Source organism: Geotrypetes seraphini, chromosome 2 (assembly GCF_902459505.1).
Source record: "Geotrypetes seraphini chromosome 2, aGeoSer1.1, whole genome shotgun sequence".
Classification (NCBI taxonomy): Eukaryota; Metazoa; Chordata; class Amphibia; order Gymnophiona; family Dermophiidae; genus Geotrypetes; species Geotrypetes seraphini.
The window spans coordinates 408,182,415-408,426,207 of NC_047085.1; the positions used below are offsets into that span (position 1 = coordinate 408,182,415).

The 243,793-nt window shown below is 42.8% G+C and overlaps 2 protein-coding genes across 3 annotated transcripts; one reads left to right on the forward strand and one right to left on the reverse strand.

The window, feature by feature from the left end:
- Positions 1–14,319: 14,319 nt before the first annotated feature.
- On the forward strand, positions 14,320–188,868 carry VWDE (von Willebrand factor D and EGF domains). Its single transcript, XM_033931003.1, is given in 33 exon segments — positions 14,320–14,639; positions 35,261–35,439; positions 45,221–45,452; positions 49,818–49,883; positions 51,440–51,696; positions 58,830–58,919; positions 71,585–71,729; positions 77,928–78,142; positions 89,160–89,233; positions 95,736–95,793; positions 95,795–95,812; positions 95,814–95,909; positions 95,911–96,012; positions 99,534–99,742; positions 110,173–111,170; positions 116,760–116,896; positions 123,326–123,481; positions 132,766–132,870; positions 135,621–135,735; positions 140,751–141,001; positions 143,273–143,492; positions 148,005–148,142; positions 158,255–158,899; positions 165,207–165,302; positions 165,388–165,483; positions 166,309–166,404; positions 167,630–167,725; positions 168,344–168,439; positions 170,324–170,419; positions 170,532–170,627; positions 176,556–176,651; positions 181,484–181,587; positions 187,966–188,868. Coding segments are annotated over 33 exon segments (5,478 nt in total). The 5' UTR covers positions 14,320–14,560; the 3' UTR covers positions 187,987–188,868.
- Positions 188,869–193,898: 5,030 nt separating this feature from the next.
- Positions 193,899–243,014, reverse strand: TMEM106B (transmembrane protein 106B). 2 transcript variants are annotated; one of them, XM_033931005.1, is made up of 8 exons: positions 242,845–243,014; positions 229,858–230,082; positions 220,172–220,235; positions 217,090–217,249; positions 209,251–209,391; positions 209,076–209,125; positions 206,306–206,359; positions 193,899–196,259 (listed from the first exon to the last, which is right to left on the reverse strand). In XM_033931005.1, exons 2-8 carry the CDS (start codon positions 230,075–230,077, stop codon positions 196,142–196,144), a joined length of 807 nt encoding a protein of 268 aa, XP_033786896.1. In that variant the 5' UTR covers positions 230,078–230,082; positions 242,845–243,014; the 3' UTR covers positions 193,899–196,141. The 2 variants fall into 2 exon arrangements, with proteins under 2 accessions (XP_033786896.1, XP_033786895.1); XM_033931004.1 differs by lacking the exon at positions 242,845–243,014 and adding an exon at positions 242,564–242,583.
- Positions 243,015–243,793: the final 779 nt, after the last annotated feature.

The window sequence follows — 243,793 nt, forward strand, 5'->3', positions numbered from 1 at the left end:
TTTTTAAGTTTGGCTGTATATGTTTTAAAGTTCTGAATGGATTATTGCCAAGTTATCCTCTTGATGATTTCAAATTTGTAAATAGGAAACATTTATGTATATTACAATTCTTTGACTTTCCATCAGTAAAGGGATGTGTTTATAAACAATTTTTTGATACGATGTTATCATATCAGGTGGCTTTATGGGCAAAACAAGTTGGTGTTTACATATCATTTTCCACCTCTTATTTCGTTTTCAGAAAATTGCTGAAAACATATCTCTTTGCCAAATATCTTGATTAATTCATTATGATTATACTACGTTCTTAGTATTTTCTGATTTGTAAACCGCATAGAACCGTGAGGTAGTTGTGGTATAATTGATAGGATAGAGGGTAAAGGAAAGATTAAAGATAGTATGGGCTGTCAGTTATAGAGGCTACAGTCTGTACCATTGCTGTTGTTGGTAATTTGGAGTTATTGGTAGTGGTTATTGGGTTTTATTAGTAGTAATTACCACATGTTATTGGTACTGTCAATGGGTGCTACTGGTGTTTTAGAGTCTTTTGTTAGTTTGCCTAGCAACTGACTTGTACAAGCCCGGCATCAAATCTGTTCCCCAGCACATAATGGAGTTGATATTCAATGTGACTTAACCATTCCGAAATGGCTCCTGAGTAGTTAAATTGCCTATTTGGTGCTAACCAATCATTTTCAGTTGCTCCCAATGGCCCAAACTCCTCTGCAGGAATAAAAGGTAGAATAACCCCCCTCTCCCTATTTTGGAAGTTCTGGAATTGAGAGTTGTCTTGGCCCTCCTCCTCCTCCCCCCTTCTTTTGGCTATCTTCCTTTTAGGAGTCATACCACAAAGGGTAATCAGCACCATTTTGTTTGAGACAGCTGCCAAGGTAGAAGCAAGTAGGGATCATTATTGCTCCATCACTCTCTATACCCTTTGGGCTGTATTGTGGAGCGCTGGGCCAGGCTATCCCTCATTTTTTTGGAGAGAATGGAGCTTGTGAATGTTTCTACCATCTTACCTCTGTACTGAAGCTGCAGAGTGTCAGGCCCACTGGGCGGTTTAACGTGCGTAATAGCATGCGCTAAACTGCCGGCCGCGCTAGCTGCTACCGCCTCCTCTTGAGCAGGCGGTAGTTTTTCGGCTAGCGCGGGGGTTAGCGCGTGATAAAAAGTCGCATGCGATAAAGCCGCTAACGCGACTTCGTCAAAGGAGCCCATAATGTACAATTTACAGGTTAAATTTTCCATAGTTACCGAGGAAGATTTTTCAGTTTCAGACCCCTGAAGGAAACACAGTACTATTATTTGAAAAAGTTGACACATTTTGTTTTATTTACAAGTACTGAGCTAGTAAACCACTATTGCAATAGCTTTGATGAAGGAATGTAGATTTCTTAATGCACTAAGGGCTCCTTTTACGACGACGCGTTAGCGGCTTTAGCGCGCATGACTTTTAATCACGCGCTAACCCCCGCGCTAGGCGAAAACTACCGCCTGCTCAAGAGAAGGCGATAGCAGCTAGCGTGTCCGGCAGTTTCACGCGCGCTATTACACGCATTAAACCGCTAACGTGGCTTCGTAAAAGGAGCCCTAAGGCGTAATCAGTGCTTTAACATGAAGTGAATTGTGTCTGCTTTCAGGCCTCAGCTGTTAAACAAGGCCAATAAATACCCCCAGAACTGCAGGGGTCCTTCATAATGTAAAGGGTCAGGAGAGAGAGAGCAATTTTCTCTTCCTAAAGTCTCAGAGGGGGAGGGAATTGGCAATGTTCCTTATCTTAGTTTAGTTTGCACTATGCTAGACTAGTCATTAAAGCAGACCAGATCTTCAGTATGAAACAACAGAAATATTTGAAATAAGGGGAAAAAAACCTCACAGATAGACTTTTAGACTGGGGTTTTTTTTTTCACTGTATGAAGTTGATACCATTGTTAAATCATTTATATCATAAGAACATAAGAATTTGCCTCCGCCGGGTCAGACCAGAGGTCCATCCCGCCCAGCGGTCCACTCCCGCGGCGGCCCTCCAGGTCTATCACCTGTGCTGTGCTCCCTGACTATTCCTATAACCTACCTCAACTCCTATCTGTACCCCTCGATCCCCTTATTGTCTAGGAACCTATCCAAACCTTCTTTGAAGCCCTGTAAAGTGCTTTGTCCTATCACGGCCTCCGGAAGCGCGTTCCACGTGTCCACCACCCTCTGGGTAAAAAAGAACTTCCTAGCGTTTGTTTTAAACCTGCCCCCTTTTAATTTCTCCGAGTGCCCCCATGTACTTGTGGTTCCCCACAGTGTGAAGAATCTGTCCCTGTCTACCTTTTCTGAAAAGAGTTTCTTTGATCTGGGATATCTCACATTTAGAAACCTCTCCTGTAAAAAGCTGTTCCTTCTACTTAGTAAGTGGCACACGACTCTATAACCACATGTTACGTAGTCCAGCTATCACTACACTTCTCCCTCCGTATTCGCGGTTTCAGCATTCACGGTTTCGATTATTCACGGTTTTTAGCTTGCTGGCTCCTCCCCCCCAAAAAATTACATCAGCCAAATTACATGGAGAAATCGCTGATTCCAAGCATTTACAGAGAAAATCGCTGATTCCCGGCACTTTGTTCACCGTGTTTTGCCTCTCCTTCAGAAACAGGCTAGGTCTCCCACCATGTTATTCGTGGTTTCACCATATTCATGATGGTTTTTAATAGAAAACAACAAATAACATATAAAAAAAGTTATTTGCAGTTTTTCAGTATTTGCGGTTCTGTTAATCCCCTATCACAGCAAATACGGAGGGAGAAGTGTACTTGCAGTATTCTGGTAGAGAAGACATTTAAGGGAGGAGAAAGGTGGGAAAGTCTCATGCTACTTGGTTTTTAAACAGACAATGATTCCACTGAGAAGCACATGGTTTTAATGAATTTAACCTTAAATTATTTGGATTTAGCTCACACCTTCGCCAGGAATAGTTCAAGGTGAGTTGTATTCAGATTCAGTAGGTATTTCCCTGTCTCCAAAAAGCTTACAATGTCAGGGGGTCAATGCAAAAAGCTACTGTGGCCTACAGCACATAGTTAATTCCTCCTGCCACAATGGCGAACCCTCCTGACACAATCCAAGGCAGGAGGGATGCCCACTCCCTCCTGCCACTGGCCCCATCATCCTCCGAACTTCACCAAATACTCCCCGACTCCAACCCTGACGCTCCCTGGTGCCCCAGGGCCATTGCAGCACAAGAGTGTCGAACGGGAGAGTGGCTGAATGAGCCGCGTTTCCAGCCATTTAGTGAAAGGCAGCAAATAAGTTTGAAGCGATCAGTATATTATCCGTTTGCATATCTCCTGATGAAGCTCAGTTTTGAGTGAAAGGGAGACGCTCCGTAGAGCCAGTGATGAGCATCCCATTCATGATAATAGATTTGTAGTCACTTCAACTGGAATAAAGAAGGATCAATGCCTATATAAGCTAAGTACCCCTAATATCTATACAAAAGAAAGTTAAATAGGAGTACTGTTAGCGTACAGTGAGATTGCTGAAATCGGTGATAGCCAGCATCAGGCAGTTTGGACTTAGACTAGTTCTAAAAATCAAACTGCTGAGAGCACTTGAGGTTTCCTTAATCCCTGAGTAATTTCAGTATTGATTTCAACTGTATGTGAGTTTCCAGTTAACCGTGTATGTTATCATGAACAGTTTGAAGATGACAAATGATAAATTCATTTGAATACTACAAGAAGATTGATAATTAAATTTACTTGAATACTACAAGAAGACTGAAGAAGCAATTGATGAGTGATCAATGTGTTTGAAAAGACATCATTTCTCTTTCTCATCATTTTTGTGATTAGGGTAATCTGCACTCCCTGACACCCCAACATCCCCTTGACACTCCCCGAAAAGAAACCAAAACTGATTTTTACATTTTCTTGGCCATAAATGGTAAGTTGAAAATAGGTCTGAAACTTGCATAATCATTAGCATCATATTTACTTTTCTTTAGAATAGGTGTTACAAAAAACCTCCTTCAAAGAGTCTGGCACAATAATAATAATAATTTTATTTCTTATATACCGCTGTACCGTGAGGTTCTAAGCGGTTTACAGTATAAACAGAAGAAATGCAATAAGTAAGATTAATTAAGATGAAGAGAAAGTACTTAGAGTTCCCTGACTGTCCCAAAGGCTCACATTCTTGCTAAAGTACTTGAGAAAAATAAATTAGTTAGGTTATAAACATAGAGTAGAAGAAGGTAGGAAAACAGTTCATAGGAAAATTAATTTCGAATACATTATACATTATATATTGTTCAAGGCGGAATACAAATTATAGGAATTACCAAAAGAATTGCGTAATATAGATTATCTAGATAAATTACATAACAGTGATTCGTGTACATTACATGGTGTGGTAGAGGATTCAATTTTGAGAATTACATATCAAGGGAATCAAGTGATAACAGAATATAGTGGAGATTATCAGTATATACGGTTTACAGATTGGAAGTTACCTAATAATGAAGTAAAAAATGTATTGGATAGTGTGGAAAATGTTTATATAGGAATCAGAGTATGTATGATAGGAAAGGTTCTAAGAATTGAATTAATGTGTTATTCTATCGAGGGAGAGCTTGTGCATAAAGGGAGGATATTAGTTGGTAATGACGTGTTTTCTGAATAGAAATGTTTTGATTTCTTTTCGAAACACTTTGATGTCTGTTGTATTGATCATTAGTTTGGTGATTGTGGGGTCAATTTTTGCTGCCTGTGTCGCTAGAAGGCTGTCGTATAGTTTCTTAAGACGGGTTCCATTATTTGGTGGGAAGGTGAATAGGTTTTGAGTTCTTCTTGATCTGGATGAGCGGTAATGGTTTAGGCGGTTGTTTAGGTAACATGGGGCAGTTCCATGGGTTATCTTAAACAGCAGACAATACCACTAGTTAAGGAAGCATTCAAGTAAAGAATAGCTGAATGCCTTACTCAAGTGGCTAAAACCTGTGGATCTTCAGCTTCAGATTAGTAAATCAAACTTCTACAGGTTTGGCACAATCCGCCAGAGCCTTCTGAGAAACATACAGATTGCATTGTTCTATCATCAGCTTCATGTAAATGACGGCATGCATCCAGATGTTTTTGTGCAATGCGTGGATGAGAAAACTTTGGGTTGCAATAACTTTATGAACAGATGTTTAAACATTTGCTAGAGCACTAGATATCAGCAGCTTTAAATTGTCTAAAACTAAGTACCCTTCAATTTTATGGCTTAAAAGTGAAACATGAGGATTTTTATTATGATAACAATACACCCATGAGATACATCCCCACAATAATTTAAGTCAGTTTTGGCATTACACTAATATTTTGGAATTTGCTCATTGTGTTAGCAGCCTTAAATAACTACGCTTGCCAATCACATGTTAATATAGAAACAGAGAAGCATAGAAACATGATGGCAGATAAAGGCCAAATGGCCCTTCCAGCCTGCCCGTCCGCAGTAACCATTATCTCTTCCTCTCTTTAAGAGATCCCACGTGCCAATCCCCAGGCCCTTTTGAATTCAGACAGTCTCTGTCTTCACCATCTCTTCCAGGAGACTGTTCCATGCATCTACCATCCTTTCTGTAAAAAAGTATTTCCTTAGATTACTTCTGAGCCTATCACCATTTAACTTCATCCTATGCCTTCTCATTTCAGAGCTTCCTTACAAATGAAAGAGACTCGCTTCAAGTGCATTTATGCCACATAGGTATTTAAGCATCTCTATCATATCTCCCCTCTCCAGCATTTCCTCCAAAGTATACATGTTGAGATCTTTAAGTCTGTCCCCATATACCTTATAACGAAGATACTGACCATTTTAGTAGCCTTCCTCTGGACCGAGTCTTAAATAGCCTGGGGTTGGGTTAGTGAACCATAGAGAGGAGGACCCAGGCCCATAAGCCACCCTAACCACTAGATTTATGGTGGAAAATGTGCACCCAACTCTACTCTACTGCCATATAGGTACCACCTGCAGCCATAAGGGCTATTGATGTAGACAGGTGGATATAGTGGGTTTTTGGGGGCTCACCATAACCTATAAGGGAGCTCTGGTGAGATGTTTATATAGCACTCTTTTTGTGAAGTTCACAGCAGTGCCATGTAAGGTGCCCTACTGGTCTTTTACCATGTCTGGGTGGCCAGTCTATGGCAAAATTGGCCCTTCCCACATCTAAATGGTCTTTGTTCTGGGCGTTTGGGACTTGGTTGAAATTTTGGTCAAAAATGTGGTATAAAGATGGACATATTGGCGGTCTGGACGAACAATAGCCTAGATGTTCAGATAGATGATTTAAAAAAAAAATAAAAAATTCTAGGCATATTTTTTGAGAATGAGCATTTTCTCACTGCTGACTTTGGGCGTCTAGTGCCATATGACCACATTTGACTTAGACATTTGTTTTGATTACGTCCCTCCACGTCTACCATGCTATGTTTTTTTATATATAATATGTTTACCAGGTTTGCCAAACTATGCTTGCTATGCTATGTATGAAACCCAAAAGTGAATCAGGAAGAAATAGCTCAACAAAAAGACTCACTTCCCAAAGGAGCGAATATCAACAAAACAAAAAAGGAAGTGTCTGTTAAAATGCAAGCAGTGTCTCACTTCCGGTTCACTACAACAATTGTTTCCCACGTATTCGCCTTTATAGGACCCCCAGGGACCCCTGAAGAAGACTTTTTGTCGAAACTCGGGCCATGTTGGGTCCTGTATCCCTAGCGGACTAGGTCCTTTAAAGCTTTTATGTGGATGAAATTATTTTATGTGGATGATTTCAGTGTACCTTTGGAACTTTGACACTTTCAAATAAAGTCCATTTAGGAACATCGTCACTCCACAGAGTTTTTTTGGTTTTCTCTGGATTTTCTTTTCTGTGAATATTTTGGGGTCAATTCCTTTTGTTGTTTGTCTGTTTTTTGTATGTTATAACTTTAAGCAAAGATACTTCACAAACATGCATACAACTCATACGTGCTCAGAGAGTGGGTTATCAGAATGTGGGACAAACCTGCATAGGTGGAGTGTCTGAGATGGTCACCTTCTAATCAAAGCACATGAGAGTTAATATATATATATATATATTTATTTATTTTTAAAGCAGATAGTGTGAAAGCTCAAATAAGTAACAAAATCTTATAACTTATCTGATAAAAAAGCTGAACGGGATTCAGAAATACACTGTGGGTTCTGACGCGCTTTGCCTGGGCTGTCTCAAAGAACACATATAGTAGTGCTCAGATGTGATTCTGCCACACTCAGCTGCGAACGTCTTCACCCAACTTGTCATGTTATGTTTTACCATGGTTTGTTAACTGTTTGCCATCTCTATCAAACAATGTCTTGCCATGCCATTTTTGCCATCACCGCGTAGAAATTCACTTTAATATGTATATAAACTTGTAACCCGTTCTGAGTTCTTCTGGGATATAAAATCAAATAAATAAATAATATTATTGCTAAACTGCAGGAAAGTAGCCAATAACTGCCATGAGCTAATGGATTTCCATGGGCTAATTGTCTCCACAAAAGAAATTAGTTCTATTAGGGATTTTAAACTTCTCTAGAAAATGTAAGACACCAATGCATAGGCTTCATAAGTGTAAAAATCATATCCTATTAGGGTTTTTAGAATTATTTGCACAATAAACTATTGATTAGGGCTGCAGATTTAGTGCATTAATAATGCAATTAACATGCTGAAATAAAAGTTGTTACCCAGTATTTGAAATAATTCAGCTGAAATTTTATTAGGAAAAAAAAAGTGACACTGAGTTTTGAAAACTGTCTTACTAAGGGCCCCTTTTACAAAGCTGTGGTAGTGATTCTGCCACGGTAAATGCACCGAAGCCCATAGGAAATGAATGGGCTGTGGTGCATTTACCATGGCTTTGTAAAAGAGGCCCTAAGATTTGAAATAGATTGTACACAAATATATCTGAATTTCTAAATAAAAGAATTGTTGTCTTTGTGTGTGGTCATTTAAAAAAAAAAAATCCTGAAATGTAGTTTATTTCCTTCACAGAATCCTGTGTACTGGCATCTCACAAACTAAACACAGGACATTACATCTGATTGTATTTAACCCAGGATTGGAATTTATATCTGATCATTGAGAGAAGCTGCTTTCTGAGGCCATTAATGACCCCTGATGTAAGTAGGACTGCTGAAACATGAGCCATTTTGAGTCTTTGAACAAAGCTTGGCTTCTACATTTCCTGTCTCTGGCTGTTATTTCATCAGAGGCAAAACCAAAAAGAACAAAAATCTCTGCAAACAAAATGCAGAAACAAATGGCAGAGACGACTGTCCACTGATGGCAGAAAGGATATTTGAGGAAACCAAATGTTCAACATAAAGGTGTCTTTATTTGATAACGTGACTCTGTTTAGTTTGATTGGCTTGTGTACTTGATTCCTTCTGTCTAGTCTGTTGATGCGGTAAATAATGCACTATAATATCCATTACTCCATAAATCACATACATCGATAGCAGCAGGCACTTCCCATTCCCCCTCCAAATGGATCCAATCCCATTCTAAATCCCCCAAATCCATGTAGTCGCTCCCTCCCTGACTCATTTATCTCTTAAATTCTACCCCTGATGTACTTCTACTCACTCCCTAGCCCCTTTTCCTAATGCTTGTAGGAAAACCAAGGAAGTAAGATTTCAAAAACTAACTTGGATAAGCAATATCCTTCTAGCAGTCAAGTTTTTATGAGCAACAGCTGTGATATGTTTATCTTACATTAAGCAGTGAAGATGGTAACAGTCAAACAGAATTCACTCCTATCCCAGGGATCAACAGTTGCTTTACATATCAGGACCGCTATGAACCTCTATGGTACCCTGGGGAAAAGATTGCTGTGAGGATGCCAATGCCTGTTTTTCTGTTCTTCTTCTGACCTTTTACTTCCCTAACTCCACTACTATGTTGCTTATTTGTCTCGCCCGGTATTTATTCTTTGACGGTGCATTCTGCATCAACCCAGCTTTAAGAAGGCCTGAATAGATGAGCCAGGGACCACTACCCCGCCTAACGCTAAGCAAGGACTTGGGAGCCCACCCCAAGTGGCACTTAGGAGGCAGTGTTCTGTATTACACATTTCTGGTGCTGCATGTACTTCCTTTCTTAACTTAGCATCCGTTAAGGAGAGACAATCTCGTCCCATCAGCAGGAGATTCTTAATGACTTTTATTCCTGGGTCTGAAATGTTGCCTTTTTTCAGGATATTGCCACAAACCACCTACTGTGTAAAATCTCATGAGGACTAACATGACAATAAACAGGTTGATGGCTGTAGATGAAACACTAGGAGGGTTCAAATTCTCTCCAGGCAATTTGACTACTATTTTATACAGACAGTGCATCTGCACCGTCTGTCATTTCAGGATCTAATAACCTGAGGCTCAATAATCTGGTTTAGATTATATGTGAGGTCTGTAACTCCAACAAAAATGCCTTACAGTTTAGGAAATTGCTGAAAACATACTACTTTGCCCAGGCTTTTAATTAATCATTTATATTTAAAAGTGAGATGGTGGAATCAGACTTAGAAGACAAGAGATTATAGCAATTTAACTTCTGGGTGGCAAGGATGGAATTTCAAACTGTAGTTTGCAAAGTCTGATGAATGTGATTTTGTCTAATGATGTTGTGGATGTCAGATTGTGAGTCACACTTACCCCCTCTTTTACTAAGGTGCGCTATGCTTTTTAGCGCGCAGTAAATATTAGTGCACGCTAATCGCATGTTAAACGCTAACGTGTTGATTTAGCATCCATAGGATAATATGCACACGTTAGTGTTTAGGGCGTGATTAGCGCGCACTATTTGCCATGCGCTAAAAAGCATAGTGCACCTTAGTAAAAGAGGGGGTTAGTTTATTAAGCAGATTATAAATATTTTAAATACAGTGGTACCTCGGAATCCAAATGCCCCAGAACTCAAACGCTTTGGAATCCGACCTTTTTTTTTTGTAGTAAATTTTGCCCCAGAATCCAAACTCTGCTTTGGAATCCGAAAGCCCTGCACATTGTATGTGTATGTTTCTGCCCCAGAATCTGAATGCTGCTTTGGAATATTTGTTAATATTTTACCTTAAAATCCAATGTATTTACTGTTAAAATTTGAGTTTTTGGGACCCAGGAACAGATTAATCCAGTTTCTATTATTTTCAATGGGAAAAATTGTCTTGGAACTGGAACGCTTTGGAACTCGTACGGGGTTCTTGAAAGGATTAAGTTTGGATTCCAAGGCATCACTGTAAATACATTTCACCTCTTGCAAGGTATTCAGCACACCTTGAAAAATGATTTTTGGTATTCTGTCAGATACTTGTGACTTGGCTTGGCCACTGTTGGAAGCAGGATACTAGGCAACGTAGAACTTTGATGCCAACCAAGACAGCAGTTCTCATGTTCTTATGTTCAACAGCTACAATATTTTCACCAGAATGCTCGAACTTGCTATGTTAGAAAAAAACTTGTCCAGTTAGACCTCGTATCTGTCTGGCCAGACAGTCTTATCAGTATCCTGAGGCATAAGTAATCAAAACGTTTGATTTTTCAAGTGCTGGAAGCCTTCAAGCTTTTGAACAGAAGCTATTTAGAGCCTCTGTGGAAAAATAAACAAGGACATTTACCTGTTAACTTTCCATTTATCTTTTGTTCTGCTAATGGTCATCGTCATCAAAGTCCTTAAGAGCTGCTTGTCTTAAGAAACTATCAAAGAACTGTACTTTGAACACTTGCAGTTTCCAGAAAACTCCATCTTCCCAACCTGTAAATGTCATCGACAGCATCTCATTTTTGTGAAGTAAAGAAGCAAAGAGAGAGTGCAAGGAAAGAGGAGGTCAGAGTACAACATCAAAAGCATTACGCATGCTGCTTCAACAGTGAGCGTTTCCAACTGGAATGCTAGTCCCGTTTATTCTATTGCAAATCTATGCTAAACCTGGCAGATTGTTTCCTGATGGGGAGCTACTATAAATCTTTATGAGTTGCAGAGGTTTCACTATGGGCTCCTTTTATGAAGGTGCCCTAGCGTTTTTAGCGCACGAACCGGATTAGCGCGCGCTAGCCGAAAAACTACTGCCTGCTCAAGAGGAGGCGGTAGTGGCTAGCGCGCGTAGTAATTTAGCGCGCGCTATTCCGCGCATTAAGGCCCTAACGCGCCTTCGTAAAAGGAGCCCTGTATGCACGGGACTTTGCGGTAGGGGTATGCACTCAATTTTCTTTATAATTTCCTTTGTTTCATGAACCAAAAATATGACAAACTGCCCCAAACTACCACCAATATTATGTTTATTAAACCAGGCTCTTCCACAGACCTTCACATCACTATGGGCTCCTTTTACTAAGGTGCGTTAGGGCATTAACGCGCGGAATAGTGCCTGCTGAATTGTCGCGCGCACTAGACCTTAACGCCAGCATTGATCTGGCATTAGTTCTAGCCGCATAGCACGCAGTAATATCCTGCGTGCGCTAAAAACGCTAGCGCACCTTAGTAAAAGGAGCAATATGTCTCTTGTCCAAGATGCTCATAGGTTTTCTATGGGCAGCAACATTCCCTCTATATTACAAGGAATCCACCACTCACCTTTCTACCATGAGAGATAGTGAAGCAATATCATGTTTTCAATTGCACAGGGCAAGCAAGTCTCCTGGGAGTCCCACAGAATTTGCCTTCTCCATGAGCAAAACCATGAGATTGCTCCAGTAATCCCTAAGCCGTAGGTGTGCAAGCAGTATGCTCCCATGAATCTTAGAGAGAAGATTGAAGCAATAACCTGTTCCTCTTCTTCCACTGCTGTTAGCTTTCAAAATGGTGTCAGCAAAACCCAAGGCTGCCACCATTTAAAACAAAAGAACTCTATAGCCTGGAGAAGATACGGTTCAGAAGAAATATGAAAAAAGTCTATAAAATACTAATGGTCTCTTTTATAAAGCCGCGTGGCAACAGCTCCAAAGCCCTTTAAATCCCTATGGGCTTTGGGGCTGTTAGCGCAGCGCAGCCGCTAGAGTGGCTTTGTAAAAGAGGCCGTAAGTGGAGCACAATGGGTAGATGTGAATTGCTTGTTTACTTTTTCCAAAAATACTAGGAATAGGGATCATGAGATAAGCTATTAAGTAGTAGATTTAAAACAAATAAGAGAAAATATTTCTTCACTCAACATATAATTAAACTTTGGAATTAATTGCTGGAGAATGTGGTGAAAGCAGTTAGCTTTGCAGGGTTTAAAAAAAAATGTTTGAATAATTTTCTAAAACAAAAGTCCATAAGCTGTTATTAAGATGGAGGTGGGGAAATCTACTGCTTATTTCTAGGGTAAGCAGCAAAAAAAATGTTTTACTCTTTGGGATTTTGCAAGGTACTTGTGACCTGAGTTGGCCACTGTTGGAAACAGGATACTGGGTTTGATGAACCCTTGGTCAGTCCCAATAATAGCAACTCTTATGTTCTTATGTAAAAAGGATAGGATTTGATATACCACCCTTGCTTGTTACAGTCAAAGTGGTTCACATATCATATATAGTACTTATTTTGTACTTGGAACAATGGATGGTTAAGTGATTTATCCAGAGTCACAAAGAGCTGCACTGGGAATTAAATCCAGTTCCCCTGGTTCTAAGAGACACAAGGCACCCAAATGAGACAAAAACATCAGATCCATGTGAAAACACTTATGAACTTAGAGTAGTATTTAAGGGGCTGATTCTAGAAGTAGTGCCTGCCATTGCAGACACCTACAAAATGGGTGCCCGCTATAACTGTTAATCACTGACAGGTACTGCTTCCAGAATCACAGTGAGCAGGGATCCTAGGCACCATAAATATAGGTCAGGGTTTAATTGGTCTACATTTATGCCGCCTAGGGTCCTGTCAGAATCACGGACAGCGACACATAGTGATACTGAAGTCCAGTGCCACCCCCTAAACCCGCCCACTTCCAGGCTTCAACGTTACTATACACCACTAGCCGCTAGGGTCCTAGGCAGTATAACGGCGGCTATTTTTTAAATTAGGGTTTAATTGGATTTTAATGGCACGACCAATTATCATGCCACTAAAATATAATTAAACCATTTATGTTAGGCGCTGGTAGCACCTAACATAAGGTGACTTGTTTGTGAATTTGGGCCTGTTTCTGTGTGGATCTGCAAAAGGACCATGGGTGGACCAGGGACATTCCCTTAAAATGTGTGCAGTATTATAGAATTCAGGGGATCCACACACACACAACTTGTGTGTCAGGATTTATGGTTGGTTTCAATTGGTGTAACTCCTTGTGCCCCAAACTGAGTGCAAATCCTGGCACTATGCATTATTCTATAAAGAGTGTAAATCCTAAAATGCTTGGTAAGCAGTTAGCTTAGCAGGGTTTAAATAAGGTTTGGATAATTTTCTGAAACAAAAGTTCATAAGCCGTTATTAAGATGGAGGTGGGAGGAAATCCACTGCATATTCCTAGAATAAGCACCGATCTTTTTCAGCACTGAATTTTGTGTACCATTTGTAAAATTTATCCCTCGGTGTCTGTCCGTGCCACACCCCTGACAATAAAATTCCCACAAATTATATAATGAACGAGTTTAACATGTGTAAACAGGCAAACTACCACAAACCCCTTAATGCGATCATACAGTAACCTGTTCTACAGGTTAACCATGCGTTAGGTGCTTAAAGCTCATTAGTAAAAGGCTCCCTTTATTTTTTTCCTTTCATTTTCAAAGTTTCTCCATAAAGAAAAAAAAAAGTCCCTAACCCCCCCAAAAAACTCTCCCATCTACATTCCCTCCACTCCTCCCTCCTCCCCTGTAACAGCAGGTATAATTTTAAATAGATCTGACACTTGTATGTTTCAGCCCAATAGAAAAAATGTTTAAGATTATTATATTCATTTATAATTATAAATGGGTTTCCTGCTGAATTTCAACCTCTGTATGTATATTGGATATTACATTTTTAAGTCATATTATTACAGGAGAAACCTATAATGTTCTATTGCCATGTAGTGTTTCTAAAAAGGAAATTGAGCAGTTGATCCTGTATTTATTTGTGATTTGATAATTCTGGGTTTTTTTTTTTTTTTTTTTATGGACCTGCATATTTCTTCATTGATTATCCAAAAAAGAAAAACAATCCGTCTTTTCTTCCTTCAGCTTGAGAACTGAAAAGATCCTTATGCCTCTGGTGCTGCTTCTAAGTATACAGGGTCAGTACAAGGATATTAGGTACCCTTTCAGCCTTGCACCACCCTCTGTTTTCTTTCTGGCTTCTAGCCCTCCCACGAAATTTTTGTTAATTAAAGTCACCAGTCATCTCTCCCAGAACAGTCCTGTGCGGTGCATCTGGTTCCGGGCTTGTAGCTGTTTTCTTCCAGCATTTTACTGGCTTGTTCTCCACTGAGGCTTAAATTAAACTGCCTTAATTCACCTAGGCATTAAAGGAGTTAAAAACCAAAGCGAAAATAAAAAGACATCCACTGAGTAGAAGGAAGCCCTGTCTAAAGTCGGCCCGGACATGCCAGTCAGTGCGGGACAGAGCTTTTTGGTCTTCTGGTTTGCAGTGATGAGCCTGCAGGCGGCACACTGTCATCAAGGTAAGAACCGACTTGGGTCTGCACAGAGAGATGCATGAATCAGTGCCCTTGTGTCTTAAAACAGCTTTTGGCAGTGAGGGTTTTTTGTTTTTGTATATTTAAAACTTGAGGGGGGGGGGGGGCAATTTGACATTTGAAGTAGGTACCTTACCAAAAACATTGCTGTTTTAAGTTAGCCCGAGAGCTAGTCTCAACGGGTGTTAGTAACACGGGGCTGGAAGGCCCTTCGTGTCGACCCGTCGGGATTGGTTCTCGAGGGGGAGGTAGGAGGGTTAAGGGTTGAATGGGGAGCTAGGATAGGTTAGAATGAGTCCTGCCGAGATTAGGGCTGTAGGATTGGTTAGCGGCAGGACCCTGTGGGCGGGTCTATATTTAGCTGCAGCCGCCGAGTGTCAGGTCTCTTCCTGTCCTCGGCGGCGGCTTTCCCGCCCTCCCTCCCTTTGCGGGGTAGTTGGTTCCCGGGTTGGGAGCTCAGGAGTCGCAGGCGGGGTTCGAGCTACCAAAAGCCAGGGCTCATCCAGAGATGAGCGGCTGGAGGACAGCTGGTTCGGAAGCGGGTCCCAGGTGGGCTGGTGACCTGACCCTTGCTACTGCCACCCCCCTGACCCTTGCTGACAGGGGCAGATTCACGGGGGCCAAAAAGCTGTTTATATGTAGTTGTGTGGTAGCTTGATGGTTGCTTATAATTCTATGTTATTTTGTTGTTATAATAAACAGAGCTGCAACTCTATTTTTCCAAGTTGTAGTTGTGTCTTTATTTATGGTTATTTAAGGTAGGGGATTTTGGTAGGGATACATGAGGGTGGGGGGGGGGGAAAAGATGCTTTCCAGATGGGCCTTTCCAGATCCAGCTGTTATTTTACCTTGGTATATTAAAGTTTTCACTTGGTTTAGGCACCTGTTTATCCAGTGGAGAAAACAACACCTTTTCAGCTAGGTTGGGGGAGAAGATGAAGGGCTCCTTTTACTAAGGTGTGCTAGCGGTTTTAGCACACGCTTAGCGTGCACTACAATGCCGCACACGCTAAACGCTAACGCCTCCATACAGCTTGTTAGTATATTTCGTTTAGCGTGGGGTTTGTGTGCGCTAATCTTCAGCGCACGCTAAAAACGCTAGCACATCTTAGTAAAAAGAGCCCTAAATTCAGATTTTGATTGAAAGTATTTTTTTTTCTATTAAATGTGTAGTGGCGAGTAGTGCTGCCCGATTCAGGAAAAAAAAATTTGATTCGATTCGATTCAGCCTATTGAATCGATTTTTCGATTCGATTTGATTTTCCTGCCCAATTAGGTGTTTTTTTCAAACATCCTGGTGGGTTTATTTTATAGCCTCTTCACACCCTTTGCCTTCTCCTAACCACACTGGCGCTGTGGTGTAAATAAAATAAACAAACAAAAAAGACTATCCTCTCTCTGTTAAATCCTAGCTCACGTTTGCGGTCTTACACCAGCTCTGGCAGGATACACATTTCAAATCTGCCATATTGTAATCACAAAACAGAAAATAAAATTAGTTTTTCTACCTTTTGTTGTCTGGTCATTATTCAAATCTTGTTGGTACCCGGCTCTGGTTGTCTTCTGATAACTTGCTTGCCAGGGTCTCCTTCTTTCTTCTTTCTCCATGCTAACCATCCATCTTCTATCTCTGTCCTCCCCTTACGCTTCCCTTCCCTCCCCCAGAAGTCTGGCATCTTTCCCTTTTTTCGTCTCCATCCACAGATCCACCTTTTCTCAACTACCCTTTCATCCAGCATCTCTCCCTCCTTCCCCACCACCCCAGGGTCCACCATCTCTCCCTTTCTTTTCCCAATTACCTTCCTATCTAGTATCTCTATTCCCCCCCCTACACGCCATCCCTTGTGTCCAACTTCTCTCCCTTTCTGTTCCTTCCCTCCCTAAATCCTTTTGTACACCATCTCTCTCCATCTCCTCTGTTTTTAGACCCATTATTTCTTCCCCCCCAAAGTCCGGCATATGCACGTCTCTTTGAACCCCCTTCCCTCCCTCCCTTCGTGTACTTCTACACCAGGGCTCTCCTCCCCTGAAGGTCTTCCCCCCAAATGCCTGCACCTCCTCATGAAGGCCTGCACCCCACCCCTGAAGGCCTGTGTCACCATCCCTGAAGGCCTGTCCCCCCCTTAATGGTCTGCACCCCCCTCCCGAAGGCCTGTCCCCCCTGAAGGCCTGCATACCACCCCTGAAGGCCTGCATGTCCCCCTGTAGGCCTGTGCCACCATCCCTGAAGGCCTGTTCCCCCCCCCCTTGAAGGCCTGCACCCCCCTCCCAGAATGACTGTCCCCCCTGAAGACCTGTTCCACCACCCCCCCCCCCACTCCGAAGGATTGCACCGCCCCCTGCCGAAGGTCTGCGTGTTCCCCCTGGCCTCCCGCGTACCATTTACCTAATATGAGCAGCCTGTAGAGAAGATTGCAATGCTAGCGATCTTTGCAAACTGCCATAGGTCTTCGGAGCTGTTTCATCTGCCGCGATCCTGCCTCTGATGTCAGAGGAGGGGTGGGACCGTGGCAGAGGAAACAGCTCCGAAGACCTATGGCAGTTTGCAAAGATTGCTAGAACCGCAAACTTCTCTGCAGGCTGCTCATATTAGATAAATGGTACGCGAGAAGACGGGGGGAAGCCGGACACCAGCACTTCCTGACTGACCCTCCCCCTCGCCCTCTAAAGCAGGTGCAGCAGCGGCCGGCCAGCAAGAGGCAGCGCTGCCGCTCCTGCTTTAGGGGGCGAGGGGGGAGGGTCAGTTACCGAATCAGGAAGCCAATTTTTTTTTTTAATCGATTCGAATTGATTCACCCAAAGTGAATTGGTGAAACGATTTGAATCGTGAATCGGGCAGCACTAGTGGTGAGCACACAGTAAGGCCTCACTTTATTTATCAAGCCGTGTTAGGGTTTTTTTATTGCCAGCCGCTGTGATAAAAGCTCCGATGCTCATAAGAATTCTGTGAGCACCAGAGCTTTTACCACAGTTGCCGGAGATTTTTAAAAAACCCTAATGCGGCTTGATAAAAGGGATCCTAAGTGAATTAAATTTGGAAAGTATCATGTAAACTACAATTGTGCTCTGTTTAACTATACAGTATACTGTTCATCTTTGTATACTATATAGATGTGTACTATCATGGGTTACATTCATTCTTGGAATTCACAGGAATTTTTCCTGAAATTGTAACTTGCAGAAGTGCTAATATAAAGAGATGTTACACTTGGCTTGGTTTTTGCACACAGTTTTGTATGCTACTGTAGGCATCAGGTTAATTTGAGTCTTGCTCAGTACATAGCCCATCTAGATGCCCTTCTACAAAAAAAGCATTATGTTTTTGGCTTAACATGTTAAAATGCAAAATTTTAATGAGTGGTAAGCCCAAAATTTACACTGCATCATGAAGGGAGAGGGGCCATTATTGTTTTATTGCAGGCCATGTGCTAATGTTTAGATTAACACATGATACTTGCTCCCAGTTAATGAGGAAGCACTTACCTACTTAATGAAGCGGTAAGTGGTCCTACATTAACTCTGCATTAGCCAGTGAGGTACATATAATGCACTACTAGGCCCATGCTCAAAATATTCACGGTAAAGTAAACTCTTATCGCAAATCCAGCACTGAAAATCAGCATGATATACTCAGAGTAATGAGCATGCAAATTTATGCTGCACTAAAATTGCATCAGTGATTTGCTGCTTACTATTCTGCGCTATTTTACTGTCAGGCACTGACAGGAAATTTGACATTAAAAAAAAAAAAGAAACTACATTGGGTGATCTACTTCTACCCTTAAAAGTTATCCCTGGTGGACCAGTGGACACCAACCAACAAATCCTAACCCTGGTGATCTAGTGGAACCCCAGCACATGGGCAGGCCCAAACCCAGATCCAGACCCTGACTCCAAGGCAACACCCATGAGCCAGGACTCAACTACCTCCCTGAGGCAAGACCAAACACCCCCCTCCAAGGCAGGCCAGAGACCACACACACATACACACATACACACACTTCTTAGAACCCACACTGCAGCTCTGACATACCGTAAAAAAAGCCCAAACAAATCAGGAGGCAGAGAAGAGGGAGTAAGCATCCTTCCCTCCTCCATCTGGGGCATCCTCATCAAAATGGTGGCATCCCAGCCCATCCAGTGCAGGGTCTAACTACCAAATAAGTGAGTTCACCAGGATCAAAGCCCACTGCACTACTCTATAACAGATGTTTAAATATCTCCATGTATAAGAGGTGAGCCTTTTTCAAACGATGAAAAGTTCCAGAATGAGAGGATTTAGGATGAAGTTAAGAGGTGATAGGCTCAGAAGTAATCTAAAGAAATAACTTTTTTACAGAAAAAGTGGTCGATGCATGTAATAGTGTCCCAGTGGGGGTGATGGAGACAAAGGGACTCATTTTCAAAAAAGATAGATGCCCAAAGACAGCATAAACCAGCACTTGGACTAGTCAAAACATCCAAGTGGGCATTCTCAAAACAGACTTTCTAGACATCTTTCTGGTTGTTTTGTCTCTAGTGCATCCAAATCTTACGGAGGCATGTTAGAGGGTTAGGGTGTTTAGGGTGGACTTAGGACTTGGACGTTTGTCAGGCATAATCAAAACTTTAAAATAAGGTCCTGGATTTTATTTAGACATTTGGGGCCAAATTCTATAAACTGTGGTCCTGAAGGTAGGTGGTGGTAGGCGTCCTACCGCTATTTAACCAGCCAATCGGGATGGGCAGGTCACCTTCACTGTAGGCATTTTTGCAAGACTAGGGGTGCTCCTAGGGCCGCTTAAGCTCACAAAGGCTAGACGTAGACGTGAGTGTGGTTTCACCCAGAAGTGGACTTAGGCGAGCTTAGGTGGCCCTAGGCGTCTCCCTAGAGCCATGATAGGCACCTGAAATATAGATCAGCAAAATGCTGGTCTACATTTCAAATAGGCACGGCCACTGAGCTGATCACAGCAAGGGAATCTCCCTGCCGCGGCACCCCGTGAAGTCGGCTGGCAGGAGGGATGCCCACTCCCTCAAGCTGGAACCTCTGAACCCCTCCCCCCCCCTTCAAATGTCCATGGCAGGAGGAACTCTATGAGTGTCTGGAGCAGCGTAGAGCATTCAGCGCGCCGGCCTGTGCCTGCGCTAAAAACTGCTTCCGCAGTTTTGTAAAAGGGGTGGGGGGTAAATTTGGGTGTTATATTGAAAATACCCTTTGCATGAATTGGAAGGAATTGGCAAGAAAAACATTCATCTGCCTCTTTATGCCACTTTTTGGATGTTTTTCTTTTTTAAATGAGTCCCATAATATGTTTCCACATTAATGGGAGCATGTACTGTGTGTTAATACGAATATTAACACACACATTCTGCAAGAACAACAAAAAAATAGTGAGAGCATGCCTTCTTTATACAGCATTAGTTTTGGGCTTGCTGTGCATTAAAATTTGCATTATAACACATTAAGCCCTTAACTTAACATATTCTAGTATTGCATTCTATGAGGTTTAGAGGAAGGGGACTTAATAATTCTGTCATGTTGATCTTGTATTTGATTTGTGGTTCGATTTTCTTTTGTCTATAGCACTGTCAATTTCTTTTCAAGATTATTGAAAAAGAAAAGCAATCTTGCTTTTTTCTTCCTTCAGCTTGAGACATGAACGGAGCCTTATGCTCAGTGCCTTATGCCTAGTGTTGCTTCTGTATAAGTATTCAGGGCCAGTGCATGGATATTAGGTACTCCTTCAACCTTGCACTGCCCTCTGTTTTCTTCCTGGCTTCTGGCCCTCCCATCAAGATTTTGTTAATTAAATTCACCAGTCATCCTTCCCAGAACAATTGTGTGTGTGCATCTGGTTCCTTTCTTCCTGCACTTCACCTGTTTGTTCTCCCCATCCCAGATTGCAAGATCTTAAACTGTACTGCTTTAGTCCCCCTAACACTTGAAGATTTAAAACAATAAAAACATTGATTTAATTTTTTTTTTAAATGTATTGTAATTTATATTTTATATTATGAAATTAACAATCATTTAGTAATAAGCAAAGGAAATAAATCATAGAAATATTTAGTCCAAAACATAAATGCATTCTACTTTGCTAGTTAGTTCACAATCATGAAGGAGTGTTATAAGAAAAAGACAGAATTTTCTATAATATTTCGATACAGGAGAAATGAGTGCCTATAAATGGAACCTTTCAAAATTAAATCAAAGCACATGGTTACGGAATAAAGGGCATACTTGATGAAACTATTGCTATTCCAGGAATAAATTTAGATTACTTTGGGGGGGCTCAAAAAAAAAACCAACATATCTAGATTCTTGAAATATAATTAAACATTTACAAGGATATCTAAGGAAATATTTAGCACCCAGCTGTAGAACTTGAGGACGTAACAATAAAAATTGTCATCTCATTTTTTTGGTTGACCCTAGCCACGTCAGGATACATACAAATTTTTTGGTTTAGAAAAAGCACACTCTGGTGTTTGAAAAAAATTTCAATAACCATTCTCTGACAGAGTAAAAATGCCAGCTGTAGTAACAATGTTGATGGTACAACTGCCTCCATATCTGACCTCTCAAGCAAATTTGTTAAGTCTAGACTGTCTGCTGAAAGACATTGCTGGGCCAAGGCATTCTTCTTCTTTCTCTGTAGAGATTGGTGGATAGGAGGCCTCAGGAATTTTTAAAACCTTGGATAGGTATCTCTTAAACATGTCGACAGCTGGTACAGATAACACCTTAGGAAAATTTATTTATTAAATTTAAAGAAGTCCAGTCTGAAGTCAGCCTGGTCATGCCAGTTGGGTCAGTGTGGGATATGACTTCCTGGGCATCTGAGTTGCAATGCAGGTGGCACGCTGTTATCTAGGTAAAAACCAGGGTAGATTTGTGCCCCAAGATGCACAAGATCACAGCTTCATCTCTGCATCTTGAGCCAGCTTGTGCCATGCTTGAATATCTTGTACGTTCAGTGATCGGAGGTACGTTGATGGCCAAAACCATCACTGTATTATGACCCAAGGCTTTCTTTCCCTAATGCAAGTTCTATTTCTAAAGGACTCTATGTGCTTTAATAAAGTTTTAACTTAGCTATAAATATGAAACAATGTTTTAATGAACCTATCTCTCTCTATATCTACATTGCAAGGCAAAAAAAAACAAACAACAACTTCCTACAATTTTTGGGAGTTTTCTCAAAAAATGCTTTGAATTTCAATGAAAAATTGCATGTACTTATTTAGTCATCATACTTATGTATTACTGTTAAACAAGGTTTAATTTTTTTAAGTTATATTGATGTTACTGACATTTTAGCATTACTACCTAGCCATTTTTTGTATTAAAAATGTTTGTACTAAAATAGAGTAAATTTATTTATTAAAAAAATTTATATACCACATACAACTATGCTGTTTCCACATCACATACATAAAATCTTATTTCCCTACGATTATCAAGGGCTCCTTTTACGAAGGTGTGGTAGTGGTTTAACGCGCGTAATACCACGCGCTAAACCGCCGGCCGCACTAGCTGCTATCGCCTCCCCTTAAGCAGGCAGTAGTTTTTAGGCTAGCGTGGGGGTTAACGTGAGCTGAAGACGCTAACACGGCTTCGTAAAAGGAGCCCCGAATGATACAATGATACAATTAACAAAATGTGTCTGAATTTTGTAGTCACTATGAATGCTCATAATGTCCACCCCCTGTTTTAACACAGCCACTAGGGGAAGTTCTTAAGAGCCTTATTGATCGGTCCCTGTGGCAGGCTCTCTCATATCATCTGTAGTGCTTCCTTGAGTTCAGCAATTATTTGCGGCTTTGGGTGGAACTTGTGATAGGCCTCCAGCATTGCTGTCCATACAAGATAGTTCAAGGATAGTGAATTTGGAGGACTCTGGTCCTTTGTTATAAAATCTGAGCAGCAGGCCCAGAGCCTGCAAAATGTGTGCTGCATGTGCTGGTGCCAATGGCGTAGCAAGGATGTTTGGTGCCCGGGGCGGTAGCACCCCTGCCCTCACCTCTGTCCCCTGCTCCATCCTGATACCCCCCCCAGTACCCCCTCCTTTCCCCCATACCTCTTTAATTTTCCAAGAGTGAGCAGCATCACACACTTGCTGCCCTCGTCGTGTCTGCTCTCCCTCTGACTTCACTTCCTAGGCATGGGACACAGAAGTGACATCAGAGAGAGCCGACACTGATGTGGGCAGGAAGTTCGTTATGCTGCTTGTGCCAGGAAATTTAAAGAGATATGAAGGAAAGGAAGAGGCACATGTGTATGGGGGGGCGGGGGAGTTTAGGAAGGAGCGAGGGCAGAGAGGAGGCAGGTGCATGTTCCCTTGTACTAAACAAAATGCAAAGATATCTGTGAAGCATATTTCCCACCAAATAAATTCAGAATAAAACACTTTTCTACCTTTATTGTCTGGGTATGTTATTATTCCAAGCATGTTGGTCCCGGTTTCTTCTTTTCTGTTTTCCGGTCTGTCTTCTGATATCTTTCCAGTGGGTGCAGTCAGGGTGGATAAAAATAGATGATTTAAAACAAAATCTGTTTGTTTTTTATTTAAAGTGGATTTTTTTTTTTAAATAAAATGCTTTTTGTGGAAAAATCTATCTAAAGAGAGTTTTCTATTTGAGATGCATTATAGTCCAAAAGTTATTCATCATGAAATAAGGTTTAGTTTTTAATTATGTAGCATGTAAACCGCTTTGAATTGTGCTGCAACTAAGGCGGTATATCAAGTTTAATAAACAATAAATGATAAACGATGAGGCTATACTGTATATTTATGCAATATTTAAATTATGGGTAAACAAATTTCATCAAACTAGTTTGAATATCTTATTAAGCCCCAGCATGTCAGCATTCATTCTCTCATACTTACAAGTTAAACATAAGTTCGCCCACCAAAAAGGAAAACTAAGGTGATCCCAATTCTTCCAATTGCAAATAATCATTTGCATGGAAAAAAAATTTATCACCGTTCCCGCCCCGTTCCTGTGAGCTCGTCCCCATCCCTGCCTCGTCCCCGTGAGCTCAGTCCCCCATCCCTGCCCTGCAAACTGTCAGATCCCATCCACTGGTTTTCTACTGAACTTATTTTAGTAAAGTATAAAAAGAGACAATATTCTGTACAATTGTCATTTTATAAACACAAATAATATAGAGCAAGGATCAACAAAACCCATTTCCCCTCCCTTTCACAAATATCCCCTCCACTATTGTGAAAACTGAACAAACCAAATTACTACAGAATGACTGCTACATAGAAAAATCAAGTTAACAGAATACTTCAGTCACGCAGGAATAGTGTTAGGGGAGAGCAACTGAAGCAACTGCCCCCTGGTCAGAGAGAGAGCCCTAAGACACCTGAATGATAAAAAAGCACAGCCTGGGCTTTGTGGTCCCAGTTATGTCCCCCTCACTGCACCAGAACAGCAAGGGAAGCCCCACCCCCTTTCTTCCCTGAACAGCCATTTCCTGCCAGCCCTTGAAAGGGCTTTGATCCAGAGCGTGGCACCACAGCATCCCCAGACCTGGAGGAGAAGACCCACAAACGCCTCCCAAAACCATCCAAGGATCAAACACACCCCCCCAAGCAGATACCCTCATCTACCCACAAATATCACACAACACTAAAACTGAATGTATATCAATAAAATGTGCATACATGAACATCAGATCCTAAAGCCCAAAAACTGAGATCATAAAGGACTGGATAGAAATAGAAAACCTAGTATGCCTCTTCCTCACAGAAACATGACTAACCGCAGACACCGACCCCAGAACAAAGGAAGTTTGCCCACAAGGCTACAAAATACAAGTAGTTTGTAGAGACAAAAAACGAGGAGGATGACTAGCCTTCCTAGCCAAAAATACTCTAAATATAATGCTATAGGACAAAACCTCCCCCCACACATGAATCTACTCACCTGCCAATTATCGGGCCCCACACTCAAATGAATCCTAACCTGCCTACTTTGCTACATAACATCAGGAAAATGGAACATAGCAAAATCGGAATTCGAAAAATTTATACTAAGAAACTCCCTCACATCAACATACAAACTAATCCTAGGCGATTTTAACTTACACCTGGAAGACAAATCTTCCAACCACACAGAAAACCTCCTCTCATTCCTCAAAACCCTATCCTACAGAATCCTAGACCCACAAACCACACACGAGAAGGGCCGCCAACTTGACATAGCAGCCTTCATATCCCAACAGCCCACCACACCAGAAATTCAAACCACAAACGGAACATGGTCACGCACCCTCTGGTCAGACCACTACATATACACCTTCAAAATCAACTGGACACAGGGAAAAACCAAGCAAAATAACCAAAGCTTAACATACAAAGCACACAAAAAGATTGATCCACCTAAATTCTGGAACAAAGAAGACACCATGATACAAGATGAAAACCCCAAGGACTTCATTAACCACTAGTGCACCCTAAGCACATCCATCCTCAAAGACGTGACACAACCGCATAAAAATATCAGAATCTATAGATCAGGGGTGCGCCCAGTAGATCGCTAAGGCAAAGTGAGTCGATCGCGAAGCCCATCACGGGCTCTGTGATAGACTCACTTTGCCTTGGCGATCTACCAGGCCGATCAGCCTTCCTCTCCCCAACGTCAATTCTGCCGTCGGAGAGGAAGTTTGGGTCAGACAATCGCTGCCTGGCTGGGCCGGAACTTCCTCTCCGACAGCAGAATTGACATCGGGGAGAGGAATGCTGGTCGGCCCAATGCAGGGAAGCAGGGAGAGCTTGGGGCAGCGGCAGCTTTGGGGCCTGTTACCCGATGGTGGCAGCAGTGGCTTGGTGGAGGGCAGGGAGAAAAAAAGAAAGGGGGCATGAAGAGAGAAAAAAAGAAAGGGAGGCAGGGAGAAAGAAAGGGCAGGGAGAGAAGAAGAAAAAGTTGGGGGAGGGATTGAGGTCTGGAGGAGAGGAAGCATACAGGTTGAAAGAAGGGAAGAAAGATTGGATGCACAGTTAGAAGAAGAAAGTGCAATCAGAGATTCATGAAATCACCAGACAACAAAGGTAGGAAAAATGATTTTATTTTCAATTTGGTGATCAAAATGTTTCAGAATTTATATCTGCTGTCTATATTTTGCACTATGCCCCCCCCCCCCTTTTACTAAACCACAATAGCGGATTTTAACGCAGGGAGCCTATGAGCGTCGAGAGCAGCGCTGGGCATTCAGCGCAGCTCCCTGCGCTAAAAACTGCTATTGTGATTTAGTAAAAAGGGAGCGGGATATATTTGTCTATTTTTGTATGGTTGTTACTGAGGTGACAGTGCATAGAGTCATCTGCCTTTATCTCCTTGAAAAAACCCTGGACTAGGAATGATAATTAACATTTTCTCAGCGTACAGTGTGCTTTGTGGTTTTTTTTTAAATTTATTGTTGGTAGATCATTTTGACTTGGTTATTTTAAAAGTAGCTTGCAAGCCCAAAAAGTGTGGGCACCCCTGCTGTAGATGCTCAGATAAATGGTTTGACAACAAACTACTGCAACTCAAACAACAATGCAGACGTCTTGAAAGTGAGTGGAGAAAAAACAACCTGGAGAATACTGAGCAAACAATACAAACAAAAGCTAAAAGAAAGGCATACTACACCAATCAGATAGGCATAGAAATCCAGGACACCAAAAAACTTTTCAAGCTACTAAAGGAACTCACAGACACCAAACCCTACCTGGCCACCAAAACCACCCCACCCACCACAGCCAAACAATTGGCTGAATTATTCAGAAACAAAATATCAACAGCCAAAAATACCTTCACTGGGACCCAAAACCACCTCGACAAAATCTTAATACCACCTAAAGAAAACGAGGCCTACACAGCAGACAGAAACTGGTCAGATTTCCCAGACACACAATGGCACAACCTCGACAAACTCTACAAAAAATACAGTCATGCAGCCTAAGACCTCAACCACTGTCCTCCATACCTGTTAAAAGCCACCAGCACTAGATTCCGCATCCACCTCATGCGGTGGATTAGTTACATGCTCACAGAGGGTCAATTTCCACAAGAAGTTACCAAAATCATCATAACCCCTATTCTGAAAGACCCAAAGGGAGCAACAGATCAGCCATCCAATTACAGACATATAGCCTCAATACCGCTATACGTCAAACTAATGGAAGGCCTCGTAGCAAAACTTCTCAACGAATGCTTAGAAACCCACAACATTCTTCACCCCTCACAATCAGGCTTCAGAGGCAACTACAGTACAGAAACACTACTAATTTCTCTCCTAGACACAGCCAAACAACACCTATGCAAAGGCAAAAAAAATGCTACTCATACAACTTGATCTCACAGCGGCATTCGACCTAGTAGATCATGACATCCTACTACAAACACCGGAGGCAATAAGAATCACAGGCAAAGTCTACAATTGGTTTGAAGGATTCCTCTGCTCAAGAAGATACAGAGTAAAAGCAAACAATGAACAATCAAAATCCTAGACAACCCTTGCGGAGTTCCCCAAGGCTCCCCACTATCACCAACACTCTTCAACTTTTACATAGCCACACTTGGCACATGCTTAGCCAAAAAGGTATAACGTCATACAGCTACACAGACGATATCACCATCCTCCTGCCTTTCGACCAAACCACCCCTAATACAACGAACAAACTACACATTGTACTAGAAACAGTGTCAAAATGGATGAGTGATCATAAACTAAAACTGAACCAAGACAAAACCAAATTCTTACTTCTAGAAAGAAACAAAACCCCAACCATAGCAATCCTAGAAATAAACTCCATCACATATCCCTTACAACCCAACCTAAAACTGTTGGGAATAATGATAGACAAAGGCTGCACATGCAACTTCAAATCAGCAAAATGGTTCAGAAGGCATTCGCAACCATGCACAACTTAAGACAAGTCCGAAAATACTTCAACAATGAACAATTCAAACTCATAGTACAAGCGCTAATCCTAGGACTCCTGGACATGCCCTGCCAACATGCTAAAACAATTGCAAACAGTCCAAAATAAAGCCCTAAGACTAATATACTTGCTGAAAATATACGACCACATTACCTCTGCTTTCCAAGACTCACACTGGCTTCCAATATAAGCAAGCATACAACACAAATTCTACTGCACCCTATTCAAAGCCTTAAATGGAAATGGACCAAGCTATCTGAACAACCGCCTAATCTGGAAAAACCAAGGAGAACTCAAGCACACTTTACCCCCACCCCCCCAGTCAAAGGCATGCAAAGCAAAAAAAATATGACGGTCTACTAGCCACCAGAGCAGCAAAAATAGACCACCATCTCTCAAATCTGCTGACCACGACGCTCAACTACAAAACATTCAGGAAAGAACTGAAAACCATACTATTCAAGAAATTTGTCAAATGATCTAACCAAACCATATCAACCATTCCAAGATCCCAACGCATACTATAGCTATCAACCTTGTAATCTCCCTGGGAATGCCCAGGCTAATTTCTTGTTGTAAACCACCTAGAACTGAAAGATATTGGCAGGATAGAAGACATCTATGTAATGTAATGTCTAATACCAGCTCTAGCAGGATACATATTTCAAATCTGAAATATTCTAATCACAAAATATAAAATAATTTTTTTTTCTACCTTTTGTTGTCTGGTAATTTTATTCTTCAAATCACATTGGTCTCAGGCTTTGGTTTTGGGTTCCTTCTGTCTTCATCGTGGCATGGCTGGCTCCTGAAGGTAAAATAGGCCCAAGAGGAGCTGGGGAAGAGATACCGAGTCTGACCTGGGCGCAATTTTTTATACCACTGTCCAGAACTTCTTCTAAGTGGATGGGTCCTCCAATCTTGGCTATAGATGACTATGAGGGGCATAATCAAAACTTTAAAACTTCCAAAAACCTGCCAAAGTTGGCACTTGGATGTCCTAATACAAGGGATTTCCAAGTGCCAAAAATCAAAAACAACTTTCTGGACATGCAGCAGCACTTCTAAGCTGCTGTGTGTCCAGAGCTCAAAGGCATGTGTTGGGAGGTATGTTATGGGCAGGAATTATGTGGTCTTAAACCTGGATGTACTACAGCGATAATCAAAGCTTTCCTAGAGGGAACTTAGATGCTGGCAGTTAGGCCTGTTTTAATTGCATGTAAGTGCCCCAAAGCTGCCCAAACTGGCCAGATGACCACTGAGGGATTAAGGCATAATCTCCCTTACTCCCCCAGTGGTCATTGATCACCTCCCACCACCTAGAGAGGGGGGACAGCACATTGAGGGCTTGCCATCAGCTGATCACGGCAGAGGAGTCCCCATCAGCTGAGCCAGTTTCAAAGATTCTTGATGGCTCAGCTGATGGAGATTCCCCCTACCAAGATCAGCTGAGCCACGGCGACCTACACACCTCCCCTGGTCATTCCCCAACATTTCTGCCTCCCCCCAACATCACCCAACATCCCCAGCATTTCTGACTCCCCTATCACCCAACACAACCCAGCATCATGGAACACCCGCACACACACATCACCCAGCACCACTCAACATCATAGAACCTTCCCCCCTACCCACACACCCACACATCACTCGACACCCCCGTACCTTCTGCTACAAAATCGGCAGGAGGGAAGCCCACTCTCTCCTGCCTACAGGACCATGTGCTGAGAATGACGGGCCTTACCCCTCCCAATAAATCTTGGGATGCAGTGAGAGAGGCTTAAGACCCTGATTGGATGGTAAATGGATGTCCGTAAAGTCTTCACCTTTAGCAGGGTGTACAGCTGCTTCATGACCCTTGACATAAAGGTGGTCCCTTGTTCTGTCAGTATTTCCATAGGGATTCCCATCTCAAAGAAGACTTCCCACATATGTCTCTTATTTTGTAATTTTATTGTGTATGAAAACTTGTAAGCTTCCTTGGATAAAGGCAGATTAAAAATGTTTGAAATAAATAAATAAAAGTAGTGGCCACATGTTGAATAGAGCAATAGCTTCTGGATACCGAGTGGTGTAGTTCAGAATGACAAAAATATACTTGTTGCCCTGAGTAGTGCACTTAAGAGGTCTCACAAAGTCCATAGCAACTTGATCAAAAGAGGTGTCAACCAGGGGAATAGGCACAATTGCAGGATTAGATTACTCAACTGGTCAGAAAAAACAGGCCAGAATCCATCCTTGAGTTTTCTCCTCACCCAAGTGACCTCCTAGCAGGTGACTATGGGCTAACTGCATGACTTGCCTGTGATAGGGCTGTGGAACTAACAGCTGCTCTATCTCCTCTCCCTCCAGGGTTCTCTTGGCCACATTATACATCAGAGCCTTCTTAATTATGAAGTATGGGATTGCTATTTTAGAGGGATGTACTACATTATGATACTGTACCAATAACATCAATGACCTACTTGATGTGAAATATTTATTTACCTCCTCCCCCTTTTATAAAACCACACAAGAGGTTTTTAGTGCCGGCCAGCATGCTGAATGTTCTGTGCTGCTCCAACACTCATAGGAACTCTATGACCATTGGAGCAGCGAAAAGCATTCAGCATGCTGACCAGCACTAAAAACCTCTTGCACAGTTTTATAAAAGGGGAGACAGGTTAGTTTGCTCTGCCTGGAAATGAAAGCTGACTGGCCTATATTTATACATTTGTTGACTAACTTTCGGGACTTTCCCTTCATCAGGTCTTAGAAACTGAATGATCAAAAGAAGCCATTGATGGAAAATATAAGTGAATCACAAAATGCATTCTGATAAGTGTGAAGAGGAAAAGGGGCATGTGTCTGTGCATGGTACCCCCAAAAAGCTGTGCCATGCATACCAGCTGAAATCCCCTGTGCTAGGTACTCCAGAGTGAAAGAACATGTTGGCAATAGGGGACTTCTTCTCCCCTAGAACCTGCGAGATCAAAAGCAGCCACCTCCTGCCACATTGTCCCCTGAGTACCACCCTCCTTGGCGCATAGTCACTGAACTTCCAAAAGGTAACATAACATAACATCATACTTCTTAACCGCATATCCATAAGTTCTACGCGGTTTACAAAAGATTATAAATTAAAGACAATTTAAGAATGACAGAAATAAATTATTTGACCAAGTATTTTGAAAAGAGATACGTTTTCAGTTGAGTTTTGAAATGTTTTATATGGTTAATACAGAGAATCTATTAACCATATAAAACAGAGCGATACCATACATAACCTTATAGCAAAAGCAACCTAACTTAAACAAAACACGAGCCTCCATTGGCATGATCATATTTTTAAAGCCCATATATCATTCTAACCGCTGTATTCTGAATCAGTATGAGTCTAACCATGTATTTCTTGGGAATTGTTAAATATACAATACTAGTGTTTAAGCCCATTACATTTGTTACAGTAATGGGTGCTAGAATAGCCCCACCTATACCCTGAAGCCACCCATGCCCCGCCTGTACCATGGCTGGATTGTGCGTCCCACTGATCCCAGTCCTACCACCTCACCTTTCACCATTTCATTAGTCCTCTGTACCCTTTAGACCCTCATCACGCCCTTTCCTCTCTCACACCCTCTACCATCTCTCTCTGACCCTGTTTCACCCCTTTTGCCATCTTTTCCCTTCAGGTCCCTTTTGTCCTTCCCCAAGGCCATATGTGTTTCTTCTGCAGCAGCTGCATTTTCCTCCCCCCACTTCCCTGTGCAGCAACTGCAGCAGCATTCCCTTCCCCTCCATTTCCCTGTGCAGCAGCATTTCGCTCCCCACACCCCACTTCCCTGTGCAGCAGCAACAGCATTTCCCTACCCCCCTCTTCCCTTTAGAACAGGAGCCACAGCAGCATTCCCTCCCCATCCATTTCCCTCCCCCCACACCACTTCCCTGTGTAGCAACAGCAGCAGTATTTCCCTCCTCCTACACTTCTCTGTGCAGCAGCACCAGCGGCATTTTCCCCTACCTTCCTTTCCCTTCACGCTGTTTCGCAGCCTTCTACTGCCCTGATTTACTCTGGCACGTCCCTGATGACATCATCAGAGACGCGGCAGAGCAAATCAGGGCAGTAGAAGGCCACAAAGCAGCGTGTGCTGCGGCTGCTGCTGGAGTCGGGGGGTTTGTCGGGACTGCGGCAAGGGAAGGGGGGAGTGCGGCAAGGGACTATGGGAGCCAGCCAGATCGTGAGAAGGGAGGGTTGGATGGGAGGGTCAGACCACGGTGGGAGGGTCGGATGGGTTCGTTGGAGTACTATATGGGCCGTTGTAAGCGCAGGAGTACTGTGTGAGGCCATAATTCACTTTGGGTTCAGCTACCAGGTCATTTCGCGTGTTGGAGTACTGTGTGGGGCTGTTGTAAGCGCGCATGCGCACTCCTGACTGCCACGGACATACGGATCACGGAACACGCAGATAGGAGTGCGCATGCACGCTTAGCGTTTTATTATAGTAGATTTCAATAATCCAAAAGACTCAGTAATAAAGATTGTACCAGAAGTGTAAAAACAGAAAACTCAAAAAAGGGTTTAATGGTACATAGTTTCCATAACGTAATAAACGTTATGTACCACAGCATCTATTTGTTTTTTCATGGTCAGATGATGATCCAAAATAACTCCCAATATTTTAATTGTTGGTTAAATTATATACAAGGTAGAATTTATACTAATCGATGGCTCGTGAATAATCTTATCTGGCAACACAACAAAAAACTTTGTCTTATCAGGGTTAAGGTTAAGTTTGAAATCCTGCATCCAAGAGTTCATCAATTTCAATACAGACTCAGTTTTATGAGAGATATGAGGTAGAACTATTTCACAAGGTATGACAATTGTGATATCATCAGCATAGCTGAACAGTTCTATACCTAGGTTACTCAACTGTAACCCAAGGAAGAGAGATGTACATTAAATAATGTGGGTGAAAGTGGGGAACCTTGGGGTACACCACTCAGATTTTTCCAATTAAAGAAAAACTGATTAAACTTAACCTGATATTGTCTGGATTCCAAAAACCCTTTAAACCACAGCAGAACATTACCGTACCCTGTAGGCCAACAGCATCCAAACAAGCCAATAATTTGGTATGATCTACTAAATCAAAGGCACTACTTAGGTCGAACTGAAGCACCAGCGCACTGTTACCCTTGCTCAGTAGGCTATTTAAATGGTCTGATAATGTAACCAATACTGTCTCAGTGCTAAAATAGGTTCTGAAACCTGATTGAGAATCGTGCAGTAGGGAATGTTGCTCAAGATATTTTGTGAGCTGAATTTGAACAAGACCCTCCATGATTTTTACAAAATAATAGGTCTGTAGTTAGATGGTAATGAAATGGATTCGTTGATGTTTTTAATTATTGGCGTAATAATTATATTACCTTCCTCATGTGGACATGTTCCTACTTCTAAAGAGTCAGATAGCCATTCAAATAATTTCAATTTAAAGCTTAAAGAGGCAGCTGCCATAAGGTTAGGAGTGCAGGGATCGAGCAGACAATATTATTTAGCATATTTACAAAATAATTTGGAAAAATCATCCCATTCTGGGTAGTCAAATGTAGACCATTGTAGATCTGTGCAAATTTCTTCTTCTATCATACTAAGATCATAGCCAAAAATTTCTAAGCAAGGCAAGCAAGAAGATCTTAAACTAGAAACCTTGGAACAGAAGAAATTCGCTAGGTCGTCAGCAGAGGGAGAGGCAACCATGGAGATTGTGTTTTTTTAGTTACATTAAACCCATTATTGACTAAATGGAATACTTTTTTTACGTTGGTACTAGTATTCCCTACTTTATCTGAATAGTATGCTTATTGTTTCTCTCTTAGTAATGATTTATAATTTCTAACTTCCTTCCTCCAATTTTCTTTATCTAAAGCTGGTTTTGATTTTAGCCATTTCTTCTCAAAACGGCATACTATTCGTTTCATTTCTAATAACTCTGCATCATATCATGTTTTAGAATCATCTGTTTGTCTCTTTACAACATGTTTAGATACGATTTTATCTAAGATAGTGTTACATAAGGTTTTCCAATTAGATGGGAATTCATGGATATTGTCTTTCGGTAGTAGATTGACTCGTTTCCAGAATTCAAGTGGGTTAGGTGATTTCCTGATAAGAATATCTTGTTTATGTGATTTGTTCTTTCTTTAAATTATATTGCTTAGTCCATCCCAATGAAAAATAATAAATGAAGTGATCCGACCAAGGTGTCGGTGACCACCTATCATCCCTTTGCAAGATTTTTGGAGTAAGTTCTGTAAATAGTCTAAGTTTTGGATGTGGGGAAGCTCAGATCGAAAAAAAAACTTAGACTAATTCTTCTTAGAACCCCTTTCTCCTTAGGTCATTAGCTGACCACTCTAGGATCAATCCAAAATCCGAACAGATGAATCAATAGCCTTTCTGTCCAAAATCCTTGAATGGCGCCTCAGTAGATAAGAACAGCATATTATACAGATCATAGCATTCTACCTCTCACAGGTTCACAGGAACTGAGCAAGTATCCATAGTCAGATGTCCTTGACTAGAAACACATAGTTCTCGTAACATACCCAGAATGCATCAAGCAGGCATCAAGCAGCAAAGATGATTTCTTGCAGAAGATGGTTCATGCTTCATGACATCAGTGAAAGGCCTAACCTTAAGTGTATGGAAGGAACCACTCCTACAGTACCCCCCTTGAAGGAGAAATAACTGCAAAGGAGTCTATTTAACCTTCAACCTAACTAATAGGAAAGGATCATCAAGACCCAAGGTGATACTATGAATGCTGAAACAGCAAAACATAAGCAATACCATAAAAATCAGCAATAAATCAAAGACATCAATAATCAATCTAAAAGAATCATAAAGGCCAGGAATCTATCTACAGTTCTGATTTAATAGTTAGTGAAACCAGCTCAAGATGATGACCCCCAATGTCATGGTTGAGGAAGAGAATAATCCAGGGAAGATAGAAAGGCGATTAAATCAGTTACATCCTGGTCGGGTTTTGCTTCTAAGTGAAGATTAATGTCACCTAACAGTAGACATTGTGAAGTCAGAAGAGAATTAGTAAGAATAAATTCATAAAAATAATTTTTGGCCCTAGCCCATATAAAAGAGAATACAGTTTAGAGAATCTAATAGATCCGTTCTATTAAGTGTGCAAGGTAAAATTTCCAAATAGTTTTTTTTATCAGTGAATCTTGCATTTTAAAATTGAAACTGTCATCTAATATAATAGTGCTTCTGCCACCTCATTTTTCCTTACGGCAAAGAGGAACAATTTTGTAGTGTAATGACAGGATCATCACTGGAAATAAGCCAGGTTTCAGAGATAAACACACAGGCTAAATTTTGATCAATTATCCAATCCTTGATAATCTGTGCTTTACCCCTAATCGATCGTGCATTTACATAAGCACAGGTGATAGTAGTTAACTCTTCAGGTGTCTCCTTATCCTGCACAGCAGATTTAGTTCTAAAGCCAAAACAGTCATACATTCTAACATAATTAAAGAAAGTAAATCACCATTATTGTGCTCAGACAAGCACAATGTAGGAAGTACCAATAGACAGAAAAATAAATCCACAAAATGATGGAAATGGCAGAGGCAAATCTGAGATCTAATTCATACAATCATGTTTCTTCTTAACTGCAGAATGTTATGCCAGTGGACATCGGATTCTTCAGAACCCGTACAGAAGTGTTGATTTTGACTCCTCAAGACTGCAACAATCAGCTATTCACGATCTTATATGTGACTATTCACTGTCGCCAGGATGGTACCGCTTTATGATCTTTGATAAACCAGCTAAGATGCCAACAAAGTGCATGGAGGTAATTGGTCCAAGTTTATCCTGCCTGTGAGATGCAGCATTTGTTCCTTACATATAAAAGGGGGGGCTGGTAAATCATATAATTTTGTAAGATTTCTGACAGCAAAATGAAGTAAGAGTTTTGGAGATTTACATGACTTGCTTTGCAAGAAATTGCCTGAACTAGCAGCGGTTACAACTGAGTTGATATGCGTTTGGACAGAGGAGCTCTCTGTTTCCAAAAGAATTAAATTTAACCATTTATTTGGCATTGTTGCTCAGAAGCAACATGTCTTCTGTGGCTCTTATGGGAGATCTGCATCCCCAAATGCCTGTTTACGTGACACTGTTGCTCTCATTCAACATCAAGTTATGTAAAGCAGCTGTTTCACCATCTGCCAATGAAAGGGTTAAGATTCTCTGTTTGGCTTTCAAAATTCTTAGGGCTGGATATTCTGTTTGTTTATCTGTAACCCTTTCTACCCTATGTACCTACTTGCACTCCATGCTTCCAGTCACTATCCCTCTTGGCTCCCCTCTTGCGGAGTTTGTTACCCAACTACCATATCTTTGATTAGAAACCTCCTACCAGAAATTCAGAACTGGCTCTTGGCATGTAGTCTGCTGATAGCTGAGAGATACTAACACATGGATCTTAGGCAGATTTTCTTTTCGGAAAATCTGGACCCCCCCCCTAGCTTTGCCCCCCAGGCCCGCCTAGTTCCGCCCATCCCTGCCCTAATCCCGCCCCCAAGCCCGTTCTAGCCCTGCTGCCTGCTCTTGTTGAGCAGGGAGAAAGTCCACGCATGCACGGATGCTACATGGTGATGTCACACGATGTCATTGCATGACAGTTGCGCATGCGCAGACTTCCACCCTGCCCGACACAGCATTTTCAAAACCCGGACAAAGTGCCAGGTTTTGAAAAGCCATCCAGATCCCAGGACATGTCCTCAAAAGGAGGACAAGTCCGGGGAAATCCAGCCATCTGTTAACCCTAGATCTACCTTTATCTTCTTTCTTTCTGTTTTTAAAGGTATGGCCTATCCAAGTTTCCAAGTTTATTAAAATCTTTCTATCCCACTCCAAGGATATAAACCGTTTGGGCGGCTTACAGTCTAAAACCATAATCCAAAATAACTTTCACACATAACATCAAACATATAGGGTAAAATTGAAATACAATTATTATAGAAAGAGGGGAGGAAAATACAAATTGGAAAACTTTTCATGTCTTGCAGAGTTCTCTCAGGACCTTAGGGCAATTTATCTGTTATGATAAGCATCTATAAAAAGAAATGTTTTTAATTCAGTTTTAAATTTATCAATTGAATTCAATAATCTAAGGCAATGTTCTTCAACCTTTTTACACCTATGGACCGGCGGAAAAAAAATAATTATTTAGTGGACCGGCAAACTAATAAGACTGAAATTTAAAAAAAACCCCATTGCCGCCCTGTCCTCGCGAGCTCGGTCCCGTTAACCATCTGATCCCATCCGCATAAGCCTCAAATAGTTATGATTTTATACTGAACATATTTTATTAAAGTATAAAAAGAAACAATATTCTGTACAATTGTCATTTTATAAATATAAATAATACAGGATCAACAAAACCCCCGTCTCCCCTCCCCTTCACATATATCCACTCTACTATCAAGAAAACTGAATAAGCCAAATTATTACAGAATGCTACACAAATATCATGCTAACAGAATACCGCAGTCACACATGGCAAGAATGGTGTTAGGGGGAGTGCAACTAGGGCAACTGCCTCCTGGCTAGAGAGAGCTGGAAGCTAAAGACGCATTGCCTGGGCTTTGCACTCCCCAGTTATGTCTAACATCAGCTCTAGCAGGATACATATTTTAAATCTGATATATTCTAATCACAAGATAGAAATAAAATTATTTTTTTCTACCTTTTGTCGTCTCTGATTTCTGCTTTCATCGTCTTTTCACTCTCTTCCATCCAGCGTCTGCCCTCTGTCTCTTCAATCCAGCATCTGCCTCTTCCATCCACTGTCTGCCCTCTACCCCTACCCCTACTCCTTTCATATGGTATCTGCGTTCTTTCTATGCCCCCCTCTCCTACACTAGATCTAGCATCTTTGTCCCTCTTTCCTTATTTTTCATCTGACCCCCCTTCCCAGCATCAATCTCTCTCTACCTTGTCATTCCTCTGTCTCTCCCCTTTCCCTCATCTGATCTCTCCATTCCATCCTGACTCCTTCCCCTCCTCTAATCTCCCTGCCAGCTGTTTCCTTCCAATGTTCCAGCAGTACCTTCTCCCTTTCTTCCTCCCCTTATCCAACAGTAACTCTCTTCCCTTTCCCTTCCCCTCCCTTGTCCAGGAGTACCCCTTCTCCCTTTCCTTCTCCCCTTATCCAACAATAATTCTCATCCCTTCCCTTTCCTTTCTCCCCTGCCAGCAGTAGCCCCTTCCCCTCCCTTGTCTAGGAGCACCTCTACTCCCTTCCCTCCTTCCCTCTCCAGCAAATGTTTCCTCGATGTAGGCTAGCGGCAGTTCTGTGTGCTTTTAACTTCGGCACACAGCTACCCCTAAGCAGTATTTTAGCGCGGTTTCATGAGGCAGCCTCGGGGTCTTTGGTAAGCCGGCCCGCTTCGATGATGCGATGTGGGCCGGCCTACCAAAGGCCCCGAGGCTGCCTCATGAAACCGCGCTAAAATACTGCCTAGGGGCAGCTGTGTGCCGAAGTTAAAAGCACACAGACCTGCCGCTGCTTTAATGGGGGTGCAGAGACATACGCGGCAGGAGTCGGTGGTGGCAGGCAGGAGTACAGGCATAGCGACGGCAACAGGAAGTTGCACGTCAGCTGACACCGGCACCTTTTGCTGAGGCGGGGTCCTGAATCCTTCGCGGACTGGCAAGATTTTTTTGCGGACCGACACCGGTCTGCGGACCGGCGATTGAAGAACTGTGATCTAAGGCACTGTTCTTCAACTGCTGGTCCGCAGAAAATTTCTGCCGTCTGCGCAGGGCCAGCGAGATTGAGTCAGCGGTTAAATTTCCTGCTGACTGCGGTAGTGTTGGAAGGCTGCTGCCTTGGGCGATTAACGTCGGGGCCTTCCCTCTGTGAGTCTCGCCTGTTTGGAAACAGGAAGTTGAAACAAAATAGGCGGGACTCAGAGAGTGAAAGGCCCGACGTCGGCAGCCTGTCTTGATCACCACCCCTGCCGAGTTGCTGAAGAGGGCCACGGGGAAGGTGTAGTTGGAAGAGAGAGAGCTACAGGTGCAGGTGGAAGGGAGATGGTCAGCGTGTGCGGGAGCAAGATCCTGGGGAGCCTTCGATAGTGGCTGTCTCCCCTCTCAGCAGCTCTCGTACTTGACAGGGCAGTGATTCATCAGCAATTTCCTCTTTCCTCAGAGGCAGCAACGGACCCAAGGCTGCCTAAGTAAATCACAGCTGCAGGCAAGTACTGAGAGCTGTTGGAAGGGGAGGAAGCCATTGTTGGAGGCTGGGAAGCTGATGGATAAAGGGAGAGCTGCTACTGGACCTGGAGGGAGGTAGAAGGAGAGATGCTGCTGGGAGGGGAGGAGGGAAAGGGATGGGAAGAGAGTTACTGTTGGATAGGGGGAGAAAGGAAGGGAGAAGGAAAAATGGAAGGAAACAGCTGGCAGAAGGGGTCAGGATGGAATGGAGATATCAGGTGAGGGAAAGGGAAGAGAGAGGAATGAGAAAGTAGAGAGAGATTGATGCTGGAAAAGGGGTCAGCAGAGAAATGAGAAAGGGATAAAGATGCTAGATCTGGTGTATTAGAGATAAAAATGAAGAAAGCAGTGAAGCTGGAATGAATCATGTAAAAAGGAGAGAGGAGGCACAGGCTGGATGGAAAGAGGAGAGGGGCATAGAAAGAAGGGGAGAGAGGGAAGACAGTGGATGGAACAGGCAGATGCTGGATTAAAGAGACAGGGTAGATGCTGGAAGGAAAAGAGTGAAAAGAAGATGAAAGCAGAAACCAGAGACAACAAAAGGAAGAAAAAAATTATTTTATATCTCTTTTGTCATTAGAATATATCAGATTTGAAATATATATCCTGCTAGAGACATAACTGGGGACTGCAAAGCCCAGACAGTGCTTCTTTAGCTTCCAGCTGGCTTAGGGCTCTCTCGGACCAGAGATCACTCCCCTAACACTATTCCTATCATGTGTGACTGCAGTATTCTGTTAGCATGATATTTCTGTGTAGCATTCTGTAATAACTTGACTTGTTCAATTTTCTTGATAGTAGAGGGGATATATGTGAAGGGGAGGGGAGACGGGTTTTGTTGGTCCTTGCTCTGTATATTTGTATTTATAAAATCACAATTATACAGAATATTGTTTCTTTTTATACTTTAATAAAATACATTCAATATAAAATCATAACTGCGGCTTGTGCAGATGGGATCAGATGGTTTACGGGGACCGAGCTCAGGGAGACGGTCGGAAATATTTTTTTAAAATTTCAGTCTTAGTAGTTTGCCGGTTCACAAAATAATTCTTTTATTTCTGCTGGTCAACGGGTGTAAAAAGGTTGAAAAACACTGATCTAAGGTTTATTGGCATGGAATTCCATAGCTGCAGACCTTTTACTGAGAATGTGGAAGTTCTGATATGTTCATGAACAATTTATTGATGAGTTGGGACAACAAAGCGTTTTTGATTTTCAGATCTAAGTGTTCTAGATGGAGTATATGGGGTCAAGAAACATGCTAAGTATGGAGGTTCACCTGTTATTAATACTTTAAAAGTTAATTTTATAAGGGATATGGTGAGAGATGGGAAGCCAATACACTTCATAAGAACATAAGAATAGCCTTACTGGGTCAGACCAATGGTCCATCAAGCCCAGTAGCCCGTTCCCACAGTGGCCAAACCAGGTCACTAATACCTGGCCAAAACCCAAGAAGTAGCAATATTCCATGCTACCGATCCAGGGCAAGCAGTGGCTTCCCCTATGTCTTTCTCAATAACAATGGACTTTTCCTCCAATAATTGTCTAAACCTTTCTTAAAACCAACTATGCCTCTAGAATGATGTAATGTGATCAAATTTACAAATGTTAGATTAATCTTATAGCTAGCTGTGTTTTGGATATTTTGAAGTCTTTTGATCTCTTTTTGCCATATCACAAACTGCTTGGTTGTAAGCTTGAAGAACAGTATAGCAATTTGTGAAATAAACAGAAACATAAACATGACCAGAGGATGCCAATATTAATTAATGCATCCGAAATCTATCTCAGAGTGGTCCATAAAGCTAGTTTTACTCTCTTTTTCAAATTCTAGTTCAGTAGATTGAGCTATAATGTTGATATTTATTTATTTATTTATTTAACATTAAATATAATTATAACAGACATTTTCATATTCCTGCATTCTAGCAGTTTCACTATGGCTGGGAAATGTCCCCTTTAACCAAAGCAATGGGAATCTCAAGGTGAAAGGGGATAAATTCAGAGATGAAGAAAAATTGAGGAAAAAGACCCTTAGAAGACCCTCAGGAGGGACATTGTGTTAATGAGACATGACTTATAATCAGACCTATGAGCTGGACAAAGCAAGCATTTCTTTCAGCACAAATGAATATTTCTGCAGGAGAACTTCATCTTTGCCCTAGAAGCTGATGGCTTTCTGCTGACTGTGACAGTTATTCTATTAAAAGAATTTCTAAGAAATGCTTGGGCCACAAGAAAGCCACAATGTCAGGTCAAGATGACATGGTCAAAATGACATGAACTATAGATAAAGCTACTGACAATCTAAAGCAAGATTAGGAGGGAGGGTGCCCACCTTCAGGGATCATTGACCTTAGTATTACGAATGCATTTTCAGGGAAAATAGAGAAGTCATATTTGACAGTAGGTGGCACCAAGCTTCATTATGACTCAACTGCAATTTTATATATATCATCCAATCATTAAATATGATAAAGTGTGAAAATCCAATGGAAATTAAGTATGTAATTAGTAGCTATGCAAGACTCTGGACCCCATGCTACTAAGCTTGGTTATAAAAAGTCCAGCTTAGTTCCTTAAAAGATAGGACGGATCAGACAGCACATGACATACTGGTACTCTGTGCTATTCTTTCATTAGGCTAACTGCTGTTACAATATTCTATTTGGATACTATTTTTATATAGGCTGCCTTTTCTTTATTACTATTAAACATGTGGAGGGGCATAATAAAAAAAAAAACGTCTAAGTCCCCTTTTGGCCTAAGGCCTTAAACGTTGAAAGTAGAAGCAGGGAAAATGTCCATAATAAAAAAAAACGTCCAAATGGAGGTTTTTTTAAAAATAATGGCCTGCCTCTACATTCAGCTGTTTAAACGCCCAGACCACCACTAAGTTTACACTTATACCCCCACGACGTCTACACTTATACTCCATAATGAACCAAAAAACGCCTAAGCCCCAAACGTCCAACACAAGGGCTTTTAGGCGAAGGAGCCAGTCCTTCACCTAAAAGCTGGATTCTGTAACCGGTGTCTGTCAAAAACAACACCGGTTACAGAATCCACACAAACGCCCCCTCCCCCCGACATCGGGGCAAGAGGGAGCCCAAGCCCTATTGCCCCGCGGCACCGACCCCCCCGATTACCTTCGGGGCAAGAGGGAGCCCAAGCCCTCTTGCCCCGCGGTACCGACCCCTCCCCCCGATTACGTTTGGGGCAAGAGGGAGCCCAAGCCCTCTTGCCCCACGGCATCCCGACATTCTCTGATGACATCAGGGCAAGAGGGAGCCCAAGCCCTCCTGCCCCGGGTACCCGCGGCACCCCCCGATTACGATCAGGCCAGGAGGGAGCCCAACACCTCCTGCCCAGGCAGACCCCCTAATCCCCACCCCCACTACAATACGGGCAGGAGGGATCCCAGGCCCTCTTGCCCTCAACACAACCCACACCAATGACCGCCCCCCTGAACCTCCATTCTGCAGCAGGCTGGCCTGCTGGACGGGCGGGTTTGGCACCCGTCCATCCGGCCAACATTTTACAGGTATGGGGAGGTGGGATTGGGGGTGGGGGGGAGGGGTCGTGGGGTCGGCAGGGGGTCCAAGTAGCCATTTAGGCCACTTTTTATATGTTTTTTTTCTTTTGATTATGAACCTCATATTATATACAGCAATTGGGTTGTCGGTGTGAGGTCATTTAAATACATTGAAGGGGCTAGCAGCAGTCTCTTCAGAAGTAACATCAGAAAATACATTTCACGGAAAGGGTGGTGAATGCTTGGAACAATGGTCCCATGGAGGTGGTGGAGGCAAAAAGGGCCAGATTATGTATTGGGTGCCTACATTAGGCGCCACAAGGCACCCTAATCGAGGATACCTTGCAACGCCTAACTTTGGAATCCATGCTCAACTTTATTTTTAATTAGCTTAATTGGTGTGGTAATTGACCCTGCCAGTTTTCAGCCAATTAAAAAAATAATAATAATAAAGATTAAGAGTTTGGTACCGAACTCTTAGGATGCCTAGGGACGCCTAAGTGGAGGCACCCTCTGACACCTAACAATGCCTACCAGAAAAGTAGGCATGATTTGGGGAGGAGAATAGGCATGGTTGACTTAGGCATCACTACAACCTGGCCTATCAGCATCTATGTTTAAGACACCAAGCAACACTTAAGTACTCCTAAGTGGGATTCTAAAAGTAGCACCCAGCGGTTGACTGATTAACATGCCAAGTAGTGCCTACAATGTAGGCACGCTTAAGCGCCGTTTATAGAATCTGGCCCAAAGTGCATCTCAATTCAAGAAAGCTTGGGAGAAGTACATTAGACCTCTAAGGGATAGGAGGATATAGTAGATGGCATGGTTAAGCAGATTAGATAGGCCGTTTGGTCTTTATCTGCCTTCATTTTTCTATGTTTCCATGTTTGTCTTGTTCTAATCCAGTACCCTTAAGGATACCTGGTTTAGCAGCTGGTCTCTGTAATCCAAATGTCTATTTTAACTAGAATGCTTAAATCAGTGTCTTCCAAAGTGTGGGTCAGAACCTAGAACAAAGGGTTACCAGATTTTATGCATGTAAAATCCGGACCCCTAGACCCTCCCCCAGGCCTGCACAGTTCCACCCATCCCCGCCCTGTTATGCCCATGCCACACCCTAGCCTCACCCCTAACCCCACTCCCCTCTGCCTGCTCAGCTTGGTTTTGCTTTTCAAAACCCAGTCAAAGTGCCGGGTTTTGAAAAGCTATCTGGACACCCGTACATGTCCTCTACAAAGAGTATTTGTTGAGCTACCAGTAAATTCACAACTTCAGCATTTGGAACCTAGGACAATACCAGACTTTACAGTCTACGGCCCAGAAATATCAAAGAAGAGACAAGTTAATCTAATAATGTATTTTTTAAATGGGTATAACTTATGGGCAGGTCTTTATCTGCCATCATTTATTATGTTACTGTGTGCACCAGTTTAACTGATGTTTTGTATGAAATGTTTCTTCATATATATAAATAAAATTATGGGGCAAGAAGCTAATTTTTATAATCTTTGAAAATAATATATACCCTATTGTTGGGGGGGGGGGGGCGCAGGAGTTAACAGCATTTGAATCTAGGCCTCTACTGTTGGGGTTTGAACCAGGAATAGGTACCTCTGAAGCAACCTCAAAAATGGTGTAACTGTTACAGAAACATCAGGGAAAGCATGCTGGATATAGGAGTGGGGTAAGAAGCAGGAGATAAGATGATGCTTTCCTACTATGCAACTGACCCCTAAATGCTGCCAACCTAGGTGGATGCTTCAGTCTGCCTAGTGGCAAAACTGGCTCTGTCAAAGCCAAGACCTTACCATTCCACAGGGGCAAGATATTCATAGACAGGAGGAATGTCAGGGTCATCCTGACTAAATCATAATACCTGCCAAATGATGCTGCTATGAGGCATTTCACCAGGTATAGGAAATTGTCTCCTAGCAGCCGTAGCTTTGATGAGAGTGAGAGAATTCTAACTTTCCTTCGGCCATGGAAATTCTTATTCCTCTTGATTGTTAAGGACCTGCTCCTGAAGGATTTTATGGTTCTGCCTTCTGAGGTGGTATGCTTGTGAGGGAGAGATATTTCTATGTTTATGCTGGGGATGTACAAGCAATCCCAAGTATGCTTTCTCCACCTGGATTCCCCCCCCCCCCAAGGCAATTTCTCTAACCACCCCTTCATTCACCTCTTAGTTTACACAGGATCTCATGCTCTAGTTAGCAGCAGATCTGTATACCCATTTCCTCCCTGAGATACTGTTGAGTTCTTCCAATAAATATTTTTATAAGCCTCAGTCAGAAAGCTACACTGGGGCAGAGAGGACATAAGCAAAACATCTGCTTGATATGCATAATGAAAAAATGAGTATATATAAAATCATAGAAATAGTTACATAAACAATTAGTCATTAAAATCAGGGGGAGGGGGAAGAGGAAGAATGGACTTTCCAGATGAGCTAGTCAAGTTGAATGGGGTATTTCAGATGGGCTGGTGGGTGGAACAAACGGATAACAGAAGGATGGGAGAAGTTTATGAGAGGGGATATGAGTTCTGTGAGAAATGCTTGGAGGAAGGGGCGTAAGATAATACTGATGGGAGGCAGTCTTGATGGCTTTTTGGCACCCTCAGGGAGGTGGCTAAGGATCAGAAAAAGATTCAAAGGTGTGATTGAGCTTCATAGGGTACTTCCTAGTAGTCCAAATGGGTCACTGTCAGAGACAAGATACTGTGCCTCAGTGCTTTGACACAGTATTGCACATCTTTCTGTTCTTGTGTTCATTTGATATTTTTCTCATTTTATTTTGCACTGCAGATGAACCACTGTGGAACTCAGGCCCCTTTATGGTTGTCTCTGAAGGAATCCGAGTCCTTGCCTCAACCTGGACAGAGCAGGCAACTTACAGCCTGTGCGACATGGCAGTTTTTCTTTAGCAGCACAAAAGATTGCTGCCTTTTCCGCATACCTGTCACGGTGACAAACTGTGGAGATTTCTTTGTGTATTTACTTCAGCCGACTCAAGGCTGCATGGGATATTGTGCAGAAGGTGAGAAGTCTCATAGTAGAATGCATACTTATGCATGCTGGTTTCCTATTTTATTATTATATTAATTATTTGGACTGGTACTTCTTTTCACATTTTTGCTAGAGTTGCGTGAAAATTTGCACCTGCTGTTGGGATCTGTAAAACCTGCTCGTGATTTCTTCCTTTCAAGGGTTATTTGTGGGGATAATATTGACCCTGAAATTGTCAGCACTTTTTAAAAGGCCAGTTACCATAGGATTTTATACCTGGTTGTTCAGTGACCTGCTGGTGCCGAATATCCAGATATATGAAAGTTTGTCAACTGGTTGGCATACATTGAGGACGCCTAAATGTCAGGATGCTGGCCATTTAACTTCAGGCGAACTTTATAAAAACAGGGCCTATGAGTTTTTCAGACACAATTTTGATCACTAATTGGTGTGTGGTTATTAAGAGAGCTTATTTGTGAGGTAACTTTATATCTGTTATTCAGAGTTTTTGACTCTATATTAGAGCATATTTGAGCAATGATAGATGCTTCCTTAATAGTGTTCTTTGTGTGTTGGTGTTCTCTTTGTATTACATTTGGAGAGTTTTGCTATTTATTATAGTTTAGTATTCACCTTAAGGAATTTTATTGTTTGAAATATTTTAACAGCACACATTAAAAATGTTTTTGAGTGAATTCTAGTGCATGTATTTACATAATAAATGCTTAAAACATAAGAACCTAAGAGTTGCCATACTGGGACAGACCAAAGGTCCATGAAGCTCAAGGTCCTGTTTCCAATAGAAACATAGAAATAGATGGCAGATAAGGGCCACGGCCCATCTAGTCTGCCCACCCCATAAGTACCTGGAAATATTCCTGCATAATGTGAAAGAATCAACTCAACACTTAAAAATCAGAATAAGAAAGGGAAACAATAATGTTAAACAGCAAAGAAAAGAATATAATGATAGGTTATATGATGTTTCTTGAAGCTGCTTATCTGGTATCTGATATCTGCTTTTCTGTGTCTGTTGCAAAATGAAACTTATTCTGCATGTGCTAACCTGAAGCAAAATAATGTGCTTTCAGCTTTAAAGCTTTTAGGCATTTAAAGCTGATACAAAAATATAGGGGGATAAAGAAAACATAATTAAGGACCAGGTTTAAGAATTTCACAGGTTCTCTGTTAAGTTTGAGTAATTATAGCTATTTCATAAACAGCTGCATGAAATGTAAATTGTGTGACTTCCTCCCCATTTTCACCCACCCACCCACACTCCCCATTCCTCCCACCCCCATACACACACACGCATATACATACACCCATTTTCTCCAGTCCTCACGGGAAAGTTTTCTTTCTTTCTTTCTCCCTCATTTTTTAAAATAATACAATGCTGTTGACTCAGATTTGGTTCTTGAAAAAGATGCTTCTTGAGCATAAATGTATATTTCATGATATAATTTAACAATATAAAAGATGTTCACAAGTGAATATATAACTTCACTATTTATGTATTTTCAAAGCTTATATTGATAGTATGAAGTCAAATATCTTACCGAATGGCCCAATACTATTTGTATAAAAAGGAGTTGGGTGAGGGGAAAGGTGAGGGGGACTGAAGAATTTCATACATTTAAAACCAAAACTAAATAGATGGTGCCGGTATGATGACTGAACTACCTGTATATTCAGGCTGTCACCTGTATAGTATTTAACATAACCAAGGCACCTAATTCACAGCTGAAAAAAGGCTGAAATAATTTAGATGAGGCAAATTCACTTTTCTTTTGACTTTTCTGCTTTATTCCTGTTTGGAGTGTCTGAAAGTTCTTCTTACCTAGACACATAGTAACATAGTAACATAGTAGATGACGGCAGATAAAGACTCGAATGGTCTATCCAGTCTGCCCAACCTGATTCAATTTAAATTTTTTTTTTTTTTCTTCTTAGCTATTTCTGGGCGAGAATCCAAAGCTTTACCTGGTACTGTGCTTGGGTTCCAACTGCCGAAATCTCTGTTAAGACTTACTCCAGCCCATCTACACCCTCCCAGCCATTGAAGCCCTCCCCTGCCCATCCTCCTCCAAACGGCCATACACAGACACATCTCAGTTGTATAGATTACTAGACTTTATAGTAACATAGAAGATGAGAGCAGATACGGAAGAATTTATCAGACATCATTAGGTCTTTAAGTTGTGGTAAATGGCCCTTACCAGGACTTAAACAGCCCTAAAATTGCTGTTCCAAAAATAGCGTGGCAATATTTAAGTTTCCGCGTGCTACTTAGTAATGAGATGAAAAAATGCAAATGCATCTCATTACTATGAAAATCCCCTAATACGACTCACGGTGGTATACCACAAGTCATGTTAGGGTCCATAAATCACAGTAAAATGACCCCAAATTGGGTCATTTTACCATCTGGTAGCATTGGTACACACAAAACCACAACCTGATGCTCCAGGGCTGCAGTGGTGAGTTCCCCGTGGACCACCCCATGTATGTCCTCCCACTTGCCGGCCCTCCAACCCCCCTAGTTGCTACCTGCAAAATCATTGATGGTCCAGCGGGGTCAGTCAGAGGGGTGCAGGCCAGGCCAATCTGGTTCAGATACAAAAATGGTTCCTCTAATGACAGTCTAATGACTGCTAGGGGGTCATATTTCCATATGGAAAATTTCCTTATATGGAAATATGACCCCCCCCCCAATTGATAATCATGCGAGACTGCTGCTAGAAGCACCATCAATAATAATTAACAAATTACCTCATTTACCCCCTAATGTGTGCATGTTATCAAGTTTCAAGTTTATTTAAAATTTCTTATACCGCCCAATCAAGCCTTCTAGGCGGTGTACAAAAACACCATAACAATGTGTCAATTAACATACAATTTAAACAATAACAAACCAGGGGAAATGACAATTTTTAAAGATATTGACGAACGGGAACAAAAGGGAAGAAGGGTTAGAACTACAATTGATAGAAAGAAAGGAAACACTCAAGGGGAAGAATAACAAAGGGAGGGGGAACTGAAGGTGGAAACCTTTCTTGAATCTAAGTCATCTAGCGGTTAGCGCACATGTTGATTTAGCGTGCGCTAAATCCATGCTAAAACGCTTTAGCGTGCCTTTGTAAAAGAGTTTGCTGATTTTTAATGTATTGATTAATTCACTATGGGGCTCATTTTCAAAAAAGAAAAATGTCTAAAAGGTGGCACAAAGGGGACAGATGGACATTTTTCTTGCCAAGCCCTTTCAATTCATTATTTTCAAAACCCATTTTGTAGATGGATTTCTGTGGCAGTTGCCCACAGTGTGTCTAAATCTCAAGAGGCCACTTTAGAGGCATGGTTTGGATGGGAATGTCGAGCTTATGATATCGATGTTTTGCTGTAATCAATCAAACATTTTAGATTACGTCCAGAGGCAAGGATATGAGCAGAGCATGGCTAGAGCTCAGGCTTATGCATGTACTGTAATATACCTCTGACACTTATATGCAACCACTTATAGCAGCTCTATGGTTGGTGTAAGTGCCCACATCTATTATTTAAACAAACGTCCTTGGATCTGCTGTAATTTTTTTCTGGACAAAACAATGTGTGCTGTTATATATAGTCAAATTGCACTCTTGCAGTTCCATCCTTTTCCCACTCAATGCAAGTAAAAGTATGGCATTTATGGAACAATGTACTCAGAAAATGGGGCTCAGTGCTGTTTTACCTGTGGAAGTGGCTTTGAAAATTTGCTTCTATAGGAGTAAATTTATAAGCTACATAAATATGTAGAAGAGTGTTTTACCCACTAACTAGGCTCCTATAAAAATGACCTGGGGGGTATATGTGTGTAGAAATTAGGCACACAGACAGTGGCGTAGCAAAGGTTGACGGTGTCCATGGTTGTGGCCCCCCGCTCCTTCCGCACCCTCCCCCCGCCACACTTGTGCCTTCCCTTCCCACCCCCGTACCTCTTTAAATCTTTGCTAGCATGAGCAGCTTCTCCGGCTTGTTGCTCGCACCAGTGTTGGCTTTCCGCGACCCGGAAGTGATTTCAGAGGGAGCCAGGCTGGCGTGAGCAGCAGGCCAGAGTAGTTGCCCACCCTGGCAAAGATTCAAAGAGGTACAGGGAGGCAGGAAAGGGAGAGAGCAAGTGTGGCGGGGCGGGAGCAGAATGGTGCCGGCGCCCCTACCAAAACGGCGCTCAGGGTGGTTCACATCCCCCCCCCAACTATGCCACTGCATACAGAAACAAAATGGCAATTTTTATGTAAAGTATGGGTAGCCAGTAGGCATTCCTGGGGATGGAGAATAGGCAGAGCAAGGGACAAGATTTGCACTTGTGCATGTACCCTCTGTATGTACTTAATAATTTTTTAGGCTTCTTTTACAGTTGTTTCAGTTTCTACATCAGAAGTATTTAATCCAGAGAAAACAGAAGTTGGTGACCTGTGCAGTAGTGAGTATTCTTTCTTAATCTATAAAGTCCTGTCTATTTAAGTCAATGATGAGTATTTTACAGATCATTTCCTAATTTTGACTTCAGTCTATTATTTTTACTCTGTGAATACAATGGAACATTTTTTTTCTGATTTCTGTGCTGGATGTGTCTATAGTTGATTAACAGATTAGTGAAGAGATTTATCTTGCCTAGAACTGTGAGGAATTGCACTGAATTAGAAAAGAGGTGGTGAGGAGAAAAATATTTTATTTTAGAATTATTTTCTGCAAATTGGCACCTAATGAATTAAGGTAACAATCTTTTCAGCTACAGTGGCAAAATAACACTCAGAATTTAGGAAGTTGGTTGGGCTGAGAACTTTTCAGCACCCCCTCATAATGAGTTTGGGAAAAAGTTTGAACAGAAAGTGGCAAAGTGAGGTACGAGGGGCCGTTGAAAAGTTCTCAGCTCAACCAACAAAATTGGAGCAGTCTCCATCGAGGGCTATACAATTAGTCCAGCAATTTTCCACTTTTTTTGTTCTATATTTTAATCAACGGAATGAAAAAAGTAGAAAACCACTGGACTAAGTAAGTTGCCCTCGATGGAGACTGTTCCAACTTTGTTGTTTGGGCAGAGAACTTTTCAGTGGTCCCTCGTAAAGCCAGTGATTACTTAGTTCTCTTTCTCTCCGAGATCTCCGAGAATCTCAGAGAGAACGAGAACTAGAAGGCCTTGAGCATGCGCAGATGCTCAAGGCCCAGCACAAGCAACAGGGAGGATCTTCGGGCACCGGCATGTCCTGTGTGTTGGTGCTGGTGCCGGTGCCAGAGCGGGGTAAGCGATTGGGTTTGGGTGGGTGAGTGGGGGATGCCGGATCACGGCGGGGATGCCGGATCGCAGGGGGGAAGCCAGATTGCAGGGGGGCGAGCGGGTGGGATGCCAGATTGCAGGGGGGATGCCGGATCGCAGGGGAGGGGGCTCGCAAATCGAGACATGCTCGGTTTTTGAGGCACGGATTTTGCAAATGTTTTGCTCTTCTTGCAAAACACTCGCAAACCGCGGCACTCGTAAACCGAGGTTTGACTGTACTTGTTCCCATTTGCTAGAGGCATTTGCATCATTGAAACAAAAAGTGTCAAGAAAAGTGTGGAATAACCTATAAGGTTCATGGCTCCACATTATTCTCTTCTTGGTTGGGCTGAGAACTTTTCAGCAGCCTGTCATACGACAAACTAAGCTATAGAAATAAAGAAAATGATATATTGATAAAACTCTTTTGAGCTGTGTGTGGTTAGACTCTATTTATATGCACAAAATCAATTATTTTAGTTTCTAAAAATAAGTAGTTTTGCTTTATTTACTAGTTGACTGCTAATATTGTATTGTTTATTTACTTCCCGTTTTACAAAACCATGCGGCAAAAGCCCCGAAGCCCTTTAAATCTCTAATTTTTGGGGCAGTTACTGCAGCAACAGCTGCTAGCTCAGCTTTGTAAAAGGGAGGAGGGGAGTTGTTAGTTAGTTAATATGTTCCTAAACAGAATAAAATAACTAAATAATTTGTCTATCTAGGTAAACAGTGTACAACACCATCACCACCACCACCACCACCACCATCTACTCCTGAAATTGTGGCAGAATTGATGAATCACATCATTTACCTAAAATGTTCCTTTGACACATATTCTACAAATAGTTCCCTGGGATTCACAATAACCTGGTCCAGACTTTCTTCAGAGGGGATCAGAGAAGAACTGCGACACGAGACCATCGTTCAGCCTTTCTCACTGCTAGAACTGGATGGCTTAAACCTCAGACTGGGAGACCAGGTATGTAAAAAATAATAACATTCTCAACTTTGGAAAACTGAATGAGTCTGAAACTAATAATCATAATAATAACTTAATTTTTGTATACCGCAATACCACAAGCAGTTTAGAGCGGTTTACAGAGGAAGAGACTGTACATATACAGCGATGTTACAGAAAGTATAATCAGGTACATTGGTAACAAATTTCAAACTGAATTGGTGACATTAAGCCAATATTTCTAAAACCACCCCACACACACACAAAAAAAGAATCCGACACACCATCCTAACCCCCACCCTCCCCCCTCTTTGATTATAATATCTACAGCTCTTGCTTCAAATGGGAAGTAAGAGGGAGCAGCTGGAAGGTAAATCTTGTGGGAACATAAGAACATAAGAAATGCCTTCACCGGATCAGACCCTAGGTCCATCTAGTCCGGCGACCCGCACACGCGGAGGCCAAGCTAGGTGTTCTCTACTGGACACCTTGTTTACCCGTGTCCTTCAATGTGATTTGCATGAAGATATGCATCCAACTTGCCCTTAAATCCCAGAATGGTGGTCTCTGTCACAACCTCCTCCGGGAGAGCATTCCAGGCGTCCACCACTCGCTGTGTGAAGCAGAACTTCCGGATATTAGTCCTGAGTCTGCCTCCCCTAAGTTTTAGTCCATGACCTCTTGTTCGAGTCACTGTTGACAATGTGAATAACGAAGATTCTTGCTCCATTTTGTCGAAACCTTTTAGTATTTTAAAAGTCTCTATCATATCCCCTCGCAGCCTTCTCTTCTGGAGGGTAAACAATCCCAGTTTATCGAGGCATTCTTCGTAACTCAAATTCTTCATACCATCTATTAGTTTTGTGGCTCGTCTCTGCACCCTCTCTAGTAGGGTTATATCCTTCTTCAGATAGGGAGACCAGTGTTGGCCACAGTATTCCAAGTGTGGTCTGACCATTGCTCTATAAAGCGGCATTATGACATCCGCCGATCTACTCGTGATGCCCTTCTTTATCATACCAAGCAGCCTGTTTGCTTTCTTTGCCGCCGCTGCGCATTGAGCCGATGGCTTCAGGGTCCTGTCTATCAGTACCCCCAGGTCCCTTTCTTGTTCGCTCTTGCCCAATGTTACACCTAACATTTTATATTCTTGTTCTTTGTTATGCCTTCCCAGGTGCATCACTTTGCATTTTTCTATATTAAATTTCATCTGCCACTTTTCCGCCCATTTCTCCAGTTGGTTCAAATCTCTTTGAAGTGCGTCTCTGTTTATTTGCGACCCAACTGCCCGACATAGTTTTGTGTCATCTGCAAACTTGATTATGTTACTTGTTGTTTCCTCTTCTAGGTCATTTATGTAGATATTGAACAAGATGGGCCCAAGAACCGATCCCTGGGACACGCCGCTCGTCACCTTCTCCCAGTCCGAGAACTTCCCATTTATGCTCACCCTCTGCAATCTGTTCTCCAGCCATTTGCCTATCCATCTTAGTATATCCCCATTTATTCCATGTCTTTGTAGTTTCCTCATGAGCCTTGCATGTGGTACCTTGTCGAATGCTTTCTGGAAGTCCAAGTATACGATATCCACCGGTTCTCCACTATCAATATGTTGGTTCACCTTCTCAAAAAATTGAAGCAAATTTGTCAAACATGACTTCCCCTTCCTGAAACCGTGTTGACTAGCTCTCATCAGGTCATGATTATCCAGGTGCTGCACTATGCTATCTTTGATTAGTGCTTCAACCATCTTCCCAGGAACCGACGTAAGACTCACAGGTCTGTAGTTTCCTGGTTCTCCCCTTGATCCCTTTTTAAAGATTGGGATGACATTTGCTATCCTCCAGTCGTCTGGTATTTGTCCAGTTCTAATTGACAAGTTGGCTAGGGATTGTAACAGTTCTCCGATTTCTACCTTAAGCTCCTTAAGCACTCTCGGGTGAATTCCATCCGGTCCAGGGGATTTATCGCTTTTTAGCTTATCGATCTGATAGTATATCATGTCCAAATCCACATTCACTGTGGTGAGGCTTTCCTCAATTTCTCCTTTGAATACTCTCCCTGGTTCAGGTATTGTTGCAGTGTTCTCTTTGGTAAAGACAGACGCAAAGAATGAATTTAGTCTATCTGCAATCTGTTTGTCTTCCTTGATGTACCCTTTCTTTCCTAGGTCGTCGAGAGGGCCCACTGCCTCTTGTGCTTGTTTTTTTCCTTTTATATATCTAAAAAAGGGCTTGAAGTTCTTGGCTTCCTGCGCAATCTTTTCCTCATAGACCTTTTTTGCCTTTCTTACCGCCTTGTGACACTTCTTCTGGTCAACCTTGCGAATGTTCCAGACCTCAGTTGTTTGTTCCTGTTTCCATTTTTTAAATGAGTTAAAGCTAAGATACAAGTATTTGTATATATCTTTCGTCTTGGACACTGGACTTTGTAGCCTCAGATGACAAAGCAAAATAATCCATTCCAATATGAATCAGAGAAATCCGTATAGCAGTTGGATAGATTCAGTAGTGGTTCTTATTTTGACCTATTGTTCACTCTGGGCGACATGCATTGCAAATCAGTCGAATAATCTGTGTCTCTCAACATATAATAAACAAGTCCACTCTCTGCTAAATATATTGCATGTCTCTTCTGGTTTGACTTCTAGCATTTCTTATACCCCAGTGAGAAAGTTCTGAAGCAGTAAAGTGGTTCAACTCTTGCTTTATATGCAAATGAGCTTCAACCATTCCTCAGCTCATTGTTTCTCTATTTCTCTCTCTCTCTCTTTCTACCTGTATTCCAAACAGTTCAAACAGGAGTTTAGAAAAAGGACAAGAAGAATAAATGGCAATATTTACTCTCCAGCCTATATGTGACCATTTGTATGTACCTCCCATATATGGTTTTTTATCTATGTTCATGGTAGTTGAGGTAATCAAGGCATATTTTTCTAGAAGACACTAGCCCAATATGTATGGCTACCAAACGTCCGGGAAAACCCAGACATGTCCTCTTTTTAGAGGACTGACTAGGCTCCCGGATGGACTTTCCAAAACCCGGCATTTGTCTGGGTTTTGGAAAGCCTCAATGAGCTCCAGCCATGTTTGGAGGTCCTCTGAGCATGCACAGATGATGTAACATACATCCGTGCATGCTCCAGTCCCTCCAGACGTGGCTGGAGCTCGTCCGGAAGAAGAGAGGAGGCTTTGTGGGGAGGTGGGACTGGGGGTGGAATGGGACAGGACTGGAGGCGGAACAGTGTAAGGCTAGAGACTGAATGGATGGAGTCATGTATCCAAGGTTTCCTGGAGAAAAATATGGTAACCCTACCAATTGAAGAATATGGCAAAATGCTAGGAGGAGTGTGATATAAAAAGAATATACGTTTTCTATTGTAGCAAGGCTGCTGAGGATGCACAGTAGGTGATGCAATGATGGAAACTTTGTGTGTGTTACTTGCTGACCCAGTGCCCAGTTTCTCTGGCCTTGCTAAGCCCAACCCCTCCTGCCTGATGACTGCGCACCCCGACATGAACAATCGTGGCAGGAGGGAGCCCAACCCCTCCTGTCCGATGACAGCCCACCCTTTCCCAAAGATCACCGACAGGAGGGTGTCCAATGCCTCCTGCCGGACCCCCCCATGAACTACCCCCAAAACCCCCCAACCCCCTTCCCTGTACCTCCCCAATGAACCCCCTCCCTGGAAACCCCCACCGGCTCACTGAGAAAGTTGGCCGGCCAGATGGGTACTCACACCATCTGGCTGGCAGATCTGCCTCTGTCCAAATGAGGCCGGCCCACCCCTCTCCTGCTCAATCCACCGGGTGAGGGGTGTGTTTGGAGATGGGGGTTCGTTGGGGGGGATCTGGCAGGAGGGATTGGGCACCCTCCTGCCGACGATCTTTGGGAAATTGTGGGCGGTCATCGGGCAGGAGGGGTTGGGCTCCCTTCTGCCGCAATCGTACATGTCGGGGTGGACAATCAACGGGCTCCCTCCTGCCACGATTGTACGGAGGTGGGGGGACTGGCAGGCGTGGCCACTATATTTATCGTGGCAGGGAGATCCCTTGCCGCAATAAGTATAGCAGCCATGTCTACAGTAACCCGGTTCTGTAACCAGCATCTGTAACATGGACGTCGGTTACAGAATTGGGTTTATTTTGGGTGGGCCTAGGCCCTTCCTGGGCGTCTTATACAGAATCTGGGCCAAAATATCTATCTTGTTTTTTCAACAGACATTTTTTGATTTCTGGATTTTTAAACAAGAAGCCAAACAATAGTCTTAGGGATATCTGGAGCATCAAGATAAAACAGTATATTTCTGTATCTCGTTGGCCACGAATTTGGACTTGGAGGTTGAAATATACAGCATCAGCACATATGAGACAAACATGGTTATTTTTATTGCATAGGATTTTTTGGACCCCCAGTTCGCTTACACAAAATAGATAATTCTAAATCTAATAGATGCTGGCATTGTCACATTAATACAGGAACTTTGGATCATCTAATATAATAAAACCCTAAGCGCGCATGCGCACTCCCACCTGCGTGTGCCCGTTTTCTGTGCGCTGTAGGGACTCGCAGGTAGGAGTGCGCATGTGGAGCCTGTCGGCCGCCAAAAAGCGTCGAAGGACCGGCCAGGTAACACACCGCGGCTCCCCCTCCTCCACCCCCCCACGCCGCCGTCCCTACCCACCACACCACTAACACGCCACAACTCCTCTCCCTCCCCGCCGACCCTACCCGCCACACCAGATACCCCTATTGACCCTCCCAGCCAACCCTCCCACCGCTACACGGCCGACAAATCTGGCAGCTCCAGCAGCGTCCCAGGCACACTAAACACACTGCTTCGGCTCTTCTACTGGCCTAATTTCCTCTGCTGCGTCCCTGATGACACAGACAGAAAAAATGACAGACAGGCAGCATGCAAGGAGATAGAGACAAAGAAAGAAAAAACCCAGACAAACAGACATCTATTCTAGCACCCGTGTAGAGTGCTGCAGACGCTGCTGGAATCAGAAGGTTTTTCGGGACCGCGGGAAGGGAAGGGGGGGGCGGTAAGGCACTAAGGGAGCCGGCCAGACCGCGGGAAGGGAAAGGGGGGGTAGGGGAAACGTTGCTGCTGCACAGGGAAGTGATGTGGGGGGAGGGGGATGGAATGCTGCTGTGGCTGCTGCACAGGGAAGTGGTGGGAGAGAAATGCTGCTGCATAGGAGGCAGGGAGAGAGACAGATAGATGGAAAGAAAAGAAGAAAGACACAGGGGCAGGGAGAGACACAGAAAGACAGACAGACAAAGGGGGCCAGGGAGAGAGACAGACAGCGGGAGGGAGAGAGAGACAGAAATAAAGACACGCAGACATATATTCTAGCACCCGTTAATATAATGGGCTAAAATACTAGTCTGTTATATTTTTGTCCATTGATACTTAGTTTCTGAAAGTCAATTTGGGGACAAATAAATATTATTCCTGAATCATCTATCCCCATGTCATGTGAGGCGATAATATGTGGTTCACTACTTCATGTCAAACCTACTTTAGATAAATTTAAAAATCGCCTTTTCATGATATTGACAGGAATAGGGGTTCAGCTGATTACCCATAATTGGAAAAATCATGATAGGATTAATTTTACTATTTGGTGGGTAACTGTGTGTACCAAATACAAGTATGAAAAGATGATGGCAGAACATTTTGGGAATAATAAGTCTTTTAAAGATGTATGGAGTCCATTGACTAATTTTATTGTAATATAATTAAGATCATGTTTCTTTCTTTTTTCATTACATTCATTACACATCCAGGGAGGGTGGGTGGATGGGGGGTGGGAAATATATTTTGAAATGTTTATTTATTTCATTATAATATTGAAATTATTTTATATGTTTTATTGTTCAAATAATAAGTTCAGGAGTGGTGAAATGATTGTTAATGTAATAATTATATAGTTAATAGTGTGTTTTTTGTGCAGTCTTTCTGATTTATCAATTGTATTACACTATTGAAGTTTGAAAATCAATAAAGATTTACAAAAAAAAAAGTGACCATTTTTAGACATGTTCGCCCTTAGTACGTCTATCTTTTTATAACCATTTTTGAAAAAACAAAACATTCAAATTCAAAATGTAAAAAACAAGCCATTGGGACGTAGGAGGGGGGCCAGCATTTTTAGTAGACTGGTTGCACAGATATGCCTCCAACATGCCCCCATGAAATTTAGATGCATTGTTGAGAAACAGCATAGAAAATTGTCTAGAAATGACAATTTGGATGTTTTCATGATCCAAACATCCAAAAGATGATGTCTTTTGGACGGTTTTCTTTTTAGAAAATGAGCTCTATATGCATATACAAGAGATTGGTGTACATTAAAAACTTTTTGGTGCCCAAGTGAACTAAATATGTGCTCACAAATGGGTACCTCTGAAAAGCCATTCACCTCATTCTAATGTCTATTAGGTGAAGAGAGCCTTTAGTTTGTATAATTCATAGCATAAAAACTAAAGCCCTCTTTTACTAAGCCAACTTGACTACTGCAACATTGCTTATTTAGCAATTTCTCAGAAACATATGCACCGACTATGGATGGTGCAGAATACAGCGGTCAGGTTGATCTTTGAATTAAAAAAACATGACCATGTGACACCCTTTTATCGGGTGTTGCATTGGTTGCCAATGGAGACGCGTGTGAAATTTAAATTCAGTTGCTTTTGTTTTAAGGTTCTATTTGGTCTGACTCCTAGATATATAAATGAACTTTTTTCTTTTACAACTAATAGACATAAAAGAAGCTCACATTTGATTTTTGCTTTTCCGCCTGTTAAAGGATGCAAACTTAAAAAATATCAGCAGCTTCTTCTTTCATATCAAACAGCAGCATGGGGCAAAGATCTAGATCAATTGCTCACTTTTACTGAAATTTAAGGGGAATTTAGAAAACATCTAAAAACACATTTATTTCTGAAGTACTTAGGTAGTTAACTTGTAAAAATTTTATATTATGTAATTATCAGATTTTAGGGTTTTTAGCCATTGGTTCTTACTTTTTAATTTCTTTCTGCTTTTAGTGTATTTCAAATGTATTTTAAAATTGTGTAAATCACATAGAACTTCACAGTTTTGCGGTACATAAATAAGCTGTTATTATTAATATTATTTACAGATTTACTGCAGTAGTTCCAGCTTTTTCTTAGACAATCCAGATGTGCAAAGTCATTCAGTAGAAAGCAAAGAATTTTTTGCTGGCATCAAGGTAAGTATGTAAAATGCAGTTGTATGTAAAACTAGTAACAAAAAATAGAGGTTTCAACCATGAACCATTCCTAGACACCATCACTGTCCCTGGAGGATTCTGGAGCAATTTTGGTATCTTTGAGAATACATTAGCACAGTGGTTAGAGCTACAGCCTCAGCACCCTGAAGTTGAGGGTTCAAATCCCATGCTGCTCTTGTGATCCTGAGCAAGCAGTGGCGTACCAAGGGGGGGCAGTCCGCGGTCCGCCCCGGGTGCAGCCTTAGGGGGGGGTGCACAGCCGGCCAGGTCCGGAAAATTCCTGGGCTGCATCGGCAACGGCACTCAGCGGCATCAGCGCCCACCCCACCGGTGACGGCACTCAGCGGCATCGGCGCCACCTCCCCCCCCCCCGCGATAGCACTCAAGTTCGGCCTCCTTCTCCCGGCATCATCAGAACTTCAGATCGGCAACAGGTGCTAAGTCAAAAGCTTCCCCTGACTCAGCTTCCTGTTTTCGCCCAGGCAGTTCAGTCAGAGGGAAGCTTTTGACTGAGCACCTGTTGCCGATCTGAAGTTCTGTTGATGCTGGGAGAAGGAGGCTGAACTTGAGTGCTGTCGTGGGGGGGGAGGCCTTGCCGGTCTTGTTGCCAAAATTGGAAAGGTGAGGAAGGGAGAAAGATAGGCCTGTGGTGGATGGAGAGATTGAGAGAAGAGGACAGATGATGGAAGTGGGGAGAGAGAAGAGGGCAGATGTTGGAAGTGGGGGGAAAGAGAGAGAAGGGGCAGATGATGGAAGTGGAGAGAAGGGAGAGCAAATGCTGAATGGAAGTGGATGGAAGGAGGGATAAAGAAAAAGGACATGTGTTGGATGGGGGAAGAAGATAGAGTTAGTGAGATAGTGGAGGGGTGAAGGAAAGGGGTGGCATGCTGTGGGTAAACATAGTGAAAAGAGGGAATTTGAGGACTGCATAGTAAGAACAAATTTAATTTTGACGGACGCAGAAAATAAAGACGGAAGACCAGAGAAGGAAAGGGAAGAGAGAGAGAGGAGAGAGAGATGCCAGAGAACGGAGAAGGAGACAGATATCAGATCTGAGTGGAGGAAATGAGAAGAGAGAGATGCTAAAAACCACAGGGGGGAGGGAAAGAGAAAGGAGAAAGATGTCAGACCATGAGGGAACAGAGGGAAGATGATAGATGCCAGACCAAAGGGGGGAGGGGAGTCTAGAGGAGAGATGGCAGGGGGAGACAGACATTTTCTGGAAGGGGGAGAGGGCAGACAGTGGATGGAACAGGCAGATGCTGGATTGAAGAGACAGGGCAGACGTTGGAAGGAAAAGAGTGAAAGAAGATAAAAGCAGAAACCAGAGACAACAAAAGGTATAAAAAAAAAATCATTTTATTTCTATTTTGTCATTAGACTATATCAGATTTGAAATATGTATCCTGCTAGAGACATAACTGGGGACTGCAAAGCCCAGGCAGTGCTTCTTTAGCTTCCAGCTGGCTTAGGGCTCTCTTAGACCAGGGGGCATTCACCTAACACTATTCCTGTCATGTGTGACTGCAGTATTCTGTTAGCATGATATTTCTGTGTAGCATTCTATAATAATTTGGCTTGTTCAGTTTTCTTGATAGTAGAGGGGATATATGTGAAGGGGAGGGGAGACAGGGGTTTTGTTGATCCTTACCCTGTATATTTATATTTATAAAATGACAACTGTACAGAATATTGTTTCTTTTTATACTTTAATAAAATATGTTCAATATAAAATCATAACTGAGACTTATGCGGATGGGATCAGATGGTTTGCGAGGACTGAGCTTGCGGAGACGGGGCGGAAATGTGTTTTTTTAATTTCAGTCTTAGTAGTTTGCCGGTCCACAAAATAATTCTTTTATTGCTGCTGGTCCACGGGTGTAAAAAGGTTGAAAAACACTGCTCTTGAGCAGAGTCAGCAGCTGCGCTGAGGTGCAGGAAGGTCCCCCGATGACTCGTCTGCCGGCTTTGCTCCGGAAGAAGTTATGTCGGAGGGAGTGGACCTGGCCGACGCAGTCATTATGGGTCCTTGCCACAACTCCCTGCGTCTGCCGGGTCAACCCCCTCCGACGTAACTTACTTCTTCCAGAGCAAAGCCTGGAGTCATCGCGGGACCTTCCAGCACACGGCTAGTACATCCAGAGCTAGTACGTTAGAGTGGGGTGGACCGGCAGCCGGCAGCTACAGCCATCGCGAGAAAGGAGTAGGACTGCTGGAATTAAAGAGTGGTGCAGGGAGAGAAAGGGGGGCAGGGTGGAATGGAAGGGTGGTGCTGATGGAATTGATGTACAGGGAAAGGGGAGAGAGACATAAGGGGGAAGGATACTGGATGGAATTGGATTGGAGGGAAAGAAAGGGGGCAGATGCTGATTGAAGAGGGGTGGATGGAGAGAGAAAGGGCAGACATTGGATGGTAGTGTGGCAGGTAGAGGGGGAGCCTATGCTGGATGGAGGTGCAGATGGGAGAGATAAGGGAGCAAATACAGGAAGGAAATGGGAGGAGAGAAAGAGGGGAGCAGACGATGGAAGTGGACAGAGAGAGGAGAAGGTACTAGATGGAAGGGGTAGAGAAAGAGGCCAAGAGTAGAAGGTCCAAAAAGGTAACACGAAGGGAACTTAGATGTATGTATACAAATGCTAGAAGTCTAGGAAACAAAATGGGAGAACTAGAGACGATAGCAAGACATGAGAACATGGATATCATTGGCATAACAGAAACATGGTGGAATGAAGAAAACAAATGGGACACAGTACTACAGGGATACAAACTATATAGAAGGGATCGAGAAGGGCAGAAAGGTGGAGGTATTGCCCTATATGTTAAGGAAGGAATAGATTCTGTTGGAATGATTACAACAGACAGGAAAGAGAAGCTGGAGTCCCTCTGGATCAAAATTCCTGGTCACAATGGCGCAGATACAAAAATTGGCCTTTACTATCGTCCCCCAGGACAGGCGGAGGTCACTGACTCAGAAATGATGGAGGAAATCAAACAAGTATGCAAGACAGGCAATGTAGTTATATTGGGAGACTTCAATTTCCCAGGAATAGACTGGAAACTAGGAGCCTCCAACTGCGGCAAGGAGGCCAAGTTCCTGGAGGTGCTAGGGGATTGCTTCCTGGAGCAAATGGTAAAAGAGCCGACAAGAGGCGACGCCACCTTGGACTTGGTCCTAAATGGTCTCACCGGACCGATAACAGAAGTAGAAGTCGTGGTTCCACTGGGAACGAGTGATCACAATGTAATCAACTTTAAACTTGACATCGGGAAAGGGAAACATGCCAAAACCTTAACCACCACCTTAAACTTTAAAAAGGGTAAATACGATTGCATGAGAGCCATGGTAACAAAACGACTCGAGAAGATGGTGGACAAACTTGAAACAGTAGACCAGGCATGGTGCCTATTGAAAAATACTATTGCAGAAGCACAAGATCTCTACATTCCGAGGATTTCCAAAGATCGGAGAACTAAAGGCAAAGGAGAACCAGCATGGCTTACCATACAGGTGAAGGAAGCCATAAAAGAAAAGAAGGACTCTTTCAAAAAATGGAAATGCACGAAGACAACCGAAGCCTGGAACAAACATAAAGATGAACAGAAGAAATGTCACAAGGCGGTGAGGGATGCAAAACAGGACTATGAGGAAAAAATAGCCCGGGAGGCCAAAAACTTCAAGCCCTTCTTTAGATACGTGAAAGGGAAAAAACCTGCAAAAGAGGCAGTGGGACCCTTGGACGACATGGGAAGAAAAGGGTACATCAAGGAAGATAAACAAATCGCAGACAAACTAAATTCCTTCTTTGCGTCTGTCTTTACGAAGGAGGACACCTCAACAATACCTGAAGTGGAGAAACTGTTTACAGGAGAAATAAAGGACAGCCTCACCACAGTTGAAGTGAACTTAGATCAGATATACTACCAGATCGACAAACTTAAAAGTGACAAATCCCCTGGACCGGATGAAATTCACCCGAGAGTCTTGAAGGAATTGAAGGTCGAAATCGGAGAGTTACTGCAAAAACTTGCAAACCTGTCAATCAGAACTGGTCAGATACCAGACGACTGGAGGAAAGCGAATGTCACGCCAATTTTCAAAAAAGGATCGAGAGGAGAACCGGGCAACTATAGACCTGTGAGTCTTACATCTGTCCCCGGCAAGATGATTGAATCACTGATCAAGGATAGCATAGTTCAGCACTTGGACACACATGACTTGATGAAACCCAGTCAACATGGATTCAGGAAAGGGAAATCGTGTTTGACGAATTTACTCCAATTCTTTGAGACCGTGAACGAGCAAATTGATAGTGGAAAGCCGGTGGACATAATATACTTGGACTTCCAGAAAGCATTTGACAAAGTTCCACACAAAAGACTTCTTAGGAAACTACAAAGCCATGGCATAGAGGGAGATATACAAAGATGGATAGGCAAATGGCTGGAAAACAGGAAGCAGAGAGTGGGCATAAATGGGAAGTTCTCCGACTGGGAGAAAGTGACTAGTGGTGTACCCCAAGGCTCGGTACTTGGGCCGATCCTTTTTAATATTTATATCAATGACCTGGAAAACAGAACATCCAGTGAGATCATCAAGTTTGCAGACGACACAAAACTCTGCCGGGCAATCAGATCGCAGGAGGACAGTGAGGAACTCCAGAGCGACTTGTGTCGGTTAGAAAAATGGGCGGAGAAATGGCAGATGAAGTTCAACGTGGAGAAATGCAAGGTAATGCATTTAGGCAGTAAAAATAAGGAATACGAGTACAGAATGTCAGGTGCAACTCTGGGAAAAAGTGAACAAGAAAGGGATCTGGGTGTACTGATAGATAGGACCCTGAAGCCGTCGGCACAATGCGCGGCAGCGGCAAATAAGGCAAATAGAATGTTGGGCATGATAAAGAAAGGAATCTCGAGTAGATCGGAGAAAGTTATAATGCCGCTTTATAGGGCAATGGTCAGACCCCACTTGGAATACTGCGTCCAACATTGGTCTCCCTACTTAAAGAAGGATATAAAACTGCTGGAGAGGGTGCAGAGACGAGCAACTAAACTAGTGAAGGGTATGGAGAAACTGGAATATGAGGATCGACTTAAAACACTGGGATTGTTCTCCCTTGAGAAAAGGAGACTGCGTGGGGATATGATCGAAACCTTCAAAATACTGAAAGGAATCGACAAAATAGAGCAGAAAAAACTATTTACATTGTCCAATTTGACACGGACAAGAGGACATGAAATGAAGCTAAGGGGGGGCAAGTTCAGGACTAATATCAGGAAGTTCTGCTTCACACAGAGAGTGGTTGACATCTGGAATACTCTCCCAGGGGAGATTATTGCGGAATCGACAGTCCTAGGCTTCAAAAGCAAACTAGATGCATATCTCCTTGAGAGAGGCATATAAAGATATGGTTGGCTATAAAATAAGCCAGGTGTATACCTAGCAGGGCCTCCGCGTGTGCGGATCGCCGGACTTGATGGACCGAAGGTCTGATCCGGAGATGGCGCTTCTTATGTTCTTATGTTCTTATGATGGAAGGAGGGGATAAATAAAAGGAGGGCACATGATGGGGGAAAAGGATTGAGTTAGGGAAATACTGGAGTTAGGTGGTGAGCTGTAGGTAGACAGTAAAAAAGGAAATTGATGAGAGAGTAGTAATAACGTAATCTAAATAGATGCAGAAAATAAATTGAAAAGGAAAATGAGGGAAGAAAGGGATTGCAGAAGAGAGGTGTGGGAGAGGGAAGGAGAGGAAAGAGATGCCAGTCTAATGGGGGTGAAAGGAGAGATGGAAGGGGGAGGCATACAGTTTCTGGAAGGGGCATAGAAGGAGAGAAGATGCCATATAGGGGCAGAGAGATGGCTGACAGTGGATGGAAGGAAGAGAGTAACTAGAAGATGAGGAAAGCAGAAACCAGAGAAGACAAAGGAAGAAAAAAATTATTTATTTATTTATTGCTTTAGGAGACATGTGTCACTGTTTCTGTGGTGTTGCATTGTATGCAGAGTCCAGCTTCTTGCTGGTTCAATTTAACCTTTGTCTGTGTATTTCTATTTTATCCCCCCTTTTACAAAACTGTGGAGCATTTTTTAGCACCAGCTGTGGTGGTTGCAGCTCTGATGCTCAGAATTCTATGAGCGTCAGAGTTGTTACCACCGTGGCTAAAATCCACACTACAGTTTTGTAAAAGGTGGAGGGGTTAGTTTGTGATGACATATTCCATACTAGGCGAAGGTGTTTTCTGTGTTCTGTGTGTTCGAAAGACATGGTTTTCTGTTAGGATTGACGGTGTAGGATTGATCTGTACTAGTCTGGCTTGTTTAGTTTTACAATGGGTGTATTGATGTTGTACTGCTCACTGCATATGTAAGATGCTGCCTTTTCCTAGGTACTCATGTGTGACGTATGGCTTGTTACTAAAAATCATGTTTTTCGTACAAATGGGGGGGGGGGGGTGCCAAAAAATTATGGGCCCCGGGTGTCACATATGCTAGGTACGCCACTGTGAGCAAGTTACTTAATCCCCTAATTGACCCAGGTACATTAGGCAGATTGTGAGCCTGCCGGGACAGAAAGGGAAAAATGTTCGAGTACCTGAATGTAAACCACTTAGATTATAAGTGGTATATAAATAGTATAAATAAATAAGGAGGGAGCTAGATAGACTACCCTTTAAATCACTACGGGGCCCTTCTACTAAAGGGCATTAAGCCCATAACGCATGGTTAGTGCATGAGAAGAGGCTACTGAAGAAATATAGCAAAGCATTTTGCCTATTTGCATTACAAGTTTTTGAAATTATTTTTTGGAAGTTCCTGTACTCTCCAGCTAGCTCTTTATGATTAGAGTAACACAGAGTTAATGCGGGAGCATCTTGCACCTTCTAAATAGGAGTGCTCCCACAGTCCGTGCAGGAACTAAGGCCTTGAGCATGCGCACATGCTCAAGGCCCAGCGAACAGGAGGACAGATCTTCGGGGACCGGCACCGGCATGTCCTTTGCATTGGTGACGGTGCCGGGTGCCAGATGGGGGTTAAGTGATGTGTTCGGGTGGGTGATGGATACGGGGTGGATGTTGGATCGCGGCGGGGGGGGCGATGTGAGCGAGGGGATGCCGGATTGCGCGGGGGGTGCCGGATCGCGGGAGGAGGTGCTCGTACATCGAGGCAAACTCGGTTTGTGAGGTGCGGATTTTGCAAATGTTTTGCTCGCAAACCGGTGCACTCGTAAACCGAGGTACCACTGTATTAAAATGCAGTGAGCCCAGATTGTATTGTATTTATAGAAGGGCTCTGATGTGAAGCCTGATTTATAAAGTCAGATAGGCACATACCTGTCTTTATAAAATACTAACATAAGCGACAGGTATGGATCTTTATACCATCTAGAGGGCAAGGGTAAACATTTGTGCCAATAATTAAGTGTGTGCTCCTCGCAGACTTCATGCCATCACTTTTGCACTGAAAATAGATAAATAACACGCTTACATAAATCACTATGATGGATTCAAAAAATATTTTCTTATAACAAAGTTTTTATTATGCTTTCATATGTGGATAGGTTGTGTTCAGAGACATGGAGGAAAAAGGGGAACACAGTCCCCCAAAAAACCTCACCACCCAATCTTTGCAGAACCTCCACTTTGCAAGAATATAACACTGTGCTTTATAAAAGGAGCCCTAAGTCTGTCCCCATACGATTTATGACAAAAACCACTAACCAATTTTGTAGCAGCCCTGTGGACCGACTCCATCCTATTTATATCTTTTCGAAGGTGCAGTCTCCAAAATGATACACAGCATTCCAAATGGGGCCTCATAATGGCCATTCCTCTCCTTCCTGCCTTCGACCGTCACCTTTTCTATTTGTTTTGCAACTCTGAGTTCATCAGACACAGTCACCCCCAAGTCCCACTCTTCTTTCATACACAGAAGTATTTTACCTCCTATTCTGTATTATTCTTCTGGATTTTTGCAAACCAAGTGCATGACCTTGCATTTGTTTTGTTTTTTTTTTGCATTAAATCTTAATTGCCAGTTACCAGACCATTTTTCAGGCTTTGCCAGACCCCACCTCATGTTATTCACACCCTCTAGGATGTCTACCCTATTACAGAGCTTGGTATCAGTATCGTAGTAATGGGGGGAGGCAAGGGGAGGGACGGTCCGATCCAGGCGCCATCTTCCTCAGGGCACCGGTAATCCTCCTCCTCTCCGCATCCCTTTCCCACTCCTTTCCCTGCCCTGCACGCACTCCTTCCCATCCCCTGTACCTTTTTAACTTCCGCACAAGCAGGCACCAACTTACTGCCCGCATCGGCTTCGGCGTTCCCTCTGATGTCACTTCCGGGACCGACGCAGGCAGTAAGTTGGTGGCTGGTACAGGGAAAGGGCTCATGTGCAGCAGGAGGAGTGAGGAAGAGGATGAGGAAGGGGTGCCACCACCCCGGGCACCGCTCACCCTCGCTACGCTGCGGCTTGGATCATCCGCAAAAAGACAAACTTTGCCAAACAGTCTTTCTGCAATATCACTCACAATGATGTTAAAAAGAGCTGGCCCAAGGGCAGATCCCTGTGGCACTCCATTAACAACATCCTTTTCCTCCAAGCAAATCTATTTATCACTATCTAATCAAATCTTCCAACATACTTATACAGGCTTAAGGAAACAGATCAAAGAGGAAGGGGAAAGAAGGAGGGGAAGAGGATATGGAGAGATAAGAGGAGGGACTTAGACGTAGGGGATGCTATATAGTTAGTTAGTTATCAAAAAGGTGAGTCTTCAAGTTTTTTCTGAATCTAGTGTAGTTTGTCTCTTTCCTGATAGCATCTGGTAGGTCATTCCAGATTTTTACACCCAGATAGGTTAGCATAGAGTGGAAAATTTGTTTGTAGTGGAGGTATTTTGTGGATGGTAGGTTTAGTTGGACTCTGTTAAGGATTCTTTTTGATGTCATCCAAACATTAGAGAATAATTGGATGAGAGGGGCTGCTGAGCTTCCGTATAGGATCTGGTGTAGGATATATGACGATTTGAAGATTATTCGGGATGATATCGGGAGCCAATGTAGTTGCCTGATGAAGGTTGTGATTGAGTCAAATTTCTTTAATTTGTAGATTAGTCTAACGACTGTGTTCTGGATGAGTTGTAGTTTGTGGATAAGAGCGATGTTGATACCAAGGTAGGCGGAGTTGCAATAGTCCAGTTGGGGTAGGACCATCATCTGAACGAGCAAAGTGGTGTGGGTGGAAGTATGGCCTTGTGAGTCATAGTTGATGCATAGTGTAGATGGTCTTTTTACGAAGGTTAGATATTTGTGGTTCCATTGTTAGAGTGTTATCTAAGATGCAGCCTAGTACCTTGGTGGATTTTTCAATTATGAGAGTGATACCTGATGAAAGAGGGAGGTTATGTATGACATTCTGTTGTGCGGTGCGGAAACCAATGGCTTTGGTCTTAGTGGCATTCAGTTTCAACTTGTTGTTCGTTGCCCAGGTTTAAATTTTATCTATATTGTTTGAGATTTTTTCGGCAATATTGGGATGATTATTGGTTATGGGGATGAAGAGGAGGATGTCGTCGGTATACGATAGTATAGTTTCATCTTCCATTTTGATGTGTCCCAGCGAGCTCATGAATAGATTGAATAGGATTGGGGATAATGGGGAGCCTTGTGGGACACCATAGAGAGCCTTCCAGGGGTTGGAGTATGATTCTTGCTTTTTGACCATGTATTTGTGATTTTGTAGGAAGTCTGCAAACCATTTCAATACAGTTCCTGTTATTGCGATTTCTGAGAGTTTGGTTAGTAGCAATTGGTGGTCCACTGAGTCGAAGGCTGCGGAGCTATCAAATTGGAGTAAAATGGCCTGATGACCCGAGCTTAGCAATTGTTTGATTTTAGTGATTAAAGTGATGAGGAAGAGCTCGGTGTTGTGCTGTTTTCGGAAGCCATATTGGGATGTATGAAGGCAGGAGTGTTGCTCTATGTATGAGGCTAGCTGCTTGCTGACGTGGGACTCGAGGATTTTAGTGAGGATCGGATGCTATGGAAAGGTCTGCTTGTGTTGTTTTTGGTATAGGGGTTAAGGCTATTTTACCCATTTCTTTGGGTAGGTACCCTTGGTTTGAGGAACTATTTAGCAGGTTAGTGAGCCAGTTAATGATATGATGCGGAACTGCTGAAAGAAAGTAAGGAGGACAGTTGTCAAGGGGACTGCTTTGTAAGGCTTGTTTTGATATTAGTCTATTGGTTTCGGGGAAGGAAAGGTTAGTGAATGAAGACCAGATCTGCAAAGCACGTTGGAAAAAACTCTTGTAATAGAATAGACCTAACCATTCAAGCCCTTTAAAAAAAGAGTAAGAGCTTAAACAACTCTTTTCACCCTCTACCACCCTAAATTTCAATTCTGTACGCTCCTTATGATGTTTGTCTTTTTGTCCTTTAAGTGAAACATATATGTTTAAGGGGGACTGATAATCCTTTATATTTTAAAAATACTTTTTATGCCTGTATGCCATGTCAGGTTTCATTTGATCATTATATTTTTGTTCTGACCATGGCACGCCCCCTTGAAATCTCAACAAGTTCCACTTATCTTAATGTCATTGAGCAGAATATTCAGACTCAACCCTAGGCCAATTCTGAACAGTCTGCTGAATGATATTAACACCCCCCTCCCCCCACACACAAACACATACACACCTTTCATGAAGCCGCATAAGGCTTTTTTTTATCATCAGCAGAGGTGTTAAAAGCTCCAACTTTCATAGAATTCCTATGAGCATTGGAGCTAATGCTGCCTCGGCCGGCAATAAAAAGCCTAATGCGACTTCATAAAAGGGGGCCTAAGATAAGTGGAATCCCTTCAAATCTCTGCAACCCAAGCATCTGCATGTATGAACAGTTGCTTTCTGAACATAAATGTCCTTTTAAGGACAATCGGATGATCCTCTTCTTTTTCCCCCTCCTTCTGTTTTTTTTTTCCTTTTATGTTCTTTTCTTTTAAGATTGTAGTTCTATCCCTTTTTCCTTTTGTTTCTGTACATCCAATTTGTTATGTATCATTATACAATAAGCCCCTATGTTGTCTGTATTTGTTAATTTAATTATTTTTAATGTGCACCACCTAGAATTCAGATTAGATGTTATTATTATTATTATTATTATTATTAGGTTCTTATATCCCGCCATACCCAAAGAGTTCTAGGCGGTTTACATTCGTTACATTAGGATCCGGTCTGAACCCGGATTTACAAAAAAAATTTTCGGAATTGCAGGTAGCGCGGAAGGAGGCACAGGTTTATCGTAGTTGGGTTAGAGGATAAAATGGAGGGAGTGGGAAACAAGAAGAGGGGGGGGAGAGGGAGGTGGGGGATTTATCATAATAAAACCCTAAGCGTGCATGGACACTTCAAACGGCATGATCCCTGCCTCCGTGATTTGTGTTTCCATGGTGCCGCATGCACAGTACAGCATGCGACGCGTGCGGCGGTGGAGCCTGTGGCGTTTTGCAGCACGTGCAGCAGTTTCTTCAAATTTCTTCCAGTTAGAGCCTGCGTCGGACCCTGCCAGAGCTGCTTGATTTTTACAAGGTAGGTGGGAGAAGGGGGCTGGAGCTGAAGCGTCTCAGCACACGAGAAACAGACAGGCAGGGGGTAGCGAGAAATACAGACAGACACACAGAAAGACAGGGGGCCAGGGAGAGAGACAGAAATAAAGAAAGACAGACAGTGGCCAAGGAGAGAGAGAGAGACAGACAGACAGAAAGAAAGAAAGACAGACAGCGGCCAAGGAGAGAGACAGACAGAAAGAAAGAAAGACAGACAGCAGCCAAGGAGAGAGACAGAAAGAAAAAAAGAAAGACAGACAGACAGCGGCCAAAGAGAGAGAGAGACAGGAAGAAAGAAAGACAGACAGACAGAGGCCAAGGAGAGAGACAGAAAGAAAGACAGACAGCGGCCAAGGAGAGAGAAAGACAGAAAGAAAGACAGACAGACACATCTATTCTAGCACCTGTTAATGTAACGGGCTTAAACACTAGTTTTAAATAAACTTGGAAACTTGGAATTTGCTGTTTACACATACATCCATTCTGCATGGGCCCTTTCTGCTGTTTACATGCGCAGCTGCTTCTGCAATGACCTCCTTGAAGAAGAAAAAAATCCAATGAGTCTGCAGTAAGTGTTGAGCAACAGAAACCAAAAAAAGAGCTTATGTATTTGATGCAGGATTTTTATTTAAGTCAATAAAACGTTGTATAAAAAGTGGTCCACCTGTGTCCTAAAGAAACGAGGACCTAACACGGTCCATGTTTCGATCAACACATCTTCCTCAGGGGTCCAAAGTATTTCTTATTTGACGAGCATTGTGGAGCACCAAAACATGAAAACAAAGTCTGTGTGAATGCCGGAGCAAAGCTTGACACATAAATACTTGCTTCTTTTTAAGACATCTGAAATGTTGTGCACCAAAAATGAAAGCACCAAGTCTAGACCTCATCCATGTATTATTACACCGGCAATGGAGAAATTACCAGTTAATTGAAACCATATTTTATATTATTGCTTTAGTTCAGAATATGTGGGCTGCCAATGTATAAGTGTTCTGTTTTATATCTGCTTGTTCTTTCATGTGCCAGCTGTATTCTGAAGTCCTGACGATATCAGAGGATGGGAAAGATCACAGATTTACGATTGAGAGCACAGTGCCCATCCCTTGCTCAGAGGTCGGCCAATTTAACCACAAGTGCAAAATCTCACTAAAATTATACACACTGGATCAAGGTACTTTGGTAACTTAAACAAACAAGAGTAAACAATACAATTATTAACTCTACTTTGCATGTGTTCTTTTTGCATATATAAGAAAACTGTTCTGGGTTGATTTCTGAAAATAGGTCATTCTGTATGTTTTGTTTTTGTTTTATCATATGTTTGCAAAAGTGGCATGAACTTGGAATTTCTCAGTGCATTGGGGGTGTTACTTTCACATATTCTCATGCCATTTTCTTTTATAGGACTCCAGCTCAACCAAAATGTGCAACAAATTTTGAGGGGATTTAATCAGAGCAAATCCATATTTGAAATATGTCATGCAGTTTTGTGCTGTACTCATGATATGTTCAGTTATTTGTTATTGAGCTAATTTCAAAGAGCTTTCCTGTGGCTACAGTAGTTATTTTAGAAACCACATTCATGAACTGGATGTGCATAAATCGACTTTTAGATGTATATGTCACATATACATCTAAATTCTAATTTTAAAAAGCCACATCCAAATCATGAATACATTCATATTTTAAGGGAACATAGACTGGACATGTTTTGGGAGGGGGCAGCATACGATGAGAAAATCCATGTGCATTTCCCATTTCAGAAGCGGAATGCACATTCATGTCTACTGACGAGAGGTCACAGGGACAGAAATTTCACCTATCCCCCCATCCCCAATGGAATCTAACACATATCCACCCATACCTGGTAAGATCCATCCATCCTCATCCACACCCACAATTAATCTCCTCCATCCCTGTCCATACCTGCAGGAGTTGACACTATTATTTACTTTCACAAGGCCTCTGTTTCCTACAAATTCCAATAGCCTCTCAAGGTCTTTTGGATGGTATTTATTATTCAACCAATGAGTATTTCAAGCCTCAGTTTGGTGTTCCAGCTGCCTCTCTGGATTTTCCAAGTCTCATTCTAGCACTCCAATTGCCTCTCTGCATACACACCAAGCCATACCTGTGGGAATCCCTTGGCAAGTTCTTCCATATCTGCAGTATTCCCAGAAATTCCACAGAATTCCTGCAATCCCCACTCCTATTGGGCTCTCTACTACTGACCTCAATGATGCTGGGGATATCTAGTTACTCAGAGATTATAATGTACAACAATCTACTGTAGAGATGAAGGGAGGTCACCCCCTTAATAACCCAAAAGTTTTTGTCCCCTCTGAAAGCAATACTGGCAAATGTTATTGGATGCTGTAACATATTGGGGAGACATAGATATAGACATTTCTAAAATGACAGCCTTCTACTTGCATGTGCCGGCCTAAAATATTTTAGACATTGATGCTTATAAAATTGATACTCCCACCAAGCAAAACTGAAGCATACACATCTATTTCTGAATGCAATTTAGGACAGGCCTTATGTCGGAAAATCCTGCTCTAAAAGCAGAACTAGACACATCCTGCCCTAGATACAATAATAATAGCTTTATTTATATCCCGTCATACCTTTTTCAATTCAAGACGGTATACAATAAGAGATGCTGTAAGGACAGCAAGGTTACATCAGTTAGATTTGGGAAGGTCTCAAGTCCTATTTCTACATTCTATTTAAAATGAGTCTTTAAGGCCATGATTCGCAAAATGGCACCATTAGTTAGGCAGCGGTAGGCCCCCCTACCACCGCCTAACTTTAATTGGTTTAATTGGTTCAATCAGCAGAGTAATTGATTGTGCTGATTAAAAACCAATTAAAAAGCTGTTAAAAAAAATGGAGGCACCTAACGGTTTCTCCAAAAATGACATCATTGTCCCATCTAAGGAGGCGCCTTGTGGCACTTTAAGCCACTGTAGGCGTGGTTAATGCTGGAAGTGGCCTTAGGCACTGTTAGACACTAGAGAATGATACGGTGACAAAATTCATCACCGTTCCCGTCCCCGTGGATAACCGTGGAAAATAATCCCATGTCATTTTCTAGTGTCTATTTCAACCTCGATCCTTCTACACCAGAATTCTTCAAAGCAAAGCTTGCGGGTCAGTAGTTGTGGCCATTCATACTCTGATTCTTATGTGAGCCAAGGATAATGAAGCCATTGTGACATCACTGATGTGATTGGCTCTTAGGCACTGGTGGAATGAGGCATTATGATATCACAATATCTGCTCTGGATACCAGAGACTGTCATTCTGTAGTGTCTGTTTCAACCTCAGTCCTTCTACACCAGCAATTCTTCAAAGCAAAGCTTGCGGGTCAGTGGTTTGTGCCCAATATACTCTGATTCTTCCCTCTCTCCTTAAAGAATGACATGAAGATGGTTTCCCGCGGTTATCCGCGGGGACAGGAACGGTGATGAATTTTGTCACCGTGTCATTCTCTATTAGACACCTTCTTAGATGTAATTCATGTGAAAGGTGCTGGAAAAGTAGGCCTTTAAAGCCCTGGCCTGCATTTCTGGTGCCTTCCGCCTATCACATAGCCATGATTTTCCAAACAGCACCTTTGCATCGGGGCCACTTTTGAAGGCAGCTGCCGATAACGGTGCTATTTAGAGAATCTGGTCCTAAATGTATAAGCCTCCTATCTGTGAATTTTCAGTGGTACTATAGGGCTAATGCCACTGAAAACCATCCAGTTAGTGTCAGGGCAGAGCAAGAGTGTTTTACCCACCTATATGGATAGCTGAATATTGCTGAGATTTTTATAGTTGCTGGCGATTAGCACACTGCCAACTATCCATAAAGTGGCACTGAATCTATTTCTATGTCCAGACTTTCAATGTAACTTGCTATACACATGACTCTTAGTATTGTAGTGATAACCCTCCTAGAAAAGTCCAGACTTCTAATTTGTATACTTACTCCTGCTTTGTACTTCTCCTGGAAATGTCCAGACTATCAATTGTAACTTTCTATATACATGACTCTTAGTATTGTAACGCTCCTGGAAATGTCCAGACTACTAATTTGTAATCCGCTTAGAACCGCAAGGTACAAGCGGAATAGAAATCACTAATGTAATGTAATGTAATGTAATGTAATATTTCTATCTCTATTTATGTGCATTAAGATGTGGCATCCCTTACGGATGCACCCACCTCAGTATTTGGGTCCAACCGGTGTTGGTCTGAGGAATGTCACTCCATCTAGGACAGTAGTTCCTAACCCTGTCCTGGAGGACCACCAGCCAGTCAGGTTTTCAGGATAGTCCTAATGAATATGCATGGGGCAGATTTGCATGCCTGTCACCTTCATTATATGCGTTAACTGTTACTGCATGGTAAACAGTGTGATAAGTACTTAAAATAGATTAGTAACAGGACCCATTAGAGTGAATAAATTAGGGAAATCAAGGTTTCAATCCCGCTAGTACACCTTGTGATCTGAGCAAGTCATTTTACCTCCCATTGCCTTGGATACAAACATATTGTAATTCTTCCAGGGATAGGAAATACCTACTAGACCGAAATGTAATGGACCTTCAACTATAAAAAATGCATCAGTTAAAAAAAAAAAAAAAGAAAGAATACTATATATCCCAACTGCAAAGTTGTAAAAGCTTGACTGCTAATAGTATGTCTCTTATTGTCAAATCAGTTCTTAATAGCCAGAGCTGTACCAAACAGCAAATTTTACTATTCGGCTGAATATGAATAATAAAAAATATTGTTCAATCAAATATGAAACTGAATATGAATAATGGGTATTCAGCTTTAACATAACAATAATAAAAGAAGCAAGGTGAAATCAGAGATCAAGGGCTCCTTTTACTAGAAGCCTGGGCCAATCAGGTCTTAGGATTAGTGGGGATGGGCGGATCCACTATGCCTAAGGCCTTCTAGAGCCTGGGCCAATCAGGCCTTAGACTTAGTGGGGATGGGCCGGGAAGGGGCGGGCCCGTCTCATTTCGACGAGGCAGGCCTGTCGGCTGGACAGCAGCAAGACCCATCCAGCCGATCAACATTTAAAGGTTAGTTGGGGGAGGGAGGTTAGTTGGGAGGGAGGGTCGTTAGCATGGGGGGGTCCGGAGGGGGTCCGGCTTTCCGACAGGAGTTGTTGGCACCTCCTGCCAGCGATTACGAGTTGGGGAGGAGTGTTCCGGCAGGAGCGGTTCAGTGACCCTCCTGCCAGCGATCAGACAGGTGGCCGCTATACTTATCCCTTGCTGCGATAAGGTGTAGCGGCCGCGTTCTACTCATTAACCTGATTCTCTAACAGGTGTCTGTAACATGGACACCTGTTACAGAATCGGGGTTAGTGTAGGCCCGCTTTCTGTATAGGACACCTCTCCCGGGCAGTCCTATACAGAATCAGGGCCCTAAGTATCTTATTTCAGTTGAATACAAATAATGTATTTGGGGCACTATTCGGGGCGAATCAAACCGTATATGAATATCTGGTAAAGTCCTAATAACCTATTAACTTAGTAAATGATGGTAAAGACCTACAGTACATGGTCCATCAAGTCTGCCCGAACAACGGGTGTCGGTTACCCTTAACACTCAATGCAGGTTACACCCCTCTATGCCTGTGAAGATCATTTAATTTTGCTTTGATTCCATCCTCTTTCTAAATATAGATCCTCTGCATTTATCCCATGTATTTTTTTGAATTTTTGTCACAGTTTTTGTTCCTACCACCTCAGAGGGTATTTCAGGAATCAACCACCTTTTCTGGGTAAAATATTTTCTGACATTACTCCTAAGTCCACTACCTTGCAATCTCAGTTTATTTCCTCTAATTCTACTACTTTCCCATCTCTAAAAAAAATATTTGTATATTTAACACCTTTCAAACATCTGTATTGTATTTCTTCTTTTGTTTTAAGCTATCATGGGTAGAAAAAGTTCCTATTCTTGGTGGAATACTGTGACAGAGAAAAGGCAAAAGTCCGTGATACACCAAGGTTTCAGCCTTTTAACCATCGAACCTGACTATCCACCATGTTCAAATTTATTTATAATCCACTATCCCTTGACAGTTCAGAGCGGTTTACAGCAAAGAGGGTCTGCCAGACACAGATGAATTGCATCTTGGATTACATGAATTGCATGGCTGAAGTTCTTAAACAGATTTATCAAAGCAAATGCATTCCAAATTATATTATTTGTATGTATGTTCCTAGCTAGGTAGCCTGTCTCAGCCTGCATAAATTCCACTTTATAAAGAATCAAATGCTGCCCAAAAGCAAGCCACACATTATCACTAGCATAAAGTTATTGAGTTGGCATAGACCTTCCCCATTACCTACAGCTGACATTCCAGACCCATTAGTAATGGCTTTGACACATTATCACCTGGTGAATCACAAAGACCCTATCTTTTGGCCTTCAGGACTAACCTTCAAGCCTTCTATAATTGTGCTTATGCAACTAGCCATAGTTAACTTATCCCTTCACAACATTAAGGGCTCCTTTTACTAAGCTGCGATAGCGGTTTTAGCGCGCGCTTAGCATGCGCTAAATTGCCACGCGCGCTTGACGCTAACGCCAGCATTGAGCTGGCATTATCTAGCCACGTAGCGCGGGTTTAGCGCGTGTGGCAATTCTGCGCATGCTAAAATGCTATCGCAGATTAGTAAAAGGAGCCCTATCTGTCCTGATCTACGTCACCCCTAGATCTCTTCCTTATCAGTTTCCAATTTTTGTTCTCCTCAGTAATGTGTAGCTAATAAATTTCTGAACGCTAAATATATGATAGTTATTTTCTACACCTTTGATTCTCCTTCAGTTTTTGAAAGTACTTTCTTTTTATACCCTCTAATACAGGGGTGTCCAACCTGTGGTCCGAGGGCCGCATGCGGCCCCGTGAAGTATTTTGTGCGGCCCTGGTCAAGGGTGATGCAGTGTTTTCCTCTGCTGCCCCAGGGTGTTTACCATCTTGCCGGCTCCCTTCTTTGTCTTGCTGAAGCGTTTGAGCATTTGTGTGGCCCCAGAAACATTTTTTTCTGCCAATGCGGCCCAGGGAAGCCAAAAGGTTAGACACCCCTGCTCTAATAGGTCTATTCTATTACGGATATTTTATCTTTTGCATTCAAGCTTATTTTCCCCTCAAGTCCTTCTACACTATCTAGCTAACATGGCTAAAGACACTGATGGATGAACAAGTTAAATGTTGATTATTGCTTATGTAAATGCTGTGCTTTTATTGCATTAAGTAGCACTGGAATATACTGTTTTGTACTCTGAAAATGATGACCATTTCAAATTTGACTTTTTACTGTGTGTATTTTTCCCCCCCAATAAAACAGGAGACAAGCAGCAACACCTAAATTTGGCACTTTCTACTTGTCACGTGGATCTGTTCAGTGCACCCTGCCATAATGAAACCTGTAGTCAAGCTGTTCTTTATTTCACTGCTGTCACTGATTTTTCAAGAGATGGAGACAGAGTTTCTACAATTATGACTGATCCCATTGTTAGTGACTCTTTCCTGTGGAATGGCTACATCCCAAAGGGCATTCAGGTTGACAGTGCTTATAAAATACTGTACTTTTTTCTTTACATTGCTAGAAGTCAATATTCAAGCCAGCTGTCAATATTCAGTGAACTTAACTAGGAAGTATCACTTAATATCTACTCTGATCACCCTAGTATAATCTGGGTAGTGCCAAGAGGGACCTGGAGTGAAATTGGGGCTGACCTGAAAGTTATACAGGCATTGGCAATGTTCAATGCCAGTGCCCACATACCTAACCAGACAGATAGGAGGCATATGAGGTTCACCAAAAACCAGGATATCTAATGCTGGTACCCATGCTTAGCCCAACATTGAATATCGTCTAACTCAGAACATGGCTGTCAGCAGCTTAAAACTGTTGAATTTCACCCAGTTAATTTCTACTTTTGATTTTCAGCTTGGTCAGAATTGGTTCTCCTATTCATGTGGGCATCATAAACCTTGTAATTACCTAGATTATTTTTCTCCTGTGTTATATCCCCTCCTAACTCACTCAACCGAGGGACCAGAGAGTGTAGTTCCATTTGAAATGCTGTAACGCAGACATAAAGCTGAATGTTTTGGGAGGAATTCAATAAATTGCATCCAAAGAGGAGCTGGGATGATCTGTGCTAAGATAATCTCTCACGAGTCCTGCAAGAACTTAAAGCAGCCATTCAGGGAGCGGTGCGGGCCCTGCCGATACACCGCTGGACCAGCAGGATTTAAAAAGGTGTAAAAAAGGTACCAGGGGTGGGCGGAGGTGGTAAAAAAATTGTTAGTCAGCTGAGACGGATCCCACCTGTTCCGGCCTACCACTAGACTACCAGACACTGCACATCACGGTCTGTGACGCAATATTCGCTCCATAAGACACACAGACATTTCCACTCACTTTTGGGGGGAAAAAAGTGCATCATATAGAGCGAAAAATACGGTAGCTTACAAAATGTTCCACCGGACCCACTACTGATACAGCCAATATTTTAGTTCCTTCATCAGGGTAGTGGTCCGCTAGAAGAAAATCAAACAATCAAAACCAAAAAAATCATAATAGCTCAGTCCGAAAACATTCTTACCATGCTTAAATGCCTGTTGGAACTACTAACATTCAAAACAGTATACAAGCCTTGTTCAAAAATAATGCCAGAGCTTTTGCTGATGTAATAAAGAAAAACTGAATAGCACCTGACTCATGATATCAGAAGCAAACCCATAACATCAGAACTGGACTCATAACATGACTCATAACATCAGAACTGGATGTTCACAAAGATCTCCATTCTATCTCAAAGTTGAGCCTGTTTAAATGGACTGTATTCAGATCAAAGATCCACCATTGCTCTTTGTAATTCAGCCATTCATTATCCCCTCCCTCTCTAACTGAATACTGTCTATAATTCTCCAACTCTAATCATTAATCAGATGAGATTGATCCACCCAATGCTGAACCAAATGAGCAGATATTACTTTATTAATGATTCTAGTTTTATGCTCCGTCAGATGCAACTTGACTGCCCTTGACGTGTGTCCTATATAATTCAGTCCACAAGGGCACACAATGATGTAAATTAACCCCCTCTTTTACTAAGGTGCGTTATGCTTTTTAGTACACGGTAAATATTATCGCACGCTAAACACGCTAAATGCTAACGCATGCATGTTATCCTTTGGACGTGTTAGCGGTTAGCATACTCGTTGATTTAGTGCACGCTAAACGCACGCTAAAACGCTTAGCACACCTTAGTAAAAGAGGGTCTAAGTTACTAGAGTTACAGGTAGAATGGGAGCAAGAGTAATACTTTTTATGGTATCCATCCAACTCAATCCTAACATCGCCAGCTCATACTATTGGAAATGATCGCAAGTAAACTGCCCCAAACTTGATAACTGATGGTCCTCATATTCAATTTGCTTATAAGTAAGGGTTAGATCTTTCTATCATTATAGTTTCAATAACATTCAAAGCTTTTATTTGAGAAATTTGAGTATACAGAGACTAAACATCCACTGTCACAAATCAAAGTGGACGCAGCGATTTGGACATTCTCTAAACATCTTAACAAATGAGTAGTGTCCTGCATAAAATATTTTACTTTCAAAGTGGTAGAGCCAAAGGCTCTAAAACAGAACGTTTCAAATAAACTATAGGTCATCCTGGAGGAGCTACTAGATTCTTGTGAATCTTTGGCAAAAAATATATCTGCAGGGCAAGAGGACCCTCAGGACATAAAAATGTCACTTCTTTTGATGTCTCTTTGAAACAGTTTGTTCTAGCCGTTACAGGGCTTCAAAGAAGGTTTGGATAGGTTCCTAGAGGACAAAGGGATTGAGGGGTACAGATAGGAGTAGAGGTAGGTTATAGGGATAGGAGTAGAGGTAGGTTATAGAAATAGTCAGGGACCACTGCTCAGGCAAAAGGCCTGATGGGCCACCGCGGGAGTGGACCGCTGGGCGAGATGGACCTCTGGTCTGCCTCAGCGGAGGCAACTTCTTATGTTCTTAGGCTCAATTCATATCTTTATTTCAGCTTTGCTTCTTGACTATCATTTCTTTGTATTTCAGATTTATCTCCTAAACGGAAATCATTTTAAAATTAATAATTCTATACTGACTATTTTTGAGAAACATGTACTTTTACTATTTGTATTCTGTAATTCGCTGATTGTCCAGTTCTCTTCAGTGTAAACTGCCTAGAAGTCATATGATTGTGGCGATATAGAAAAATAAAGTTATGTTATGTGTTTGAAATATGTATACTATAAATTCAATAAAATAAACAATATTCACCCCTTTGGTTCAGCATTGGGTAGATCAATCTAATCTGATTAGTGATTTGAGATGGAGAATTATAGACCGTTTTTACCCCTCCCCCCTTTTACAAAACCGTGATAGCGTTTTTTAGCGCAGCACAGCATTTGAAATGTTGGGGATAGCAATAAAGCTGCGGCCAAACGGATTATTCCACAAAGATTGTTTGGTGTGTTTATTTTGGTTTGAGTAAAGTGATAAAGGTGACGGAGTTCAAATGCTAATGATAGGATCAGTGATCCTAACGATAAAACTGTCTTGAATTTAATAATGTAAATGTTTTCAAAACACCTGCAGCAGTTATTCTTATTTAGCTCAAGAAACAGAAATGTATTACAGTGGTTGCGTTTGAATGAGTGATCATTTTACAACATATTGAAATAGTGAGGAAGTAGAATACCTTTGGGAAAAAAAATGTTGTCTTATCCCTTTGGTGTTCCGCTGGCTTGCTTGCAGTTTGTTAGCTAATGTCTGATATAATCCAACAAAATAATGAGGAAGTTAAACATAGATTCCAGAGAATCATTCAGATTCTGATATATGCTGTAAACTTGTTTTTATGTTTCCAGAAAATAGCATTAATCATTTGAAAATCCAAGATGATGGCTACATATTTCATAACATTTTAATGCAATGCCTTTTTTTTCTAATCACAGCAACCACATCTCAGTAACTGTATTGTCATAATTATTTAGCAATTTTGTAAATATTTAATTATATTTATATTAATGGCTAATAATATTGATAACTATTTGATTTAACATTGTACAACATATTTGTAAGTTTCTTATCAAGCTGAACTTTCTCACTTTTCATTTCAGGGTAAACAGCAACCAGTTAAATCAACTTCTCTAAAATGACTGTCTCCTGGAACTTCCAAATGAGAAATCGACTAAATGAAATGTTGCCCAGGTCAATATAACAAGATGAAGCGCTCAATTTGCTGCTAACTTGGAAGCAATCTATGAGGGAAAAAATGCCCTCTTTCATTCTTTCCATCCGTACCATACCCAGGATACTAGACTCAAGAAGGTGGTGATCTAGAACACACGATGAGAAGAAACAACAGAAAAATATTATCAAAACTGCAAAATGCTGATCAGAATAATCAAGTTAAAAAAAAGGCTTATAAAAGACCATCTGGAACAAGCACACTGGAAGCCATCCCAAGCAAAAAAAATGGTAGTAAAAATCAAGTCAGTCATCACAATTTTTTATATGATGACTATGGATCACTACGACCTGATACATTTAGCAATAATTAGATCACCTGGAATCACTTATGTGAACTTTGAGTATGACCAGAAAATGACAAACACATCAAATTATAGCATGTAGTGTCTAAAAATTGTTGAAGTTGATTTATTTATATAACACATTTATAAACCTTAATCTAGGTGGTTTCCAGTATCAAAACATTCGTAAAATTCCATAAAATCCTTAAACAGACAATTTACATTATAGACATGAATAACATTCACTATCTGCGTGTATATGGTTTTTATTTATATCCTGCTTTAAACAAAGCAGGTTCCAAAAGCACATACCTAGTAAAAATAAAACATACAAAATATATACATTACAAATGCACATACACGCAAACACAGTCTTGTCTTAACTGCCTTATCCTATATAAAATACACATAGAAAACAAACCACCCCACCCTCACATACAGTACTTACTCCCAAGCCACAAATACCCACCCCTGTCTCTTTATATTGTTTATACATTCAAGTTGCAAAACTACATTTTCTTCTCTTAGCACCCATATTAGAGAATGACACGGTGGCTGTTACCCATGGCTACCCACAGGTAGCCGCGGGTAACCCGCCAAAACGGTGAGGGGGGAAAAGGTGCTCACTGCGGGTACGGGGACAAGGCCATCCACCGCCCCATGGAGCAGTAATGGCCTTGTCCCTGCAGTTAAGGGAGGGAATGCGCGCGGTCACCAATCGCGCACAGCCCCCCCCTACTTCCTACCTATCCGAATCTATCTATCTCCCTCCCTCCCCCTTACCTTCGTGGTGTGTTTTCAGTAACTTCTTCACAAAACCGTTGGAGCCTGCAACCAGTAGCGTCAGAAGAGAAGCTTCTGCCCACACACGCACGCTCCTGCTTGCAGGCTCTGACGACTTTGAAGAAGTTACTCAAAACGCGCCACAAAGGAAAAGGGGAGGGAGGGAGATAGATAGATAGATTTGGGTAGGTAGGAAGGAGGGAGGGGGCCGTGCGAGGGGTGCCGAAGGGTGGTGGAGGAAAGGAGCAGACGCTGAAGAGTGATGAAGAGGAACAGACACTGAAAGGAAATGGGGAACAGATAGTGGGGAGAAGATGCTGAAGGGAAATGGGGAAGACAGAGTGGGGAGAAGACGCTGAAGGGAAATTGGGAAGATAAAGTGGGCAGAAGACGCTGAAGGGATATGGGGGAGAAGACACTGAAGAGAAATGGGGAAGACAGAGTGGAGAGAAGACGCTGAAGGGAAATGGGGAACAGAGAGTGGGGAGAAGACACTGAAGGGAAATGGGGAAGAGAGAGTGGGAGAAGACGCTGAAGGGAAATGGGGAAGAGAGATTGGGAGAAGATGCTGAAGGGAAATGGGGAACAGAGAGTAGGGGGAGACGCTGAAGGGAAATGGGGAAGAGAGAGTAGGGAGAAGACACTGAAGGGAAATGGGGAACAGATAATGGGGAGAAGATGCTGAAGGGAAATGGGGATGATAGAGTGGGAGAAGACGCTGAAGGGAATGGGGAAGAGAGAGTGGGGAGAAGACGCTGGAAGGGAAGAAGACAGAGATGCCAGACTATGGGGAAGCGGAGGTAAGAAGATGAGTGCCAGACCAATGGGGGGGGGGGTGAAGGGAGAGGCACAGTAACAGAGCAAATGGAAGATGAAGAGAGAAAACAGACAGTGGATGGAAGGAATTGAATGAGAAGATGAGGGAAGCAGAAACTAGACAACAAAGGTAGAAAAAAAATTTTCTATTTATTTCTTTTCTTTTTTTTTTTTGCTTTAGGATAAAGTAGTATATTAATTTTGTTTATAAAAATTTATAAACAAAGCCCTGTCAGCTGAACATCTCTATCTCTAGTTCAGCAGCCAGAACTTTGATTTATAAGGAAGGAATAAGCTAAATATTGCAGTACTGAGGCTTGTATGGATGCTGCGGGGATAGTAGTCGTGGGGACTGGGCGGGGACAGTGGGCACGGGGACAGAGGTTGTGGGGACGGGGCGGGGACAGAGATGGTGGTCACGGGGACGGGGACAAATTTTTTCCCCGTATCATTCTATAACCCATATTTCATCTGACAAAACAGATGATGTTTCAACAAACGTTTTAAACGTGCCAAGATTCCCTAGCTTATGTATGTAACCCAGGAGTATATGGCGGCAATATGCCCAGAACCACATGGGAATCATTCCTACATTTTTCATATAGGAATATATGTTATGATAATGTGTTTAATGATTTAACAATAGTGTCAATACATTAGATACCCAATATAAGAAACAATAACATTGAAACTTACAATTATACTTCTAATATATAGTACATGTCCATGAAACTGACCTTTCTCACTGTGCCTGTACATTATTTGATGCACTACTATTCAAACTACAAACTTTGACCTCCCATTTACCTCAAGGACATAAAAGAGGCAATACTATAACAGGCCTGGTAGGCACCTGTTCTATATAAGAGCATAGGTGCCAATTTTTTCCTTCATGCTCACAATTTAGGTATGGGCCCTTATATCAGCTATAGACTTGCCCCCAGATTCTCTATATGGCACCCATATTTGGATACTGAAATCTACACATAGATTGAAGATCTACATATAAATTAATTAACAAGTCAGCTAGGAATAAATTGATGTCAACGATCAATTATTGCAGTTAATGGACAGTAATTTGATTTAGTGCATGCATCTTCCTGCACACTATTTTCTAACTCCACTTGCCTAAATCCCCTTTAGCTAGATTCTGTAAACAGTGCCTCCTTTCCCATGACTCTTTAATTTTCTCAGGAGCCTCTCATGAGGAACTTTGTTGAAAGCTTTTTGAAAATCTAGATACACTATATGAACCAGCTCATCTTTTTCCACAAGTTTATTCATACCTTCAAAGAAGTCGAGCAAATTGGTGAGACAAGAACTCCCTCAGCTGAATCTATGCTGACTGTCCCCTTAAATCATGTTTGTCTACGTGTCCCACAATTTTATTTTTTATAATTGTTTCCACCATTTTGCCCAGCACTAAAGTCAGGTTTACTTCTCAGATTTCACCTGGAACCCTTTTTAAAAATTAGTGTAACATTGGCCACCCTCCAATCTTCAGGTATTACAGAAGATTTTAGTGACTGGTTACAGATCACTAACAACAGGTCAGCAATTTCATGTTTGAGTTCTTGTAGTACTCTGAGATTTATACTGTCCAGTCCAGGTGATTTATCACTTTTTAACTTGTCAATTTGGTTTAGTATATCTTCCACATTTACCAAGATTTCTTTCAGTTCCTCCACATCATCACCTTTGAAAAACATTTTGTGGTTCAGGTAGATCTTACATCTTCTTCCGTAAAGACCAAAGCAAAGAATTCAATCTCTCCGCTATAACCTTATCCTCCCTGAGTACCCCTTTTGCTCCTTGATCACCCGGTGGTCCCATGGATTCCCGCACAGGTTTTCTGCTTCTGATGTACTTAAAAAAAAATTGTTACTATAGTTTTTGCCTCTTTGGCAAGTTTCTCTTCATATTCTTTCTTAGCTTTCTTTATCAATGCTTTGCATCTAACTTGCCAGTGCTTATGTCTGTTCTTATTTTCTTCATTTGGATCCTTTTTCTATTCCTTAGTGGATGGTATGTTTGGGGTTTTTTTTGGCTCTAATAGTCTTTCTCTTCACCTTTTAATCATGCCAGCTCTTGTTTCCTCTTTTTTCCACCTTTGTTAATATGTGGAATGCATCTGTTTGGAGGCATCAATTATGGTATTTGTAAATAACATCTACGCCTGGTTTACAGTCTTTGTAACTGATCCTTTTAGCTGCTTTTTTAACCATTTTCTTCATTTTATCATGGTTGCCCTTTTGAAAATGAAATGCTGCTACAGTAGATTTCTTTTGTGACATCACTGCAGGTATCAGCTCAAATTTGATCACGTTATGATCACTGTTTCCCAGCGAACCCAACACAGCTACCGTATTTTTCACTCCATTAGACGCACCTGATCATAAGACGTACCCTAGATTTAGAGGAGGAAAACAAAAGACATTCTGAACCATATTCTCCCTGCCAGGCTCTGCACCCAACCCCACACTCCTTGCCAAGCTCTGCACCCTGTCCCCCCTCCCTGCCAGGCTCTATACTGTGTCCCCCCTCTGGTGGTCTAGTGGTAGGCTGGGACAAGCACAGAGCAGGCAGGCAAGTAGGGACAGGGGACAGGGCGGGTGGGTGGGTAGGTAAGCAGGCAGGCAGGCCTTTCCCCACCCCAGGCAGGCAACAGACAGGCCCCAGCCTTGCCCTCCTCCCTCCTTACTTTTAATTCAGCAAGGCGGGCAGGCAGGCAGACCCCGGCCTCTCCCTCCTCCATCCCTACCCCCCAGGCAGGCAGGCAATGACCTCTCCCTCCTCCTTCCCTATTTTTAATTCTGCAGGGCAGGCCCCAATCCCCGCTCCCCACGCCACCCTCCTTCGCTGGACACGGCACCTTCCCTTGCAGAGAGCGGTGTACAAGGCTGGCTGGCTGACTGCCTGGTCCCTGCCAGTTCCCCTGAGAATGGCTGATGCAGCTACCTCCTCTTCTGTTCTTTTTCTTGCGGGAAGCGGTGCAGGACCAGGCAGGCAGCCTGGTGTGCCGCTATGCTGCAAGGGAACAGAAGAGGAGGCAACTGCGTCAGCCGTCAGTTCTTGGGAGAAGCGGCGGGGCCAGGCAGCCAGCCAGCCTTGTGCTCCACTCTCAGCGAGGGAGGGTGACAGTATTAAAATAAGGTAACGGGGGAGGCACTTTGAGGATTCGCTCCATAAGACGCAGCCTTATATCCAACCATTTTTTGGGGGAAAAAAGTGTGTCTAATGGAGCGAAAAATATATTACATCCTATACTATGCCTTGCATTCTACTAAGAACCAAATCAAAAATAGCTCCCCCTCTTGTCAGTTCCTGGACCAGTTGCTCCAAGAAGCAGTCATTTATGGCATCTAGGAATTTTACCTCCCTAACACTCCCTGATATAACATTTAACCAGTCAATGTTGGGGGTAATTGAACTCACTATTATAATAAATGGAGACCCAAGTGTGTTCAACCAGCAATTCACAGATATATACACACTCAATTATTTTAAACCTTAGCTTATGAGTTTTTCTCATTCTGCCATACTAAAATACATTGAAACACCACTACCACAATTGTGTTGAAGCAATTTCAAGCTGACTTTGTAAACAAAGAGAAAGCTCTGACTGACTGAAATAGTTTCTGCATATCAATTGGATGGCATAAGGTACAGAGTGAAGGGTGAGTCCTAATTGGGCGATAGAGATGTCAATCAGAAACATTGTGCTGATTCTTAAGCTGGTTAGCGATAGCCATGAGTGTGGATTACGATCTGGATGTTTATTGGTGAATAAAGGCGGAGCTTACATTGAAGATAAACGTTTCAAGAGCATTTGGAGAAGGAAGCCACCAAGCTGTGAAAAGTGGATGATAGACAGCTGACATGTGATGAACTGAAGAAATATTAACCCCTAACACAGCTTTAGTGGCGAAACAGGGATTTCCCTGTCGGGTATTTTCAACGTCTTGCTGTTATAATGGATATGATTTTTCAGTGTTTGTCTGCAGAGGTGGACACACAGGAGCAGCTGAGGATTTTGTTTGAGCGAAGAATTCATTGGAAGCAGGAAAAATTAATCCATTCGAGATGTGGCTGAGTATTTGTTTTCACCTTCTATGTTATTAAAAACTGTTCATGCTGTTGGTAACCTAGCTTTTTGAGCTTTCTCCTTAATACCAGCCATACTTTAGTATTACTATGTTTTAAGAAGTGGAGTTTTTTCAGACCCATGAAGTAGAGAATGACACGGGAACAAATTTTTCTCCATCCAGGTGGGAACTCATTTTCCCGTCCCATCCCCACGAGTTCTTTTCCTGTCCCTGCCCCATTCCTGCAAGCTCTGTCCTAATCCGCACAAGCCTCAAACACTTTAAAATCATGTGCGCAAGGCTTGTGCAGTTAAGACAGAGCTTACAGGAATGAGGCAGGGACAGTTTCAAAACTCATGGGGACAGGGAAATTGAGGGTTTTTTCCTCCACTTCTTATTTTTTTATTTTATTATTGTTTAAATTGTAGTGGAGTTTTTTTCAAAGTTTTTTAGTATGGCTTGTGGGCAGAGTGAGAGAAACTCATAAGCTAAGGTTTAAATAACTGAGTGTGTATCTATTTGATAATTGAAATCTCCCATTATTATACTGTTGCCCAGTTTACCAGATTTCCTAGTCTCTGAAGACATTTCTTCATCTGCTCATTCTGTCCCTAGAATGTTATTTGATATGCCAGAGAATGTTAACTGTATGTATTTCACAAACAGATTGTGTTATATGATAAATTAAACCTATTTCGAATAGGACCTCAGCTTGTGATAATACTGTGATAATGCTATATTATGGGCTCCTTTTGCGAAGGCGCGTTAGGGCCTTAACGCACAGAATAGCGCGCGCTAGCCGCTACCGCCTCCTCTCGAGCAGGTGGTAGTTTTTTGGCTAGCGCGCACTAATCCGGTGCGTGCGCTAAAAACGCTAGCGCACCTTCGTAAAAGAAGCCCTATATGTTAAATGTAGAGTTTCTTCTTCAGAAGAATCTTCTTTACACCATTCTCACAGGATGTTGTCATAGTTTTGGTAATTTCAGTAATCTGATGTGATGTATTTCATTTAAAGCACCCACCTTCTTGGAAAAAGGTCACCATCTTGGATTTTCATTGTCATTTCTAACAGGCATGCAGTTTCTGATGCTTTTATCAACATTTGAATGAAAGTTACTGTTATTTGCGTCACTTGCATATCAACTTGCCTCCAAAGAATAAAATAAATAATCCTCAGTAAAACAGACAAAAAACGGTGTCAATGTATGCTAGAACATAATTAACTTTTAATAGTGTATACTGACACTTTTCTTGAGGGCATGAATGACTATTGCACTGAATCAATTTAATACAGATATTTTATTTGTGTTTCAGATTACAGTGAAGGATATTCCAACTGCCTATTGCTACTCATTTTCCGATCCTCACATAATTACATTTGATGGCAGGTAAAAATTCTATATTCCAGTACTTCTCTGACAAAAATTTGTATATCTCATACACACAGAGGGTAACAGGTTGTCAAGTACATAGACACATATGTTGTACATTTTTAGGTAAATTCAGTAAATGGCACTCAAAAATTGGCACCGGAAAAATCAGCACTAAAGCCGTGATTCTATAAAAGACAACTACAGTTTGGCTATACGTACTGATCGAGATGCCTATCTAGGCACCTAATTTTTTTTTTTTTTAGTTCAAATCTTTTTATTGGAATTATAGGCAACAATACAGAAAAAGAATTGTTTTCTTTTTAAAAAAAATTTGTTTAATCAGTGCTGATAATTGAAAGTGCCATTATAAAAAAAAACAATTTATAAAATAAAAAAAATTAATTTGCCAATAGGCACCAGGTACCTCCTGCGCCTATTGGCAAGTAGGTGTGGTTAGGGGTAGTTTTGGGGTGGAGTATAGGCATAGTTTGACTAAGGCACACTCATTTTGGCCAAAAAAAGCCTTGCCAAAATGGCAGTGCGCTTCGGGTTCTAACAACACTTAGGCACCACTAGGGGTGACTCTATAAACAGTGCCTGGCAGTTGATTGATAAATACACTGAGCGGTGCCTAGGAGCTAGGTGCTGTTTATAGAACTGGGGACTAAGTGCTGCTCTATAAAGGGTGTTAAATAATAGTGCCTAACCCCGATTTCCATGCCCAACTCTAGGGACTCCTTTTTCGAAGCCGCATTAGCGGCTTTAGCACATGCGACTTTTAATCCAATTCAAATTATTTGTTCTATTATACAAAGTAATAAACGGAACTGCGCCTACCTACCTAAACAGTCGCCTAAATCGAAACCTTTCACCCAGAATTAGGAGAACCCAGACACCATTCTCCTACCCACCACTCAAAGGTACCCAACGCAAAAAACTATACGACAGCCTCCTAGCTACTAAAGCAGCGAAACTTGACCCCTCCATATCCAACCTATTGACTACAACAATAGACTGTAAAGCATTCCGAAAAGAAATAAAAACACTACTATTAAAAAAACATATTCGGTTAACCTAACCTAACATGAATCCCATCATGCTGGAATCTTCTTCTCTATGTCACAAAATAACCTGAAACCTCACTATGTAACTTGAAACCAACTACCTTCTAATGTAATGTAATTTCATGGAAATGTCCAACTATCTTCCAATGTATCTTCCTGGAAATGTCCAGTTATCTTCCAATGTAATCCGCTTAGAACCGCAAGGTACAAGCAGAATAGAAATCCGTAATGTAATGTAATGTAATGTAATCGCATGCTACCCCTTCGCTAGCTGAAAAACTACCGCCTGCTCAAGAGGAGGCGGTAGCGGCTAGTGCCTCCGACGGTTTAGCGTGCACTATTACGCGCATTAAACCGCTAATGTGGCTTCGTAAAAGGAGCCCCAGATGTTAGCACTTAAGCCAGTTGAAACTTGGTGTATATGTAGGCACCCAATTATGGCAGTTTGCCGCATAAATAATGCTATGCTATCACACCATATTAGAGAATGACACGGTGGCGGTTTACCCGCGGCTACTGCGTTTAGCCACGGGTAACCCGCCAAAAACGGGGAATGAAAATTAGCAGCCTCTGCGGGGACGGGGACAAGGCCATCACCGCCCCGTGGAGCGGTGAATGGTCTTGTCACCGCAGTGAGGCATAAAGGATCGTGCGGTCCCCGCAGCGCCCACCCGCACGCCAGCTCGATCGTTTAACCAGCTTCCTCTCTCCACCTCACCTTAGTTTGCCGGCTTTCTTTTTCGGCGACCGGAACGCTTTCAAAAGAGCCACGCACGCGCGGCTGCTCAGTATTCAATCTTCTGCTCTGACCCAACCGGAAACAGGAAGTTGCAGCAGAGCAGAAGATTGAACTTTGAGCTGCCGCGCGTGCGCGACTCTTTGAAAGCGTGCCAGTCGCCGAAAAAGAAAACCGGCAAACTAAGGAGAGCTGGAGAGCAGTAGCGTACCAAGGGGGGGGCGGGAGGGGCGAAAAAGGTAATGGCGCCAGGCCTTGGAGCACCGAGGCAGACCGCTTCTCCCCCCCTCCCAGCCGAACCCCCGCTGACCCTCCTATCTCCCCCCCCAAGTGAACCTTTCCGACCCTCCCAGCGAAAGCAGCAAACCTCCCTCCAGTAGCGTCGACTTTCTCCTCCCTCTGCCACATCACTGATGACGTCATCAGTGACGCGGCAGAGGGAGGAGAAAGCCGCGAAGGAGGTTTGCTGCTCTCGCTGGGAGGGTCGGAAAGGTTCACGGGGGGGGAGATAGGAGGGTCAGCGGGGATTCGGCTGGGAGGGGGGAGAAGCAGTCTGCCTCGGTGCTCCATTACCTTCTTCGGGCAGCAGCAGCGTTTACAATTCGCTGCTGTTGCCGACTTCAGGCCTTGTTCTCTGCCGGGTCCTGCCTACTTCCTGTTTTCATGAAGACAGGACCCGACAGAGAGGAAGGCCTGAAGCGGGCAACATCAGTGAATTGTGAATGCTGCTGCTGCCCGATGAAGTTCAGGACATCAGGACATCGAGGAAGGAGCAGGGTGAAATCGGCTGCTGGCTTGGGGGTGAGGGTAGGGAAAGAATCATGGAAGTGGAGAAATTGGCATGATGGCTTTGTGGGGGCTAGGGGGAGAGAGAAAGAAAGGAAAAAATAAAGAGGGGGGGCAGGGAGAGAGAGAAAGAAAGGCAGAAATAAAGAGGGGTCAGGGGGAGAGAGAAAGAAAGGCAGAAAGAAAGAGGGGGACCAAGGGGAGAGAGAAAGAAAGTCAGAAATAAAGAGGGGGTAAAGAGGGAGAGAAAGAAAGGCAGAAAGAAAGAGGGGAGCCAGGGGGAGAGAGAAAGAAAGAGGGGGGGGAAGGAGAAGAAAGAAGAAGGATCAGAAGAAGGACCAGAGACTCATGAAATCACCAGACAAAAAGGTAGGAAAAATGATTTTATTTTCAACTTAGCGATCAAAATGTGTCCGTTTTGAGAATTTATATCTGCTGTCTATATTTTGCACTATGGCCTCCTTTTACTAAAACGCAATAGCGGTTTTTAGCGCAGGGAGCCTATGAGCGTCGAGAGCAGCGTGGGGCATTCAGCGCAGCTCCCTGCGCTAAAAACCGCTATCGCAGTTTAGTAAAAAGGGAGGGGGAATATTTGTCTATTTTTGTATAGTTGTTACTGAGGTGACATTGCATAAAGTCATCTGCCTTGACCTCTTTGAAAACCCGCGGAATATAAATGATAATTAACATTTTCTCTGCGTACAGCGTGCTTTGTGTTTTTAAAATTTTATTGTTGGTAGATCATTTTGACTTGGCCACAAAGGTAAGGGGGAGGGAGGGAAGGGAGCTGCTGAAAGACATCTAGTAATCCTTGCAGGCTTGACTGTGCAGGGAATTATTTTTGTAAAATCATGTTATGTTATGTGACTGGCATTATCTAGACTTTAATTTCTATGAATGAATAGAATGAAAATGATATAAAATTACTTGCTTGCGGGGACCGCGTGTTCCGGCTCACACAAGGAAGGAGGGGGTGAAAGGGAAAAAGTTTATCTTCCTTGGAAATAGATTCTGAAGTGACCTCATCAAAGAAGACCAGCACTAAATGTACAAGAAATCCCTTAAACAATGTCAAAAGAGCCCAAAATAGAAAACTGCTACTGCCTTGAGACTCCATTATTGAAGGAATCAACTTGAAATCACAGAAGAGACAGGAAAAGGTTAAATGCCTCATGGAATCCTCAGGTACAAAACACAAACCAAATTGTGAATGAAATCAGAGCAGACAGTAAGAATTATAAAATTGATGTCATTATCCATCTGGAAAAAAAGGCGTACTAGAAATAATGCCTCAGCAATACAATTTTCAGAAGTTCCATTTACTCATGGTAAGGGAGAAGAGAGACTGCTAGTGATGGTGGGGGGACTGATAGAAGATATGAAAGAAGGGTGGTAGAAAGGAACAGATGGTAAAGGAGGGAGGGAAGGGTGGTGGTGGAAAGGAATAGAACAGACATTGAAAGAGGGTAGAGAGGAACAGACCCTGAAAGGAAATGTGGAAGGCAGAGTGGGGAGAAGATGCTGGAAGGGAAGAAGACAGATGCCAGACTATGGGGGAGCGGAGGGAAGAAAATGGGTGCTAGACGGGGACGGTGACGGGGCGGTGAATGGGATGGCAGTGGCGGTGACGGGGCAGTGAAAGGGATGGCGGTGACGGTGACAGGGCGGTGAAAGGAACGGCGGTGACGGGGCGGTGCAGAGGATGGTGGGCCGGGGACGGTGCAGTGACGGGGACAGATTTTTTCCCCGTGTCATTCTCTACACCATATCTAAATTTTCTGAACACTCCTCACCCACTCATGCCCCTCCCATGACCATGCCCCCTTCAGAGTTGCATGCAAAGGATGTAGGTGCCCAGTGTCTGCACATGCGCGGATGCCATCTAGTGGCAGGGCTGGAGGGGCAGAACAGGGTGTGGTGCAGTCAGAATGGGGCGGAATTGGGCGGGCCTGTGAGCATGGCCATTGGTCCGGATTTTTTCCTTTGGAAAAATCTGGTAACCCTACTCCACCCTCATAATCATAACTAGGATTTAGTGGTACAGGGTTAGGGTGTAAGGAGATGTGCATGCACATTTCAATTATTGCCCACCAACTGCAGTAGTTAAGATCAATTAATTGGCTTATAAGGTAATTAATTTGCACATGAATCTTTGTTCCGCATGCAAATTTGGAGCTGCAATCTTGGCGCCATGTATAGAATCTGAGAATAAGTGGTGAATTCAATAAATGGTGCCCAAATTTAGACAGTGGAATGATCTGCACAATGCAAGAATTCTGTAAAGGGTGCTCTGCATGGAGTGTCCTTCATAGAATCCTAGCTTAATGTGCGTGTTGGGCCCAATTCTATACATGTCGCCTAAAAATTAGGCACCAACTAGTGTAACACTTAAGCACAATTCTATAAAAAAGTTATAGCATCATACTTAGTATCACTGGGTGTCCTAACTTTAGGCACAGCCTATTTATGCCAGGATTTTCTTGGCCTAAATGCATGTGCCTAAGTCCAAAATAGGCACCTACATGCAAAACGCCCACAATCCGCCCCCTAACCATGCCTGCTTTGTGATAGGTGCCTTGGACTAAGTGCCTACTTCAAAATAGTAGCCACCTACCAAGTTAGGTGCCAAACATCCAATTAAGTGTAATTTATGTCAATTATGAGGTGTTAATTGTCAATTATCAGTGCTGATTAAGGGCTAGATTCACTAAGGGCACGGATCGGATCTGATCCATAAGGGATCTGATCCGATCCGTGTTCGGGGGGCTAATTCACGAATCGCCATCATGCAAATGAGGGCAATCGGAATCACACTCCCAACTGAGAGCCTGGATCGCTCTGTAGCGATCCCGACGCATGCGCAGACCATCTGTAGATGGTCTGCGCATGCGTCGAAGAGCAGCGACTTTTTTAAAACTTTAGTCCAGCGAGTCCGTGGTTTTAACCCGCTTTAAACCACGGGCTCACACTGCGGGGGAAGGCCAGGGCAGCGCTTGGGGCAGAGAGCAGGAGAGTCGGGGGCAGAGCAAGCTGGCAGGAGAAAATTGGCAGAGAGTCGGGGCAGGGAGCAGGAGAGGAGATTTGGGGCAGAGCAGGCAAGCAGGAGAAAATTGCGACAGAGAGCAGGTAGAGTCGGGGGCAGAGAGCTGGGAAGTCGGGGTAGATAGCAGGCAGAGAGCAGGAGATGGCAATCAGAAAGCAGTGAACAAGTGGTCCCCAGCAGTCGCTTGTTTGTGATCGGCCAGCCCAATCAATGTTGCAGGGTTTTTATTAGTGAATCGTTGCCTACATTTCAATGCCGTTCCCCCTCATTTTCATGCACAGATCGGAGGATGATCGGGACATAGGTTAATGAATTGGGTCGGAGGGAAATCGGGTCACAAAGGGGTCACAAACTGGTTTGCTTAGTGAATCTAGCCCTAAATCTATTAAACAATTAAGTTAGGCGTCTACATTGGCAAGGTGTACCGATGTAGGCGCCTAACTTTAGGTGGACTTTATAGAATCAGGTCCTTTGTGCTTAACTTTAGGCAAAAGCACTTACGCTGCCAATGGCTGGTATGAGAGCTGACGCCCAATAACAGGTAGGTGCATAAATGCAGGTACTCTAGAACGTTCACCTAAATTCTTGGAACGTCCCTGACCCACCAATACTCCTTACATGGCCACGCAAGTTATAGAATAAGATAAGAAGCAGATTTACACATAACTCCTAATTACTGCCAATTAAATGCTTGTTAATATCAAATTGATAGTACCTAATTAACTAATTAGTTTATGCATGTATCTGTGCTCCACATCCAAACTTATGTGTTCAACTTTGGGCAACCTTTATGGAATTCCCCCCTCTTGTTCATAAATGCACAAAGTAAAATCAATGACCTACATAAATATAACTGACAATACATACATTCTTTGCTTTTATTGACAGAATTTATGATAACTTCAACATGGGAACCTTTGTGTTATATAAGAGCACATCTCGAGACTTTTGAAGTTCATGTGCGGCGAGTGGGATTGTGGAAGCCATCACTATTCAGCATCCTGTAACTGTGGCTTTGTTGCCAAAGAAGGCCGTGATATAATTTCCTTTGATATGTGCAGCGGGTCAGCTACTAGAGTCACAGCCACATTTATCTATAAAGAGCAGAGACGAAACCAATAATAATGTCAGAATTACCGAATCCTACTTAGGAAGGAAAGTCACTGTATGTACTAAATCTTGCTTTCTTTAATTTCTAAAAGCGTAAATTACTATGCAGTTTATACACATTGGAGGGAAATTATATACAGTGGATTAGGAAGGAGGGGAGGTGAACTTCACCATTTGCCATCTTGGTGGGGGGGTACCATTGCTTCTTCTCTCCATCCACCACTTCCTCAAAACTTCTCTGGCATGAGGAGCATCTCCTACCTGCTGCTTGTGTCGGCCTCATTTCTGCATCTGACATTACTTCCTGGTCATGGGACCAGGAAGTGACATCAGAGGGAGAGCTGAGGCCGATATGATCAGCAGGTAGAACATGCTGCTCACTGCCGACAAATTTCACGAGGTATGTGAGGGGAGGGAGGTGCATGATGGGGAAGGAGTTGAAGGGGGTTGGACGCCTGGACAGCAGTGCTAGGTACCACCGCTCCAAGCACTTTCTTCCCTCGCTCCACCACGTGATTATATAAACAGCGCTGATAACATGGGCAGAAAAAAAAAAATTCAGCACACCTTATATAAGGGTGCACACTTTATATAAAATAGCATTTAGTGTTGATCCCATCACACTAACTTTTGAGTGCCAGATTTACCCCTTCTAAAATCTTTGTAAATGCAGGTGCCCAAGTTAGGCCCGGTAAGCAAGTATTCTATAATTCCAGGTGCAACTTCTTGCAATGCTTCTGCTACGCTTCTGGCAATGCCCCCTTTTCAGATACATACTGTGATAGGAGCCAAACCTTGTAGAATAACACGCAGCTAGTTGTGCACACAAATCAAAACTGATGCAAATTAATTGCAATAAATGATAGTGTTCAATTATTGCTACTTAAAGGCTTATTAATCAATTAAGTTGTGCATGCAAATTGGCTATGCACTCAAAACTGTGGACACCATAAATAGAATCTGGGGATACTGTATTTACCCAGAGATAATTTAATAAACCATAAGGTCAGTGGCGTAGTAAGGGGGGTGGTCCGCCCCAGGTGCTGCCTTTGCTGAGGGCACCGGCACCTATCCTTTTCTTCCTTAGTCTTCCTTCTCAATTTATTTTCTGCCTCTGTCTAAATTCTTTCTTACTATTCTGTCCTCAATTTCCCTCTTTCATTGTGTCTACCTACAGCTTGTCACCTCTTTCCCTCACCACCTCCAGTATCTATCCTCTTCCCTTAATCCAGCATGTGCTCTTTTTTTCTCTCTCCTCCCCACTTCCTTCCTGCGCCTGCTCCCCTCTCTTTCCTCCCTTCCATTCAGCATCTGTCCCCATTTCGCACCCCCCACACTTCCATTCAGTGCCTGTCCCCCTCTCTCACCCCCCCCCACACACACTTCCATTCCATTCGCACCCCCACACTTCCATTCAGCATCTATCCCTCTTTCTCCACACAATAAACTTAAAACACCACTCAACCTTTTCCCCTTATCAGGCCATCTCCCTTCCCCTCACCTTCGCAGATGTTTTCCAAAAAAAGTTCTCTCTCTCAGATGGGTCTTGAAGGGAAGCCGTTCTCACTAGTTGCACTCGGCTGCCCCTGAACCTTCTCTTTTGATGCAACTTCCAGTTTTCTGCCGGATCGCATTAGAGTAGAAGCTTTGGGACAACCATGCGCATGCAACTAGAGAGAATGGCTGCCACATCAGAGACCCTCTTAGAGCCTCTGAGAGAAAAAACTGGTTTGGGACAATGCCGCAAAGGTGAGGGGAAGGGAGAGAGATGGCCCGACAAGGGGAAGACATGCCCGGACAGTGGGGTCCCCTGGAGCTGCGGGCCCAGGGCAGCTGTCCTGTTTGCCCTCCCCCTAATGTCGGCGGGCCCCACTGATGTTTTCAGGCCACAGTGCATGTGCCTACTATGTGTCTACCCTTTAATCCGGCCCTGATAATATATTATACTGTTCATCTAGGCACATGGGAAGGTAGGCATACAGAGGATGCTTTTACGGCCAGGAGAGACAAAATCCATACATAGATGAGGATATAAAAATGTTTTTTGTACTTTTCTATGGAAATCTAACCCCATTGAAAAATCAAATGAAAGGGATGCATGTTTTGTACGATAGTTTACTTTTAATAATTAATGCAAAGTCCTGCTATATCACAGTATGCCACTGCTTTGAGGTAGGAGAACCATTTAAAAAAAATTCCTAAAAGATTTTAACTGTGACATAATTCCTTACATATTGCCTATTTGGTCCATCAGCTTCCTCACACAGTACCGATTTAGATTTGGTGAGACCCTAAGCTATATAAAACTTGGAGACCCCTTGTTAATACACCATATTGTATACCCTAGAAACAATACGTAAATGAAATGATGGAGGGTCAGCAGGGGTTCAGCTGCGGGGTAGGGGCGGAGGAGGGGAAGGATAGATAGCTAGGCAAACTTCTGCTACACAGGGGGCTGGGGGGGAGGGAAGGGAGGAAAGATGCTGCACATGTGGGTGAGAGAAAGGAAAGAGGAAGAATTGGGGTGAATGGAGAGGAAGGGAGAGATGATCATGAGCATACCCCGAAAATAATGACCTAGTGCCTTTTTGGGCCCCAAATGAATATAAGATACTGTCTTATTTTCGGGAAACACAGTACTAGTATGAGGGCCATTTTTAAAAATTACCAAGGGAATGCTTACTGCCACCTATTTTGTTGGTAGAAAGAGATCCCGCATTATCCATGTGTTAACCAGTTAACACATTCTACATTACGGTGCACTAACTGGTTTAATACAGAAACGCCCACTCTCCACCCCCCTAACACACACCCTCAAAAAATAACTACAAAAAATAATTGCCATATGGTTAATGTAGACACATGGAAAACTTTTAACACTCAATGCTTCAGCATGTCCTGTATTAGGCCACTTTTGCTGTGTTAGGTGTACATTAGTGCTTAACACAGCTTAGTAAAAAGACCCATTTATTCTGCAAGGAGAGTACATATGCACAGTGGGGTAGTGAGGGTGAGAGGTGCCTGAGGCAGTGGCACCCCTCTCCCAACCTTGTCTCTTCCCTCCTCCACTACTTCGCTGATTCTGCCTGCCGCGCGCGCCTCCTTTCCCTTGTACCTCTGGTTTACAATTGTTCTTTTACAGTGGTCAACAACGTGCTCCTCGTGACCCCACCGGCTCTCCCTCTGACATCACTTCCTGTGCTCTGCACCCGGAAGTGACATCAGCAGCAGAGTCGACGGGGGTCGCAAAGAGCACATTGTTGATTGCCGCGAACAACAACTTCAGCTAGAGGTTGTGGAGGAAGGAAGGGGGCATGCGTGTGGAGGGGAGGAATGGGAAGAGGCGGGTGGGGGTGCCGGCACCCCCACTAACATGGCGCCCGGGGCATTACCGCCCCCCTCACCCCCATATACACCATATGGCTGCCAGTGTTCTTGTGTTTACCTATGAACACAAACACTGCAACACTAACAGTTTGTCGGTTAATGGTGAAATGCAGGTTTAATTTTATCTAGTAATAAAATATAGGCCAACCCGTCATACTCTATTCATGTTATTGTGTTGGTTATTTCTAGATCTTGTTTCCCTCTGGGGCTTTCGTCCGTGCTGACGTAAGTGAGTGGGGAATGAGTTTGACCCTTAGGGCACCGAGCTCAGACTACATGAACACTTTGGGACTTTGTGGCACTTTTGATGGCAATGCAGGGAATGATTACCATAACATTAATGGAAGTGAAATTGCACAGGATTCCAGGAGTGACATTTCTTTTATTAATGAATGGAGGTAAGGAATCATCTTTGAATGTAATTAAGACAAACCCACATTTGAAATAAATAGCTGTGTTCTCATTTTAGCAAATTGTTGTTCTGAATCCTTTATCACAAAAGAAATCAATTACAATATATATGGGTCTTGATATCCCTTATTAGATATGCAAAGTTATTTTCGTGACATCAGTAATATATGGAGTAAGGCAGAAGTAGCATATTGAGCATGTTTCCACTTAGATGGTGGCTCACACTAAGAGCAAGTACCGTATTTTCACGCAAATAACACGCACCCCGTATAAAACGCGCACACGTGTATAGCGCGCAGAAATCACGATGATAAGCACAAAAACTTTGGTATATACGCGCTCACGATTATACCGCGCATGCTGCCCGACTCTCCGTTCACCCCCCTGACTTCCGTGCACTGCCCCGCCTCTCCGTGCGCTGTCCCGACTCTCCGTTCACCCCCCCTGACTTCCATGCACTGCCCTGACTTTCCGTGCGCTTGTCCCGACTCTCCGTTCACACCCCCCTGACTTCCGTGCACTGCCTGACTTTCCGTGCGCTGTCCCGACTCTCCGTTCACCCCCCTGACCTTCCGTGCACTGCCCCGCCTCTCCGTGCGCTGTCCCGACTCTCTCGTTCACCCCCCCCCTGACTTCCATGCACTGCCCTGACTTTCCGTGCGCTGTCCCGACTCTCCGTTCACCCCCCCTGACTTCCGTGCACTGCCCTGACTTTCCGTGCGCTGTCCCGACTCTCCGTTCACCCCCCTGACTTCCGTGCACTGCCCCGCCTCCTCAGTGCGCTGTTCCCGACTCTCCGTTCCACCCCCCCCTGACATCCATGCACTGCCCTGACTTTCCGTGCGCTGTCCCGACTCTCCGTTCACCCCCCCTGACTTCCGTGCACTGCCCTGACTTTCCGTGCGCTGTCCCGACTCTCCGTTCACCCCCCCTGACTTCCGTGCACTGCCCGTGACTTTTCCGTGCGCTGTCCCGACTCTACCGTTCACTCCCCCTGAACTTCCGTGCACTGCCCCGCCTCTCCGTGCGCTGTCCCGACTCTCCGTTCCCCCCCCCCCCCCGACGTCCGATTCACCCCCCCCCCCCCCGGCAGGACCATTCGCACCCCCACCCCGAAGGACCGCCGACTCCCCGACAATATCGGGCCAGGAGGGAGCCCAAACCCTCCTGGCCACGGCGACCCCCTACCCCCACCCCGCACTACATTACGGGCAGGAGGGATCCCAGGCCCTCCTGCCCTCGACGCAAACCCCCCAACGGACCGCCCCCCCCCAAGAACCTCCGACCGCTCTCCCCCAGCCGACCCGCGACCCCCCCCTGGCGACCCCCACAACCCCCCCACCCCCCCTTCCCCGTACCTTTGGTAGTTGGGCCAGAAGGGAGCCCAAACCCTCCTGGCCACGGCGACCCCCTAACCCCACCCCGCACTACATTACGGGCAGGAGGGGATCCCAGGCCCTCCTGCCCTCGACGCAAACCCCCCTCCCCCCCAACGACCGCCCCCCCCAAGAACCTCCGATCCCGCTCCCCCCAGCCGACCCGCGACCCCCCTGGCCGACCCCCACGGACCCCCCACCACCCCCTTCCCCGTACCTTTGGTAGTTGGCCGGACAGACGGGAGCCAAACCCGCCTGTCCGGCAGGCAGCCAACGAAGGAATGAGGCCGGATTGGCCCATCCGTCCTAAAGCTCCGCCTACTGGTGGGGCCTAAGGCGCGTGGGCCAATCAGAATAGGGACCTGGAGCCTTAGGTCCCACCTGGGGGCGCGGCCTGAGGCACATGGGCCCAACCCGACCATGTGCCTCAGGCCGCGCCCCCAGGTGGGACCTAAGGCTCCAGGGCCTATTCTGATTGGCCCACGCGCCTTAGGCCCCACCAGTAGGCGGAGCTTTAGGACGGATGGGCCAATCCGGCCTCATTCCTTCGTTGGCTGCCTGCCGGACAGGCGGGTTTGGCTCCCGTCTGTCCGGCCAACTTCCAAAGGTACGGGGAAGGGGGGTGGGGGGGTCGTGGGGGTCGGCCAGGGGGGTCGCGGGCCGGCTGGGGGGGCGGTCGGAGGTTCTTGGGGGGGGGACGGTCGGTTGGGGGGGAGGGGGGTTTGCGTCGAGGGCAGGAGGGCCTGGGATCCCTCCTGCCCGTAATGTAGTGCGGGGTGGGGTTAGGGGGTCGCCGTGGCCAGGAGGGTTTGGGCTCCCTTCTGGCCCGATATTGTCGGGAAGTCGGCGGTCCATTCGGGGTGGGGGGTGCGAGTGGTCCTGCCGGGGGGGGGGGATGTATCGGACGTCGGGGAGTCGGCCGGGCAAGAGGGCTTGGGCTCCCTCTTGCTCCGATCGTGGATGCGGGTGCGGGTGGGAGCGCGTGCGAGTGGTCGTTCGGGTGGGGGTGCGAGTGGTCCTGCTGGGGGGTGAATCGGGCGTCGGGCGGGGGGGGGAACTATGTTTTAAAACTTTCGTATACCGCGCTCACGCATATAACGCGCGAGGGGTATGCGCGGTAGGTAAAAACGCGTATAACGCGCGCGTTATATGCGTGAAAATACGGTAAACAAAAATGCTGACACTTTAGTCACCCACTGCTTAAAATAAAAATACTGAAAAGCACTCAGATGACGCTGTGTTATAGGAAATAGTGGGGAAAAAAAGAAAAACAGAACTCTTTCATCCATCACAGAATAAATATAAAAGTAGAATCAGGTTATAAGCACAATAAAGCTATTTTCATATCAAAAACCAAGGGTGTAGCCATGCACCCAATTTTGGGTGGGTCTGGACCCATGTTGGGTGGGCAGATCACTCTCTATACTGTCCAAGAGATCTCCCCCCACCCCCACCACACACACACACTGATGTCTCAAGCTCCCTGCCACTGCATACATTTTAAAGAGCAGATCTTCGCTGGCAGTAAGAAGCGTGACTGATTCACACAGTTAACACTGGCCCCACAGTCTTCCTTCTGACTCAACTTCATGCTTAATCATAGGCAATGTCACAAACAGTGAATAGTTCAAGGAAGCTGAGGACTTAATAAAGGTTTTTGGTCATTGCGATGATGAAGTCACTGAAGACCCATGGAATGTAGAGGGAATAATGCTGGAAAATCAAGATAGCAGAAGTGAATGGTATATTTGAGTATGGGGATATTTATTTATTTATTTAAAACTTTCTATTCTGCTTTAAGTCCAAGCGGACTGCAATAAAACATACAAATTCAAAAGTAACACACAAAAACACACATCACAGACTGGAAATACATTACAGTGTCTTATATACCGCAATTTCTGCAAGGAATCTATTCGATTTTCCCTTAGTGGGAATTCCTTTAGATCCTGCTATTCAAGAATTACAACAATTCACAAATTAGCATTTCCTTCTCTGAAAGATATTAAATGCACTGGGAAGCTTAGTAAATCTTTTACTTTTAAATTGGTGAGAATTTGGAATGGACTTCCAGATTCTCTAAGACTGGTAGATCAATTATTTCAATTTTGAAAAAGTATTAAAAACCTGGTTGTTTTCACAATAGTTAATTTGATTTTAGCTGTTGTATACTAATTTAAGCAATTCAACACACTTTTTTCTAACTTTTTCCATCCACCTAATCTAACCAATTTCTGTTTTTATCCATAGTTTTTACTTGTTATGTTTTATTTTTTTAATGAACTGTAAAACCGAGTCGAGCTCCTTAGGGAGTAGATTCAGTATATAAAATGAAGATTATATTATACTAGTATTTTAGCCCGTTACATTAACGGGTGCTAGAATATATGTCTGTGTGTCTTTATTTCTGTCTCTTTCTCCCTCCCGCTGTCTGTCTCTCTCCCTGGTCCCCTTTGTCTGTCTGTCTTTCTGTGTCTCTCCCTGCCCCTGTGTCTTTCTTCTTTTCTTTCTATCTGTCTCTCTCCCTGCCTCCTATGCAGCAGCATTTCTCTCCCACCACTTCCCTGTGCAGCAGGCACAGCAGGATTCCCTCCCCCTCCATTTACCTCCCCCCACACCACTTCCCTGTGCAGCAGCAGCATTTCCCCTAAGCCCCTTTTCCCTTCCCGCAGTCTGGCCAGCTCCCTTAGTCCCTTACCGCCGCCTCCCCCCCTTCCCTTCCCACGGTCCCGACTAACCTTCCAATTCCAGCAGTAGGCCCCGAAGCAGCGTGTGTAGAGTGCTGCAGACACTGCTGGAATCGGAAGGTTTCAGGACCCGTAGCCCTTGACAGACTCGAAGCGAGCTCTGGGTTTTGTTTTGTTTTTTACGCGGGCCCTGCCGGAGCAGGAGGAAAAGCCTGGGAGGCAGCAATTAAAGTCCATTCCGGCCCCTGCTGACGTCGCCCTGGCCAGTTCACATCCTTGAGATTGCAAGAGCCGCTGCGTCCAACAGGTTCCGCGCCGCTGTGCACATGCGCACTCCTACCTGCGGGTCCCTACAGCTCACGGAAAATGGGAGCACGCAGGTGGGAGTGCGCATGCGCACTTAGGGCTTTATTATATTAGATTATATTAGAAGATTTAGATCAAGTTCTTGAATTACATTTTTAGAAAGAGAGTTGGTTTTAGAAAGAAGGGTTGAAGGATATGAAGGTGGCTATAAAGAGAAGAGATATGTCTTTAGTTTCTTCCATAATTCAAGGTAGGTGGTAGGTCATAGGTATGTTGGCAGTTTGTTCCAAATGAGAAGTCCCTGATATTCAAAGGTAGCCTCAAATATCTTCTTCTGCCGTACTCCTTGAGGTGATGGGAAGGATAGTTTTTAGCATTGCAAAGTGAATGAATTGAAGAAGGAATGTGGGACTTTAATATCAGAAGCTAGTCTCTCTGAAGTTTCTCCATAGATCGCTTTGTGAATCATGCAGGCTATCTTGAACTGGATTCTCTTTCTCATCGGCAGCCAGTATAGTTGTTCTAATAGTGGACCTGCCCTCTTGTATCAATTCCTTTTGAGAATTAGACTTGCAGTTGTGTTTTGTAGTAATTGTAGCTTCTTGTGTTCTGTTTTTGTAATGCCACAATATAGTGAGTTTCAATAGTCCAGGTATGGTATTAGGACAGTGTGCTACTGTCCAGAAACTAGTCTCAGTCAGGACTGGTGTAATTGTCCTCAGTTGTCTCATCTGTAAAGACAGATTTTTTTTTTACTAGAAAGGCAATGTGTGTGTTTAAGGTTAAGTTTGAGTCTAGTGTAACTCTCAGTACTTTGGAGGTATTTTCTATCTTGAGAATCTCACCTGTGGACAGTTCTAGTTCTATGTTAGGTAGTGAGTTATTGTCTCCGAACCATAATATTCTTGTTTTAGATTTGTACAGTTTGAGGAGGTATCTCATCATCCAAGCACTTATGTCATCGATAGTATTTTTTTCAGTTAATTTAGGGTACTATTGAAGGATTCTTTGGCTATGCATAAAATGAAGATGATATCTGCATAAGAGAAGATATGATCCTGGTTTGAGGGCAGGTTATTTCCCAGTTCTTTTAAATAGATGTTAACTAGTGCATGTGATAGTGATAAGACTTGTGGCCTTCCATTTTTGGGATATCTTGCCATCTTTCTATTTTTAAGAACTGTGAAAACCATTGTAGTACTACACCAGGGGTGTCAAAGTCCCTCCTCGAGGGCTGCAATCCAGTCGGGTTTTCAGGATTTCCCCAATGAATATGCATGAGATTTATTAGCATAACATGAAAGCAGTGCATGCAAATAGATATCATGCATATTCAATGGGGAAATCCTGAAAACTCGACTGGATTGCGGCCCTTGAGGAGGGACTTTGACACCCGTGTATTACACCCTGTGCTCCAAGTTCATTTAATTTGAGAAGTAAGAGAGAGTGGTCCACTGCATCAAATGCTGCAGAGATGTCAAGTTGTAACAGTATAGATTGTTTGCCTTTGCTGAGTTGATGTCTTATTTTAGATGCTAGTTCAAGTAACAGGGACTCAGTGCTGGGCTTTGGTCTGAAGCCATGCTGTGTTTTTTGGAATCCGTTTGGTCTATGAATTTAGCTAGTTGCATACTTACACAAAATTCAGGTAGTTTGGCAGGCCACGGAATCCCTGCTACTAGCCTGAAGTTTTCTACTTTGGTCAGGTCAAGATTTGTAGCTTTAGGTATAGGTGTCAATACTATAGCTGATATTGTTTGAGGGTAGAGTCTATTTTCTAAGCATCTGTTTACTAGGTTTGTCAGTACAAAAGGAAGTGGGAACGGACAATGAACACTCCACTGAAGATCACTGATGTGAAACCGACTTGTTTATTTCAGAAAAGGACACAAGCAGAAGCTGTGGACCCAACACAGCACTGTGTTTCAGCGTCTGAGGAATTTTCAAATGCTTCCAAAGCTTTTCAGTGATTTTGGTTACTCTGGCTTGTTAGTTGGATCAAGCTTTGTTTTATCCCAGACCTGTCATCTGTGAACATATACGCCACAGTGACCCCTGATGCAGGCATTCCTCAGACGCTGAAACAGTGCTGTGTTGGGTCCACAGCTTCTGCTTCTGTCCTTTTCTGAAATAAACAAGTTGGTTTTACATCAGTGATCTTTAGTGGAGTGTTCATTGTCTGTTCCCACTTCCTTTTGTACTGTTTTATACTCGTGGGTTCTCTGTCCTGTTGGACTTTTTGGTGTTTACTAGGTTTGTCAGCCATAGCAGAAAGATAGGAAGGGCATGAGTTAAGCTAGCTGGACATACTGTATATCTAAGTGGGGAGGGGGGGAGATAAGAGAAAATTATATGTATCATTGTTGATTATTAAGTGATATATTTATGGTTATTTGTATGGATATATTATCACACTTATTATAAGTTTAAAAATGAATAAAGATTTAAAAAAAATAAAATAAAATAAAATAAGTAACAGTGCTTTTTGGATATTCTCTTCAGCCAATGTAGGATCTCTTGTATGTTGACTGGAGTGAATTTTGACTAGCATCTGCCAGCTGGGATCCCTTCGTTCTCATTGCATTTGATTGGATGAAAATCTATGTTATCTTTTAGGTCATTTATGAATGATGTCCCCACAATTCAGATTTTTTTTCCTGGAAATGATGTGCTAAGTTGGCTGCATTTGGTTGTTGTGATGCAGGCCCTTCTGTTATATCTTTTGAGGAGATCAATGAGTTGTAGATTCTGAAGAAGCATTTAGAGGGATTACTTTTTTTTCTTCCACTATTGCTAATTTGTATTGTTTTATTTTTTTCCTCCAGTTAATGTAGGGTTCTAGTCTTTGTTCTTCTCTCCAGATTCTTTCTGCTCTTCTTACTTCTTTCCTCGTTGCCTTTAGCTGTTCTGTGAACCATGGATTATTTTGCTGTTTCAGTTTTCTTGTTTTTTTTGGTGCAGTCCTATCAAGAACCGTATTTGCGAGATTTTGCCAGGCTGTAATGCCTTCATCTATGTCTTCCCGTTCAACCTCATAGCTTCATCAATCTACACATTGCTGTTCTCAGCATCTTTCATTCTTTCAATTGCATTCCAACCCTTCTCCTTTCCTCAATATATCTGAAAAAGGCCTGGTCACCTCTCTTTACATCTTTAGCCTTTTTTTTCTTCTTCTGACTGCATTTTTGCTAGCCATGTTTCACATGGGAGGGTAGCTGATCCAGTTTCAGGCCAAGCCAAAGAAGTTTTGTTTTGGTCTCATTTAGCTTCATTTGAACGGTGAGGGCCCAGGATTGGAGATTTGTTATACAAGATGAGATGTTGTCAGAGAGGTTGGTGAGGTTAGAGTCGGTCTCTAGAAGTATAAGGATGTCATCGGCGTAGGTGTAAAGTGTTTCAGAGGTGGATAGTTGGAGGAGTTTCAGGGAGGACATATAAACATTGAAAAGAATCGGGGATAGAGGTGAACCCTGAGGGACTCCGCAGATCGGTTTCCAAGGGGAGGATGAGGTACCATTCGTGCTAACGAGGTAGGAGCGGGAACGTAAGAATTTTGAGAACCAGTCTAAGACTGTGGAACTTATGCCAATTTCAGAAAGTTGGAGGATTAGTATGTCATGGTGGACAATGTCGAAAGCTGCAGAGAGGTCGAATTGGAGAAGAACAGCAAACTTCTCTTCTTTGAGTTTAATCTGATAATCTTTACTGTGATACTCTTTTTGTGTTTTTCTGTATTTCTTGAACACAACCTCTTTTGCCCTTATTTGTGAATATACAATGAAAATATGTGAAAATACAGTCAGAGGAAATTTGTGAGTTTGGATAAGGATTAAAGATGGCCAGTTGATTTCTTTATGATTTCAGAGAGAGAGAGAGATAGAGAAAGAAAGAGAGAGAGGGAGAGGAGTGGGCTGGTGGGAAACTCAGGCATTTCTTGGATAAAATTCCTAGTCTGGGCAGATAATGAAAGAAAGAGAGAAGCAGATGCAGCTTAGGGATGGAGGTGAGTATAGTAAAGATACAGCAGGCATTGTAATAAGAAATATTTGTCAAACAGACAGCATATTTTCTTGGTGAGTACAGTAGCAAGTTGGAAAAAGCGACTGTAGGCGGTAAATAAAATAAAACTGAAGCATGAGAAATGGATTTTATTCAGAGATGTGTTACATAATGGTTTAGAAATGTAGGAAATGAACTCTGGTGTTTATTTAAGGTTGGAATGTGGTATGTCTTACAGGATGTGAGAGAAATTAAGCAAAGTAAAGAAAATCAGGAGTACTTTACTAATGATAGCATGTGCTAATGGACACAGAACCCATTATGTAATAAAATGGTCCCTGCATGGAATAAAATAAGAAATCATAGGGTGAATAACTGACCTCTTTCGTGTTGCATCATGAAACTGCTTCACCAATAAACTTTGATAAGATTCTGGAGGAGAAAATAAATGAAACTGCGGTGGAGAAGATGCAAGAATCAATAGTCATTCACATATTGAGAGGTGACTGAATGAGTTGTATTAGTCGATGGGCAAAGAAGAGATGATGAAAGGTAAAGCCTGATGAAGAACATTTGGAAGACAAGAATATATAAGACAGTGGTGAGTGAGGGAAGCAGGGCACAGTCTAACTCGTGTGCATGCACACAGCTTAGAGGGAACACTGGGACTGGTTGTGATCAGAGCTGATGTCCTGAAGTGTGAGTGGTGTCATAAAGGGGAGATCTTAATTATTGCCTATCCCTTCACTCTGGGTAGGCTTGTGGGGACTTGAAGATGAACAACCAATCATGTACCCCTCCTAGCATATAAACCGATGTATCTAATAAAGGAAAAGAGGAAAAATTGTGTTGCCTAGTTTTATCTATTTTTCAAATTATAAGAAATAGTTTTAAAAGTGGCAAAAAAAAAAGAAATGTTCCTACAACAAGCAATGAGAGCTTTGTAGCCAGACCAGTACTCCAATGACTCATTAGTAGTTCAGAATCACATCTGCCTGAGAAAGGAATAATATTTAGGGGAGTCTGATGAATTCTAGGGCTAGTAAATGTAGCATATGTGCACTACAGTCGACTCCACCTAAGTGCACACTTCGGTATCTGCAACCTACCACCGTATTCCCGTTTTTTACATTAAAGTCAATGGACGCAAACTCCGGATAACTGCAAATCGGATAAGCACACAATCCGCTTACGTACACTGATGTTATAGGTCCCACCTCTCTATTCGTTCATATTACGTTCACTCAGGTTAAAAGCAATCACGTTCTCATGTTGATGATCCACGTGTTTCGGATCAGCAGTCTAGGCCTGGCCAGGTGTTCGAACTGTTAAAACAGCATCATGGCGTCTCGTGGAGAAAAACCTTTTTCTTCGGCTGAACATGTCCACCATGCTGGACAAAAGTCATTGTTTTCGGCTGAACGTGTCAATGTGTTAAAGAGACTTGACCAAAGGAAGAGTCAGGTCGCCATTGCAGAACATTACAGCGTTCATCCCAGCCAGATTTCTGGGATTCACACAAAAAAAACAACAAGCCATATTGAAAGACTGGCAAAACAACAGCAATCCTACCAGGAAACGGAAAATAATTGGGAAGGCTGGAGACGTTGAACAGGTGTTGCTATGATGGCTTGCTGAAGCTAGAAGTTGTCAACTGCCAGTCAGTTGGCCTGTTTCTAAAACTGAAACATGTAGAATTGTTTTACGTGTTTTGATGCTAAATAAAAGTTTTATTGCATATGACTACAGCGTACTGTGATTTTTCATGACTAAAAAGTGGTACTCCGACTAAGCGCACACTCCGTTTAAGAGCCGGTCCGGAGGCCTTGCACTTAAGCGGAGTCGACTGTATTCACTTTCTTCAGAAATATAAATATATCTGCTGTGTATAGTTACCTGCTGTTATCAGAGTTGCTGTCATTGTCATCAAGATCTGAATCAAGTCCTGTTTATAATTCTCATTATATAGTAAGTCTAACAACTAAATCTACATGAAATGTACCTTGTGTGTGTTCATGTGGGTTTGTTTGTTTTTTTTCCCCCTTACAGAATTTTACCTGGAAGTAGTTTGTTTGACAAAATACCAACTTCTTTCCCAGCATCCAAAAGAACGCATTATTGCAGTTGTGCTGGTAGCAACACTGTGCTGAATCAGTCCTCTAATAAACTGGATACTGTTGTATATGAAGATCCCACCACATCATGCAAAGGCAATGAAAATGTCCAACATTCAACCTTCATACCATGGATGGATCTCACTGCTGAGTATATTAATTCTGATGGTCTTCACAGGGAACTAAGGAAACGTGCATCAGCAGATACAAAAGATTTCTCCGCACATCCATCAGAGGATGAATCGCTTATTAATCAAAAGAAACCTAACGTAACTGCTCAAACACATGGCAAGGTCTTCTCAAGTTCAGAGGGAAACACTGAAATAGAAGGACAAGACAGAATATCAAACTTAAGCATCAGCATGGAAACCCTTCAAAGTGGCAGCTATTCTCCTGAAGACAGGAATGCCAAAAGTAGATTGAAGCGCCAGCACCTTTATGAATACCTTCCCATATATCCATTCCAAAGTCTTAGCCAAACTGACCTTGAAGGATTTAGCTATTTTTTCCCAGAAGACCATGCTACTGATATCCATCAGAATTTGCTGCCTTCTTGGCCCACACCCTCCGGTCTCACTCATGCTAATGCTTTGGAATTATGCCAACAGACAATTGCCAACTCAAGTATAGGCAGGTCTTGTATGCATCTTCTTGGTGAGAGAATACGTGAAGTGGTAAATATGTGCATTACAGATTTATTGCTAAAAGACAATCATGACTGGGTGGAAGCAGGCCTGGCATTGCTGGAAAATGAGTGTGAAAGGAGGGTTATGGAAGAGGGCAACTATAACACAGAAAAATATAGGGGGTCGATTGAGAACATTCTCTTGGTATTAAAATGTCCCAATCTCTGCAGTGGAAATGGCCAGTGTTTGGAGTGGGGTTGTGCTTGTTTTCAAGGTTTCGGTTCTTATGATTGCAGTATACTTTCTGGTAAGTAGAAATGTGTAAATTAGACTGATGGCTTCCTTTTTTCCTATATCTTTGATTGTTCTAAATGGAGTTTGTTATATTTTTTCATGCAAAATGTATCTGGGAATGAAACACTAAACAGAGGCTTTCCTCAACTGCCATCTATACTCTTAAATGATGTTATCTTAAGCTCTAAAATACAACCTAAAATACTAATCTAGACTTAAACACTTTTCATATAGAACTCTAATAGACTTAAAAGCTATACTATTGTCTAAACTGACTTTGCTAAATATATTAATAGAGTAGAAGACCATCTACTGAAGCTCGAGTTTACCTTTTCCTAAGTCTAAATGCCAACAGGTAAGATACTCCAATGAAGGTTATCATCCCCTTAGCAGGTTCTCACTCAGCACCTCATCAAGCTACTAACTCATGGCCTAATACACCTGAAAATCCTCTTATAAAGGGCTAGCACTGTGAAAAAGATGCATGATCCAGAGGATACCCAAATCCTCCAAGTGTTTAAACCCTACCTTGGGGGTGATCGTCAGTGAGGACATGAAGTCTGCCAATCAAGTGGAGCAGGCTTCATCCAAGGCAAGACAAATAATGGGTTGCATACGAAGGGGTTTCGTCAGCCGTAAGGAGGAAGTCATTATGCCATTGTATAGATCCATGGTGAGGCCCCACCTGGAATACTGTGTGCAATTTTGGAGGCCACATTATCGCAAGGATGTGCTGAGACTGGAGTTGGTGCAGAGAATGGCCACCCGGATGGTCTCGGGACTCAAGGATCTTCCATATGAAGAACGGCTTGACAAATTACAGCTATACTCGCTCGAGGAGCGCAGAGAGAGGGGAGACATGATCGAGACGTTCAAGTATCTTACGGGCCGCATCGAGGCGGAGGAAGATATCTTCTTTTTTCAAGGGTCCCACGACAACAAGAGGGCATCCGTGGAAAATCAGGGGCGGGAAACTACGAGGTGACACCAGGAAATTCTTTTTCACTGAAAGAGTGGTTGATCGCTGGAACAGTCTTCCACTACAGGTGATTGAGGCCAGCAGCGTGCCTGATTTTAAGGCCAAATGGGATAGACACGTGGGATCTATTCACAGAGAAAGGTAGGGGAGGGTCATTAGGGTGGGCAGACTAGATGGGCTGTGGCCCTTATCTGCCGTCTATTTCTATGTTTCTATGTTTCTACCTTTTAGCCCCTCTGATCTCCCTCCAAAGATACTCTACCCTTCATAGGTTTCCTCCTGGTCTATCTTAAGTAATTATTGGTTGTCAAGGGGTCACAGAGAGAGAGTGATCTCCAGTTGCTCCTGCCCCTGCTTGTTCAAAATGGAATCCGTGACCCCTAGTTGTGTACTCACAGTATTACTGCTTGGGGGTCAAGCTGCAATATAAGGGCAAAAATACCACAAGACAATCACTGTGGTTTGTGAGTGCCATTTTGAATACAGAGCTGGCAGAAGCAAGAGTAGTCATTATTTAGGGGAGGACTGGGAAAGCATGTAGGATATGGATGGTCTTGGAAGCTGTGATAGTGTGAGTAAGAGTTGGGCGTAGAGCCTCCATAGACAGCCACACAAAGGTTTAAAACTAAAACAAAACTTAACATTCAGCAAAGTATGCTAAAACCTGATCACTTCACAGGCATGGTAAATTGAAAATAAAGTCTCTTGCAAATTAGTTGCAGTTTTTGCCTGGAGCTATCTTTTGCCAGGCCCCACTGTCACAATGTGCACTAGTTTAACTTCAGTATTAAACAAACCCAGGCTTATCTCCAGAAAAGGATCAAGACTTGCACAACATAGTAACATACTCCATTTCAAAAGTGAAAAATGTCCAAAAATGGCATGAAGTGGCATTTGGACATTTTGTTTGCTAAAACGCCCAAATTGCTATTTTTGAAACTCATTTTATAGACAGTTTTCTATGTTGTTTGTCTACAATGTGTTTAAACCTCAAGGGGGTTTGTTGGGGCATGCTTTGTGCAGGATTAGGGCAGGCTTACGATTTGGACATTTTTGTACAATAATGGAACATTGCAGAAAATGTCAAAGGCAAAACTGTGTCAATAATGAATATGTGCCAAGAAGGTTGCCAAACTACTACTACTTATCATTTCTATAGTTCTACTAGGCGTATATACATGGAATAAACAATCCCTGCTCGAAAGCTTACAATCTAATTATGACAGCCAAACTGAACAAAAAGGTCATCTATGCGCAGTGCTCAGGTGGGGAATTACAGAGGGAGTGACAAGACAGATATGGGAGCTCAGCAGGTGGGTTGGAGTTAGGAATCAAAAGCAGTGTCAAAGAAGTAGGCTTTGAGCGTGGATTTTAAAACTGCCAGAGATGGATCATGACATATTGAGTCAGTTTGTTCCAAGAATACAGCGCAGCAAGATAGAAGGGATGGAGTCGAATTGCCCGTAGAGGAAAATGATACAGATAAGAGGGACTTACCCAATGAGTGGAGTTCCTGGGGAGGAGTATAGGGAGAGATGAGAGACGAGAGATACTGAGAGGTTGCAGAGTGAATACACTTGTAGGTCAATAAGAGGAGTTTGAACTGTATGTGGAAACAGATAGGGAGCCAATGAGGTGACTTGAGGAGGGGTTGTGTGCATATAACAGCATTGGCAGAATGTGAGGCATGCAGCAGAGTTCTGGACAGATTGAAGGGGAGAAAGATGGTTTAGCAAAAGGCCAGTGAGAAGCAGGTTGCCGTAGTCTAGCGAGAAGTGCTGAGGTTCTTAGCATGTACTCAGAAAGGAAGGGCCAAATTTGGTGATGATATAGAGAAAGTAATGACAGGTTTTGGTAGTCTGTTGGATTTGTGAAGAGAAGAAGAGGGATGAGTCAAAGATCACCCCAAGGTTGTGAGTCGACGGAACATGGAGGATGAGGGTGCTGTCTCCAGAAATGGAGGAGAATGGGGGGAGAGTAAAGGTGGATTTAGAAAGAAAGATAAGGAGTTCAGTCTTGGTCATGTTTAATTTTAGATGGCAGTGAGACATTCAGTTAGCAATGTCAGGCAGGCTGAAACTCGGGCCTGGATTTCTGTAGAGATTTCAAGTCATGTGTAGAGAGGTAGATCTGCGAGTCATGAGCTTAGATGTGATAATGAAAGCCATGGGAGGAGAGGAGAGCACCAAGGGAAGAAGTGTAGATGGAAAAAAGAAGTGGTCCCAGGATAGAGCCTTGAGGTACACCAGAGCATATATTAAAAGTTCAATGGGAAAGGTAGGAAGAAAACCACAAGAAGATAAAGCCATGAAAGCAGCAGTTACATAGAAACATAGAAAATGATGGCAGAAAAGGGCCATAGCCCATCAAGTCTGCCCACTCTAATGACCCACCCCCTCGACTTTACCCCCCTAGAGATCCCACATGCTTATCCCATTTACTTTTAAAATCTTGCACACTGCTGGCCACAATCACCTTCAGTGGAAGTTTGTTCCAATGATCAACCACCCTTTCGGTGAAGAAATACTTCCTGGTGTCGCTATGAAATTTTCCTCCTCTGATTTTTAGCGGATGCCCTCTTGTGGCCAAGGGCCCTTTAAGAAAGAAGATATCATCTTCCACCTCGATACGGCCTGTGATATATTTAAATGTCTCAATCATGTCTCCTCTCTCTCTATGTTCCTCGAGTGAGTACAGCTGCAATTTATCCAGCCTTTCCTCATACGGGAGATCCCTAAGCCCTGAGACCATCCTGGTGGCCATTCTTTGAACCGACTCGACTCTCAGCACATCTTTTTGGTAATGTGGCCTCCAGAATTGTACACAATATTCCAGGTGAGGTCTCACCATGGATCTATACAATGGCATGATGACTTCGGGCTTCCGGCTGACAAAGCTTCTGCGGATACAACCCATCAAGGAAGATGAGAATGGAGTAGAGGCCTTTGGATTGGGCCAAGAACAGGTCATTTGAGACTTTAGTAAGGGCAGTTTCTGTGGAATGAAGAGGGCAAAAGCCTGATTGAAGGGGTCAAGGATAGCTTGAGATGAGAGAAGTCAGTACAACAACAGTGAACGGATGAAGAGGGTGAAAGCCTGATTCAAGGGAGTCAAGGATAGCTTGATATTAGAGAAAGTCAAAATAATGGCAGTGAACAGTATATTCAATTAGATAAGATATGAAGGGGTGGAGGGAGACAGGGCGATAGTTGGAAGGGAAGGTAGGGTCAAGTGAGGGTGTTTTTGTGGAGCGGCATGATGACAGCATATTTGAAGGCATCAGGAACAGTCACAGTGGAGAATTATAGGTTGATGATATGGCAGATAGAGGAGACTACAGTAGGAGAGATAGCAATAAGTATATGGGTGGGGATGGGATTAGAGGAAGAAGTGGTGAGTTTGGTGGAGTAAAGAAAGTGTGCAGTTTCCTCCAGTGATTTCAAGAAAGGAAGAGAAGGCAGCTAGGGCCAAGGAGGGGTTGATACATTGTGATGGGGGAGGTGGCTTAGTTGTGAATTCAAGGTTGATTTTGTGAACCTTGTTGTAGAAGTACTCTGTCATAGTCTGGAAAAGAGTGACAGAGGGGTTGGAAGTGGGAGACCTTGAGTAAGGAGTTTAGTGTGGCAAAATGGTGACCTCTCCTAATCCCTCTAGTATTGCATTGCTCAATAGGAGAACGTTACTGAAACCTAGACATCCCTGGTAGCAAGTGCAAATCCCAATGTTGATCTTTTTAGACAGACATGCATTTCTCTTCTGAAATGGGGAACACATATTTAAAGCCAACATTTTTCCAAATAACCTCAAAATGTTCTACTGCAGCATAAACTTCTGCCTGAAATTTGAAACAAATCTGAGCACTTTATTTTTCAATAGGATAGAACTCCAGAGCATTGAGCTCGCAAAATAGTTGAGTTCTTAATGAAAACCCAGAAATCATTGAGTCAACTGGTCACTGGCATTGAAGACTTTGTGAATGTGTCAAGGTTGAAGGAGGATCTTTTAAACACAAATTAAGAATTAACTAATAAAACACCCATTATACTAATGTATTTTCAAAGGTCATGCTAAGGTTTCCTTTTACTAAATGGCACTAGAGGTATAAAGTGCGAGGTAAATGCCCCGACGCTCATGGAATTCTTATCAGTGTTGAATCATTTACCACTAGTGCCATTTAGTAAAACCCAGTGTAAATGTTTAAATAATTATAAAATATTCTGAAACTATATAAGGGGTTCTGGTTTTTTCCAGATACCATGTATAAATGTCTACATGACAGTTTATGCACATCTAAAATCCAAATTGCACTTCTAAAATAAATACTTAAAAAAATATTTTAGTGATAATAATCAGATAATCTGGGATGCAACATTATTAAAGCGTCAGTGCTTTATACATGACATTTACAATCTAATAGCAAGAAGCACAAACATAAAAAATTCTGCCTCAGAAATAATTTGTCAGTTTTCAAAACCATATTGAAAGATGGAAGCTCAACTTCATGCGTACCTTTTAGTAAGTACTCTTAAAAAGTGTTATTTGGCACTTGGTATTTTAGACAAGTCTACTGTATGTTAATTTATGTTCAATATCAACTTTAACATTCTGACCCTCATTTTAAAGACCAGGTTCCAGAAATTACAGAGCTTGAGAATGGTGGACTATGTGATGTTCGGCAGTATGACTGCTCATCTATAAGAGTATTTGGTCAAGGATTTAGGGAATCATCGAGTCTTAAATGTGAAGTCACCAGATATCAGGTACATCAGCCATGGAATTGAAGTTTCTCTGAGAACACATGACAACATAGAGGTTTCTAGCAGGTGTAGAAAGTTTTATCTACAATTTTAAGCTTTTGTTTGTGAAATTTCAAGGCAAAATCTAGAAAAAGAGTGTACAACCAAGACATGTGTACTTGAGGAATGCAAGGTTCTAATGGACTGGTATGGGATAAGTAAGGAGGCTGACCAGTATAATATGCTTTGTGTGAAAATATTAAAATTTTGTATTGTATTATGCTTGCAGCTAGAGCTAGAGGAGCGGGATTACATGATCATACTTATCATTTTGTAATGATCTATAACACAAAAAGATATGATCACATAACCCTACTCCTCATTGAACAAAATTAGTTCCCAGTTGTAAGATGCATTTTGGATTAGCTGAAGATATTTTAATGAATAAAGAAGAATACCCTAACTGCAAGGAGACAGTTGCAGTAGTCCAATCTACTTAGAACAATTGTATGAATAAAAGTCTTGAGTGTGTGATCATCTAAAATAGAACACAGAGATTATATCATACACACAAAAAGAATTTCTGCACCACATACGAAATATGTGATTAAAATGATTGAAAACACTCTAAAATAATGCCAAGAGATTTTACTAAATCCTTAATAGGAATAGGAATACAGTTCAATCAGAGTTAAAATGGTAATGGGCTCAGGGCTCTTGAATGTCAGAGATCTTTGAATTTAGAAGGATTTAAAATCAGCAGGTCAGAAATATATTTAACTTAATATACATAAGAACATAAGAGTTGCCCCTGCTGGGTCAGACCAGAGGTCCATCGCGCCCAGCAGCCCGCACCCGCGGCGGCCCATCGGGTCCATGACCTGATTTGTGTCCCTGCCTTTCCTGTACCTATCTCTATGTCTATCTGTCCCTGACTTTCCTATACCTATCTCTATGTCTATCTGTACCTCTCAATCCCCTTATCCTGAAGGTATTTATCCAAACCTTCTTTGAACCCCTGTAGCGTGCCCTGCCCTACCACAGTCTCCGGGAGCACGTTCCATGTGTCCACCACCCTCTGAGTAAAGAAGAACTACCTAGCATTTGTTCTAAACCTGTCCCCTTTCAATTTCTCCGAGTGCCGCCTTGTACTCGTAGCTCCCCACAGTCTGAAGAATCTGTCCCTGTCTACCTTCTCTATGCCTTTCAGGATTTTGAAGGTTTCGATCATGTCTCCTCTAATACGATGGAAGCAAAGATCTCAGGAGGTATGACTTATTAACAGCTTCATTTCATCTGCCTAAATATAGGACTCGAGTTCCATATTTTGGATTAGGGTTGCTAAAGGAGCCAAGAAAACATTTAAAAAGGTTTAGGGGAACAACAGAGCCTTGTAGTGTTCCAAAAGACAAGGTAAAAGTAGTGGAGGAAGTACTATTAGCCTTAGCTTCAAACAACCAAGAGGAATAGTAAGAGCAAAACCAATTTAATGCATCACCATGTGGTCCCATATCTTTCAGCCTAACCAGTAACAAGGAATGATTGAATGTGACACTAAGATCTAGTTGGAATAAGGAGTACATCTTTCCCAGATGACAGTCAACATCATAAAACAGGCAAGATAAAGCTGCCTTTGTGCTATGGCTTTCCCTGAAGCCTGAGCATTTCAGGTAAAAGATGCTTGTGAAATCCCAGAAATTTGAGAGCTGGATAAGGGCTCCAGAAGACAAGATAGCAATTGGTCAAATATTAGAGGGGGAAAAAAGTATCAAAATCAGTTTTCTTAAAATGCGAGTGAATCACTGAGTGTTTCCATAAATGTGGAACAACTCCTGTGGATAAACTAGAATTTATTAGGTCTTTAAGAAGAAGAACGTGAAGGAGAACAACCTTTCAACAACCAGGAAGGGATTCTACCATGAATGTCCACAGCAGTCATGAAGCTGGAATAAGATTTTTGGAATTTAATGTGTTAATGCTCTAAGCAGTACAGGGAAACAGAACAGTAGAATAATTGTTATCAAAAGAAACAGATTAAATTGTAGTTATTTCTCAGGTCCTTTGCAATCTGTCAAGGATTAGAAATATAAAATTGTATTTAGCTAGTATAGAGCATGGGAGCAATCAGAGTCTTACGCTACTCCCAGTGTATCCCAGAATGCACTAGGAAGGAGGCCTAAGACTCTGAGTGCCTAAAGCCCCTACAGCTAGGAATGGGAAACAGGATGCAAAGCCTGGCAGGGCAGAGTAGAGCAAGGCAAGGCAAGGCACTGCACTTGAATATTAACCCTATAGTTTATATTCGAGTAAACCTTTTTTCCTCCTTTTTTTTGGGGGGGAAAAAGGATACCTCGGTTTATATTTGAGTATATGTGGTAATCGTTAACACACATACAAACATAATACAGTACATGAGAACATAAGAATTGCCACTGCTGAGTCAGATCAGTGGTCCATCCTGCCCAGCAGTCCGCTCACGTGGCGGGCCCTAGATCAAGACCAGTGCTCCAAATGAGTCCAGTCTCACCAGTTTAGCATGAACTTGTCCAACTTTGTCTTGAAACCGTGGAGGGTGTTTTTCCCTATAACAGACTCCGGAAGAGCGTTCCAGTTTTCTACCACTCTCTGGGTGAAGAAAAATTTCCTTACGTTTGTACGAATCTGTCCCCTTTCAACTTTAGAGAGTGTCCTCTTGTTCTCCCTACCTTGGAGAGGGTGAACAGTCTGTCTTTCTCTACTAAGTCTATTCCCTTCAGTATTTTGAATGTTTCGATCATGTCCCCTTGCAGTCTCCTCTTTTCAAGGGAGAAGAGACCCAGCTTCTCCAATCTCTCACTGTACAGCAATTCCTCTATCCCCTTAACCATTTTAGTCGCTCTTCTCTGGACCCTTTCGAGTAGTAATGTGTCCTTCTTCATGTATGGCGACCAGTGTTGGATGCAGTACTCCAAGTGAGGGTGCACCATGGCCCAGTACAGCGGCATGATAACCTTCTCTGATCTGTTCGTGATTCCCTTTTTGATCATTCTTAGCATTCTGTTTGCCCTTTTCGCCGCCTCAGTGCATTGTGCAGACGGCTTCATGGACTAGTCGATCAGAACTCCCAAGTCCCTTTCCTGGGAGGTCTCTCCAAGTACCGCCCCGGGCATCCTGTATTCGTGCATGAGATTTTTGTTCCTGACATGCATCACTTTGCACTTATCCACGTTGAACCTCATTTGCCATGTCGATACCCATTTCTCGAGCTTGATTATGGGGAATGGGGAACAGGATGCAAAGCCCGGCAGGGCAGAGTAGGGCAAGGCACTGCACTTGAATACTAACCCCACAGTTTATTTTCGAATAAACCTTTTTTCCTCCTTTTTTGGGGGGAAAAAGGTTAGCTCGGTTTATATTCAAGTATATATGGTAGTCGTTAACACACATACAAACAAATTATGATAAAATCAAAACTACCTAAAATTCAATCATTGATAATCCAACATTAATGGTATGTACATTTAAGAGCCATCTCTTTAATTGATATGTCCCGCATAGACTTGAAGACGTGTATTTGGTTGCAAGATAACTCATTCACAGCAACAGATGATTTTGTAGTTTTTGAAAACCTGTTTACCTGAAAGATATCCCTTTCTGTTTCACTGTAACAAATGAGCAGCTTTACCATCCCCCTCTTTTACTAAGGTGCGCTGTGCTTTCTAGCGCACGATAAATATTAGCGCACGCTAAACACGCGCTAAACGCTAACACGTGCATGTTATCCTATGGACGCGTTAGCGGTTAGCGCATATGTTGATTTAGCTTGCGCTAGACAGGCGCTAAAACGCTTTGCGCACCTTAGTAAAAGAGGGCCTATGTTTGATTTCAAAGCTAGAGTTTAATATTTTGATTTTTAATGTAAGATTGTAATTCCTGGAGACGGTCAGCCTCTTATTAACTTGAAAATTAAATTGAACTCCTATTGGGGTATATTAGAAATTCACAAATATTTATGTAATATATATATATATATGAAAAAAAGAAGCCACACAACAATCTATAACAGCATCCAAAATAAGCAATGGCACAAGTGCTGCAATAATAAAGATACAAGATTCTCTGGTTCAAAAACAAAAAACCAAAAAGTTTGTTTTTCACTTCTGAGCCTGACTCAGAGTGCAAATCCCTGCCCACCTCTCTAAGAGAGTCCACAGGAGCCTTATTTAACACACTCCCATCTTACAGCACAGCATAAGGAAAAACAAAGTCCAAAGATTTCTTTCATAGCTTGTAGGGCTTTCTTTGACTCAAATAGTCTTTTAAAACCAAAAAAAACTCTCAACATGCAGACTTTGCTCTTATGGCTGCACACAGCCTGCAAACAAACACTTGCCCTTCTATTGTGAAATTCCCAAACACAAGTCCTCTCTTTTCCCAGCTTCTGGGTCAAGCGCTCTCGTCCTGGCTATTGCCTTGCCTGGGACAGACCAGCATTCCCAAGCAGGCTGGAAGGTGTGCCTAAAAATCCACTCTGATATTTGGCCACCCACTCAAAACAGGCTGTCCACACTTCCATAGCACAGGTAAGGCTTTGGTAGAAAACCCAAATTCAACAAGTTCAAAAATAAGGAAAGAAAAGAGCACAAACTTCCAGTGTGCAAAGAACAAGTGTTTCCCAAACACAGTTCAAAAGACTGAACCTGCCACGCCCTACTCTGGAATCTTCAGGCACAAACCTTTGCACAGAAAAAAAGAACAAAAATAAAACTTCACGGCTTCGTAGCCTACTCACACTCCATTCCCTCATCAGGTAGATCTGGCAAGTTAGGGCTAACTTCACGGCTTCGTAGCCTACTCACACTCCATTCCCTCATCAGGTAGACCTGGCAAGTTAGGGCTAGATTCACTAAGCAAACCAATCGTATACCGATCCGATCTTAATCCGTGCATGCAAATGAGGGGAATAGGCATGCAAAGCAGGAAGGATGCAATTCACTAAAATAAAAAAGCAACACCAACTGGGCTGGCCGATCCAAAATAAGCAACTGCTGAGGATCAGTCGCTGAGGGCCTTTCCGACTGCCCTGCCTTCTGCCACCCTGCTATCTGCCCTTCATCTCTGCCCTGATCTACTCTCTGGCCAGCCTGCTCTTACCCCGAATCTATCCTGCCTGCCACCCTGCTCTCAGCCCAAATCTCTCCTGCCTGCTGCCCCGATTCGCCGCCCTGCTCTCGCCCCAAATTTCTCTTGCCCTTTCCCGTACTGCAAGCCCATGGTTTTAACATGCGGGTTTAAAGCGGGTTAAAACTACGGGCTCGCTGGGCTAGTAAAAGTTAATTTTTAAAAAAGTTGCGGCTCTTAGATGCATGTGCAGACCATCTACAGATGGTCTGCGCATGTGTTGGGATCACACACTAGCAAACCGTGCGGTCCGAGGGGAGGCGTTCCTCCGATCGCCCTCATTTTAATTTTTTTTGTGTGTGTGAATTGGTCGGGCCTGCATGGATCAGCCATGGAAAGGAGGTTAGTGAATCTAGCCCTTAGAGTCCAGTGCCTACTCCAAAGAGCTTTCTTCCTCTGACTCCTCCAGTACAGGGCTAGGCTCTGTGGCTTCTCCTTCCTCCATTTCCCAGTCAGTCTCTGCCTGTGGCTTTCTCCTCTCTGGACATTGTTCCATAGGAACATGGCATAGCTTTTGGTTCCAGCCATGCTCCCTGCTCTCCTGACAAGGAAGGCTCTTGAGATGGGATTCTAGGTCCCAAACTCCTCACCGCTTTAACAGCGACAAATTCTTAAGGGGCTCAGCACCACTATAGTAAGGCTGAGCTTTTGGGCTTCTTAAAGGCACAGTAGCTTGGCTTGGGCTGCTTTCAGGATGTTTCCAAGCCTCTGGACATTTGACAGTTTTAACTCTTGTGTTCCTGATAGGGTTAACTTGCTCTTCCCCAGGATCTAAGACAGGGCTGGCGGGATCATTGTCACAATGTGTATATTTGGGATGCTATTATACTTTGTTGTATGGCTTATTTCCATTTCCGTTTGGAGGCTGTGCTAGGTCATTTTTAGGGAATACATATACTGATGTTTATATATGGAGAGGGTGTTATTTCTTTAAAGATGTTATACTGTCTTTTAGTCCTCTAATAAGATTGAGGGAGGTACATATTTAATGATTTGGCTTAAACAGATAGGCTGACTTGAAAACTGCTTAAAATATCCAAGTAAGTTATCCAGGTATCTTTAAGCAATGGTTGTCCTGTTGAATACTAACCCACATATATATAATTATTATGACCCACAGATTTTTTAAATTTTGAGGATCATACTATTGAGCTCAAAACAGTTGACACAATCAAGAATTCTTACTTACCGTTTTTCATTATCATACACGTTTATGAAGATTTTTGTTATTTTTTTTCTTTTTGTGGTGGTGAAGGAATTGCAGTTAGAATGTCTCTTTTCTCTCGAGTGCAGTACAGTGATGGACAGTGGGTCCTGAGCGAGCCTCTGTTTGTGCAAGCTATCTTCCGAAACAACAGGGCTGTTGATTGCCAGCTACCTCTGGATGGCCTGCACTCTGATTTCATGGCTCTAGTGGATGATGAGCCAATTGCAAGATGGCAGCTAAAGGTAATGGCAAGATCTGAAATGAGATTCTTTAGTGTAACACAGTGTATCGCAAATTGTGTGCCTCCTGAGATTTTAGGTGGGGAGGAGGAGAGGTGCCAGCACCGGCTGACTGTCTACAGGATGTGCCTCTCATGGCAAGAGACATGTCCAGTAGGCAATCAGCTGGCACCAGCACCTCTCCTTCTCTCTAGCCCTCTTTCCTGCTGGCACCCCCCCCCCCCCACATACACACACACACACACACTGGCGTTTCAAGGCCCATCTAGAGGGCTTTCGCTTATGTACATGATGTCATCACAGCAACGCCCACTCGCTTTCGGGTGCCTTGAGCTGCAGCCACTACTTTTAGTGTGCCGCAGCTCGAGAAGGTTTGTGGGACACTGATGAAGCAAGTGTTTTAAACCTGTCTGTAGCTTCCATTTTCACATGGTTATTATTAACTGAAGTGGGAGCTGAAAACTAAAGAATGAAAATGCATCAATTTGCTTGCTATATCCATTATTTTAAACAGAAAATAAATCTATTAGATGACATTTATGATACCTCTAAGAGGTCACTTTAGAATGTATGTATGGCATTTTCACATTCAAATAGTGGATTTACATGTGTAAATGACCCAATGTGTCTAAATGGTGATTTGAGAAGTTACTACTACTACTATTTATCATATAGCACTGATAAATAGACAGTCCCTGCTCAGAAGAGCTTACAATCTAATTAGATCAATCTCAACTCAGGCTCAAGTTATTTAAATTCTATGGTCAAACTGATATCATATTCCTACGTGCCTTCAGTTATTTCAACCTGAATCATAGCCCCGTAGATATAAATTCTTGGGAACCAGATCATCAGAAGCACCACCTGAGGCTCAAACCTTCATTGCCTCAGGCTTTACGTGCTGTCTCGTCACTGGATCTTAATTTTTCTATTGTATATTAATATATTTAAATAAGTGATTTTTTCATCACTATTTAGTGAATAAAGACTGTTACTTAGCTTATGTCTATGTGGTCTTGCCGCTAGGGTGTTTCACCGACATGACATGTTTCGCTAGGTAGCTTTATCAAGGTGTTAGCCCTACAAATATAAAAGTAAAATCTCATTAGTTTTATATTTTATTACTATTAAACTATCTATTATCCACTTCTTTTTCCAGTTCAAATTAAAATATCTCATACACACTTACCTAGTTCATTTTTTCTCGCATCTCTCCTGACCACTTTACATTCAAGAAGACAAAAGCGTCTGAAATTTAAGTATTTAACGGCTGGTGTCTGATCAGCTGGGAACCACATCACTGAAACGTTCCCAGCGTAAATAGACCCCGCCCTTCAACTCACCATTCGTCTAATGATTTGAAACTCCTCCCCCCTCACTGTAAAGACGCCCATTCTAACTCCTCATTTAACCCATGAGGAGATATGGTATTTAAATTACGTATCCAGCGCTTATTTAAATATATTAATATACACAATAGAAAAATTAAGATCCAGTGACGAGGCAGCATGTAAAGCCCGAGGCAATGAAGGTTTGAGCCTCAGGTGGTGCTTTTGAGGATCTGGTTTCCAAGAGTTTATATCTACGGAGCTGTGATTCAGGTTGAAATAACTGAAGGCATGTAGGAATACAATCCAATTAGGACAGACAGAATAAGTGGAACAGATTGGAGATGGGGAGTTTCTTTCAGAGAGAATGATAAGTTGGACATAGGTATTTTACAGTGAGTGGGTATTAGAAGTTGAAGGCAGCCTTGAAAAAGTGGGCTTTTAACTAGAGACAGAACTTGTTGCACAAGGGGCTGCTGTAAAGTTCTCAGCCCAACCATGAAGAAAATGATGTGGAGCCATGAAACATACAAGTTATTCCACAATTTTCTTGACACTTTCCATTTAATTTCATATCACTGAAACAAAAAGTGTCAAGAAAAGTGTGGACTAGCTTATAAGTTTCATGGCTCCACATCATTATTTTCTTGGTTGGGCTGAGAACTTTTTAGCGGCTCCTCGAAAGGACTCAGGCAGTCTGTTCCATGAATATGGTGCAGCAAGATAGAAGGGATGGAGTCTGGAGTTGACAGTGGAGGAGAAGGGTATGGATAGGAAGGACTTTCCCAATAAATGGAGTTCACGGGGTGGGAGGGAACATAGGGGATGATAAGTGTGAAAAATATTGAGGGGCTGCAGAGTGAGTGCACTTTTAGGTCAGTAAAAGGAGTTTGAACTGTATTTGGAAATGAATGGGAGCAAATGAAATGATTGAGGCGAGGGGTATTGTGAATATGGCAGCTCTGGTAGACTATAAGTCATGCAGCAGAATTTTGCATGGATTGAAGGGGAGAGAGATGATTGAGTAGAAGACCTGAGGGAAGTGAGTTACAGTAATCTAGATGATAGGTGATGAGAGTGTGGATAAGGGTTTTGGTAGTATGCTTGGAAAGAAGAAGTCTAATTATGGTAAAATTATAGAGGAAGAAACAACAGACTTTAGTGATTTGTTGGATCTGAGTGGAGGAGAGAGAGGCATCATAAGAACATAAGAATTGCCGCTGCTGGGTCAAACCGGTAGTCCATCATGCCCAGCAGTTGGCTCCCGCGGCGGCCCTTAGGTCAAAGACCAGCGCTCTAACTGAAACTAAAGTGGTGAACTGGGTCAGAAACTGGCTGTCGGACAGACACCAGAGGGTGGTGGTTAATGGAAGTCGCTCGAAGGAAGGAAAGGTGACTAGTGGAGTCCCTCAGGGTTCGGTGCTGGGGCCAATCCTGTTCAATATGTATGTGAGTGACATTGCTGAAGGGTTAGAAGGAAAAGTGTGCCTTTTTGCAGATGATACCAAGATTTGTAACAGAGTAGACACCGAAGAGGGAGTGGAAAATATGAAAAAGGATCTGCAAAAGTTAGAGGAATGGTCTAATGCCTGGCAACTAAAATTCAATGCAAAGAAATGCAGAGTAATGCATTTGGGGATTAATAATAGGAAGGAACCGTATATGCTGGGAGGAGAGAAGCTGATATGCACGGACGGGGAGAGGGACCTTGGGGTGATAGTGTCCGAAGATCCAACCTGATCGGCTTCTTTGACTGGGTGACAGGGAAGCTGGATATTGGGGAGTCCCTGGACATAGTGTACCTGGACTTTAGCAAAGCATTCGATAGCGTACCACACCGCAGGTTACTGAGCAAGATGAGTTCTATAGGATTAGGTAACACATTGACGAAATGGGTTGGGAGCTGGCTTGGAGGTAGGCTCCAAAGGGTGGTGGTGAACGGCACCCCCTCCGAAATGACGAAGGTGATTAGTGGAGTACCACAGGGCTCAGTCTTGGGCCCAATCCTATTCAACATCTTTATAAGAGACTTGGCAGAAGGGCTTCGAGGTAAAATAACATTATTCGCCGATGACGCCAAACTGAGTAATGTAGTGGGCAAATGCACAACAGATGAAGATTCAATGCCCGACAACATGATGCACGACCTACTTCTACTGGAGCGATGGTCTAGGACATGGCAACTCAACTTCAATGCCAAAAAATGCAAAGTTATGCACCTGGGCAGCCAGAATCCATGCAAGTCTTATACCCTTAATGGCGAGATCCTAGCAAAAACGGTAGCAGAACGAGACTTGGGAGTAATCGTCAGTGAGGACATGAAGTCTGCCAATCAAGTGGAGCAGGCTTCGTCCAAGGCAAGACAAATCATGGGCTGCATACGAAGGGGTTTCGTCAGTCGTAAGGCGGAAGTCATTATGCCATTGTATAGATCCATGGTGAGGCCCCACCTGGAATACTGTGTGCAATTCTGGAGGCCGCATTATCGCAAGGATGTGCTGAGACTGGAGTCGGTGCAAAGAATGGCCACCCGGATGGTCTCGGGACTCAAGGATCTACCATACGAAAAACGGCTTGACAAATTACAGCTATACTCGCTCGAGGAGCGCAGAGAGAGGGGGGACATGATCGAGACGTTCAAGTATCTTACGGGCCGCATCGAGGCGGAGGAAGATATCTTCTTTTTCAAAGGTCCCATGACAACAAGAGGGCATTCGTTGAAAATCAGGGGCGGGAAACTACGAGGTGATACCAGGAAATTCTTTTTCACTGAAAGAGTGGTTGATCGCTGGAATAGTCTTCCACTACAGGTGATTGAGGCCAGCAGCGTGCCTGATTTTAAGGCCAAATGGGATCGGCACATGGGATCTATTCACAGGGCAAAGGTAGGGGAGGGACATTAAGGTGGGCAGACTAGATGGGCCGTGGGCCCTTATCTGCCGTCTATTTCTATGTTTCTATGTTTCTATCTAAAGGCGAAAAAACAGTGTGACAAGGCAGTGGCTGCTGCCAGAAGGATGCTGGGCTGTATAAAGAGAGGCGTAGTCAGTGGAAGGAAGAAGGTGTTGATGCCCCTGTACAGGTCATTGGTGAGGCCCCACTTGGAGTATTGTGTTCAGTTTTGGAGACCGTATCTGGCGAAAGACGTAAGAAAGACTTGAGGCGGTCCAGAGGAGGGCGACGAAAATGATAGGAGGCTTGCGCCAGAAGACGTATGAGGAGAGACTGGAAGCCCTGAATATGTATACCCTAGAGGAAAGGAGAGACAGGGGAGATATGATTCAGACGTTCAAATACTTGAAGGGTATTAACGTAGAACAAAATCTTTTCCAGAGAAAGGAAAATGGTAAAACCAGAGGACATAATTTTAGGTTGAGGGGTGGTAGATTCAGGGGCAATGTTAGGAAATTCTACTTTACGGAGAGGGTAGTGGATGCCTGGAATGCGCTCCCGAGAGAGGTGGTGGAGAGTAAAACTGTGACTGAGTTCAAAGAAGCATGGGATGAACACAGAAGATTTAGAATCAGAAAATAATATTAAATATTGAACTAGGCCAGTTACTGGGCAGACTTGCACGGTCTGTGTCTGTGTATGGCCGTTTGGTGGAGGATGGGCAGGGGAGGGCTTCAATGGCTGGGAGGGTGTAGATGGGCTGGAGTAAGTCTTAACAGAGATTTTGGCAGTTGGAACCCAAGCACAGTACCGGGTAAAGCTTTGGATTCTTGCCCAGAAATAGCTAAGAAGAAAAATTAAAAAAAAAAAAAAAAAATTTAAATTGAATCAGGTTGGGCAGACTGGATGGACCATTCGGGTCTTTATCTGCCGTCATCTACTATGTTACTATGAGACTAGCCCTACCTGCATACATTCTGGTTCAGTAGGAACTTGTCTAACTTTGTCTTGAATCCCTGGAGGGTGCTTTCCCCTATAACAGACTATGGAAGAGCTTTCCAGTTTTCTAACACTCTCTGACAAGACAGAGAGGATGAGAGTGGTGTTGCAGAAATAAAGAATCAGGGAAGGAAAGGGGGAGGGGGAGAGGGAGGTGGATTTTGGTGGAAAGATAAAGAGCTCGGTCTTAGCCATATTTAGTTTTAGAGGGTGGTGAGACATCCAGGTGGCAATGTCAGATAGGCAGGCTGAGACTTGGGCCTGGATTTCTGTAGTGCTATCTGGTATGGATAGGTAGATTTGGAAGTTGTCAGCATAGAGGTGAGACTGAAAACCATGGGAGGAGATCAGTGCACCGAGAGAGTGGGTATAGATGGAGAAAAGGACAGGTCCCAAAACCGTGAGGTACACTGACTGATAGTGGGATAGCAGTAGAGGAGAATCCATCATTGCATACACTGAAAGTGTGATGGGAGAGATAAGAAGAAAATCAGGAGAGAACAGAGTTCTGGAATCCCAGTGAGGACAGTGTACCAAGGAGTAAATGATGATCAACAGTGTTGAAAGCAGCAGATAGATTGAGAAGGATGAGAATAAAGTAGAGGCCTTTGGATCTGGCCAGGAACAGGTCATTGGAGACTTTAGCAAGGGCAGTTTTCATGGAATGCAGTGGTAGAAAGCCTGATTGGATGGGTCAAGAATGGCTTGAGATGAAAGGAAATTCACGCAATGGCAATGAACAGTACATTCAAGTAATTTGGATAAGAAGGGGAGGAGGGAAATGGGGGCGATAGTTGGAGGGGCATGTAGGGCCAAATGAGTTGTTTTAACTATGGCATGTTTGAAGACATCAGGAACAGTTGCAGTAAGAATGATAGGTTGAGGATGTAACAGATAGGAAGACTCAAAACTATTACTGTATTAAGCACTCTGATGGATATATATTAGAACAAATTAATTAGCGCTGTTTTTTTTTTTTTCAAGCTGTCAACCAACCTTATTTTTTATTTATTTTTATTGATTTTATAGAAAAATTCCTTAATCACACCGGGGATTACCACCCGAGCATGTAGATCAACAAGATCAACAAGATTTTTCTTTGGTGTGTGATTTTATATTTCATATTTCTAAACTGATTTTATAATAACAGTATTTAAAGAAGTATTTCATTCTTGGTTCCTTATTTCATTCAATGAATAACATATATTCTTATATTATGGACAGTAACGCTGCTGCACCAGTTCGTTCCCCTCCGTTGGGCCCTGTATATGAGAACCCTATCTTCGCTTATAAAAGAGCCAAGAATTTAGGTGAGATAATTAGTTTACGGTGGAGATATACTTCAAGGGAAGAACAGCTGAAAGGGCATGACAGCTGTGGGGGGTGCCAATGGTGCCCGAATTCTATAAATGGGGACAGTTGGACCCAACCCCAGACTGGTAAAGTATATTATGCAAAAAATAAAACAAATTGTAAATCAGCATTTGTTATTTACATTATTCAGTGCCCTTGCCCTAAATTATATGTAGGACGCACTAAACACCCCATTAACATCAGATTAAATGAACACAAATCTAGGATACACACCAACAGTGAAACTGCTCCTCTGGTTCACCACTGGATTTTATTCAAGCACACAATACGAGATCTACAATGGAGAATAATTGACACTGTAACAATAGGGTGGGAGGGAGGTAATATAGAGCGAACGCTAAATCTCAAGGAACTACACTGGATGTTTGAATTAAACACCATGACCCCATATGGGCTAAATGAGACTAATGATTGGATGGTACAAGTTGAATCGGTGGGCTTTCAGAGTAGGCTGACTAACTTTTCTCTAGGTTTTTGTTAGGCGATTGGGCGGGATGATGTCATGGAGGGGGTGTCTTTATTAGTGCTGTAAAAAAACACTGTGGCCATATTGAAACCGGCAAAGTTAAACTATAATGGAGTAAGTGAGTTGCTTTTATATTCTGGTAAGCAGCTGTAGTAATTTTAAGATATTTAGGTTGTAGGTTAACTGCTTGGTCTAATAGTAAGTTTCATTTTGCAGCACTTCCAGTACCCCGACCCTAAAGAACTAGGAAACGCGTTGGAGGGGAACTGGTGTGCAGCAGAGTTACTAACTAAGCTAAGTCCATAATATAAGAATATATGTTATTCATTGAATAAAATAAGGAACCAAGAATGAAATACTTCTTTAAATACTGTAATTATAAAACCAATTTAGAAATATGAAATATAAAATCACACACAAAAGGAAAGGGGAACTGGTGAGGAATGCTGCCACACCAATCTAATGCTCTCTTCCCCCCTATACTCAACCTCCATCCCCATTATGCTGTTCCTTCCTATATTAAGCTCTTGTAAACTGTGCCGAGCTCCATAATTATGGAGAGGATGCGCTATATAAACTTAAGGTTTAGTTTAGTTTAGATCTAATTGATCTTGTTGATCTACATGCTCGGATGGTAATCGGAGGATCCCCAGTGTGATAAAGAAATTTTTCCATAAAATCAATAAAAATAAATAAATAATAAGACTGGTTGGCAGATAGAAATACTGACAGTAAGAGAGATAGTGTTGAGTAGATGGGTGAGAATCAGATCAGAGAAGCAGGTAGTGGGTTTGGAGGAGGAGAGATGTGTAGTTTCCTCTTCAATGATTTCAGAAAACGAGGAAAAGCTAGAGAGGGTGGTGAGAAGGTTGGCAGAAAGGACAGATAGAAGGGGATTGTTGGGGTAGGTGACCTGATTGAGAACTCTAGGTGAATCTTGAACCTTGTCATAGAACTCAGACATAGTCTGGGGAAAAAATGAAGGAGGCATTGGAAGTAAGGGCACTTTGAGTAGAGAGTTTAGTGTGGCGAGGGTTGGAGCTATGAGAGTTTCTAATTATATGTAATTAAAAATTACTGATTAGAGGTACACATTTTTTAAAGGGTCATGTCCTGTCATGGTTTGGATAGACCTATAAATATAAAACAGCAATACACACATTTAAAAAATCCAGATGGTTATATTTGACACTGCTTTGAGGCACACGTGCCAGTTGTCTGCTTGCCTGGACTTGAGCTATGCAGGAGTGATTGAGGGAGAAATTGTGTTTAAAACCACTTCTAAAATTAAAAAGAAAAGATTTTCTATCGTGGCTTCTTAATTGACTCCACTTGGATGTCCAGTTTTGTAAAACTTAGTGGAGCTGATATTTAAAATGATTTAGTCAGCAGCTGATCAGTTAAATCACTTGGTTAGGGTTATCCTCTAATATTCATTGGCGAGAGGGAGAATGAGAAGTCCTTGAGCATGCGCAGATGCTCGCAGAAGGCCCGCAGAAGCAGGAAGATCTTCTAGCGGCACCGGCACGTCCTGTGGGCTGCATGCCGGTGCCAGATGGGGGGGTAAGTTTAAGTTGTTTGGGCGGGGGGGTGCTGGTTCACGCAGGGGGGGAAGGGGATACTGGTTCGCGCAGAGGGGGGTCTTTGCGAGTGGGGGGGTGAGCAGCGCCGCAGGCCTCGGGGGTGGGTGGGAACGTATCAAAGCGAGTTTCCATTATTTCCTATGGGAAAACTCGCTTTGATATACGAGTATTTTGGTTTACGAGCATGCTTCTGGAATGAATTATGCTCGTAAACCAAGGTTCCACTGTATATGCAAATATACTTAACATGCCCAAGGTGGGGCCTTGGACAGACTTAAGTGTCGGTACGCAGACACCTTAAATGTAGATTTGCAAAATGCTGGCCTATATTTAAGGCATCTGTCTAGGAGTGTACAGACCCGATTCTGAATAGGACACTGCTGTATGACCGACATACAATCGGCGGCCGCTTCTTAGGCAGCTGCCGATACCGGTGTCCTATACAGAATCAGACCCTTACTGTATATGCTACAAACTACATGTGTGTTTTTTTTTTCACATCCTGTGCTTGTTATGAAAATACTCAGGATATTTTGTATATCTTAACTTGGATGACCCTTTTCCTACTTAGATGACTGTTGCAAAATCAAGCTTCTAGTGTCCTGAGTTGTCCTGTTTTCATTAATAATTATTTCTTATTTACAGATTTCGAATGATGATTATATTTATAGTAACTCTAAAACAATGACATTATTTGATGGAGCTTGTCAAACCTGTGACCCACAGTCTGATGAATTATGTATGCTAAAGGTATAAGTTTAAAATAGACTTAAGTGTGGTGTTTCAATGAAAAAACATGCCTTTACATGGTTATAATGAATCTTGTATGTAAAGAGATATTGTACACTACAAAATAAAAAAGAAATGTCAGTCATTACTTAACTTTGGGCTCCTTTTACTAAACCACAGAAGAGCTTCTTACCACAGGCTGACAAGGTAAATATTCTGACGCTCATTCAGTTCCTATGAGTGTTGGAGCATTTATCTCACCGACCAGTTAAGAAGCTCTGCCATGGTTTAGTAAAACCCAGTGTTTTGTGCTAAATTCCAAGGTTTGGTTTACCATTTACCTCTATGCATGTTATCTCATAATTAATTAATTATCTTTAAAGAATGGGTATTCATCAGTGCTCCCTCTAAGCGGGCGGGTGGTGTGAGCAAAATTTTTTCCCCGTGCGCTAAAAATATCGGGCGCCAGCGCCAACTCGCCCGATTCTCCTCTCGCCGCGGCCTGCCATCTCCGTACGCCGTGCGCTGTGACGTGACATTGTGCGCTGCGAGGCAATATTTTGTGCGCCAGCGCACGCCAGCGCAGCTTAGAGGGAACACTGGTATTCATGTGCTTCAGAGTGGTAGTCACAATTTCAGCCTGCAGAAGGAGCCAGGACAGCAAATCCTGATGAGTGGACTGATTTCTGACTAGCACTTGGATACTCTTTGTTCTGTCTTCATTTCTCTTCTCTCTGTCAGGCTCATTTTCAAAAGAGAAAAATGTCCAAAGCGTGATATAAAGAGAGATAGATGTTTTTTCTTGCCAAACTCTTCCAATTCGCTATTTCAAAACCTATTTTCTAGATGGTTTTATATGTTGTTCATCTGCAGTTTGTCTAAACCTCAAGGGGCCATGTTAGAGGCATGGTGTGGGTGGGCTTATGGCATGGGCATTTTTCTGCTGTTTTAGAAAACATCCAGAGCACAATTTGGATGTTTGAGGCTAGACCTGTTTTAATAAAGAACATGTGCCAGAGGTCACTAACCCACTCCCACCCACACCAAAGTTATAAATGAAACAGTATACACCTGCCTATATGATAGCTTCAGATGTTATGGTCAGTCATGGAAAAGCAGCAAGCAGGTTCCTGGAGTGGCCTAGTGGGCAGTGTAGTTAACTATAGAGATGGAGAGTTAGGCCCATACTCTACTCTAACTACCACACTTATGGTGAAATATGTGAGCCTTCCAAAATCTTGTCTTTAGTCTTTCTGTGGTAGTTTTACTTGAATGTTTAAGGCTGTCAAGTTTCAGCTTAGTTTCAGTTCATGGATGGATTGCCTGACCTTCTGGTCTAGCATTTTGTGACTGAAAGCAGAATTCATGGTTCCATCAGTGAAGGCATATATTTGTTACTTTGAAAGACAGTGTTTGGTGTTTGTCTAATAAAATATTTGTTATTGTGACCATAAAGTTTAATTTTTGACTCATCTCTCCTAAGAATTGTATTTCAGGATTCTTATAACTTATTCAGATGTTCTATGGTGAACCCAAAGCAGGCAACAATGTCTTTTCATAGAGCAATGGCTTCTTCCTGTCTATCCTATCCCCATTCATTTTTTCCTTCATGGCTAACACATGGACATTCACATGTTTCACAGCAAGAGACCTGAAGATTTGTAGATATTACTCTAAAGTTCTTACTGACGTTATAGATGATTTTACCAGTTTGTTGGATTTTCTAGTTGAAATCTTCTGCTCCAGTTATTTAAGTACCTGGTTCTAATAGCCAATGAATTATGAAAAGAAAATTTGAGCTTCACTTACTTTTTCATACATTAATTCTGAATTAGTCTTATTTGTTATGAGCTTGTACATTACTGTGTCCAAATAACAGAGAAATGGTGGTCTAGGTATTGAAAAGAGTTTAAACACCATTCAGCTGAATATCCCGTCTGACCACTATGGTACCATACAGTCAGTGTTGGGGTAGTCCAGGGATGGGAGTCAAGAAGGAGATGGCCATTATGCAGCTATTGGTGATATTCACTGCTAGTGCCTACATAGCCAACTGGGCAGACAGGACCGCACACAGGATAGTCCTATCTTTGCACATTTAGCTATGTTGGGTGCTGGTTCTCCTTATTGGCCTGTACCCAGAAACCTTCCAGATCTGTGACTGACCTAAATATTCAATGCTGATGATGGAACATGGCTTGGCATTGAAAATCCAGGTTAGATTCAACCAATGGTGGTTAGCTACTATGAAACTGTTGTATAGGGGGGGGGGGAGCAGAATTTATACCCTTTTCATTGTAATAAAGAAGATGGATACCAAATAAAGAATGGTATGTTCAGTAAGAACTAGTAATTCTCATTATTATATATGTTGTCACAAACTTTTTCTCAGCACTGTACACTGAAAACTTTCAATGAACACTACAGTATCATGATTAGAAAAAAAATTATGATGCCATTATAAATATTCAGATGAAATCATCTTGGCTTTCAATCATGCTTAAACTCCCTTATACCGGTTAGTTAGCATAATCTTCTGTAGAATGGGCCAATCACTGAGCCAATAAAGTGATTCTATGTACTTTTCTTGCTTACGTTAGATAGATTGTGAGCCCACCCGGACAGATAGGGAAAATGCTTGAGTACCTGATTGTAAAACCGCTTAGATAACCTTGATAAGCGGTATACTAAAAAAAAACCTAATACTGATAACTGTCATAAGAGTAATAAATCTCTGTATTTTGAGGATAACTTTTGACATTTCTGTTAAGGAGAAAACCTGCAACATAGATGGACTCTGTTATGGTGAAGGGGATCTAAATCCTACCAGCCCCTGTTTACAGTGCAGACCCGACATATCAAAATTAACCTGGTCAATAGCTGAAAGTAAGTCAATGTATTATAACAAGAAGTCCAAAAGCTGATAAAATAATTGCAGTGATGTTGCAAAAAGAAGACATATTGCCCTTTTGTGCAGTGAATGATCTGTTCAAATAGAGATGATTTCTGCGAAGATGTTTAGCCCTCTAGACATCATCCTGATCCCCACAATCCTGCAGTTCACATTTTTGGTTGCATTAAGCTTTGCAACTCATGCTTGGGTGCCAGAAAATTGATGTTATTTACTATTAAAACTTTGGAAAAAGTAGATAAAGTCAAAGATTTAATTAATTTAACTCATCCTCCAACCAGCCTTTAAGGTTTGGGATAGAAAAGCAGCACAGAGAATAGTAGCCAGATGGATAGTTTTAGCTGTTTGCTACTTTGGTAATGATGAAGTCAGTGTCTATAAAAGCCAACTCCAAAGTTAAAATAGAACCAATAACACAGAAGGTCATGTCTAGGATTACCAGAAGTCCAGATTTACCTGGACATGTCCTCTTTTCAGAGAACTGTCTGGGTGTCCAGACGGTTTTTCCAAACCCGACACTTTGTCCGGGTTTTGAAAAGCTGGCAAGATAGGGGGCCGAGTCTGGTGTGCATCTGCGCATGCGCAGATGCGACGTGGTGACGTTGCATGCATGTGGTGGCATGCATGCAATGCCACCACATCACGCATGCGCAGATGTATTCCAGACCTGGCCTGAAGAGACGAGGCTTGTGTGAGGCTGGGGTTCGTGAGGCGGAACGGGGCGGGGATGGGAGTGGAATGGGGCGGGGCCTGAGGGTGGAACAGGGCGGGGCCACGCATCCTCCTTTACCAGATGCAAAATCCGGTAACCCTAGTCATGCCAGATATCTCACAGCAGCCCTAGAGTGGGAGAAGTTTCAGAATATTGGCTATGAGGCCCATTTAAACCATATTATTTAAGCCGTAAGTGATTACTGAAACAATATTTATTTTGCAAGATGAAGTATTGGGGGTGTCTAAGTTTTTTTGTGCATATGTGAGCGCTGGCCACTGATTTGTTTACTGTTCGTAGGCCTGTAATGTCTGTATTAGTGTTTTGTATTAGTGTTCAGGTCAAATATCAGGAAGTTGACACCTGGAATGCTCTCCCAGAGGTGGTTATTGCGGAATCGACCGTCCTAGGATTCAAAAGCAAATAGATGCACATCTCCTTACGAGAGGCATAGAAGGATATAGGTGACTAAAAATTACGCCAGGTGTACACCTGGCAGGGCCTCCGTGTGTGCGGATCGCCAGATTTGATGGACCGAAGGTCTGATCCGGAGATGGCGCTTCTTATGTTCTTATTTATTGTGACCCACTTTGTATAAAGAGGGATATACAGTAAATTAATAAATTACAAATTACAAATATGGATGTCAAAAACAAGTGAGGGCTTGCAGTGAGGTTGCAAGATTAAACCATCTCCCTGCATAAAGACAGGCTATAAAGTCATGTTCATAGGCACAGAAACTCTGAGGTTGGCATTTGGAGGCACAAGCTGGATATGTTAGGTATATACAATGGCATTTCAAAATGTAACAGCAAATTGACAGTATTTCAAGAAATGAACATCCCTGCCATTTCAAACTCCCACGCAGGGAAGATACATTCTTAGAGGAAGTGTTGACATTGCCGAATAGATGGCATGGCGTGCTTAATCAATAAGGCACAATATACAAAATGGTGGTGCCCTTACTTGTTTGCACAGTAGAGGAACAATGAGTAGTCATCAGATTTTTGTGGTCAGAGAGTGTGAAACCTCATAGAAGAATGCTGCAACAGTATGGAGATGCCTGCATTGGTGAGAGAAGAGGGTACAAGTGGGTAGATGCATTTAAAAATGGGCAAGCATCAATCTCCAGTCCCAGCATGGCCGTCACTGATGAGAAGGTGGGTCGGGCTGATGCCAATATTTGTAAAAACACATATATATGAGCTACGTTAGAAGCAATTTTCTGAGCACTATGCGTTGTCACAGAGTATATTATTAAACTATTAGCTTTATTTTTATTTTTGCATTGAAATGTTAATAAAATGAAAAATGTGAAATTAAATATTATTCTGGGAACGAGAGACTTCTGTTGAAATTACCCTGGAAATATCAGTTTGTTCTCCTGTTTTGGATATATTGACAGGGAATTGGATGCCAATATAGGATCCGCACATACCATTGTCATGGAGGTTCTTAAGTATCGCAAGTTGTATGCATGGTCGGTGCCTAGGATGCTAACTGATAAGCACAAGATGATTCATGTGCAGACTTTCAAAGCCTTTTTGTCTTGGTATAATGATGAAGGAGACAGCTTCCTGGCACGTATCATTACAGGGGACGAAACTTGGGTACATCACTTTGTGCCTGAAAGCAAGAGGCAGTCTTCACAATGGCATCACACAGTCAAGAAAAAGTTCAAGTCTCATCATCCACTGGAAAGGTTCTGTTCAGTGGCAATAAAGGGGGGGGAGGCAGGGGGGGCAGACCATCCCAGACGCTGTGTCTGTAGGGCCACCAGCATCTCTCTGCCTTACCATACCACGCCATGCTCAAGCCATCACTCCCCCCCCCACCCTGTACCTCTGTGGACCTTCGATAGCGCAAGCAACTTCTCCTACCTGTTGCTTGTGTCAGCTCAGTTCTCTTCTGAATCACTTCCAGGTTACGGAGCCAGGAAATAACATCAGAGGGAAATCCAACTCTGGCGCGAGGAGCATGCTGCAGAAGCCACTCATGCTGGTGATCATTTAGAGGTATAGGGGAGGGGAGGGAGAGCACGAGTGTGGAGTGGGAGGTGGGAAGGAGTGGAGGTATAGAGGTGGATGCCACCACCCCAGGTGCCTCCCACTCTTACTACGCCACTGGTCCTGTTCACTCTCTTCTGGGATATGAATGGACCAATTTTGGAGCACTATCAGGAAAAGGGTGAAATAGTGAATAGTGCCCGATACAATGCAATGTTGGAGGAGTTGCTGAAGTCAGAAATATGGAGCTGTTGCAAAGGACTTTTGTCTAAAGGCATTCTTCTCCTTCATTATAATGCATGCCTTCACACAGCCACTGAAACTCTTCACACCATTCGGAGATTGAGATTTCAGATCTTACAGCATCCGCCATACAGCGCTGAACTTGCTCCTTTTGATTATCAAGTATTTGAACCCTTGAGAGGTCAAAGATGTCGTGCTTTCCTGGTTGAAGGCACAACCAAAATCTTTTTTTTTCTGATGGAATAAAGAAGTTAGTGCAATATGTGTTGAAATATAATATAATTCAATTAGAGATACAAATATCTCAAAATATTCAATTTGCTGATACTTTTTGAAATGCTCTCGTGCATTATTGAAGAGGAATCAGGATTCAAGACAAGGTTGGATAAGTTTCTACTGGAACAGAACATACACAAATAAGGCTAGACTCAAATAGGGCACTGGTCTTTGACTTAAGGGCCACCGCGTGAGCGGACTGCTGGGCATGATGGACCACTGGTCTGACCCAGCAGTGGCAAATCTTATGTTCTTATGTGAGTGACAGGTGGGAGAGTTGCCATATCAAGGGTAGTGATTGTTGAGAGGAAGATTGAAATCAGGGAAAAGTGCCCCGCGGAGTTGCAAATGTTTTGAATATGAGGACAACAGCAGGAGGTGTGGCTTAGGTGGATCAGGGACATTCCCAGAAATTAGGTATAATGTTCTAAAATATCTGCATTTGTGCACATTACTGCTATCGGTTGGGTGCCAGCATTTGCACCAGCCTTTGACAAGCATAAATGCTTCTGCCCAAATATAGGCCTGGCATACACACTAAACTAGCATTCTATAAAGGAGGCTCTTCACAAAGCACTAGGGTGACCAGGACCCATTCTAGAAGGGAGACATTTTGGCCAGTCTTGGTTTTAAAATGACATCCTAAAGCAGTGTAGTATTTGTAGTCCATAATTCTATCCACTGAAATCAGTCCTGCAGGTCCCATAATGCACCAGGATGAGGTTGGCAGAAATCTAGGACTGGTCAAAAAGTCTCCCTTCTGGAATGGGTAACCTGGTCAACCTACAGAGCATCCTTTACAGAATACAAGGGGCTGTTGAAGACTTCTTACCTCAGCCAAGAAGAGAATGATGTGGAGCCATGAAACTTACAAGTTATTGCACTCTTTTCATTTCATTTCTTATCATTGAAACGAAAAGTGCATTGGTTAATGATGAACAAGAGAATCCAGTTCAAGATAGCCTGCATGGTTCACAAAGCAATCTATGGAGATAACTCTGAGGGACTAACATCTAATATTAAATCCCCACACTCCTTCAACTTCATGTAACACAACGCTTCAAACTACTCTTTCCATCATCTCAATCAGCACGGCGGAAAAAGATGTTTAAGGCTACCTTTGAATACAAAGGCTCCCTCATTTTGAACAAATTGCTGATACAACTAAGACAACCCATTACATACCTTGACTTCAGAAAGAAACTTAAGACATACCTCTTCTTCCTGCAACCACTCTCTTATCTTCCACCCCTTCCTCCTAACAACTGCATCTCACTCTAAAAATGTAACTTCCAAAACTTGATCTAAATCTTATTGTAAACTCCATAAACTTGCAGAAAATTGTGGTATATAAGACACTGTATTGTATAAGTGTGGAAGAACTTGTAGGTTTCAGGGCTCAACATCATTCTCTTCTTGGTTGGACTGTGAACTTTTCAGCGGCCCCTTGTATTACCTTAGCATGGATCATCCTGGTGCCTAACTTTGGATATTATTTATTGAAATCTAGCCCATTGTGCCCAACTAAAAAAATTCAATTCACTAAAGCTGGCAGTAGTCTTCAGGTTCTCTAGAATTCAAATCAGTATCTGGATGAAACAATGTTCTGAATCTCAGGGCATAAATATAAAAATCTTGCAGTAGCTTATTTTACTATTAGCTGTCATACTGATGTCAATGAGATGTCTTTCTCTGCGTTCTGATGTTGTACCAAGTATGTAACAAAGGAAATGTTGGAACATTTCTTTTGCAGAAAATCTACCTCCTGTATTTCAAACCTTGCAAGACAGTCTACAGACATTTTTCGGGGAAAATTTTGTGTATCAGTTCACGGCATCGGATCCAGAAGGCTCTGCCATCCTTTTCACACTAGATTCAGGTCCACATGGTTCCAGTTTGTCTCCTGCCGGTCTTCTCATATGGAAAGTTTTGACACTAAATCCACAGAACTTTACATTTTCTGTGACAGATGACTGCAATGCTGTGACTAAAGTAACAGTAGAGGTAATAAAAGCAAGAACCCTATAAGTTCAGCCTCCAACAAATGAAAGGGGGTTCCCCTCCTCCTTTACTGAATGCCCAAAGAATTTTCGGTAAAAAAGAGAAGAGCTAGAGAGACTCCTTTAATGAGATCATGGGACTTGTTGATAATGCCATTATAGCTGGGACAAAGAAAGTGTGGTTCTGATAGCTCTCAAGCAGGGACTCTCTCTTCCATGTTTAATGTGTATGTTTAGCAATGCTACAGAAATTATAAGTATTTGATGATAGTATAAAGATTCATTCCTTCTACCTTTTCTTGATCTTCTCAGTGTTGTTCGATTGAGCATCCAGTCCTAGGTTGAAATTTTCTATTTCTCTCTCATAGCTTTAGGAAAACTGATCTTGTCCTTCCTCCAATAATTTCTGATTTTATTTACATCTTAAGGTATGTTGAAAACTTCAGCTACATGTTATGGTTGTTTCTTTCTTCACCGGCTTTAACTTCTCACTCTTCTGAGTAATTTTGAGTCTCTTCAGTCATCCATTTTGGCTGTTTAAGTACAAATGGCATAGCCCTCAGCATCACTGATACATGAAAGCCCTTGGAGTGCAAACCAAGTGAGGGATTTGATATTTAGGTGGTCATTTACTCACAGCACATGTTAACATTGGGCTCCTTTTGTCAAGCAGAGGTAGAGTATTTTACCACTGGCCGGCGAGGTAAATGTTCCGACGTTCATAGGAATTGAATGAGCATCGCAACATTTACCTTGCTGGCCTGTGGTAAAACGCTCTTCTGCTGCTTGATATAAGGAGCCTGTTCTTAACACATATTCAAGTTCAAATTTATTCAAGTTTATTTATAATTTGGTATACCGACCATCACAGGTATCTGGCCGGTTTACAATATTAAAAATTTCTAAAGCATAAAAAATAAAATAAGGGCTCATTTTAAACAACACATAATACACATTAACATTCCCCCCCCTTTTATTAAGCTACATTAGGCTAATACACAGCTTCATAAAAGAGGACCATTATTTGTACTTGCTGTTAACATTGTTTATATTCAGTACCACTATTGATATAGATAGTGGTTACTTTACTGGCATTTACCCGCTCTTCTACGAAACCGTGCTAACGGTTTATAGTGAAGAGAGCCGTGCTGAATGGCCCGTGCTGCTCCCGACGCTCGTAGGAACTCAATGAGCGTCAGGAGCAGCGCAGGCCATTCAGTGCGGCTCTCTGTGCTAAAACACCCTAGCGCAGTTTCGTAGAAGAGGGGGTTAGTTTAAGCTCTTTTTTCTGCTAAACATGTTATCTGGATAGTGAATATGTGGATAACGTTTTGGTTCACCTTCAACTAGTCCTAGGGTTACCATATCTAAAACTTTAAAAATCCTGGATGCATGGCCCCGCCCTGTTCTGTCCCCAAACCCCGCCCTGATCTACCCCTAGCCCCACCCCCAAACAGCTTCATCTCTTCTTTCCCGCTGAGTCTGGAGGGCCTCTGAGCATCCGTGGATGCTTGTGATGTCATCTGCACATGCACAGAAGCCCTCCAATCATGGTGGATCATTCCAAAACCTGGACAAACTGCAGGTTTTGGAAAATCCATCCAGGTACCCGAACATGTCCTCTAAAAAGAGAACATGTCTGGATTTTCCTAGACATCTGATAACCCTAACCAGCCCTAAACACAGCCCTTCTTATACAGATAATAAATTTCCAGTCTGATTTTTTTTTTATTTGTATTTGATTGCAATTTAACATATTTCACAAGAGAAATCTTGCTCAATAAAAACAGATGGAAACATCATAAAAGAAATATGCAAAATTAAACAATCTGCAATATTGAAACATTCAAACTATATCTTCCTTATTTCCAGTATGATATTATTGTAAAAGTTTCTACAATAACATTCATCAGCTGTCAGTGAACACATAACTTCTTTTGAATATTTGGCATATGCTTTAAAAAAAAAAAAGTGCAAGATGGAGTGGACCACGGCATTTGTTTATTGACCCATGATATACCATGCTTATCAGCTATGCAAAATTTGCTTGCAAGAAATACAGTACCAAATTGCAAGACAGGAATTTTGTGCACACCCAGTTACTAACAGTGAGGCACCAAACTATCTAACATATATTTGATTACTTTTATGTGGAAAGCACTGTATTGCAATCCAAGCAAATACAGAGAGAACATCATTTCTAAAGTTCAAATATTTAGGACTGCAAAGTTTAGTGAATATAAGAAAAAAAATTTTTTGGTATTTGTGTTTGCAGATTAGCATAAAAGCTTGCAGCTGCTTGAATGGCGGGTCATGTGTGACAAATATTAATGTCCCACCTGGCAAAGGGGAGTACCTGTGTATTTGTCCTTCTGGATATGAAGGTGACCGCTGCCAAAAGAATATCGATGACTGTAAATCTAACCCGTGTGGCCTTGGCAGGTGTCTGGATGCGGTAAATAGCTACCACTGTGAATGCACCTCTGGGCTGAAAGGTATCTATGAATTCATCTTTATTTAATATTTTAGCATTCTTGTAATTGCTAAGTGATCAGAAGGTGCTACTTCATATTCAGGGTCTTTTCTTATTAAATGCTACTAGACATTCAGAATATTAAACAAATTCAGAAGGGGGGGATTACATATAGCAAAACCAAGGGCTCCTTTTGCTAAGCTGCGCTAGTGTTTTTAGCGCACGCTGCCCCCCGCGCTATGCGCCAAGAACTAATGCCAACTCAATGTTGGCGTTAGCGTCTAGTGCGCACGGCAATTCTGCGGGTGCTAAAACCGCTATTGCAGCTTAGTAAAAGGAGCCCAAAGTATTTTTCTTATAACATGAAACAAACATGTCATGGATCATTTATAAGACCCTGGGCATTTACAGAAAAGAAGTTCAAAAGCTTATTGCAACTCAACTAAATCAGGATAACTAGAATATATGTTCCTTGATTTACTAAAGTAAAAGTAATGCAGAGACATCTGCTGCTTTAGTTTTATTATTTGAATGCTTGCACAATAATGATCCCAAATGAGTTTGTATAAATCCAATAACCAAAACAAGAATTTGACTAAGCAAAAAGCTTATATACATAAAGTAACCAACTGATATTCAAAATGATTTAAGTTGGTGGGAGAGGCTCTTGGGCTGGTTGAGGATATTCAGTGGCATTTAACCGGGCAATGTAACTGAATATCAGCAGTAACCGCCATTTGCAATGAGGGCTGGGGACGGGTGTTCCGAGAGTGAAATCTGAAAGGAGCTAGCAGCTAAGCATATGGAAGGCTGGCTTCTAGCAGAAGTACCACAAGACTGCCTACCAATAGGCACCTTTTATAGAATCAGGGCCATAATACCCCAATGTGTGAATTAGCGCACGCTAATTGTAAAATAATGCAAAAGCAGTACGGTACGAGTTAATACATCAAGAGCTGGATTCTGTAAACAGTGCTGTTATCGGCATCCAGCTAAAAAGCGGACGCTGATCACATGTCAATCATACAATGGTCAATTCCACAGCACTATCTTCAAACCTTACTCAATGAGCACTGCAATGTATCCAAATATAAGTCTGATCCCTTTTAGGATTGGACTGTCAGAATGCTGCTTAATACTATTTTCAGATCCTCAGATGCATCACTCCGCGTTCAAACAATTTCATAACGCTAAGCTTTATGTGCTAAATCTCCACCGGATCAGTTTAAATATTCACCCTTATAGGTATATCATTAAATGTATATATATATATATTTATTATGTTCATTATATTTCTATTGCTAATACTCTTTCCTGTGATCACAGCTAGGGATTGATTATGCCAACATGTTTCTTTGGATACACTTTATCAAGACTGGGTCCCTATTAGTGATACTCCTTGTATCTTGACCACAGGAAAAAGCTAAGTACTCGCAATAGAAATATAATGAGCACAATGAAATATATATATACAGTGGAACCTTGGTTTACGAGCATAATTTGTTCCAGAAGTATGCTCGTAAACCAAATTGCTCGTATATCAAAGCGAGTTTCCCCATAGGAAGTAAGGGAAACTCGCTTTGATTTGTTCCACCTCCTCCTTCCACCACCCCTCCCCGAGTATACCAGCTACTCCATTCCCCCCTCTCCCCCCCCCCCCCGAGGCCACCGGCGCTGCTCCATATCCCCCCCCCCCACTGTGATCCGGCATCCCCCCTGCTAACCGGAATCCTCCCACCCGCTCGCATCCCCCCTCCCGAACACCAAAATAACATCCCTTACCCCAATTTGTCACCGGCACCAGCTCGCTCTCCGAGATTCTCAGATTCTCAGAATCTTGGAGAGAGCGAGACCAGAAGGCCTTGAGCATGCGCAAATGCTCAAGGCCCAGTCCAGCACAGCACAGGCAAGAAGGAGGATCTTCGGGCATCAACACTGGCATATCCTGTGTGTTGGTGCTGGTGCCGGTGCCAAATTGAGGTAATGAATGTTATTTTGATGCTCGCGGGGGGATGTAGGATCGCAGAGGGGGCGGGACGACGCGAGTGTGGGGGATGCCGGATCGCTGGGGGGATGCCGGATCGTGGGGGGTGGCGCTCGTAAATCAAGTCAATCTTGGTTTCCGATGCACCGATTTTGTGAATGTTTTGCTCGTCTTGCAAAACACTCGCAAACTGGTGCACTCGTAAACCGAAGTTTAACTGTATATAAATTTAATGATATGCCTATAAGGGTGAATATTTAAACTGATCCAGTGAAGATTTTAGCACATAAAGCTTAGCGTTATGAAATTGTTTAAATGCGGAGTGGTGCATCTGAGGATCTAAAAATGGTATTAAGCAGCATTCTGGCAGTCTGATTCTAAAAGGGATCAGACTTTTATTTGGAATCATACAATGATGCCATTTACAGAATCGTGGCTTTTGTCAAAGGTAGGCGCCAGAAATATAGGCCAGGGTTTTAAAGGCCTACATTTCCAGAGCCTACCTTTGATGAGAGTTTTGCCTACAGAGGCACCTTAGAAATCACAAGGTCTTTTTCAGTGTTAACCATGTCTACTTTGACCTTAGGCGTTCTAAGGCACCTCTGTAGATGCAATGAAGGTGCCATTTTTCTAGGCATTGGTAGGTGCCTACCATTTTTAAATGATTTTTAAATTGTTTTAAATGGCTTTTACCAATTAAGGCCCCCTTTTATGAAGCCGCATTTGGCTTTTTTATCAGTGGCTGCAGTGGTATTAGCTCCAACGCTCATAGCAATTTTATAAGCATTGAAGCTTTTACTGCCACAGTCGGCAGTAAAAATGACTTACATGGCTTCATAAAAGGGGGGGAGGTGCTGGGAGGTGCCTGTAAGGCACCTACCAGCACCTAACAAGGTGTCATTTCTAGAATATGGGCCTAAAAAGATGCTTTCAGATCATCATGCCTAGTCAATCTTGGTGCCTAACTTACCCCCTATTTTATAAAGCTGTGTTAGGTTTTTTTTTATCACAGGCCATTGCGGTCAAAGTTCCGATGCTCATAGAATTCTTATGAGCATCAAAGCTTTTACCGCAGAGACCCACAAGGAAAAAAAAACCTAATATAGCTTGATAAAAGGGGACCTTAATTTTTTAATTTTTTAATTGGTTCAATTGGTACTGTTAATTGAACAGCCAAAAGAAAAGATAAACTGCAGATGCGATGTGCAAGGTGTAAAAACTAATCTTTATTAAATACAATACAATGTAGCATTCAAAAATGATTAAAAGTAAATAAAAAAAATATTTAAAAAACTGGTTCTCTAGTGTGAGTCCACAGGACCCGACATGGTTCATGTTTCAGAAAACACTCCTTCGTCAGGGGTCCGAAATTTGCATATGCAAAAACTCAGAGAATCTGACAACCCAAGTAAAGCCTTATAGGCTGCGGAAATTCAACTATCCAACAGCGCAATGTGCTTGCAGACAGGTTGGATATTGTTTTTTATTTTGAACAGCGCCATTAAAATTTTTTTTTTTTTTAATTACTTTTCAGGTAGGTGCCTAACTTGTTAAGCACAATGTAGGTACCTATATTGAGGTACCTACCTGAAAAATAGGTATGGTTAAGGACAGAGTCTGGGTGTAGAAGGAGTTAGGTGCCGGTATTTTAGGCCAAGAAAGCCCTGGCATAATATACCGGCGCCTAAGGGCTCCTTTTACTAAGGTGCGCTAGCGTTTTTAGCGCACGCAGGATATTACGCGGCTAGAACTAACGCCAGCTCAATGGTGGCATTAAGGTCTAGCATGTGCGGCAATTCAGCGCATGCTATTCCGCACGTTAATGCCCTAACGCACCTTAGTAAAAGGAGCCCTAAGGTTCTGATGCCTACCATTTCCTAACTCAAGTTAGGCACTGCCCGGTGCAATTCTGCAAATGATGTCTAACTTTGACTGGCATGTGGTAGGAGCCATTTCCCTAGGTGCTTACCAATTTGGGCGCTGTTTAAAGAATGAAGCCCTAAGGCCCGGATTCTCAAACTGGCACCCAAACTCAGTTATACATGCCGTTCAGACAACATTTTTAACTGAGTTTTAAGGCATGTATTGCTGCCCTAAAATATCAGCGCAGGAATCACGCTTATGGAGGTGCTTTAGGTAGCTGAACGCCACTGTGGACATGGCTAATGTCAAAAGTGGCATTCGGCCGCCTAAAGATTTCCGTAGGCATGATTCACATCATAGGTAAGCACCAGAAATGTAGGCCAGGAAAAGCCTGGCCTACATTTACGGCACCTACTATTACAATTCTGTACCCGCCGCCATTGTGTGATTAACGCACGATCAGCAATGATAAAATAAGTTTTACAAATGAAATGCACATTTCATGTTCTATGCATATCCCAAACTGCCCATAGCATCATGTTACTGTAATAACACTGGTGGTGTAGTAATGTGGGAAATTCTACAAGTTACTGCATATTAATCCCTTGAAAACAGATATATCTTTTGCAGTATATAGTATTGCAGAATTTTAAACATTGATAGCTAAAAGTCTTCATTTCAATTTAGGGAGTCATTGCCAGGAAGATATTGATGAATGTGGGAATAGTCCTTGTTTCTCCAAAGAATTTTGCATCAATACTTTTGGTTCCTTTTACTGTGGCCCATGTCCAGCAGGGCTGAAAAAAGACGGAAAGAACTGCTATGGTAAAAAAAACAACAACACATCCTTGAATCTAAAATTATTGAGTTTAATCACCGCAAAAATGTGAGAAAACCACTTCAAAGCAGTAAAAGCCTCAAATGAATTCTTTTGTCTTCAGTTTCTTTAAATTACTAGGAATTTCCTGACCACTAATGTTCATTACAGTCTGTAGTGAGAGCTTCCTGTGCCATTGTTCCATCTGCTGGGTTTATAATAGTGTGTGCATGTGTGGGTTTTTATTCACACTGTGTCCTTTACTTTGCATAAAAGTTTAAGTAAAACAAAACAAAAATAAAACAAGCAGAGGATTTAGTTAACTTTTCAATCTTGGAAATAAAAAAAAAAAAAAAAATTGGAATGTGGAGATATTTTCCCCTCTGACACTCATAGAATTCCTATTAGTGTTGGAGCTGTTTCCACCATGGCCAGTATTAAAAACTGTGCTATGGTTTTGTAAAAGGGGGGGGGGGGGTTATTTTTCTGAAAGTCAAAATAATAATAAACATCCAATTTTAAACTTAGAAGGAAATATTTGAAAGACATGTTTAGAGGATTCTACACATTGTAAGTAAAATACTTCACATAGGGCCCTTTTACTAAGTCATAGCAAAGTCTGGGCTTAGTATGTCCTAGCATAAGACTTTCCTGTGCACTAAACCCATTTTTTACCACAGCAGTAAAACATGGATTCTTCTATTTTGTAATTTGTAGGTCTTGCACTTCGTAGTAACAACAGCATAAATGTCAGCAGATAAAAGTCTGCACATTCCATCCAATCTGCCCATTAAGGTGGCCAGAGTTGAATCTGACACTCTGCAGAAGTTCCATGTCTTCATTATTAAATAGTGGTATAATTCTTTTTTTTTAACGTATGTTTATTGAAAGTGGAGAAAGTCACAACTAAACAGAATACAAATTTGTAAAAAGACAAAAACAGCCAGGTACAGCAAAGAAGCAACAGAAACAGTAACGTTTCCTAAAGAAGCTACCCTCTAGAAATACCCAGTACTGTAATAAAACCAAAAGCTAAACAAAACCCAACTGCAACGTCCAAGACCAAAGAGAACAGGAAGGTAATACAGTCATGGAAAACAGACATAGTGCCCCTCCAGCATTTTCAACATACCCCTAGTCAAACAGGCAAGCAGCATACCACCAGACTCTCATGCACAGACACACCAGTCACCATAACACATACATCAACACATGTCCAAAGCCATACAGACTTACCCGACTCCCCCCCCAACCCCAAGGTACCAAGGTACCAAAAAGCAGCAAAGACCAGCCTAGAAGATGCAGCAAACAGTCAGAAGGGAAGTCAGCATCCCCACTCTCACTCAAGGAGACATGAGATCACAGAGCCGCTCCCACAAGGTAACATAATGCCGTTTAGCCATGTGCGGAGACTTGGTGTATGACTGAATCTCAAACTGTGCCAACTCCCGTAATCTGCTCTTCCACTGGGCCACTGGGGGTGGGTCCTCCGAGATCCAGCAAGTCAGGATCAATTTTTTAACTAGGAGGATGGCGTTATAAAAGAAACGGCATTGGGGAACATTAAATCCCTGTTCCAGGAGGGGCGTCTGAATGCCCAACAAAAGTACCCCATAATCCTATTCAATTGTACGGTACACATCCTGCTCCAAAAGAGGAAGCACCTCCCCCCCAAATGGACAGCCTAGGACACTCAAGGAAGGAATGAAGGGAAAGAGAACCATAGCGACAACTTTTAACTTCAAGAAAGGAAAGTACGAAGTGATGAGAGTAATGATAAGCAAGAAACTTAGGAATACCTCAAAGAAATGGCAGACTGTAGAGCAAGCCTGGTCTTTATTCAAGGACATGGTGATCGAGACGCAAAATCTGCATATCCCAAGATTCAGAAAAGGGTGCAAAAAGAATCGAACAAAAGATCCGGCGTGGATAACCAAAGAAGTGAAGAAAGCGATTGGTGATAAGAATTCATTCAGGAAATGGAAAAAGGGCAAAACTGAGGAGAACTGGAACGAACACAGGAAGTATCAAAAAGAATGTCACCGTGTGGTTAGAAAAGTCAAAAGAGAATATGAAGAAAGGCTAGCCAAGGAAGCACGAAATTTCAAATCGTTCTTCAGATATGTTAAAGGGAAGCAGCCAGCTAGGGAGGAGGTGGGACCGCTGGATGATGGAGACAGGAAGGGAGTGGTGAAGGAGGAGAAAGAAGTGGCGGAAAGACTAAACATGTTCTTTTCACCTGTATTTACAAAAGAGGACACATCCAACATACCGGAACCTGAGCAAATCTTCAAAGGAGACCAAATGGATAAATTAACATCCATGGAAGTAAACCTTGAAGACGTACGCAGGCAGTTAGAAAAATTAAAAACTGACAAATCGCCAGGCCCGGACAGAATCCACCCAAGGGTTCTGAAAGAACTAAAGGAGGAAATATCGGAACTACTACAGCTAGTTTGCAATCTATCCCTGAAAATAGGAGTGATCCCAGAGGATTGGAAGATAGCCAATGTTATGCCCATCTTTAAAAAGGGATCAAGAGGTAACCCGGGGAACTACAGACCGGTGAGTCTGACCTCTGTTCCAGGGAAAATGGCAGAAGCGCTGATAAAAGACAGCATCGATGAGCATTTTGAAAGAAATAAACTTCTAAACACAAGCCAACATGGCTTCTGCAAGGGGAGATCTTGCCTAATGAACTAACTGCACTTCTTTGAAAGGAATTAACAAAGGGACAAAGGGGACCCCATAAACATCGTATATTTAGATTTCCAAAAAGCCTTTGACAAGGTACCCCATGAATGCCTACTTCGGAAACTGAAGAACCATGGGGTGGTAGGAAACGTACATAGATGGATTAGGAATTGGTTGGCGGGTAGGAAGCAGAGGGTAGGAGGGTCACGAGTGGTGTTCCGCAGGGGTCATTGCTTGGACCGCTGCTATTCAATATATTTATAAATGATATAGAAACAGGGATGAAGTGCGAAATAATAAAATTTGCAGACGACACCAAACTATTTAGTGGTGCTTGGACTAAAGAGGACTGCAAAGAATTACAAAGGGACCTGATCAAACTAGAGGAGTGGGCGACGAGATGGCAGATGAAGTTCAATGTAGAGAAATGTAAAGTATTGCATGTAGGAAGCAGAAACCCGAGGTACAGCTATACGATGGGAGGGATGTTATTGAGTGAGAGTACCCAAGAAAAGGACTTGGAGGTAATTGTGGACAAAACAATGAAGCAGACGGCACAGTGTGCAGCGGCTGCTAAGAGAGCAAATAGAATGCTAGATATAATCAAGAAGGGTATTACAAGCAGAACGAAAGAAGTTATCCTGCCATTGTATCGGGCGATGGTGCATCCGCATCTGGAGTACTGCATCCAATATTGGTCGCCATACCTTAAGAAGGATATGGTGATACTCGAGAGGGTTCAGAGGAGAGCGACACGTTTGATAAAGGGTATGGAAAACCTTTCATACACTGAGAGACTGGAGAAACTGGGGCTCTTTTCCTGGAGAAGAGGACAATTAGAGAGGATATGATAGAGACTTACAAGATCGTGAAGGGCATACAGAAAGTAGAGGGGGACAGATTCTTCAAACTTTCGAAAACTACAAGAATGAGAGGTCATTTGGAAAAGTTGAAAGGGGACAGATTCAGAACCAATGCTAGGAAGTTTTTCTTCACCCAACGGGTGGTAGACACCTAGAATGCACTTCCAGAAGGCGTGATAGGACAGAGTATAGTATTAGGGTTCAAGAAGAGATTGGACAATTTTCTGAAGGAAAAGGGGATAGAGGGGTAAAGATAGAGGACTACTACACAGGTCCTGGACCTGTTGGGCCTCCCTGTGAGTGGACTGCTGGGCACAATGGACCTCTGGACTGACCCAGCAGAGGCACTTCTTATGTTCTTATGAATATAGGTGCCAGTCAGGCATTTACACTTAACACAGAGATCACTATCCCAAAGCCTCAATCGCGCTCCTCTCTGTCCGATAATGTAAGCTGTGTGGAGGACCTTATATTGTAGTTCTTGAAAATCAGCAGACTTAGAATAAGCATATAGGGTCCGCAAGCAAGCCAAGAACTGTTTCTCATAGATGTCAAGCCCAAGATCCCGTTCCCAATGAAGCCATAAAGGTGTAAGCACCGATAAAGTAGATAAAGAAGTGTTGAGCTGACTTGGCGTAATTGAAAAAAATGGTATCCAGCTGCCCCTTAACCCAAGTCCCCTCATGCATCCAATGCTCAATATCCCAATAATACCAAAATTGGAAATAAAAGAATAGATAACGGTGAGGTAAACCCCAGACATCACAGACTTGTTGAAAAGAGGGGAAACTCTCGGTGGACAGCTCCAGCAGATGTTCCATGGCCACACATCCCAGAGATGCCCAGTTCCGAAACACAGAGCGGCCCCATCCTGGAGTAAATTGAAAGTTCCCCTCAAACTGCAGAAAAGGGGACAATACTGGTATAATTCATCTCTGTCTCTGTCTCTCTGCCAGCTTTGGGGCACACACTGTAGAAGTCTGCCCAGCACCAGTCCTACTTCCCAACTACTGTAATTTATTTATTTATTGGGATTTATTAACCACCTTTTTAATGAAGAAATTCACCCAAAGCAGTTTACAATATACTGAATAGTAATCAGGCACGCTTAAGTATTTTCCCTAATTGACGTTGAACCCCAATCCTAATGTTTTTCCCATTTACAATTTCCAGACTGTAGAAGTCTGACTGGCATCGGTCTTACTTCCCAACCTCTGAAGCTGCCATCACAGCTCACTCCAGTTATGAGGTAGTTTAAGTTTTGCTTTAATTGGATTCCATCATTTTTATCCAAAGTTTTTTTGAATTCTGTCACTCTTTCTGTCTTCATCTTCACAACCTCTCACAGGAGGGCATTCCAGGCATCCACCACTCTTTCCATGAAAAAAGTATGTCCCCCTTTCATCCAGCATTTCCTCTCTTTTTCTCTCCCTTTCTCTCCAGCGTCTTCTCTTTCTCTCCCTCCTTCCATTCAGTATCTCCCTCTTTCTCCCCCCCCTCCCTGATCCATCCTTGCATTTTCTACTTACCCCAGCTGCTGTTGCTGCTTCTCGAGACCAGTAAAGCAATGCTGGGGCCACAGTTTTCAGGTGTACACTGTTGGTTTTGTGGTCCTCTACTCTGGGATAGGAAGTTGCAGTCAGAGGGGGGCAGGAGACTAGCAGAACCGGCAATGGTCCTGGGATTGCTTTAGGTTGGTTTGCTGCTACTCCTGCTGGTCTGAAGAAGCAGAAGTGGCAGGAAGGAGTTGAGGAAGGTCCTCTACTGGACACCATGTACCCCTTGCAGGGGACTTGCTTAGCCCTTGGGGTACTTGTATCACATATTGATAACCTCTGCTACAGAGTGCCACCCCTCTTGAAATCTACCAGACCCCATCTTTCAAGGTCAAACTAATTAGACTACTTTGGTATTGAGCAGTAAGTAGTATTATTGTAGGTGGTAAGGGTTGTTTTTTAGGGCGTCTAAAATAGATTTGAAAGTCTGCCCTATTACTGTGGGGGTAAGGTGAGAGGGAGATTTGAGCTTGTTGGGTGGAAAAGCAGGACTGGATATTGTCAGGAAAGATCAGCCCTTGTAGAGGCGAGAGCTCAAAGGCTGCTGTAAGTGGTCATTCCTACAATTATGTTTGTTTATTCAAAGCAATTATGTTTATGTTTATTCAAAGCTTCAAACTATATAGGTACCTAAACGATAGTATTCTATATCCAGGATATCTAACTGCCTGATATGCCCCTAACCTGCCTATGCCTCTCCCATGTCCATGTCCCCTTGAAGTTGCGCAATCTGGAATCTGAGCGTACAGCTTAGAGAATAGTAAGGGCAGTTACAGTATGTGCATGACTTCTGATTTGTATCACTGAGCACCAATTATAGCCTATGGTTGGCTGTTAACCCAAATTAAGATTAAATTATTAAGTTATATACACAACTGCCCATTTTCTAGTTGGGTGTCTAGTTTGGGCATGGATCCCAGTTATGCACATAAACTAGTCAATTGGGTGCTAACGACCAATTATTTGAATTAATTGGAGTTAATTGGCACTAATCTGGATTTACTCATGCATCTGCCTAAGTGTTAGGCTGCGTACCCAAAGGGTTGGATTCTACAAACGGCACAGATATCGGCGGCTGCCTATATAAGGGTGGCCAATCGAATGTCAGAACTAGATTGAAATAATTGGTAAAAAAACACAAACCTTTGGCTCCCAACCAGAATGACACCAGCAGTTTAGGTTAATTAGGTTAAACCATACAATTAAAGGGACTTCAGTACAGGCTCAATCAACCCTCCAAATCACACAAGGCCCCGGGGCAGGTATTTATAGGTCACTAGCACCAAACCAAAGGTCTAAATAAACCCTGCTCCGTACATTGTTTATTCCCTTGTCTCAAAACAAATTTCATAAGCAAATGAATATAAATATAAAGTGCAGGTATGCATTCAAAGAAGGGGGGAAAAAGGAGATATAAAGTGCTTTGAGTCCCCCCAAAATTTAGTCAAAAATGGTAATCAATCAAAAAAACTCATAAACAATGTATGAAGAAAAAAGTCACAATTGGTATCAAACAGCTAAGATACAATTCAACTTAGCTGAATCCTCTCAGGTTCATGTCGCCACTTTATCTCCACTCCATTCGAATGCCAGTCATGCAATGTAGAATTGCGGCTACCTCAAACATAGGGTTTTGAAGGCCTACATTTTTGGCGCCTATGTTTGACATGAATCGTATCTATGAAGGTGCCTAAGAATTCCTAAGGTTGTTTCTGGTGTTAATCATGCCTACTTCAACATTAGGCATTCTAAGGTGCCGCCATAGACGCAATGAAGGCACTGTTTTTGTAGGCGCCGCTAGGTGCCTACATTTTTTAATGCCAATTAAGGTAACAGTAGAATGCTTATTGGTGCTTAACTTAAGACGCCATTTGTAAAATATGCCCCAAAGTGTCTTGCATACAACCCTAAAGGTGGTAGGGCCAAGGGCAGGGGCATGGGTGAATCAGGGGGCATTCCAAATATTTGGGTGCAGTATATCATGGTTATTCACCCAACTTGTGACCAAGGCTTTATACCAGGATTCAGCGAGCATAAGTCCTCACACCCAATGTTGGGCTCAGGAATCCATACTATTCTACATAGAATAGCACTCAGTCAAATTTTTCCTAGCACCTAAATTTGAGTCAAAAAACATCCAAAACCATTCAGAAAATACATTCACTAGGAATAAAGTGGATTGGACCTAATTAAATTTTTAATAAAATGAAGTTTTTTTTAATATAAGTTGGAGAAAAGTCCTCAGTATCACCTAATGTATAGAGACCAATTCCACTCAACACAGGGATAAACACTCCTCAGAATAACAAATGAAGAAGAAAGACACATTATGGATCTGAAAAACTCTACCTTAGTCCAAATGTCCAAAGCAGCTACAAAAACTCACATAACACTCCAAAAATTCATAAATGTCAATGGTGATTTCAAACTATTTCTAGCAGTAAGGACTTCTTGTGAGAGTGGTTACCTTGGAAAACCACTGGTGAAACAAGGGACCTTGTCGGAAATCCTGTTATGAAATCCCAATGCCTGAATTCACCGTTTTATGGTACCGCAAAGGTTTATTCTATTGCTGATGTTGTTTATGACTATGGACTGGGACGTCTGGTGCCTCTTCATAAGTTTACCTTTATACTATCACTGTTGACATTTAAGAATTTTGGGATCATAATCCACAATATATAAAAATTGCCTGTGGCAGTCCCCATGGTTGAACAAGTGACAAAGCAAAAAACAAATGAACAAAACGTCATGATAAATAAGCAAGTAATAAAGGAGTGGGGATGGAACTTGAACACATCAACCAGAGATAAAATCAATAGTTGGTTTTTTTTGCCATTTAGCAAGTCAACCATAAAATAATACTGCCATCTACTGGGTAGGTTCTATTAAAAAGAAGTTTCACTCCATCTCATTCATTTATTCACTATTTCACACTGTTTCATTATACAATATGAATACACTCTCACTCACAAATACACTTCATAATTTATCTCTCTGTCACTTGGGCTATTTCTTTTAATAGCTGTTTTGTTACATTCACCATGTTCTAGAATATATATTTGTATATTCACAGATACTGTCTGCTACATAATAGTATATACACAATGTTAAAAATCCCAAAGTGTCATCTTGTGTTCTTGGTTATTTAATTTCAATCTGACATATAATTGTTTTTCTTATGTTTCTGGTTATGTATTTCCTATTCAATTTGTTGCTGTCATTAATTTATGTTTGCACTTTAGATGTCTCTTGAGCCCCTGAGGCAGACTTTAATGCTGAAATACGGACTGTCTAGGATCTGCAAAACTGTATAAAATCAATAATCAGTGCTTAATAGAGACTCTTTTTTATTTTTTAATTATCTATATTCATTTTGAAGCCAAAAATAAGTGCAACACAATATACAATCAAATTACACTATAATAGCACCTAAATTCAATCAAATTGTAATCTATGACAAATAAATATAACACCCCCCATCTTCATATTCAAAAATTGCACTCAAATTAAAAATTAAAAAATCATAAGTGTTTGAGACTTGTGCTGTTAAGGCAGAGCTTACAAGAATGGGGCAGGGACTGGGACAGCGACAAAACTCACGGAGACGGGACGGGGAAATTGAGTTCCTGTGGGGATGGGGACAAATTTGACCCCATATCATTCTCTAGAACTAAAGTCAATTTATTACACCCAGAACCTGGTGGCACAAACAAGAGGACCTGACACAGCCGCTTTTTTGGCTAAATGATGTCTGCATCAGGGGATCAAATGTCTCTAGATGTGTTGGGCATGAACACAACTGAAAAAGTGTCACAATGTACAGCCTCAGATGAATGGAACTACACAGTAAATCAATAAACTCTTCCACCTAAGCACCTAAGTTAAGATTTTGTTTATAGAATATGGGGCTCATAATCAAAACTTTAAAGTCCAAAACCCAGCCTATGTCAGCACTTGGATGTCCTAATAGCAGGAACGTCCAAGTGCCGATAATCAAAAACAACTTTCTGGGCATGCAGCAGCATTTCTAAGATGCTGTGCTTCCAGAGAGCAAAGCGGCGTGTTGGGAGGTGTGTTATGGGTGGGAATAGGGCGGGCTTCAACCTGGACATACCCCAGCCATAATCAAAGCTTTCCTAGAGGGAACTTAGATGCTGGAAGATAGACCTGCTTAAGTTGCGTCTAAGTTCCACAAAGGTGCCCAAACTGACAAGAAGGCCACTGGAGGATTTAAGGCATGACCCCTCTTATTCCCCAGGTGGTCATGACCCCTCCCACTACCCAAAGTGCGAAAAAAATCCCAAAACCCATAGGCTGATCACTGCCTATAGGGCTGTTTGCTGCAAATGATAGGGTTTCCCCCTCCCAATGCATCTTGGGATGTAGTGGGAGGGGCTGAAGGTCCTCATTGGCTCAAAATAGTGAGCAGTGCAAGCAGGTCTCTGGAATAGCCTGGTTAGCAATGATGTGGACTGTAAAGAAGGGGGCCCAGGCCCATATGCCACCCTAACTAATACACTTGTGGTGGAAAGTGTGGTAGACAGGTGAATACAGTAGGTTTTGAGGGAGTTTTGGAGGGCTCACCATATAATGTATGCATGTATTTATGATGAGATGTGTACCTGCCACCCTTAATGTGAAATTCACAGCAGTGATCCCTAGGTTGCCTCACTGCTTTGCTGGCATATTTGTGTGGCCAGTCCATTAAAAATGTTGGCCCCTCCGACATGCAAATGACTTGTTTTGGACATTTTTAATTTGGACATTTTTTTTCAATAATGGCCAAAAAAATAGATGTCTTGGTTCAAAAATGGGCATTTTCGCTACCTGATTTTTGGAAATTTTTCTCAAAATATTCAAAGTCAGGCTTAGATGTCCTATCAAAAATATCCCTCCATAAGAGTACTGTTAAATGGCATATGTAGAATAGCATACTGATGTAATGACACTTCATTCTCAAATGTGAGGCAAAATTTTATATCCTGCTTTGTGTTTGCTATCTAGGCTTTCAATCATTGCCTCTTCATATACCTGAAGCTGTTGTTGACCAAGATAAATCTGTTGTTACCAAAATTTCCAATTTCCAAGAAGTTTCCAACATTCCACAATTAAAACCAACAACTTCAAAGCCAAGGAGTCTTCCTAGAATAACTGCAAACCACACTACTGGTATAAAGGTTATTAGCCATGCTTCCAGAACAATCAACAGATTGGACACAAGAAGTCAACCCTCTGGAGAACAGACTATGCTAAGTACACCTTCAAGGCACAAACTATCATTTCCTGAAAAAATATTTGCAATACGGACAGAATATCAAAACCCTTTAACCAGTGAGCGTACAACTTTTATTGGGAAATCTAAAACAATAAATGGGAACACACCAGCGAGCAGTTTGCAAAATGAAGGAATTAATACCAAAGTTCAAGTTCCACAGCTCAGGCTGAAGGAAGATCCTTTATGGAACATCCCTGTGAAAGTCACTGAGTCATCACCAATGCTGGAACCAACAGCAACAACAATGCTGCAAGTTTTAACATGTGCAGATTCTCCCTGTTTCCCAGGGGTTCCCTGTGAACCAAGACAAATTGGAGGTTTCAAATGTGGTCGTTGTCCTTATGGCTATTATGGAGATGGTGTTACTTGTAAAGGTACTGTATTGAAGATACACGGTTGATTTTTCCAGAATAATTCTATAAAGAGCTGCCTAGTTTTAGGCAGCAAGAAGGCACATAAATGACAGTATTGTAGTCATTCAAATGCATTAGTAGATATTTACTTGAGTAAATGGTCTCTTATACAATACCAACAGAAAAATATGCACCATGTCTTGATGGTGCATATTTTGCTCTTGGGTGTGAGCACTGGTAGAGTTTGGGCATAGTGCTATAATTTATGTGCATTCATGCGTTACATTTAGGCATAGGCATTTATACCAACTATAGAACTGGTGACAATGGTCATGCCTAAATGTGCCTGCATTCTCCGCAACTTGCGTTACTATTCACTCAAGAAAATTAGGCACCTATGTTTCTATAGAATAGACCTAAGAGAAGCACCATTTTTAGTGCCCGTGCTAGCTTCTCTGTAAATTGGCACCCTAATCTAGCATAGGGAGCACTAATTCTAGAATGGCATCAGGGCATCCTGATGCCATTATAGAATACTGGTATAAATCTGGCATTGGTGCACCAAAAAGGTTGTGCCTGCTTATGCCAGCTCAATGACAGGTATAAGTGGACATGCCTAAACATACCACTTAATGAGCACATCTTATAGTACTCTATAAGATTTGAGCATTGTTGCTTGGCATGCCCACATCTTACCCATGGTTTTCCTCTGTGTATGCCCCTTACCAATTGCGTATTATGCCACTTATCTGTGAGCATTCAGTAGAGTGTTTTAGGGCAGTGTGCATAAGCGGCATATACTTCTGCATTTATGCACAAAATACGTGCGTAAATGCCTGTGCACCTTTTATAGAATTGCCTTGTAAGCCTTGATGTGATTAATTTAATTTTTATGGGTCAACTCAATACTAATGCACGTTAAGGTGTTAATTCATAGGAAGCAGATTGAAACTGGGTGCCATAGTGCTTTCATTATGTGTCGATTGGGTTTGATGACATCTCATTACATGACAATTCATCACTGATATTTCATTACTGAGTCAGCTCATCACACAACACGCGTTCAGGTTAAATATATTCAAATTATATGTGAAGAAAACTTGCTTCAAATGGGGGGTATACATTTGGGCTTGTTCTTTTGCACCTGAACATGACCCTCACTAAAACGTCTTGCACAAAATTTCCATGAGGCCCATATTTAGGTGCATAAGAACAGTGGTGTAGGAAGGGGGGCTGGGGTGAGTGGTCCACACCAGGTGATGTCTTGGTGGGGGCATTGGTACCCGTCTCCTTCTCCGCTTCCCTCGCCCCTTCCTGACCCCCCCTGCCGTGCATGTGCTCCCCTTCCTTTCCCTTCCCTCGTACCTCTTTAAATTTTCCTGGCATGAGCAACATCACAAACTTGTTGCCCACGTCATAGAAACATAGAAATAGACGGCAGATAAGGGCCACGGCCCATCTAGTCTGCCCACCCAAATGACCCTCCCCTACCTTTCTCTGTGAATAGATCCCACGTGTCTATCCCATTTGGCCTTAAAATCAGGCACGCTGCTGGCCTCAATAACCTGAAGTGGAAGACTATTCCAGCGATCAACCACCCTTTCAGTGAAAAAGAATTTCCTGGTGTCCCCATGCAGTTTCCCGCCCCTGATTTTCCACGGATGCCCCCTTGTTGCCGCGGGACCCTTGAAAAAGAAGATATCTTCTTCCACCTTGATGCGGCCCGTGAGATACTTGAATGTCTCGATCATGTCACCCCTCTCTCTGCGTTCCTCGAGTGAGTACAGCTGCAACTTATCCAGTCGTTCCTCGTACGGGAGATCCTTGAGTCCCGAGACCATCCGGGTGGCCATTCTCTGGACCGACTCCAGTCTCAGCACATCCTTACGGTAATGCGGCCTCCAGAATTGCACACAGTATTCCAGGTGGGGCCTCACCATGGATCTATACAATGGCATAATGACTTCAGGCTTACGGCTGACGAAACTCCTGCGTATGCAACCTATGATTTGCCTTGCCTTGGATGAAGCTTGCTCTACTTGATTGGCAGTCTTCATGTTCTCACTGACGATCACCCCTAAGTCTCGTTCTGCTTCAGTTCTTGTTAGGATCTCGCCATTAAGGGTGTAAGTCTTGCATGGATTTTGGTTGCCCAGGTGCATGACTTTGCATTTTTTGGCATTGAAGCTGAGTTGCCAGGACCTAGACCAGCGCTCCAGTAGGAGTAGGTCATGCATCATGTTGTCGGACATTGAATTTATGTCTGTTGTGCTTTTGCCCACTACATTGCTTAGTTTGGCGTCATCGGCGAATAATGTTATTTTACCTCGCAGCCCTTCTGCCAAGTCTCTTATAAAGATGTTGAATAGGATCGGGCCCAGGACCGAGCTCTGCGGCACTCCACTGATTACCTCCGTCATTTCGGAGGGGGTGCCGTTCACCACTACCCTCTGAAGCCTACCTCCAAGCCAGTTCCCAACCCATTTCATCAATGTGTCGCCCAATCCTATAGAACTCATCTTGCTCAGCAACCTGCGATGTGGTACGCTATCGAATGCTTTACTGAAGTCCAGGTATACGATGTCCAGGGACTCCCCAACATCCAGCTTCCTCGTCACCCAGTCAAAGAAGCTGATCAGATTGGATTGGCAGGATCTCCCTTTAGTAAATCCATGTTGACGGGGATCCCGTAGATTCTCCTCATTCAGGATCGTATCCAATTGGCGTTTGATTAAAGTTTCCATTAGTTTGCACACTATTGATGTGAGACTCACCGGTCTGTAGTTTGCTGTCTCCATCTTGGAACCTTTCTTGTGGAGTGGAATGACGTTAGCCGTCTTCCAGTCCAACGGGACGCTACCCGTACTAAGGGAGAGATTGAAGAGCGCGGATAGCGGTTCCGCCAAGACATCACACAACTCCCTGAGCACCCTGGGGTGTAGGTTGTCAGGCCCCATTGCCTTGTTAACCTTAAGCTTTGACCGCTCGCAGTAGACACCGCTGGGTGTAAACTCGAAATTACTAAACGGGTCATCTGCGTCAACCCTTGTCTGTAGCTGAGGGCCGAGTCCTGGCACCTCGCGGGTGAAGACTGAGCAGAAGTATTCATTTAACAGTTGGGCTTTTTCCGAGTCCGCTTCTACATAGTCTCCATCTGGTTTCCTAAGACGTACTATCCCGCATGAGTTCTTATTTCTGTCACTGATATACCTGAAGAAGGATTTATCTCCTTTCTGGATGTTCTTCGCTAGAGACTCCTCCATGCAGAATTTGGCCTCCCTAACTGCTGTTTTGACGGCTTTTGACTTGGCCAGATAGACTTCCCTAGAGTCCTGTTTCCCTGATTGTTTGTATGAGATGAATGCTTTTTTCTTCTCTTTGATGAGGTCCGAAATCTCCGCAGAGAACCACTGTGGCTTATTGTTCCTTCGCTGTTTACTTACTGATTTAACATAGCGGTTTGTTGCTTCTTGTATGGCGGCTTTCAAAGTCGACCACATTTCTTCCACGTTATCGGTTTCTGCTTGGCTTTGTAGGGCCTGGTGAACTAAGTCTCCCATTTCTTTGAAGTTTGTGTCCTTGAATTTGAGGACCTTGGTCAGTGTGGTAGATTTAGTGAAACCTTTCCTGAGATTGAACCATACCATGTTGTGGTCACTGGAGGTCAATGTGTCGCCCACCGAGACCTCTGTGACACTTTCTCCATTGGTAAGTATCAGGTCCAGTATTGCCTGATCCCTTATTGGTTCCAACACCAGTTGCCTGAGTCTTGCTCCCTTCATAGAATTTAATAGCCTCCTGCTGCTGCCAGAAGCAGAGGAAAGCGTGTTCCAATCCACATCAGGCATGTTGAAGTCACCTAACAATACTGTGTCCCCACGCAAGGTGATATTCTCTATATCTCCGATTAATTCCATATCTAGGTCTGTTGTCTTGGGGGTCTGTATATTACGCCAAGATACAGGCATTTGTCCTTCCCTCTGGCCAAATTTACCCAAAGGGATTCCCCAGTGTAGTGGACATCTGTGATCCTGGTGACCTTAATATCATCTTTAGTATATAATGCTACACTTCCTCCCATTTTGCCCTCCCTGTCCCGGCGAAGCAAGTTGTAACCCGGTATGACCATGTCCCACCCGTGGGAATCCGTGAGCCAGGTCTCAGATATCGCCACCACATCCAGGTCGGCATTCCTCATTTCTGTTTCTAATTCCAGGATCTTGTTTCCCAGACTGTGGGCGTTTACGTACATAGCCCTCCATGTTGTATGTTTGTTATGTCTCAGTGAGGATATTCCCGCTTGAGCTACTTGGACACCTTTAGCATTATTCGCATGTTTTGTACTTTCCCTAGACCCAGAGTTACAACGTGCACCTATCCCGGACTCCCCAGACCCAGACCTACAGTGTGTTCCTATCCCAGACTCGGAAATGTGTGTACCCTGTGGGGGTATTCCCGCTTGGGCTACTTGAACTCCTTTAGTACAATTTGCAATGTGTGTTCTCTCGCTGGACCCAGAATTACAATGTGTACTCCCTCTAGACCCAGAATTACAATGTGTACTCCCCCTAGACCCAGAATTACAATGTGTACTCCCCTTAGATCCAGAATTACAATGTGACCCAGAATTATAATGTGAGCCAACCCCAGACTCGAAAGTGTGTATTCTCTCCCCTGACCCAGATCGGTGTTTACTTATCTTAGTCTCAAAAAAGTATTGGCAGCTTAGCTCGCCAGGTAGATTGTTTGTGCCCGTACCCTCCCCCAACTTACCTAGTTTAAAGCCCTGTGTAGTAGGCGGGCTAGACGGTGTCCAAGGATGTTCTTCCCTCTTCTGGTCAGGTGTAACCCGTCTGGTCCCTGTAGTCCTTGCAATGCCTCTCCATGGTGCAAGAACCCAAAGTTCATCTCCTTGCACCATCCCTGCAGCCAGTTGTTTGCCATCTGGATGCGATCCTCCCTGGCACTGCCCTTGCCCCTTACTGGGAGGATCGAGGAGAAGACCACCTGGGCATCCATCCTCCTCAGCTTCTCACCCAGGGCTCTGAAGTCTTCAGGTATGCTCTCTGGGGTGCTCCTGGCGGTGTCTTGAGGCCCTTCGCGCCGAACGGCTATGCGCCGTTGGCTCATCCCCTTTTATGGGGGGAGTTTGGCTGGTGACATCGGGGGGTGGGCGGAGTTAGCTCTCGCCTCTTCCCCTGCTAGCACCGCCTTCTCTGCTCCTCTCTCCACTTCTTCCTGCTAGCACACCCTCTGCTCCACTCACTGTGTCGGTGTCAGATTCTCAAGCCATGCATTTCTTGGGGAGTGTGTGGCGTGCCACGGTGGTTTGAACTACAGCCTCAGCACCCTGAGGTTGTAGGTTCAAAATCCACGCTGCTCCCTAAATATAATCTATTTACACATATCCCTGAAAGTTCTAGTTTCTTCTCTCTGTCACCTTGAACCTACTTAAGCATAGAGCCACCTAGAACATTTATATAATAACATAGTTATAATATTCATGATGTCAGCACAATACAAATGAAACCCCTTCTTAGGCACACATTAGAACATTCAAATAGCATAGCATTGTTTGGCATTAAAAGATCATTGATGTATGAGAAAGTTGGATCTGATTGTGCACTTTTAGACAGCAAGAGTTGAAGGTGCAGCATTAATAACCTTGGGAAAAGGAGAGTGAATTCCAGCTTTTGCACAGCAGCAACTTCAGTCAGTGGGATTTGGTTAATATGTGTCCCGTGTTCCAAAGAGAACTGTTGTCTGTTGCTCATTGCTAAACACTAGAGGACTATTGCTGCTAGATTCCAGAAGGAAGAAGATGGAGCTTATCAAAGGGTATAAAGGAAGGCAATTGGGCAAAGGCATACATATAATTTATTTGTAGATATACAGTATGTAAAGTAAAAAAAAAAAAAAAAGCATTATGGAACTCTGATTAGGTAACTATTTTAAAATGTCTTCTATCTTTTTCCTTGGTCTGTTACCTTTGCTGTTCTGCGATTATCTGATGTTATCAATAAAAACTGTTTGAAACATAAAGGGGCCCTTTTATCAAGGCGCGGTAGGGGTTTAATGCACGGAATACCGCGCGTTAAACCACCTGCCGCACTAGTCGCTAACGCCTCCATTGACGAGGCGTTAGTATTTTGGCTTAGCGCATGATGAAATGTCTGATGAGCTAACCCCTGTAGCGCACCTTGATAAAAAAAAGCCCAAAATGTTTAGGAAATGAATATATTAAAGGAAGTATTAAATTAAGCTAAAATGTTATGGTCAATAACAGTATCTTGAGAGAGATATATATATGTTTCCTTTTTCTTTTAAGCAATATGTAGATACCCCTGTGGTAAGAACATGGAGTGTGCAGCACCAAATACTTGTAGGTGCAAAACTGGTTACTCTGGTTACAGTTGTCAAACAGGTAAGTGTCCCTGTTAGATTGACAGAATCTAGTCCATTGAATCTAACAATGTGTATCTTAAGTGAATAATTTTGATTTTACACAGCGATGTGTCGTCCGGACTGTAAAAATCATGGAAAGTGCAGTAAACCTAATGTCTGTGAATGCCTACCAGGTTATGGTGGAACAACGTGTGATGAAGGTAATTAATATGGTCCAATAGGATTATAATATTAGAATCAATTACTTCTTGTAGAAGGTGCAATGCTGAGAAATGAAGATATGTGGGACTATAGCTATTTATTTGGTAAGTCTGACTTCCAGGGATAGTTACTAAGTTATCAGCAGCCACTTTAAAAAACAGCCACCGATCGCATGTCAATCATGCACCGGTGCCATTTATAGAATCACAGCTTCGTGAAAGGTAGGCAGCAAAAAGGTAGGCCAGGGTTTTTAAGGTCTACATTTCTGGCACTTACCTTTCAGATGAGTCACGGCTACGGAGGCGCTTTACGATGCCTAATGCCACTTTTGGTGTTAGCCACACCTACAGTGGCATTAGGCGTTGTAAAGCGTCTCCACAGCTGCAATACAGGTGCCTAAACTTTTTTAACGCTATTATTTTTTTAAACAGCTTTTTGCACTTAAGTTAGGTACCGGAAGGATGCCTACCGCCGCCTAATTTAAGGCATTGTTTAAAGAATATGGGCCTAAGCTACTGAAAATGTAATTTTATCATAGCAAAATATAACAGGCATGTCACTATCCTTACTACTCTTGCATAGTAAATTTCATACTATATATACAGCATAATTCTGCTCTATTTTGCCTTAAATAACCTTTGTGAAATGTTTAGGAAAAAGGTTTGAATGATCCTCTATAGATAACCATGCTCTCAACAGTAAATTAAATTCACTTTCATTCTCCTTTTTTTTCTGCATCCATATTTGGTTTTAAACCTTATTCATATAGATTGTCTACAGATAAATAATCTTTACCCCAACTTCTGTCTAAATCCTGTTTTCAGCACATTGTGATCCACCTTGTCAACATGGAGGCAGTTGTTTGGCAAGAAATGTTTGTACCTGTCCTTTTGGTTATGTGGGACCAAAATGTGAAACAAGTTAGTAGAAATTTAATTTCTTAAACAGTGAAAATATTTAGGTTCCTATTTACTAATGTTTAGCATGCAATGCTGGTGTTATCATGTGTTATCTACCTTAAAACCCATTTTACGCAATGGGGTTTGAGGCAGATAACATGCAATAAAGCCATTATCACATTGGCAAACATGAATAAATATGAACCATAGTGAATTATTCCTCTGCTAGTGGCAATTCTTTTAAATAATGATCTGAACATCAGGGATCAGTATGGTAAGTTTATTGGGTTTGTTTATCCAAAATAACAATGACAGCATGCAACACTTTTTAAATGCAAAAACAAGTCTCCCCTGACTACTACAAAAAATGCAAAAACAACAAGTTTTTGCAGTTCTCCTCCTTTTTTGGGTTTTTGTATTGTTCATTGGAACACTTTTTAAATGAGCACAGTATTAGATCATATTTCTCCCAGCTTATTAAAAATGAGCTGCATTTTTCCAATAGAAGAGATTGTTCATACGCACTGTGCTTAAACATATAACATTATTGCATAAAAATAGCTCATAGTGACTCTCACACAAGTTCAAAGCATCATTCGCCCCTCATTCTGTGAGGAGCCGCTGAAAAGTTCTCAGCCCAGCCAAGAAGAGAATGATGTGTAGCCATGAAACTTACAAGTTATTCCACACTTTTCTTGACACTTTTCATTTCAATGATATGAAATGAAGTGAAAAGTGTCAAGAAAAGTGTGGAATAACTTGTAAGTTTCATGGCTCCACATCATTTTCTTCTTGGTTGGGCTGAGAACTTTTCTGCGGCCCCTCGTAATTGCTATTCTGTAGGGGTGGGGGATATGTGGCATAGGGCATCAATGTAAGGGGGCAGAGCATGGGCCCTGCTGCCACTAACAAACATGATAAATCAGAGTAGAAGTGATAAACAGAAGCAGTATTTAAGAGTATTTTGTATTGATCATGAGAGTTAATACAGAGGGACAGAGAGATGAAACACGAATACTGCAAGGAGGCAGTGAGATGCTATTAATGCCACATTAGTGCAAGGGATAAGCACAATGAAATTGCACAATAGCCTTTTGAAACTGAATGCTTTACAAAAGAAAGCACCAAACATTATTGGTTTCCTTCTGCACAGTAGCTTTCACAGAATAAATCGCTGTTTCAAGTGTTGCATTGTTTTCTCTGTGCTTAACTCCATGATGTGTTTGTTTAAAATCTGCTGCCCCAGTGGTTTGCCAATATCACTGTGAAAATGGTGGCGAATGTGTCGCTCCAGATGTCTGCAAATGTAAAGCTGGCTGGTATGGACCTACATGTAGTACAGGTGAGAAGAACTCGCTTTGTGTAATATTTCTGTTAAAACTACCATGCTTTGCTTATGTTGGATACTAAAGTCATCAATTTCTCACTAAAGTAATGCTTGTGAATAACATTGACATGAAGACACACACATATATATCATATAATATATTATATGGTCTGACTCCCCTATATATGAATACTTTATTACGTACATCATTGACTAGGCAATAATATAACACTCAAGATGCAACGTGATTGTAATTTTCTAGTCCTAAGGGGGATTACCTCAAAAAAGCAGTGTACTACCTTATCAAACTGCTTCCATCTGGTTGACGTTCTCTAATGAATTAAGATCTATATCAAACTTTGGTGCCTTTAAGAAAGTACTTAAAACAACCTTGTTTTGGAAATACAGCTTACGTAGTTGACATTGGACAATGTCCATCTAATATTTTTTTTGTGTAAATTGACTACAATATGTAAATCCTAGATTTCACTGACCTAGCTTCTTGTTATGTAATCCACTATGAACTAATTACTGGCCATAATGGAATATAAATGACTTAACTGTAACTGTGTAAGTAGGCATCTTCGTAGAGTTCCAGGACTAATGTGTTCTGAATTTTACTGTATTTCACAGCTCTGTGTAATCTTGTCTGCCTCAATGGGGGATCGTGCATTAAGTCAAACATTTGCCTCTGTCCAAATGGATTTTTTGGTGCCCAGTGTCAGAATGGTAATATTTTAATTTTCTTTCATTATTGTTGTTGTTCCTTTTAGCGGTGCTAGTGGCAGCGTGTTCATTTGTAGAGACTTTTATTCTGAGACATTTTCCATGCAAACGCTAGGAAATGCTACATGCAAAATGATCCCTTAAACTAGGTCATCGATCTTTACCACTGGCGGATTGATGAACCCGTAAACCAACTAACCACCAGAACTTTGTTTTTATGTCATATCATATCAGTTTTTACATAGACCTTACCATACCATACATTTTTCTTCTGTACCACAGTTTTCCACTAGAATTCACTGTGGTTTACAAGATTTAAGAACAGGACATGCACATTGAGTGAAGAGTAGGGGGCAGGCTCCTGGGATTTCATTATAGGTCCAAGGTGAAAAGGTGGGTTTTAAGGTTTTCTCTGAAGATAAAATACTGGCATGGTTGTCATAGATGGAGAGAGAGGCCTGAGCAGATTCATCAATATCCTTATAGTTGACCAACACAAATCAAACAAGCTTCTATTTAAGATTTCAGAATTTATTATTTTTTTATATTTATTGATTTTCCAAACTTCAATAGTGCAATACATAAATATATCATATATAATAAGTCAATATAAGCACATTTAACTTTCGAATACACATAACCAATCATTTTCTCCCCCCCACCCACCCACCTAATGATAATTTAATAAAACACAGAAGCATAGATTTCCCCAATAACCTTACCCTATTCAATTAGTCATATCCTTCCATCCTGCCACCTATCCCAAGTGTAAATATTTAAAGATCAAATTATGACAGAAATAACTCCTCCCACCCTTCCCTGGATGTGTACCAAAATAAACAAAAACTGACACACTATCAAAAACCTATTATAATGAGGTAACATAAGATGTCAACGGGCCCCATACTAATTTAAATATATTACCATGCCCCAAACTATCAGCGTTCATCCTTTAATTTCAGAAATTTTTTAATTGCCTTCAGAAGCGGTACTCAGAACTTATAATTCATTTAGTCCGAATATAAACCGCTGTGCTTCCTCATCGTCTCACTTTTTTAAATATAAATTAACAGCTTCAGTATATTAAAAATCTTTTTTTGTATCTTAATATTCTACTTTCAAAAGTTCATTAATTTGGCTCATTCCTGCCACAATATCACAATGCATACTCAATCTTAGGCTTCACTGCATGCTCATTTAGGCTTCTCTTACTTTTATCCCACATGTTCTTGAATAAATACAAGCCATTTTTACTATGATGATATTTTGTATCTCCTTGGTCTATCCTAGCTAAGCCTCAGATCATGAATGCATGTCCATACACTTTCTATCCACTGCAAAATAAGTCAGGTCTATATTCAGAGGGTTTTATGCAGATAGGAGTGGCTCATGTGGATGAGTGGACTGGTCACTGATATTCCGCAGAGTTGCCCAGATAATGCCACTGAACATCTTTACTGATTTGCCTCAGTACTATCCAACTAGGAGGCAATTCTAGAAATATTACCAACTTTTGGGTGTCAAAATGCAGTTCAAATTCTCTAATTGCATCTGGGTGCAAATCTCTCTCCTGAACATTCATTGTGGAGATCCTGAAAACTTGACTGGTTGGGGCGTCTTGGGAACAACTGCACCTTATATACCTCCTCCCCCTTTTTACAAAACTGTAGCATTGCTTTTAGTGCCAGCTGTGCCAGTAACAGCTGATGCTCAAAGGAATTCTATGAGAATTGGAGCTGTTACTGCCGCGGCCAGCACAAAAAAACATACTACTGTTTTGTATAAAGGGGGGGGGGATAATTTGGGACTAGCTCAGATTACTAGAGTTGTACAAATTCATTACTACCCTTGTTGTCTGTTCAATATCACCATATCTTGTTTGTTTAGCTGTTTGCAGCCCTCCCTGTAAAAATGGTGGTCATTGCATACGGAATAATGTTTGTACCTGCCATGAAGGTTACATTGGGAAAAGATGTCAAAAAAGTAAGGCAATACTTATATATATATATATATATTTTCAAACTTAGCAATAAGGGATGAAGAAATGAAGCACAATATGATGTAACTTTGTACTGAAGGATCATTCTAATTTTAGGTGTCTGTGAGCCCATGTGTATGAATGGAGGAAGATGTGTGGGACCCAACATTTGCTCTTGCGCATCAGGTTGGAGAGGAAAAAGATGCAACACACGTAGGTGACTTACTCTGTAAAGGGTTAGTATAGGGCAGTGTCTCTCAAACTGTGTGCCATGTCATACTTGTGTGCCTTGAAGAGATTCTGAGTGTGCCATGAGAGATTCTAGAATTTTACTTTATTTTTAAAATTTTTCTTCGCAAGTATCCATCTTGGAGGTTAGCGCCCAAGAAAAAAATCTGGGTATCATTTTAGACAATACGATGAAACCTTCTGTCCAATGAGCGGCGGCAGCCAAAAATGCAAACAAGATGCTAGAAATTATTGAAAAATGGATGGTTAACACGACTAAGAATGCTATAATGCCTCTGTATTGCTCCATGGGGCAACCTCACCTGGATTATTGTGTTCAGTTCTGGTCTCCATATCTCAAAAAAGATATAGCGGCACTAGAAAAGGTTCAAAGAAGAGCGACCAAGTTGATAAGGAGGCTGGAACTTCTCTCATATGAGGAAAGACTAAAATGGTTAGGGCTCTTCAGCTTGGAAAAGAGACGGCTAAGGGGAGATATGATTTTAGTCTACATAATCCTGAGTGGAGTACAACATGTACAAGTGGATCGATTTTTTACTCCATCAAAAATTACAAAGGACTAGAGGACACTCGATGAAGTTACAGGGAAATAGTTTTAAAACCAATAGGAAGAAATATTTGTTCACTCAGAGAATAGTTAAGCTCTGGAATGCATTGCCAGTGCTTGTGGTAAGAGCAGATAGTGTAGTAGGCTTTAAGAAAGGCTTGGACAATTTCCTGGAGGAAAAGTCCATAATCTGTTATTGAGACAGACATTGGGGAAACCATTGCTTGCCCTGGATCGGTAGCATGGAATGTTGCTACTCTTTGGGTTTTTGCCAGGTACTACTGACCTGGATTGGTCACTGTGAAGAAGGGCTACTGGGATAGATGGACCATTGGTCTGATGGTCTGACCCGGTAAGGCTATTCTTATGTTTGGATAATTTCCTAAAAGAAAACTCCATAAGCCATTATTAAGATGGACTTGGGAAAATTCACGTCTTATTTCTAGGATGAGCAGCATAAAACCTGTTTTACTCTTTGGGATCTTGTCAGGTACTTGTGACCTGGATTGGCCACTTTTGGAAACAGGATACTGGACTTGTTGGACCTTTGGTCTACCCATTAAGTCAATTCTTATGTTCATAAGGACAGGCTAATCTAGCCTTGGTTTTATCATCCTGCATGCATGGACTTTTAGTTATGACTGTCCACTATTAAAATCTTACAGTTTACTCCCTGTAATGATCTTCCTAACCTCCACAATCTTATGAAGCCCTGCAGGGTCAAAAGTATAAACTAAGCTAAAACTAAACTAAACCTTAGGTTTGTATACCGTGCCATCTCAACAAGCGTAAAGCTCGGCACGGTTTACAGGGTTAGGTTGAAAAGGAGCTACAATGAAGGGTTATAGGAAAGGAGCTAGGAAGATAAAGAGGGACAGGGAACCAAAAAGCGGGAAGTGTTAGGTTTTTGAAAAGAGCCAAGTTTTCAGGTGTTTGCGGAAGGATTGGAGGGAACTTGAAACTCTGAGCGGGGATGTGAGGTTATTCCAGAGTTCTGTGGTTCTAAAGGGGAGGGATGTTCCTAATTTTCCTATGCAAGATATACATTTTGTAGAGGGGATTGATAGATCATGATCTTCTAATTTAATTAAAACATTTGCACCCAGACTATAGCCTAAGGCTTCAGGGCCAGAAAATGCCTTGCATCTCTCTTGCATGACTTTGGAGAAATCAGGAAAATCATTAATTTTTGACCCATAGTCTCCTTGAAAGATGACTATCAAAGTAGCACTAGTCATATAATTCTCAAGAATATTCTAGAAAAGTCCAGACTATCTGCCAAGAAATTTCTCCATATAATATGTCTTTTCAACATAGCCAGTAATAAAGCTTTTCCACCATGATTCTCATTTAAACCAATCTGAATGCTGCATGACATATTTATTATATTCTGTACAGGGTTCAGGGAGTTGTCCCTGGAAGGCAAGATTAAAGACAGAAACTGACCTATTTGATGAGGGCGAATTCACTAGATAAGGAGGTGCTATTCGGCATGCTCAGTGGTAAAAGGAAGCAGGGAAGACCAAAGGCCAGTTGGCTGGATACCATCAAGATTGACAAGGGAGTGAACATCAAATAATTGAAAGAAGCCGTGGAAAACAGGGAAGCATGGCGAGGACTGGCCTACAGAGTATCCAAGGGCCAGACATGACTGAATGGATAGTAGTAGTAGTATTTAATAACCATGCTATACATCTATGTAGAAGAATTAGAGATTTGAGTCTTTCCTGTGGTAATCGGTGATGATGATAGTGGAAAGGAGTTTTGATTGTTAAGTGAATGACCTAGCGGTGACTGAGGATTGGTTAAACAGGCTAACATTAAATTGTAAGTCAGAATTATTATATAGAAGCAAGCATATTTCATATCCAGTCTTAAAGATCAGACTTGAAGTGAACAGCTATCATTTAGTCACATACCTCCTCATTCTAGAATAGATTAAATTTGAGCATGTTTTCCACATTTAAATTTATAGAATACTATACTGAATTCTATTGTTTAACGATTCCTCCCTTCTATTTTATTTTATTTATTTATTTAGATTTTTATCCCGTTCTCCCAGTAGCTCAGAACGGTCTACAAGCAAACATTCACATTGGAGTATATTTGGACATACAAGACTATACAGTAATTTAAATACAGGGACTATACAGCAATTTAAGAACAGTAGTTTAAATACAAGGACTATACAGTAAATTAAGCACAGGTTAAGAGTGGACTATACAGCAATTTAAGTAGGAGATTGGAATGAAGAAGGGAGGGTATGGGGGGGGTTTAAGGGGGTGAGGCATAGACTGAGGTACATTTTAGTTGAAGAGTGAGCATGGGGCATTGACGCCATTTGTGAAAGCTTCAGGTTTGAAAATAATTCTACATGCAAAATGACACCAGCGCAAGGTTTTAAAATTATAACCAGGATTTATTGAATTATTGGTTCTATTTTCCCATTATTAGATCAAAAGAATAGCATAATTGCTTACGTTGCGCTCATGGGAGATCATCATCGTGGCCAAAGGCTGGCCTTCTCACAATGGTCTCGTTTTTCTATCTCATTACAGTCTATTATATAACTTTTGGTTTAGTGACATCATCAAGTTTGACGACCAATAACATTTCTATGGGTGGTCTCAAAGTTTAAACAAAGAAACATTCCTCCATGTTTAAAAGTTAGTCAAAGTTTCAGATGATTTCTGAATTAACATTAACATTCAAAAGAATTCACAATTATTAACATGGTAAATTCTCAGTCCTTCCATGCTGACAAGTTCTGAGCCTTAAAGGAAAAAAACTCCTAAGCTGACAGATTCAAATTGCACAGCCTTACACAGAAATCTTACTCAGGAGAAAAAAAGGGGGGGTTAAATCCCCCTCTCCTCTTCCTGAAGCATGGGCTTCCAATGCCCCCCTTTTCCCTATTCTTGAGACTGACTCTAATCACTTCCAGATGTTGTGCTCAAGAGTTTTTCTTAATGTTTCTGCTTATAAAAACCATTTATATAAACCATTTATATTTTACATTCATGTCACCACATATCACATTCAGGGGCCCCAAACATTCATAATTTCATTCATATCTTGGCCATTCATACTTCATACATTTTATATCTCAGTTTGGAATATGGAATCTAATATGCTTTTTCTAACTGGTCTAAGCACATCTGTTTTCAATTAGAACCACGAGGCTAAAGGCGGGAAGCTGAACAAAGAACAGAAACTATTCACTGGCACAAGATGCTGGCCTAAGACAGGACAGTTATAGTAAAGAACCTAAACTGGACTCCATGTCTCATGTAGTCATGATTTCCACTATGATTTAGCTCAACAGCAAAATACACAAAAAAACACCATTCTTTTCCTTATATTAATCTTTAGTGTGTTTTTTCTTCTGGCCTTAGCTACATTATATTTAAATGTTTTATTCACCTATTTTTCGTACGCTTCTATTTGGGCGCGGTCCTTAACTAACACAGATGTTTGTCTAACTAGAATTACCCAGAATCATACGAAAAAACTACAAAAATACTGCACTATCATGCTTCTGACCTCCATTGCATCGTACCATAAACAGCACGCTAGCCACCACGAGCCACGCGCCACGCGCCATGCGCCACGACTCAAGAGGAGGGTCTTTACCATTTTCCAGAAGGTCATTAATGAGTTCTGTAGTCTGATTTGTGGGGGGAGTTGGTTCCAGAGTTGGGGGATGAAGTGGCTGTAGGAGCGTTTGCGGGCGGTTTCTGAGAGGAGGGACCTTCCTGGGGGGATGCATAGGCGTTTCTCATTTCTGAGCAGAGGGTGCGGGTGGGGATGTACATGGTTTGCTTGTATTTTATGTAGGAAGGGGTGGTGGCGTAAATTATTTTATGCGCTATTACCAGGGCCTTGAATGCGCAGTTGGCTAATTGGGAGCCAGTGTTCAGCACAGAGTGCTGGGGAGATGGGATCATGGTAGTTGAGGCTGTTCTTCTATTCCTTTTTATATATTACTTTAATTCATTTAGATATCATTTACATAGATGATGCTCCTCTCTGTAAAGTTAGGAATTTCTATGAAATATTCTACATGCTTCTCTCCTCCCCACTCCTTCCTGCCCTCCATAGTCCTCCCTACCCTCTTCTAATCCCTTCCTCTGTAATGTCACCTAGAGCTTGTGCGACGCATAGATGACATTACAGAGGAAGGGATTAGAAAAGGGTAGGGAGGACTATGGAGGGCAGGAAGGAGTGGAGAGGAGAACATCAAAGCTTTCACTTGCTTGCAAAATAACCTAAAATTTGACAGCAACCTTACGGCCTCTTTTACAAAGCCGTGCTAGTGGCTGCCCCATGGCAACAGCCCCGAAGCCCTTTAAATCTCTATGGGCTTCGGGGCCGTTAGTGCAGCACAGCCGCTAGCGCGGCTTTGTAAAAGAGGCCGTTAGTTTCTGAGGTTAACGCATTGCACAAATGTGGAGCCACCAAAGTAAATGCTAGATCAGGGACTGTCTGCAATGCGTTACCTCTGATGCTAAGGTTGCTGTCAAATATCAGGTTATTCACAAGTGAAAGACTGGATTGGTATTGGATGTGATGTTTGTTATAATTTTAGGATATTTAAACATTGTTTGCACTTTATAACAGTGGTATAGTCAGATTTTTGGTGGGCTAAAGGGGACTGGGTTTCTTCTCTGCAAACCACCCCCCATCCCAACTCAACATAAAACTATAAACACCTGAACTGGTGAGGATCCCCAAGCTTCCCCAGCTGAAAACCTCCTTGAAGCGGGCAGGACTCTCTCCAATGCATCTGATAGCTGGCAGCAGCTTTTGTGAGCAACCCAATGCTGGCACCCTCTGCATACCAATTTTCAAGCATGTGCAAAAGCTGAGTACTCGTCGAGTGCTGACACTAGGCAGCACAGAAAAGCTACAGGATATGAGGAGATCTTCAGCTAGCGGGGCTTTGGGATTCCATTCAGTTCCAGCAGAGTGTGCTGCTGTTGAGATGGGGCTTGAGCCCAGTGAGTGTGCCCCTTCCCATTTGGGCCAATCAGTTATATACCCCCCTTTTTTTTTTTTTGTTAGAAAACAGTAGCATGCTTTTTAGTGCCAGCAGTAACAGCTTGGACACTCTTAGGAATTCTATGAGCATCTGAGCTGTTACCACCTTGGCTGGCGCAAAAAAAAACGTGCTACTGTTTTGTAAAAAGGGGGATAGGTGTTAAAATGCATTTTTGTTTATTTCTTGAGCTATTGCTGGTAACAGCATCTGCCAAATGTAATAAAAATAAATGGTGAGGGGTTCCCCCTCCCTCTCTAGTTTACATATTAGCATTTAATAAGACCAGTTTTCTGTTTTTGAACAGCTATGTGTCTGCAGAAATGTCAGAATGGTGGGGAATGTATAGGACCTAACATATGTCTTTGCCCTCCAGACTGGGCAGGAGCGGAGTGTCAAACACGTAAGCCTAAGATTGTCTGCATCAACTGAAAATGTTTCAAAAACTTTCCTGAAAACATTAAATATCATGGGCCTGATATTCAAAATTGCTACTCCCACTTCATACCGAGCCACTGGAATCAACTGCCCCCACAGATCAAATCCCTTGAAGGACTCCTCAACTTTAGGAAAGCAATAAAAACGTAACTCTTCACCTAACTCCCCTGCCCATAACCGATGAACTACAAAGAAATGTATATTGGTACCGGATCCCGGTAAATGGTCATATTAGGAAAACTGTATTGAAAAATCCTTACTGTAACTATGGCAAATTTAACCTGTACACTCTCGTTTTTCAATCCAACATGACACTGAGGTCTTTTCTCCACTTGTTAATAATAATTGTTTGCTACTTCTTTTCATACTGGTGTGTTCCTGAATGCATTTTTGTTTAGAGACCACTGTCAAAGTATGTCAAATTAGGATAACCATAGGTAGCGGAATGCTTTTTTGTTTGGAGGAGCCCAAAAGCTCCGCACCAGACCCTACCCAAGCTCTGCCCTAGACCCCACCCCCATAATAGTACTAATTGTAATATTTTTTCCATTCACTTTTCATATATACACACAATATAATCTTATTGACAACACCTGGCCTTGGCCTTGGTCACACAGATAACCTCTATGCAAATACAGAACCACAAACTAAAAGTACTAATATATACAAATGAAACCCTAAGATGCAAGACTCTGCATGCAGTACAACCCCAGAGAAATAGAAACAAATGCATTTCTTCCTGAACAGTGCAAAATAGACAGCAGATATAAATTCTCAAAATTGACATATTTCAAACACTAAATTGAAAATAAAATCATTTCCCCCTACCTTTGGCAATTTTATCAACCATCTTTTTCCAGTCTCTGGCTGCACTTCCTTTTGTCTGTGCTCTTATCTATGTATCTAGGACCTTCTTATCCATTTGTTGTTTTTCTCTCCTTCTTCACTTTCTGCCCTACATACATCTTTAGTATTAACTTTTAACATTCAACTTTCTTCTAAAAATCTATCTACTTTTCTATGTCTTACCTTCCCATCTATCCATGTGTACCATCTCCTCCCTCTTTCTTCTCCCCTATTCCCATCTATCCATAAGAAGCATTTCTTCTTATCTCTTCCCTGCCATACCCATTGCTATGCACCATCTCCTCCCTTAATCCCTCTTTCCCTCTCCCGTGATCAGTCATTTCTGTCTTTCCCTTTCCCCCTCTACTGTGGCTCAGAATGCTAAATGCTCTGACACTCATAGAATTCCTATGAGCATTGGAGCAGCGGTGGAGCTTAGTTAAAAGGGGGGGGGATAATTAATAAATTGAGGAAAGGCTGGAGAGGGGAGATATGATAAGAGATGTTTAAATACTTGTGTAATATAAATGTAATAATAATAATAATCAGTTTATATACCGCAAGTCCGTAAAGTTCTATGCGGTTTACAATAGTTAAAAAAAAACAATAAAAGAAGTTAAATATAACTAAAAAAGTTAAAAAGCCAATAATTTGAGACATTAAAATAATCAGAATAGTGCATAATAAAATTTTTACGAATTAGCTGCCTAAATACTTCGAAAACAGATATGTTTTTAGATGTCTCCTAAATTTCCCATAAGTGTCAGTAAGCAAAAGCAATTGTTCTAAATCCTTACCCATAACGCTGCTTGATATGAAAAAAGATTTTGATGATGTTTTTAAAGTTTACATCCTCTAACAGGCGGAAAAACAAAATTCAGATGTGAGTTTCTCTTATGTCTGTTGGTTGCAAAACAGAAAAGCTCAATTATATTTGGGAGCTAAACCAAACAAAGCCTTAAAACAGAAGCAACCAAACTTAAACTTCACCCGCGCCTCCTTTGATACTTGATAGGAGGGTGTTACGTGATCATATTTCCTCAGCCTATAAATCAACCTAACCGCCACATTTTGTACTATTCGCAAACGTTGCATATTCTTCTGGGAAATTGCCAAATAGGCAATATTGCAGGCTTAGTATGAGTAGAGTCTCTTTCATTTGAAAGGAAACTCTGCAATGAGAGGGCATAGGATGAAGTTAAGAGGTAATAGGCTCCGGAGTAATCTGAGGAAATACTTTTTTTCAGAAAGGATGGTAGATACATGGAATAGTCTCCCTGAAGAGGTGGTTGAAACAGAGACTGTGTCTGAATTCAAGAGGGCTGGGATAGGCACGTGGGATCTCTCAGAGAGAGAAAGAGATAATAGTTACTGCAGATGGGCAGACTAGATGGGCCATTTGGCCTTTATCTGCTGCCATGTTTCTAATGAGCTGTAACGAGATCATAATTGAAAAAAAATTTAATTGGGAGATAGGCGTGTGATTCTACAAAAGATAGGCACCTATCAGTGCCTAACATTAAAGTAGGCATATTTAGTGGTGGAGAAAGGCTTAGGCGCCGCTAGGTGTGATTCTCTAAAGGAGTTAGGCACCTGTAATGTAGGCCTTTAAAACCCTGGCCTACATTACAGGCACCTAAGTTTTAAGTTAAACATGATTCTGTAATGGGCGCCTAAGTGTGACTGACATGCAATAGGCACCTAAATTTAGGCACCAATTACAGAATCTGGCCCTGGACTTGTTTAACTAAAGGCTTTCGAAAACACAAGGAGGAACACAAGTTTCTGGATTACCAGGAAAAATGATTTATTCAAAACAATCAGTTTAAAATCATGATTAAAGCAACCTCTGGATGAATTAGGTACCAATTGTGTCACTGATGGTACATTCTCACAAAAATGAGATTAGAAACATAGAAACATAGAAGATGACGGCAGAAAAGGGCTACAGCCCATCAAGTCTGCCCACTCTGCTTACCCACATCCTGTCTATGCCCTAATGACCCAATTTCCTTATCTTGACCCTCGTAGGGATCCCACATGGGTATCCCATTTATTCTTAAAGTCTGGCACGCTGTCTGCCTCGATCACCTGCACTGGAAGCTTGTTCCAATGATCATCCACTCTCTCTGTGAAGAAATACTTTCTGGTGTCGCCATGAAATTTTCCGCCCCTGAGTTTGAGCGGGTGCCCTCTTGTGGCCGAGGGTCCCTTGAGAAAAAAAATATCATCTTCCACTTCGACACGTCCCGTGAGGTACTTAAATGTTTCGATCATGTCTCCCCTCTCCCTACGTTCCTCAAGAGTGTAGAGCTGCAATTTGTTCAGTCTCTCTTCATACTAGAGACCCTTGAACCCCGAGATCATCCTGGTGACCGTCCGCTGAACCGATTCAATTCTGCGCACATCTTTACTGTAATGTGGCCTCCAGAATTGCACACAGTATTCCAAATGAGGTCTCACCATGGCCCTGTACAACGACATTATGACTTCAGTCTTTCGGCTGACGAAACTTCTATTGATACAACCCAATATCTGCCTTGCCTTAGATGAAGCCTTCTCCACTTGATTGGCAGTTTTCATGTCTGCACTGATGATTACTCCTAAATCTCGTTCTGCTGAAGTCCTAGTTAAAGTTTCTCCGTTCAAGAAGTACGTCCTGCATGGATTTCCGCTTCCGAGGTGCATGACCTTACATTTCTTAGCATTGAAGCCTAGCTGCCAGGTTGAGGAACCCTACACGGCAGATACACCGTACACCAGTGATCTCAAACTCAAACCCTTTGCAGGGCCACATTTGGGATGTGTAGGTACTTGGAGGGCCGCAGAAAAAATAGTTAATGTCTTATTAAAGAAATGACAACTTTGGATGAGGTTAAGTACCTACACATCCAAAATGTGGATTATCTGAAATTATCAGAAGCAATTAAGGAATATTTATAAACTATAGTTTATAAATCTTTCCTTAATGACTATTGATAATTTCAGCTATACACAGCTGAAAGAAGGCAACATGTAGAAAATGAAAAACTATCAAAATATCAACTGAAAGCAACAAGATTTTGGACCAACTATTTTGAGGCCCTCGGTATTATAAAGAATGATATTTTATGGAAAATTTGTGCCTTAAGTGTCCGGCGGTCACATCCGCAACCGCTTTCAGCTCTCACCTCCTCCAGCATTGGACACACGCATGAGCTGCACTGCCTCCAATGGTTACCTTACATCCTGGAACGTTGCCCACCTCAGTGCTGTAACGTCATGCAAGCACTTTCCTGTGTCTGTACATGATTGTGAGGTGGAGTGGCGAGGACAATCGCGTACAGACGCAGGAAAGCGCTTGCGTAAGGTTACAGCAGTGAGGCAGGCAACATTCCAGAACACGACCACCCGACATGACCACTGGACACTGAAGGCACATGTTTTCCATAAAGAATCATTCTTTTTAATACTGAGGGCCTCAAAATAGTACCTGGCGGGCCGCATGTGGCCCCCCCAGGCCACGAGTTTGAGAACACTGCCGTACATGTACCCTACAGTCTACACCGGACACAATCTTTCATCCAAAGTTTTTCAGAGACATTAGGTACCATACATTGGTGTCAATCAAATTAGGACCCCAAATAAGGATCCCTGAGGAAGGCTTATTTCTTGCCGAAATACAGAACGTGTAGGGTCCAAATCTCACTTTTGTGAGAATGTCCATCAGTGACACACTATAGCTTTGCACAATAGGACACCTGAAGCTTTTTCCTCCAGTTAATTTAATTGCCCTCGTGTATTAAAATTCCACTTCTCTCTTTTTTTATTTTCAAGTGAAGAATTTATTTCAGAATGGTATCTTTTCCATTTGTATGGTCACTTTGAATATTAGAATTTAGACATATTCTATTTTGAAAATACTAATCGTAGTTTAACCAAGACAAAATGTGTGTGCTATTTGGGTTTCAGCTATATGCAATCCCAAATGTCTATATGGAGGAAGATGTGTGCTGCCGAATGTATGTTCTTGCCGCCCTGGCTATACTGGGGGAGTTTGTGGAAAAAAGTTACAGGTAAGTGAATTGATGCCAACAGTGTTAACAGTAAATGGTATAAAACAAAGTTGTGGCTGTGACAGGACCAAATTTCTTGGGGCAAGTAGTAGTATAGTGGTTAGTATAAGCTGGAACTATGACCCTCTTTTACTTAACAGTGGTAGAGGTTTCTACCATGGCCTAGGGTGCTAATTGCTCTGACACTGCTCCTACGTTCATCTCTCTCTTATCAGAATTTTAGTGCTGTTTATTAATATATTTTTTATCTGGTTCAGCACTTTTGGGACTCTTTGCTCAAAGCCCTCTCCTCCCTTTGGAAGTATGCTGTAAAGGTGGAGCCACAAATTTTGTTTGATGTGTTGTCTTTGCAATCTCCTATTCCTTCTGGGTATACAACTTTTCTTAAACGTGCGGTCCTGATGGGAAAGAGTCATTCTTCTCCGCTGGCTGGTTCCACAGGGCCCCTCCATACAGCTGTAGAGATTGTACAATTTCCCTCTTAAAAATGGAGCGCACTCAGATACAGAATTTGAATTCCACATCTGGGAAGCAATTTATGCGCAATTTACCAATTGGTTCCCCCCTTCCCCTGGTGCCCTAAGCATATACTTGTTTTATTTAATGGTTAATCTGTTTGTATTGTAGCTAACAACACATCTTGATTTCCGATAAAATTATATACATATTTAATTTACTTTCTTTGAAAATTTAGGATATAATTAAAATTAAAAAAACAATGGGCTCAATGCAGCCAGATTTGACAATATTTTCAGCAAAAACAGGATCATCAACTGGCAAGTGAAATTAATAACACTTTATGTTAAAAAAAAAAAATGTACCCCAGAGACTAAGGGGCTTATAATCGAAGGAGAAAAACCGGCCTAAGTTGGCACTTGGATGAACATTTCTCAAAAACGTCCAAGCGCCAATAATAAAACTGGGTTTTGGATGTATTTAAAAACGACCTAGGCCTTGAAGAGGTGACATCATAGAAACATTCAAATACATTACGGGTCGCATTGAAGTGGGGGAAGAATTATTTTTTCTTACGGGCCCCACAGCAACAAGAGGTCATCCACTAAAACTTAAGGGGGGAAGATTTTATGGTGACACCTGGAAATACTTCTTCACCGAACGGGTGATTGGTCAATGGAATAAACTTCCATGTCATGTGGTCGAGGCTAGTAGCGTGCTCGACTTCAAAAGTCGATGGGACAAACAGTTGGGGGTGCTACAGAGTTATGCATAAAGGATGGGTACACCAGGGAGGGAGGGTTCTCGAGTGGGCAGACTTGTTGGGCCGCCAGGCCCTCTTCTGCCATCTTATTCTATGTTTCATAGTGCCGCTCAATGTCCAAAGCTAAACGGGGCGTTTCGGGAGGCGTGTCGAGGGCGGGAGTTGGGCGGGACGTGGGCCAGTTTAGACTTAGTCGTACAACATGTATAACCCAAAGTTTAATAACAGAGCCTAGACGGAACTTGGACGTTGTGACTTAGACCAAGTAAAACATGGTCTCTAAGTCACAAAAATCCACCTAAACTCACCAGATAAGCACAGAAAACACAACACAAACCCCCACACACTACCCCAGTGATCACCACCCCCCCCCACTCCCATAAAAATTTTATTCACAACTTTAAATTTCAGCCTCCAGACCATCATCACCTGGCCGCCTGGAATAGGAAAGCCTAGTCGTCCAGCCCAGAGGCAGCTTAAGTCGTCTTGGGGGTGGACCCATGCCCATAAGCCCCTGTAATCACTGCATTGATACATAAACATGTGCACTGCCCTATACACCCCTAAACCCTTTTTTTACTGGCATATAAGTGGCTCCTGCAGCCATAAGGGCTATTAGGGTGGTAGATAAGTGGGTCTAGGGGATTCTGGAGGTGGCTTGGGGGGCTCACCATAACCTATAAGGGAGCTGTAGGGAGCAGAAGACATGGCACCCTCTTTGTGAAGTTCACAGCAGTGCCTTGTAAGGTACCCCACTATTTAGGTGGCATGTCTGGGTGTGCAGTCCATCACTTTGCAGACCCCTCCCACGTCCAACAGGGCTAGTTCTAGGCGTTTTGGACTTGGACGGAAAGTTGGACAGAAATGTGGTATAAAGATAGACGATTTAGTAGCTTGGCAGGACGTATAATTAGACGATTTTCGAAAGTAAAACAAAGTTGGACGTATCTTTTGAAAATGTGTCTTGGGCTCTTTTTAACTTTGGACGACTTGCGAGATGGACGTAAACGGACTTAGACGTCCCTTTCGATTATGCCCCTCAAAGTATCCATGGAAAAGTGAATGAATTACGAGTATATTTGTCTTATTTAAATTCTTTATTCATTTTTACAACTTACAACAAGTGTAATCAGAAATAACATTTAAACTTACAAACTACCAAATATCACTTGAATTTCTATTACAATCATCTTAAATTAATGAAATTTATCCCCCCTTCCCATATCATATGCAATCATGTATATCATATAATATATTCTTTTCTACTAATCCAAGCAATTCAGAAATCCCCCCACCCTCTCAGTTACAATTATGTAAATAAGGGAAAAGTGTATATTTGTCAATTTTTTAAACCAGCTCCTGTGTGGAATCATGTAATATGGTCTAAGCTTTATTAGTATGACCATTATTATCCTTTTTTCTGTTAAGTGGAATCACTTTGGTGTCACTACTTCTGCTGCTGGGTAGAGGAAGCTCTTTGATCATGTTACCATTAGAATATCAATTTGAACTAGAAGCAAGAATCAAATATTTACATACAGATCAGTTACTGTACCACCTCATTTAAATATACTGAAATCAACTCTGTACCCCAGAACAAAAGTGTTTCTCCAGCTGGCTTGAAGAGAGAAGATTCAACATGTTAGCCGTTCAGCTCTGACGACCTGGCAATATCTCCAGGTCCTGGGGATCATGGTGGCGTCAATGTGGTTCCGTGGGCCAGGGCTCGGTTGCATCCCCTTCAGGAGTCATCGTTGTCCTATTGAAGCCCACAACGGGATTCGTTATTTGCACTGTTGTCCTGGATGGCGGCAATGTGCAGCAGCAGCAGCATGCAGTGCTGGCTGAGTCCTCTGACTCTGTCCAAGGGTCTGCCACTTTGGATTTCAGACTGGGTTTCTCTCCATGGACATGAGTCTCTCTGGTTGGGGAGCAGTCTGTATGTCTGCTCCAGTTCAGGGCCAGTGTTCGCCATCGAAGAGCAAGTTGTTGATAAATTGCCTGGAGCTGAGGGAGATCCGCCTAGCCTTGCTAAATTTCCAGAACTGTCTCCATCAACAAGCTGTCCGAGTGTTCTCAGACAATTCAACGGTGGTGGCCTCAGTCAACCGGCAAGGAGGTACCAGGAGTCCTCATCTGAGCATGGAAGCTTGGTTGCTCTTTTCCTAGGACGAGAGGCACCTCGTAGCTCTGCCCACAGCACACATGGCGGGTGTAGAAAATGTTCAAGCAGATTTTCTCAGTCGACAGTCCCTGGATCTCAGAGAGAGTTCGAGTGCTTAGTTCATCTGTGAAGTCATCTAACGTTTGACCTCATGGCAACCGCCAAGAACTGGAAGGCGTACAGGTTTTATAACCGTTGGAGGGAGGCCAGCAGCGAAGGACTGGGTGCTCTGGTTTAGTCCTGGCCTCGGGGAAGTCTCCTCTATGTCTTTTCTCCGTGGCCCATGACAGGATGCATTTTGCGTCACGTTGCAGAACATGGGGGCCCGGTGATCTTGGTGGCCCCAGACTGGCCGAGGAGACCGTGATATGCCGATCTGGTTCGGCTCCAATACGGTCAATAACTTCGGCTTCTCTAACACCCTCGTCTTCTTACTCAGGGACCAATTACTCTGCAGGATCTAGACCGCTTTGGTCTTACGCAGTGGTCTCAAACTCAAACCCTTTGCAGGGCCACATTTTGGATTTGTAGGTACTTGGAGGGCCACAGAAAAAATATTTAACGTCATATTAAAGAAATGACAATTTTGCATGAGGTAAAACTCTTTATAGTTTATAAATCTTTCCTTTTGGCTAAGTCTTAATAATAATATTGTAACTTATAGCTAAAGAGACATAATCGAGAAACTGTTTTATTTTATGATAAACATACTGAGGGCCTCAAAATAGTACCTGGCGATTCGCGAGTTTGAGACCATTGGTCTTATGGCATGGCTCTTGAGCGCGCAGCCTTGACAGCCAGGGGCTATTCGACTGCGGTTATTGCTACATAGACAGCGGAAGTCCACGGTTGGGGCCTATGCAAGAGCCTGGAAGTGTTACCAGGCTTGGTGTTCAGGTTCACAGGTGGATCCCTCGGGTTCCCTGGTGGCACAGGTTCTGGATTTTCTGCAGGATGGTCTGAAAATGGTCTTGCTGTGTCTTCCTTCAAGGTGCAGATCACGGTTCTCTCTTGTTTAGGTCCTGTATTGCTCAGGGGCTCCCTAAGATCTCATCCGGACATTGTCCGTTTCTTGAGGGGAGTGGTTCGGCTGAGGCCTTCTTTGTGTCTCACATGCCCAATGTGGAATCTTAATCTGGTTCTCCACTTGCTGGCTCGTCCATCCTATGAACCCCTTAAACAGGCCTCATTGCAGGATCTCACCATTAAGACGGTTTTCCTGGTTACGGTCACGTCTGCCTATAGGGTCTCTGAGCTCCAGGCTCTTTCGGACCAGGATCCTTTCCTCACGGATTCCGCAGTATTATTGTGAAAGGTACATGTCTTCCTCCCGAAGGTGGTTTCTGTCTTCCATGTGAATCAGGTAATTCATCTTCCGACATCCTCAGGTTCCAAGGCCCTGGACTGGATCTAGCAGTTCTTGGATGTTCACTGCCTTATTCTGCGTTATTTAGAGGTCACCAATGAGTTTCATCTCTCGGACCATCTGTTTGTTCTTTTGGGTCCTGCCCCTCAGGGTAGGCCTGCCTCTAAGGCTACCATTTCCAGATGGATTCTGCTGCCTATGTGGCGGTGGGGAAAAAGCCCCACCTTGGGGTTCGGGCTCACTCCACTAGAGGTGTGTCTTCTTCGTGGGTAGAATCTACAGCAGCTTTGCTGGAAGAGATTTGTAGGGCGGCTACATGGTCTTCCCTGCACACATTTACCAAGTTTTATCAGATTGATGTGGTGGCCAAGCAGGATGCTGCTTTTGGGGCTTCGGTTTTGGCAGTGGGCTCATCTGTCCCTCCCTGATGTTTAAGGACTGCTCTGTTATGTCCCATCTGTCCCCAGCATAAAGGGGGATTGTACAAGAACAAAAGATTAGGTTCTTACCTCTGATAATCTTTCTTGTAAATCCACCCTTTATGCTGGGGACCCTTCCTCTTTCTGTCCGATTCGCAGATCACCTGGCCTTTTATGGTAAGCTGTATTTCAGTCTCAGACCAGCCTTCCTGAAGAATGCCATCTGTTTGACTATGGGGCTGAGTCCTATGGTCCTGGGTTTTTGCCCCCTTCTGACTGTACAGGCTGTGTCTCCCTATAATCCTGTTTTATAGTTCAGGTTTTAATGTTTCATACTGTTTTACATTTTGCATTGTTGATGTTTTGCATATGTTAACAGGAGCAGAATTGTTTAGCAGGGAGTTCCCCGTTCCCCTTTCTCTTATTTCTTGTCCTCCTGTAGAGGTTCCTGGCTGCTTGAAGACTAACTGATGTCCAGGGAGCATGCTTTAGCAGATGAGGGCAGGGGGTGGAGCTGAAACTTCTATCAAGTGAAGTTCCTACAGACCTTGGCTGGACAAGGTACATAACACCCATCTGTCCCCAGCATAAAGGGTGGATTTACAAGAAAGATTAGCAGAGGTAAGAGTCTAATATTTCGTTAGTATCGTGTAGTGTTCAAACTAAATCCTACTTTTTTTTCTGTTTTAATGTACCCCTAAACTAATCTTGAAAATAAAGATCCCTCCTTGCCTGATTCATCCATTCCCTAAACTCATTCAATTTTGAATATAAGACTTTAATTTCTTCCTTCTTAGATCTTCTCTATTTCCTTTCAGTCTGACACAAATCTCTCCTTATGCTTTCTAATCTCTTTAACCCACAGTCTTAAATTATTCCTATGCCTCCACATACATTCCTTCATTGGTGCAAAATCATCTATTGCCTGACCTATGGTATTATTCCATTGTTCTAAAGCCTCAGCAGCAGACAAATAATCCTCAACCTGCACTAAAGAAATTGCTTTGGAAGCCAACACATTAGAATTCATTCTACATAGATCTAATCTTTTCTTAGTTGGAAAACTACGAGAGTGAAGATCCTTAGAAAGAAGTAGAGAAAAGTAATCAGTGCATGACTTTTATTGTACCTTAATAACTATCCCCCAATTGTATTTACTCCACAGCATATCTCTATATATCTCTTTATAAAATAAGACTTATTTTTTTAGGTGCATGGACAACGTGGTTGATCCACACAGAAGAGAAATCTTCTAAGGGTTGAAAGAGCAAGATGCACTGCGGATTGATGCCAAATGTCAACTGTTCAAATGCTGTAAAAGAAACATCAGTTACAAATATTCAAAATGATTATATTGTTCAATGTATAATCTGCATCCTGAATTAATTCTGCCTTGTAGGACTAGAGGATACAAGTGTTAATGCCAAGAGAGAAGTGCATTTTATGTACTGTTTACAAATTATCTCTCTCTATTGCTAAAGGTAATATTTTGGATTAATACGTTAATGACGATCTATTTTGTGTTGGCTTCAAAATTAAAAAAAAAAAAATCAGCACACTGGAATAGCTAAATAAATACTTTGGCTAAGATTGCTTAATATATTGTGCCTCCTAAGCAGGAGGAATCAAAATACATTTAGAACATTATTATTAGTGTTCAAATTTCAAGTTTATTAAAAAATTTATTATACCGCCTAATCAGGCTTCTAGGCGGTGTACATTAATCAATAAAAACAATCAAGTTAATAAACGTATTTGGGGGAATAATTAACCAGACAAACTTGTACAAAAGGAAAAGAGGGGTCTCATACCTCCTCAGCGTGTCAAGGTTAATTATTTCAAAATGCACTTTCTTGCATGCAGATGTTTTGTCAAAAAGCTGTGAGCAAATTATGAGCATTCTGAGAACCCATGGATAGTAGCAATTCAATTATCATTCTTATGGTTTAGCTATAATGCAATCTGTCACGAATCAAGATTGTGAAAATGCAAAAAAAATAGCTCTCTCTTGAAAAGCAAGAACAAATGCTTTAAAGATCTACCTTTAACAAAAAGCACATCTATTAAATCAGTTTCATATCATGTGTATTGTTTGGCTTTTTTGTCTTTGCACATTAGAGTCTTTCATTGCTACAGACCATTTTTGTGTCCTCTTTAGTTTAAATGCAAACTGTATGCTCACATGTTTTACTATATCAGATTGTCTATGTGGGATGACCCAGAATGTGCCTATTTTCAAGTTATTTTATAAAGACATACCTGATTCTATAAACAGTGCCTAAATTGTCCGGCTTCTAAAAAAAAAAGGCACCGGCCACAGCTAGCGGCATCTGTATAAAAACTTAAGCCCCTGAAATGTAGGCGAGGGTTTTAAAGGCCTACTTATTTCAGGCATCTTTTTGAGGAATCACACTTGGTGGCACCTAACTCACGCTCCACCCGTAGCAATGCCCACTTAGGCATTAGGCGCCACTAAGCACATTGCGATAGGTGTCTATCTAATTGGATAGGCACCTATCACTCAATTATTATTTTTTAAACTAATTATTGAGGCTGTTATGGGTATTTTGCCAATTTACTCCACCCCATTTATGATGCCACATTAGGCTTTTTTATCACTGGTCTTGGTGGTAAAAGCTCCAATGCTCACAGAATTCCTATGAGCATCGGAGCTAATACCGTCGCGGCTGGCGCTAAAATAGTCTAATGTGGCTTTGTAAAAGGGGGCCTAAGTTAGAAGGACGCTGGGGTGCTTCAGGAGAACGATTGATAGTTCCAGTCCATGATAGTGGATTATGGACAAGACATTTTACTACAAGAAGAGAAAAAACTGGTGCAACAGACAAATGTAGCTTCTGTAAGAAGGAACTGGAAATTATTATGCCTGGCAAAGTTTTGAATTTTAAAGAAGCAGGGAAAAGTTGAAAAAAAAAATAGTTAAAAATCCAAGATGGTCGCCGGATCAAAATTTGTGCCCAAAACAGCATTTCCTGAAATTAAAAAAATTACACAAACAACATATTTCAGATGGGGGAATATAGAGGAACAACTAGGAAACCTTCAAAACCTCTCAAAATTAACTTTTTAAAGATCGATTTTGGAGCCTGTCAGCTCCACTGTACTCACAGATACCAGACACAGAGCTCTTGCAGCTGCTCCCAGCCTTTTCAATGGCCGGTTCAGAATTCATTGCCACACTGCTGGAAATTCATCCTCCAAGCTGATCTTTGGGCTACAAGTCCAAATCCTCTGTCTGACTATGTCTGCATCCCTGTGGACCACCGGATGTGCACCTGGATGGGTGGAGGTGTGAAAGCACTGCAGAACACCGCTGAACCCCCTAAGCGCACTATACAGTCTGCGCTCGACCCCCTGCTTAACAGGGAGTGAGACTAGGTCAGGGACGACCCTGAGTTCCAAGGAAGACTAAGCAGACTATCAGAAACCCCGAAGGGATCGGCCTGTCAGCTACAGACCGAAGTCTGTGAATTCTCAAGCAGACAGAGCTTCAAATCCATTTTAAACACGAAAATACCCATGAAAGGGACAAAACTACATTGAATTAAAATAATAAAATGTGGAGAGCAGAATCTATACAGCTGTAGCCATGCTTGTAGAAGAAAAGACTGCTAGAGGGCGCTAAACTAGCCTGAGAAGTACACTAGAGGCAGAGTGAAAAACCTGAAATGGATTTCTTCTGCAGACCATGCGAGTAGTGGGAAATAACCCTATGGTCTAGAACAGTGTTTTTCAACCTTTTTTGGGCAAAGGCACACTTGTTTCATGAAAAAAATCACGAGGCACACCACCATTAGAAAATGTTAAAAAATTTAACTCTGTGCCTATATTGACTATATATAAAGTAATTCTCTTGAATAGGAATCAAATAAACACAAAGAAAGTATTTTATAATTACTTTATTATGAAATATTAAGTAAACAGAATAGTGAAAAATTATAAAATACTTTATTCAGTGCGAAACCTGGGCCTGTTTGGCTGAACACAAAGCTGATATTCTGGCTGGAATCGAAGAAAGACACACACGTAGCTCTTCGTCAACAGCTCTCAGTCTCTCTCTGTATTTGGTTTTTATAGCATACAAAAATAGACAAATATACCCTCCATCCTTTTTATTAAACCACAATAGCAGTTTTTAGCGCAGGGAGCTGTGCTGAATGCCCAGCGCTGCTCTTGACGCTCATAGGCTCCCTGCGCTAAAAACCACTATTGCGGTTTAGTAAAAGGTGACCATATTGTAAAATATAGACAGCAGATATAAATTCAGAACTGTGCATAGTAAGTGAAGGGAAGTTTTCATCTCTGGGAATTTACCCAGTTAACTATTAAGTTATTTGGGCAAATTCCTTTGAAAACTGTGGTAATACTGCCTCCACTTTGCTAAATTTAAAATAAAATCATTTTTCCTACCTTGTCTGGTGATTTCTGGTTGCACTTTCTTCTTCTGACTGTGCATCCAATCTTTCTTCCCTTCTATCAGCCTGTATGCTTTCTCTCCTCCACACCTCATTCCCTCCCCCAACTTTTTCTCTCCTCCACACCTCATTCCCTCCCCCAACTTTTTCTTCCTCTCTCCCTGACCTTTCTTTCTTTTTTTCTGTTTCTCTTCTTTCCTTCTGTTTCCCTGCCTTCCCCCTCTCTTTCTTTCTCCCTGCCGTTCCCCAAGCCACTGCCACTGCCATCGGGGAACAGGACCCACCAATGGATAACAGGCCCCAAAGCCGACGCCGACGCATGCTCTCCCTGACGTCAATTCTGCAATCGGAGAGGAAGTTCCGCCCAGCCAGGCAGCGATTGGCTGGCCCGAACTTCCTCTCCGACTGCAGAATTGACGTCGGGGAGAAGAAGACTTATCGGCTCGATAGATTAGATCGCCAAGACAAAGTGAGTCCTGGGTGATCAACTCACTTTGCCTTTGCAAGCTACTGGTGCCCCTGCCTCGGGCCCCCTGTCAGCTCCGGGCCCCTGAATGCAGGACTGGTAGTACTGCCCTGATGGCGGCCCTGCGGCACACCAGGCAACATCTCGCGGCACACTAGAATGTCTCACCTATTGCACTGGAATAGGTGTTACTGCAAATTAAACAAAACCTCCCATTCCAAAAAAGACACCGATGTAAAACTGTTACACAACCCAAATTCAAACCCAAGTTCATTTAAAACATTTGAATATTCTTTGTAAATGATGCCATCTCTTTTTTTTTTTTTTTTTTTAAACAAACCAAGACTTGCAGGGTCTATTAGATTGGGAGGGGGGCTGATTAATGAAAAATGTTCATGCTCATGTTGTACAATATTTGAAAAAGTAACAAAAAAGAAACCATTAAAACTTTCCACAGGTTCTAACATGTTATTCTCAGATTCAACCCGAAAAACTGAATGTAACGAAACCCATCTTTCTAAAGAACTGAGATTCCAAACTTGTTAAAAAAATATTCAGATGCAAGTAAGATTTTATTTGTCATACTTGAACAAGACCACTTACAGACACTGATACATTTTGCCATATACATACACACATGATCAACAATTACAACTATTTAATGTTACAAAAATAGCAAACCTTACAGCGTCTAGAGATCTATCAACTAGTATCGCTATTTCTATACAGTAAACCTCCATTAGTGGTTAAAATGCACAGATCATTTCTCATGATTTAACAGATTCATTTGTGCTTTACCCCGACATTCTCATTTACCAGTGCTTACAATAACTATGAGTCCTTTTCTTGGATTAGTACCGACATCAATCCAATACATGTTAATATAAAAAAAATACAAAATCCACACATCTGTGATTTAATTATGGTGCAATTATGACAATTTTTAGCCAATTCTACCTTTTACTGCATGTTTGATCTAAATGTAAATATTAGAGGTTACATTTCTAATGAAGTCATTTAAATACAGTAAGAAATTTTTGCAGCTGGTTAAAATAGATCAAATGTAGAAATATATAGTTATTCTATATACATTAATGCTTTCTCAGGAGGACTTAAGGGGCAGACATTCAACATCAAGTCAAAGTGGAACATCTGTGCTGTCACAGGAAACTGGTCAACTAACCACCTGTACGCCACAAACCATTAGACCAGTGTTCTTCAACCACCGGTCCGTGGACCGGTGCCGGTCCACAGAAATTTCCTGCTGGTCCACAGGGCCAGCACATGCATCAGGCCCAAAACAGTGTTCTTCAACCGCTGGTCCACGGTGCGATCGATGCGGTGTTATCTTCGAGCCAGCTTCCTCTTCCTAACTGATTCAGTGCACAAAGCCACGGGCAGTGGCTCCTACGGGCATCCTGCGCCTGAACCAGAAGCCTTCTCTCTGATGTTGCAACGTCAGAGAGAAGGCTTCCAGATGAGGCACAGGACGTTCAAGGTGCAATTAGTACTCTTATGGGGGCGGGGTCTGGGGTGGAGATTGGGTAGAGATGGGCGAGGTCTGGCCCACGACAGCCCAGTGTTCTTCAACCGCCGGTCCACGGACTGATGCCAGTCCACAGAAAAATTATTTTATTTCTGCCGGTCCATAGGTATAAAAAGGTTGAAAAACACTGCATTAGACCACCACATAAATCCAGTTCTTGTGCACCAAATTCTACCTCCAAAGTTGAAAACACTATCAGATTCCAAACAACAAAGTCATCCATATCAAGAGAAAGATGACAGCATCAACTGAACAGATATTTACAACATTTTACAAACTCTTTGTGGAAATGCAATTTGGTTTTCATGACATATTTGCAAACATCAGCTCGGCTCTTTAGAAACAATATGTGCACATATAATCTTAGGCATACTCATTTTTATACGTGCCATTAAAAATGAAACTGACTTGATAATAATGTAATATAATTTTTGCTCCAATATAGTGGGTACTTTGGGCTAGATTCACTAAGTAAACCGATCGTGTACCGATCGGTTTGCGACCAGATTGCCCTCCGGCCCGATTCACTAACCTCTCCTGCGATCCGCTTCCAATCCGTGCTTGCAAATGAGGGGAAACGCATGCAAGGTAGACAGGGACGCGATTCACCCAATAAATTTTTGAAACCGACTGGGCTGGCCGATCAACCCAAGAAGCGACTGCTGGGGACCAGTTGAAAACGTCTTTACGACTCTCCAGCTCCATTGAAGCCCTGCTCTCTGCACACCCTGCTCTCTGCTGCCCCGAATCTCTCCCGCCTGCCACCCCGATGCTCTTCCGCGGTTCTCTCCTGCCTGCTCTAGCCCCGAATCGCCGCCCTGCCCTTCCCCAATCTTTCCTGCCTGTTCTGCCCCAAATCGCCGCCCTGCTCATCCCCGGATTTCTCCTGCCTACTGCCCTAAATCTCTCCTGCCCTTCTCCGCACTGTGAGTCTGTGGTTTTAACCCGTGGGTTTAAAGCGGGTTAAAACCATGGGCTCGCTGGGCTACAAAAAAAGTTAAAATTTTAAAAAAAATTTAAAAAAAGTTGCAGCTCAGAGGGTTCTTGACCCATGCACATACCATCTACAGATGTCTGCGCATGCACGGGATCGCACACTAGCGATCCGTGTCGGCCAGATGAGGGCGTTCCTCCAATCGCCCTCATTTGAATTTTTCCCATTTGTGAATTTGTCGGGCCTGCTGGGATCGACCACGGATCGCCCAGGAAAAACAGGTTAGTGAATCTAGCCCATAGTTCTTTCAGGGGCATCAGCTTATCAGTAGAGGGAAAATAATCCTGAAACTGTGTTTATCTTTAAAACAGCGATACAGACAGTCCCTTCCTGGACTGTCTGTATCATTGTTTTAAAGATAACACAGCTTCAGGGTTATTTTCCCTCTACTGATAAGCTGATGCCCCTGAAAGAACAAAGTACCCACTATATTGAAGCAAAACTTACATATTATATTGGCTCAAATTATAAAACTTTATTTTTGACATGGCCAGAATGGACAGGATTTCTGCATATGTGATGAAATTTTAGCCAGTTTTTCTAAAATTTATGCTACTAAGGTGTGGAGGAGAAGAAAATATGAATGGTTTAATGAGAGGACAGTAAAATAATTTATAAAGCATATCATTGTTTGCAGAATAGTTTTGGGGGAAAAAAACCATCTATTGATGAAAATGAAGTAGCATTTGGAAAAAAAATGAGATCATAAGTGTTTTCTGCTTGTACAGTCTGTAGAAATGAAATAGGCATGGAACTGCAATATTTGTTTTACACTTCAATCTTTTATATCACAGAACTCACCCCTTGCTACAGCAAATCACAACAGATAAATACCTAAACAAATTAAAACATTGAAAACTACAATTATAAACATGATCGGCTATTATATACATTTTACAAACCTAAATGATCATATTTTTATACTCAAAGATTAATAAACTGACTTTAAACATACATTTTTAACTGAACAAAGCTGAAAAATACAGGTATTTTAATACTCAAGTACACAATGTTCAAATGCAATAGAAATTGTCACTATAAATATTGAACCTCTTCCACAAAGTAAAATATTTACTGTAAAAAGCTTATGTTGCTTTTAAAGATTATGTTGGGAGCAGGTGAGGAGGGGACTGAGCGGAGACTGGAAGCTTACTCATCCCATTCTGTTTTTCCTAAGAATGCCTCATTCCTTGAAGCCTTGCTAACTGAAAAGACAGCCTTTCCTCATTTAGCGTTTTTAGCGCATGCACCGGATTAACGCACGCTATAGCTTGCGCTAGCCGAAAAACTACCGCCTGCTCACGAGGAGGCGGCAGCGGCTAGCGTGTGCTATTCCGCGTGTTAAGGCCCTAACGCACCTTTGTAAAAGGATCCCCTAAACTCACTTTCAACCCACCTGGTTTAGTTTCTCCCAAAATTGACTCTGCTACAGTAGTTTAAGGCTTCTTACTTGGTTTTTATTGTTTGTTTTCACTATACTGTAAGCTTCAAGGACTACGGACTGTCTCCCTAATCGGCCCCTGTACGTCACTGTGCATATTTGGCAGAACTACACAAATGATATTACAAACTAGCAGTGAGGATATCTTATGTGCACAAGAATGCAAAAAAAAAGGTACTTTTACAGCTGTGGAAGCACTGACCAGCAACTCTAAAATATAACTCTGTGAAGAGCCAATTTTGAGTCAAAGATTGAGATCAGAAAGCCCTCTCTCTACAAAACACATCACCACCATAGAGGGGGAAAAAACCACTCTAAAAAAATGTAGCCGGACGCGTACCATACACGAATTCAGCTTCACCACAGTAAGTGCAAAAAGGCATTCCTTTCATAGAAGAATGCAGCTTCTCAATGGTTTCTATTCAGTTCCATGTCAGCACCAGTCACCAGTCTCTTCTTAATCTTTCAGATAAGCAGCTTGTTTACTGTGGCAGTCAAAGGGCACATCACAGGCTCAGTGTGTTCCACCGACGGTAAGTGATGTTCCCTGCACAGTCAATATACGGGTACCCTTCTTGGGATATCTGCTCAAAGTGGCCAAAGTAGGACGTGGTCACAGTCACTCTGTAGAACATCAAGTATAAAAAAAACACAAGAGATGAGGTTTTCTGCAATATAACAGCCTATTAGAATTTGTTGCATCTGAAAAATAAATAGATAACTAAATAGAAACAACATAACATAGATTTTTCATTGCCTAGGAGTCTGGGACTGCTCTTTTGGGGGGTTCTTACTCAAAGTCAACATTTATTGAGCTAGAGCACCTCAGTTATAAATTCCCTCTTAACCTAGTCATCACAGCAACTGTCCTCATCCAGGAGTCTTAAATCACAGAACTGAGAAACCTCAGATCCCAGGTTTGAGCTTTAGGGATCAGATTCAATATATGGCACTGTAATGATATGCACAAAGACAGTATTCTGCAAGGGTAGTTCTGCAGAGTGTCCTTTATAAAATACTAACTTAGCACGCATTCCGGCCCTGATTTTATAAAGTCTGCCTAAAGTTAGGCACCTACATCAGATGTCTAACTTCACAGGCTATATCAATGCTGATAACTGGCAACACCTCATAATTGGCTTTAATTGGACTTGGACTTAATTGGATGTTAAGAGCCTATCACAAAGTAGGTGTGGTTAGGGGGCAGATCACGGTTGCGTTTTGTATCTGGTGCCTTGTTTAGACTTAGGCACCAGTAGGCACCTAAGTTGGGAGAAGATATTTAGGCCAAGAAAACCTTAGCATAAGGTGTGCCTAAACTTAAGACATCTAGCAACGCTTAAGCACGCTTAGGCAGTGATAAGCATGATTCTATAAAGTGCGTCTAACTTTTATAGAATTACACTTAATGTCACAATTTAAAGGCACCATTTAGAGAATCTGGGTCTTCATTCTTAACTCTAGGCGCAACCGATTATGCCTGCCCAAAGCTAGCACCCAACTAATAACATTATTGTATAACATTATAATAAATCCTAGGAACGCCTCTAACCCATCCATGCCCCTCCCAAGGCCACACCCTCTTTGGAGATGCACACCATAAAAATTTAGGTATGCATGTTATAGGATAGGATGTCTAGGGCTAGATTTTCAAAAAACATGAAAAAAACCCGACAGGCTACTGTTGCAGTCGTTATAGTAGCGATTGTAAAAAAAAAAAAAAAAAGCGAATCATTCTCCAAAAAAATGCTCATGGTTGGTGCAGAGTAGTGAAGACGCGCTAAATTTGCATGTGCCCATCGCTGATTACAGTGATGGGCACATGTGCAGAAAAACAAAAAAAAAACAAACCTAACCCACAACAACAGCGGTAGAGATGCCCAATCACTTCCGTCCAACCAACACCCCCCAAGAAAAAAGGAGAAGTACACAGTTCTGGAATTAAATCCATGCCCACCATCTGGCAGTATTCTAATTTAATATCTCATTAGTTGCATGCAAAAGAGGTTGGTAAACAAACAATGTTAGAACTACTGCATGGGTGGAAGAGATGGATGGAGAGCAAGTGACTCTCGGTTTCTTTTGGAAATACATTGATTTAACTCCTTTATCTTTAATGCACGTATGGGTCGATGTCAAAGAAAAAGCCGCTCTTTCAATAATATTGATGGCATCGGCAATAGTGAAGTCCTTCCACTTTTTCATGATGTTATTCACGTTTGGGCCTTCGTCCATCACATGCATAATCCTCTCCTTGAATGTCCTAATTACCCCCGGTCGAGAGGCTGGATGAGAGATGTTGTGTTGGGGGCAGGTAAACAATCTCAACACCCTCAATGTGGAACAGTGCTCTGGTTGTCCAAGCCTTCTTGTGGCTCATCCAATAAACAGGCAGCTGGAACTTATCTTTTCCCTTCAAGGCTCAGGGGTTCGCTGCTTTATAAATCAGTGTTGGCTTTATCATATGGCCTACTGCATTTGCATCATGGTTACGTGATCCCTTGCAGCCTTGAAACCTTGTGCTCGCTTATCCTCTTTGCTAATGAAAGTCCTCTGTGGCATTTTATTCCAAAATAGAGCAGTTTCATCGGTATTGAATGCCTGCTCAGGTTCATATCCCTTCTCTTCAATAATTTCATTAAAGGTAGCAGGGAACTCTAGCTGCCTCCTGGTTGGCAGATGCTGCTTCTCCTGCCACTCTCACATTAAGCAGGCCATAACTGTGACAGAATTTATCAAACCACCCTTTACTGGCCAGAAAGTCGATGAATTGTGACACTCCGCCTTTCCTGCTCTTCAAGTTATACAAAGACTTTGCCTTTCTTCTTATCATCACCAAGCCTACCAGAATTCTCTTCTTGTAGCAATCCTGCACCCACAGAAATGTTGCAGCTTCCATACGAGAGAGATTGAAACTCTACAGGAGAGATAGGTCACACAAAAAGGGTGGAGGAATAGCGCTATATATAAAAGATTCCATACCTTCAATCAGAATGGAAACAACAGTAAGGGCGGACGACTTGGAATCACTATGGGTTAAGCTACCAGGAGGAACTGGCAGGGGAAGCAACAAACTTCAAATCATTCTTCAGGTACGTTAAGGGAAAGCAACCAGCAAGGGAGGAAGTGGGACCCTTGGATGATGGGGACAGAAAGGGAGTGGTAAAAGAGGAAAAGGAGATAGCTGTCAGGCTAAATAAGTTCTTCACGTCAGTTTTCACGAGGGAGGACACAACAAACATTCCGGAGCCCAAGGAGATCGTAAAAGGAGAGCAGGATGAAAATCTGGTCCAGCTAGAGGTGAGCAAGGTGGATGTCCTCAGGCAGATAGACAGGCTAAAGAGTGACAAATCGCCAGGTCCGGATGGCATTCACCCAAGGGTACTCAAGGAACTAAGGAACGAAATAGCTGAGCCACTTCGACAAATATGCAACCTATCCCTAAAAACTGGAGAGATTCCGGAAGACTGGAAAATAGCAAATGTCACGCCCATCTTCAAGAAAGGCTCAAGGGGAGACCCAGGAAACTACAGGCCGGTGAGCTTGACCTCGGTCCCGGGAAAGATGATGGAAGCACTGATTAAAGACAGCATCTGGGAACACATCGACAACTATGGGCAGCTAAAGTCGAGCCAGCATGGCTTCTGCAAGGGCAGGTCATGCCTCACGAACTTATTATACTTCTTTGAGGGGGTAACCAGCCAGGTGGAATCCATAGATATAATTTACCTTGACTTCCAAAAAGCCTTCGACAAGGTGCCACACGAAAGACTACTAAAGAAGCTATGGAACCATGGGGTGCAAGGGGAGGTCCACCGATGGATCAAAAACTGGCTGGCGGACAGGAAACAGAGGGTTGGAGTAAAGGGACATTACTCAGACTGGCAATGGGTCACGAGCGGAGTTCCACAGGGGTCGGTGCTGGGACCGCTCCTATTCAATATATTCATTAACGACCTGGAAGCAGGAATAAAATGTGAGGTTATTAAATTTGCGGATGACACCAAACTATATCGCAAGGTCAATAACATGGAGGACTGCGAAGATCTCCAAAAAGATCTGACAACACTGGAAAAATGGGCCAAAAAGTGGCAAATGAGTTTCAACATAGGGAAATGCAAGGTCATGCATATAGGGAAAAAAAAACCCCCGATGTTCACTTACAAAATGGGGGGATCAGCACTAGGGTTGAGCGACCTTGAAAGAGACCTGGGAGTGATGGTAGACACAACATTGAAGGCGTCGGCGCAGTGTGCCACGGCCTCAAGGAAAGCAAACAGAATGTTGGGTATCATTAAGAAGGGTATCACGACCAGGACAAAGGAAGTCATCCTGCCACTGTATCGTGCTATGGTGCGCCCGCACCTGGAGTACTGTGTTCAGTTCTGGTCTCCATACCTCAAGAAGGACATGGAGGTACTTGAGAGAGTCCAGAGAAGAGCAACTAAGCTAATAAAGGGCATGGAGGACCTCTCATATACTGACAGACTGAAAAAGCTAGGGCTTTTCTCCCTGGAAAAGCGGAGACTTAGAGGAGACATGATAGAAACCTTCAAGATCATGAAGGGCATAGAAAAAATAGACAGGGACAGATTTTTCAAATTAAGGGGATCAATAAGTACAATAAGTACAAGGGGGCACTCAGAGAAATTGAAAGGGGAGAGGTTTAGAACAAACGCCAGGAAGTTCTTTTTCACACAGAGGGTGGTGGATACATGGAACGCGCTACCAGAGGATGTGATAAACAGGAGCACGCCACAGGGGTTCAAAGAAGCTTTGGATAGGTACTTGGAAGACAAAGGGATTGAGGGGTACAGATAAGAGTAAAGGTAGATTATAGGGATGGGATTAGAGGTAAGTTATAAAATTAATCAGGGACCACTATTCAGGCACTAGGCCTGATGGGCCGCCGCGGGAGCGGACCGCTGAGCAAGATGGACCTCTGGTCTGACTCAGCGGGGGCAACTTCTTATGTTCTTATGTTCACACAACATGTAATGTCTTCGCACCTGCAGGAGTAGCTGCTGCAACAGCTTCACGGATTGCTTTTTCATTCTTATTTATGTACCTAACGGTTGACTCATTAATGTCATAATGCCGAGCAACAGTGTAGGATGACTTTAAAGTAAATACTCTCTGAAGCATACCCAATAATTCAACCCTTTTTTGTAAGGTTTTCACTTTTATTTCCCTCTTGGGAGCACTATCGGTAGAACCAGGATTCTTGTGCTTTGTAGACATGGTGGGAATCAGTGATTTTCTCTGTGCAACTGAGAATCAGCGATTTTATCTTTAAATGCTGGGGGATCAGCGATTTTCTCTGTGAAATCTGAAATCAATGATTTTCTCTGCACATTGCTGGGAATCGGCTGTGCATGCTGAGAATCAGCGATTTTCTCTGTGCATTGCTGGGAATCAGCGATTTCCTCTGTACTGTACAATCGCTGGGAATCAGTGTGCGATTTGGAATCAGCACTTTTCTCTGTAAAAGGTTTGAATCGGCAATTTCAATGATGCAATGGGAGGGAGGAGCCAGCATACTAAAAATCACGAATAATCGAAACCGTGATTGACGAAACCACGAATACGGAGGGAGAAGTGTACATCAGGTAAGAGGGAAATGCAGTTCTCTTGCAATTAAGAATTCTCTACAGCATATCAACTCAAAGACGGAACATGAAGAAATACGACAGAGAATATGATAGAGACGTTTAAATATCTCCGTGGCATTAATGTACAGGCGATGAGTCTTTTTTCAAATGAAGGAAAACACCAGAAGGAGAGGGCATAAGATGAAGTTAAGAGGTAATAGGCTCAGGAGTAAAATAAGAAAATACTTCTTTACAGAAAGGATGGTAGATGGAGGTGGTGAAGACTGTATCTGAATTCAAGATAGCACGGGATAGGCATGTGGGATCTCTTAGGGAGAGGAGGAGATAGCGGATGCTGTGAATGGGCAGACTGGATGGCCCATTCGGCCTTTATCTGCTGTCATGTTTCTAAAGACATTTTTCACAGAGATTCAAACATCATGAGAAAAACTTAGATATAAATTAATAGATTTATATCCTGCTCTTTCACCCAGAAGGATGCACAAAACAGGATATGATGCACAAAACAGGATACAATAGCCGTCTCCCAAAGACAGTCATCATTACATTACATTACATTAGGGATTTCTATTCTGCTATTACCTTGCGGTTCAAAGCGGATTACAAAAGAATTATCAAGGATGTATTACAAAAAGATCTTACCAAAAAGATATTTGGTCATTTTCAAAGAGAGTAAGAAATGAGTATGGCTAGTTGTTTTGGGTAGGGAGCTTTAGTGAGAGGCGGTATTTGAAACTTGTGGTGTTATTTCTTTTTCAGGGATTTCTTGAAGAGCATGGTCTTTATTTCTTTTCTAAATAAGAACATAAAAACATAAGCAATGCCTCCACTGGGTCAGACCTGAGGTCCATCGTGCCCAGCAGTCCGCTCACGCGGCGGCCCAACAGGTCCAGGACCTGCGCAGTAATCCTCTATCTATACCCCTCTATCTCCTTTTCCCTCAGTATCCCACGATCCCTTTATCCCTTAGGAATCCATCCAATCCCTGTTTGAATCCTTGTACGGTACTCTGCCTGATCACTTCCTCCGGTAGCGCATTCCAAGTGTCCACGACCCTTTGGGTGAAAAAAAACTTCCTTGCATTTGTTTTGAACCTGTCTCCCTTCAGTTTCTCGGAATGCCCCCTCGTATTTGCTGTCCCCTTTAGTCTGAAGAATCTGTCCCTATCCACCCTCTCTATGCCCCTCATGATCTTGAATGTCTCTATCATATCTCCCCTGAGCCTCCTCTTCTCCAGAGAGAAGAGCCCCAGCCTATCCAGCCTCTCAGCGTATGAGCAGTGTTCCAGCCCTCTTACCATTTTCGTTGCTCTCCTTTGGACTCTCTCAAGTACCGCCATGTCCTTCTTGAGGTGCGGCAACCAATACTGAACGCACCATCGCTCGATACAATGGCATGATGACTTCCCGTGTTCTGGTTGCTATGCCCTTCTTTATGATGCCCAGCATCCTGTTGGCTTTTTTCGAGGCTGCTGCGCACTGTGCAGATGGCTTCAGTGATGCATCCACCATCACACCCAAGTCTCTCTCGAGTCTGCTGTCTCCCAACAATACCCCCCCTAATTTGTAACTGAACAACGGGTTCTTTTTCCCTATATGCATGACCTTGCATTTGTCCACGTTGAAGCGCATTTGCCATTTGTTTGCCCAGTCTTCCAGCTTGTCTAGGTCCCTTTGTAGGTCCTCACACTCCTCCCTGGTCCTAACTCTGCCGCACAGTTTGGTATCGTCTGCGAATTTTATAACCTCACACTTTGCCTCCTTTTCCAGGTCATTGATGAATATGTTAAAGAGTAAAGGCCCCAGCACCGATCCCTGTGGCACACCGCTCGTGACTCCCCGCCAGTCAGAATACTGACCCTTTACTCCAACCCTCTGCTGTCTGCCCGACAGCCAGTGCTTGATCCATCTGTGCACATCCCCTCCCACCCCGTGGTTCCACAGCTTCTTAAGTAGCCTTTTATGTGGCACCTTGTCAAAAGCCTTTTGAAAGTCGAGGTAAATGATGTCTATGGGCTCCCCATTGTCCACCCAACTGCTTATCCCCTCAAAGAAGTAGACTGGGGATGCTGTCAGTAGATTGGCGATTTGGTTGTCTAGTTCAGTGTTTTTCAACCGCTAAAAACTGCTATTGTGGTTTAATAAAAAGGATGGAGGGTATATTTGTCTATTTTTGTATGCTATAAAAACCAAATAAAGAGAGAGACTGAGAGCTGTTGACGAAGAGCTACGTGTGTGTCTTTCTTCGATTCCAGCCAGAATATCAGCTTTGTGTTCAGCCAAACAGGCCCAGGTTTCGCACTGAATAAAGTATTTTATAATTTTTCACTATTCTGTTTACTTAATATTTCATAATAAAGTAATTATAAAATACTTTCTTTGTGTTTATTTGATTCCTATTCAAGAGAATTACTTTATATATAGTCAATATAGGCACAGAGTTAAATTTTTTAACATTTTCTAATGGTGGTGTGCCTCGTGATTTTTTTCATGAAACAAGTGTGCCTTTGCCCAAAAAAGGTTGAAAAACACTGGTCTAGTTTGGCTGCTTGAGTGGCTAGGAGGCCATCATATAGTTTTTTTCCATTTCACCTCCTTAATTGGGGGGCATGAGAATGGGGTGTGAGTTTTCCTATGTCTGGTTGAGGTGTATACCATGCTAAATATACGCACCTATTAAAACACATTACAGTCAAACCTCGGTTTGCGAGTAACCCGGTTTGCGAGTGTTTTGCAAGACGAGCAAAACCTTCTCGCAAAACATGTCTCGCAAACCGAGTGTTGACTCGATTTGCGAGCACCCCCCGATAACCGGCATCGCTCCCCCCCTGCCCGCAAAGAGCCCCCTCCCTCTCGAATCGGCACCCCCCCGCGAGAACAGGAACCCCCGGCGAGAGGGAGAATTAGAAGGGCTTGACCATGGGCAGATGCATGGTCAAAGCCGGCAGAGACTGGGAAGAAGATCTTCAAGCGGCACCGGCACTTGTGGGCTGCGTGCCGGTGCCAAAGGGGGGGTGAGTTAAAGTTGGTCAGGTGGAGGGTTCCTGTTCTCGCGGGGGGGTGCCGATTCGAGCGGGGGGGGGGGCCTTTGCGAGTTGGGGGGAGCGGTTCTCGTGCCGGTGCCAGACAGGGGGGTGAGTTAAAGTTGGTCGGGCGGGGGATGCCTGTTCTCACGCTGGGGTGCTGGATCACGCGGGGGGGGGGGGACTTTGCGAGTGGGGGGGAGCAGCGCCCTGGCCTCGGGGGGGGGGGGGTGGGAACGTATCAAAGCGAGTTTCCATTATTTCCTATGGGGAAACTCGCTTTGATAAACGAGCATTTTGGATTCGAGCATGCTCCTGGAACGGATTATGCTCGTAATCCAAGGTACCACTGTACTTCTATTAAAAAAAAACCCTCAGACAACAATGTGGATGTGATTTCAGCAAAAAAAGGTCAGGAGAAACAACATTCGGACCATATATGTTTAGGATGGTGTAAAGTTGGTGCTGGTATTGAAAAACAGTTTTAACCCATCTGCCATTGAGATCAGTTGTATGCATTGTGCATTATATTTCTCTCTGTGTACAACTTGTTTATTGTATTTATATATTGTTTTATTCCAATTACATCAATAAAAATTTTTGAACTGAAAAAAACCCCCTAAAAAAACAAACTCTCTCAACAATTTACTGCTCTAAGGGCTCCTTTTACTAAGCTGCGATAGCGATTTTAGCGCGCACTAGACCCTAACGCTAGCATTGAGCTGACGTTAGTTCTAGCCGCATAGCATGGGTTTAGCGCGCGCTAAAATTCTGCGTGCACTAAACACGCTATCGCAGCTTAGTAAAAGTAGCCCTAAATCTTGCCACCTATCCCTCTCCGCATCCCCCATATGTTCCCACTGCAAAGCCAAAACCCTCAACAAAATACCACCTGGATCTCTCAACCCTTCTCTCATTCAATACAAACCCTTAAAAATCTCAATTTACAAATTCAAAGCCCATCTTCAACCTCTTTAGGCTATTTCCAGGAAGAGAGAGATCCTTATGTATTACAAAGCAGGTCAAAATCCTCAGTGCTTTTAATTTCTACTGGAAGTTTATTTCATAGTACTAGAATTACATCAGAAAATGACCTTGGCTGAAGGAATGCAAAAACCAAAACTGTACTTAAAGCACAATCTCATAGATGGTTTATTTTGTTAGCTTACTCCTATAAAAAATTAATGAGTCTTAAAGACTACACCACATTCTATCTGCAGTCGATGGCGTATATCCAGCAGGAGGAGTAGCCATCTGTCGTCTGGCACAATGAAATAAACACTTGCTGATGTGTTTTGAACAAATTGAATTGTGTTCATTATTCTTCTGGGCAAGCCTAAATTGAGAACAATGCAGCAATCCAGGTGGGGAAATACTATTAAAAGTCTTACAGCCCTAAATATGGGAACATTTTCTTAAACAAAGACAACTGGCCCAGACTTTTTCTACCACTGGCAATTCTTGAGATTCTGAAGTCAGGGTAGCATCAAGGAACGCTCCAAACCAGTTTACTTTGTGTTTAAATCACCAAGGTTTGCTCTTCCACTTTAAAAGCTCCCAACTCTGATGGGGAGTGCCTTTCCAATCCACAAGTATTCCATTTTTCCTATATTTAATTTAAATCTACATTCCTCCGTCCATATGTCCTTCATACAAGCGACTATTATGATGTTAAATGATTCCACCTACACTCCCAAAAATTTGCACAAATCAACCTACATATAGTCTTGAATTCCTAATTACATATAATAGCTTCTAAGGCTGAATATATAATATATTTATGACACAAAATTAGACAGAAGATCCTTAGGGCAACCCACAGGAATTCAAGTGATTCACTGCATGCATTTGGAGAGAAACACTATCTAATTCAGGGTACAAGGACTAACACTGATTTGTACTGACTGACTTCAGATCAACTTTACAAAACTTTATGAACTGTCGTCTGGAGAATATCAGATACTATCAACTAAATAATATACAATAAATTATAGCAATTATAATTAAAAATACAAAAAAACAAATCTCATACTCACTGCATCACAACTGCTATGTTATGAACTCTGATAGTCGGAAGGGTACAGTAAATACTGTAATAAAAAAAATTAAAGTTAATATTTATATTTAACATTATTTTTGGCATCCTCCCTCCTCCTACAACTCTAAACATCCTCCCCAGATAATGTGCCAGTCTCTGGAGGAAAACTCACTAATCTGAGGGGCATCTCTTCTCCCCACAAGTACCCTCAGCATCATTATTTGGCCAATAGTGGAGCTCCTATTACTGCATACTCACTCTATAGGCTTCAATACGACATATTTGGCTATATTCAAACCCGAAAGAATTTGAACCCGAGAACATGGCTCTACAGTATGATAAAAACAAGAGAATTGACCCAATGATCTCCACAAACAAATCCAAGAAGAAACAAAAAACAATGTGGAGAAATGATGTTCCTGAGATGGACTTTATTAATATTAAAATAATATTAAAACTTGACAAACCACATAAAAACCTCTAGGACACAGTCCGCTGAAAAGCTTTGGACCCTGGACCCAACACGGTCCGTGTTTCGACAGAATGTCTTCTTCAGGGGTCCCTATGGAGTCCTATGGTAAAGATGCGCGGATAAAAATGCCAGTCAGAAATAAACTGTTCCGTAGAAGCTGTGTGCAGGAGAGTGGGAGCCAGAAGGCCTTGAGCATATGCAGATGCTCAAGGTCCCGAAACAGCCCAGCATAGACCAGCGGCAGGCACGGCAGGCTCTTTCGGCACCGGCACGCGTATGTCCTATGGGTTGGTGCTTCGTGCCGGTGTCCGCTCAAGGTAAGGGTTTGGGGGTGGGCCTTGGGGGGACCAAGCTGGTCCCAGGGGGTGGGGAGGGGTGGAAGCACCAGTTGCCTCAGGGGGGGTGTCTTTTTGGGATGTGGAACGAATCATCCGAGTTTCCCTTACTTTCTATGGGGAAACTCGCTTTGATATACGAGCACTTTGGTTTACAAGCATGCTTCTGGAACAAATTTTGCTCGCAAACCAAGGTTTGCAACTGCCATTTTTAACTTATTTTTTATTTTTAAAATTAAGACATGCTCAGGGGGGGTAGTGCCAAGAAATATTTCAAAGCTTGGTTTAATCCTGTAAACAGCTGTGTTAGGCACTAGCACATGTCTAATGCAGAAAAAAATGGGCCAATGTGGAACATGTTAAAGAGTTCCACGTTAGTTTTACCAACTGCATGGTATTTTCTTTTTTAGTGGGCATGTCTGTGCTAACTAGCTAGCACATCCACATTCCTGCACACTAAGGCCTGTATTCTATAAACGGTGCCTTAAGTTAGGTGCCTAACCTAAGTGGTAAAAGTCACTTTAAAACAATTAAAATATTGTTAAAATAAAAATGTAAGTGCCTAGGAAAATGGCATCTTCATCGTGTCTATGGAGGTGCCTTAGAACACCTAAGGTCAAAGAGGTATTGTTAATGCCGGAAATAACCTTAGGTGTTTTAAGGTGTCGCCACAGATGCAAGTATCATTAAATGTAGGTGCCAGAAATGTAGGCCTTTCAAACTCTGGCTTATGTTTCCGGCGTGTACCTTTGACAAAAGCTGCAATTCTATAAATGGCACTGTTGCATGACTGACACGTAATCAACAGTTTTTTAAGTTGCTGCCGAAAACGGCGCCATTTACAGAATCCGGCCCTAACTGGAGAGATACTGCAGGGTTAACATGGGAGAATTTACTGCCACCTAAACAGTGCTCTCAAGATAATTTTTAAAATGACTGCGCGTTAATGCTCATATTAGCACATGGCCACATATTCAGAAAATAGTAAAATGACTTTTTTAATGGCCACAATAGAAATGCTTAACAACTATAACCCCCCCAAAAAAAATCTGCCAATCAAATCAAAACTGAGTTTACAAGAAAAAACTGGACAGAACTCCAGTTCTCATGGAAAAAATGTTTGGAGTGTGAAAAAAACAGTGAACCTATTTTTAAATAATGGACATCAGTATGAGCCTTGATGGTGCTACACGAAAGATTATTTGGCTCAGGCAGATACTCATTAGTGACTAGCACTAGACTTTAAGTCTAAATAAGGACTGCCTCATACATCATATTGTCCATATAAATATATAAATTTCAACAAACATTTTCTCCAGTGGAACTGACCATTAGGTCTCTCCCAAGACTAAATATTGTATAAAGTGCTGGGGTGCTAAAAAATAAAGTGCTAAAAAATCGGACAGCTTTTCAAGTGTTTGCACCTGCACTTTACAACTCTTTCTAAGTTTTTTTTTTTTGCACATTTTTTAGCATCCCAGCACTTTATACAATTTTTAGTCTTGGGAGAGACCTAATGGTCAGTTCCACTGGAGAAAATGTTTGTTGAAATTTATATATTTATATGGACAATATGATGTATGAGGCAGTCCTTATTTAGACTTAAAGTCTAGTGCTAGTCACTAATGAGTATCTGCCTGAGCCAAATAATCTTTCGTGTGGCACCATCAAGGCTCATACTGATGTCCTTATTTAAAAATAGGTTCACTGTTTTTTTCACACTCCAAACATTTTTTCCATGAGAACTGGAGTTCTGTCCACAATAGAAATGACCATAGAATGTGGAAAGTCTCAACTAAGGATGCGGAAAGACCATTTCTTACTGCAACTTAGTAAAAGGGCCACTTAGTTTATTTTGAATATATAGTAAACTAGAACACAAGTATAACATGCACACCTTTCCCCCCCCCTCTCCCCACTGAATGTCTGGTTCAGCCTTTTTTGTTTAAACGAATACTCACTATATGTCATTCAGGTCATTTCCTATTGTTGCTGGAACCATATAGTCAATCTGCAAAACCGAATAAGATTTTTTTTATTTTGACAAGAATATACTAGCATTAGAGCACTTAATGCAATGATCAAATAGTTTTAGAACGCACTACTGTTTACCTTCCAATACTCAGGGCAGCTTACCTGTTTCATCTCTAGTGGTCCGATGCTGGTAATATTGTTCACTCGGATTTGTCCAAGAACTGTTTTATAAAACTGAACTTGTCCAACGATGTTAACAACTTTAACAGAATAGTAGTTGTTGTTTGTAATGTTCAATAGGTTCTGAAAAAATAAAACCCTTAGAAATTAAGGCCCTGATTCTATATATGTTGCCTAAAAAATCTGCGACAATTAAGCCTATTATTATTAATTAAGTTAGGCACCTATATTGGCTAAGTGTGCCTATGTAAGCGCCTAACTTTAGGTGAACTTTACAGTATTTGGGAATAAATGTACAAATATAACAAACGAACCTTCAAAGCAAAGCAAATTTCCCAGCATTTTCCTGCACAGCAACAGATAACTACCCTTGATGACATGTAAAGGTTAGCTAAAATATTTCAGTCTATATTCAGCAGGTGTCAAGTCTGCATCTTTAAAATGCTAAATTAGCCTCATAAGAACATAAGTAATGCCTCCGCTGGGTCAGACCTGAGGACCATCGTGCCCGGCAGTCCGCTCACGCGGTGGCCCAACAGATCCAGGACCTCTATCTATACCCCTCTATCTCCTTTTCCAGCAGGAAATTGTCCAATCCTTTCTTGAACCCCAGTACTGTACTCTGCCCTATTACTCCCTCTGGAAGCGCATTCCAGGTGTCCACTAATGCTGCCCGATTCATGATTTGAATCGATTCACCGATTCATTTTGGGTGAATCGATTCGAATCGATTTACCCCGCCAAAAAATCGGCCTCCCGATTCATTGACTGACCCTCCCCACTCGCCCTCTAAAGCGAGAGTGGCAGCATTGTCTTTTTCTGGCCTGACGCTCCTGCTTTAAAGGGCTAGTGGGGAGGGTCAGTCGGGAAGTGGCTAACCCGCTGGCCTCCCGTTGCTGTGCTCTCCGTCTTCCCCACTGGCCTCCCAAATCGATCTTCTTAACTTCAGCAGCCTGCAATAAAATTGCTGGCGCTAGCGATCTTTGCAAGCTGCTGAACGGCTTTGGAGAGTCTTCTCTCTGCTGCGGTCCCGCCCCTTCTCTGACGTCCGTGGTAGAGAGAAGACGCTCCGAAGCCGTTCAGCAGCTTGCAAAGATCGCTAGGGCCAGTGATCTTATTGCAGGCTGCTGAAGTTAAGAATATTGATTTGGGAGGCCAGTGGGGAAGTCGCAAGAGGAGGTGTAGTCCTTTGGGGGGGGGGTGCGGCCTTCCAGGGAGGGAGGGTACAGGCCTTCAGAGGAGATAGGCAAGCAGGCCTTCAGGGGAGATGCAGGCCTTCAAAGGGGTGGGGGGGGAAGGCAGGCAGGCCTTCGGGGGGGATGCAGGCCTTCAAAGGGGGGGGCAGGCAGGCAGGCCTTCAGGGGAGATGCAGGCCTTCAAAGGGGGGGACAGGCAGGCAGACAGACCTTCGGGGGGATGCAGGCCTTCAAAGGGGGGGCAGGCAGGTAAGGCCTTCGAGGGGGGCTGCAGGCCTTCAAACAGGGGGCAGGCAGGCAGGCCTTCGGGGGGATGTAGGCCTTCAAAGGGGGGGCAGGCAGGCAGGCCTTCGGGGGGGCTGCAGGCCTTCAAAGGGGGGGGATAGGCAGGCAGGCCTTCGGGGGGGGACAGACCAGGGGAGGGGGGCCCTGGTGTAGAAGTACACGAAGGGAGGGAGAGAAGGGGGGTTCAAAGAGACGTGCATATGCCGGACTTTGGGGGGAAAGAAATAATGGGTCTGAAAATAGAGGAGAGGAAAAGAGATGATGGACAATGGGATTTAGGGAGGGAAGGAACAGAAAGGGAGAGAAGTTGGACACAAGGAATGGTGTGGAGGGGGGATAGAGATACTGGATAGGAGGGTAGTTGGGAAACGAAAGGGAGATATGCTGGATGAAAGGGTAGTTAAGAAAAGATGGATCTGTGGATGGAGATGAAAAAAAAGAAAGATGCCAGACCTCCGGGGGAGGGAAGGGAAATGGAAGGGGAGGACAGAGATGGCAGATGGATGTTTAGAACGGAGACAGAAGAAAGGAGACCCTGGCAAGCAAGTTATCAGAAGACAACCAGAGCCTGGGACCAACAAGATTTGAATGACCAGACAACAAAAGGTAGAAAAACTAATTATATTTTCCCTTTTGTGATTACAATATGTCAGATTTGAAACGTGTATCCTGCCAGAGCTGGTGTTAGACCGCAAATGTGAGCTAGGATTTAAGAGAGAGAGGAAAAGTCTTTTTTGCTTGTTTATTTTGTTTACACCACAGCGCCAGTGTGGTTAGGAGAAGGCAAAGGGGGTGAAGAGGCTATAAAATGGGTGAAAAGGCTATAAAATAAACCCCAAAATATATTCACCCAAAGTGGTTCAGAAAGCACTATACCAAAAAAATAACAAATACCACTTTCAGAGAGGATGCATCCAGAATATACTCTCTTATAATTCTAGCTGCTCAGGAAAAAGCCTCAGAATAGGAGCCTACGCGCAGTCCTATCATAGACTGAGACATCAGCGTAGCTGCTCCTTGCTCCAATCATCGGCCAAAAAACCTGAGGTTTTTTTTCAATTCACTTTAAATATTTTTTGTATATATATATTTTTAAATTGTTTTTAGCTCTTTTAAGTATTTTAAATAATTATAAACTCATGGGTACATCTCTCTATCAGTTTGAGAAAGAATTTGACAACTGAATACTTATCTCAGCGTTGTCATTGTTATTTCATATATTGCCTGTTTACTGCCAATAAGTTGCCGACGTGGCCAGCGTTTCGTGGACATAACACTCGGTCCACTGCTTCAGGGCCAGAGGCAGAAACATCCAGGCATTTCTCCGTTGTTAGCTGCCAAAAGCTCGAGCTACTGGTGTCCTCTCTCTCTCTCTCTCTCTCTGCCTGCTGCTGGTGTCCTCTCTCTCTCTCTCTATGCCTGCTTGCTGTCCTTCCCTGGTATCCTTGGGTGTAGTGACTTGGCCCTTCGCAAAGGCGCTCTCGCTAAGGCGAATGCCTTTGCAGCTCGCCTTCGCTGTGCGCTGTTGGCTCCGCCCCTTTTAAGGGGGAGTTCGGGCTCTGACCTCGCCGACACGGTGGTAGTGGGCGGAGCTAAATCTCAACACTGCCCCTAGCTCCGGCTCCTTCCTGCCTCCTGCTCTGGTAAGTCTCCTTGCTTCCCCTCCACCTTCCACGTGCTCCTTGCTCCCTGCTAGCTCTCCCAGCCAGTGCTCAGAACAGCGTGTGCCTCCTGCCATTGGCTCCGCCCCTTTTAAGGGGGGAGTTGTATATTCAATGCCAGGTCATGTATGGGCAGTGGCACTGGGTATCTGGCTAAAATGGGAGTCCTGGGTCCTGGTTGATATTCATATCTGATACCCCCACACCCCCAAAAGACTATAGGGCATTCCTCTGCCTCCTATCCCTCCTTCATTTTCTCTTTCCATCTACCTCAAGATAAAATAGAAAACAGGGTGGGGGCGAGAGGAGAATCCCTAAAGCTTGGTGGTCTAGCGGAGAAAGGGCAGAACAAAGCCCACTCAGTCCTGCACAAATGGCTGCTGCAACCTCTAAAAGAGGTCTCACAGTAATCACCAATGGAGGACCCCATTCTCTTGGGGGTGGGAGAAATTGGATGCAGGAGATGTCCTGATGGTCTTTTTATTTTTATTTTTTGGGGGGGGGCAGGTTGAACGGAAGATCACTGGATCAGAGGAAACTATTTGGAAATTATCTGGGGACTAGTTTTATATTCAGTGCTGGTGCTCAGAAAGTTAACTGGAGCAAGATAAGACTGCTTTTTATGTGGTCCTATTTGCCTGGTTAGCTATGCAAGAACTGGTGCTGAATCACTTTCACCTGCTGCCAGCTCGTCCCAGACTCCATTCTGTAATGCCCATGTCCTGTTCAGTAGAGAATGACACAGTGGCGGTTTACCCGTGGCTACTGCGTTTAGCCGCGGGTAACCCGCCAAAAACGGGGAATGAAAATTAGCAGCCTCTGCGGGGACGGGGACAAGGCCATCACCGCCCCGTGGAGCGGTGAATGGTCTTGTCACCGCAGTGAGGCATAAAGGATCGTGCGGTCCCCGCAGTGCCCACCCGCACGCCAGCTCGATCGTTTAACCAGCTTCCTCTCTCCACCTCACCTTAGTTTGATGGCTTTCTTTTTCGGCGACCGGAACACTTTCAAAAGAGCCGCGCACGCGCGGCTGCTCAGTATTCAATCTTCTGCTCTGACCCAACCGGAAACAGGAAGTAGCAGCAGAGCAGAAGATTGAACTTTGAGCAGCCGCGCTTGCGCGGCTCTTTGAAAACGTACCGGTTGCCGAAAAAGAAAACCGGCAAACTAAGGAGAGATGGAGAGCAGTAGCGTACCAAGGGGGGGGGGGGGGCGGGAGGGGCGAAAAAGGTAATGGCGCTAGGCCTTGGAGCACCGAGGCAGACCGCTTCTCCCCCCTCCCAGCCGAACCCCCGCTGACCCTCCTATCTCTCCCCCCCCAAGTGAACCTTTCCGACCCTCCCAGCGAAAGCAGCAAACCTCCCTCCAGTAGCGTCGGCTTTCTCCTCCCTCTGCTGCATCACTGATGACGTCATCAGTGAAGCGGCAGAGGGAGGAGAAAGCCGCGAAGGAGGTTTGCTGCTCTCGCTGGGAGGGTCGGAAAGGTTCACGGGGGGGGGAGAGATAGGAGGGTCAGCGGGGGTTCGGCTGGGAGGGGGGAGAAGCGGTCTGCCTCGGTGCTCCATTACCTTCTTCGGGCAGCAGCAGCGTTTACAATTCGCTGCTGTTGCCGGCTTCAGGCCCTGTTCTCTGCCGGGTCCTGCCTACTTCCTGTTTTCATGAAGACAGGACCCGACATAGAGGAAGGCCTGAAGCGGGCAACAGCAGTGAATTGTGAATGCTGCTGCTACCCGATGAAGTTCAGGACATCAGGACATCGGGGAAGGAGCAGGGAGAAATCGGCTGCTGGCTTGGGGGTGAGGGTAGGGAAAGAATCGTGGAAGTGGAGAAATTGGCACGATGGCTTTGTGGGGGCTAGGGGGAGAGAGAAAGAAAGGAAAAAATAAAGAGGGGGGGCCAGGGGGAGAGAGAAAGAAAGGCAGAAAGAGGGGGACCAAGGGGAGAGAGAAAGAAAGAGGGGGAGGGGCAGGAGAAGAAAGAAGAAGAACCAGAAGAAGGACCAGAGACTCATGAAATCACCAGACAAAAAGGTAGGAAAAATGATTTTATTTTCAACTTAGTGATCAAAATGTGTCCGTTTTGAGAATTTATATCTGCTGTCTATATTTTGCACTATGGCCCCCTTTTACTAAAACGCAATAGCGGTTTTTAGCGCAGGGAGCCTATGAGCGTCGAGAGCAGCGTGGGGCATTCAGCGCAGCTCCCTGCGCTAAAAACCGCTATCGCAGTTTAGTAAAAAGGGAGGGGGAATATTTGTCTATTTTTGTATAGTTGTTACTGAGGTGACATTGCATAAAGTCATCTGCCTTGACCTCTTTGAAAAACCGCGGAATATAAAAGATAATTAACATTTTCTCTGCGTACAGCGTGCTTTGTGTTTTTAAAATTTTATTGTTGGTAGATCATTTTGACGGCCACAAAGGTAAGGGGGAGGGAGGGGAGCTGCTGAAAGACATCTAGTAATCCTTGCAGGCTTGACTGTGCAGGGAATTATTTTTGTAAAATCATGTTTTGTTATGTGACTGGCATTATCTAGACTTTAATTTCTATGAATGAATAAAATGAAAATGATATAAAATTACTTGCTTGCGGGGACCGCGTGTTCCGGCTCACACAAGGAAGGAGGGGGTGAAAGGGAAAAAGTTTCTCTTCCTTGGAAATAGATTCTGAAGTGACCTCATCAAAGAAGACCAGCACCAAATGTACAAGAAATCCCTTAAACAATGTCAAAAGAGCCCAAAATAGAAAACTGCTACTGCCTTGAGACTCCATTATTGAAGGAATCAACTTGAAATCACAGAAGAGACAGGAAAAGGTTAAATGCCTCATGGAATCCTCAGGTACAAAACACAAACCAAATTGTGAATGAAATCAGAGCAGACAGTAAGAATTATAAAATTGATGTCATTATCCATCTGGAAAAAAGGCGTACTAGAAATAATGCCTCAGCAATACAATTTTCAGAAGTTCTATTTGCTCATGGTAAGGGAGAAGAGAGACTGCTAGTGATGATGGGGGACTGATAGAAGATATGAAAGAAGGGTTGTAGAAAGGGACAGATGATAAAGGAGGGAGGGAAGGGTGGTGGTGGAAAGGAATAGAACAGACATTGAAAGAGGGTAGAGAGGAACAGACCCTGAAAGGAAATGTGGAAGGCAGAGTGGGGAGAAGACGCTGGAAGGGAAGAAGACAGATGCCAGACTATGGGGGAGCGGAGGGAAGAAGATGGGTGCTAGACGGGGACGGTGACGGGGCGGTGAATGAGATGGCAGGGGCGGTGAAAGGAATGGCGGTGATGGTGACGGGACGGTGAAGGGAACGGCGGTGACGGGGCGGTGCAGAGGATGGTGGGCCGGGGACGGTGCAGTGACGGGGACAGATTTTTTCCCCGTGTCATTCTCTACTGTTCAGTTTTAGGCTGGCCAGTTACTATGAATATTCAGTGCTGCTGATTTTATATAAGGAAGGGTAAAAGGGAAACCATTCTCTTTCTAACTACAGGAACACAATTTAAAGTATATTTAAATCTATAGTCTTGTTTGCTACCCTGGTTTTTATGATATTCCAATTATGAAATGTTGGAAGCCAGCCACATGACAAAATTATTGCTTCTGAAAAATGTAAATTTGTGTGACTTAAGTAAATGTTATCTTGTTTTATTTCTGTTATAGAAATGTTGCTTTTCCTTTGCCCTTCATAAGAAAATGTATTTGTAGTTCTATCTGCATTTTAACTGGACATCTATTTTTAGGATGTTCCAAGTGCTTATACTGGCCTAGCTGATCTCGCTTCTGTGGCAAGGCCTTATTTATCAGACACTTGGATTGATGGGGCTAATCATTTTTCTCAAGACTACTACAAATTGCACAGGTTGAAAAGTGCAACTTTAAAACATGACACAATAATGTATCTTCTCATTCTTTCACAAACTTATGCATATCTTCAAGGGGGGGAGTCAATGGAAAAAGGCACACTAAAGTGTCTATTGTTAGGATGGCAGAGCTGTTGGGCTGTGCTGGTGGGTGCATGTAAGTGCATGTGTCTATCTCCTCCATCACCTGTGCCTTTAGCTCCACCTACAAGATGAGGAAAAAAAAAAAAAAGACTTTGCCATGACCCAACTCTTTCCAGATGACACAGCAGCTCTCTCTTCTGCCTGTGAGGAGCTTATAACAGCAGGTCTTTGCTACTACAACAGCTATTCCTGTTTTCATAGGCTGGTGGGGTTGGGTCCCTGTCAGCACACACTGCAACAATTCAACAGAGCAGCTAGTCTTCTCTTTACTTCTGCCTTGTGCATCAAAACTGCCACAACCCTTCCTATCTTTATAGGAATACAAGGGTTTGCTTGTGCACTTGTTCTATTGGATCAAATGGAAATGCCTTAAAATGGCCATTCAATATACAAAGAAAAAAAAAAAATAAATAAATCAATATTTCAATAAATGCACCGCCTTTTTCTTATTAAACTTTATAAGGGATCTTATGCAAACAGGTTAGAGCTGCTTTCAGCATTCAATGCCCCTTTTAGATCATCATTCATGTCAAATGTCATCCTGGGCGTAGGGCAACCCTAAATCTGCACTTCTAGATAGTGGAATCATTTATCTTATTAATCAATTATATAACCATTTGGGAAAGTGTAATAGGAGGTTAGTTTGAGAGCTTGAGAGACTTACCGTAATATTTAGATATATGATATTGTTTCCTTTATCATATGACACAAACACTGATTTTACCCCGTCATACTGTACATCAATGGATCGAGGAAACAGGAAGAATAAGGCCAGTCCACACAAAAGCAAACAGACAGCTACCGAAATGCTTACATATAGCTTTCTGAAAAATCAAACAGATAAAGAAACTTAAGAGAGTGATTTTTTGTCATCAGTTCAATAAGATAAGCACATTCAAACTACTCTAGTATATCTAGTTCTCCTCACAAATTTGTTTCGGGAACATTGCCAGAAATTTTCACCATACCGTACTGCAGGACTCTGCCAAATTTTCTTCAAATTCAAGAGCCGGCATTAAATTTAAAAGCTATTGGCTGAGTGCTCTTACTTCTCCAATTTCTCATCCCCACCCCATCAGAACAAAGAATGGTAGAAAAAGGTTCTGCTCCGTTATTGTCTATGAGAAAAGAAAGCGTAGGAATCAGGCCTTTATTTTGCCATCGTTCCCTGATAACTGCACCGTGTAGTTTCATCTATCACTGTGGTCTGTCTCCACAGCCTACCCCCCCCCCACAACTCAGCGGACTCTTGTCAATTTCATCACCAATCTCCTTCTTAATGTCCCCCATCCCTACTGCTGATCCCCTCTCTCAACACTTATTTTGCCTCTACAAACCTCTACTCTGTCAGCCATGCCTCCAACTAGCCAAACAGCATCTCCCCTGCCCTATCACATACTTCCCCCCATAGACTTGCTGAGAGCAATACCATACCATTTGCGGATTGATGTCAGGTAGAGTTTTGGCTGACGATCTGCTACGCTGGTCATGAGATCATCCAATCTCTTTCCGAACAACATTTGTCCCTTGAAAGGAAGTCTGCTGAGGGAAGCCTTGGAGGAGGAATCTCCCACCCACTGCCTGATCCAGAGCATTCTGCAGGCTGAGATCAAATAAGCCGAAACTTTGCTCATGGCTCTGATGATGTCATAGAAAGCATTGACTATGCAATACAATCCAGTTAATAGGAGCTGGGGCAAAGGTATGCCCTCCACAAGTTCAAGCCCTCACAACCTGGTATGACAAGCACGTATCATAAAGGAAGCTGTTGCACCTGCTTTGATTCCCACAACCAGCACTTCAAATTGTCTTAAGAAGCATATTTACTCTGCAATCCTGCATATCCTCTAACACCACACCTCTCTCACCTAATAGGGATGTGCATTTGATTATCTGTGAGTGAACAGCTGCTGACACTCTTGTGCCATCAGATACAGCCATGGCTGTCATGATTGTCATGGCTACTTTAAGAGACCCTTCAAAAGCAACCCAATGCTCCGTGACTGATAACAGGATACCAAGGAAACAAAGAAGAATGGGCTCTCACTCCACTCATTATAGAGAAGGGAGAAGAAGGGACCTACCGGGAATCCAAGTTTAACTCCTGCAAAGAGTTAGTAATAAGCTCTAAAAAAGTTGAGGGTCTGAAAGTCAGTAGATCATGGAGTCATCTTCTTGATCGAGGGCTCCCACTGTATCTTGAGCACTCGAACCTGCCTGTGACCCTGCATCTGCCAACAGGGAGGGCTTGTTCTGTGATAGCAAAAACATACAAATAGACCACTCATCCTCTGAGTCACCCTCAGAAAGGTCTACCAGATCCTGGCCAGTCTCTAACATTGAGGCAGGCATGCCCTGAGAGCCCAAGCCCCCTTGCACGTCTCCTGGTGTACTGCCAGAATTTCCCAGGGGATCTTGTCCATCAGATATGATCTCCACATCAGATTAACAAATTCCGGAGAAAAAGCCGTATTAGGCAGTGTGGAGTCTCCTTTACATGACTTCAGTTTGCTTCTCTTGGGCTCTGCGGCATCCACACTCCTGCGTTTAAGATGACCGCCATTCTGAGGCTCTGGAAGGAATTTACTCCCAACCGATAGACCCCCTCGACCATTGTTCAGCCCTAGAGAACAAAAGGGAGGTTAAGCCAGCCACTGCTGCCTCCTTTTCACGTGCTGCATGACATATGGTGCAAGGACACTTTTCAGGCACCCATCCAGTGCAAACCTGGCATGAATTAAGTGTAAAGGAGCCCGGAGACTCCATCCCTGCAAGTTTTGAGGCAAAACAAGGTGATTTGAAAGTTCTGGAGAATTTTTTTTTAAATGGGAAATCCAAGATGGCTACCACAGCAGCATTCCAACGCCAAAAATCTAGCTCCAGAACGCCTTAACTAAAATAAAAGTCAGTGAAAAAGAGATTTTGGAGATGGGGAAACCTAAGGGAAGGGGCAGAAACATGATGAAAAAAAAAAGGTTTAAAGATCCTACCCCGATTTTCCTAATAGGCTGTAACAGCCTTACTCACTGTGATCTGTCTTGGATTTGTGCTGCAGCTTGCCTCAACTTCTAAAGTAGCTGGATCTGGGAGAAGAAATCACTGCCTCAAATGGACCGCTCCTCCAATGCTTAATCTTTGGGCTGACAGTTGGACCGGAGTCTGACTGAGCCTTAAACCCTCACGGACCAACACATGAAGACAAAACGCAGTTGTCGCCTCACTGAGCCCCCTATGGATGTCTGACAACCTGTTCTCAAGTCCCTGTGATCCAGTAGGCGAGCAATGCTACAATGGGAAGAGATCCAGGCTTCAGAAAAGTTTCTGCAGGCTGACCAACAGTTACTACAGAGGGATTGGCATATCAGCTGCAGACCTTAGTCTGCTTCTTCTCCACACAGGCAGAGCTGGACCCTTGACGAGGGGAGCTCTGAGCACTGAAAGCAGTAAAACAAAAAAAAACATGAAAAAGACCCAAAAAATAAAGAAATATACAGAGCAGATCAGAAAGACTCCTTCTAGCTTGTGTGCATAAGGAAAAACTGAAGGGGGTAGCAGAGTCTTCAAGTGAAGGAGGGATTCAAAAACTGGAGTAAATTCATTCTGCACGGCTCGTGAACATGGGAATATTATCCATCTGTACAGAATGACACACCTATTTCACTAGAAGGCCACATATAACATGTAGCATAACACTGTTTAATAGGATTCAATAATATGTCTTATTAGACAACCTTGCTATTACTTACGTTCTTCTTGGCCTGAGCCTCTGATCAGTATAAGGAATCAGTGCTACCAGCTGGTTTTCCTGACCTAGAAAATATAAAAATAAGATTTTTTAGAAAGAAATCTATGTAGATATTCACTTCATTAGAATACCAATGTTAAGACAATTAAAAAAAAAATTAAATAATAATAACAGTTTATATACCGCAGTACTGTGAAGTTCTATGCGGTTTACAATAATTAAAAAGTTACAGACTGAATAGTGCTAGTGGAGTTGAGATTTAGCTGCCAGTTATTGTGGGGAAAGATTTCTCAGTGTAGCTGCCTATGTACTTTAGGAACAAATATATGTTTAGGTTTCTCCTAAATTCCCCATAAGTATTCGGCTTCAGCGCACATGACTTTTCATCACGCGCTAACCCCCGTGCTAGCCAAAAATCTACCGCCTGCTCAAGAGGAGGCGGTAGCGGCTAGCGCGGCAGGCGGTTTAGCGCGCGCTATTACGCGCGTTAAACCACTAACGCGCCTTCATAAAAGGAGCCCTTAATGCGTATACTGCAATTTTTCACAGCATGAAATACAATGTTTGAAGAGACTTCGTGTGGTATCTAAAAAATGCCCTGTGAATCTAGGCCTTACTATCCTCATCAGTGTGATTTGGCTTAATAAGGTCAGGCCTAACCCTAGTTCCCTGCTTCCAGAAAGTCTTTAGGAGTGGCCTAGTGGTTAGGGCTGCAGTCTCAGAACCCCGAGACTGCAGGTTTAAACTAGAGAATGACAAGGTGAATGTTACTCACACCTTGCTATGGGCAGACGCTGGTAACCCGCGGAGGGGGGGGGGGGGGCTGGTTGCTGTGGGTACAGGGACAAGGCCATTCAATGCCCCATGGAGCGGTGAATGGCCTTGTCCCCGCAGTGAAGTATCTGCCACAGGTTGTGCCATCCTTGGCGTGATTGCGCGTCTAGCAGCACTTCAGTGTGCCCTCCAGCACCTCCCTAATATCAGTGAGCATCTTGACTATGCCCGGATAGGCAGGAAAAGAAGACAAGTGCAGTCTCTCCTTACTCATCAGAAAGCATTCCACGGCAACTGGCGGACTAACCTACAGCTTCAACTCCTGGAGGGACTCTTAAATTAACTCAACCAGATGTGCAGATTTAAAAAATCTCCACACCGTGGGATCCTCACCTAGATCTGGGAATCCATTCAGATCCTGATCCTGGAAATCCAAAAAGGCTGCAACATCCCCCACAGCAGTACTGCCAGGCAGTGAAATTAATGGCATGGTCAGGGTATCATGGTTTGCCGCAGCAACTGCCGGCGCACTAGCTTGAACCACCACAGGGGAGATGGGTACAATCCCCGTGTCCTGGGAAGGGGGGACCCGTCAGCCAGCATGGACACCTGTGGAGGGGCGGCTGGTATCAGTTTCTTTACCAAATAAGCCTGATACATCACACTAATATATTCAGGAAAAAAAAAACCACCATCTGGGGCAGGAGCCGCCTTCTGTGGACCTTTCTTCTACCCTTTGGAGGACTTGTGAACTTTGGCTACTGAACTGCAAATGCGTTTCACTGGAAGAACAACTGCGCTGTCCTCAGGGCCTGCTTTCAATATGTCAGGGTGCCCCAGCCAGAAACAGCAGGACTCCCTTCAGAGGTCGAGGGTACTTGGACAGATGACATTTCACCCCCTCCTGTGCCACAGCGCATGTGGAACATGGACACTCACTGGAGAGCCATCCGCCACAAATGGGGCATGAATCCATGTCATCCTGCCCTGGGGAGTCCATCTGAGTGATTTTCTTGCAAAAAAATCAAAGATTGCAGAGGCTAAAAATAGCTTTAAAGTAAACTCGGGAAAATCAAAGATGGCTACCATGGGTGATATTTTTAGAATAAAACAGCCCGGGAAAGAACAGAAATCCCTAAAACATGACGATTTTAGGGGTGGGGTGAGGACCAGGCACACTCCCAATCCTCCGAATCACCATATATTCACTGTGTCCCCCCCAGAATCAGCCACATACTCACTGTGGCATGTGCTGCTGTATATTGCTGAAATGGAAGCTGACACAGCTCATAGGGAGATCCTCTGTCTCCACAAGCATGCAAACTGGACTGGTGGTCTTCTGACTAGAGAGTTGCGCGGGGACAGAAATCCCACCCGTCCCCACCCGTCCCCGTGAGGACTCCCAGCCGTCCCCACCCGTCCCCGTGAGGAATCCCTCCGTCCCCACCCGTCCCCGCAAGGAATCCCCTCCGTCCCCGCGAGGAATCCCCTACGTCCCTGCCCGTCCCTATAAACTACAGAAATAGTTATTTCATTTAATTATGCTACTGAATTAAAGGCTCTGGTAGAAACCCATTTAAAAATAAGCAAAAAGACTTTATTAATTTGGAAATATTAATTGGGAAGAATACATACTTTGTAAACGGGTTTCTACCAGAGCCTCTAATGTTTATAAATTTTTATCAACGCAACTAATATAGTACTTTATCCTTAAGCAAAAAAATTAAAAAAAAAAAATAATTTTTTTCCTACCTTTATTGCCTGGTTTCTGCTTTCTTCATGTTCTCATTCAATTCCTGTCTTCCATTTGCTCTGTTACTGTGCCTCTCCCTTTCTCCCCCCTCCCAAATTGGTCTGGCACCCATCTTTTTCCCTCCTCTCCCCCCATAGTCTGGCACCTCTGCCTTCTTCCCTGCCAGCGTCTTCTTCCCATTCCCTCTTCCCCATTTCCTTTCAGTGTCCTTCTCCCCCACCATCTTCCCCATGTCCTGTCAGGCAGCATCCTTCTCCCCCCTCTGCCTTCCCCATGTCCTTTCAGCGTCCTTCTCCCCCCTCTGTCTTCCCCATGTCCTTTCAGCGGCCTTCTCCCCCCTCTGTCTTCCCCATGTCCTTTCAGCGGCCTTCTCCACCCCTGTTTTCCCCATGTCCTTTCAGTGGCATTCTCCACCCCTTTGTCTTCCCCAGTGCTTTCAGGGTCCTTCCCCCCCTCCTCCCGTTTACCCCATGTCATTTCAGCGTTCTTTTCCACCCCTTTGTCTTCCCCAGTGCTTTCAGCGGCCTTCTCCCCCCTTAAGCGTCTTTTCTTCTCCACTCCACCTTTCCTCCCTCCCTGCCTCCACCTTTGTGGCGCTTTTGCACCGGACCGACAACAGAACAGGCCCGGTCGGACAAATCTCCCTGTCCTGTAGCCGCAAATCTAAATTACCTTCTTACAGCAGCTGGAGTAGTGAAGCTGCTGTAAGAGGTAATTTAGATTCGCGGCTACAGGGCAGGGAGATTTGTCGGCCGGGCCTGTTGTCGGTCGATCGGGGGACCTGACCGGCTGTGCACATTCTCCGGGGCGGACCGCCCCCCTCCCCCCTCTTTCATACGCCATTGCCTTCTCCCTACCTGCCCTACCGCACACAGCCGACCGGAAGTCTTCCTGATGTCAGCGCTGACGTCGGAGGAAGGGAGGGCTTTGTTTAAGCCCTCCCTCCGACGTCAGCGCTGACATCGGGAAGATTTCCGTTCGGCTGTGTGCTGCGACAGGGCAGGTAAGGAGAAGGAGACTACCCTCGCGGCTCGAGTGCACTGCGATCCAACCCCGCAGGAACCCCGCGACCCTCGGAGGCGTCCCCACGGGATCCCCACGACCCTAGGGGGCGTCCCCACGGGATCCCCGCGACCCTAGGGGGCGTCCCCACGGGATCCCCGCGACCCTAGGGGGCGTCCCCACGGGATCTCCGTGACCCAAAGGGGGAACCCGCGGGATTCCCGTCATCCCCGTTCCCGTGCAGCTCTCTACTTCTGACTGCCTCCCCAGCCTGACACCCAAGACCAGGGACCTCTGCTACCCTTGGACACACTGCGTACATAACCTGGTGGAGGAATGCTGTCGGCTCCGATCCCAGGAACACCTCCACGGAGTCACACAGCCTGTGTTCAGACCCACTAATTGGCGAATCTGGGATGAGCAAGCTCCCAATGGAACGGTCCCTGAGCCCCAAACTGAAGTGCAGGCTCTCCAGAGGGTGCACCGACAGGCAGCCAACCCTCTTGAAACAGGTTTTACACAAAGCCTGCGATCTCTTGAAGCCAGAGCTGTCCCCGCAGGGAACCTCTGAAGCGCAAGGGCAGAATTCGCAAAAAGGTAAAATTATGTCCTACCTGTTCATTTTCTTTCTTTTAGACACAGCAGATGAATCCAGAGGCAAGTGGGATAGCACACATCTACCAGCAGGTGGAGATAGAGAACTGACTTGCAGGTATGTATCTCGAATGGAATCGCTCCTGGCCAGCATCGCTCTTGCCAAAGCATCAGGAACAATTCAGCCCCATATCAACAAACTTCTTTCCCATAAGCAAAAAGAACATCCTGATCCACCAAGGAAACCAACCTGCGAGAGAACCCCCCCCCCTCAGAGAACACACCAGGGTGGGGGTCTGAATTCATCTGCTGCCTTAATTAATGAAAGTCTTCAGCAAAGCATCATGCCCAAAGCATGGAAGGAAACAATTATTTGTCCCATTATTAAAGATCGTAAAACCAATCCTGAGGATAAATCAAATTACAGACCAATTGCAAATATCCCCTTCCTAGCAAAGCTGACTGAGAAGGTGGTATTTAAACAAATATCAGAATTCATAGAAAAAAACAATATTTTACATCCATATCAAACAGGCTTCAGGGAGCATCACTCTATGGAACATTCATTAATTGGCATGTCTACCTCCATACTTTACTACCTGGATCATCATAAATCTGTTCTCTTAATTTCTATTGATCTCTCATCTGCTTTCGACACAATTGACCATAACCTCCTTTTAGATAGACTGCAGACTATTGGCATTACAGATCAGGTCCTCTCTTGGTTTAGATTCTATTTCTCTAATCGATCCTCGATTGTGTCTTTCAAAAATACTACCTCAGAAAGTTTCTCAGCAACACATGGTATTCCCCAAGGGTCCATTCTCTCACCACTTTTGTTTAATATTTTTCTTGCACCCTTGATGACTCTCTGCTAATCCATCGGTTTTAACGTATTCATTTACACAGATGATATTCAGCTTTTATACCCGTTAGACTCCAATAACCCTCTTGAAACAACAGCAATCAACAAGATATTCGAACAGATTCATAGTAACATAGTAGATGACGGCAGATAAAGACCCGAATGGACCATCCAGTATGCCCAACCTGATTCAACTTAAATTTTTTTTCTTCTTAGCTACTTCTGGGCAAGAATCCAAAGCTCTACCTGGTACTGTGCTTGGGTTCCAACTGCCAAAATCTCTGTCAAAACCTACTCCAGTCCATCTACACCCTCCCAGCCATTGAAGCCCTCTCCAGCCCATCCTCCCCCAAATGGCCATATACAGACACAGACCGTGCAAGTCTGCCCAGTACTGGCCTTAGTTCAATATTTAATATTATTTTCTGATTCTAGATCCTCTGTGTTCCACCCACGCTTCTTTGAACTCAGTCACCGTTTTCCTCTCCACCACCTCTCTCGGGAGCGCATTCCAGGCATCCATCATCCTCTCCGTAAAGTAGAATTTCCTAACATTGCTCTTGAATCTACCACCCCTCAACCTCAAATTATGTCCTCTGGTTTTACCATTTTCCTTTCTCTGGAAAAGATTTTGTTTTACGTTAATACTCTTCAAATTAATACCAATGGCTTGATGCTAACAGATTAGCTCTCAATGTTAATAAATCAAATGTTATGCTCTTTCCCTGGATAGATGGTCCAATTTCCCAATCACTATCAAGGGTACCACTCAACAGTCAATCAGTAGCATTAAGATCCTAGGGGTTATTTTTGATCATAAACTAACTTATCACAACCACATTTGTAGTATTGTCAAATCAACTTTCTTCAGACTACGTCAAATTCTTTCAGTTTCAAAATTTTTATGTCCCAAGTCACTTAACACATTAATTCATTCACAGATAATCTCAAAAATCGATTATTGTAATGCTCTATTTAAGGGAATAGCCCAAAAAGAAACCAGATGTTTACAGATTATCCAAAATGCTTCAATTAAACTCATAATGAAAGCTAAGAAATTCGACCATGTGACACCCCTCCTTAAGAAAGCGCATTGGCTTCCAGTTGCTCATCGCATAACATATAAATTAAGTATGCTAACTCTCAAATCTCTTCTTCATAAAACTCCTGCCTTCATTCATAGATTATTGATTCCCCACACTCCAACAAGATTACTTAGGTCAAACAACCAACATTTATTAATTGTTCCCTCTCTCAAAAACATTAACACACGGCGGCAATTCATCTTTTCTGTCACAGCCCCCCAAACATGGAATTCCCTATTTATTTAAGGGAAGAACGCAACCTAGACAGATTAAAGAGCAAGTTAAAATGCTTTCTTTTTAAAGATGCATTTGACTGCTAGAAAGCTAGATTAGGAGCCTCAATTGAATCCTATTTCCCAACTAATTTGAAGCCCACCGCTCTCACTCTTCCTATTGTTTTTTCCCCTACTTGTCTTATTTACTATCAACAACTTGTATTTCTTTCCCCATTTCTTCCTTTTGTTTAATATGTTTTGTCAGATTAGTCTTATTCGTTTGTTTTGTTTCCCCCAGACATTTGTAATTTTACTGTTTCGTACATCGCTTTGAATTTTGAATAAGCGATTAATCAAATTTTTAATAAACTTGAAACTCTAAAGGAAAGAAAATTAACAGGTAGAACATAATTTTTCCTTTCTTAGCGCCGGTTACAGATGAATCCAGAGACAAGTGGGATGTAGCAAAGCAAATCTGAAACAGGGTGGGACAAACCATCCACCTCCGACAGATGTAAACATCTAAGGCCTTAGAGGCCGCACAGCCCTTCCTACTACCAGGAAGAGTATAAAGAGGTGAACCAACCTCCAAAATCATAAAGAACATGCGGATAGTGCCAGAGCACTTTAAGTCCTCTCATCCAAAAACTCTGATAAAAAAAAAGAAAAACCATGCGGCCTAAGGAGGAAGTAAGACCTGCTTCCCCTGTATTCCACCAGATAACTAGAAGACGGGGGATTTTAACATAATCTACGCTGCGAGAGAAGAATCCAATGCGTAACTCGCAAAAATAACAATGAGGATCTAATATCCTATACCAAATGGCCCACAGCCCCAGAGGAGACCAGTCGTCCCCCTATCCAATCAATGGAAGGATCTCCTGACCTGTCACTTAGCAGACCGTGATGTCTGAGGACCATCTGACTTGGCAGAAGGCGGCTTGGGAGGACGCCCAGATCACCTCTGAGCAAACCTTGACCTGGCACTGTAGGATGTGTCATACAATGTCCTGTATGTTGATCTCCCTGGGCTATACCTCCTGGTATCCCTAAAACACGGCCTAAAGAGTGGCGACCAAGACAAACTCCTGGGTCTATCCTCCAGTAACCTCTGAGATTTAGATTCTCCAAATTCTTTAACTAACCTCTCCAGGTCTTCTCCAAACAACAATTGACCCTTAAACGGCAAATGAACTAATGTAACTTAGAGGCCGTGCCCACTGCCCAATGCCGCAGCCATAAATGCCTCCTAGACACCACAGCCAGGGAAATCTGCTTAGCTGAGGCCCTAATCATATCATATAAGGATCTGCTAGATATGCCAGCCCTGCCTCCACATCCAGAAAGTCCGGGGGTAGAGCCATCCTGGACTCTACCATACCATCTGTATCCGTTGGACCCACTGAAGACAGTCCCGTACCGCATAGGAACTGAATATGGCCGTCTGCAGAGCCAGGGTTGCCATATTGAATGAAGCCTTCAAGGTGGACTCAAGCTTCCTGTCCTGTGAATCCTTAAGTCCCACTCCCCCTCCACTGGAAGAATGGTTCTTCTAGAAATGGCTGCCACCAACGCATCCACCTTTGGAAGCTGAAACTTATCCAGCTCCTCCTGAGTCACATGATACAACTGCCTCATAGCTTTAGCTACCTTGAGACCTGACTCCAGAGCAGTCCATTGCTCCAATATTAATTCCTGCATGCTCCGGGAAGGCTCTAGGAGGACTCCTCATTTCAGCTCTTAGGGGATTGGATACCCTAGTCACCCCTGAGTCAGGTGGAGAAATATGCAGACACTAGTGCTTTGGAGATAAATGCAGCTAGCTCCTCTTTATGAAAAAGTCTAAATACAGAGGGATCATCCACCTCTGTTCTCACCTCCACCTCCATATCTTATTCAATATCAGCCTCCCCGGGGTCAAACAGGGGAAACGAGAGATCAGAGTTAGCAGACCGAAAAATCTCTGCATCCTGCAGTACCTTGTGCCGTTTGGCACCTTGCTGGCCCTCCCCACCCCTAACTGAGGTTGGCGCAAAGATACCAGGGCCAATCCACCACATGAGCCCTCCCCTCCCCCCTCTGGGTTTGTCTGTCGCAGCAAAAAAGCATTGTGTAGCAACCAGACAAACTCTGAAGAGAAGAGCTGCGTGTCTGCCTGTGAATCTTCCCCATCCGCCTCTCCCTGTGATGTCCACGAACTCACTGCCCCCGCCAAAGAAGACAGGCAGAGCTCACTTACTCCCATGGCCCACTCTCATGAGGGCGCCGTCTTCCCTTCGCCCAGCGCTTCTTTTACCCATAGCGCCAGCGCGTATTCCTGGGTCAAACTAACTGCCGCCGCATCTCCTAAGCTTGCGGTGGAAGCCACTCCTGACGGCGTGTGGCGCTTACCTTACTTAACCACTTCTGCCACCATTCCCAGCACAACTGCTGTTCACATTTATCCTGATTTCGAAAGGCAAACACCACTGGAAAAACCAGACTCGGACTCTTTTTTACTTATGGGAAAGAAGCCCTCAAACCAACGAAGCTCCTCAGGTATTCAGGTTCTACAGGGTGGGGAAGGGACCTGGGAGGGCCCAGGTGTTGGCCCCAAAGTTGGCAGTGTTCAGCCAACACCCCGCAGCTCAACTGAGGCCTAAGCCACAGGAAGATTTCTCAACTGAGGCCTAAGCCACAGGAGGATTTCACTTTTCTGATCCAGGAAACTGAAGCCAGGAGCCTAGAGAAATAGCAGTCATCCAACCTGCTGGAGATAGAGCATACTGGCTGGCCAGAAGGGATTCTATCCAAGCTATACAACTGCAAGTCAGTTCTCTATCTCCACCTGCTGGTAGATGTGTGCTATCCCACTTGTTTCTGGATTCATCTGTTGCCGGCACTAAGGAAGACTGAATTAAAGAAAAATAAACAAGAGCAGAAAAGACAAGCTCCTATAGTCTGGCTTGTAGGAAAGAAACTGGATTCCAGGGGGGCAGTCCTGAGGTAAGAGGGGAGGGGCTCAAGACACTGTATAATGAGGTTCCCTACAACCTGTCTGGTGACCATAGGAAAATAACCCAGTATGGGAATAGAGTGGGATTAGGAACACTGGTATTACTAAATTTTCATGCAAATACACTGTCTCATACATGTGTGAAAAAAAACTACAACTGGGTATGAATGTAAATCAGATTTTGAAAGACATAACAAGGAAAAATAATCACACTTGAACAATCTCCTTTAAGCTCTCAAACAATAAAATCATTGTGTTGTAATTTTCAATGTTATGGAAATATTTTGTCAACCTTAGGCAGATGGTGTGGCAGGGGAGGGTTTTGGGGAATGACTACAACTGAAAGATTCTTTATGCAAAATTGTTGTTCAGCAAAAATACACATTAGATTAATGGGGACATACCACGAGGAATTCTTCCAGTTCCCTGACAAGTGGGACAAGTGACACTGTCTCTTCCAGTAAACTCGACATAAGGAAACTGAGACACATCTCCGTGTCGTGAATCGTCATGCGATTCGGAGTGAACTAGTTTACTCCTGTCACTGGGATCCGATGGTGTACAGCCATCACAGTTTTTATCCTTTGATGTACGAAGTGGAAGGTGAGAAAAGGATTTCCCCATGTTTGCTGCATTATAACATGAAAAATAAAATGTTTTAGTGAATGCAATTGTCCACTTCACAGTTCTTGTTCTTAAGAGACCAGTGCAATAAAAGAAAGAAAGCAAGAGAGAACATTCATAACATACAATCAAAATAAACTCCAATACAATGTAATTTACTGTATTATAGACATCTATAGAATATGCCATGCAATAGATGTCTATATATGATCTACTGCATATGTAGAATGCTGGGCTTGATTCACCCTGTGTCTGGCACAATGTCATTCAACAGTAGTAGCCAGTGTGAAACGCTGGGAAATGCCCAGCAGATGCCAAAGAAAATTCCTAAGACTTCGCAAAGTATAAGCAAAAACTTATCAAGCTGCGGTAGAGGTTTAAAGCGTAGTTTTTTAGCCGGCTGCGGGGGTTAGCGCGTGATGAAATGTCCGACGCGCTAACCCCGCTAATGCGGCTTGATAAAAGGACCCTTAAATGTAATTGAAAAATAAGCAGAAAAGACAGGCTCCTACCATCTTGCTTGTAGAGAACAAACTTGAGGACAGCCCAGAGAAATGGGAGGTGGAGCAAAAGAATGCTAATGAGGTTCTCTACAAGAATTGTCACCAGAAGGGGTTGACTACCCAAAGGTTCAGGAATAAACTGTCTGGCATACTAGAAAAAAACCCAACAACCAGTATGTTCCATCTAGTCTACCCAGTTAGGTGGCTAGTTTTGTACCTGCAGTTCTGTGCAGATTACATCTATGACTTTTTTTGAAGTCATAGGTTTTGCTTTGATTCTGTTGTCTTGCTCTTTAGAGATCCCATGCCTTTTTGAATTGTATTACTAATTTTGTTCTCATTACATTACATTAGGGATTTCTATTCCGCCTATATCTTGCAGTTCAAGGCGGATTACAAAAGAGCTGACTGGACATTTCCAGTGAAAATACAACACTTTTTGTTTTTTTGGGGGTTACAACAGAGGAGAGATAGATGGATAGATTCTAAAGGAACTTACAAATTGGATGGTAAATTGACAGTACGTTACCGTGTGATATAACAAATAGATTACAGTTAGAGTACAAATAAGATTATATTACATTTCAGGGATCTGTATACTTGGTAGGTGTTTTGGGGAGGAAGAGGTTTTCTAAGTGGGGGTTTTAGGGGAGAATTTATCTGGGAGGAGGGGGATGGGGGGTAAGATAATTGGATGAATTTTTTGAAAAGCAGGGTTTTGATTTCTTTTCGGAATGTTTTGAGGTCGCCCGTTGCCGTCAGCAGTTTGGAGATGGAATGGTTGAGTTTTGCTGCTTGCGTCGCCAGAAGGTTGTCAAACTTCTTGCGCTGAGTGCTCTTGAGTGAAGGGAAGGCAAAAGGGTTCGGGGTTCTCCTTTGTCTTGAGGTGAGGATCTGGTTTAAGCGGTTATTTAGGTAGGAGGGGGAAGAGCCGTTTAATGCTTTGAATAATAGGCAGTAGAATTTGAATTGAATTTCTGCTTGCATGGGTAGCCATTCCAGATATCTATTACCGTTTCTGGGTAAAACTATTTCCTGATGTTTTTCTTTATATTCAAACATCCAGTATGATGTGCAATTGTTTTAAAATATTCTATTATATATTGTAAACCAGGGATCTCAAAAGTCCCTCCTTGAGGGCCGCAATCCAGTCGGGTTTTCAAGATTTCCCCAATGAATATGCATTAAAAGCAGTGCATGCACATAGATCTCATACATATTCATTGGGGAAATCCTGAAACCCAACTGGATTGCGGCCCTCAAGGAGGGATTTTTGAGACCCCTGCTGTTAACCATTCTGGGCAGTTGGTTTTTACTAGAGGTAAAACAGGGCCCATTTTCATAGCACATGCCCAAGTCGCAAGGAGCTGCGGGTGCTCTAAACACTAGGAAGTAAAATCTAAAGAAAAAAAAACCTAATAACTCACAACCTCCTCTACTTTTTGGATGAAGTTCAGCTAAAGAGAACAAATTAAACTGGCTAGGATTACACAGCGAAGAAGTGTAAAAGGCTTCAAATGTACTTCTTATGTGTTTTCCCAACCTGAAATACCATCAACTGACTGCCAGGTTAAGGAGGACATTTTAGACAAGGCTTTTGCAAATAAAACTGGGTTTTATGCATGGAAAGAACAGATTCTGGAAAAAAAAAAAGTGTTGGCTGTACATATACAAATATAAAGGCAATTCTTTAACTGGGCATGTGCAGTAGTTTTTTAAATGACAGTGGACTGTTTATCTTTGTCAGCAAACACACTTTTAGCTACTGTGTTTAATTAATGTTTACTGAAGAAACTGGTAGATAATTTGCCATGCTCTGTTTATCTTTCTACATCTTCATAAGCTTTTGATTGTTTCTTTCCCGAGTTATATGTCCCCCCCAGGCGCCTTAGGCCCCACCAGTAGGCGGAGCTTTGGGACGGATGGGGGGGGTCGCCAGGGCCAGGAGGACTTGGGCTCCCTCCTGGCCCGAACAACTAGCGGGGGGGGGGGGGGTCGCCAGAGCCAGGAGGGCTTGGGCTCCCTCCTGGCCCGATATTGTCGGGGAGTTGGGGAGTCGGCGGGGCAAGAGGGCTTGGGCTCCATTTTGCCCCGATCGTGTCAAGGAGTCGGGGGGGGCAAGAGGGCTTGAGCTCCCTCTTGCCCCGATCGTGTCGGGGGTGCCGTGGTTGGCTGGGACAAGAGGGCTTGAGTTTCCTCTTGCCCCGATCGTGTCGGGGAGTCAGGGAGTCGGCGGGGCAAGAGGGCTTGACGTCAGAGAAAGGGCGGGACCGCCGGAAGAGGAAGCAGCGCAGGCGCAGGGCTCACAGAAGGGCCGGGACCGCCAAGAGGAAGCAGCAGGACACCGGTAGGAGCTTCTGCATGATGGGGGGGGTCGGGAGGCTGTGGGGGTGCGAGCGGTCCTTCAGGGTGGGGGTGCGGGTGGGAGTGCGTGCGAGCGGTCCTTCGGGGTGGGGGTGCGGGTGCGTGCGAGAGGTCCTTCGGGGTGGGGGTGCGAGCGGTCCTGCGGGGGGGTGAATCGGACGTCGGGGGGGGGGGCATCAGGCTTTCAGGGTGGGGACAGGACTTCAAGGGGGAGAGGAGAGTCGGGGCGGGCAAAAGGAGAGTCGGGGTCTCCAGAGGAGAGTTGTGGCGGGCGAAAGGAGAGTCGGGCGGCGATGGGAGAGTTGGGCAGCATGTGCGGTATACGGGTGTGCGCGGTATATAAAAATTTCTTTACATAAATTACAGTTTCCCGCACGCTATACCCGTGTTCGCGTTTTACACGGGTGCGCGTTATCTACGTGAAAATATGGTAGTTAATTATTATTAGTTATTTTCCAACTAGTGTTTAAGCCTGTTACATTAACGGGTGCTAGAGTACGTCTGTCTGGTTTTTTTAAATTTGTCTCTCTCTCCTCGGATGCTGTCTGTCTGCATTCTTTCTGTCTGTCTCTCCCTGGCCCCCTGTCTATCTATCTTTATTTTTAACTCTATCCTCTTCTCTCAATCCTACATGTGCCATTTTTTCTTTCTCCTCCCCACTTCCTTCCAACGTCTGCTCCCCCTGTCCCTCAGACTTCCATTCAGCGGCTGTCCCTCCTCTCCCCCACACTTCCATTCAGTGTCTGTCTCCCTCTCTCAACCCCTTCCATCTACTGTTCACCCTCTGTCTTGCCCCTTCCATTCACTGCCCTCTCTTCTCTTTCCATTCAGTGTCCGCCCTCTCTCTCTCTCTGTTCCATATGGCATCTCCTCCTTCCTTTCCCCCTTCCTTTTCCCTTGGTCTGGCATACATTCCTCCTTCCCTCCATTCCCTGCCATCTCTTCTTCCCTCCATCTCATTCTCTCCCCCTCTGCTCCCTTTCCTCCTTGAACTTCATCGGGCAGCAGCAGCATTCACAATTCATTGCTGTTGCCGGCTTCAGGTCTTCCTCTCTGTTGGGTCATCTTCCTGAAAACAGAAAGTAGGCAGGACCCGCCAGAGAGGAAGGCCTGAAGCCGGCAACAGCAGCGAATTGTAAACGCTGCTGCTGCCTGAAGAAGCCAGGCCTTGCAAAACCCGAGGCAGACTGCTTCTCTTCCCTCCCGCTGACTCGGCTGCCTTACCCTTTCCAATCCCCGCCTGCGTCGTTGAAGCGTGAAGACTGAGCGCTGGCAATCGGGGTGGCGAGGACGCGGCTCAGGAGACTGTGAAGGTGTTGGCGTGCGGCGGCGCTCCATGAAGCCCTCCTCCTGGCCGCCGCCTCCAGCATCAATCGGGGCGGCAAGGACGAGGGCAGGGAGAGAGCTTGCCTGCGCTTCCTCCAGCGGTTGGCGAGTGAGGGTGGGAGGAGGGGAGTGGCTAGAGTGATCCCTGCCGTAGCGTTCTAAAATGGAACGCTGCCACGGATCAGAAATCACAGCGGCAGGGATCACGAAGTTTCAAGAGTGCATGCGCGCTCTAGGGTTTTATTATTTTCCAATGCTCAATATGACTGCCTTTCTTAAGGTTTGACATTTGTTCCATAATTTTTTATTAAATTTAAAAAGTATCCAATTCTAAAAGTGAATAATTAGATATTTGCCCTCTTTCAAATGGTATAGAGCAGCGTCTCTCAAACTTTTTTTAACTCCGGCACACTAAACGGAGCAAATGTTTTTTGTGGCACACTAAATGCAGCAAATGTTTTTCATGGCTGGAAAAAATTTCTGGGGAGAACATTGTTGCCGTTAGTTTTCAAGGTCCAATCACATCAAAGAATAATGCTTATCTGGGCAGTTGTATAATAAAAAGAATGGATAAGATAACATGAGAAGTGAAATTGTCATGAATCAGAGGGATACATACCCTGTAGGTCCTAAAAGCAGGCCTGTGGATTAGATATAAACTAGGAAGGCAGTGGTGTACCTAGCATATGTGACACCCGAGGCCCATCATTTTTTGACACCCCCTCCCCCATCTGTATGAAAAACATGATTTTTAGTAACAATCCACACATCACACAAGAGTGTACCTAGGAAAAAGCAGCATCTTACATACTGCAATGAGCAGTACATCAATACACCCATTGTAAAACTAAACAAACCAGACTAGTACAGATCAATCCTACACAGTCAATCCTAAATGAAAACACACAGAACACAGAAAACACCTTCGCCTAGTATGGAATATGTAATCACAAACTAACCCCTCTCCCTTTTACAAAACTGTAATGGTCTGGCATCCCTCTAATGGTCTGGCATCTCTCTCCTCTTCTTCCCTTCTCTCTCCCACACCCCCAAGGTCTGGCATTTCACTCTCTCCTCTCCTCTCCCTTTCCCATCAGCATCTGCCCCCTTTCTTTCCCTCCAACCCAACTCCATCAGGTATCCTTCCCCCTTATGTCTCTCTCTCCTTTCCCTGCACACCAATTCCATCAGCATCTGCCCCCTTTCTCTCCCTCCACCACCCTTCCATACCACCCTGACCCCCTTTTTCTCCCTCCACCACCCTTCTATGCTCCTCTCTCCCTCCAAACCAGCAAAGTCCCATGATGACTGCTTCTGCTGCCTCTGCCTCTGGAAGATATAAGTGACGTTGGAGGGGGTGGGCCGGCAGACGCAGGGAGTTGCGGCAAGGTTCCACAATGACTGCAGCTGCTGGTCCACCCCTTCCGACGTCACTTACATCTTCCGGAGGCAGAGGCGGCAAATGCAGTCATCACGGGACCTTCCTGCACTTCAGTGGGGCTGCCGACTCTGCTTTGGAATAAGTACGGCAGCCGCGCTGAGGTGCAGGTGCCATTTAGAGCAGCTCGGAAGGTTCTGGATCCAGCCGGCTGTGTACCCCTCTAGGGCTGGCACCCGGGGCGGTCTACCACTTTATGAGGGGACAAAAAATAATAAAAAGAATGGATAACTTGACCGATTTAGACATGTCATACAATTATAACCACAAAAATGTCATAAAATGTAATTCTAAACTCAAAAGATTCCAGACGAAAAGCAGACTATAGAAAGGAAACCAGAAAAGACCAAACCCATAGTACTAAGATCCAAATGCTAAAATCGGACATGTCCATTATGAAGAGACATGTGGATCACCACTAATTATAACGAGTGAGTCTTTAAAATATGAGACGGTAACGGATAGCCAGACCTTGTGGACGGAAGTGACAAATACTGGAGCCAAAACCAGAGCACTGTGATGAAACTTGAATGGAAATATGGATACCTATTTATACTTTTGAGTAAAATTGTGATGCGAACATGTCATAGAAAAGAATAAATAATGTGTAAACTAAAAACCAAGAACAATATATTGTAACACCGAACTCAGAATTAATGAAATAACATGCTAAAAGAACTTAACCCCTCCCCCCCTAAAATAGGGGATATACATACTTAAAATAATGGCTGGTTACAAACAGTATGCCTACACTATATAGACTTAAACAGGGCAAAAGTAAACGTATGGGAAATGAACAGCTGATAATACAGTGTATCTTGAAAACATAAGCCAATAGTAGCTCAAAGACAAGCCGACCGGTTAGATGAAAAGTGAAACCTGGGAAAGATCTAAATTATTGTTCAAATGAGCTTCTATTAAAACCAAAGAATAAAACCACAGCACTCGGGAAAGTAAAAAAGGGAGAGTAAAATGGACTTACCGAAAAGGTCTCTGCACTGATGAGATAAACTCGTAGGCAGAATAAATGTGAACACGCGACAGTGGGGCTATGATATTTGATCCGTTGAAAGAGGCGCCAAAAAAGTGTCGGCAGTGAATTGGATGCACACTGATAGGGGAGGGGCATCGGGCTGTTAAAAAAGGCTACTTTAATAAATAAATGAAAATACTGGTGAAAAACTAAATAAAAAACCAAAACCATGATAAAATGCCAAACCTGACTGCAAGTGGTAGTGAAAGTAGCATAAGGCACCCGTAGTACTGTTAGTGCCAGAGCTGCTTAGAATAAAGAACAGTGCTGTACATGAGGAGATAAGATGTAAAGTGCTGGCCCCTCACTGCACCTTCCTACCTGCAAACTCACTTCACTCTACACAACCCCACATGAACAACCAGAAACAAAAACATCTTTGCATACCCAAAGATCACAGGCTGCAAATACAAATCCTTCCTAGACAGAACCTTCATGTTCCAAGCAAACAGACAGCAATCCTGGCTGGGAAACCACATAAATAAAGCCAGACAGGCCTACAACACATTCCGAAAATCAATTAAAATCGCTCTATTTGACAAATTCATTGCCTAATCAAATGACCCTTCCCAGGTATTCTTTCCCCATTTAACCCCAACGTATTATGAAACATCTTTCTTCTCTTATGTATTCTCTCCCCATGTTCTCCAATTTATTATGTAACTTCTTTCTTCATGCATTCTGTAATTCGCTGACTGTCCAGCCTTGTTTCTATGTGAACCACCTAGAAGTCATTTTGACTATGGCGGTATAGAAAAATAAAGTTATTATTATTATTATTAAAACTAAAGAGCGATGTTCTAGACCAGGGGTGTCCACACTTTTTGGGATTGCGAGCTACTTTTAAAATGACCAAGTCAAAATGATCTACCAACAATAAAATTTTAAAAAAAAAAAACCCCACAAAGCACACTGTACGCATAGAAAATGTTTATTAGCATTCCTATTCCGAGGTTTTTTCAAAGAGGTCAAAGCAGATGCCTCTATGCACTGTCACCTCAGCAACAAAAATAGACAAATATACCCCCTCCCTTTTTACTAAACCACAATAGCAGTTTTTAGCGCAGGGAGCTGTGCTGAATGCCCAGCGCTGCTCTCGACGCTCATAGACTCCCTGCGCTAAAAACCTCTATTGCGGTTTAGTAAAAGGGGACCATAGTGTAAAATATAGACTGCAGATATAAATTCAGACACATTTTGATCACTAAATTTAAAATAAAATCATTTTTCCTACCTTGTTGTCTGGTGATTTCATGAGTCTCTGGTTGCACTTTCTTCTTCTGACTGTGCATCCAATCTTTCTTCCCTTCTTTCAGCCTGTATGCTTCCTCTTCTCCACACCTCATTCCCTCCCCCAACTTTTTCTTCCTCTCTCCCTACCCTTTCTTTCTCCCTACCTCCCTTTCTTTCTTTCTCTCTTCATGCCCCCTTTCTTTTTTTCTGTTTCTCTACTTTCCTTGTCTCCCTGACTGCCCTCTTTCTTTCTTTCTCCCTGCCCTCCCCCAAGCCACTGTCACTGCCGCTGCCATTGGGGAATAGGCCCCCAAGCCACCGCCATCAGATAACAGGTCCCAAAGCCGCCGCCCCAAGCTCTCCCTGCTTCGGGCCGACCAGCATTCCTCTCCCTGACGTCAATTGTGCCGTCGGGGAGAGGAAGGCTGATCGGCCCAAGATCGCGATCGACCTATTGGGAAAATACTGCCGGGTCCTGCCTTTGCAGAAATAGAAAGTAGGCAGGACCTGGCAGCAAGAAGAGCAAATTGTAAGCTTCACTGACCTGTCTCCTGCCTTAGCCCGTAGCGAATGCATGCTTCGGGATTCTAACATGTGCGTGCTGGCTTCCCTTCTCTTCTCCCCCCTCCCCGGACATAAGTTCCGGTTTCGGACGGAAGAGAAGGGAAGCCGGCATGCACACGTTAGAGCCCCAGAGCATAAGTTCGCTATGGGCTAAGGCGTGAAATCTCCAAGCCGTTTTTTTTGGTGTTGAGCAGCACCGGCGGCAGCAGCAGAATTCACAGCGGATGATAGTCAGGCGGTCATCTAAATTACCCGGGCAGACCGCCCGGCTAAAAGGCCCTAGGGAGAACACTGATATCTCTCAATTCCATTTAAATGGGAATCTGACAAGATCAAATACCTGGGCATCTGGCATAGCCCCTCTATAGATAAAACATTGCCTCTAAATTCCAGATTTATTATAGTATTAACTACCTCTATTTTACATTCTTGATCTCTCCTCTTTTTCTCTCATGGTGGGCAAGAGCAAAGGCAATTAAAATGGTATTAGCACCCAAAATAAATTACATCCTAGTATGATACCATTTCCATTCCTAGCATATTTATATAAGAAAGTGGATAGTCTAACAAATAACTTTCTCTGGAAAACGAAAACCCCTGGGATAGCGCTTCATAAACTAAAAATGCCCAAATTTAGGGGTAGATTAAATTTGCCTGATTTTAACATATATCACTCAGACTTTAGACTTACTCAATGTTTAGTATGGTTTCAAAATACAGATAACTGGAATTCTCCAAGATGGCTGGTATTTGAAAAATCACTAATCTCTCCTTTACCTATACATTTGCTACCTTATATGGATAAATATCCATTTAATACTTCTTTAAAAATACTCAAATCCTCAGCTTCTATCATCCTTACATTTTACAAATCTACAAATGATAGCTTTATGGATCTGGAGCATATTCCTTTATGGTTTAATAGTGCCACTGACTTTCATATTATCTCTGGCCTTAAAGAGGTATACCAATCACAAAATATGTGGAGCGGCATAATCAAAAGAAACGTCTAAGTCCATTTTGGCCTAAGTCGCAAGTCGCCCAAAGTCGGACATGGGAAAAGGTCCATTTTTGAAAAATACATCCAGCATATTTTTTTTTCCGAAAATCGTCCAACTGTACGTCCAGCCATCTGATCGCCCAGACCGCTAAATCATCCATCTTTATACCCCATTTTCAGCCAAAAATTAGTCCAAGTCACAAATGCCTAGAAAAAGACCTTTTGGGCGCAGGAGGGGCCAGAAAAGTGATGGACCCAGACATGGCACCAGAGTAGTGGGGTACCTTAAAGGGCACTGCTGTGAACTTCACAAAAAGGGTACCACAGAAACATCTAACTATAGCTCCCTTATAGGTCATGGTAAGCCCCCCAAAACACCCCCAGATCCTACTAGACCACCTATCTACCACCCCAATAGCTTTTATGGCTGCAGGAGCCACTTAATTGGCAGTACAAAAGGGTTTGGTTTTTTTTAGGGGGGTGCACATTTTTCACCATGAATGCAGTGATTAGAGTGGCTTATGGGCCTGGGTCCTTCTCTCCATGGTTCACTAACACATCCCCAAGACCACTTAAGCCACCTCTGTGCAGCTCTACTAGGCTTTCCTAGCCTGCTGCCAGGTGCTGATGTTCTGGAGGCAGATATGTAAAATTGTTATTACAATTTTTATGGGGGTGGGGAAGGGGGGTCAGTGATCACCGGGGGAGTGTGTGTGGGGTCTGTACTTTGTGTCTGCAGTGGTTATCTTGTCACTTTGGATACCTTCTGTGGACTTAGACCTGGTTTTAGATGGCCTAAGTCACAACGTTCAAGTTCCGTCTAGGCAGTGTTGTAAAACCTTCGATTATACATGCAGTACGACTAAGTCTAGGACGGCCTACGTCCTGCCCAAATCCCACACTCACCACTCCTCCTAAAACGCCACTTTTAGCTCTGGTCATTCAGCAGTACTGTGAAGGCTTAAGTCGTTTTAAATACATCTAAAACCCTGTTTGATTATCGCCAGTTGAACGACTTTTGTTACTGATCATCTTTTCTGTTTCGATTATGAGCCCCATAGGCTCTTTTTCAGCTATCCTTTGAGAGTGAAATTTTGCCGATAGAAGACTTGAAACATATTTTGGATTTTCCCGATTCTGATTTACAAAATTGGCAAATGATTTCAGAATCTCTTAATTCCTTAAGATCTTTAAGTAAGTATGGGTGGGGGCTCCTACTTTATCTAATTTTGTTAGGTTTACTCTGTCCCTATTAATAGGGAATAAAAGATCTTCCAAGCTTTATAAAGTTTTGCAAGAAGTTGTTGGATTTGAGGCAATCTCCTTTGATGACCTCTGGTTGGAAGAATTGAAATGAATTCCAGAAGAAATAAAGTGGAACTCCTTCTGGACTTCATCAGCTCGACCCACTATGTCAGCTTTATTATGCAAATCTACTTTTTTTTACTTTACATAGGGCTTATTGGACCCCTACTAAAATTACCAAGTTTTCGCTTTCAGTTTCTTCAGGGTTTTGTTGGTCCTATCATATGCAACCTAGTACTCCTGTACATCTCCTATATGAATGCCTGAACGTAAAAATATACTGGTTAAGCGTTTGGTCCAGAATATTCTCTGTAACTCATTTGGAAAACAATCTGACTATCCTATAAATCCATCATATTGTGCTCCTCTAACCCAGACATCTCGATTCCATCAACACTTAATAAAATATGTGACACTATGATTGCTCTAGCTATTCATCACATTACTTGCAATTGGAAAGATAACTCTAAACTTAATTTTCATGAATGGTGGAGTCATTTATGTATAATTAGAAAATATGAAGAAATAATAGCTTGCAAACAAAATAATATTGCTAATCTTACTAGGAAATGGGCCCTGTTGGATGAATACTGTAGGAATTTACCCCCTCTTTTTCAAAACTGCGATAGCAGTTTCTAGAACTCAATGAGCATCAGGAGCAGCGCAGGCCATTCAGCGTGGCTCCCTGCGCTAGAAACTGCTATTGCAGTTTCTTAAACGGACTCCTCCTTTTTATTCTCTAAGGTGGAAGTTTGCATCTTATGAACACTGTTTTATGTTATTTTATGTTAATTGTTAAATGTTTGTATTATGTCTACTTATAATGAATATTAGTATTATTTTGTGTTATTTTGATGTATTATATTTGAAAAATAAAAAACATATATGAAAAAAAATACAAAAAAATCCTATCAAAATACTATCCTTATAAAGAAAAATACAATCTTAAGGCCCAGTTTTTAACTGGTTCCAAGGAGCAATTAAAGTAGTTTTAAGACATCACAGGACTCGACCCTTCCAAAACCCCAGGAAGTCCAAAAATGTCCATTATCTCTGCTTTTCTTGCTTCTTGTTGGTCAGAATCATGCCAGCCAATACAAGATGCTCTTACAACAGTCAGTGAAGATTCTTTGGGAATCCACAGTATCTCCATTAATTTTTTTATTTAAACATACCCAAAAGTCTCAAGACAGTTTTTAGAAAATGAAGGCAGGGTGAATTTAAACAATGCACATAGTTCTGCAAGGCTTTTCATTTTTGATGAGTAAACAGCTTATACTTACTAAATATCATTCCCAAACATAAGCACTATTTTGGAAAATGTACTTTAACCTAAAAACGTATGGACCTGTCAACATAATCGTAAACAAGACTACACAAACTGCACCTGTAGAGAAATACAGTACCCTAACATCCCAGAATGGGACAACAAAAAAACAGTAGGGGGTCTTTGTTATGTACATTATAGTACCTCGGCTAGCAGAAGTCAGGATTCCCATTAAGTATTTGCCTTAATGGGAATCCTGACTTCTGCTGGCCGAGGGAGTCATAATGTACACAACAAAGGCCCCTACTGTGTTGTTGTTTTGGGGTTTTTTTTTTTGTTTTTTTTTTGCAAGTATTGGGTAAATATTTGGCAGGATTCCCATTAAGGCAAATACAGCACGAATTAACCACAAGCGATCGCTCTGGGCAGCAGCCGAGCTGAGCAACAACAAACCTGTAATACGACATTGCCATAAAGTTTGACATCTGTAAGCTGCAGAGAGGCGCATGCAATTAGAAGATTTTAGCCCTTTAAAAAAAACATCTGCAATCAAAACTATAGGGCCAAGACAGAAGGAAAGAGGATTTAATAGCGTGCCGACTGCGAAGCCTGAAGGAATCTGATAGGGCTCCTTCCCCGCAGCATCACAGGGATACCAAATCAGACTCATTTGTCTGCCCCTCAAGACGCCGATTCCCCCTCCCCCCCCGGTCCGACACCCCACTTTCTTTTACCCTCGTCCTGATTCCAAACTGGTCTTTAAAGTCACAGAGAACAGCCGCAGCGATCTGCACGGCTTACTCGCGGTGGCCCCAAGAGCTCTCCCTCTGCCACCGCTCGACTCGCCGAAAACAGGAAGTTACGTCAGAGGGGGGGGGGCAGCGGCAGGGCGAGGCACCCGGAAGTATTCAGAACGGCTGCAGGTAGCGTATGTGAAAGTCTGCTACGGTTGACGATTTTATAAACAAAGTTTGAAGGTAGGACGCGCTGAAGGAAGGGTGTAGGAGTCGTCATTGGCAGTCCCTAAAGCAGAGTGTTTTTTTTCTCAGCTCACTCATACCTGGCCGCACAGTTTTTCAGGATACCCACAGATGAGTATGCAAGAGAGAGACCTGTGTAGTGCAGTGATCTCAAACTCAAACCCTTTGCAGGGCCACATTTTGGATTTGGAGGTACTTAGAGGGCCTCAGTAAAAATAGTTAACGTCTTATTAAAGAAATGACAATTTTGCATGAGGTAAAACTCTTTATAGTTTATAAATCTTTCCTTTAGGCTAAGTCTTAATAATAATATTGTCATTTACAGCTAAAGAGACATATGATCAAGAAAGTGTTTTATTTTACTTTTGTGATTATGATAAACATACCGGGGGCCTCAAAATAGTACCTGGTGGGCCGCATGTGGCCCCCGGGCCGCGAGTTTGAGACCACTGGGGTAGTGTATATGAGGGAATGTTGAAAAGTTCTCAGCCCAACTAAGAAGGGAATGACGTGGAGCCATGAAACTTTTACAGCTTATTCCACCCTAAATTCAACACACTTGGCACATTGTGTCTGAAATTTCTGTAATCCTTCCAAAAAATACTTCCATGTGTGGTCACTAAAACACTGCTCTGCTGTTGCAATCACCCGAAAATTGCTGCCCTTTTCAAACTCTTAAGGCTTGGAAACAGAAGATATAGTC

Bases quoted from the DNA above. Each gene is read 5' to 3' on its own strand.
- TMEM106B (XM_033931005.1), bottom strand. From the start codon at position 230,077: ATGGGGAAATCCTTTTCTCACCTTCCACTTCGTACATCAAAGGATAAA. The intron at 220,236-229,857 runs GTATGTCCCCAT...TATATTTTCTAG, and splicing joins AACTGGAAGAATTCCTCGTG to GTCAGGAAAACCAGCTGGTA. The intron at 209,392-217,089 runs GTAAGTCTCTCA...TTATTTTTTCAG, and splicing joins TCATATATCTAAATATTACG to AACCTATTGAACATTACAAA.